The sequence below is a fragment of the Acomys russatus genome, chromosome 7 (genome assembly GCF_903995435.1).
Source record: "Acomys russatus chromosome 7, mAcoRus1.1, whole genome shotgun sequence".
In the NCBI taxonomy this organism is placed as follows: domain Eukaryota; kingdom Metazoa; phylum Chordata; class Mammalia; order Rodentia; family Muridae; genus Acomys; species Acomys russatus.
The window spans coordinates 6,478,040-6,766,397 of NC_067143.1; the positions used below are offsets into that span (position 1 = coordinate 6,478,040).

The 288,358-nt window shown below is 48.9% G+C and overlaps 4 protein-coding genes across 5 annotated transcripts in view; 1 reads left to right on the top strand and 3 right to left on the bottom strand.

Moving 5' to 3' along the window:
- The window catches only part of Kcnc1 (potassium voltage-gated channel subfamily C member 1), a 42,468-nt gene extending 39,534 nt beyond the window's left edge, over window positions 1-2,934 (top strand). Inside the window, exons 3-4 of one of the 2 annotated variants that reach the window (XM_051148564.1) lie at window positions 511-699; window positions 2,396-2,583. In XM_051148564.1, the coding sequence (XP_051004521.1) occupies window positions 511-699; window positions 2,396-2,466 (260 nt within the window). In that variant the 3' untranslated portion in view covers window positions 2,467-2,583. Of the gene's footprint in view, window positions 1-510; window positions 700-2,395; window positions 2,584-2,655 lie in introns of those variants that run through there. The other variant, XM_051148565.1, reaches the window with a different exon arrangement.
- A 5,911-nt stretch (window positions 2,935-8,845) lies between these two features.
- Window positions 8,846-221,794, bottom strand: Sergef (secretion regulating guanine nucleotide exchange factor). Its single transcript, XM_051148598.1, is given in 12 exon segments — window positions 8,846-8,905; window positions 8,908-9,176; window positions 80,018-80,054; window positions 165,480-165,646; window positions 194,636-194,794; window positions 199,175-199,237; window positions 201,866-201,979; window positions 205,742-205,802; window positions 212,004-212,098; window positions 214,660-214,815; window positions 217,311-217,446; window positions 221,690-221,794. Coding segments are annotated over 12 exon segments (1,362 nt in total). The 5' UTR covers window positions 221,750-221,794; the 3' UTR covers window positions 8,846-8,860.
- Window positions 221,795-230,939: 9,145 nt separating this feature from the next.
- On the bottom strand, window positions 230,940-249,231 carry Tph1 (tryptophan hydroxylase 1). The gene is made up of 10 exons (XM_051148599.1): window positions 249,111-249,231; window positions 245,988-246,171; window positions 243,990-244,090; window positions 240,828-240,895; window positions 240,484-240,680; window positions 236,023-236,158; window positions 235,065-235,191; window positions 233,419-233,514; window positions 232,590-232,723; window positions 230,940-231,114 (listed from the first exon to the last, which is right to left on the bottom strand). Exons 1-10 carry the CDS (start codon window positions 249,225-249,227, stop codon window positions 230,940-230,942), a joined length of 1,335 nt encoding a protein of 444 aa, XP_051004556.1. The 5' UTR covers window positions 249,228-249,231.
- A 24,116-nt stretch (window positions 249,232-273,347) lies between these two features.
- Window positions 273,348-288,358, bottom strand: part of Saal1 (serum amyloid A like 1) — a 16,791-nt gene continuing 1,780 nt past the window's right edge. The window contains exons 3-12 of the mRNA XM_051148600.1: window positions 287,410-287,493; window positions 284,047-284,126; window positions 282,680-282,739; window positions 282,439-282,554; window positions 281,586-281,766; window positions 279,181-279,263; window positions 278,906-279,094; window positions 276,188-276,384; window positions 274,387-274,479; window positions 273,348-273,529 (exon numbers count right to left, since the gene is read on the bottom strand). Of these exons, the coding sequence (XP_051004557.1) occupies window positions 273,437-273,529; window positions 274,387-274,479; window positions 276,188-276,384; window positions 278,906-279,094; window positions 279,181-279,263; window positions 281,586-281,766; window positions 282,439-282,554; window positions 282,680-282,739; window positions 284,047-284,126; window positions 287,410-287,493 (1,176 nt within the window). The 3' untranslated portion in view covers window positions 273,348-273,436. The remainder of the gene's footprint in view (window positions 273,530-274,386; window positions 274,480-276,187; window positions 276,385-278,905; window positions 279,095-279,180; window positions 279,264-281,585; window positions 281,767-282,438; window positions 282,555-282,679; window positions 282,740-284,046; window positions 284,127-287,409; window positions 287,494-288,358) is intronic.

A 288,358-nucleotide genomic window follows, 5' to 3' on the forward strand; every position in this document is an offset into this window, starting at 1 on the left:
TGGTGACATGGGATCTGCATGGCAGGGATGGGGGAGGTCAGGTGGGGCCTAGCTGGGCCTAGGGCTGAATGTTGCTGGGAGGCAGCCAGGTGTTGGTTAGAAGTAAAGGTGTCTGAAAGGCTGCCTTTCCAGGCGGCAGCCTGTCTGAGTGTCTGTCTGTCTCCTCCCTGAGCTGTGTGTCTGGCTCTCTCTCCATGAATACATCACACCATCCTGTCTCATTAACCCTGCCTTGGGCTCTGGGCCTGGCCCCCAGCACCACACGCCAGGCCCATCACCAATTCATCTTTTTGCAAACTTTGAGCAAACCCAGGAGTCTCCCTCCCTCCCTCCCTGCATCGTCAGCAGCCCACCCCAGCCTTGCACCCTCTTCCGTGGACCACCCACTTTTCCATCTTCAGGAACGAGAAGTCCTTTGTCAAATGCCCCCCCCCACCTTCGGCCTGTCACTCCCCCCTTCTCACTAAACAATTTTCAGTGTCTCAATAGCTTCTGCTTATATGTTTGAAGATTCCAAACTGAATGGGGAGGTGGCGAAGGCCGCGCTGGCGAACGAAGACTGCCCCCACATAGACCAGGCCCTCACTCCCGATGAGGGCCTGCCCTTTACCCGCTCGGGCACCCGCGAGAGATACGGACCCTGCTTCCTCTTATCCACCGGGGAGTACGCGTGCCCACCTGGTGGAGGATTGAGAAAGGGTATGTAGAGAAAGTCGGAGCTCTCTGCATTGGCCGGGCCTGCCTTGCGCTCCTGCAGATGGGTGGGCGGGGCGGCGGGCAAAGGGGCGCTGAGGGGTAGATAGGCACACTGAGAGGGTGAGGATTGGGGGAGTCCCCCAGGGTTGGCCTCTAGAGATCAGAGCTCGTTCTCCAAGGAGGATGGATGGCAGGCTGGCAGAGAAAGAGAAGCTGAGGCCCATACAGTTGTAGGTTGATACTCAGCTAAATGGTAGTGAGTGGCTTGTCATAGGGTGGATGGCCATTGATTGTAAACCCAAGCCAAGGGGCTACCCCAAGGAGACAAGGGGAGGAGTCTCAGCTCCCTCAGACTTCTCCAGTGGAGCAGAGCATGTCCAAAAGGTAAAGTGTTCACTCCTAGCCTTTAGCTGTGGAGGACTTGGCTTGGCCACCATCCTGTGAGTTTAGTCTAGGTATCCTTTACAGAGACTCCATAGGCCAGTGGAAAGGAAGGCTTCATAGAAAGGTGGCTTTGGAGCTGGGAACTAAGGGCACTATCCTGGCAGAGGTAAGCTTTGTGCTAGTCAGAATACTGAGAGGGCTTACGAAGACAAGGTGTGTTAACAGGACTTGGCATAGCCGTTCTCACGGCCAGTGCACATTACCGCTGCCCTAGGAGTGGTCAGTGCCCCCCTGTGGCTGATGAAGGCTGAGACCAGTGGTGTTCTTTTAGTCAGGATTTGGAGAGGTTTAGCATGGGCTGGACAAGGCCGCTGGAGAAGCTCAGAACACTGCACATAGGCCTGCAGGCACTGGCCTGGGCCTTTCTCGATGCAGCAGACACTCTGGGAAAGCTTGTGCGTGTTCCTGGGCACCTCACACGTTCACACAGAGGCATGTTGGGAGGGAGTAGGGTGGGCCAGACAGATGTCGGAATCCTGAGAGTAACGGTTGCTGTGTAGCCTGGGGCCTTTGTCAGCTGCACGGGTGTTGGACCCAGACAACAGAGAGAAAACCAGGCTTCAAGAATCAAAGGCAGATCTAGAAGAGGAGAGATAGCTTACACCAAGATGAGGGAGGGTCCTTTGGGTTGTGCGCGCGGTTGCTTAGTTGGGCTCATCTGATTCAGGCTGGTCTCTGCTTGTTTGCCCTGCCTGAGGTCCCCTGGACCTCAGCGCGGTGTGCTGCTCCTTGCATGGTTCTGCATGGCAGAAGGCTACCAGCCTTGAGGAGGGCCCCATCCTTGGCACGGATGGGTCTGCTGCTCTCTTTGCAACTGGCTTACCCCCAAGGTAAAGCCGCTAGATTGCCAGTGCAGGGGGGAGGAGGGGGAGGGGGCAGGGGTGGGGAGGAGGCAAGGACTCCCCTGAAAAGTAGGGGAAACTATCTCCATGGCTGTGCCCTGCCCAGTGAGGTCCCCTGGGCTGCCTGATTCCTTTGCCCTGAACTGCCGGATCGGTCGGTGTCTCTACTGTGCTTCCAGAAGTTGTGGGGATGTGGGACAGGAGCACCCCATTTCCTAGTAGCTCTAGGGAGTTGGGTGCCACCCCCCACCCACAGGTGATCCTCAATCTCAGAACCCAGCTGGGCTTGGGTGCTGGACTCTTTGGGAGGCACCCAGGGTGAAAGCCCCACCCCGTGTCCGTCCAGCCCGGCTCCCACGGCTCCTGATAGCAACGAGAACTTGCTTTGCTCTGGCTGACTCGGAGCCCTTTAGGTCTGCAGGTGCAGAGCAGAAGTAGGGACTTCACCTGTCCCCCCAAGGAGGGACGAGAAAGAGGCTGCTAGGCTGGTCCGCTGCATGGGAAACAAGCCCGCTGGAGAAGAACCTGCCTGCCTCTGCATGCGGCTGTCCAGTCTTTCCTCTTCCTTCCTTAACGACTAAGTACCGAGCAAGCGAGCGAGCGAGCGAGCAAGCGAGCGGGAGGGGAAGGCAAGAAGAGGAGCTCAAGTGTTAATTGTATTCTCTACATACAGATCTTTGCAAAGAAAGCTCTGTCATTGCTAAGTATATGCCGACAGAGGCTGTGAGAGTGACTTGACCAGGCGGCTTGGCCGAGGACACTGGTGGCTATTAAGCATCTGGGTGGACCTGCAGCCCCTCCTCACCCTTGGACAGAGTAAATTCACGCCATGCAGGTTTGCCGGACGAGTCCGAGTGGCCCAGGCATTGTACTAAGACGGACGTAGCTTTTTCTACGGCCAATGGTAACTGACCGTAGAGGATCGCCCTTCTTTCTTTTTCTTTTTTTTTTCTTTTTTAGAAGTTACCTTTGATTTGGGGCGGAGGGGTGAAGGGGAGCCTTAGCATGACTTGCATGAAGTTAAACAGAAAACCCAGCTAAACCAAACCCACCAGCCCCCGCTGTGACTGTATGATCACCCTAACCACCACCAAGAATGGAGAGAAAAGCAAGAATTGGTTATTTTCTTCCAGCGCTCTTTGACACATGGTGTCGGAGCCAAACTGTGATGGCACTCGGTAGAAACCTGTACTTTTCTGGGAGTGGGGTGGGGGGAAGGGAAGAAGGCCGGGGGGCCGGGGAATGGATTGTTTTTGTTTTTGTTTTTGTTTTTTTGTACACAAGACCCAGAGGAAAGGTTTCAAAAAGGCAGAGTCAGTCAGTCATCGGTCATATTGACCTCACCTTTGTAGCTCATCTCTCACGCGGAAAACTGAGAACTTTGCTCCAAATAGGATCGTGGAAACTCACACTGCCACCCTCTTCCATCTCTGTTTGGCATGCTTGTGACCCAGCGGATGATTCCCCAAGACCCCGGCAGCGACTAGTTTAGGTTGATTCTCTCATCTCAGTGTGTAGATCCAGTGTGACCAAGTCTCATAATGAATTGTTCATAGTTACACCATATGGGTTTTCCAATGTCATTATAAAGCCAGGATGCAGAGCACCTCCAGTTCAGGGCCGCCAGAGGGGGGCCACCCCTCCACCTTTATTAAGGCACAACCTGGCATTGTATGCAATTTAGTACTTCAGAGTAAAAAAAAAAAAACAAAAAAAAAAAAAACTGCATGCCCAATGTTATGCAAAGAGATCCGAGCATGAAATAAATTTTGTAACATGGTTTCTGTCTAGTCTAAAGCAGATTTGTTTTTCTGAAGCAATCAAAGGTTTGCAGAGACACGCTTCTGCATCTCGAATAAATATAGTATTTTCCCAACAGAAACAGAGGACAGTAGCTTGGCTTTGGTCTGATTCTAAAATTAGTGTGTGTGGGGGGAAGGATGATATTTTTGAAAAACACATGCTTGAGTTGAAAAAAAAAATGCAACATCTCCCGAGCTTTCACTGCAACATTTCCTGGAAAGACAGCAACCTCCCCTCCCCGGGCCCTGGCCCTGGAAATAAAGAGCTGACTTTTGATCTGAAGGAGTTGAGTTTTCATTGCCTCCAGGCTATATTTCTGTTCTGTTCAGGTACGGCTGAGCCTCTCCTTGGCGTGGGTACTACTGTAGTCACCTAAACTGAGATGTCGCTGGGCTCTGAGGATGCTGTCCCCTGCAGGGCAGCCCTGCAGATGCTGTTGGGTCAAGAGAAAGAAGCACTTCCTCAGAGGCGACTGAAGACCGGACATAATGTCTAGCGCATGCTCTGTGGGGGCTCACCTGGTATGGTCCCGCGACTCATCTTGGTGGGTCCTTGCATGAGGCCATGTCAGAACAGCTAGTTGCCCTGGGCAGCCATGGGCACCTCCCTGACTGTCAGCTCTGGGTGCTCTGGGCAGCTTGCAGGACCTGGTCTAGAGACTGCTACATTGGGCACACATCTCCTCGGAAAGAGTAGAATCTGTCCTGGGGCTCTTTGTTTGCAAGGTCAGGTGTGGGGTGGGATGGAGGATCGGATCCTTCCTCGTTCATTGGTGATTCCAGAATGTCTTCTGGAAAGAGACCCCAAAGGTTATACAATCAACCTCTGAGCATGTTAAGATAAGGAGACAAGGCCAGAGCAGGCAACACACTGAAGCTTAGGGCCACCACACAAAGGTTTCAGCTCCCCTCTGCCTTCAGTCCCTTTGTCACCCCCCAGTACAGTCTAGGTCTGTGATCCTACAGGTATGTGGGACATTGAAGGCGGGCACCTAAGTTTTACCTACTAGTTTCTCACCTCTCTGAGAACTTGCCTCAACTTTTTCTGGTACCCAATGAGGTGCAAGAATCCAGGGGCTTGGGATGGGGAGCTCTGCAACCATCTCTGAGGTGCTGCCCAGACAGTTCATAGCTGAGGGTGGGAACCACTGTCCCTTCCAAGTCTCAGGATACACAAGTGAAGTAGCCCGGGCTGCTGCCTGAGGTCACTGTGGACATGAGCCACGGGTCTACCGGGAAGACAAGAATGCGCTGGATAACAGAAGCCATTTGGAGGAGAGGCTTGTGGGAACACCCCAGGGGGGAGGGGGACTAACAAACACACACTGAGGATCTACTGTGTAGGGTGCATGTTACAAACACTGCCCAGTGCCAGCTCAGAGCAGCCCAGTCACCCCATCTTACAGCTGAGGCAACAAAGTGCAGAGGGGAAAGCCACACAGCCCTGTGAAAAGTGAATTCAGGGTCATAAGCCAGGTGGTCTGACTCCAGAGTTCTGATGAGGCTATTCTGAGCTAAGGACTTTTGAGTGGTGGTGGCGTGGGGTGGGGGGCTTCCTTGATGGTGAAATATTGATGCACGGATTCTGAGTCCTGGACTCTTAGGATCTGGTCTCCTGTCTTCCTTCATGGAGTGCCATGAGGTGTGACAGAAGGGGCCCGCTTCATGTTCCGTTCCAGATCTCCCCTGATTCACAGCGGGCCAACCAGGCTCTTGCTAGAACACCCCTATTCCGGCTAGTTTTCCAGAAAGCCACCAGCCACACCCACCTCTGGGCACCAATCAAGGCTCTGAACTTGTAGCAGTGTGCCGCCCTTCCCCCACTAACTCCCATTAGCTAACTGCAAACAACTACTAAGTCACTTCACCCAGAGTAGACAATGCCTAGGGCACGGCAAAAAGGATTTATTCTGAGTTACAGCCCCGCGCCACCCACCTCCCCTGCCGCCCCCCCCCCCCATTCATTCCCTAAGCACCATGTTACCCATCTTAGATTGGTTTCTTATTGCTCAATGAAACACCACGACCAAAAGCAAGTTGAGGAGAAACGGGTTTATTCAGCTTCCACGTCACTGGAGGAAGTCAGGATAGGAAACACGTCACTGGAAGAAGTTAGGACAGGAAACACAAGCAGGACTGGAACTCGGAGGCAGGAGCTGAGGCGGAGGCCGTGGAGGGGTGCTACTTACTGGCTTGCTCCCCATGGCTTGCTCAGCCTGCTTCCTTATAGCACCCAGGACCACCAGCCCAAGGACGGCCCCACCCACAGTGGGCCCCACCCTCCCACACCAATCACTGATTAAGATAACGCCCTACAGGCCCGCCTGCATCTCAATCTTATGGAAGCATTTGAGGTTCCCTCCTCTCAGATGATGTCAGCTTGTGTCAAGTTGACATGAAAGTAGACGGCACACTCTCCAAGGTTATTCTAGTGGACTTCACAGGCCATCGTGGCCATGGGTGAGTGATGTGTCACAGGAAGATGGATGGATACCTGTGACCAGAAGGAGAGAGCTGCTGTGGGAGGGAGGGATAGCAACAGCTGCTGCATGCTGGGTAGCACCCAGCCAAAGACCTGCAAGCACACATTTCTTCCTTCTCATGAGGGGTAAGGGATGGGGATGAAGGCAGGTTGACTTAGTTGAAAACATAATTTGTTTTTTGAAAAATAAGCTCTTTTGTCGGGTTAGTTCCTGTGACCCTAACCTTGTGGGTGAAATGACACCATCAAATGTCCCCGGGGCCTGTAGACTGGTTCTCAAAAAGCTGTGAACAGAATAAAGTGGAGAGGACAAAGATTGGGTCCAGGAGCTCACTCAGTTAGCCTCCCCACCCCACAGTGACCTCCGGGGACAGTGAGAGGGCCACTTGTTCACATTTCACTTAGTTCTAGAGTTACCAGGGAGCTGGCTCCTTCATGGGCTGCCTGGGAAAGGGAACTTGGACATCTTAGGAAGACAAGTAGCCACCAAAGGCTGCACAGAAAACCAAAACAAAACCCTTGATTTATCAACTGCCCTTCCTTGTCTCTGGTAAGTGCTTTCACCCATCAGAGCCAAGCAGCAGAGCGGAGAGAAATACCTTCCATCCACACTGCCGTCAGGGAGGGCAGAACGGGGCCGCTGAGGTGAGATGGTGGCCAGGGAACCATGCCTTCTGGCATGTGCCTACTTCCAGAAGGATCTGTCCCACCTGTAAAGGTTTGAGGTTCTAGGATCTAAGGACTTAGGGCCTGGACACTGATGTTGTTCAGGATGCACATGCCTGCAAACAGGGCACTGGGCTCCAGCGACAGCAGCTCAGGGCGCTTCTTATGGCAGGCACTGAAAGAGCCAGGAGGGACCATGCCTCTGGGCAAAATGGTGTCAGTTCCTTGTGACTGGAAACTGTCTAGGCAGAATGGGTCACATAGGGATGCTTTTTGGACTGCTTGCTGCCAACCACTCGGCCTACAGGACAGTAACCTTGAGCTTGCTCCAGCACGTCTTACCCCTCGGTGATTTGCCCATCTCTGCGGGCGTGGTTACTCTGGCAAGTGCAGATCAGTGTATACACAGGGGCTGCCACTGGCCTCCGGGTCTGGGCAGACTTCTTGGGCCCAGTGCTAGGAGCAAGACTTCATGGGCTGTGCTACAGTTAGGCTGCGGCTGCAGGTGGTGTCCCGCCTCAGGCTTGTGGAGTTTGGAACAGATTTCCCCCAAACCTTCTAAGCTGAACCACTCCTGCTCACTCAGTTACTTTTAATCCCACCCTCTCGTCTAGCTCAGGGCTCTGACCGGGTCATCCTGGACCAGGAATTCAGTGTGTGACCTTGAGATGGTCCTCCCCCACCCACCCACACCCCTTTTCAGCCTCCATTTTCTCCTACTGAGCAACAGCAACGGCTGGATGAAATCAGCAGTTTCTACCTTTTCTTGAGGACCCACTTATCAAGTATAATCTCATGCAGAGCAGAAAACATAAGGTGAAGACAAAAGCAACACTGCCTAAAATAACTGGGAGGTGGACAGGCTACTCGCTGTCTACCAGGCCCCCTTTACCAGTCTTCAAGGGGATGCCTGCAGCTCTGAAGAACGCAGGGGGCTGGTTTTTGCTTTTTATGGTTGTTGGCTTTTTATTTATTTATTTATTTATTTATTTATTTTTATTTTGAGATACAGTCTCACTATGTAAGCCCTGACTGGCCTAGGACTCACTATGTAGACTCGGCTAGCCTTAAACTCACAGAGGTCCACCTAGCTCTATCACCCATGTGGTGGTATCAAAGGCATGCGCCATCATGCCAGGCTCTGAGGAATGTAGTCTGCAGGCCTCCAGGCGATATGATAATGAAGGTCCCCCCATAAGTAATGTCCCAGGATTTTGTGACCTCTAGAAGCCGGTGAAGTCTAGTTACCCCAGCTCAGAGACTGTATTATTCACCTGCTAGAGTGGCCCCAGAATCTTGCCTAGCTGGGAGAAGACTTACACATCTTCTGAGAGTTTCCGGGCTCTAGACACCCTTGTCTGAACTTGAGGTTTCCTATGCTGGGTCTCCCCAGAAGCCTTGGGTTCTCTCCAATTACTCATCCCATTCTTCCCACCCAACCCCAAGCCTTTGCTTGGGTTCTGGTCATGAAGACATGAGTCTCCAGGCAGGGTACCATGGTAAGCTATGGGTTCTGGATAGAAAATAAACCCCCAAGTTAAGGGGGGGGGGTTTAGTGCTGCTCTAAACCTGGCCTAGAACCCTGTCTTCTGACCTACACACAGCCATGGGGTGGACGTCACGTAGAGGCTGGGGCCCTCCTTGCTGATGTTTTAACCTTGCATGTCCTTTAGTGAGGATCCCTTGGCATCTGCTGTGTAGAAAGGATGCCCTCCTCTCTGTAGCTTGAGCTTCTGAGCACTGGGAAAGCATCTCCTTGCTGTTCTGGTCCACAGTTCTGCCCAGCCGTCGGGGCTTATCGAGCCCCTCTCAGCTGACAGCAGGACTGTTGAGCCCATAAGCTGATGGAAGGATTCTCAGGGAATCGTTTGCTGGGATAAGTCCCTTTATTACAGGTTCTTGCTCATGGTCTGCTATTTCTCGTTCTGTCAGAGCTGCGTTGGGTTGAAGTTCCCGACTGTCTCTCCTTCCAGTTTCTCTCCTCATCCACGGCATCCTGAGATTCAGTGTTTTCTGTGGCATCTGTGGCATCTGGGAGCGGGCAGGTTACCTTGAGATCCTGGCATGGCACAGGCTGTGCGAGCAGCTGACATAAAGCCAAGGAGTGGCCAGCCCCACAGCCCACGAGGAGGAGGGTTGATGGCGACTGCAGAGCCTGCACGGGAGTTGGAGTCCAGACATTGGACTCGGTGCCATCCCCACACATGCCATGTTCGTTCCAGCCCCAGGAACAGCACTTGCCACCTAAGGAAGAGAGGACACAGACATCACTATAATGTCCCCTCCACACCGGAAGAAACCAAAGCATGTAGCCATTACCAGGGTCTGCTCAGGGCTCCACCTCACCTACCCCCACCACAAGTCAGCGGATCATGCTGCGACCCGCCAGCTGTCCCTGCTCCAATCACAGCTTTCTCCTCCTTGGCGCCCCGTTCTCCATCGCCCCCACATATGACCAATCACTGAATCCTGCTAACTCCAGTGTGGCCCACGTCCCTCCATCTCTGCTGCCACTTCTCTGGCCAGGGCCACCAGCTTCTTATTTGGCCCACAGCCGCTCCCCGAGTACTCTCACGGTTATTCCGTTATCACCCCAGCTTTGGAGAAGGTGAAGCCAAGGTCGCTGAGTTCCAGACCCACTCAGGCTACACAAAGAAACTTTGCTTCGATTGCCCCCTGCTTAAGAACATGAAATACCTTAGCATGCAGAAAAGCATGCAAAACAACATACGATATCCTAGCCTACGTGCAGGAGATTAGCTACCATCTTCCTGTAAGCATTTTCAATCCTTTCCTTAAAATAATAAAACACGTTTAAGCCTCACCTCCCTGTAGGCCTTCCACCCTGGCACTAACTACTAACTACTGTTTTGAAGCCAGTGTCCATCACTTTCACGCTTGTATGTTTATGTGTACATACATGTATGCCCTTAAACACTATATACTCAGTTTAGTTTGTCTGAAAGACTTGTAAAAACACATCACTGATACATACCTTTACCCATGACACCGCCTTAGAAATAGACCTAGATCATTAATAGCCTCTCATTATATAAAGTCATATTCCACTCGGCCATGTTCTCGGGATGGACAGTTCTTAGTAACCACTGTTGCCACGGGGCTATATACACCAACGTGCGAAATGACACTCTAGAACACCACCAATACAGCTGCTGTTACACACTGCAAGTGTCTTCTCCCAGAAGTCTGGGGTGCGTCACCTCACTTTGTTTATGGCGCCCTTTCGCTAAGCAATTTCTTTACAGCGGCCGCCTAATTGCACACTATGGGGATTAAACAATTCGCTTAACCTGTCAGCCATTATCAGATGCTTTGGGTCGGTTCTTCTCCTCCATTTTCCTACAGTATTGCATGTACACCTCTGAGCCTGAATCTCTGCCGCTCCTTCTCATTACCTTCTCAAATTAGATTTGTAGGACGGGGATTCCCAGCCAATGGGTACAGCCACATTGGAGACCCCCGAGGACGGTGTGAGGACTGCCAGGATCCTGGTCAGGGGAGCTATTTGAATGTGACCTCGGTGCTCTATGGGCATCTCTGCCCAATCCCACATCACCGGTCTTCATTAGCATCATGGGCTTTTAAAATCTTTTTTCAATTTGAATGCACAATAGTGTCTCGCTGTTTAATGTGTACTTCAATTACGGATGAAATTGGTAAACCTAAACCGTGTGCTTCCTGGACAGCTTTCTCTCCTCTTCTGTGTACTGTTTCCTACGATCCTTCCTGCCTCAGTGAATAATCCCCTGCAGTCCCAGTTAATATTAAAAAAAAAAAAAAAAAGTTCAAGCGCTCAAATCCAAAAGCCAGATGACCTGCTGCATTTATTTGTGTGTGTGTGTGTTTTCAGTTTAAGTTAAAGTTTTGTTCTAGATCTTTCTACAGACATGTATTTATGACTCTATTTGCTGATTTGGTGTGTGTGTGTGTGTGTGTGTGTGTGTGTGTGTGTGTGTGTGTGTGTGTGTGTGTGTGTGTGCATAGGGGGGCAGGGAGGGGGTGGTCCAGGTTCTCCTGAAGTTTAGGCTGGCCTCGAACTTACTACATAGCCAAGGATAGTTTTGAACCTCCATTCTCCTGTCTCCACCTCCCCAGTACTGGGAGCTCAGGTGTGCCAGTACACCCAGCAGGGTTACTGCTCTTTTAGGCTTGATTTCTTCAACAGCACGTAAACACTGAAAGGCCATCTTTATCAGAAAATACTCCTGACTTTCCCATGATCTGAATGTTTAAATTGTAGGCAAAAGCTTGCTTTACAGGCCACAGTTTGGAGCGAGGTAGGCCGGGTGGGCCTCACAGGCTAGCCCTCAGGGCTCCATTCCTTGGGAGGGAGGCAGTACTGGCTAGGGAAACACATGCAGAGACAATGAATCCTTTCCCTTCCCTTGGTGAGGCAGGAACTTCACCAGGCTGATGGGGAGCAGGAGGGAGGGTAGGAAGAGCCCAGGACCTCAGGACCCAGCTTGGGACCTTGCGTGGGCCAAGTGCCTGGCCCCAGTGAGAAGCACAGCTGACCGTCAGCAGGGCAAGAGTGAGAAGCAGGGATTGGGTGGGAGGAACAGAGCTGACCGTGCCACAGAACACAGCACAATGGGCAGCTGGCAGGCTCGTCTCCCCCTGCCGAGGGGGAACTTGTTTGGCGGAAGCCACACTCAGGGCTGAGTAGATGAGGCCCAAAGCCAGGACGTTCATGCCTGCTGGGTGGAGAAGCCTGGCAAGGGCCCAGACATCACCTCCCCGATACTCTGAGAAGAGATTACTAGAGATGTGTGCATTTTCTGCTTTGTTGTAACAGCCCAGAGAGGGAGCCATGTTTCATGGATGGTGCCCATCTTCCAGGATAAGGCTGAGCCATAGGAGCTTATTGATTGGCTAGAGCCATTGGACAGCAAGCCAAGGGAGCTTATTGATTGGCTAGAGCCATTGGACTGCAAGCCAAGGGAGCTTATTGATTGGCTAGAGCCATTGGACAGCAAGCCAAGGGAGCTTATTGATTGGCTAGAGCCATTGGACGGCAAGCCAAGGGATCTCCTTGTCACCTTCTTGTGCTGGGCCACAGGCGTGTGCTATCATGACTGTCGTTTTCCATGGGTGCTAAGGTCCTCCTGCCTGTACAGCAAGTACCTTGTCTACTGAGCCACCTCCCAAGTCCCACCCATTCTCTTCTTGATGATCCTTTGAAGGTCATTTGAGAATGGCTTGTGGCCTGGAGAGATGGCTCCACAGCTAAGAACACTTGTTGCTCTTGCTAGAGGACCTGGGTTCGGTTCCCAGGACTCACGTGGTGGCTCACAGCCATCGGTAGCTCCAGTTCCAGGGAACCTGATTTAACATCATCTTCTGATCTCTGAGGGCATCAGGCACACACATGTCACACATATATACACGGATGCAAACACATACATGGAAAATAAATACACCTAAACTTTTATTTTCAAACAAAAGAATGGCTATGTCCTCACACAAAAGTAGGCCCAGGTGACAGCCAGTCACAGTTTGCCAACTGCTGCCCTCACCTAATAATACACAGGGTATGATTTAATATGGATTGTACTAGGCTCTTCTGGGTTCCCCAGCATTCCAGTGGTGTTACAATGGCACCCAGGACCTCACATCAGAAGCTCTGAGCCCCTCTATGTAGCACATGTCTCACTTGGTGCTGAGTTTGATCAAGTTCAAGACACAGATGCAGATGCAATATAGGGTGATGCCTCTGAGGACCAGCCCTGACACCTCACCGCTGCCCTACGTATGGGGTCTTCTGCCAGGGCTCACACTCCCTTACAACAGCACCCCACGTGAAGCTCAGGAAGCCTGGGAGGAGAACAGTTTTGGGGGAGAAGATGAGGAACTCTTTGGGGCAGTCTAAGATGTTTGGCTGGTCTAATCCCAGCACTTGGTTGGCAGGAGCAGGTGGGTCTCTGTGAGTTCGAGGCCAGGGTGGTGTGACAGTTGAGTTCCAAGGAAGACAGGGTTACATAAGGTCACCCAGCCTCAAAAACAACAAACAAATAAATGAATGAACGAACAAATGGATGAAGGAATAAATGGAGGACAGAGGTTCTTGCCAGATACACATGAGGGAACACATTCTGCAGAGAGAGAGCCCCGTGACGGGCCTGAGGGAGTGTAAACCTGAGAACCAAGACAGAAACATTAGGAGGCATGACACAGCGGGCGCTCAGGAGCCAGCCCTGCGCTAAGTTGCCAGCACAGTTGACACAGTCAACAGGTTTTGGTTTTTCATGAACAAAGTGGATTTATAATACCACCTGGATTAATACATAGACATTTTCTTTGTGACTGGCACACAAACTGTATGTTTGGAAGGACGTTTGTCATTGTGTGTAGCTGCAAGCCCTGCTCCAAGGAAGCAGTGTTCTTCCTCCCTTGAGTAGATGACATGAACACAGCCCGGCAACCCTCTCCTGGATCGGTGGCACGTCAAGAAGGTGTGATATTTGAAAGGGAAGTGTCTGGACCCTGCAACTAGGGTCTCTTTCAGGGGGGATCTTGTCTAATTCCTGGGGAGCCTGAGGCTCTTCTTCTCCTACCATGCAATAGCCCACCAGAACCTTTTTTGTCTCTGCTAGAATGCAAAGCTCTAAGGGAGCAAAAACTGGATTCTATTCAACAGCTCTGTCACAAAATTGAAAAAAATCCTTACACATCAGAAGACATACTCAGTAAATATTCGTTTCTGGCATGAACAGTTCCGAAATGTTGATGGCCCTTAGAGTGGCTCACTCTCCTGAAAGAAAGCGAGATTGAAGAGCTGGGCAGGCCAACAACAGTTATCTCCACTAAAGAAGTGTCTGTGTGTATGTGTGTGTGTGTGCGCACGCGTGTGCATATGTGGCATACTTATAAGCAGATGGAGATATCAGAGCAAGGACTAGGCCAGCTCCACGGCTAGCTCTAGATCCCCTGTTCTGGCAGGGCTGGCTAGGCCTACTTCACTGTAGTCTCAGAATGACTTGCCTGGATAGACTGACCCAACCCTCTCCCTCCTGAGCCGAGGAGGAGCCACTGGCTAGTCCCTAGCCTGAATCCCTAATCACTCAGGGGTGGGAGCGGAGATTCTGGTTTTCAGCTGTTGCTGCTCGGTTGCTATGGGCTGACCAGGCTTGGCTTTGGTATTGCTGTCATCTGGCAAACACACCTAGGTCTTGGCTTCCTCACTTGTAAACAAGGACAGTCAAGCCCTCCCTTGTCTTTGTTGGTTTTAAACAGATACATACAGCACTCAACAGAGCCCGCCACACGATACCTGCTCAGTTGGCACTCCTCAGCTGCTGCTGGGACGGCCCTGTTTCATGCCTAGGATCCACTTCCTAGCCTTCTTTGGTCTGGTCTATCTTGCTGCCTGCTATTACAGAACTTGGTTGGGGTTGGGGGGGGGGGGGGGGGGGGGGGGGGGTGGAGGGGATTTCCCAGTGTACAGTCACAGGACGAAACCACGCCACCCTTCCCCCTTCCTCCCCCTGGATGGAGTAGGTAACATTTCACACTGCTCTGGCCAGGGTTCGCATTAGTGTTTGTCTGAGGCATGCTGACAGGCACAAGCCACTAAGCATCGCTATGGAAACCGTTCTGTTATTCTCTGCTGTGTCATTTGTTTGCCGGCCCAGTTGCTGTTGTGGTGCAGGGGAGGGAGAGATGCAGATGAGGCGCGCAGATTAGACTCAGGGGGCCTGTCTCCTACAGGACAGCATGACCCGGGCTGACTCCTGCTTCTCCAGCTCTGAGAAGCAAGCCACTGTGTCCCCGACGACGTCCTGACAGCCTTCCCACTTGTTTCCTCATGCCCACCCCAGAACAACTCTCCAGGGGAGATTCTGGTGCACACCAGAATTTGAAAGCCACTGTGGTAGGAGAAACACTAGCTCAATTGTTTTCAGCATCTCACGGCACCAAACTGGTACCAAGACGCTGCCCTGCATGGAGCAACCGCCCCAGCTTCGAGGACTCTGGCCATACGATCAGATACTTCTCCGAACCTTCTCTAGACTCTAGAAGGGGCAGCAGTGGCCAGTCATTTGTTCATGCGGGCCCCTGCTTTCTGATGGCAACCCTCTGAAGGAGCACCATTGTCCCTAGGTGTGTGACCCTGGACACGCTGTTTAATCTCGCCCACGCTCAAATTTCTGATTTAGAGACTTCCCCTGATGGTGACTTGATAACCCAAGGAGAACATGTATGGAGGAGCTAGCTGGTGGGGACTGCCAACACAAGCGGCCATCGTTCTCGGAGGGTTAGTTCTATCTATCTGAAGTCTGCAGCAGGTCAGTCCCCACCTTTCTCTCTGGAGAGTCCTATGTTCAGAGTCAACCCCAGAGGGTTTGAGGAACCGCCAGTCTAATCCTTCATCTGCATGATGAAACCTCTTTGCCAGGCCATTTCTGGGGGACTAAGGACATTGCTTAGTTTGCTGACTCTTAAATACAATCATTTTCTATTATCTAAATCTTCCTTGATGTTCATATGTTGCTTTTATAATAATTCATCTTTTTTAAAAAGTCTCTTTACTGTCTGAGGCATATGCCTCTGAAAAACTCCTTTCTCTCAAAAAATTAGTTGAGAGAGAGAGAGAGAGAGAGAGAGAGAGAGAGAGAGAGAGAGAGGGATGCACTTGTGGAGACCACAGAACAACTTTAGGAGCTGATTCTTTGCTCCACTTTTTTGTGGATTCTGGAGTTGAACTCGGGTCCTTAGGCTTGAGGATGAGCGCCTTTACCCACTGAACCATCTCCCCAGATTCATCCTCTTTCTTTACCTAATGATTTAAAGTCAATCCCAATGAAACACTAGAGTCAGGGGGGATGCAGACACCTACCACTGTCACAGCAGTGGTGCTGTGAGACCCAGAGGCCAGTGTCAGATCCAAGGCTTGCTGTACACTTGTTTGGTACTCGGGCCTAGGTAAGTCACTGCCTCCCCCAGGGGCTCAGTTTCAGCACCCGAAGACTGAAAGAATCAGTTTTAGTGGCCCCCAAGCACTTCTCTGGCTCTCACAGTCCGTGCCTCCTGAAAACGGTGTGTCCATACCATACCCAGACCATGCATCGTCAGCCCAGTGGCACTTGCAGCCATGTTGACTTGGAGGTGACTCCTGGAGATGCACCCCTCACCTGTCACTCAGACTGTCAGCCCCGGCACAGACCTGAAGCAGGATGGGAACACGTAAACACCTCCAGGAGATCGGCTGCCAGCTTGTAAGTGACCACATCGTGACCGAACACTTAGCTCTAAGGCTAAGAACTCCCCCTGTTCAAGGAAAGACCAGCAGGGGCGTCAAAAGATGGGGACAAGGCCCTCTCCAGGCTCCCTACTGTGTGGGTTCACCCAGAAATGCCCTACGATAACCATGCAGTCTTTATGCACTGAATGGGCCATTCTTACTACTGACAAGCCCAGTGCCTAGGCACTTCAGTAGAGTGAATGGAAATCTTTTGCAGGCCGAGCAGTTAGGTTTTAGGGACTATGAATACCTACTGTTCTCAAAGGGAGGGAAGAACTTTTGTTCCTCCAGGGAGGTCCACGGTTCAAGTTCGAGGCCATGTAGCATCTGTCTATGAGACCCAGATGGGCACACACTGTACTGTGAAGGCTGAGCTGTAGGACAGACAGCCCAGCGTGGCTCCAGCCTGGCAGAGACCCTGCAGTATCAACACTGTGAACACCGGACAGGAGTGTACAGCCATCAATGTGGATGGTTCCTTCCCATCACAAGTGCATCCAGTCAGGCAGTGACACCCAACTGATATCGACCTCACATAAAGTGCTATTCCGGTAGGTGCCTCACGTGTGCAAGGAAGGAAAAGGACGTCATGAAGAGGAATGAGTCTCCATTTTTAAAAGGAAAAGAACTAACATTTAATAACACTCCACAGAGATATCTAGGCTTCTGTTCTGAACCACTTCTGTTCTGCCATTTCACTACCCTAAGAACCTAAGGTAAGACAATTCAGGACACCCTCCCATTTCACCCCTGAAAAAGGTGGGGTTCAGTTGAGACTTAGGCTCACCTCCAAACCAGTGACAAAACCAGGAAATAATCAAGGCTCAGTCAGCCTGGACCCCGTGTTCTTGTTTTTGTTTTTTTTGAGACAGGGTTTCTTTGTGTATCTTTGGCTGTCCTGGACTCACTTTATAGACCAAGCTGGCCTCAAACTCACAGCGATCTGTCTGCCTCTGCCTCCCAAGTGCTGGGATTAAAGATGTGTGCCACCACTGCCCGGACCCCAAGTTCTTAACCTGTGTCTCATGGCATCTAGATCCCTGCCTGACCTTGAACTAGAATTTATTTTTCTCTGTATCCTCATGGAAGAAGAGTAGAGGTTCAATGGATCTCGTGAGCACAGGAGTGACAGACAGCACACAGCAGTGAGCCGAGACACCAGGGGAGGAACACACACTGAAAGGAAGGCACGGTGTGTGTCTGGCAGGCCGGGAAGAGAGGACATCACAAACATAACTTGGATGCAACTGAAGATGAGGTGGGGATTTGCCAGGCCTCCGGGGCTTAAGTGGAAGGTTTCTGGGGGGCAGAACTGACCGTGCCTTCTGCACCAGCCCGGCCACCTAGTCAAACTGCCAGCTCCATGCACACACTCCACGACCTCCCCAGCCCCCAGCCTTTGTGCTGTGTCCTCTCATCTCTCTCCCTTCACCTTCTCCTCCAGGAGGGTCTCTTCTGACCTGGCAGCTTTGCCTTCCCCACCCCAGACTGGAGTAGACTGGCCGACTTGCAGAACCATTTACATGCCATCAAAAGCCCCCTCCCCCACCACATCAGTGCTAAACCACATTCATTTGAGACCCCGGTCACCAGAGAATGGTGCCCTGTCTCCACAGCTTGCTCTCTCTGGAGTGGAGAAAGAGCAGTGGCCCTTTCCCGTGTGAATCGCTCATAGCCCAGATGCCTGGAAAGTCTAGAGATGCCATGTTGCCATGGTAACAGCAGACCAAGGTTGGGGATGCTTTATCCCTGATGGGCTGCCCTGGCAGCACCATGCCATGCTGCTGGTGAGATCTCCCTCCGTGGATAAGAACAGAACAACTCTACTCAGGGACAAGGAGATGCCAGGCATCTGGGACATCGGCACTGATTTTCAGCTCCCCGCCCACACTCTAGGGGCTACTCACCCAATTCCCTGCCTGATCAAGAGGCCCAGGCCTGGGCCGGGTGTGCTTTGGCTCGTGTGGTCTAATACAATTTTTAACTGGCTCAGCCACAAAGCAGGCCCTCCCCCACTCCAGCCCCCAAATTACCACTTCTCTTATTTGACGCAGCCAACTGGGGATCCGCCGGTGTGGACCCTGGCAATTAGCACAGCACCCGCATTTGTTGGGAAATTAAGAGCCACTGATTAGTCTAATTCTACGCCACTTGCAGGCAGAGAGTGTCAGGCTGAGACGGGCTTTTCCAAACGGTGGCCTGGAGGGTGGCGTGTTTGCGGCACGAGCTTGAAATGGAAGCAAGGGCCTGGGGAGCTAGGCTGAGCAGCTGAGGAGGTAGACCCCATGCCTCCTGTCACCACTGTCTCACTGTCTCCTGCTCAGCGGATAATAGGCCATCAGAAGAAGGTGTTTCTAGATTGAGGTGACACTCCCAAATCCTCCTGACCCAAAAAGGGAGCCCATTTCCCTAGGAGACCCTCCAGTCTGACTTCCACTTTGGAGCGGCTATAGGACCAGTGTGTCCTGAACTAGGGGATGCTGAGCCTAGAGGCCAAAGCAAAGCTCAGGCTATGTGACCAGGACCCCGATTTGTTTATATTCCCTTGACCGCCTAAGGGCCGAGTTGCTGTGTGGCTGGAGCCTCTTGGGAACGGAGTGCTCAGTGCGGGTGACTGCAGGACTCCTGACACTGCGCTACATCTGGGTCACACCTGAGCCATCTCCCCGACCCATACCTAGTAATAGGTTCCTGCCTCCTTCAGCCAGTTTGTCAAAGGAGAAGCCCATTTGTTTGTACACAACATGCTGGGGTCGCATCCACGTGCAGCTGGTTGAGTGTTTCTGCACAGACGTTAGGGAAGACTTTCAAATCCCATCAAGGACTAGACTCTGAGGTGTGGTTGATTTAAAGGCAGAGTCTAATAAATGTTTATTATTAGCCCTATAATCATTACAGTGGTATTTTCTAACCTGCTATCAATCAGTAAAAATGCAGACACCTGTTACATTTAAAAATAGCCTGGGTTCACCTGGGGCAGGGCAGATATTAATCTCCTAAACTACCATCCATACCTCCCTCACTGCACTCATCCCATGCCATCTGCTTCTAATAATTTCTGTCAAGCTACCTTCTGTCCATAATCGCAAAACACTTGCTAACGTTCTTCATCTGAGCCGAATCCTCCATCCATACCGGCCATGGGCTTCTTACTCTATTTAATCTGTAGTGGCTTCCTTCCTGCTCCTCTCCCTCTCTCTCCTCCTTTCCAAGAACCTCTTCCGCTCTCTGACTGCTTCCTTATCCTGTTTCCCCTGTGTCCCCAAAGCCTAGAACCTTAGCCATGCCTATTCCATCTGCCCTGCCGGGTGTTTTGGCTTTTTATTGGTCAAAGCGGAATAAGTTTTCAGGCATTGTTTACAAACATGTTGGGGTATGGTACCTGAGTCTGCTCATTTGGGCAGCAGCCAGACCAATGCCCCCACCAACAGTGTAGACAGAAATCCCTTTAGAACTTCCCTGACTCAAACCCTAGCGTCAGAGACAAGCCAGGCCTTCCGAGCCATCTATGATATCAGCCCTCCAGGAATGAGGAGCAGTCTAGGAAATCATCAGATATCTCCTAATGGATGAAGAAAAGCTAGTGTGCTGGAACTAGGACATTCCAAACATAGAGAACACTGTGAGTAGAGACCTGGCTGGGCTCTGGAGCTTGCCAAACTAACAACGGTGGTTCTGCTGGGTGGGACAAATGGAAATGTAAAAAGTGGCAGAAACTTGGCAAATAGATAGGGGGCAGATCGTTGCAAATGACTCAAGAGATTGTACGTCCAAAAGGCCTGGCTGTAGATTTTGGACTATATCTGACAGCTAACTGGAAGCTGCTAAGGCACTGGGTAAGAGAAGTGCAGAGTCAGAGATGTGCCTCAGAGGCAAAATCAGCATCAGCATCACATTGCTATTGCCATGGTAACATCTGTAAAGCACCTGTGCAGTCTTATGTCTTCGACACTGTGGGTTCAGTGTGATCGAAGGTTGTCCGGGACATCAGTTTGGAGGCCAAGGTGAAGTCTAGGAGAGAAATGGAGAGAGAGAGAGAGAGAGAGAGAGAGAGAGAGAGAGAGAGAGAGAGAGAGAGAGAGAGAGAGAGAGAGAGCCCTTAAAGAGGCAGGACCAAGAGGAGGACTAGGTGGGGGGAGGTTTAGCAGCTATTGTTGAATAAGAATGGCTCCCATAGGCACATATGTTTGAATGCTTGGTCCCCAGCTAATAAGGCTGTTTATGGAGGATTAGGAGGTGTGATCATGTTGGAGGATATGTGTCATGGGGTGCTGGGCTTTGAGGTTTCAAAAGACTGTCTGTCTCTGTCTGTCTGTCTGTCTGTCTCTCTCTCTTTCTCTCTCTCAGGCGTTCTGCCATCCACTACACCTTTGCTTTGTCATCACAAACTCCAGCACTCTGAAACTGCAAGCCAAAGTAAATGCTTCCTTTCACAAGTTGCCTTGGTCACGGTTTTTTTGTCACAGTCATAGCAAAGTAACTAAGACAGGCCTGAGACAGGAGACTGCAAAGATGGAGGAGGTCACAGCTAGGTGTAGGGCATCTGATTTTTTGAACTTTTAGGTCTGGCTGGTAAATCTAGACTCTGACTCCCAACAGAGTCAAAACACTCAGCCTCTTGTTATTCCACATTCAGGGAAACATCGCTGAGGAACAGCCTACGAGCCAAGGGCAGAAATCTCAGGAGAATTTATTCCCTTACAGGCTGCCAGGGTCCTACCATCCTAGAACCTACTGCTTGGAGCAAAGAGAGGAACCAGAAAGGGGACCCCTTGCTAGTGCCTTGCTAGTAAAGGTCTCTCTGTCATGAGATGTGTTGGAGTATGGCTCCCAGGGAAGGAAGGAAAAGGCCCCAGTTCTTGGCCTTTTTTTGCTCCTCTATCCTGCCGGGTATCTCTTGGGTGGGATCTCAGCCCACAGGGACCCAGGCCCTTTATGGAGTACAAGGGCTGCCTGCTCTGAGACCGCATCTCTCCTGTTCCTCACACATCTCTCTAACCTAGTGTAAGGACTGCCCATCTTGCTCTACCCTTAGCCTACGTAGCACCATGTCCTGTGCTGAGGTCCGGATACGCTCACCCATTTCTCCCGTGCCACTTTCAATCTTCAGAAGGCCACCAAGAATCCACTCAAGCCCTATGTCCTCTAGAAGACTGTAATGGTTGCTATGGATGAGCTTCAGGGCAATGAAGGGACTCAGAGCTCACTCCGGCCCGACCCTTTTAAGCTCTATGGAAGAGGCAACACCTGGGCCAAGACAGAGGCCGTCCACTCTTCTGTCAAGTCCGCGGCCTCTCCCTGACAAGCCTCCCAGGAGCTCTACAGCTCTGCTCTGGTTTCACCTGTCCCATTGTCACAGGCTGGGTGGACGACGTGAGGATAATGGCGATTGTCGCTCTGCCACTCTGCACAGTGCCTTGCACAGAGCTGTGGACTGTGGGTGGCTGAGAAAACAGAACCCTCAGCAGTCAAAGGCTCAGGAAGACAACAGGTCCCGAGAAAATGCAGAACACAGGGGAAGGGAGTGCGGCCTCCTTTCAACAACTCTTCCGTTTTCTGGGACGCCAGCCAAGCCTAGCCACAATGCTGGGGCGCCAGCGGGGGAGATGGAGCATCCGAAGGAGACCTCTACATCTGAAAGACATGTCTGCATCCAGCAGCAGTGTTCTGGTCCAGAGCCTCCTGGGACAGCAGTTTCCAGAGCTGGCAGCCGAAGTCAAGCTGAGGTCAGCCTCCAGCCTAGGGGTATATTGGCGATGGGGGTGGCACACTAAGGGATTTTTCTTTCCCTCAATGGAATTCTCAAGACTCTGGGAGCTAAAAGAACCATTCAGGATAGTAAAACCCAACTCCTGGATGTTTCCAGTGTGGAAACTGAATTGAGCTCCTGGTAGAAAGAGACACTAACTTGACCAAGGTCACAGCCACAGCCAAGCTTTGGGTCTCTTGATCACAACATGGGGGTCCTTGCAGGGCGACTTTTCTCTATAGAGTTCCATTGAGAAAGCATGTGGCAAGATTAAATGGTCACTGGTATTTTTTATTTTTATTATTGATATCCTGGTGATACAGGTTTAGAGACAACTATTTGGTTAAGCCACTCGCTTGAAATGATATGGCTTAGAAAAAGCAGAAGCCAGGCGGGGCTGGAGTCTGGAGTGGAGCTCAGTACGTACAGTGCTCGCTTAACATGCATGAGGTTTGCTCCCCAGCACTGCATAAACAAGTCGTGGAGGCTCACACCTGTAATCCTAGCATTCTGGAGAAAGTCATCCTTTCTCAAAGTCATCTTTTCTCAAAGTCATCCTTGATTGTATAGTGAGTTCAAGGCCAGCCTGGGCTATATGAAACTCTGTCCCCCTCCCCCCACCCCTCCCCCCAAAGAGGGGTTCTTTATCTCTTTGCTGTGCCTCATTTTGTTCCACACATCAGAGGAAGAAAGGCAAGACAAACTGACATTCTCAGAGGTTTCTTGAATATACTTCCTGGTTAAGCACCTCCTAGGCCTTCTGTGGCCTTCCAAGAAGATTCTAGACAATTATAAAGGCTGAGAGAGAAACAAAACATCCCCCTAACCCTAAGGAAAGAGAAGCTGAGGAAAGCAGGTAAAGGGGTGCTGCAGCAGGACAAGCCAGCAGGTCCCACCAGCCAGGGGCCACTCTCCATAGAGCACAGCACAATGCCTGGCATACAGAGGGCACCGGCTGTAAGAAGCTGAGTCAGTGCATTAGTGAATGCAGTGATGGGCCCATGGGGACACGAGACACAGCACCAGGGCCGGCAGAGACAGGGCCTGCGCACAAGTGTCATCCTGGCCCCCCTCCATCTGCACAGGGGCAGAAGGCAGCTGGTGGGTCCAGAAATGCTGACAGAGAAGGACAGAGCTTCTAGCCCCAACCTACTTCTCCATGGCAACAAGCTGACAGAACACTGCACAGGAGACTGAGAAACGGGATTTGAGAGAATGATGCAAAACAAGACAGCAGCCTTCTGCCTCCCGGGCCCAAGCAAGGCAGGCGCAGTCCCTAAACCTGTATGTCCTTCAGGCCTGTCCATCCCCTGTGCAACCCAGGAGCCTGTTCCCTGTTCACCATGTACTCTTCTTGGGCTGCATGGCAAATTCTCTTTCTTTGTAGCTGATGCTTTGGGCATTGTGCTGAACCGACAAGCCGTGGTAGGGATTGCAGTGGACTTCATGTAGCTGGCTCCTACAGTACCCAGGCTGTCCCTAGGTGTCTGTACACAGCATAGTAACCTGCAGCACTGGTGACTGTGGCACAGGGGTCAAGGGGGCAAGAGCAGATACCACATATATCCTGTCTCCTAATGTCTGCATCTTGCCCCCAGGCAATGGGCTCAGCTGACTTTGCCTTTGTCTATCAGGGGATGACTTAATTGCACCTTCTCCTGTAAAATTCAAAGCCTTCTGTTTACATTTCAAATACAAAACTTACCAGCCTAGTTTTTATTCCTCTTCTGCTTACTTATTCTGCCCCCAGCAGAGAACCTGAGGTAAGGTAATGCCTCAATAAACGCCTTCTGAATTAGGTCAACAGGACGGGAGAATGTTTACATTTGATGGATAGAGACCAGCCATTTGATGGATAGAGACCAGCATCCTCCGATGCAAGAACGTTCAACCCGCTCACCCTGATGTGGGAGCCCCAGGGGTCTGAGGTGGTATCTTCATGGCCATGCCTGAGGCCAGGATGGTTTCTCCGCTGCAGCTCAATAGATGGCATCAGCCACAAGGGTGCACTGAGCAGACTGGACCAGTGACCCCAAGCTCAAGCCCAGGCTTCCCACGTACCCTCCGTGAGTTCAGACAAACCGTTTCATCTCTTTGAGCCTTAACATCTTTATCTGGAAAATGAGAAAAGCGCGTTCTGCCTGCCCCCCCCCCCCAGAAAGTTGATACAAGGGTACAGACGTGGTGTGTAACAAGGAGAGCGGCCTGTGACACCCACCCAAAGCAGGGTCTCGTTTCAAGATCGTACAAGAGGAACGGGGCTCTAAGCTCACCAAGTGACAACGTTGCCTTGCAGATTCCAGCAAAGTGTTCTTCAATCTCAGCAAAAAGCAGTCTCGGATCCCATTAAAAGGAGACGCCTTAAAAAGGGGCTGGAGAGCTGGCTCAGCAGCTAAGGGCACTGGCTGCTTTGGCAGAGGACCTGCATTTGGTTCCCATCACTGACATGGCAGCCTACAAATGCCTTGTAACTCTACTTCCAGGGCACTCTCTTCTGGCCTCTGGTGGGCGCTGCATGCAAGTGGTATTCTTGCATGCAGAACACCCTCCCTCCCATCCCCCCAAGGAGAGTCTAATAAAACTGAGGATGTTTGGGGGTAGCTTGTGGTATGTGAATCTCTGAGGTGGAAGGGGGTCCACTTTTCCTTATTCGCAGGTGTCCCTCCCCGCCCAGAACATCTGAGACAGGAGGCTAACTCCCACTCACCCACAGCACCCTTCTAGCCCCTCAGTCACTACTAACTGGCACATCCCAGGAAAGGCCACCCTGGCCGCTGGCTTAGGCTCACTATGGTACTCACTGCTCATGCCGTCCAGCTGAACGGAGAGAACAGCAGTGCTGCAAATGTTAGAGAAGTGGACGGGAGATGGGGGGACACTGCGATGGCTTGGAGCACAGGCATCAGTGGTGGTGGTGGGGGAACCCCAGTGGTTAGCCAGGGCTGGTTGTGGAATGGAAAGCCAGCAGGAACAGTCCCATGAGACTCAGGGGGGGACTTGTAGGTCCCATGCTCAGGTGCTAACAGCACTGAGTGCTGCTGCTTTAGTCTTCAAAGACAGCACTGAAAGGTGACAGGCGACAGGAGACATCCTCATCAAGAGGCCTCCCCCTTACATGGTGTGACGCTTACTTCTGTGTCAGCATGGCTGGCCGGTATAGACCACTGTTTGGACAGATGCTATGGTTGGAGGCTGTGGTAAGGGCATCTTTTAGAAGTAGTTAATTAACATTTGAAATGTTTGAATTTAGGTAAAGGGAGTCAGTCGCCCTTCCTCAAGGGGTGGGCTGCGCTCAGCTGGCAGAAGCTTGCAGATCAAAGACAGGCTTCTGTAGGACTGCTGCGCTGAAACCCTGCCAAGCGCGCAGCCTTCCGACTCCTGCCTGCGAGACTCCAGAATGCTCTACAGCCTCTGGACTTGCTATCATCCCCTGCATCCCTCTAGGCTTACCCGTGTCTCCCATAGACAGAGAGAGACAGCCAGAAGTTCTGATGGGCCCCTGATAGATACACAAGTACAGTTGGATGTATTCATCTAGCTTTCCTTATTTGATGGTCCATGTGACCTGAGGAAGCAGGTTTTGCTGCTTTTTTTTTTTTTCCCCAGTGGGGAGGGAGTTTGGTGAGTGTGACTCCAGAGCCACGTTGTCTATCAGTCTCACCACAGGCCACCGCTGGGACGGAATACCTGCCCAGAGTAGTTCTGTTACCTCTCTCGGGGTGCAGCAAACAGCTCAAACAAGATGGGGCATGGGCCGTTCTCATTCAAGCAGGACAGCCCGGGAGCCCTCTGACCTACCAGAAATCTGTCCCAGACATAGGGTTCTGGGCTTCCTAAGCTCTTTGAGGTCTTACCATGTTTAAACCCAACCATTTAGTATCCAAGGCAGCTGGTTCTTGAGGAAACCGGCACTTGGGCAGAAAACAGACATCCTTCCTCCTGAAATCGGGAGAGGCTGGCCGCAGGAAGCTCCAGACATCCCTTCAGCCATTGCTGAGAGGTGCGGAGAGGTGGGGGCTGCTGACAGGATGATCCAAGGGGCAGCTTGGGGGATAACCAAGCAAAAGGCCTTAGCTCTGCTTCCTCCAGTTTCTAGAAGCACCTTGTGTTTTGGTTCCTGGAGACCAGGCAGGCAGCACTGTCCTCTCAGGAAGGGTCCTTACAGCTCCCTTTAACCCTCCCACCGCCACCCAGCTTAGTGAAGCTGAGACGGGAGGCATTTTCAGGAAGTCTATTAAACGCCGGGTGGGGGGGGGTAGTGGGAGGGAACCACCGCAACACTACAACCCCCCACCAGCAAGGACGCTAACTCCCGGCCATCACTCTTCCTCCTACAGGCAAACACAGAGATGACAGCCTCTGAGTGGCCTCTCCCCGTGTGAGCTCACAAGCGTTCCTTCTTGGTCATCACTTTTGCACTTGCTTCATGCACTACTGCTTGGGGAAACTGTTTTGTAGAAAAAGCCTGCCCTACTGACGAGCCAGAGATGAGAAATCCAGGGTTAACCTGCCTCCCGCTGGCCTAACCTGTCAGTCCTGGAGTCGAGCCTGAGTCATCCTTCGCCTTCAGGGGCCTCCCTCATCACAGCTGGTCTTCCTGTGGCCATGAGGCCACTGCCTGTTTGCCAACGCCCCCACCCCACCCCCACCCCAACCTGAGAGCACAGCAGCCAGCACTCCTGGAGAGGAAACCTACAGTGGAAATAACCACTAACATTTCCTTAGAAGGAGCAGTGTTTCAGCCACCCTTCTAACGTACGGTCTCCACCACAAGCTGTGGAGGTAGGGCCTGCCATTAAACCCATTTCACAGGAAGGAAAAGCTGGACGGAGACCGAATCACTTGCCCAGTCAGTGTTCCATAACTAGTCAGCTGGGATTCAGGCCCAGACCACTGCTACCACAGCACCTTAGCTCAAACAGCAGTGCTGTTCGATTCTGTTTTAGAGGTTGGGACTGGCCTGGGCTATAGCATAGTGGCGCAAGGGTCCTGATCGCGTATGAGGGCCTGCACTTGATCCTGGGCACTAAAAAGACAAACCAAACAGAGGGAAAACGTGAAGTCAGGAGTGGGAGTGTACACCTCTGATCCCCAGCATCTGGTGGCTAGGGCAAGGGGATTATGAGTTTGAAGTCTGCTTGGGATACATGGAGACGCAACCAAGCCATCAATCGAACAAGCAGAGTTGAGAGATTTGTGCACCCAATAGGATCACACAGCCTTGGACCTTAAAGGCTGCGCCTTTCCCAAGCTCTCCCTGGAGAGGCCTCCGTGGCAGCAACTGTTGGTTGAGCTCAGGGAGGCAGCTGATTTCCTTGTCCTTGGGTGCAGGGTCACAGACCAGAAACAGTCCCTCACAGATGAAGGCAGACCCTTTCAGCAGTCTTTGGACGGGTGAGGTTTCTACATTTTTTTTCCCTAAGAAGGACAAAGGCCTGGGGCACAGAGGAGCCTGCCCCTCGTGACCAAGCACACACGTTCTTATTGCTGCACTGACACTGGTTACAGCTGTCTATGGCCTCTCTGTCCCCATGCCATTATATACGAGGTCTCACTCCTGAATTTACTCATAACCAAGACCTCATCACCGGGAGCCGTGCCTCCCAAAATGAAGGGCAAAGGCTTCAAAAAACTCTGACCTGTTTTCTACATCCTGTGGAGAGTTTTTAAAAAAATTCCTTCATTCTAAGTGTTTCAATTTGCGTATCTATAAAACAAGAAATCAAACAGACAGGTCACTCTTCCTAAGGTAGCTATAAAGAAAAACAACACCAAAACCAAAATCATCCCTGAAGGACATCAGAGAACAATTTACTAAGCCTTATGAAGACGTGCCAGGTGCTCTGTATAGGCATCTTGTTTACATTTCACAAAACTTCATGAGACAGACAAACGCTTTCTCCCTGGTTTAGAGACAAGGGAACTGAGGAGCTGAGAGACTAATGGGTGAGAGTAGAGCTGGGGTTAGCCCAGGCCAGGTAGAGCTGAGGTTAGCCCAGGCCAGGTAGACCTGGGCTTGTCCCAGACTGGGTAGACCTGGGGTTAGTCCAGGCCAGGCAGCTCACAGTTTTGGCTTTGCAATGAGTCCTGTGCCCTCCCTCACACTTGCCTCCTCCTCTTCAGAGTCCTCAATCTCAGCCTCAATCGCCAGGCCACTAAAGCTGGGATCCTTGGGAAAGGGTATGCTAATCCCATGATTTCTCTATTCAAAAATCCTCCTCCGAGCTGAAGAGTAGAGTAGCACTTTACATGTGTGAGCAAGAGGCCTTAGCTGTGTGCATGGGTGTGTGTACATGTGTTTGTGCACGGATGTGTGGCTGCGCACGGGGGAGGGGTGTCAGAGAACAGCTTGCTGGTGTTGGTTCTTCCCTTCTACCCTGATGATCTCAGGGACTGACCTCTGACCTCTGGTTGTCAGGCTTGGGGCAGGTCCCTTTACCTGCTGAGCCATCTAATTGGCCCTTGCCACCTGGACTTTAACCCTCTCCAGTGAAGTCCAGTCTCTGAGACTGGAGCCCAGATATCTCCACCTCTCCCCAGCGTTCTGCAAGTCGTGCATCCAGCTTCCCATAGGACCCCAACAGCTCTGTTTTCCTGTGATCTGATTTGTCTGGTTACACTTGTCTCCCATGCTACATTGTCAACATATTTGGGGGGGGGGTGGAGACTTCTTTCTCATGCCTGGGCATTTTAAGATCTTTCCATACCGACCAAGCTTACACCATACTCAATGACAGAAAGTCACCATGAATGGGGCAAAGCTCTGCGTGCACCGCACAATCAGTCTGCACTGTAAAAGCTGCGCTGTGGAGGCGCACACAGGAACGTGAGGGTCTTGGCGCACCCAGTTCAGAAACTACTTCCCTGGCCTAGCAAGACAGTCTTGGATGAACTGGAAGTCATGGTTACTGAGCCTGTTGTGTTTTGGAATTGTTCTAGCCCCTTTTCATTTGTATGTCTGAGAAATTTCAAGAGTGTTGGCGATTTCCAACCAAGGGAGCAGGGGCCTAGGAAACTAGAGTCCCTTGTTTGGGGTTACACGGTGAGGGAGAAGCAGGGCGGGGATTTGTCTCTTGGTCTGTTTCCACGCTGCCTCAAGGACAGCAGGCTCATCTCCGAGGTCTAGGACCTCACCTGTGGCAGTGGTCCCAAGCTTGTGCTACCCAACCTCTGACAGCTTCGTGCCTCACCCCAGTGATTCCATAAGAACTCTGCTCAGTGTGCTGCAGGGAGGAGCCAGGGGCCTTCCAAGCTGGGGCCCAACCATTGGTTCCACTCCTTGCCTTTTTAATGCCATTGAATCACTAAGTTGCTCAGCCCTGGGGACTTCCTCTGAAAAAGAAGGTTAATTAATCTTAGAGCTACATACAACGGCCTTCTACCCATGTGCTCTGCAGGTTTAGGTGGGCTGCCAAACATTAACACCATCACACTCAGAGCCTCTGAGATGAGACTGTATTAGAAAGAGTCTTCACAGAGGCCATTACAGGAAGGGGTTTGGGGGCAAGAAGGTTGTTCTTTGGTTGGTCCTAAATGGTGCCACAAGTGTCCCTTACTTTTGGTGCGAGGGTTGAATGTGGGACCTACGCATGCTAACATACACTCTGTACTGCCTAAGCCATAAGTACACTTTAAAAAGGGCAAAGGGGAGCTGGGGAGATGGCTCAGTGGCTAAGAGCACTCACTGTCTGTTCTTCCTGAGGTCCTGAGTTCAATTCCCAGCAACCACATGGTGGCTCATGACCATCTGTAATGGGATTTGATGTCCTCTTCTGTCATACATGCAAATAGAACATTCATATAAATAAATAAATATTTAAAAGGGCAAAGGGGGGGCGTTGATAGACAGAAAGAGAGGTTTGATAGACAGAAGAGGAGGTAATTGACAGTTAGGACAGACATTGGAGTGATGTGACCCCAAATGAAGAACGCCATCAGCCACTATTAGCTGGAAAAGGCAAAGACCGGATTCTCCCCCAAAGAGTCTCTAAGGGAGGGTTTGCAGACTCAGTGAAGTTGAGGATTTGGGGACGTACTCTCAGATAGACTAGTAGGCGGCGCAGTGATGAGCGGCTGTGAGAGACAGATAGTGACATGGAGAGCAGGCCATGGGGAAAGAGAGGCAGAGGCTCGACTGTCAGGCCGTGAGCTTCAGAAAACCCAAAGCCACCAGAAAAGGGGCACAGCAAAGGGATGGTCTAAGCCCCGAGGCCGTGGAGGACGCACGGTGCTGTTATCAATCCCTCCAGACCCAAGTGAGGAGTGAGATTGTTAGCACGAGAGGACAGGGCTTTCGTGGAGCCTCACGGGGGACGCTGTCAACCATGCTACAGGCTGATCTCTAGAAGAAGGAACCACAGGGAAGTGGGAGGGAAGGGAGGACGCAGGATGAAGGCAGAGAACTGTTGGATAAAGCCACACCTGAAGGGCGTCAGGTGTTACACGGTTAGGGCTGCCTGGGAAGTTAATTCATACTGCTGGGCTCCTGAGCTTGGAATAGATCACCCCTTACTGGCTGCAGCACACCAAAGCCACGAACCCCTGGTGTCAGCATCTACGTTTCATCACTATTACAGGCCTAATGACTGGCATGGTGCCGGGTCCATGGAGGTGCTGTTCTCTCTACAGGAAAAGCCCCGATCTCATTGCCTTGGAAACACCCATCATCCGTCAATCCTAACTCTAACATCTCTTCTCCGTGCCTTTCCTCCCAACATGGACCACTCACATCTCTCCTTACCCACTCCAGCCCAGCATGCCTTTTTTCACTGTCCTCCAATCATGTGTATGTGACTGTCTTCTCAGAGGCAAGAGAGGTACGTGTTAACCTCCGTGTCTTCATCACCCAAATCTCAGGCACACTACATACCCCAGCACAGAAGGGGTCGTCAATTCCCTCACCCTGCCCCCCCAAGAACACATTTTCTCAGGCTGGGCCCAGAGACAAGCCTACATGCTAGCGAGGCCAGGAGCCTGTCCCAGTCCTGTCTCCAAACTCCTTGGAACAGAGGCCTTGCTGAGAGCCCTGTGGTAGCAGGATGGCACTGGTTAATTAAACAGAGACTCAAGTCGCTAGTGTCTGGCTCAGGCTGGGCCTCTGGGACCCAAACAGGCAACATTTCATCATTAGAAGGGAAGGAGATGACAAACTCTTTCCTGAGAAAACCCAGCAGGCAGCCAGAATTACTGGATATGGATAAATAAAACCATTATTTCCAAATACATATTGCAGGCAGCAGCAAATGCACCCTCCATACCACAGGCAGCACTAAATTTAGAACTGGCAGTTTTGACTCATATACCGATTCCTAAAGAGAAAAACTAAATTCAATGGGGCAAGGGAGAATGGAGTGAAATATGCAAATAAAAATGCAATCTCGCTCCATGAGAGCAATCTGTCAGGAGAGGGGAAGGAAGTTTCACCACACAGATTCAAGGTCTGAAGGAACCTCACGTGGGGAGAGACAGGGATGGCTGAGCCCTGAGCCCTTCACAGTGCCTCCCTGGGCGGCCCTGGAGAAGAGCATCCTGGTAGAAGGCTCAGTGTGGGAAGTATTAGAAGACACACATGGGCCAATGTGCTGCCATGAGCAGAGGGATCCTGAAGTCGGCTTTCCCCCCTGAAGTGACAGGATGGACGGTACTCAGCAGACCCGGGAGGAACAGAGCCCACGTCACACCACTGCAAAGTCCCCCAACACCAACACCGCTCCCCAGTTTCCCCATCATAAGTTACTATGGTATAGTGGTCACAGCTAAGAGGTCAACACCTCTAACATTCCCCACCTAGTCCACCTGACATCTAACTGCCATGTTCCCTTCAGCTCCTCTGGCCCGTTAATGTTTTCCCAACTTTCTCATTATTGATGATCTTGACAATTTGGACCACTTGCAAGTGGTCCACAGGTTAAGCTGGGGTTATGGTTTGGGAGGATGTCTACAGAGGTAAAGGCATCACCGACACATCAAAGGCAACTCTCTAAGAACACATTTGATCACAAGGTATTCATCCTGACCACCTGGCCAAGACAGAGCTTCTCTCTGACCACGCCCCCCCTCCCCGCCGCCACTCTCAGCCCTGGGCCTGAGGACCTCAGGTATCAAAGAACATCCCAGGGCAGGTTCTAAGCATGGGACATGAGTGAGGCACCAGAAGCAGGAGAAGAGAAAGCTGGAAGATGACTACCCCCACCCCACCCCTCAGCAAGACAGCTGGCTCCTCCCACTGCCTCTCTTTGGATACGTAGGGTACCATTCCCTTGCTGAGATGGGAAAAGTAGTCCATGTGAGATGCTGACATCTAGTTTCTGGATTCCTCAGTTGGGCTCAGACTTTAGCCTAGGCTGCTGTGAGCCCACTTTACAGGTCTAGTCTCCCTTCCTTTACTATTAACAGACTTTACATTTTACCCCAGGCAGCCACATGCCCAGTTAAAAGGTTAATTTCCAATCTCCGCTATTGTGCTGGCTAGCTTTATGTCAGCTCGACACAAGCTGGCATTACCTGAGAGCAGGGGCCTACAGTAGAGAAAATGGCCTCCAAAAGATTGGCCTGGGGGCAAATCTGCTGGGTACTGTCTTGGCTAATGATTGATGGGGAGGGCCTATCCCACATGGGGTGGTGCCATCCCTGGCTATGTGGTCTTGGGGTGTATAAGAAAACAAGTTGAATGAGCTATGGGGAGCAAGTCAGGAAGCACAACCCCCTTTTGGTTTCTGCTCCAGGTTCCTGCCTCCAGGTTCCTTTCTCCAGGCTCCTGCCTCCAGGTTCCTGTCTCCAGGCTCCTGCCTCCAGGTTCCTGCCTCCAGGCTCCTGCCTCCAGGTTCCTGCTGTGGCTCCTCTCAGTGATGGAGTCATATGCCATAAGGCAAATAAACCCTTTCCTCCCCAAGTTGCTTTTGGTCATAGCGTTTTACCACAGCAACAGAAACTGTAACTAAGGCAGTTATACTTATGTGTGGCTCCAGTCACTGAGTAGAAAACAGACATTGCTAGCGGCCATTCAGGCAAGGGCCTCTTTTGCTCCTTGCTTCCTGCCATCTTGGGCTGTAAGAACGCCTCGGAGATGGTAAGGAGAATAAAACAGAAGACAGAATTAAACTGGGGGTGGGGGATACTGTCCAGGGGCCAGGCACTGAGTTCATCTGGGAGCAGAGGGAGGAAAGGGAGGAGAAAACCAGAGAGAACAGAGAGGAGAGGACAGAGTAGAGGGAGGTGAGAGAGAACCATTGCATGAACCCAGAACTAGACAGCAGCAGACCTCTCCCGTGAGATGACTTCTTTATGGCTGCCATAATGTAGTGTCATGGACTGGGTGGCTGAAACCACAGAAATTAAAAAAAAATTTTTTTTATAGTTCTAGAAGCTGAAGGCTAAAGACCAAGATGCTATGTGAGTGGGTTTGCGGGAGGCTCTCAGATGGCTGCTTCTTGCTGTGTCCCTCATGGCATTCTCCGTGCGCACACACAGAGGGTGGTGGCTCTTTCTCTTCTTACAAGGACAGGCGGGCTCTCTGATTAAGGCCCCAGCACTTCTGATGTCATTCAGCCTTCGTTACCTCATCCTAGACTTCATTGCCCAACAGTCACAGTTGTCGCTGGACCTCCTACCTGCTAAATTAGGAGGGCACAGCTTAGCCCTCAACAGAAACAGGAAATGGGCTGTTTTCTTGTTTAAGCCCTGATATAATTTGGGTATCCATGAGCAACATGAACATGAACTTCCTTAATGACAGATCCTCCAAACTCCAAAGGGCAGCACTTTTTTTCCTTTTTTAAAAATTTTTATTTTTTATATTAATTTATTCATATTACATCTCAGTTGTTAGCCCATCCCTTGTATCCTCCCATTCCTCCCTCCCTCCCGCTTCCCCCTCTACTCCCCTCCCCTATGTCTGTGACTGAGGGGAACCTCCTCACCCTGTATATGCTCATAGGGTATCGAGTCCCTTCTTGGTGACCTATTATCCTTCCTCTGAGTGCCACCAGGCCTCCCCATCCAAGGGACATGGTCAAATATATGGCACCAGAGTTTGTGTGAAAGTCAGATCTCCAAAGGACAGCATTTAAGACTTCTATTTCAATGGCCTTCTGACCAGAAAGTCCAAGCTCAAGCATCAAGACAGCATCTCTTAAGTCATCTTAAATCCTGGCCTATTAGCACCATCCATTATCCGAAAACAAACCGTTTACTGCATATTTATCGCATTCTGGGCTCTGTGCTGGGGGCAATACAGGGAAGCAGTCTTCAATGTCTACACACGGTCTTTCCTGGTTACCTACTTGAAGTGCATCTCATTTGAAGGGCACCTTGTCAAACGGTAAGCAAAACAGAGCTAGGAATTGAGCAGCCTGGAGCACACGAGTGTAGGAGTTTATCTCTCTGTGACTGAGCTTTCTGGCCGGAGGCTCCTAACAGCAAGAGGAGTGATAGACTTACCCGGCTCTTCATTTCTGAAGAGAATTCAAATCATGCTTGGAAGTCCAATGCAAGCTTTTATATTCATCCATCCATCCATCCATCCACCCATCCATCCACCCATCCATCCATCCATCCATCCACCCATCCATCCATCCATTCACCCATCCATCCACTTTAACCCGCTCTACTCAGTGTTTCCTGGTGCCTGGAGTGTTCTAGGAAGAACCGTTTTCTAGTGGAATCCTGATCAGTGACTGGCATGGTTCATCAGCTTCCAAAGCGAGACAGCCCAGGTTCCTGGTTCCTGTTCCAGAATGCTCTATTGAACATAGAGTGGCTATTTCAAATTAGTATGGAGAACAGGAAAATGAGCAAAGTCAGAAAGGTCGCAAGCTTAGATGTCAGGTGGAAGAGACAGTGAAAACATGGGACCCCCAGAGAGAGCAAGATTTCAGGATACATCCCAGAGATGCTGTTCGCATGAGACGGCAGGTAGAGCCTAAGAAAGTCTTTCTTCAACCCCAGCCTGGCTTACCGGCCCTATAATTTTCGATTTACAGCCTCAGTTTCCTCAATATAATGAAGACAGCATTTACATAAAGTCTCTACTAAGGCCCAAAGCATAGTATCAATGACCCACAGACCAGGTCCCCTGAGCCAGCCACAGCACTGCACCATTGTCATGAGTTTAGCATTTAATCTTCACTGTAAGTTAGATGCTTTTGAAATAATTCAGAAACTGTTAAGTTTCTCCCCAACATGATGTCAAGCCATGTCCCTTGGCATTTTCGGAGGGAATACATCAGTCTTTAGAAAGTTCTTTGTCAGACGCAGCCCATGCAAAGCGGCTGTAACTTATACCATTCCGCAACTGCCCACAGCTCTAGAAAAGTCATCCCGTGACTCTTTCAGGCCTTTAACTCTTGGGCTCCCAATGGGAGTCAGAAAAACTCAAAGAACGCCCCTATGCAAGCTCTTTTGTGGTGAGAGAAAACAGGGTCATCTGATCCCAAATATGGTGCCCATGCAGGGAAGAAAGGGGCGTGGGAAACCAGTGCAGGATGGGTGCAGAGTTTTGATATTAGAAGAGAGAAAAGGTTTGGAAATAGGAATGTAAATCCTCAAGTGTCTGCTTAGCATGCACACTACAAAAACCACAAACAAAAAATAAAAACAAAAGAAACAAACAATTCTTTGGATGTATGAGAGTGACTCATGGACAGCAATGTGACCATTAAATCACAACACCTTAAATGGCTAAAGTGACAAACTTCACCATGTGCATTGCTGTCTCATCGGCTTGGTTCCCAGGTGGTCGCTCCCAGTTGGTGGCGTTGTTTGGGGATGTGGTGCAGCATTGCTGGCAAGGGTTTTCAGAGCTCACAGCCTAGCCCCACTGGCAGTTCTCTCTGCTCCATGTTTGCCTCTGCAGGTGTGGCTTTGAGTTTGCTGCTCCTGCTGCTGCCTGCCGTGCTCGCCCACTGTAATCAACTCTACCCGCCTGGAGCCACAAGCCCAAATAAACTTTCTCATAACCTGCTCAGGACATGGTATTTCATCATAACAATGGAAAAGTAATGAATACAGTGTGTTATGTTTTACCACAATAAAAGTAGTGGTGATAATAACATCAGTAGAACACTAAGTGGAAGGAAAGTTCATGTATGACAGAGCCGGAAAGAGTACAAGTGTTCAGTACAAGCTCGAAGGCCGCTAGGTTACAGGGTAGCCACGGCATCACCTTATACTTATGAAGCGTATTGCATTCAGGCCTTTATCCACTTCATCCTTTTTCTTCAGCAGAGCCCTACAAACCTTTCCTTTCTTACAGTTGGGTGGCCAGCCCAGGGTTACACAGCTTCAGAGCAGTGGCGGTGGGATCTGAATCGAGTCAGTGCTCTTCCTTCTGGGCCTTGCTAGTTCATATTCACACACAGAGTAAATGTTTGCCGGGACGATGGTTCAGCAGATAAGAGCACTGGCTGCTCTTCCAGAGGACCTGAGTTCAATTCCCAGCACCTACATGGCAACTCACAAGTGTAACTCCATTTCCAGGAAATATGATGCTTTCTTCTGGCCTCTGTGGGCACTGCATACACATGGTACACACATACATGTAGGCAAAACACCCATACACCTACAATAATAAAACCATATTTAAAATATTAAAAACTACTGGGAAGTTTCTTTCAAGTTTCAGGTTTCCATTATAATGAGTTGGGGCAAAGAGAGTAAAAAGCCCATCTTCCTGGATGGCTTTTTCACTGGCACAGCACAAAGGCAAACCTGAGCCCACTGAATAGGCATCCAGCCCCCAAGGAAGAGCCGTTCTGTTAATAGGAAACTGGAGTCCCTTGAGGTCAGACCAGAGGCGGCAGCAGGTTGGTGTTTGGAGGGGAATGGCTGCATTAGACCCACGGACCACAAATGGCTGTGCTGGCTTAGGAGGCCGCCAGCTGCCAAAGGAGAACACTGGGCAAGCTGCAAGCACAGTGAGAGAGCTACTCAAAGCATTTCTCCCCGCAGTGCAGTCATCATTTCCCAGGAGAGGAATTTTAAAAGCAAAACGGAAGGAAGAGGCTGGGGCCCAGGGAGGAGTAGAGATGGGAGAAATTCCAAAGTCTATAGCGTCTGCTGTAACTCTGGCCAGCTGTTCTGTGGGGAAGCACAGACCTGCGCAGGCCTCGTGACGTCAGTTGGTGCCCTCAGCAGGTCCCTGCCGCCGTCTTCCGATCTCCAGTGACCTCTCTCCATTATTGAACCTTGCCTTCAGTGGAGAACAGATCTGGGAACTGACCCTCAGGTCCAACAAGCAACTGGATAACAAAGGCAGCAGGCTGGAGTCGGATGGGCATCTGGGAAGTGCTGGCTGTTTACCAGAGAGCCTGAGATACCACTGCTGTTCTCTCCACTGAGGAAATATGGAGGTGTGCTGAGCACAAATTTGCTTTAAAAAGTAAAGCAGCACCCCCTCTCTTTTCCTTTCTTCCCTCCCTCCTTCCCTCCCTCCTTCCCTCTAGAGACAGGAGCAATGTCTGTGAACAGGTTCTTCAAGGTTGACAAGACAGGCTTTTAGTAAGCAAGCAGGAAGACCTGACGGATCCTGGCCATGCTCCACACAGCATCAGCATGGATCTGGAGGCGGGGGTGGGGGTGGGGAGCAGCAAAGGAAGACTGAGTTGTCCTTACTGAGTCCTGGCCTGCCTGGACCTCTGGCTCAAGTCTAGCGTTCCCGAGACCACAGGCATCTAGGGTGTGTGGTGGCCTTGTTGTCTGAGCTAAAAGGCTGTTGTATATATGAAGCCACTCTCTTCAAAGAGCCCTTGGGACTCTATGGAGACCCCGGCTGGTAAAGGGTTATTATAAATCCAGGGAGGGGGGGCTGTTGTTCCACTCCACACTAAGCTTGGCTGTTGCCTGCTCATTTGAGTGGAAGACCTGGCATTACTTTTGGCCTAATAAATAACACATCTTGATTCTCCGGGCCTTTTTTTTTTTTTTTTTTTTTTTTTAGCTATTTTTCCCCCCAGCTTTGGAGAAATCCCTCTTACTGTACAAGACACAGTCATTCATCATAAATCAAGAGATCAAGACAGAGTCATTCATAAATCAAGAGGAGATCTAGCAACGGAAGCCTGAGCTCTTGGCTTTGGCTGGCCACCAAATCCAATCCTTCAAGCCAGAAGCTGTCTTCAAGCAAGGAGAAGAATCAGCAGCAGCCCTCGGATTTCCTGATCTTTCACCAGGAAAGTCCTACTGTATGAGCCTCACACACTACATCCAACTCCTTGCACACTTGTAACACTGTAAAATGCTGAGCTCTCTCCCCATCGGCAAACACAGAGGTGGCCTGCCAGGCGGAGCTTCCGCACTTGGAAGCCGATGCTCACTGTGTGAGCTCCTGGCTCTTCTTGTCTCATGTCCTTCCCACGAGGTGATATGTTCGGATCTTGAAAAGGTGTCACACTCTCCCCTCTTCATGACTATGAAGAAGTTTTCTCAAACACAGCACAAGGGAAACCTAGAGCGCCCAAGGACGCAACGCTGAGCTCGGAATCAAACAGGCCAGCCTTGAACCTTGGCTACTTGGGAAGGTCCCTTGTTCTCTCTGGTCTCCAATGTCCCCATCAATCAACAGGGATAAAGCACCAATTTCACAAGTTCTCTAAAACTATGATGTGCAGATAAATTGCCAGAGACCAAGTTAGAACCTGGGTTCCGACCCAAAGGGTCTCAGGTCAATGGGGGCTCTGCTAACTGCCACCTGCTAAGGCCACTGGCACGTGGACCATCTATATAGCATCAGGGTATGACAGGCAGGGCAATTCTGAGTTGTGAAGAGCTATGTCTGCTTGAGGTCTGAGTGTTCATCACTGCTTTATCTTAAAACACAAGGAGCCATTCCTTTACAATTCCTCCCAGACTAGTATTGATTTGGATTCTTTGTAAATAAGCAAAACCATGACTATTATCTAAAAAATAAAAGAAGTGGGAGAAGACAAGTTGCCAATAACTCAAACACAACACCTGATGTAAAAAAAAAAAAAGCAAATATGCAAATCGACAATAGCGACAACAAAAACCCCAATGAGGTTTAAACCCTTTGGAATAAAACCACGTGAATGGCGCCCTTCCTTAAGACGGCACCATTTCAAAGTGTTCAGGACAGAACCCAAGTGCTGACTCCGAGTGTGAACACAGATTTTTGGACCGGAGCACAGAGTTCCTGACATTGGTGCAGCTGGGGAGAAGAGGAGGGAGCAGAAAATCCAACAGACAGAAGATGGACGCCAGTGACAAAGGATGAAAAGGCACTTTTCCTTCCGGAACGATTCTAGGCTTAGGGGCCACATCCTTGGAAGATAACTCTCCCAAAAGTCCCAAGAAAGCTATGTCTGTTCTTCCCCACAGCACGGCTGCCCACCACCCTGTCCGCTCGGGAGCAAATGCTTCTCACACTGTGCAGAAGGCTCATTGATCTGGGAGCCCTTGAGGACAGAGCCGTATCTCTTCCCTGCTTGGCATGGGGCCCTGGCCTGTAATGGGCAGCCAGAGATGACAGTGATTGAGTGCAGGATGGGAGGACATCGAAGGAAAAGTGTGTCAGCCTCTCATCAGGGCTTCTTAGAGAGATTCATTCATTCACTTAAGCAGACACATTTTTCAAGTGTGAGCTCTTAGCCCTGGTAAACAGTTTTTGGTGTATTTTAGTGTGAAAAACACTTCAAAGTTCCTTGAAGTCAAGACGACAAACTTTAATGACATATAATATGTGTCAATTTTTAGCATTTTTTTTCCAATGTGCTTTTGTATTTTCACTGTAAGCTGGTATCACAGCTATTCTTTTTTTTTTTTTTTTAAAGATTTATTTATTCATTATTATGTATACAGTGCTCTGCCTAAAGGTACACCTATAGGGCAGAAGAGGGCATCAGATCACATTACAGATGGTTGTGAGACACCATGTGGTTGCTGGGAATTGAACTCAGTACCTCTGGAAGCGCAGGTGGCGATCACAGCTATTCTTAAGTGTTAACTTGACTATATCTGGAATTAACTAAAACCCAAGCGGCTAGCTATACCTGTGAGGATTTTTTTTTTTTTTTCTTAATGAAATCATTTGAAATAGGAAGGCTCACTTCTAATCTGGATCTTTGAGGTGGGAAGATGCACCTTTAACCTGGGCCACCCCATCTTCTGCTGGCTGCCTACGTAAAGGGCACGCAGAGGAAAGTTCTCTTTCTCTTTGCTTGATTGCTCTTGCCTTCACTGGCAAGCCAGTTCCTTTGCTGGTAGCAGAGCCCACTTCTTTGGGATTCCAGCATACGCGGAGACCAGCTGAGACCAGCCACAGAGACTGCTGAACAACCATAGGATTCTTAGACTTTCCCTTGGTAGAGAGACATTGTTGGATTAGCTGGGCCACAGCCACCTGTAAGTCTCTTTAATAAATTCTCTCTCTCTCTCTCTCTCTCCTCTCGCTCTCATATAATACTTACATATGATCATATCAGTTTGTCATATATATATATATACATATGTGTATATATGATTCTATCAGCTGTGTTCCTTTAGAGAACCCTGACTAATATAATTGGATATATAATTTTATTATTTTCAAACCAAGAACCCAGGGCTAGGAAAAAAAGATATTAAGTGATGTAAGGTAGAGTCCCAAATTGTAGTAAAATAAGAGCCACTTGCACTACTTGTCGAGGATACTAATTCTTGGGCTGGAGAGACGACTCAGCCATTAAGTGTGCTTACCACTCTTGCAGAGGACCTGGGTTTGGTTCACAGCAGTCATCTTGGGCAGCTCACATGGATCACTACTGCAGTTCCAGGGGATTTGACACCCTTTTCTGGCCTCTGCAAGCACCTGCACACATGTGGTGCACATAAACCCATGCAGACAATACACATACATCTAAATATAAATAAATATTTGAAAGACCAATTCCTGGCCTTCGCCTTCAGAAGTTCTGACTAAGCTGGTACCCAGTGACCTTCTTGGTGACTTCAAGGCAGATGGGCAACAGTCCCAGGCAAGGTCTGCAGTGACTGAAGCCCAGCCCAGTGCTCCCCCAGGCTGAGTGCCAGTTACTCTCGGGTTCAGCATGGCAAGTGGGTCATCTGAGGTCTCTGGTTCTAGGTCATGGCATAGAGTCACATACACAACACCTTCATAGGGCCTGAAGTAGAGACAGTTGGGTAATTATGGCAATTCGCAGACCCTGTGCATAAAACTATGATGGCAGAATAGTGGCTGGTAGATGGAGTCACGATCAGGGGTCCTAAGACCTGGAATGTCAGCTTCCAGAGAGTGACTGGGTACTCTACACAGACTAAGTGGTGAGGTACACCCCAGTGCGGGAGTGACTGGAGGTGTCTACTATCCTCGTTTTGGATCTTAAACCCTTCTTCTCCACTTGGAGAAAGTTCAGCAAATGGGGGACAGTGGGAGAACCCAGTAAGGAACGGTTACAGAGACAGTATGAGTGGATCTCACTTCCTGTCTTCCTTCCCCATCCAAACCCTGCTGCTTCAACCCCCCCCCCCATGTTCTTACCCACCAGCCCCTACTTCTCCCCTATTGGCTACAGCCTAATGACCTTAAACCCTTCCTTCAATCCACCTTCTCAAGAAAGCCTCAGTTACCCTCCTGCTGTACAGGTATCACCACTGTGCTGGTTTCAACAAGAACAGAGCCAATAGGCTCATATGTTTGAATGCTTGGTCATTAGTATGTGCCACTTGATAGGGATTAGGAGGTGTGGCCTTGTTGGGGGAGGTGTGGCCTTGTTGGAGGAAGTGTCTCTGGGGATAGGCTTTGGGGCTTCAAATGCTCAAGGCAGGCATAATGTCTCACTCTCTTGCCGCTGCCTTCAGGCAGGTCTCAGCTACCAAGCCTGCCGGTGCGTTGCCATGCTCCCTTCCATGAGAGGAATGGACAAAACCTCTGAACTGCAATCAAGCCTCAATGAAATGCTTTCTTGTATAAGAATCTCTGTGGTCATGTGTCTCTTCGCGGCCACAGAACACTGATGGAGACAATCACGGAATGTGTACACATGGCTAGATCTAAGGCCAGGGAGACCTGGTTCCAGCCCAGGCTCTAGCACTAGCTGTTTGACCCCGGGTCAGCAATTTCTCCTCTGGAACTCAGTATTATTATCTAGAGCTGGACCAAATACATCTCAAGTCTTTTCCAAACCCAGGGTTTTATACTGCAGTCTGCTTAAAAACTATTAGTGACACCGTAGTGCCTATAGCACGTGTACATGCCTGCACTCAGGTCTAAGCAGGAAAGCCTGGGCGACAACCTGGCCCCCTTTGCTGGAGCACCAGTCACCGTGGTGGGACTGAAACTGCCCTGTGTTCATAGCAGGCCCAGGGGCTTCTGCTTCTTCGTCGCTTTTCACGGACTCCACCTACTTGAAGGTTTATCATCAGGCCCAATCACACAAAATCCTTGAGTTTTCCTTTCCTGGCTATAACCTAAACGCATTGTCTTTTTCTATGCGAGAATCCATAAGGATTCCTCCTAGCTGAAACCACAATGCCTCTGGGCCTGGACCACACTACCCGCAGACGGCAGGGTAGGCATGTGTCTCCACAGAGTCCCACCCAGACAAAAGTGTGGCCAGTAGTGCTCGCTCGAACAATGTCAGAAAGAGACTGATCCTATTGTGGTTCGGTCCCAGGTTTCCGTGGCAGCTACAGCAGAAAGGGTCACATGCTGAACAACCAGTCCCAGGCAAGCACGGGATGGAATACTACTAACTCCTGTCGCAGGGAACAGCCCCGAGGATACTAGCCAAGAAAGGGCCACAGGTTGTGGGGTTACAGCATGTTCATGAAGACCTGGCATGATTCTTACTGCCGATAAGAAGGCAGGTAGCCAGCTTGAGGGCTGGAGCATCAGACAGAAGCAAAGCATACCCCACCCCACCCCCCAGTCTGGATTCTGAGTCCCATAGAGTTGTGGGGGTGGGGTGAGGGAGGCAGACTTCCTGTTTGGGTGAACTTGGAACCGATCTCTTCCTCTGATCACTCCTGGCTGGGACCCGGACTGCTGCTCTGTCCACCTGGGTCACGGTCAAGGGCATGTACGTTTTACCCCAGGCTAGACCATCAGTTCTGTCTGAGAGGAAGTGTCTTGTGCATCTTCCTCCCTCCCCCAGGCTCCCACATGGAGCCCTCCTCACAGCAGGTGTCAATCAATGGTCTCCAGATAGATGCTCACATTCAGAGCGAACTGACTCAGATTCCAATTAAAATCCCCAGTCGGAATGATAAGATTTAATTCATTTTTTTCCCCTCAAAAAGGACAACCTTGCTGCCTAATACAACCTAATACATTTTCTTCACAACTCTGAGACAGACACGGGTTCTGTTTTTAGAAGGCAGAGCTGAGCTGTGGAGTCGTGCTTGCTTCTGATATTTTATGTGGCTGAGATGGAGGCATTTCAGAAGTGAGTGATAACGTGGTCTGCTGGGTCCTGTTCCATCCTGGAATATTTAGAGGCGTGGAGAGAGCTGGGTGGCTGCAAGAGCTGAGAACTCAACACGCGGTGTGGGGTCGGCTGGTTGGACAGCTAAGTTCTCCGTGTTTGTTTATGTAACTGACGCCTGAGTGCACCAGCCTGCGTGGGTTCAGGGAGTCGAAAGCTGCTATTGAGTTCAAAGACTTGTCGCTACCTCCTGAGCCCTTGGGCCAGGGCATTTATCTCACAGGAGCTGGGCTGACTGCTTCTTTTATGCCGACTTTCCGCTTCCCTACTATCCAAGGACTGTTGGACTTCCTGTCTTGGTATCAACCCCTGCAAATTCATACAAACGTTCCTACGCTCTTCCGCCTTTGTGTCACGGGGTCACCCCTCCCCCAGCGGCAGGCAGGGGTCCTGGGCCTCCCCACTGTTCCAGTTTCCCACTGGGTCTTACATGACATAGGCAACGCAGAGTTACAGCTAATGAAGCAATTCAAGGAAGAAAGTGGCCTTAGAGCTCTTTAAAGCAGATTCGCAGACTCCTGTTCTTTTGGGAATGCCAAATGGGCCTCATCTCCTGCCAATTCTACTTCTGACTGGAAGTGGCTACCTGGAGTGCTGTGTGGAGGATGTTTCTGTGGCTGCATCCAGATTCGGAGGGGGTGGGGGGGGGGGATGGGGAGGCTGCTTAGTGTTCTGTGGCAGCAACTGTGTTTCCATCAACTAGACACTGACTGTAGGATGCTGCTTAGTGTCTGGGTTAAGGCCAACACCTTCAACACGCCACGCCAAGTCCCTCACTGGGCAGTCAACACTCCCACGCACCAGCCTAAATCTGCTCTGCAACGAGCCAGATTGCAACACTTCCCAAGATGCACATATCGAAGGTCTGATCCTAAACATGGGGTGCCAGGGCTAGGGGAGGTAGAGCCTTTAAGACGCGGGACCTAATAGAAAGAAGCTAGGTCCCTGGTGGGAGATCTTGAAGAGAAACAGCGGGACCCCGTCACTTCTCTCTCCTCTCTCTCTCTCTCTCTCTCTCTCTCTCTCTCTCTCTCTCTCTCTCTCTCTCTCTCTCTCTCCTTCCCTGCTATAATGTGCTACAAGCCCAAACCAACAGGCCTAACTGATAAGACACTGCAACCTTTGAACTGTGAGTCAAAGCAAACCCTTATAAGCCGATTGCATCAAGTATTTTGTCACAGTGACAGAAAGCTGACCGAAGACATCCCAGCGCATAACCTATCTCCAAGCCACATGGAGGTAAAGCCTCTCCCTCCTCTCTCTTTCTGAGAGGCTCTCACTGTGTAGGTCTTACACTGGCCTGGGACTCGCTATGTATCCAAGGCTAGATTCAAGCTCACCGTCTCCTACCACAGCCTCTGAGGTTCTGAGATCCCAGACATAATGCCACCAGGACCTGGCTCTATTTCTCTTGGGCACATTTCTTGGGACTCAGAGCCTCTGCAAATGCTATTGCCTTTTCTAGGATGTTCCCTGACATTTCCATAATAGTAAGAAAAGTTAACCCTGTCTTTTGAGTTCCCACCTTCCTACCCTTTGCTCCCAGATTCACCTCTATACATCCGCCCCCTTGTCTTAATACCAGAGGTCCAAAAGAGCAAGACCTGACTGTTCTTCCCGCTGACCCAGGACACCAGGCACAGATGAGGCACTCGCTGAAGCACTGCTGAATGAAGGATCTTTTAAAATCCCTCCCCCTTTTCACCTCCCCAAACTGTCTCTTAGAGGTGCAAGGACTAGCCTCTATCTATAATAGTCGTCTGTCCTGGCCATCTGGTCTACCATCACCACCAGGAGATGCCCTCTCGCTCCTCCTCACTCCCAGTGTTAACCAAAACCTAGGTGTCATGGTGATCTACATTAACTTAGTACTGACTGAACTGAACAGAGTAGATGATGTCATCAAGCCCTGATGTCCTGACTTCAACAATCACCAGTATGTTTGGTTCTCTCTCCACACTGGACCCTGGCTCCAGGCCATTGCCTACTTTCTTCAGTAGTTACAGCAGCCATCAACTGGTACCCCAGCATCCTCTTTTATACCTCGCAATGGATTCCCCACTTGGCTATCTCACCTATGTAGAATCACATCAGCCTCCCTGTTAATAACCCTCACGCGTCTTCTCATAGATTCTAGAAAAGGACCCATATTCCCATGTCATCCCGGGCCCAGTATATATATTCTCTGACCTCACAATTCTCCCCAGGCATGCTGTGGCCAGCCATGGCGCCCCCATCCACGCCTGTGGCATTGTCTCAGCGCTGCCGCCTTTACGGCCACAGCCTATCTAACCAAAGGGCTAGCTGGGAGGGAGTGCTGAGCAAAGCAAACATTCTCTCTGAATGCCAGATGGATAGACTTTACTTGATATTATTTCTTAGACCTTTGTTTTAGGCATATGTGTGCGTGTTTGTGGGACTGAGTGGAGGTTAGAGGACAACCTCAGATGTTGGTCCTCGCATCACAGATGCCAGCCGGCATGTCCCAGGAACTTTCAGGGATTCTCCTGTCTCTGCCTCCCACGTCACCTCAGGAGAACTGGGAAACGTTGCTATATGGGCAGCTTTCTGTGGTTTCTGGGGACTCTGCGCTCGGGTCCTCAGGCTTAGTGCCACAAGCGCTTCACCCACTAAGCCATCTCCCCTGGCCAAATGGGGGCCGAGGATGGGCTTCCTGTCTTCCCGGTACATATTCCCCCTTAATCACTACACAGAAGTCAGCAAGCTTGAGAGCCTGACACAGAAGCCAGACCAAAGTCCCAGGTCAAGCCCTTTCCTAAGCGCTGACTAAACAATGTAACAATGTGAGGAACCAGAGTCTTTGCCGGAACCCCCAGGGCTGAGAGGGAGAGTGAGGCTCCTGCTCCAGAGCCCTGCCTTGGGGCAAATGTCAGGGGTGTGACACTCGCTCATGGCAGGTGGGGGAGATGGGGGGGTGGGGAGGGCTGGCTTAGGAACTCTGACAGCGCTATGAGGGATTTGAGCAGCCTCTGGGAGGGAAGGAGAAGCCTCATAGAGAATGGTAAGGCAAGGACTCAGCATGAGCTCGGTTATCTAAATGTATTCAGTGGTGTGTGGTAGAAACCTAGAGGGGGCTAGAGGAAGGAGGCAGGCCTGGGTCAAGCCCTTCCCATGCCAGGCTGGGACAGTGCGCACACAATGTTCCACTCAGTTCTTAACCAGCACCCTCCCAGGGACGTGGTGCCAGGAGTCAAACTCTCACATGAGCTGGGGCTCACAGGGACAGTAACTTTAGTACACTGATGTTCAGGGTGCTTGCTTGTAGTAAGGCTCCCCTTGTGGGTCTACTTTGAAAACACAGTGGGGCACGGTGTAGACCACCTACTGCTGCGCCATGCACGTTGTCACTTTGCCACACGCAATATTAATAACTAGTTTGTGCAAGATCACATGGTTACTCAATGGTGTTTTCACTGTGTCAGGCTAGAATGTGAGAAACGATGTTGCCCACGATCAGGCACACAGCTGCACCCTGCACTGCCATGTTCTTAATGTGAACAGAGGGGCTGGGAAACCCCGCCATATGGAGCCTGCAGGGATGCTGGGCGGAGACAGTAACTAGTAAACGAGAAATCTGAATTGCATTGGTAGATATGCCCTGGATAGCTGTTGCGAGCACCATGAACAGGAACAAATATTTTCAGGTTGGCTTGATTCAAGTGTGCTAGGTGGTGACATATGGGCTTGGAGCCTTGCTTGGAGTGTCAACGATTTTGCAAGCTGTAAGCAGCCTCCAGTTTTCAAGGACTGAGCCAGCGTGGACCTCCAAAAAATTGTGCTTCAGGAAAACCAATTCCTCAGATCAGCTTTGGGAGAGAGCTTGTAGAGGAGAGAGGGGTACAGACTGAATTACTCTGGAGATCGGATTGCAGACATGGTGCCATCGGCACCTGAAAGGATTCCCTCTTTGGAAGCCAAGCCAGGTGGGCTCTGTGCTAAAAGAGTGTCAGGCCTCATGGAGAAACGGGACAGAGTGTCCTACCCATCCAGGCTGCCAGGGAGTTGACGCATGCCTTGCATTTGTGCTCTTGGGAGCCACGAATGTTCTTCCTCAGAGTGTGTGACCTCATCCACACACGCTTCATAGAGCTGCCAGCTGCTCATGGCCCCATGGGTTTCTCCCCTCCTTGCATTCTGGCTGATGGCTGCAGGGCTGAACTCAATTGACCCTCATAAACACACACACACACACACACACACACACACACACACACACACACCTGTGAAGTTGGATAAACTGGGCTTCACGGAGTGGGAGAAGGAGGCTGAGAGAGCACTTTGCGGGTCACAGAGCATGAAGGGTAAAGATTCAGCCTTGTTCCACTGATGTCAAAGGGTCACTAACCCTTGCCTAAAGTCAACTCGCTTTCAAGATGAAAAGCAAAGCCATGAGGTTAGAGAAGTGGCTCAGTCAGTAAAGTGTTTAGCACACAAGCACAAAGCCCAGAGTTCAAATCCCTGGCACCCAAGAGGAAAAGAAAAAAAGCTTGCTATCACTGTGTGTACTTACAATCTCAGCACTGGTGTGCCAGGACAGAAAAAAGGAAGCTTCTTGGGTCTTCCTGGATAGTTAGCTGGAAGAGGGAGAAATCCTGACTCAGAGTGGAGTCTCAGGTGAAGAGTGACTGAAGAAGACATGTGATGTCAATCTCTGGCCTTCACATTCAGGTACACGCACTTACAGGCACATACATGTACACACACAGGAACACATGCTCACAGACATGTATATATATGCCATGCACACATGCATGTGGGGACACACATACACACACACACACACACACACACAAACAAACATAAAAAGCAAAGACAAGAATCTTAGGGGTGTGGTTTTTGGTCCACCATTTTACCTGAAGGTGGAGTCTCTCTGCCCCACCTAACACCTGTCCCCAACAGGAGCCACCGTCTGATCCAGCTGTGAGGAGGTCTGGGCTCCACAGAGTCTAGCTTCCCAAGAGCCAGTATCTTGTGTCAACATCTTCTCCCTTCACAGGCAGGGCCTGTGTGACAGAGACCAGTACTCCACACTCATGTGGCTTGTGAGCCTGGGTTTTCATAAGGCAAATATTTTGGAGTACATAGCTATTCCTCATAGGCACCACAGATCCTGCTGCATGGTGCTGGGATGAGTGACCCCACTGCCCACCAGTCCCTGATGTCCTGACCACTCTGTAGGAGGACAGACACTCGTGACACTTCACTTTTCCTCACCTACTTACCCAGGACACAGAGAGACAGACATATGCAGGCAACAGACCAGAAAAGACTGCCTGGGGGAGGGGGGAGATGCAGCTACTGTCTAGAAGGACTGTGGAGAAGAGAGGCCTCCAGGGGCCGACTGAGGAGTGGCAGCCGTAAATGCAACCCTTAGCAAACCAGTCTCTACTCAAGGACGCATCATCTTGATACAACCAAACAACACAGCATCCTGCAGACTTAATATTCAGAGAAAGGGCAGTCCCCTGCTCAGTTTCTCTAAGATCACATGGTCATGTTGGATGGGTGCAGAGGTATCGCTCCCAAGAGGCAGGGGTCTTTTCTGACTTGGCATTGGGCCTTCAATGTGCGCACACACATTTAATAGCAAGTCTTTCAATTAAGCAATGAATAAAGTACACATATTAAACAGAACTACCTCGCCTATAGATCTGGATGCAACATCTGAATATGCAGAAGTGTGGGAGCTGCTTCCTAAGAGGGAGAACCGCCCTGAAGGTGCCCAGACACCTCCCATAGTCCTTCTCCCATGGCGTCCCTTTTCAAATGTCCAGGTGAAGAAAGGGAGCCACAGAGGGTGGAAAGCAAACCAGGAGTCCCCAGACCAACAGAGGTTGACCAGCAGGTCAGACTAGTCAAGGGGACTCTAAGGCCACCATGTCCTGTCACCTATATTTCAATATTTGAAAGTCACCCCCAGTGAAATGTGATCAATTTCCAATCAAAATGCTCCTAATCAAATTTCTGTCACCTTCTCTATCTGAAATATCCTTTTCCCCTACTCCCTTATGTATGTGGACAGCAAAACTAGACTCAACGGGTTATTAGAAGGTGGGGGAGGGGGCATGAATTTGGAAGGGATGGATCCCAGAAGAGTATTGGGGGAGAATTAGAGAGTGAATATGAACAAAAAAGCACTGTATGCATGTATAAAGCCCTCAAATAACTAATAAAATATTATATTAAGAAATAATTAATCCAGCTGGCAGCTAGGCCTGTCAATTAGCTGGCTAGGGGCCCACCCCACAGGAAGGCTGGCTTACTGAAGACATGCTAAAGAGTGGAGAGAAACAAGTATGCTCTTAAGGGAGCAATGTACTCCCCTTCCCAGAAGCCCACTGGGCAGCTGCTCATAGAATTCCCTCACACCATCACTGCCAATCCTACCCACCTGGGTTAGAACTTGGGAAAGTGCAACTTTTTCTTCTTCTAGTTTTTTTTCCTTTGGATACTGACCAAATGCCTAAGCCCTCTTGCCCTGACAGTTTGGGCTTTCCCGCTGTCTTTCTGAAGCCCCGCCCCTCGCATCATGCAGCTACATGCGCGCGCGTACACGCACACACACAGCGTCTCCCTTCCGTCCTCCAGCTCCCTCCTCCAGGTAGCTGCTGAGATTTCCAGCTCACCCGCTCTGTTGTCTTTCAAATGCTTATAAAATTGTCCTTAAGCTACAAAACACATTTTAACTTAGAAAGTAGCAATCTACAATCCGTCTACATCCAGAGCCCTGGGCGCAGTCCTTGGTGCTTGCTATTCCTCAAGACTACACCCAAACCATGCTTAGGTCAGGTGCCCAATTATTTGTCTTCAATCACAGGTCTTTCTCACCTCTACTGTTGCCCTCCTAGCCCAGCTCAGCAACCACTCTTACCCACAACAGGGTGAAGCTTTCCTTTTTCTTACCACACCTGGCCTTGCACGCATGTTCAGACTCCGTGCTGGGAGATCGGCTGCAAATTCTAGATTGAACATGGTCCCCTCTCTTCACGTGTCCACCTCTGTTCCAAATCTTCCAACTGTCCCCATGAGCATATTCTCCTCCTTGCAGACCCTCCGACCTCCTCATCCTGACAGCACTGAGCTGCCTCTCGCTCAGAGGCCACATCAGGTCAAAGCCTAGAAAGCTGCCCTTCACCTTCTCCTTCCTGGTCCGCCCTCAGCTCAGAGGTCCCTCACACCTCCCTTCCTTAGTGAGCCTCCAAAAGGGCTCCCTCTCCGCTCAGCAGTACTGGAAAAATAGTTAGACCCTTTAAGAGGGGGAGCCTAGTGGGAGGAAGTTAGGCCATGTGGTGCACACCTTTGAAGGGACTTTTGGCACCCTGCTTCCATCTTTCTCTCCCCCTCCCTTCCTCTTCTCCCCTCCTCCTCCCTCCCTCCCCCCCTCCTTCTTGCTTGCCATGAGGGGAGCATCTTTGCTCTTGCATAGTCTCCACACCACGATGTGCTATGCAACACGGAACCCCCAGACTAATGGAGCATGGACTGAAAGCTCTTAATAAACAAGCCAAAATAAACCTTTCCGCTTTAAGTTTATACCACTTCAGGTGTTTTGCTACAGTAACGGAGAGCTGTGTAGCACAGCCACCGTTGCTGTCATTACCACAGTAACATTTGCTGAGGACTGGCTTAGCACGCATTAGGCACCAGGCTGAGTAGCATACTGGCGGAATCCACTGAATCCTCACAGCATATCACTAGTTAGACTCCTGCTGAAGAAATACTGAGAGAGGCTGTGTTCACACACTGGGGCCAGGATTTGAACCTTGGCAGGACTCTAAAGTCAAAGTCTTAGTCACAAACAACTGTTCTACGAAATGAACTGATGATGCCCACGCCTGGTGACATCTTAAGATTCCACACACTCGGAGCTTAGGGTGGCTGCTGGCATTACTGTGACGCGGGAGGGAGGGGCTTCATCACTCGCCAGTTTGCTCAGGACAAATTAGTCTGGCTTCCCGTCTGGGGATGAAATCGCTTGTTACAGTTTGGAAAAGAAACTCTTATGAAAGCAGTGTGTGGGGGGCAGATCCAACACAGGGCATGCTAAGGGCAACTGTCACAAACCCAATGCACAGATCCTCGGCCCACAAACAAGTGGCTCTTAATGGCCCGGAGTCTCTTGATGCAAGCCCAGACATTGACTAGGGCTGCACGGGAACTGAGCCTGCAGCAGTCTCTTGGATTCTTGCTGCTTCTGTTAATCCTGTTGAGCTCAGGGTGGAGTAAGATGGGATCCATCAAGGGGCCTATGCCTCAGTCAGTGAGCCAGGAGCTGACCCTGCACCATCCTGTCATCTGCTGGGTTGTAGCCTGGAGAGAATCTACCCATTACAGCCTCCCTCCCTACCTTTTCTATCACTCAATATTGAGCAAGGGGGAAAAAAAAGGAGCTAAAATATTTACGTTTTTATTTCAGGTTGGGCATTCTTACAACTGCAATTTAGCAAGCCAATCCCAACAACAGGCATGAGCATTGGATGCATAGTCTTCATCAAAGGAACTGAAGTTAAACAAGAGATGCAGCCATAGGCTGGGAGGTAGCGTGCTGCACAAACACAAGTGGAATCCCAGAGCCCACACAGCAGCTCGTGTCTGTGATCCCAGGGTTTCCGTGGCTCAGACAATAGAATTCCCAGGAGCTCCTGGGCCAGCTAAATTGGTGAACCAATTGGCCAAAAAGAGAGCCTGTTTCAAACAAAGTGGGCAGTGAGGACAGACATTGGAGACTGTTCTTCTATGACTGTCACGTGCATAGTGTGCATACCCATGCCTGTATACACACACACACACACACACACACACACACACACACACTCATGCATGCACACGTAACACACTCGAATGTGCACACAAAGATTTAAAAGGAGAGACTACAGAGTAAAAGGGGGAGGTGAGACTTACACCCTGTTTTGCCAGGTTTCCCAATCTGCACCTGTTCTATTTATGTTTTGGAAGAGATTTATAATGACTGAGCTTTCAGGACAAATTATGACGATTACTTGGATGTGTCTAAGTGGTAGTGAAGTCATGAAAATGCATTTGTCTCTTTCCTTCCATCACCCCTCTGCTGGCTGAGTTCTGCCCAGGTGCTAGGCGCCGGATGCTGGGTGTAGAAGATACAGAGGCAGTAAGATGGGACCCCTGCTCTGAGCAGTTTAGGGACTAGTAAGAAAGCCTCCTAGGGGGCAAAGGGCAAGAGGGAAAAAAGGAAACTGAGCAAGAGAGACGAGGGAAAGGACCCTAAGATGCCAGAGCCAGAGGAGTCCCTGGAGGACAACCCCAAACCTGGCTGTGTCACCCAGCATCACAGGAGCGGGGGGGGGGGGGGGGAAGGGGGGAGGGGATTATCAGAATCAGAACTGAAATTTCCCAGTCGCCAATTATAATTACCCCAGGTGACTGGCTGGAACTGACTTATAGGCTGGGAACCTAGCTCAGTGAAAGGGTCAAGAGCAGTGGCTAGCAGCAAAGGGGAGTTAGGGCTGCAGACTCAGGCATCCACCTGCAAGTCTCCGAGATGTAAGGTGTCTTTACTGTTAAGTACCATACAATACGTAAGTTCTCACGTGACATTGTATATACACGAATGAGCTGTTCTCAGTGACAATGTGATATGTCTTCCTGAAATAGCTTTTTACAGTAGTAAGGCGTGGAAAACGGGCCACTTTAGATTAGGATTGCACATGGATATACAGAATGGACAAGGGTTTTTATAATCAAGGATGATGTTCTTACCCTCCCTGGCTTCTGAACGGAAACCACTAGAAGCAAGAAAACGCTCTGGATTCACCAAGGCGAGTATCTCAGTGTGCCAGTTCCTGGACAGCGGTGGAGAGGACAGAAGAGCAGGGGCTTTGATATCTGCCAAAGCTTTGCAGTAACTCAGCCAGCCCTTCCTCGTGTGCTGCAGGGCTGTCCCAGGTACCGCAGGAAGATGGGCCTCCTGCTGCAGGCCACGAGGAGCATCGTCTTTTCAGCTTCAGCTTCCGAGCACTGGCTGCAAGTGGGCGTTGGGCAAGGTCCAAAAGCACAGGAGGCTCTGAGAACAGCAGGGGGAGGCTAGTCCTTCTGCGGGTCCCCCTGCAAGCTCACGGCGGCTTCTTGTCAGCTGTCTCCACCCGGGCCTTCTTTCGCAGTTACCCTGTACGTGTCAATCTACTCGTGTCAGCAAATTCTCCACACCCTGCTCCAGGTCTCCACGCCGCTTCATGCCCATCTTTGTGGCAGTCTTGGTACAAGCAGTTTCAGCCTCGTTTCACTTCCAGGGGTCAGTGATCACAATCTACCCCATCCTCTTCTCCTGGGCTGCAAGGGGGTCCTGGAGCGCGGCCAGAAGCACAGGTGGGGAGACTATGGGGAGCTTCCAGAAGTCCCAGGAGCGGGAACTGGAGGAGGTCAGGAAGCAGCTGCCACCACAGGATGAACCTTGGTCCTGGATGACAGGCCTCCCTACCATGGCATCACTAAATTGCTGACAAGGCTCACCCTTCTCGTAGCCTCCCCTTTCCCTTCGTACAGGAAGAAATTAGATTGGCCAGCGTCCCTGCGCCCCTGCGCCCCTGTGCCCCATCCTGAGCCTGAAACCGCTGGTTTTCATTTTGTTCCCCTTTGCATTCTGTGCAAATGAGCAAGACTGGCAGTGTGGCTCAATGACGGATGCTTATAACTTGGAACTTTGGGCTGTGAAGCCTTACAGTTAAAGGAAATCGCCATTCTCCTCCTCCTCCTTTGTCCTCATTGGATGATAAGTAAACCAATGTCCAGAGAGGGACATAGATTGTGTGTGTGTGGGGGGGGGGTGAAAATGGTCTTGTTAATGGCATATCTAGCATAGTTTCAAATGTCTTTGTTGAATGAATGAATGAATGAATGAATGAATGAATGAATGAATATGGTTCCTCCAAGGTCACCCAGGCTGGGATTCAGAAATGTCATCAGTTCTTGCCTGGAGAAGGGGAGATGGTAGGAGGGGCTGCATTGGCCCCTTCAGGAGGATGTGCTCTCTGTCAGAAGTGCCAGAATACAGCCTGGGAACAAAGTCTCAAGGCTGATGGTGCCTGCAGCCGCTGGTCGGGGAGTGGGCTTCACTCGGAGTCCTCTGTGCTGCGTGTACTGAGTCGCGATAGTAAATTACTACACTCTGTCTGTAAGCCCACGTCAGCCTGTGCATCGTTAAGTACCCCGCCATCTGTCACAGAGCTGCAGGGCATGTGGGAAAGGCTGAGTTGGACAGACGATGTCACCCATTGCGGGTCTAGAGGAATAGTGTGGGTTGGCTTGGGTTTGGTTCCCAGGGGCCTCCGTGATCAGGTAGCACCCGAGGGAGGGTCCTGGGCACCCTGCGAGTTCTGACATTGCTAAGTCCATGTGGAGAAAGCCAGCTTTCTACTGTTTACTGAACAGAAAGAGTCAGAGGCATGGCACTCGCTGACAGAAATGACCCCAGCATGGGATGATGGACTAGCCATGTAGCCATGGTACTGGAGTCTCACGCTGGACTCCATTCTGGCTCGACTGTGCAATTCTCTTGTAGCCTTGAGCAATCGCTCAGGTTCCTCGCAAGCCCAACACGTCGTAACCCTCAGTGCAACTGCAGGGATGAGATAATCCTATCAAACCAGAACAGTGGCTGGCGTGCAGCAGGTGGGCAACATGCTATCCCACAGGCAAAATGTTTGCTGACAGGGAATCTTGGTGGTACACAGGGTCTCTTAGACGAACCCTCTGTGTCTTAGGTACATGTGTGCTGTGCCCCAGGAGTCCCACCCTGCTGATGACAGAGGTGGTCATGTAAAGATGTCAGACTTGCCTTCCTCACCTCCACTCCTCTGCCTGCGTGAGAAGCGAGAAAGTGTCCTGCTGAGAGGGGAGGCTGCTCATCTCTCAGGCAGCACCGCTGCAGCCCCTGACCTACTTTCTTACTAAAAATAGCCCCTTCTTAGGTCACTGCCGCCAATTGAATTCCACTGCTTCGCTGCACCCTGGAAGCAGGTGGGTGGGCACCGCGACACATTTGGAGAGCTGGAGCCTCCATTTGATGGGGCACTGCTGCCCACCAAGTGCGCTGATCCGTCACGCCTGGACGGAGGGCAAGAGCATGCTTGCACACAGCTAAGGTGGGTGGCGTGCCTTGGGAAAGTCACAACTTTTCTTTGCATCATATATATATCAAACGGAGATAATAAAAGTAACCTCCAAGTGTTGCTATGCAGATAAAAATTGCTGTATAAGGCACCCTCTGCACAGAACAGGTGCTTAGTAATGAAGCTAGTAAGGCTGTTTACCATCTGGCCTGCTGTGCAACAAGACCAGCCCGCTGGAGCTTCTTACAGGTGAGCTAGCAAGGAACCCATCCGTCCTGACAGGAAAAACGGGCCCCAGATAGGGCTCAGCATAAAGGACTTGCCTTACGTGTGTGAAGTCCTGTGTTCAGTCTCCAGCAGCTGGCTTGAGGAGGAGCAGTGCTCCCTGCACTATGGCCTGTGGCTCTCCCTGCCATTTTCTTCATACGTGGCTTTTGAGCTCTCATTTTAAAGATCTGATGCTGGTCCTCAGAAGTGTGGTGCTTCTTAGTAAGTACTCAAATTGCTCAAGGTGATGGCCCCTGTTTATCTAAACATGCATTCTGGCCATTCATGTAGCTCTCACTTTTACTAATTAATATGAATTGGTAGTTAATTAATTTTACAATGTGAAGAAGCCACATGTGGTGGCACCTGCCTACAATCGCAGCACCTAGGAGACAGAGGTAGGAGGATCACCACAAAGTTCAAGCCAGCCTTGCCTACATAATGAGCTCTACACCAGCATGACATAGTGAGGGTTCAACAACAACAACAACAACACACACACACACACACACACACACACACACACACACACAGAGACATTACACATTACAAAATCAAACCACGGTGGTACTGGAGGTGGAACTCGGGACTTCTGACACGCTGGACCCTAGCCCAGCTTTTTCCAAATTAAGAGCCTCCCTTAGGAGGGAATTTGAGGATAGGAGTTAAATAAATTAAAGTAAGTAAATATCTTCAAAGCTCTTGGCAGTGGCAACAGAAGGTTTTCCAAAGGAGGCCCACAGGCTCTGTAGATGAGGAGGTAAAGGCACAAAGAGGCAACATGACTATCCAAGTCACATTGCTGAACACGGGCGAGAGGAGGGCAGCCTCCAGCTGGGTCCTGTCCTTCTGCAGTAGGATAAACGTCAGCGAATGCACTGATCACTTCGAACAATGGTGTGTTAGATGAGCAACGGTCTTGGGTAACACACCCCCCGATTACATGAACACAGCACACCACCCGAAGGTGTCCAATCTCATCTGAAATACCTCCTGGCCTCACGTTCAAATCCTGGGGATGTCTTCAGAAGATCGCCCTACAGGATCTCCAACGCATCTCCAGGCCACGGGTACTCACTGTCAACAAATCCACACACAGCCCTTAGCCTCTGGCTTTGCAGTACCTCTGGATAAAAACTAAGTTTTACCTACAGGATAAAAGCTCCCTGACTCCTGTTATTAGGGGTGAAGTAAGGGCGCCGTCCTTCTAAAGCTCCCGGAGTGCATCAACTTCAAAGAGATTTCTAGAATTTGATGGGTTCAGGCCAGGCCAGGCCAATCCTTTGTTTTCTATAACCGCAGAGGCAGGTGTCCTGGTAGCCTGGGACATGAGGGATGTCATGGGACAGTGGGAGATGAGGAGACAATAACAAAAGCTTCCATGTGTTAAGGACCTTTCAGACCAGGCGCAGTGCTAGCATCTCTATTAGAACCCCTAAATTAATGCCATTTCAATCATCTCCCCGACATCTTTTTCTAGGTGGTACTGGGGACTGATCCCAGAGCCTTGTACCACAGAGTTGGATCTCAGCCCCTAAAATCATCTGAATTTTACAGATAAGAAACGTTAGGACCCAAGAAAGGCTATGCTATCACTAAGCAGCAAAAGCAGGATTGAAACCCAGGTATGTCTGTCTTACGACACCGTGTCCGCAAATGCCACTACAGTTCCAGTTCTGATACACAGCCCCAGTGGACACGCATGCTCTCTGCTCCAGCGCCTCCTCATGTGTGATGTGCAGATAACTGTCCTGCCCCTCAGGCTCAGCGCGCTTAGCGCCGTTGCCATGGCGAAGCAGTATAACACCTGCGGAAGACCCAGACAGATGTACAGATGTTTAGGAGAGCCCTGCACCTCACACCTGGCAGCTGAACACCTCACCGAGGTCCTCTGCCATCTAAGGAGAGTTTAATTGCACTCCTGGACTGCGCAGCTTCTTTCAGCAGCAGGAAGTGAGCGGCTGCAATGCGTTTCCTACTGACTTTCAGAGAAGAGTGGAAAGAAGAGGTTTTATACTCTGAGTAAATCCATTAACCAAAATACTGCACTCCGGGAGCACCCTGGGGAGTCATGGTTCCTCAGAATGTTTTCTGCCCTATCACTCAGATGCCTGGCTTGTACTCACAGTCCCACCCACCTTTCGCTGGAAGGCAGCTTTTGGAAAAGCAAGATTTAGCAGAAAGGGTGTTAGGTCTTGGATTCTATCATTAAGGGGTTAGTTCAAATGGGTTGAGATCATTTATTCCAGCTTCCGAAGTGCCTGGTGAAGTATCAGGAGACCTGGGCTGTGGCTCCACAACTCTGCTCACTGCTTGTGTAGCAGTGGACAAGATGCCCAGCCTCAGTTGCTGTGTTTTTATATAAAGCAGGAAGTGATGTGCAGTATGTGCAGTTAATTTCCCAAGCCAGCATTTCCTCTGCTCTACAGCCAATATCACAATCACTGAGTAGTGACTGTGTGTGGCCTGTGCCGGGGCCTTTACCACCCTCTTGTCCTCACAGCCCTCTGTGAGGCACTATCATCTCCATCGATAGTCGGGGAACTGCATTCACAGGAACCAGAGAGCTGTTGCGCTTTCAAGTTAGCTGTCCTAGTTAGGGTTACTAGTGCTGTGATGAGACACCGTGACTGAAAAGCAAGCTGGGGAGGAAAGGGTTTATTTGGCTTACTCTTCTAGGTCACTGTCATCATCCAAGATGTGGGGACAGGAACTCAAACAGAGCAGGACCCTGGAGGCAGGAGTTGAGGCAGAGGCCATGGAGGGGTGCTGCTTAGTGGCTCGCTCAGTCTGCTTTTTTACAGAACCCAGGACCACCAGCCCAGGGAGGGCAGCACCCACAATGCTGCCCCATTAATCACTAATCAGGAAAATAACTTATAGGCCTGGCTACAGTTGTATCTTCCAGAGGCATTTTCTTAATTGAGGTTCTCTCCTCTCAGATAACTTTAGCATGTGTCCAGTTGACATAAAACTAGCAGATACATTATGATTCAAAACTCTGGAGCCGGGAGTGGTGATGCACGCCTTTAATCCCAGTGCTCGGGAGACAGAGGCAGGTGGATTGTTGTGAGATGGAGGCCAGCCTGGTCTACAAAGCGTCTAGGACAGCCAGGGCTACACAGAGAAACTCTGTCTCAAAAGAAAAAAAAAAAAAGATTCAAAACTCTGGAGCCGGGAGTGGTGGTGCACGCCTTTAATTCCAGCACTCGAGAGACAGAGGCAAGCGGATCTCTGAGTTCAAGGCCAGCCTGGTCTACAAAGTGAGTCCAGGGCAGCCAAGGCTACACAGAGAAACCCTGTGTCAAAACTCAACGCCCCCCCCAAAAAAAAGATTCAAAACTCAGGTCTTGACTGGAAACCTATGCATCCAATCACCAACCACATTCCAGAGAGCTGTTGTGACATTACTCTGAGACGCCTCCTGGGTGGTTGGCCGTGTGCGTCCGTCTTCTCCAAGACATGGCTTCTTACACTATGGGCCAGATAACTAAATGTGGGGATTACAAAAATTTGGCAACAGTAAAAAGTTTATGAGCACACAGTGACCAAAAATTAACTAAAAATCAAACTCATGATGCATATGAGGTGTTTCTGCCAGTGTGCCCCTGTGTTGCATCGTGTGATTTCATGGCCTCCTCGGTTCTGCACACACTCTATACTGTGCGTGCCGTCACAACACCCAGCAACAACGGATAAGCCACCACCTCAGCTTAGATAGATGATTACTTTATTTTACAAACTGAAGTGTGCTCACTGCTCACACCGAGTACTCTGCTCTTACAGAAAGGTAATGGTTTCTTTCTAATATTTTCCTAGTCTTAGTTCTCAGTAGGTAACCATAAAATTAGTATATTTTTGGATTTTAGTATGTTAGAATGTTGGGTTTTTAAAAAACTGCCATTTGAGTTGCAGGTTTGAGTTTCTTTCTTTGTGTACGTGTGGTTTTTTTGTTTTTGTTTTTTTTAAGTTAAAGGAATTTAGGCTTGGGATTGGGACAGGATTTTTTAAGAATGTCTGAAATGACATATTTCTGCTATTTTTTTTTAATGTATTTATGTGAAGTGGCATTCTCAACATTTGTCGTTTTAAGATAAAAACATGGGCCGACTCTGAAATAACACTGCGGATGCTCTACGCCATGCAGTACATAGACTCAGCCGAGACGTAATTCTTCTCATAGACATATGCAAGCTGGCCTGTCCCATTAGTATGCCATTTAGCTTACATAGTTAATAACTATCAAATAGCCTATGTACCAAAGAGCTATTTTAAGTTTCTTCATGTCTATCAATAAATGTTTGGTACTGCTTTATATACTTAGATGCAGGAGAACCATAAAAACGTCTCAGGGACAAAGAGGGTCACTACAGAAACCATCTAAGCAGCTTCATCCAGCATCCAAGAGTACAGAGGCGCTGCAGAGTTCATGCTCCCACAGGCACAGTGTGGCCACAGGGGTCCTGTGTGAGCACATGATTCTTGAGAACGGAGAGGAGAGTCTTACGTGGTGAGGTGACTCTTAACTGAGGTGGCCCTCAGATTTGTGAAGTCAGCCATACTGTGAGTGGAGGCAGTGTTACGGCAGAAGTCCTCCCCACTCTTAACAGTCGAGAGCTGAAGGTGGTTTGTCAGTTAGATGTGACCCCAGAGCTGATGGTGTCCGTCCAAGGTGACTGCCAAGAGTGACCTGTCACATCTGTAAGGAGCATAGACTTCCTCGGAGCTGACGGTGTCATCCGAGGTGACTGCCAGACACTGGTGGGAAGAGGAAGTGACTAGAGAACAGGGCCTTGTGTCGTCAGAGAGGCTGGATGACCTCACAGGCCACGCTTCCACAGGAAGCAGGAAGGGCTGGATGCAAAATGGAGCTGTGACTCCAAATGTGCACGGAGTCCCTGCTTCCGTACCCAGGACCAGGCTGCTGCACCTCTCGACGCATCTCCCTACCCAAGGTGCTCAGTCCCACAGCCAGAAGCCACAAGACAGTGACAACTGTGGGATCTGGGAAACGGGAGAGGGCTCGGTGGAGAAAGTGCTCGCTGTGCAGGCACGAGGGCCAGAGTGTGGACCTCCGGAGCCCATGTTAATGCCAGGCGGACACGGCAGCGCTCCTGTAATCCCAGTGCTTGGAAGGTGGAGACGTGCTCAGAGCAAGCCACATAACTAGAAGACCCTATGGGTGATCCCTGGGTTTAGACTCTGGGTCACAGAATGAAGCAGAGAGTGACAACCTCAGGCCTCCCTGTGCATTGCCACACATGTGCAAAAAAACACATACATGCACGTGCACACTCTCCGAGTTTCCTTTCTGTGGCTGGAACAAACCACTCTGGCCAGAAGAAATGTACAGGAAGAAAGGCTTAAGTTGTACTTCTAGGTCACGGTCTACCATTGTAGAAAGGAAGGGTGGGAACTCAAGCTTAACGCAGAGGCCATGGAAGGCTTGTGGGTCACTGGAGCCGTGGCCACGCTGACTAAGTCCCCTTCCCCCACTTTCCGTCAGCACTCACCTACGTGATTGGCAGCCTGGGTCAGGTGGCTGCTGCAGCCTCTGCCTTTGCTCTAAAACTCTGGCTATAGATATATCAGAGGAAGAACAGCATGCGGCCTTGAACCCTGGGCTCGGGATTCAGAACATTTCTCCAATCCTTTGGCAGCCACTAATTGTCTGACGACTAATTATGCAGCTGGGGGCAAGGCGCTCGCTCCATCTCCCTGCCGTGTCCTTCACTTACAAGTAGACCAGCATAGGTAACGGCCCCTGCCTTATATGACTGCGGCAATGATTCAATTAAAAATTCAAATGGCAAAATCCTATTCGTATGGTGCCTGGCATGAAGGCAAATACATATATTAGCTGGCATTCTTTTTTGATTTTTTTTTTAGTCACCAGTATGATAAAGGTGCCAGCATACTTCCTCGTGCTCAGCGAGTTTCTCCTGGGGCACTCAGTCCCTATTATCTGCAGGCTGGGTGAGAGGAAACCTGGGCTTAGAAAGAGGGAGAGCAGAGCACTTTGTCCCAGGCAGCCTGGCTGTCCTGAAGCAGTGAGCTGCTACAAACAGCCGTAAATCACGCCTGCACTGTATGCATGTACGAACTAATGACTCCATTTTGGCTTCCCCCTTAGGAAGAGGCTTTGTATATATGAATTCCTAGTGAGGGCGTCTTGGTACCTATAAAGATGTCTACCAGGAAGGGCTATGTGATGGTTAGTGTTTTTAGGTTCACAGAGTCTAGACTCACTGAGAGATGGGCCTTTGGGGAATTATGTTGATTGTGCTCACTGAGGTGGGGAGAGCTGCCCATTGTGGGCGGGGCCATTCTCTACTAGGATCCTGGACTGTATGACTGTGGACGTCATGTGACCAGCCCCTGCTGTTGTGACTTCCCCACCACAAAGGACTGCACTCTTGAACAGTGAGCCAGAATAACCCCCCACCTCTCTCTCATTGGTTACTTTTGTCAAGATAGTTTATCACAATAACAGTAAAAGTGACCAAAAAGGCTGACTGACTCCTTGCAAAAGATAGCCAGGTAAGCCATGGGCACAGTCCCTGCGGAGGCAAGAATAAAGTGCCCATCAGACATGCTACTCTGACATTACCGAAGGCATCACAATAGCGTACCCTATGGCAGGCCCTCACAGCAGAAACATCACCTGTGTATCCAAGAAGGAAAAACTGGTGCCACTACCTTCCTCTGTAGAAAGGCTCTCAACCTTGGTTACACAGCTAACAGTCTCCACCCCGACCTCGCACCCTGGCACTCGCCTTGGACGGTCCATTCAATTGCATTTAAAAACTTAACGCTTACCACCTTATTCAAAACCTGCCCACTCCTCTCCGCAGCTGTTCCCTCCTCAATGGGGACACATCTCTCTGGTGCACCAGGCAGAAAATGGGCATCGTCCCTCGAATCTGAGCCACTTGACCTGACAAGCTGCCTTTCAGGTCTATCTCCCCTGCCATCGCCCACTGCCCCTGTCTCCCCGCCTAATTGGGAGGAAATAGGCTGGTCTCCTTCCACGGCTCTGTGTTTCCAACCTCTTCACCACCAGCTTGGCTTTCATGCTGCCCCTAGGATGCTCCCCTTAAAGCACAGACCGGGCCGGGTGATGATTGGTGTTGCCAGCACGGTATTGTGCAGATGTGGTTAAAGCAATCAGGAGGCTCCGTGTGAGGGAAACAGATGTAGCCACTTGGCCTTAAGAGAGGTGCTTCCCTGAGGAGCAGTGCAGCCTGGTGGTGCAGCTCAGCTCCGGCACCACTGTTTTCTTAACAGTACGCCCTTCCTGACGGTGAGCCCCAAGGATGGATCGGGCAATCCCCACAGCTGTGTAGACCCAGCCTCACTCTAAATTCACTTACACTGAGTCTGTTTCTCTGATGGGACCTTAGCTAATGCATCCTCAGGTCTAAAGAGAAGTCTTCTATTGATGGAGCCACTTAGATGGTAAAAAACCAACAACCAGATCAGACCAAGCTTTGTCAAAATCTCTCTGTACTGGGGCTGTTGCGGGGCAGGACTGAGCCTGGCCCTTTCTAAGCAGTCTGCTGGCCACCCATCACGGTGCGCTTCACCAGTCTCAACTCCCTGATCTACACGGAAACAGAACTCAAGGAGGGTTTTTAACTTGAGGTGTTTTTTGAGACAGGGTCTCGTGTAGGCTAAAACCCCACAGACCTGATTTAAGGCTTACCTCTCACAACCACCTTAAGTTCATTTGAGAATTATAAAATAGTATTGATTAAAATACATGTTCCATCTTATTTTATACAAATGTATAAATTCATCTCCAGCCATCCTTTCAATGTTAAAAACAAAAACAAAAACAATGCAGGGCTGGGAAGATGGCCACCCTTCCAGATAAGCCAGGTACAGCTCCCAGCAGCTCACAAACCTGTGAGACTCCAGTTCCAGCAGACTTGATATCCTCTTTGAGCTCCTGGGAACACAAGGCACGCATGTGGTGCGCATACATACATGCATGCACTCGTGCACAGAAAATGTAAATTGTTTTAAAGCTGCATAAATCGCGTCAGAGGCGGAGGTGGCCAGGTAAGCTTAACAGCAGGCTAGCAATAATGTTCCGTCCTTAAAGAGCAATGCTTAAGGAAAAGGTCCGGGCAGAGTGGTCGGAGATCTGCTTCCTTGGTGCGTTTGGGCGTCTGCTCCAGCTGGCTCACCCCTGGATCACAGCACAGCCCCCTCTAAGACCTGGACATTTCTGATAGAGGTGGGGGTGGAAATAGATGGTCTCAGATGGCCTTGCCAGCTCCAACCCACTTTAACTCCACACACTCAATATTACCAAAGAAAACAGGGCCACCTGCTGCTCTTCGTGGGCTCTCTCTCTCTCAAGTGGACTGTTAGGTCTCAAACCCGCAGGTGAGGGGGTCTATTTAATGACCTGGAAGCCAGGTTCTCCCAGCATCCCTCAGCCACTACCTGTTACAGGGCCCTTCTGGCTGGCATGCCCCACCCCCTACCCTGAACTCTGCAGGCCAGGGGCTAAGGCTAAGCAGCCCTTCCTCGCAGCTGCCCTCCCCTGTATAATCCAGACATTTTGGTTATCTGGTCCCTTCATCTATCCTCTTGGCCAGTCTCTTGGCCCAGGCTGCCCCTCTTAGTCATCAGCTGCTCTCTTCTCCCTCCCCACATCCCCCGTCTCCTCACATGGCCCAGCTCAGTCTGGTCATGTTTACTCTGAGCCCCCTACCCCAGATGTCCCTGCCTCTGCCCCATGCTCTTCCTTTTACCTACAATAAACTTTCTTCACCATGATACTCAGGCATATTTATTTATTTATTTATTTCATGGGCAGAGGCAATTCTGCCGGGTAGGCACATGGGATGTGATGCTGAAACTCAAGACACGCAGAGCCACACCCCCACCTTCCCCATCAGCTTCCTCTTTAGCATCCTTTGGCTGACGGTGTTCACACCGGACCGCCTCCCTGCCCCACTGACAGCTCGAAGGCAGCAGAAGGCAGGAGCTCACCCTCCCCTGCGGCAGCCAGGGCTGGGTCCACTTCCTCTGGCCTCCCTAGCGCGTGCTGACCAGGGGCCACCTTGTGAGCCAACTCCCAGGACCTACCAGCAGGGCTGCTCTTAAGTCCGTGCCCCATTGATGCCACTCTGTTAACCTCAGCTTACATGCCAACCCCGTGTGGGTCCGGATTTGTCATTCAAGTCCCACCATTCTGGTATCAGAGGAGCAAAATGTCATCTTTCTGTAACTTCACAGCGCGGGGGTGGGGGTGGGGGTGGGGGTGGGGCTGAGGTGGAGCTTTTTAAATGGCAGTAGCGAAGACCCCTGTGCAGTTCTTATCAACAGATTAGTGCATGAGAATTCTAAATCCACTAGCTTGGGTTTCAGACTCCTCACACTAGGCTACGTAGGACAGTGCCCTCCTTCACTTGCATTCTCCTCCTTGTGCCTGTCTGTGAAATCTGTATGATGGTACCCGCCTTACTATTACTATAAATAATCAACTAATAACACCTGTAAAGTGGGTAAAAGCAAACATGGAGCAGTAACGTCAGCTATCGCTAAGTTACTATCACTATGGCTCCGTCAGTATTTGAGGGTTGATAATCTACTGTGCCATCATCTTCCTGGGACCTTAGTTCCCTCAACTTCATACCAAAGGCCAGGTTACCAAAGTTAGTAACTCCCCTTCCTCCCTCCCTCCCTCCCTCCTTCCACTCCCCACTCTGTGTTTGTATGTGCATACGCACATGTGTGCCCTTGTATGCGGAGGCCACAGGACAACCTTGGGTGTCATTCCTCAGGAGCCATTCATCTTGTTTTTAATACAGAATTTCTCACTGGCCTGGAATTCACCAAGTAGGCCAGGCTTGCTGGTCACAGAGACCCAAGGATCTACCTGTCTCCACCTTCCCAGTTCCCATAATACCAACAGATACCACCACGTGTGTGTGTGTGTGTGTGTGTGTGTGTGTGTGTGTGTGTGTGTTTTAATGTGGGTTCTGAAAGTCAAACTGAGGTCGCTGTGCTTTGATGGCAAGCCCCATGCAAACTGCGATATCCACCTAGCCCTTTTCATTTGCTTTAAACTACAACCAAGTCCTTATAACATCCCTAGGGAGATAAAATTTAGGGATGTTATATATAATATTTAGGAGAAATATGTAGGAAAGAAAAGAAAATAAGTGTGTGCTCCCGCAGCACTGGGCTTCGGCGGTTGTGGGGAGTGAAGACTGTGACACCTCCAGTGTCTGAAGAGCACAAGACACGGGAAATAAGCCCCAGCAAAGGGCTCCTGGTGCTGTGGCCCAAAGGGCAAGTCAGCTTCTCACTTCAGCCTTCATTTCCTCTCCTGCTATCTGTTTAAAGTTGCTTGAAGCCCAAGGTTCTACAAGCCCAGGCATCTCCTCACAACGAATCTCCTAAGAGCCTGCCGCTCTCCTGTGGAGAGGACGCAGCCTTCTCCTGCGGCCCGAGCTTTTGGCCAGCCTCATGTGGCAACATCCAAAGTTCGGTTTTGGAAGGCACGTGTTGAAGAATGCCCTGTCTCATATTTTCCTTCTTGTTCTGTGCTGCTAGATTTCTGCAAGTCCCTTCGTGGCTCATCTCACTCCCTGGGGCACGCGGGAATCCTATCAGAGGTGCCGCTGCTTGGGTAAAAAACAGTAACTCACAAAATGCTCAGAATCCCTCAGCTCCACCTCTCCTCCACGCTCCCCTCAAGTTTGCTCTTGTCATGTCCGCCCCACTCCCTGAAAGCCTGTTTTCTTTCTCCTACTTCAAGCATCATTTGGGAAGTCTCCCCCAACCCCACTGTCGGGTGAGGGAGCCAGACTTATGCATGACTACAGGTGGTCTCGGGAAGTGCTAGTGCCCGCAAGATTTGGGGGATTATCTTACAGGAGTCTCTTAATTTATCCACAAAGAAAAGGAGGAGGAAAGTCATCTGGATCCAGTGACCATTTGTCTAGTCCTCAGGTCTCGCCTGACCCTGCCACTGTATGGCTTGGCCTCTTAACGAGCGAATAACTCCAGAAGCAGCCAAATGGGCAAACGGGATGCTGTGGAAGCTCCGCTCAGGCGCCGCTTGAGTCGATAGTCACAGCAGCTCCTCCCGGAAGAGCTGTGGTTGCTCCCAGAAGGCACTGGGGACTCCAAGGGGCAAAGGGCAACAGGCACAGCAGCCACAGTGTAAGCCCAGGTGTCCCCAGGGAGACAGACACGCCCCTACACTTTGCCCAAGATTGAACTCACTGGCTCACGGGTTGGACTGTGTGGCCACTGTCAAAGCTGCCCAGATGCTATACACAACTGATCCTTGAAGGGCCAAGCGCTGGTGACACACAGTGGGACAGAGCCTGGCCTCTGACCTCTAGACAAGGGCTGTCCGGCATGGCAGCTCTGCTGCTGCTTTCTTCTGTCTCGTGCACACTAAAGTGCAGGTGACCCTGCTTGGAAGGCTGACTAACTACGTTTGACCTTTACAAGGGATCACACTCTGTTAGTTGGGATCTGGGCCTCTCCTCAGGTCTTGATTTTCTAGCTGGGAACCTGAGACAATTCTTATCTACTTTCTATTTCATGAGGTGATGATTAAATGAGCATTTACACCACCACCCCGTGGGAGGGGTAATTAAACCCCAGGTTTCATGCATGCTACGCAAAGGGCTCTGTGACTGAGCTACATCCCCAGAACTCGAATGATAACTGACGTGACGATATATACAAAGGACTCAGAGCGGTACCAACACTTAGCAGTTACTCAACCACCGTCACCGAACTTTCGCTCTGTAAAAAAGGGACTGTCCTTTACGCAGTCTGTTTATTTCTTATACTAGTTGGCTTCTGAAGTATTTTGCTTCTCGGCTCCACTCTGTCTGCGCAGTAAAGTCAATGTGAGTGAAGACTTGGCCCCATGCAGCGCTAAACTAAACTGTCTTGGTGGTCACCCCTTGTCCCTTAGGCCTGACTCCCATTTTAAACCCCTCCCTGCCTTGCTCATGTCCGCCCTTAGGCAGAATACTGCTCTCTTTCTTCAGCCATGCAGGACCCACCTCTATCACAGGAATTTCCAAAGCTAACCACACCTTCCTCTCGATTTTCCCTTCTACTCCACATCCCTGTCCACCCTGCGCTCATTTGCTCACTCACCCAGGCACTATTTACAAGCAAAGCTCGTGACAGATTTCATCCAGATCTTTCTCCTTAAGTGTGAGCTTTCCAAGACATCCCAACTACCATACTTCTCCACAGTATCCCAGAATGCCATGTGCCATGCTATCAGTGACAAGTAAACCAAAGAGAGGGAACAGTTATACTGCCCGGTCGGTATTTAAAAGGCATCAGAGGGGGTGTGTACACTGCTCAGGTTTATTATGGTACCACATGTCACAGACACAAGGACAGATGCTGAGAGGTGCAGGTGGCTTCAGAAACCATCTTGTCCAAATGACTAACTGCCTGGGGTTACAGCGTCAGCCACTGCAGAGACCAGGGCCCGGCCCTCGCACAGCAGAAGGATTCGGGTTTACTCCAGTTCTCCACAATGTTTGCCTTACGCTCACCTTGGTTATTAGATTCGCTCTCTCAAAGCTCCCGTTGACTCCTCTATCTCTAAGGGCAGAGGGTAACGGCTGCAGCTCCTGCTACCCTAGACAACTCTAAAAGAACCAGAGAAGCATACAAAAATGTCATGGGCATCTTTGTGCCCATGAAAAAAGGGGCCAGTCTGACAGAGTAATTTAGCAAGTAAGGGAGCCTGTTCCACAGCCTGGCAGCCATTTAAAATGACTTCTGTGGAGGAATATAAACAACCCTTCTTCAGGAAAAACAGCAGAAGAAAAAAATCAACAACAACAACAACAACAACCAAACAACAGTCTTCCAGATGTGGAAGATTCAGCCATGTTTCTGGCTCGGTGGACAGGAGGAAACCGTGGCACCCAAGCCACCAGGTGAAACAGTGAAACAAACCTATCAATTCCGCGGTTGGAGTGAGACAGGGCCAGGGGCAGAGCGCTGAGCACCAGAGTCAATGGAAGCTCTCTGAGCATCCGCTCATTCTGCCTGGCACACAGCCCAGGAAGCCCCTTGAGGAGCAGCGCCAGCCCCTGTCAGAGCAGCACTCGCTATCCCCCACCCTGACTCCACCACTAGCGAGCTGGGAAGGTCCCTTCTCGCTTTGAGCCTTAGGGCTCCTCTGGTAGCAACAGGAGCCAGGAAGTCAGCCAAAGACTTCGATCAACAGTATTGAGATAACTGAGCGGCCATCTGGAGAATAATGAAGTTGAATCCACACCTGACATTCTAAACTAGGATTAGATTCCAAATGGATCAACAGCTTATATTCTTTTTTTTTTTTTTTTAAAGAAGAAAATAAAAGGCACAGGGCCAGAGAGATAACGCAGTCTGTAAAGAATCTAAAGAGTCTAAGTTTAATCCTTAGCGCCTGCATGTCTGTCATCTCAGCTCCTGGGAAGTGGAGACAGGTAGATCGCTGGCTCAACGGCCAGCCAGCCTACCCTACTTGGCAAACTCCACGCTAATGAGAGAAAAAATACATATGGTACTTGAGGAGTGACACTGAGGTTGAATTCTAGACTCTCACACATGTACATACATGTGCCCTCACAGCCACCTATGGAGGGCCGCACCAGCTTAAAATCCAGAAGCCATGTTGAAAGAACTGATACATTGAATCCCTGCCACCACAGAGGGTTACATGGCAAAAATCATAAAGGCAAAATAAACAAAAACACCAAAGGCAAAAATGAAATGGAAAAACTCAGGAAATTATATGTGCAATGATACCACGGAGAAAGGACGGTTCTCCCTTTGCAGACCACCACTCCTAATAACCAGTTGTCCACTGCGGGGAGGGAGCTATCAGCTGTCTAGGCCGCTCTAACAAAGTGCCCTAGCTGTGACTGCTTTTAAGCAGGACTTTACCACTGAAAATCTGGGTGCCGGAGCTACAAGGCCCAAGCTCGCTTTGCATTCGGTGGAAGCTCTTTCTTACAGATGGCACCCGCGGTACATCCTCATATGGGGAAATGGACAAGCAAACTCCTTTGGGCCTCTTTTGCAAAGGCATTAATATTTTTTGTGGGACAGCTGTCATGACCTAGTCGCCTCTCAAAGATCCCATCTCCCACATCTGAGTGTTCCCGCACATGGCTGTGGGGAGCAGGGAGAGCATGGCCGCCTGGACCCTGTAACACAGGGGTAGGATGCCATGACAGGAATAGCAGCGACCACCCAAGGATGTCTGACCTAACCCTGCAGCCTCTTCATATAGGATAGATGACAAAGGAGAACCGAATGAGCAAATGAAGGGAACTGACTGGCTGACATTGCCACAAAGACTGTGCTAAGTTACCCAAGTGGGCCCCCTGTAGCATGAGGCTGGATGGAGCTAGGAAGGGAGGAAAGAGTCAGGGTCAGAAGATACCAGAAGAGAAAGCTCCCATCAGCCACTGCTGCCTTTGAACATAAGAGGCAGCAAGTCATGTCTGAACAGGACATGGGCAGTCCATGGGAAGAGGAAAAGGTGACAGATTTACTCTAGAGCTACCGGAAAAGAAAGAAACAGATCGCCATCCTGTCTTTAGCCCAGAGATCCCTTAAGACTTCTGACTTCAGCCTTAAGACGTGTGTGTGTGTGTGTGTGTGTATGTGTGTGTGTGTGGTTGTTGTTGTTGTTATTTTAAGTCACTAAACTTGTAGTAACTTATAACAGCAGTGAAGAAACCAATATAGGGATGAAGCAAACCTCCTCTAGGAAGAAGTGTCAGTGGCCTCCATGGGAAGGATGCTGAACCTCACTTACAATAACTAAGATGACAGGAACTGAAAAGGCCAAGGTGTGTGTGTGGTGGGGGGGGGGGCGGCTGGGGGCGGGGCGGTGTGCCCAGGTTATCCTGCAACTAGTGATCATCTTTGTCTCAGTCATCTGAGTGCTGGGATAGCACAGTAATCTTTGAGGAGAACAAAGTAGGAGGCCTTCCAAAATATCATCACCATCATCATCATCACCATCATCATCATCACCATCATCATCATCATCGTCGTCGTAAGAGTCACCTCCAAACACACTCATATGTATATGCAAAATAAGCTGAGGGGTCTTTGCAGTTCAGTGGGAAAAGATTAAACTCTTTAAATGACAGTTCTGAAACAGCATTTTTTAAAAAAATGATTTGAGGTAGATTTTTAGTTATAGATGTAATAGACAAAACAAAATTTCACATAGAAAACACAGGAAAAAAATGCCACGCTCTTGGAGAAGGTCAAATGTCTTACATTGGGTACCAATACCTTAAAGCATTGAAGAAAAGGCTGATAATCTGCACTTCTCTACAAAGCAGCCTACTGGCAGAGGCAAGTACTTTTCACACCATCAGCTTCAGCATTTTAAAAGAAACATGAATTAAAATCGGTGAGACGCTGCACCATACACTCATCAGAATGGCTGACAGCATGTGGGGAGGACACAGCACCAATGAAGAGCTCACAGACTGCTGACGGGGTATCAACTGCTTTAGAAAATGCTTTCACAGTATTGTGTTAGTTACCTTTCCATTGCAATGAAAAGGCTCCATGAGTGAAGTGACATAAAATAAAGTAATTCTGGGACTCACAGTTCCAGAGGGCGAGTCCCTGGCCATTATGGCAGGGAGCACAGCGGCAGGCAGGCAGGCCGGCGTGGCCCTGGACCAGTCACTGATGGCTTATATGTTGAGACAACCACTACAAGGCAGACAGAAAGCTAACTAGAATGGGGTGGGATTTTTGAAGCCTCAAAGTCCACACAGTGACATGTCTCCTTCAACAAGGTCACACCTCCTAATCCTTCCTAAAAGGTTCCACCAACTGAGGGACAAACATCCAAACCTACAAGACCCTGGGGGCCACTCCCATCGCCATACCACAGGGCCTGTGGCTAAACACACTATCTGCAGATCCTCTTTTTAGTCACACATGCAGGGGACACAGCAGCTTCCCTCAGAAAATCCCCAAGACAGAAATCCAGATGTCCACCAACAGTCAGTGGATAAATAGGATGAGATACAATCACAGAGAGGAATTTTAACCAAGCAACAAAAAAGAGCTGTTGCTGCAAAGAGCATGGATAATTCTTAGATGTGTTGGTCAAAAGTCAAACAGCAGGAGGGTGCTCTTTATACGATGTTCAGACAAAAAAAACATCTTTAGAGACAGAAGAACAGAGTCTTTCCCTTAGGAAGTTATAGGCTAGGGCCAGTCCTTTGTGGTGCTGGAAATGCCTTGGATCACACGCCCTAGGTGATAGTTTCTTGGATACATACTTTGGTGAAAAGTCACTAATCCAAAAATTTAGGATTTAAATGCTTTACATATGTTCCATAAGTTTAACCAGAGCAGTGACCCAACAAATAATTTAAGAGAAGAGTTTATTTTGTTCATGATTTCTGAGGCTCCAGTCATTGGAATAAAGCAGTTCGTGTCATGGCAGCCAGAAAGCAGACTGGAGCAGTAAGAGGGAAGTGGGTGGGGCAGGATCTAAGAACACACTCAAGCCACCACTTCCTCCAAGCAGGCCTCACTGCTCACAGGCCCATCACCTCCCGAGAGCCTATTCAAAATCTGAACCCATTAATGAACTAAACGACTCATGAGGCCAAAACTTCCGTGGTCTAATTATCCTGGCGACACTTCACAGACATTCACCCTGAGGCCCTCTCAGATAGGCACGATGCCAGGTGCCTTAGCAATCGCTTGTCTACTTCTCAACCCAACCAGGCTGACCACCCAGATGACTCGTCACAAATGGCACATTCCTGTACACTCGTGCACATATGTGTGGGCATGTGCATGCATGCGTGTGTGTGTGTGTGTGTGTGTGTGTGTGTGTGTGTGTGTGTATACGTACACCATAGCACAGGTGTGGCAGTCAGAGGACAACTTGCAAGCATCAGGTCTCTGGGGCTCAAAGTAAATAGTGGGGCTGAAACTCAGGTTGCCAGGCTTGGAGACAAGTTCCTGTATCCACTGAGCCATCTTGTCAGCCCATAAATGTTATGCTTCAAGTTCAAAAGTAACTAACAGGGCTAGAGACGGGGCCGAGTGGTTAAGAGTATTGTCTGTTTTTGCAGAGGACCTGGCTAGACTCTCAGCACCTACAGAGTAGTTAACAACCTTCTATAACTCCAGTCCCAGAGGAGCCAACACTTTCTTTTGGGCTCCATAGGCCCCAGGCATAAACGTATGTTTAGGCAAAACACTCATATGCATAAAGTTAGAAAGAAAAGAAAAAAAAAAAAAAAAAAAAAGCCAGGCATGGTGATGCATGCCTTTAAATCTCAGGACTCAGGATGCAGAAGTAGGCAGGCATAACTCTGTAAGTCGCTCCAGAACAGCCAGGGCTATATAGAGAGACTCTCTCTCAAAACACGACAAAATGAAAAAAATTAATTAAAAGCCACATTGAATATATATTCACCTGTCACAGCAGACTGGCAAAAATCCAAACCTTTACAACCCTCTATTAGGGACACTGCAAAAAAAAAAAAAAAAAAAAAAAAAAAAGAAAGAAAATGGACACTGTTGTATATTGCTGGTTGGAATAAAAAACAAAAAATGCTATCATCCTTATGAAGGCAAATTTCACAATGTATTTGCAAAATCAAAAATAAACTTCTTTTGTATAATAGCTCCACTTCTGGAGATGTCTTCTATAACTACACTTCCCCACAGTGACATAACAAAGTTCATGGCAGTCTCATCACTAAGCTATCAAGATGAAATGGCGTCATCACAGAAGGCATTTATAGCCTGCCTGTCACACCCCACAGAGGAACATGCAAGCCTGAACACGCCTCAAAGCACTCTGCAAAGCCCCAGGGTTCAAAGGTATCATTGCTAGTGCCATAAAATAAAAATAAAAGAGTAATTTTCCTCTATTACATTTTTTTTCTCTATTAAATTCTGGCATGGCCCTGCTTGATGGGTGTCAGGCCAAGGCCAAGTGCTTCCCATATATCCAGCAAAGGCTCACGGGTTCAACAGCTGGAGATCACCAGTGAAATCACGCAGAGACTATCATCTCAATTTGGTACGAGGACTGGCTTTGCTAGGGAAAGTGGGGACCATGCTTCCAGCCAATGTAGAATCCTTTAACAAAGGCTGTCTGGCAAGCCTTGTGCTCCAGAGTACCATCACCAATAATGTCCTTTTCAACCTGGGGAGTATGGAGAAAGGCAATGTAGCCATCCCTGCCTGCCTGCCTGCCTCCTCTTCTTTTTGTGTATGTACATGTATGTATGTGTGTATGTGCTCCTCTGTGTGCACATGTGTGAAATTCCCCAGGATCCATTCCCCTTGCTCCCCTTCCCCCACGACCCTCCCAGTGTCTGTTCCTGCCCTGGAGGCCACTGAATAGGCCAGGCTGGCTGGCCACCAAGCACAAGATGTGATAGTTACTGTTGGCTGTCAACTTGATGGAATTTACAATCTCCATGGAGACAAATCTCTGGGTGTGTCTATGAGGGATTATCTAGAGTAGGTTAACTGAGGTGGGAACACTCACCCTAAAAGTGAGTGGTACCGTTCCCTAGGCCGAGGTCTCAGAGGTAGTGAAGAGGAGGAAATGAGCTGAGCACCCTCTGGCCTTCCGGTTGCCATGCCTTCCTGCCATGATAGACTGCTGTGTCCCTGGAACTGTGAGCTAAAATCAACTCTGCCTTCTTCAAGTTATTTGTCAAGTAGAAAGAAATGAGGAGTGCAAACGGCTGGCCCTTTGCTCACTAGCCTCCCCGTCCTGGCTAGCAAGGGTCTTCCAAGGATTGTGGTCACGTGACCTGGCTCACCTCTTCCAACAGTAGCCTGTCTACAACGGAAGCTATGGAGGGAAATCCTGGGTGTAAAGAAATGAAGAAAAGCTGGGCAGTGATGGTGCACACCTTCAATCCCACCACTTGGGAGGCAGAGGCTGCTGGATCCCTGTGAGGTCAGACTGGTCTACAATGAGAGTCGAGGATAGTCATGGCTACACAGAGAAACCCTGTCTCAGAAAACAAACAAAACAAAACAAACAAACAAAAAAAAAAAAAAAAAAAACAAAAAAAAAAAAAAAAAAGAAAAGAAAAGAAAAGAAAAAGACAGAAAGAAAAGAAAAGAAAAAAGAAAAAGAAATGAAGAAAGAGGATGGATGAGCCGGGTGAATGAGCACTGGCCCAGGTAGCTGTGATGTGCAGACACAGGCCAGGAACTGGACGTGCCTACGCCGCCCAGGAAGAGCCACTTCTGGGGCGGGCATCATGTTGGCGAGGTTACAGACTGAGAGTCCACCTCAGCAGGGCAGGGTAGCCGCAGGAGGTGGGAAGTTGAGTGGGTAACGCAGTGATGACCAAAGGACTCATCTCTCTCCTTAGCTGTCATCTAAGCGCCTGCAGGGCTAGACCTAGCAGCCCTTCCCAGGGAGGAACTCACGCCACCTGGCATCCTGCCTCACCACAGGGGCCTGGTGGCACATGCCAAGAGAGACTGAATTGGGGACCTAAGGGAAGAACTCACCCAAACTGCCAGAGAAGGGGAGAGAGAAGAAACCGAGATGCAGCTAAAGTCGCCGCACAGCATGCTTTTCTCTGGAGGAAGCTGAACCGTGGCTGCCAAGAGGCTTGTCCTAGGCTGGATGGGCAGAGCCCGGGTCCCTGCCTGGGAGATAGGTTAACAGAATCCCGACTGAGAATAAATCTGGGTTGGTGCTGTCCCAATGGCTGCTGAGCCGTCCAGATCCCAGACAGGGTCAGGATTCATCTTACCTCGGCCTCTACAGCTACACGCCAATTTCATCCAGGACACTGACGTCCGGTATGAAGGCACATTTTTCTCCAGTCGCTATGGCTCCCAGGGAGCCCCTGGGCATCAGGCCCTTTATAGTCAATTATAATTGCCCTCTTCTATGAGGTCTTAGCAGATAAACATAACAGCTAACATCGATCTCTTTCCTTTGGGCCAGCTAGGATTCTACTAACAACTGTATAAGGTCAATAACGGAAACATAGCCTGTTACTGCCTCGGGCACAGGACACGGTGGGTGTAAGAGGGTTGTCCTGGAGGCAGGCAGACAGCTCAACCATGCATACTTCTGGGCAACCTGTTTAACCCACGTAACCTCTGCGTCTCATTGGTCCACAGTAGGTTAGAACGCAACCTTGTGGAGTTGGGTTTACTCCCTAGGACAGAGAAAATCTCCCCACCATCCCATTGCCCTTCTCTGACTCACTTGGTCTGGTACACATTTGTTAGCCACTAGGGCACTTGCCCATGAGCAACGTCTGGTGTCTTTTTTATTCCCCTCCAGTCTACTCTGGAAGTAGTCCAAGTCTCTCATGTGGGGAGGATTGTACCAGGGACTGGTGCTGGGCTCGGAGTGGACTGCAGGCTGAAGCCCATCTGTTACAGCAACGGCAGTGTGGCTAGGAGGAGGAGGCAGCTGAGGGGAGCTGAGGGGAGCTGAGGGGCTCTTCTCCAGCTTGCCTGGCCTCTCTTGCTGGCCTCCAGCCAGGGCGAACGGGCAGCAGCTTCTCACTTGTGCCTGCAAAGCACGCACTCTGCAGGGCGCCCTCCGGGGACTGCATTACCCCAGAGCACCTCTGACTCTCAGCTGGCAAGCAGGCGGACATCTGAGAGTACTGTGACGGGGCCTACCTCCCCTGACCCTGAGGGGGGTCTCTGTTCAACACACTGAGCCACTCCCTGGGCACTAAGGACAAAATGAAAATCATACTTGTGGGGCTGGAGAGGACCTGGGCTCAGATCCCAGCTCCCACATTGGGGGGAGGCATGGGGGTTCTGATGCCCTCTGACCTCTAATAGGCACCTTCATGCACATGGTGTGTATAAACTTATGAAGGTATGCACACAGACACATGATAAATGAACAAATAACTTAAAAGACTTGCTTTTTATTATTATTTCATTTCTTTTTAGTGGGGTAGAACAGGCTCTCACTACACAGCCCTGGTCAGCATGGTAATTGTCTCTACCTTGCAGTGACTGTACTGTCTGAGCCCACCACGTGCGCGGATTACAGGTATGTACTTCCACACCCAGTTTAATTATTTATTTGCTCCTATTTATATTTTTATTGTGTATGGTACTGGGGATCAAACCGTGGACCCCGTGCATATGAGACACGCACTCTACCTCTAAGCTACATCCCCCTCACCCCCCCCCCCCCCCGCAGCACAATGTCTGGCTTCAAAAGGCTCAAACACTTGTCCAGTCGTCGCCCCCCCGCCCCGGCACTGACTCTGACAGCCTTGCTGAGATAACATGGGACATTTCCCTCTCCCAACAAAGGAACACGGCACTGGAGCAATTCTCTACCACTTTCCACGCCGAGGTAAATCAGAAATGAAGAACCACGTATAAGAGGTAACTGTGAACTTTATCTCGCCTAATGCAGAGATGAGGCCAGTTCGAATCACTGCCACCGTCTGCCCACTGGCTCTGCTCTTTCCAGGCCCCCAGGCTGCTAGCTTGGCCCTCTCTTGTGGCTGATTTGTGAGCTTCGTGCAAAGGTTGAAGGGACTGAACCTCTCTGTCCACGCTGGTCCCAGGGGAAACTACCTTCTTCCATCCAGCGGCGACAGCAGCAGCGGCAGATTCTCTCATTAGCTTGTTTTAATTACAGCCAGGCCACAGCAGTCGCAGTGTAAAATACCTGCTCCTGCTGCAGAGCAGGCGGGCGGATACATCTTCCAGCTCTTTCTCTGACTCCAGCTCCTCCACTTCCCCGCTGCGGCTGGCGGCCTCCCCCTGCCGCCCTTGGTCCTCACCCCAGTGCACATGACACTGGGGACCTGCAAACAGTGCCTTGAGCCACTTCCGGCCTGGGCAGCTGGCCCGGTCTAACTCAAGTCAAGAGTGCCTATGGGTCTGCCTGGAGTCAGCTGGTCTCCATGGTGCTGTGCTTCCCTTCTGGAAACCAGGAGCCCCAGCGAGGACACCGGAACTGGCAAGAGGTGAGTGGTAAGGAGTCCTAAGACGCAGCTGGAAGGAACTGTGACTTCCGGATTTAAACCGTCAAACTCACAGGTAGGAGAACGGAAGCCTAAGAAAGGCCACCCGTGATTTTACTTTCCATTTTAGTTATGTGCAAATGTGTCTGCACAAGTGAGTGCAGTGCCCATGGAGGCAAGAAGGGGGCATAGTATCACCCAGATCCGGAGTTACAAGTGGATGTCTTGATTGCTGGAACCCAAACTGGAGTCCTCGGCAAAAGTGGCCCATGCTCTGTCATATTAACATTGCGTCCCGGGCACTGTTGCCACCTCTATTTTTGTTTGTTTGTTTGTTTTTTCTTTTTGTTTGTTTGTTTGTTTGTTTTTTCGAGACAGGGTTTCTCTGTGTAGTCTTGGCCATCCTGGACTCACTTTTAATGACAAGGAAAATGAGGCAGAGAGGAGCTAAACACCTTGTCAAAGTTCAGACCAGTACAGAAGCCTGCACTGAACTCTGGCGTCTCCTGCTACACTGTAGTCCGTGAGGTCCAGCATCTCAAACTGTGGTGACAACCTTATCTGGGGTACAGTGATTCAGTGTGGGGAGGGGGGGGCAGCGCAGGGGTTTGAAAGATCTGGCAGCAGTTTAAAAAGTTTCTGAACACACAACAATAACAGACTATTTCAAAAATCAAGTATGTAATGAAGCCAGGGTGTCACTGCCCGTGTCGAATCATGTGACCACACTGCAGCTTTGATTCTGAACTCACAAGGCTGACAAACACTGCCCAAAACACCAAGGCACAGACTCCCTGTGACGTCAATCGGTTTCTGCGAGTAAAGCACTGGGCGCCAAACCTAACGACCTGGGCTTTGATCCCCGAAACAAACACACACACACAACAGCAACAATAGCAACAAAATAAAAATTTAAACATCATTAAATGAATTTTGGCTTATGCTTAGGACAGAATTTCCAACACTTTTTTTTAAATGGTCCTAAACATACTGCTGCCCAGTACTGGGTATCTGTGGGCGGTGGTGCTCTCAGCACCGACAGCACCAGATGTGCTCTATGCCCTATAATGTCAAACACTCAACCAAGACTTAACTCTGTAAGTGAAAGTAAGCACGCACACCCATCTCAATAGTGCGTAAGCCTTCTTTGTCCTTTAATAATAAAACTTCATGTATACTGAAGAACTGTTTTAAAAATAATTTTCTATGAGCTTTTGCTAGTATGAGTCTGATTTGTTTACATACTTTATACACTTGTATACCTTGAGCTGTGTTGGGTGCAAAGGGGTCACAAGCAGCAAGAGAGAGGAAGCTCCACCCTGCCATACTGCCCAGGTTGAGCCTGAGTCAACTAGGGAAAGTGACAGTCAGCTTTCCTGAATGAACTGCTCACGATGCAATCACGAACTCATGTTACCCAGGGCCAGCTAAAAGGAAGTCTCAATGAACCAGGTTTGCGTCTGATGGAGAATTCCCTGGTGCAGCCGCATACCAGGCAACGAGGCAACGAGAGCCAAGACCTGTGCTTTCAGGGACAGGGCCAGACCAAGAGGAAAGAACTTTAGAATGGGTTTGTTCAGAGAGCCACAGCGTCCAGCCCAACCCCCAGTTTTTTGTTTTTTGTTTTAAAGATTTGTTTATTTATTATTTATACAGTGTTCTGCCTACATATAAACATGCATACCAGAAGAGGGCACCAGGTCTCATTAGAGATGGTTGTGAGCCACCATGTAGTTGCTGGGAATTGAACTCAGGACCTCTGCAAGAACTGCCAGTGCTCTTAACCTCTGAGCCATCTCTCCAGCCCCTAACCCCCCGTTTTATGTCTCCTCGGCTATCCATGATGCCCACACCCATGAATTAGATCTTTAAATGTCATTTTCTGAGGCAGGAGCTAGTTCAGGCACGTTCAAAAGATATTCCATGATACAGGCTGAAGTGTTCAGAAAACGGACTTGTAAGAAATGCTTTGTCACCAAAAATGTCCCCCAAATCTTCCTCAACTCACTCACTCTCTTCTTTCTCTCTCTCCTCTCCCCACTCACAACACACACACACACACACACACACACACACACACACACACACACACACACACACGGGATGTGCTATCGCTATATATCCCAGACTGGCCTGGAACTCGGGTTTAGCTTCTGGAATGCTGGGCACAGATGCACACCACCATGCCTGGCTCCCTTAAGAGTCTTCTCCAACTCTGTTAATTGAATTTTACAATCAACAGTTATCAGTGTAAAAAAAATTACTTACTAATTACTGCCAAATTGTGTTCCGAGCCACAGGAAATCTGTAAGAGTAAAGAAAATACATGCTATTAGAAAAAAAATGTATAGCTATCTCACTTAGGATGCTTTATGATCGTGGTTGTTTTATAATGACATGCACATTCATTTTTGGCAAATTTTAAAAAGACGTAGAAAGGAGAATCATACCCAAAGGTTAAAATTATAATTATAACATATTCACAGCCACATAAAAAGTCAGTGTGAAAAAACATTGAATAGGAATGCATCGAGATGTTGCAGTTGTCTTTAGCCAGTTAGACGACCAATGATTTTTTCTTTCTGCTTTTTATTTTTTATTTTTTTAATCTTTCTTCTTTTTCACCTAACATTTTTAGCGTTCTTTTTAAATTTTTTTTTCACTTTATTTTATGTGTATCGGCATTTTATCTGCATGCACAGCTATGCACCATGTGCATGCAGTATCCACAAAGGCCAGAAGAGGGCGTTGGATCCTCTGGAATGGGAGTTTCAGACCATTGTGAGCTACCGTGTGGGTGCCAGAATTGAACCTGGGTCTTCTGTCAATGTTCTTAATCACCAAACCGTCTCTCTAGCGCCCCATTCCCTGCCCCCCACACACACACACATACAAAATTTTAGACAGGGTCTCATGTAGCTAAAACAGGCCTCAAACTCCTGCTCCTCCTGCCTCTACCTCCGAAGTGCTAAGTTCACAGGAGTGTGCTGCCACCCAGCACATTTTTCAAAATTTCTACAATGCACACGTTACGAAAGAAAGAAAGAAAGAAAGAAAGAAAGAAAGAAAGAAAGAAAGAAAGAAAGAAAGAAAGAAAGAAAGAAAGAAAGAAAGAAAGAAAGGAAGGAAGGAAGGAAGGAAGGAAGGAAACAGCGATAACAATGACAATTTTCAAATACTGAACTAAAAAGACCATCAGCCTCACTTAGTGATAAAATGAGCCAAGAAGTCAGTGGAATAGATGCCTCTGCTCTTTTTCCCTCTCTCCCTCCAGCCTGGACTCCCTGTCCCTCTGAACGCACTGTGCTTTCTTGTGCTGGAGTACATGTTTGCTCATCCACCCAGAATGGCCTCTCCCCACTGTCTACATAAAAGACTGTATTTGTTTTTGTTTTTGTTTTGTTTTGTTTTACCTCAGAGCAGCAGCTGAGCTCCTTGGCTACAGCATTCAGGCTGACTCAGCCACTCCTGTCATTCTGCCTGTCTATCAGGCACCGCACTGCAGCAGGCACCTCGCTCATCTTTTAGTATTTCTTCTGGTCTCTGCTAGAAACGCACAGCCTGAGGATGCAGTGTGTCTCGCCTCTGTATTGCACTCAGTCAACATCTGACAGACAAGAGAGTGAATAGAAGCACCGGGTGCATGAAAGCAAGCACACGAGCCTCGGAGAGAGGGGACAGCTGGTCGTTGTTCAGGGTTTTGAATCCAGTATTTCCAACTGCTGGCAGATACATTTACCCCTTCCGCTTCCACAAAAGCAGAGAGGGTCCTGCGGTACTAATTAAGGGGGGGAAGGGGGTTCTAGACTCTGGAAAGGGGTTCTAGACTCTGGAGACACATGTGTGACCTGCATCAGATGCTCGTTCTAACCCCAGGCCTGGGGAAGGGGGCAGGTACTCTGGACGTGATGTGGAAGGGCCGGGCACATCCTCTTGGCACACCTCTGGACAGAGAGGAGGCGTGGCAAGAGGAAAGGATTTGTCCTGGGTTCCCGGGCAAGTCTGAGTGTGAGAACTCTCAGGAGTGCAGAAGTGAGACCATCCAGCCTCTGTGCGTCTGGCTTACTTCATTTAACAGAATGCTCTCTGGGTTCATCCATGACAGCCCACTAAAGACTAATTAATAACTTATGGTCCTAAGAAATGTGGAGTGGAGGAAGTTGTGGCCTTTGCTGTGCGAGCATGCAGACTGGGGTTCAGATCCCCAGAACCCACGTTAGCACAGCATGGACATGGCAGCCCATCTGGAATTTCAGTCGCAGAAGGTGGAGATGCTGGGTCCCCAGAGCAAGCTGGATTGCAAAGCTTGGGGTGTTTTGTTTTGTTTTAATTTGGTTTGAGAGACCCGGCATCAGTGAATAAGGTGGAATAACAACGGGGCGTGATTGTTAACATCAACCTTAGGCTCCCCACGTGCACACACTCACACTGTACACACATACCCACATACATGCAAACATGAATTCACACCCAGACACACACACACACGAAAAAAGAGAGGGGGAAAATGATGAGAACATGAGAATATATTAAGCTTTCTTACCACAAAAAAATGACAAACATGTGAGATGAAATATAAATTAGCCTGATTTACCTATTCTGTGATGTGAACTTACTTCAAAACCTCATATTGTACCTGGTATATATCTATATATATATACGTACATACATGCATAATATCTGTTAATAATGATATAAAAAAGACTGAAGAGGCTGGAGAGATGGCTCAGCAGTTACGAGCACTGGTACTCTTCCTGAGAAACTGGGTTCAGTTCCCAGCACCTACACAACAGCTCACAATTGTCTGTGGTTCCAGTTCTAGGGGATCAAATGCCCTCTTTTTTTGCCTTCCGTGGGTCCTGGGCACGCACATACATATAAGCAAAGCACCTATAAAAACATAAAGTGAAAGCACTGCAGGCCGGAGGTGAGAAGGGCAGCCTGCGATCCGAGGCCTTGCCCTGTGCAAAGCTGGGTTTTCTTGTCCCAGATTCAACCTGGGAGAGGGGACAGCACACACTACATGGACTCTGACAGAGTGTGGCAAACAAGCCCTCTCAGTAAGTCGCTCCAGACTGTCAAGTCTCTAAGCTTAAGGTAATTTGTCATGGTCCCATGGTAACTCCCTGGGGAGCAGAGGCACCCAGGAGTTCACTGCAAGCTTCCTGACCTTGCTAAGTCTGTGTGTCGCAGGGAGCAGCTTAGACTGATGAGTGGGAAAAACTTAGATGTCTAGCAGTAAGCAAATATGTATGCAAATGATGGCAGAGCTATTTGATGGTCTGCTAACCAGCCTAGGAAAATGATGCTTACACTAAGAAAATATTCCGAATATCATGTGAACTGAAAATAAACTCACATAAAAGTTGTATCCCTAATGCATTATCCACTCTATAATAAAACATGAATCAAAATGGCTGGAAGGAGAGACATCAAATTGTTGACAGTGCTTTTCTTTTGCTTTCTCTCTGCATCGTATACACTGTTTTTATAATCAAGGGACAAATCTATTAAAAATAAGAGAAATTTACAATGCATTTCCCTCCACATAGGAAAAATAGCCAACCGACTGTAAAATCATGTGTGTTTAGACCTGGGGGAGGGGCTCCAAAGGTAAACAGAAGTAAATTACCAGGATAATTGCACCCTGGTAGTAGGACCACCAGGCGTTTTGTTCCCACCAGTCTTTATTTCCAGAACATTCTTTCACTATGGTGGCAGCAATAGTGGTGTGGTGACAGTGATAAGAACAATAATTAAAGCTACCTTAACCCGAGGACTTATGAGTGCCAGGCTGTGCTCCAAGGCACTTCGGAAACATTGGCACATTTTAATCATCACAGAGATCTTTCCAGGTACGTCTGGCTTTGCTCTTTTCGGAGACGAGGAGCCCGAGGCTCATACATATTCAGTGACTTTCACAGTTAGTTAAGGCACAGCAACAGAAGTAAACTCCGGGTTTGTCAGATCTACAAGCTATGGTCCTTTACCTCTGCTTCACGTTACCTTAAACAAACAAACAACTGAAGAGACACACAGAGCGGTAAAGAGCTCTGTGGGCTGGGGGTTGCTGGAGGGGACCAGCATCAGGGATCAAGCTGCCAGAAGCCAGCCTCTGACAGATGCTAGCATCGCGCCATCGCTGCCACTCCGCGTTCATGAGCGCAATGGTGATGGACAGACTTTGTCAGCCCAGTGCTGAGCAGCGAGCACGGAGCTTCCCCTGGCTTCTCCCTCTCTGTGCTCTGGCATAGAGGTGGGGACGCCGAACACCACAGGCCGCAATTCCCAGGTCTACACTCATTCAGTGAGAGTCTGGCAATGGCCGTTTTGCTCCATATTGCTCCCACCAGTGTCTACCCACTGTCCAGCTGCAGGCAGTTTTCTAGAAGACTGTGAAAAATGACAATGTACCAGGAGAAAGATCCCAAGGCAGAAAGCCAGGCCAATCCTAGGCCCTCTGCCTTCTAGGTCCTGAGACCATGACAAGACTTTTAACCTCCGGGACCTGAATGTGTGTCTCGTCTGCCTTACAGGAGTGCTGGAGGCAAATGAGATGGTCCTCCTCTCTTATACACAAACATGACCCCTGGTGAAAGCCCTCCTCAGCTCCCTCTGCCACTCAATGGGAGGGCAAGGTCTATAAGCTACAAAGCAGGACTTACAAGGCCAGCACAAGTTGGTCCGTATTTACCTCTGATAAACCCTCAATCCTAAATAATGTATTCTCTTTCCAATCATGATGCTAAGGACATCAGTAATTTCAGGCCCGGGGTTTCCTGTCTCCCACAATCTACTTAGGTAAGCCCTGGGGAGCTATTCAAAGGTTACCCCCACCCCAGCCTGCTGCTCCACTGGGCACACTGTGTGAGGGCCCTTATCATTAGGGGTGCCTGTGTTTCCTACCTCAGTCCCTCCATCCTCCAACAGACTAGTGTCTCTGTCCACCCGCCCAAGTGCAGGGCACGGAGTAATGGGTGACAAAAAGATAACAGGGGCATTGGGAAAAGTCAGCCAAAGTACTCCTAAGTATGTATGGACACAGCCTTGTTTGGTTGGTTGGTTTTTGTTTTTGTTTGTTTGTTTGTTTGTGTTGAGACAGAGTCTCTCTGTGTTAGTCTTGGTTGTCCTGGACTAGCTTTGTAGACCAGGCTGACCCTGAACTCACAGCAATCCACCTGCCTCTGCGTCCCGAGTGCAGAGATTAAAGGCATGTGCCACCACACCCAGCTTGGACACAGCCTTTATGGTGGCATTCCTAGAGAAATGTAAGCTAGGGGCTGGAGATATGGGTTGCAGGTAGAACACTTGCCTCTCTCAAGGTTCAAGACCCTGGGATTGAACTTGTCAACACAGAAGTGGGTGGGCACCCCCAACAATGAAACAACCGGTTAGATGTGAGCACAGGAAGTCAAGAGCCCTGGTCAGCTGCCAGCTCGGCAATTCCATTCCCTCCTTCAAGCTCTATGTGGGTGAAGAGCGCAGTGGTTGTTCCTCCTTTGAAGACCCCTCTCAGGCTCACTGAGACATCTCAGGCGTAACACTCAATAGCTCATCCTGCAGGTTCAACACATTCGCACCATCCTCTCTGGGACCCCAAATGTGGCTGAACTGGAACATTCTCAGGGACCAGGTGATATATCCCAAGTTTTAAAAAAGCCTGCAGTGCCTTTTGTAGCTTAGGACTGGGGTTAGTAATCCTCCAAAGTGGGGCCTTTATGTCCAAGGTATTGGTACCAGCTTCACTCCGGCACCTGGACTTCAGTAGTTAGAATACAGCTAACAGGGCAAGGTACAGGCCAGCAGGGTTCCCATAGCACGGAAAGTGAGATTCCACTTCCACGCCAAGCGTTAGCTGTCCTGTTTGGTGAACAGCGCTGTAGCTCCTCTGCCACCAGCCCACTCTGTCCCCCAGTCCCCCAGCCATCCCCCCCACCCCAACGTGGCTGTCATTTCAGAACATATGCCCGTTCTCTACCCTTGATGACTCACGCAGAACTGAGCCACTGGAGGGCAGAACCTGAGACTCTGTAGGGGTGGCCGCCAGGAGAGTCAGGGTCCTGGGGGTGAGAGTTGATTGTCCCAAGACATCTTATTCAGACAGCAAGGCCCTGCCTCCACTTTTCCTTCCTGCCCTGCATCAGGTGAGACTCCAGAGCCCATTAGCGGAGCTTCTGAGGGAGCCTCAAAGCAGCCTGGATGCTTCTCAGTCCTTTCCACTCCAGACGAGGCTCTTTTAAGAGCTTCCCAGATGACTCCATTGTTTCTTTTTCTTCCTGTGTCAGAAATGATTCCTTTTTTTTTTTTTTTTTTAAGTTCTACATTGTCACGGCATTAAACCTTCTGTCTTGTCCCCACATCTTGTTTCTCCTTTCCTGTGACCTCTAGCTCAGCAAGAAAAGTCCCCTCCCTGTGTCGGTGTTTGCAATTCATGCCCACCCCCAAGAGACACCCAGGCCTGGTCTAAGACACACGCACTGCGCTGCAGACCACCTCAGCTCCCGGGAAGCCCGGCTCCCCTCATCTCTGCCTTAGCTATAATTTGTTTTCCTCAAATCCCCTTTGAAATTCCAATACTCTCACCGCCCGGTTTTGGGGGATAGCAGGAAACAGGCTCTGGAGAAGGAACAAGGGAACCTGGATTTGAAACCTGGCACCACTGCTCCCCAGCCATGTGCTGACGGGCGAGCCCCTTTGTCTCTCTGAGAACGGGGTACTATCAAGCCGACCCACCTCACAGCTCCTGAACCCGTCCTGACCACCCCATCCAGCACACGGCCATCTACAGAATGAGACTCTACCCTCACTTCATCCTAAAGATATGCTTCTGAGACATGAAATAATCTAGTTTAGGGGCCGTGAAGCACCACAGAGTCAGTGCGCTGCCCGCAACAGGCTGTAGAGACGGGTCCCCTCCTGGGAGGCTAACATAATCAGAGGCTTCAGGAAGAAGAAGCAGGAAAGAGCAGTGTGACAATTCTACAGGAAGAAGCAACAGACCCTACGCCGGGGCCAATGTCTGGGTTTCTGAACTGCCGTTTGTCCTGAGTGACTTGCCTGTCGCTACTTCGCAAGACACTTACGTCACCTGCCTCCCCTCTGTACCAACGCCCACTGCAGCCCTCACGCTACAAAATGCCTCTGGTCCTTGAGGATTGAAAGAGCCAAGCACAGCAATAGTCTGGTCTCAGGAAAGGTGTGACGTCATACCCTTGAGACCAGCGTGGGACGGTGCGCAGAGGACTTCGGCTTGGTTAAACTCAGCAATTACTAGCTTCGGGACAGGTGGACACTGTTGAGCAGTGAGTCTCAACTGCCCTAATGCTGTGAGTCTTTAACACAGAGCCTCCTGTGGTGAGCCCAACCATAACATTGTTTCGTTGCTCTTCATAATTGTAATTTCGTTACTGTTATGAATCATAATGTACATATCTGTGTTTTCTGATGGCATTCTGTGATCCCTGTGACAGGGTTGTTTGACCCCTAACGGGGGTCACGACAAACAAGTTAAGAACCGCTACTGTAGAGCATGCGTGTTTTCCAAAAAAGTTTCATCCTTGCCCTAATCACCACAATGCAATAAGATTAAAAAAAAACAAAAACAACAACAAAAAAAACCCACCAAGACCAAGTGCTGGTGAAGACGTGAAGGAGCTCACCTCTCGCTGTTGTCAGGAATGAAATCCAATGCTGCTTTGAAATTGTGTCTAGCTTCTAAAACTGAAAAACTACGTATGTATACATAATATGCACACACCAGGAAGCGCAAGCGCGTGCGTAACTTGTGAGAAATGAAAGCACAGCTCTGCGATGAAGGCCGAGGCCCCGGGCTCCCCTGCATCGAAGGGAAACAACTTTACAGGAAGAGCCGGCACTGGCGCATCAGGGAAAGAGCAGAGCCCGTGCAGAACACAGTGGTGAGGCATGAGGCTGGGGGCCTGGCACTTGCCTTGCATGCTCAAAGCTCTGAGCTCAGTACCAGAACTCATGGGAAAAGGAGATGATTCTAGTTCGAATGAGACATCCCGATAGGGCCCTGGAACACTTGGTCTCCCACTGCCGGTGCTGTTTGGACGGTTTTGGAGGTGTGGCCTTGTTGGAGGAAATGTCACTAGAGGTGAGCTTTGAGTACTAACAGACTGTTAATTCCCTCTGTTTCGTGCTTACAGCTCAAGGTATGAGCTCTCCACTTCCTGTTCCTGCTACCACACCTGCGCTTGTTGCTGCGTCTCTCTGCCACACTGACTCATCCCCTCTGGTACGGTTTGCATAAGTAAACCCCTCCTTCCTTCAGTTGCCATGTCATGGTGTTTTACCACAGAAACATATAAGTAACTATCTCATATACTGTAGAGCAGGGAAAAATTACTGATATTCACAACATGAACAGATCTTCAAGAATAATACTTTTAAAAGCCAAACACAGGCAACCATAAATTTGTATGATTCTATTTATATAAACTAAATATAACATATAAACATAAAAATAGGCAAAACTTACTTCAAATACAAATATAACTGTGTAAAAGGAGCAAGAAGGAGCTAATCCTAGCGGCCTTTGGACACAAGACTCTAGCTCAGCAACCTCTAGTTAAAAACAAAGTGGAAGCTGGGCATGGTGGCACACACCTGCAATCCCAGCACTTGAGGAGGAGGCAGGTGGATCTCTGTGAGTTCAAGGCCAAACCAAAAATCCAAAACCAAACAAAACACAAAGAGGAAATAGATTTTCAAGATTGTGTGAATTTGTTTTCTGGGATTACAATCTTAAGTAATCCCAAATAATAGGAATCATCTTTGTTCTAAAATAAATAAATAAATAAATAAATAAATAAATAAATAAGATTAGCTACAACAATATCTTACACTATATAGTAGGTCCTTTTCTTCCATAGGGCGCGTATGTTGGTTCTGAAGGCATTTTGCATGCACTGTTGGATTGTACAGATGGAAAAATATATTAGTGTTATTGGGAGCCAGAATTCCACTGTTGATGGAGGAAACACAGAGATGGAGCTGGCTAAGCACAGATCTCTCCAGCCCCCTCCCCTAAATCCTTTTTAACTAAGAGAAGTCAGACTCCCTGAAGAAATGGCAGGTTCCAGGGTCAGGACAAGGAAAGAAGAACTGGAAACGGAGCACGCACTCGTGCCAGGAAGTGAGGTGACACGGGGGTCTTTAAAAAGTCGGAGTGATGGGAACACATCAAAAGGACACAGGAGCCGCCTTGAAGGGGCTCCCACGAGTTGGATCCAGGGAGAATTTGAGCACTAAAATGAATAATGATAACATTCGATTATAAAACACTGAATAAAATAAAAGTCCGTGAATACATACTGGGTAATAAATAGGGAAGTAGGTGAAGCTCTCTCTTATGCGAGGATGTCATAAATAATAAACATGGAAGGAATAATTGACTTAACAAAGTTTTACAACCATTACAATAATAGTTAACGCAGGGACGAATCATTAATTCACCCTAAAACTGCTGAACAAAAGTCCAAGAAGAGTGGCACATTCCCACAGTGTCAGGCATCTCTTTACAGGCTACTGTATAGTTACAAAGGGGAAAGGTGGCAGCTTAATAGAAAAGAAAGGGGCAGATACCACCTCGCCCAAAGACCTGAGCGAACATCACTAATAACGAGATAAACTCAAATCGGATTTCTCCTCTGAGGATGTCTTAAAGGTAGGCACGCCATCAGTTATTTAGTATTACTGCCAAAAGGGCAGAAGTGAAATCTAATCACAAGGGGAAGAAAATCAAGTAAAACCAATTGAGGAACGTAATACGCGGCTACAGAACTGTCCTGTGCACTTAAAAACCACAACTGTCATGAGAGGCAAAGTGAAGTTGTCCTGGCTTAAAGGAGGCCAAGAGACCAAATGCAAAGCATGATCCGGGACAGTGTCCTGGAGGAAGGAAAAAAGCAACCAGGAAAGGCATCATTCTGACAACTGGGGAACCAGGAAGGCCATCCACAGAGAGAGACACTGACTGGAAGAGGCACAGATGTGGCCAAGCCAATTGCTCAGTGGGTAAAGAGCCAGCGACAAGCATGAGTACCGGAGCGGATCCCCAGCACATATGCACAGGCCAGGTGGGCCTGTAGACACCTGGAGCCCACCCAGCACTGGAGGGAAAAGGGGCCAGAGAAATACAAGTCCTGAGGTCGCTGGCCAGCCGTGCTATCCACAGCGAGCTCCAGGATCACTGAAAGAGGCTGCCTCAGACCCTGTGGAAAGCAACAGAGGATGACACACAACACGGACCTCGGTTCTCCACATGCAATGCTCGAGCAAGCACTCTAAATAGGAGCGCGCATGTCTACGCACAGAGCAAATAGAATGTAAAAGAAGCAAATGTGTAGATGTGTGGCGAACCATTATCGCGGTGCCACGGTACAACAAAAACTTACATCGCCTTCATACTGCGTTAGGACGTAAGTAATCCAGTGATGACTTCAAACACATGGAAAAGCTGCTCTCTGCTTATGCCCAGACCCCTGCACATGCGTGCACACATACATCCCTACTTACTTCTATGGATATATTTATTTCTATATATCTTACTTAAAAATCATGAGGTGGGGCTGGAGAGATGGCTCAGTGGTTAAGAGCACTGACTGCTCCTCCAGAGGTCCTGAGTTCACGGCCATCCATAATGTGATCTGATGCCCTCTTCTGGCATGCAGGTGTACATGCACTTATATACATAAAATAAAAATAAAAATCACAAGGTCACAGAAACAACGGGGCGGGGACAGGGGGAGGACTGGCCATGTTTCATCTACTTTCGAATGCAATTACAGAGGGTCTTGTTTTTGCCTCATTTTGCCACGATTACAAAGTGGCCTGTCTGGTGTCAATGTTCTGCAAAATGGCTTAGGTCACTAAGAGAATCCCCTTAGTGGGGACTGCTGGTCAGATTGTGACAACACCAAAGCTCAGCACATGGGTGGCGAGGGCCACTTTCCTCTTCTCTGTCTACGTGGCACCTTTTCTTTCCCCTCTGATGCATAAATCATCCCTTGGGGTCTGTTTCATTATGATCTTAGTTTATAAACTGAGGCCCGTGGACACTAAGCGTGGCCCATGGTCCGACATTTGTAAGCAAGCCCTCTGACATGGGACCTGCAGTTTTCGAGCCTCTTCGCTGTAAAGTGAGCTGACGAGACCACAGAGGTTAAATGCAATCGCCTCGGCGAAGAACCCGGCTCAGAAGCAGCACTTCCATAGGCACCATTTCAGCCCCCTGGATGGCCAACTTGTCTTAGCATGCAGTCCATATATCGAGGCAATTTTCACTGTTGCCATCTTAAACACCGGGCCTCTCTTCAGCAGCCTCCCCACTCTGCGAGGCAATCTCCTCTTCGACAGGCTCCGCAGCTGCCCACTGGTGACCACTCGACTCCCACTCGATGTCATATGTGTGGCTGTCTGGACAGATCGGCTACGTGGGACAGATGAGGGCTCAACCCAACATTCTACCAACAACAATGATGAAAAAAAAACCTACAGGCATGCAAGCCAGATGCAGAACAGAACCTCTCCCTCCGCCTGTGCATGCCGAGAGAGGCGGTGAGTGTGGCTCTGGCCTCGGCTGCTCTGTTTCAGCTGATGTGTCCCTCGTCTGCCAAAACTGCTCTTTTGAAAGTCCATGTGGATGACTTTGTGCTGCACCGCTCAAACCCAAACTTCTTTGTGCTTGATACTTAGGATTCTGGGTATGACAACAGCTCTCCAGCCTCCAGGCTCAGCAGAGCCATCCACATGGGCTTGCACGCTAATCTCACAAGAATCCCCTCCCCCCATGGACAGCATCCTACCACCCTACCACCCACCCCCCGCCCCCGCCCCGCGCGCACACCAAGGAGCGCACAAGGGAAAAGTTGCTGCCTTTAGTTAACCCTGCTCCAGGAACTTTGCATAGATTAACTTGCATTGCTTTATAGATTAGTTGAGAAACAGGATAAACACGCCGACTAGAAGCACGAAGCGGATAAGTGGCCAAGCCACCCCAGAAGCAACTGCTCCCTTGTTTGGGCCTTGCTCTTGAGATGGCACTATTCCACATGGCACTAAGTGGTTCTCGCGCGTCTGACCCACCTTACACAGATAATAACAGGGCCTCGCTCATCTCTGTCTTCAGAGCTTTGCACAGTGCCTGGCACACAGTAGGTCCTAATCAGATGTCTGCTGAGTGGAAGCCTCGCACCTGTGTACCTCCCACCATGGATGCTGCTGAGGTGCACTGAGCTCATCTCTGAGCTTGCCCTACCCCTTATAGTCTCTGGCAAATGCTTTGAGTTCTGTAACTTTGAGTTCAGATAACTCAATGGACTCCTGAAATGTGGCAGGAAGGTACCACAAGACCTTAGGGAAAGCCTCCGGGATGGCCTCACAGGGCGGGGGCACTTAGAAAGCGGGCCGGTGGTGTACAGGAGGCAGGACACCTGAATGTGGCCCTGACTAAGACGGTCTGTGACACCCTCAGGACCCTCAAGGTAAGGAAATTTTACTTTTGCTTCACACACCCCAACCCTACCCCACCTCACCCCCAGAAACGGTCTTCTGTATTTCAGGCTGCCTTTAAACTTACAGTGTCACCAAGGATGACTTCATGACCCACCAAGCCAGGTTTTCTGCATGTTAGGCAGCCAACACTTTGGCTTCTAAATTAAGATAAAATAGAATCACTGAGGCCAGGCCCTAAAGTTACATTCTTGCTGAGGTGAAAAGTGAGTGAAGTGGCCCAGCTAGACCAAGTTCTTTTGGGGCAGAGCCTGCAAGGCAAGCATGCAACTGTCCTGACCCCAGATGCCCCCTGCTGGAGCCCCGCTGCCTGCAGGCCAAGTGATCCCTGGTGGGAGCCATGTTACATCTCTTGAGAAAACTTCTTGAGTCTTCCGTGAGTGATCTCCTTGAGGCAAGGCCCTTGGAGTTCTTCTTCCACTTGGTGAGATCCAGTGGGAACGATACTCAGAATGACTTACGTCAGTCCTTGAGAGATAGAGCCATGATTCCTGCTTATGACCCTCGCTTGTTTATTAAAGGTCAATAAAGACATGATTGGCCAAGACTTTTATAATAAAGATTCCTTAGTAGACGGTCTTTAATATTGATAAAATATTTGAGGAAGAAGAGGGGCTTGGGAAGGTCAGCTGCTTCTTCTGAGGACCTGAGTGCTAATGCACCAGAGCGAGAGAAAGGTCAACAGCAAGAGAAGACAGGGCCTGAAGAGACAGGACCTACTGACATGAGGCTCTGAAGGCCAATAGTCAGAGTTCATTCTTAGGTCAAGTTAACTTAACTTCAGGACAAGCCAGAAAATAGAGATTTGTCATGATCTGAAAAGAAATTGGATAGATTCATTCCCACCTTGGACAAGGAAGAAAATAGTATTGGATGATGACAAATGATAATTATTTCTGCTTAGTGAGAAGTTGTAATGAAGTAGGACCTTACTGTATAATTACATAAAATTGGCTTATAAACTTAATACATATTATGAATATGTTGATTCAGACTATAATAAGATGTAAAAGTTATCTTTACTTTTAGAGGCTTATTCTTGGATTTTAATTGTTTTTACTGAAACTGCATGTTTGCTTCCAGCCTGCACACAAACCAAACTGGTTGTGCCTGGCTAGATATAATCATTTGCCTTGCATTACTTAGGTGTATTTAGTCTAATCTTTTGGATTGTAATACTACACTGCTTAGACATGGACAAAGGTCAATCACTAACTAGGAGGGAACAAGAGAAAGTTAATACTGAGGTTTTTGAATAATAATTAAAGTTAATCTGATATTATATATGTGTAATGATTCAAAATTCTGTATAAATAAAGACGGCTCGAGCTATTCGGGGCCACTTGCTCAAACTGCAACAAGTGGTCAGAGGTTTCCTTTTCACCAACTCCACATCTCCGTCCTGGGTCACCAAACTCGCCGGAAACAGACTCTGGCAGATCCGCACAGGCCCCGTCTTGGTCTAGTGAGGTGACTTCGCAACGTTCCCAGTTCAAAACGAAGTTGTAGACTGTTGGCTTCTGTCCCTGATCACACATCCCCGGCATGCGGGATCCCTTTGTCCTAACGGACGCCATATTTTTCTCAGAATGGGTTCAGCAGCGTACTGCACTCTCGGTGATGCCTGCACAAACCACCTTCCACTCTGTAGGTTCTCCCACTGTGTTGCCTTTCCTCTTCCGCTGGGTGGGGCTCATTTCTCCTTCAATGTCATTGCCCCTTCCAGCCACAAGCTCATGAGCAAAATAAAATTGTCATGAGCTAGTATTTTGAAATTTAAATTAGTGCACATTAATTGTACAAAACATTGACCACTTTCACACATGCACATACACGTACTTAAGAGTCTTAGCTTCTCCCCCTGCTGGCCCGCTTCTTCTGCCCAGATAACCCTTCTACCCTCTTGGCTTTCTTTTTAAATCACAATTTTGGCTGTGAACAGAAAAACACACCACACTTATTTTTCTCAGTCTGGGCCAACACAAAATTGTAAACTTATTAATTGTGTATCTTTGTGAATTTTTTTGGTAATTCCATTGCACAGTTTTAAAAAAATATTTATTTATTATCATGTAGACAGTGCTCTGCCTGCATGTATACCTGCAGGCCAGAAGAGGACATTAGATCACACTATAGAGGGTTGTGAGCCACCATGTGGTTGCTGGGAATTGAACTCAGGACCTTTGGAAGAGCAGCCAGTGCTCTGAACCTCTGAGCCATCTCTCCAGCCCCCATTGTACAGTTTTTGAATGTGAACTCTGTAGACAACATCACATGTCAGTGTTGAAAGGCCAGACATGACTAGTAGGGGCTGTGAACAACCATGGGCTGACAGTACGGAGTGTGGCTTCAGTCCTGTCCTCTCCCGGAACATAAGCTGCACTTGCTGAGCTGAGGGAACAGAGGAACACGTTCTTCCCCGGAGCCTCTCTGTAACTGCTGGCCCACCTGACACCTCGAGTCGGGGTTTGTGAAACTGTAACCGGAAAATACAGCTGGTTCCACCCAGACTTCTGACTCCCTCAACTGTTAACTGACAAACACACACTGTAGGTGGTCCCCTGTTACACAGTTTGAGGAAACCGATACAAGAGGCCAATTGATACAGTGCAGCTCGGCCATCGTGGAAATACTGAGCGCTCATCAACAAGAAGGGAAAGCTGTGCTCAAAGTGACACACACAGGTCTCAGCAGCACGCTGAGTGAAGGACGACAACAGGAAAGGTAGACGCTGCGGGATCCCGGGGACGCGCAACTCTAGGAAAGGCAAATGCGAGTTACAGTGACCAGAGGGCTGCGCTTGCGGTGAAGGGTAGCCTGTCCCCACCAAGGTCCTTTTGGACTTTTCTGTTTCCTCCTGTGCGCTCAGCCCGACGCTGTGGGTGGCAAAACCCACTCAGAAGACAAACCACCTCACATATGCTTGGTTTTCTCCACTCTGAGGACATCCAGGGCCCTGCTGAGCTTTCATATAGGAAAATAATCTACCAAAAACACAAAGGAAAACCTACAACACACTGTGATGGGACAAGCCAAGCCACGCCACACACTTTTATCTCTTCAAGTTCCTTTTCATTTAGACCAGGAAGTGCTGCACATCCATAACTCAACATTATTTTTTAATACGCTTTATCCTCCTGACTCCACCTAGGGATTACAGACACACCTCACCACAGCCAGTTTATGCAGGGCTGGGGAATCGAACAGATGGCTTCTGGCATGCTACGGAGTACTTTACAACTGAGCTACATGTCCAGCCAGAGGTCAAATATATAATATGTAATATATATATATATATATATATATATATAAAGTTTTATGCTTATTTTATATGTATGTGTGAGTGCATATATGTGCTCTTCATGCATGCCTAGTGTCCAGGGAGACCAGAAGAGGGTTCAGATCCCCTGGAACTGGAGTTACAACAGACCTCTGTGAGCTCTCATGTAGGCACTGGGAATAGAAGCCACGTTCTCTGCAAGAGCAAATATGTTTGAATGTCTTGTTTGTTTCCACAGTTCCAACCTGAGGCTGTCACCACACACCGCCACCCTTGGCCAGGTGCAGCAGGAATCACAAACAGAAGACTGCCTGGTTAGGACCTGGCTTGGCAGTCAGTCAGAAAGCCACCGTAATGGTCCGCGTGACAGCAGGGTTGACTTCCGATCCCAGGACCTGTTCGTTCTGTGACCTTGGCCAAGTTACTCAGAATGTCTTAGCTCCGGTTTCCTCGTGTGCGTAACAGGAATTGTAGTAACAAGCCAAGGACTCCTCTGCCTGAGCTTAAGTATGCAGACAGCCTTAGTGTGCAGGCTGTGGGAGGTGCTTCGCCTGCCTTTTGCCTACTGGCTCTGCAGCCCAGGAAACAGCAGGAAGAGAAACTGCAGAGGGATAAGGAAACACTGGTTTTCAGACGTTTCATTAACAACAATTATAAAGAAAAGAAATCCAACTCTTCCAAACAGTCAAGAGTTTAATTCTCTGTGTGTCAGCCATCATGAGTGCATGAACAAAACCCTCCTGTGTCCATCAACTGCCATAACGGTTTTACTGAAGACAGGCTCAATGATGTGTCCAGATTCATAACAGAGCTGGAGACACAGCGTCACAAGGCACCCCGTCAGCGAAACAGAACATCTAGGCCAGCAACAACGGAAATGTGTTCTAGAACATTTTTAATGGGCTTGCTGGACTGGAGCGATGTCTCAGAGGTTAAGAGTACTAACTACTCTTCCAGAGGACCTGAGTTTGATTCCTAGCACCCACATGGTGGCTCACAACCATCTATAGCTCCAGAGCATCCAATGCCTTCCGGCTTCCATAGGCACCAAGCACATGGCGCACAGACATACATGCACATGGCGCACAGACATACATGAGGGCAAACACCCATACGCATGAAATAAAATAAAAATTTTAATCTTATTTTTAACTTGGGCTAAGAAGGTAGCTCAGTCAGTACAGCGCTTACCTAACATGCATGAAGCCCTAGGTTTGACCATATGTATCATATAAACTGGGTGCAGGGGCACACGGCTGCAGTTCCAGCACTCGGGAGGTGGAGGCAAGAGGACCAGGAGTTCAGAGCTATCCTCGGCCACATAGAAAGTACGAGGCTCCATGAGATCCTTTCACCTACCTTCTCCTCATGTTTTGAAAGTGACTTGGAAGGACATTTACTCAGTGTGCATTTAGTGAACACACATTCCAGCCAGGTACCATTCAGCACAGGGGATACAGAGAGGGTGATAATGTTCCTGTCTCCAAGGAGTTTGCTTTAATAATAGTCCAAAGTCCCCTGGAAGACAGCCAAGGGGCAGGGCGTAGCACGCATAACCCTGTAGGCATTGGTACTGGCTGACGTCACCATGTGTGAGCTCCTCCTGTTTCTTCACCCAAAACACAGAAATAACAATAGTTGCTATTTTGCTAGGTTTTGATGAGACTTGAATTTATTACTACATGTAAAATGCTTACAGCAATATCTGCACAAAGAAGGCACCCAGTGTGTGACAGCTGTTCTTAACACCCGTAAGACATCAATCCCAGCTCTGACAGCCAAGTATACTTTGGAATATGATCATCCCAGCCGGCTGGTTCCATCTTCCGACGGCAGCCAACAGCTGCCCTGACTTTCCTATCTGCTACGTCCTAATGGCTTCCGGGGCGTTTATTATTAAAGTCTGCCTTTTTTCCTCTAATAACCTTTTTGGCTTCTTGAGTCAATGGTTCGGGGACCTTACCTAGGAGATTGGCGGGAAAGCCAACAGAGCTCCGCTCACTCCAGGGGCTTCCTCTCCCTGTACCTACTCGAGCAGACATGAAGGGTGACGTCACCTGATCATAACCACCAAGTGTTCCTCCCATGCGCGCAGATGCACACTCGAGGGCGACAGGACTTAGGGTATATAAAGGCCCATCAGAAGTTAAGAGATAACAATGTCCTTTTGTGAGCTTCCCTCAGCTGCCCCGTAATAGGCAGGTACACGTGTACTATAAGGAGAAACCCCAGACGGGTTGTGGACGGAGGCAGCTGTGCCGAAGAGTGCTAACCACCACAGAAAACAGGCAGTTCACCTGCGCATCCGGCTGCCCTCCAAACCGTCCCTCGTCAGTCCCTGCTGCAACCCTCTCCTTCCAGGCACCTCTGTCTGCGCAAGGGCAGCCCCTGAATCCTGCCAGTTCACATCCCACCCTGCCCCCCTCGCTGCCTCGGGGCTGTTCGGCCCTGAGAACACGTGTCCGGGATGATTGCAACAGCCTCTTAGCGTTTGCTCTCTGTGCTGCCAATTCTCTGTGGCCCACTGGGGGGCCAAGGTAACCTTTGTGAATCTCGACTCAAGCTAAAGCCTTCCCTGCTCAGAGCCTGCCAGTGGCTCCCCTGTGCCCACATGAATCTTCAAGCCAGACACTTAAATGCTCATCAACGAACATGCACGGCTCACCTTCACAGGCTCGCATCTCACTGCACCTCTCCCCAGCTCGCTGCTCCAATCAAAGTAGATGGTAGACTGTCGGTTGGTCCCAGGTGACACCAAGGGTCATGTCCTCCGAGCGTCTCTGCTAGCCCCACCCTTCCTGTGCCCTTTCTGCTTCAGCCCCTTCTGGGAGAAAACCGTCCCCCTCCCCACTCAGTGGAATCTAGCTTCAGGAAGTCCTCCTGGGCTCCTGGCTAGAACACATTGTATCATCCTCAGGACGGCTATCACCTCAGAACTGTGGCTCTCAAGGCAGTGGGCATTTTCTTCCGCAAAGCTAGTTCCCAACATGGCTTATTCCTCCTGCCAGCCCGGAGACTTTCCCCCATTCCCCCCAGCTCACCCCTGTCAGGGCCTCTGTTTCCCTATCTCCAAGAAACACATAACAACACATAGGTCTGGGATGTGGTCAGTGCTTGAGCCCAGTGTGCACCACGCCCTGAGCTTGAATCCAGCACTGCAACAACAAAAAAGAGAATCAGAAGCCGTAACTCACAAGACCATCCAGAGGGTTAAACAAGCCTGAGATGCCAATCACCATGGCACAGTAGGTGTCCTAAAGCCCTCAGGACCTTATAGTCTGCAGGAGACGCTCCTAGCTAGGCTCATGCTGGCTCGCTGGGAACCCCTCATATCGGGGATGAAGGACCGGAATGTGAAAGAGCAAGGATGGGTGGTGTGATAAGAGTTTTGCAGTTTTTGTTATGTGTTTGTTTGAGGGGGGAGGCCTTTTTATGTGGGTTGTGGGGCTAGAACTCAGGTCCGCGTGCTTCTTTGACAGGCACGGCATCGATTGAGATATCCGCCCCACCCCTACCCCCGACACACATCAGCCTCTGAGAGGCCACCTTAGAAACAAATGAAAAGATCTCTGTGAGCAGGAAAACCTTCAAGGACGCACATGCCCCTTTCTGGGGGACAAGGGACACCTACTATCTAGCAGAAATCACCTGCCTGGAGGAGGTGACCTCCGAGACGCCTCTCCTTCCTCACCCTGACAAGGAATGTCTATATCACAATAGGTGCTTCCAAAAGGGGGCGCTAGACTGGTTAAATCGGAGCACCAGTTGCTTTCTCATTTGTTTGCAGAGGATAAAGTATATCTATAGCTTAAAACCCAGTGTGGCATCTGGGTCTGAAATGTATTCACTGGAAAGCCTTGGGTTTGTCACTTAATCTCTCTGGGTCTCAAGTGTTTGATTTGGTGACCACAATAACCATGCCCCTTGTGTCAGAAACATCCGGACAGTTCCAGGAGGTATGTGAACTGTAAAATCCACAACTCAGGGGCTGGAGAGAAGGCTCAGAGGTTAAGAGCACTGTCTGCTCTTCCAGAGGTCCTAAGTTCAATTCCCAGCAACCACATGGTGCCTCACAACATCTATAAATGCCCTCTTCTGGCCTGCAGGTGTACATGTAGGCAGAGCACTGTATATGTAATAATAAATAAATAAATCTTAAAAAAAAAAAAAAAAGACTGAACTTAAAAAAAAAAACTCAACACTCCATCTAAAGACACAGGTCAAGCTTGCCCTCTGCCCACAAAAGCCAAGGCTGCCCAGAAACAATCAACCAGGCAGAGGATGTCGTTTAGAAGACGAGCATAAACTGTCAGGCCCCAGTCACAAGAAACTACAGCTGGAATATTAAAGCTGGCCTGCGGACGGGAGGTAATGAATCTTCAAAGCAATAAAAATATTTAATTCATTCGTCTGAGAGAAATGACAAGAGAGAAGATAGATACGTGCCTTTTCCCTCCCTGTTCTGACAAAGCTTGTTCTGGACGGATCGTAGAACATTTAATGAACATTTAACACAAGAGCCTGAGAGGTAAACAAGTAGATGGTGAGCAGCCCGAGCAGCCAGCAGCCGACACTGACGCCGTAGAGTCAACATGAAGGACGGAGAGGCTCTGAATTATGCAGGTGGTGGCAGAAATGACAACACGGGCCGCTGCGGGCCTGACATCACGGGATTTGCTCAGGGGACAGATACACATGGAAGGGCAAGTTAGTTACACACAAAGCACCCGGGCTTGCTACCCTACACCCCACCTGGCAGGCAGAGAGAAAGACATGGACGAAGGGACTCGGGAGTCTGTATGTCCTGGGGGTGTTCTTAAGGGACAAGGTATACAGCTCCCAGCAGTGAACACTACTGCCCCCACCTTGGCCGTGTAGACCTTGGTCACATGACCACGTCCACTCTGAGCCTAGAGCAGAAGAGGGGAACCTGGGACTGGTGGGTTTCTGTTCTGGGGGAGTGCTCGGGGGCGGAGGTCATAGCAGTGTGAGGAGGAAGAGGAGGAGGAGATGTAAGGCGCCTGCCTTGGGCTCTGTGCCAGCTCAGCGAACCACACACCTTCTTCCTCCCACAGGACAGGGTGCTCCGAGAAGCAGAGAAACAGTTCCAGAGCCAAGCCCAAGGAGGGTGGACCACAGCCTGATCACTGAGCACACTGGGAGTTCTCAAGGAAGAGGCTTCAGGCTCTCCCAGCTACCCTGCCAGTGGCCAAGTAGTTGAGGACTAAGGACCACTTTGACCAAAGAGCCTGTGGCCAGGCACACCTAATTCAGCAAAGACTATCCGAAGGCCTTTGTGTGCACTGTGCTGTCACCACAGCCCCACAGTTGCTGCCTCTCTGTGACCTCTCTCTTCTCTACCCCTTCTAACCAGGTCTGGGAACCGTTTCCATGACCCCAGAGACAAGGCCTGATGCAACCTCAAAATAAGAACATGCAGAAATGTCTGAGACCGTGCGGCCTGAGTGTGCAGCCTGAGTGTGCGGCCTGAGTGTGCGGCCTGAGTGTGCGGCCTGAGTGTGCGGCCTGAGTGTGCGGCCTGAGTGTGCGGCCTGAGTGTGCGGCCTGAGTGTGCGGCCTGACTGTGCGGCCTGAGTGTGCGGCCTGACTGTGTGGCCTGAGTGTGCGGCCTGAGTGTGTGGCCTGAGTGTGCAGCCTGAGTGTGTAGCCTGAGTGTGAAGACTGAGTGTGCGGCCTGAGTGTGCAGCCTGAGTGTGCGGCCTGAGTGTGTGGCCTGAGTGTGCAGCCTGACTGTGTGGCCTGAGTGTGTGGCCTGAGTGTGAAGACTGAGTGTGCAGCCTGAGTGTGCGGCCTGAGTGTGCGGCCTGAGTGTGCGGCCTGAGTGTGCGCCTGAGTGTGTGGCCTGAGTGGAACCCATCTTCGGCACTAAGAAGCCTCTCTCCCTCCCTCTCTTCTAACAAGTACTCATCCGTGTAAGGCCTCCTGACTGCAAGTGGTTATAGCCTTCCAAGTCCACAGAATGGCTCTGGGGCATCTAAAACCACCTGCTCTCATCAAAAAAGCACCACAGTTCAACACAGCAGAGAAGACAATAGTGTGAGGCCTCCCAGGTCACGGGAGACCACTTTCACAGCTACGACATCTCAGGACAATTCTGATGGGCTCTTTTGTCCACGCGTTCCTCTTTGCTCCAGCTAGAGACAACTTGACATGTGAATGGTTAATCACCTCCCACAACGTGTTGGCCTCAAAAGAGCCTATCAGAATGGTTCGTCTGGGACATCTAGCAGGAAATGGGCTTGTGGTCCCTCATTTCAGCGCCTCATTACTTGGGCCAAAGACGCCATGCTGAACTAAAACCCTCCGAAGGATCTAAGGAAAACTGTTAGACAGACGGTGTTCATTCCGCCCGCCAGTTTCTCCTCAGAAGGGAAAGATACACTGTGCAATCTGAAAGTGTTCTAACAAAGGTTATCATTAAAGCAAATTTCAGTAAATTTAAGTAGAAATTATTGAAAACAATTTCTCAACAGAATGAGCCCAATTTTCTGAGGGACATAAAAGCACAGCAGTCTGGGCTCTGGACACCGGGCTTTTTCAGTTCTGAGAACCTGCCCTCACCCTGAGATGGGACCTTCCTCCCAATCCATTTCCAGTAGAGAGAGCCAGATAAACACTAACTTTACACACAGGATCTAAAGCCAAAGGAGACTGAACGTTCTCAAGAGCAGCGTTGGAAACAAGGCAAGGCACAGTTCAGCAACACTGGGCAGACCCACGTTCCTGCTCTTCCTGTCTGGGCCTGAGCTGAGCCATCTCTAAGCTACGCAGTAAGAATGACCAGGGCCTCATGGGGCCAGGCTGTCTCCCATTCTGAGACAGAGTCCAGCCCTGAGGCCTGCTTGGCCGGCTCTGACCATCTTTCCTCCACTCCCTCCTTGCTTGACTAAGTCCCCAAGGCCTCCGTGAAGCTGGCATAGCCACCCCTTTCTCTAGGACACAGTGGGTGTGAGGAAGAGATACGGAAGGGGCAGCAGGAGACACGGGAACAGAAACACTGCTGGCCCCTTGGCTCATCTACGACTGTGTAGCCCTCTCAAAGCCAGCGAACCAGCTTATCAAAGTACCAGCTCCAGGATTCCAAAAGCCCTCATTGTTTAAAAAAAAAAAGTAGCTAATGATTCCATTTGAAGCATAAGCCAAGCCACCCACCCCACCCCACCCCACCCCAGGCTGTCAGGCACGTATAAAAGCTCTGTCCATCCATAGAGAAACAGAAGGCAAAATGGCCACAGGAACAATCACCTGCAAGAGGAGAGGGGGAGGCTGCAGCACTGAGCCGGGTGGGGGCAGGGTGCTCGGAGGCTCAGGCAGTAGGAGACAGTGCCATGCTGTGGCCACCTGCCGCCTCTGCGCTGCCTTCCGCAGCCTCTGCAGGTACCCGAGGCCTGCTTCCTGACCCACTTTTCCTCCCTGTCTCTATTTAGCTGTTGGCTGGTGATGCTCCTGGCATGCCAATCAGATACTGCAGCCGGCGGTGCAGCTTGTTACAACAAATTCACAGTTCCTAGTAAACTCAGTGGAAAAGTACTGCGCCGCCGAGCAGCCTAATTAAACAGGCACAATTTCCACAGCCACATAAGAAAGAGGCGGGGAGGAAGAAAGAAGCCACCAGCGAGAGGCTGGTGACAGTGACGCTGACTGTGGTTGAAAGACACTTGAAGAAGGTGTCTTTGCAGGCCAAGTTCTCCACGTCCAGAGCCCTGCGTGAGAGTCCAGATGGGCAGGGAATGGCTAGGCTTCAAGCCAGCAGGTACAGTACCCTCCCTCACACTGTGAGCCTGGACAAGCTATTCCAGCCTAGTGTTGCCCCCTTTCCCCTGCCTCCCAGTCCCCCCCGCCCCCGACAGGGGACATGCAGGGGTATGGAGCTAGACTGTCTTAAAACAGCCTGTGAGTCTTATTCTCTAGACTGTCAAACTGTCAAACTTATGAAGAAAAAACAAAAAAAATCACACACTGTCACCGGGCCCCATGAAAGAACCTAACTAGAGACTTCCGTTCTGGTTCCATTTCCGCTGCCTGCTTATTGTGACCTTGAGCAAACCATGGGACCCCTAGAAATTTCAAAGTCTTCATCAGAGGATGAAGGATTAAGGATGGGCTCTGAGGGGGTAAATTCCAATGCCAGCACTCTACTTGATTCCATACAAGGCTGAGGACATCAGCCCTGTCCTCTCAGGGCCACCTTTTATGGTCACCCACACCGGGCCTTCTCTTTTCGGGGGGTGGGGGTGGGGGGAGGTAAGTAACCTGTTCTTGCCCATCTGCTTAAAAATCTAGTCTAGATTTGTCTCTCTTTGCTTTTGTTTAGATAACTTAGCAAATGTGGCTGTAAGGTCACCTTTGCCCCCACTACCCCTGGTACAATGGCTGGAATGCTGGGGACAGGATGGCCTGAAGGAATGCCACAGACACCGACCCTCTCATGGGGATTGGGCAGAAGAGGGTCGGGGGATAAGGGTGTGGATGGGCACGCAGAAGCAGCCAAGAAGCAAGCATTGGGCGAAAAAAGCTGCACGGAGGGGACAGTAAGGCCGAGACATGCAGGGTGAGGCAGAACGGTTCTGGATTTCACAGACGGCTAATCAGTGGCTACGGCTACCCACCTCCTTCACATCTGAATCCATGTATGTGTTATGACTACCATAACCTTAGCTCAGCTTGGCCTGAGCCACTGCGCAGTCCCTTCCCTGCCACCAGTGGTCACATCACTAAGCACTCTTCCTCCACTGCTGCTCTCCATGGGGACCTCCGCAACCTGGCCAATCACCTCCCCTGCCTCACCCATCATCCTCCCCACATCCCTGCTCCAGCAAAGCCCAAGAGCTGGCCATTCTCCGAGCATGCTGTGCCCTGTCCCCACTAAGTACTTCTCTGTGCCTTACCTACAACTCCCCAACCACCAGGCCATCCCACCTACTCACTAAAGCAAATTCAAGCCATCCCTTGGGGTCTACTTAGTGCAAATCTGTTCCAGAAAGACATCTCTGGTCCCCAGATCTGGATTACACGTACCCCTTCTGCACCTTGACAAACAACTTCCATGTGGGCCATCATAATTTTTACCGTAGGGAATGTTGAAAGCCCCTGACTCGCTGGCCTCCTCAACCACACTGGAAGCTCTTGGACCCCTCAGTGCTTAGCCACATGGCATCTGTTTCAGAAATGGTTGGGGGTGTGGCTAGAGAGTTGGCTGGGTGGGTGAGATCGCTTGTGACTCTCACAGAGAACTGGCATTTGGTTCCCAGCACGGAAACAGTGGCTCACAAGGATCCCAACTCTAGTTCCAGGGATGCACATAATACACTCAGACAGAACAGTCATGCACATAAACTAAGTAATTCTTTAAAAAAGAAATAGCTGAAGCTGAGCGTGGTGGTGCATGCCTTTAATCCTAGCACTCGGGAGGCAGAGGCAGGCGGATTGCTGTGAGTTCGAGGCCAGCCTGGTCTACAAAGCAAGTCCAGGACAGCTAAGAATACACAGAGAAACCCTGTCTCGAAAAACAAAAACAAAAACAAACAAACAAACAAACAGACAGACAGCTGGTAAACGAGTGGCGGGAACCCCGAGGAGGACACTGAGCCCCGCTTGATAAGAGGCGGAGCTTCTACCATCGAGGAAGCCAGCCAGTCAGAAGCAGGAAGAGACACAGACTCGGACAGACTAGGAGACCAAGCAAGGTCAGACCTGGTGCCAGGGAGAGGAAAGCAGAAACCAGTGGGGCGCTCAGAGGAACTCTCTGGGACTCTAACAGCCAGCTTGGAAAGCCAAAGCGAACATCAGAGTCGGAGAGGAACAAACTCCTGCTAAGGATCTATGAAACTTTCTCAAAAAGTATAGAAGCAGCAGACGAAATAATAAAAGGTTTAGCCTCCTATAATCACAGAAGAAGCCTAGGGCTAAAGCCAGAAAGAGCTGAAGGAAAGCAAAGCTGGGAGGAGCCCGGAAGCGCTGTGGAGGAAGGTCATCACCCACCAGCACTGTGACCTTGAACAAGCCTTTTGTCCTTTGTTTGGAAACCTTAGACAGGTAAAATGGGACCACAGCCACTGTCTCAAGGAAAGGAACACAGGAGTCCTGCTGTGCCTTTCAGATGGGGGAAACAATACAGGCAGCACCTTCTGCTGTGAGTGCTGGCCAGAGCTCTGTCCCAAGGTGGCCAGTGCTCACCAGTGACTCTAGAGTCCCCAGGGAAGCAGAATACACTCCAAATAGCACAAGGCACCCAGGGTGCTACAAATCCCTGAAGGGGGTGGGAGGTGGGGGTGAGGGTGGGAGGAGGCGCTTGTGAAAAGGGCAAAGCTAACCCGAAGGAATGGCATGAGGGGTGGATTGCAAGTGCAAAGGCCCAGCCGGGTGATACAGAATAACTAATGTGACAGCACTGGGTGATCCATGGTCTGGATACAGATGTCTTCTCCATGCTGTGGTTAAGGAAACTGGACCCTGAGACTTGGAGAAAGGACAAAGAGAGGCAGGTCTACAGGTGTGGGTGTCAGGGGTGTCATTCAAACGTCTCAAGCTGGAAGAGGAACCATGAATCCAGAGGGATTGAAAACAGATGTCCTCATCCTGTACACAAAGATGTCAAATGTCCCAGAGAGAGCTCCTGGGAAGAAGTTTTCATTTGCTTTCGACAGAAGCAAAGGGATGCGTTAGACAGCAAAGTGAAAGAGCCAGGGTCAAGAGTGCTGTGGCCACGCCTCGGAGCAAGAAACTGGCTGTCCGCGGCTGAGTGGCCCAGCCAGACTCGTGTCTCTGCCCCCTCTTAGGGCAATACCCTCTCGCTATTCATTGATAATCATATCTGTGTCTATCTGCCCAGCTGTGCTTAGGGGACTCAGACAAGGTCTGGGCCCAAACTTGGGCATTAAAGGAGCCTTATGACTCCCTCATAAGTCAAAAGGAAAGGTGAGGTCAGAGGGGCAGAACTAAGACCATTCGCCACCTTGTATACAGTTGGAAAATTCCTGATTGGGGGCTAAATCTTCTAACTGATGGGAATCGGTCTTATGCATGAAGCTTCCCTAGTATTTTGAAATCACATACCATTCATCCATTCATTCAGTCATCCATCCATGATTAGAGCATTTATGGTATTGGCAAATATATTGATTGGCAAAGCAGAAGAAGAAACAATACAAATGGCGTGTGCCCTCCCAGGATGCCCAATATAAACAGGGGAGGGAAGACACCACGCACAAAACAACTTAGGAAAAAACCAACATAAAAAAATATCTGATTAAAGGACACTATCAAATACACTAGTACAGACATCAGGGCTGGGGAAGGCGGTCAGGAGCCTTCAGCTCCTGGGTAAGTAGACAAGACTTCACACAGCAGATAAAACCCAAGTTGTGCTTTACAGATGAGACTATATTTAGGTAAAAGTTAGGGAGTAAAAGGAGTATCTCACAGCATCCAGCCATCTATCCACACATCATTCATACATACATACATACATACACCTGTCTATATCCCAACCCACCCATCCTCTCAACCATCTAACCATCCACCCACCTAACTGCCCATCCACCCACCAAACTACCCATCTACCCACCGCACGACCCATCCACCCACCTAACTACCCACCCACTTATTCATCCATACATCTACCCATCAATCCATTTGCCTATGTATCTACCCATCCATACATCTACCCACCCACACATGCGTCCACCCACTCCACACTCATTCATCTACCCATCCATCCATCCACTCGCTCATCCCTCCATCCACACATCAAGCCATCCAGCCACCTAACCACCCATCATGCACCTACCCAGCCATCCATTTGCCTATGTAGCCATTCTCCATATTTCTACCCACCCGCCCATCCATACATCTATCCATATTCCCATCTATACATCTACCCTCCAACCTACCCACCCACTCACCCATCCATCCATCTACCCATCCATGCATCCATCTACCCATCCATGCATCCATCCATCCATCCATCCATGCACTTATTGGACACCAATTCTAGTCCGGAAACAGCACACTTAAACTATACAATAGTGCTAAGGACAATGACAAGAGCAAGCCATTCTCTTAATATGCCACAGGTACTTCTTTACAGTTCACCCAAATTAACTCCTCTAATCTTCCTGGCAGCCCTGCAGGGTAACTCACTGTTGTCAGCCTTCCCTGAGGTGGTGGGAGCTGAGGGAGCACTGAACAACTTGTTGAGGCTATCTAGTGTGGGACGTTCTGTTTTCAACAGTTTCGTCAATGTGTAATTGATGTACTTAGTTATATAATTTGACTGATTTCCACATAAATATATACCCAACACAGGGCTCGCTGCACTCAAGGCAACGGGAACACCTGCATTCCTCAGTCACCTCAAGCACTTTCAATAACGGCTTATGGGCAGACACAGGAGAGCTAGGCCAGCAGGTAGAAGGACACTAGATGGAGGTCTTGAAAAATTGAAAACCTAGTTTGGGGTATACTTAAAGTTTATGACCAGCAAACAGCTAGAAACAGGGAACCAGAGAGGAGCACAGCAAAGGAAGATGGTGACGCTGACTTTAGCATCACAACCACAGTGGAGGAAAGGCCTCTACCAGGGGGCTGGGGACACAAGAGACAAAGAAGGGGCTAAGAATTCAACCTGGGAAACAATGAAGAAGAGAAGAGACGCAGACAGGGAAGGAAATTGTGATGGATAAATGAGAAATATTAGATATTTTGAAAATCAGGAAAGAACATTCTAGACATTCAGACACCACAGAGAAATGAAGCTCTGTTTGTTACATTCAGGGGCAGAGTGAAGGGTTGGAGACATGGCTAAGCAAGTAAAAGAAATTGCTATTCTTGCAGAGGACCGGAGTTCGGTTCCCTGCACCCTCTTCTGGCCTCTGCAGACACGTGCACACATGTGCCCACACACACACACATATTAATAATAATAATAATAATAATAATAATAATAATTTTTAAGTATAAAAATTATTGTCAAAAGTAGGAGGGGAAACCTCTGAAACAATCATCTAACTTGTATCTGAAAAGAGAAATGGGATCCAATGAAGATCTATAATTTAGTTAACAACAATTACTGTGCCAATATCAGTTTATTGGTTCTGATATTATTCTACAGATTCACAAGAAACAAGGTGAAGGGTACACAAGGTTATTTGTATCTGCTTTCCTATGGGATCACAATTCTTTCAAGATGCAAAGATTGTTTTTAACAATAAATTACCTCAACATCTAATGTATACTAGACATGGTATGCTGCATGTTTTTTCTTTTCTTTCTTTCTTTTTTTTGTTTTTTGTTTGTTTGTTTGTTTTTCGAGACAGGGTTTCTCTGTGTAGCCTTGGCTGTCCTGGACTCGAACTCACAGTGATCCACCTGCCTCTGCCTCCCGAGTGCTGGGATTAAAGGCGTGTACCACCACGCCCGGCTACTGGATGTTTTCTTAATGGACTATCATTTTAATCTACAAATAATCCTAAATAGAGATATGCTTCCCATTTTATAGCTTGTGAAGGTGAAACATTTAGTAAGAGGCTTGCCCAAAGTCACAGAGCTAGGTAATGAAGGCAGCACAGACCTGACTAGGGTGCACAGCCAGCCTGTCTGATGCCTGAGTACACGCTTAAACAAGTCTCAGTTTCCACAGCCTCTATCCACATCACCCCAGGCCCAGTTTTCTCATGAGTTAAACACAGTAATAATTCCTATTAGAATCTGGAGGCTTCTGCCAGATTCCAAAAAGATAGGGTGTGAGATCTCATAGACAGTCAAGACTACGTGTCTCAAAGTCTGTCTTTTAAAAACTGTGAATAAGGTCAGTCCAGGCTGAACGGACAGCGGTAAGAGTAAAACCTCTACACCAGCAACTCTTGCTTGTCTGTCCTTCGGGGCAGTAGATGACCCTGGGGAGGCACTGGGACCAACAGCAGCTGGCCAAGAACAGGCAGCCTTCTTCCCACAGCCTGCATCAGCAGCATTAGATTCATCCTCCCTTCCCCAGCTGCATCTTCCCTGATGTGTGCGTGCGCACGCGCGCGCATGCACACACACACACACACACACACACACACACACACACACACACACACACACACACAGGCCTTGCCTATGCAAATGCCCTGTGCCCACAGCATTCTGCCGTGAAGCTGGTAAAAACAGACCCTGGCCCCTATGATGATGGCTGTCCTCAATGCGCCAGAGCTTTAAAAGCTGTCTGGCATGGTAGCACACATCTTTAATCCCAGCACAGAGGGATCAGCAGGCAGATCTTTGTGAGTTCAAGGCCACCCAGGACTACATAGTAAGACCCTGTCTCAAGACAAAAGTTACAAGGTAAGGGGCTGAAGGGATGGCTCAGCAACTAAGTGGACCGGAGTTCAGTTCTCAGCACCTACATGGTGGCTCACAACTATCTGTAATTCCAGTCTTAACTCAACACCCTCTTGCTTCTGCAGGTACCAGGCACACATACGGCACACAGTCATTCATACAGGCAAAACACCCATACACATTTAAAACTTATCCAAAGTGATTAGCTGCCTCAGGCAAGATTACTCAGTGGGTAAGGACACCAGCCAACCAGGCTGACAACCTGAACTGGATTCCCAGGCCCCCATGGTAGAAGAAGAGAAGTGACTCCAATAAATAAATGTAATAGCCATTTAAAACAGAATTATCAGTGCTAAACTCTGCTAGATCTCATGGTACTGCAGCTATCCACCAAAGCAGTCACACAGACTATAAATGAAGATGCCAGGAGCCTGTCTGCAGGATAGCTTGGGTGCTGACTTCTGCCTGTAGCAATGACTCTCCAGATACAATAAGCTTTCATCTCAGGAAGGCAGCTGATCTGCACTGCTGATGCCCCAGCCATGCACAGGCAAAGGTTGGGCTGTCGATGCTCGGATCCCCATGCCGGTGACTACACACCAGAACACAGGAGGCTGGGAGCTGGTGAGGACAGCCTTACACGCTGCTTGTACAAGCTCCAACTCAGCACTTCTCCCCCACTATCCTCGGAGCAGCTGCAAGCTGAGCCCGCACTATACAGACCACAGCAGTGACCCCCCAAACTGCAGAGCCACCCGCTGATGGTGGGTAATCAGGGAAGGTTCTGATCGTTTCTGTTCAAAAGCCCTCCACAGTTCTCACTGACTGCAATAACCACACGAGGCGCACACCCACAGCCTGGCATGTGGAGCCTTCAGAAATTGGCTGCCGTCAACCCTTAAGGCGCCGCTTCTGTTACTCTCCTTTGTAATCCTCAGGCTCTGGCCCAAACGCGAGCTGCTGCTCCCTGGACACATCCTGAGCTTCCTGCCTCTGCGCTTTGTTCATGCTGTGCTCTCCATCTGCAACACTTCTCGTCCAAAATCCTCCCTGCTCTTCCAGCCAGCACAAGTACCACCTCCTCCGGGAAGCTCCCAAGCTTTGCCTAGCTCGTCTCTACCTCTGTATGACCAGTACCTGGGGAACAGCTGCAAACACCAACATCTGTACATCACGCCCACGCCAAAAGAGTCTTATTCGCTCAGGCCTGTGTAGGACCTAGGCAACAGGCATTTTCAGAAGCTCTTAAGACATTTTAAAGAGGCAACTAGAGCAAGCACCAGGACCTGGATACACAGGCTCTGTCCCTTACCCACCCGTTGACCCCATAATTCTATCTGGATGTCTCTCACATTGCACAGCTCCTAGCATCTTGTGTGGCTCCTTTTCAATGCTCTAGTGAAGGTTTGTTTGGTTCCAGGCACTGTTCTAGCTACTAAAATAGAGCAGGTACAGAATGGAACGCGTGCCCTCATGGAGCTCGCATTTGTATTAGTGGACAAGCACTGAATAGTAAAATCAGGTCAGGCGATGGGAGCTGTGACGGAGGCAGATAATAAATGGTACCATAAGGTCAGGCAATAACGGCTTGTGCTGGTGGTGAGGCTTTTGTCAAGTTGACACAAACTACAGTCACCTTGGGAGAGAGAACCTCAATGGAGAAATTTCCTCCATCACAGTGGCCTGTACACGTTTGTTTTCCTGATTGTTGGTGGCCGATGTGGGAGGGCCCGGCCTCTTGTCGACAGTGCTGCCCCTGGGCAGGTGGTCCTGGGTTATCTAAGAAGCAAGCCGAACAATGTGTGAGGAGCAAGCCAGTGTGCAGCACAGCCGCACGGCCCCTGCCGCAGCTCCTGGTTGAGTTCCTTCCCTGACTTCCCTCAGTGATCAACTGTGGCTGGGACATGGTAAGCCAAATAACTCCTTTCCTCCCCAAGCTGCTGTTGGTTAGTGTTTTATCACAGCAACAAAAAGCAATTAGGATGGGTGCCATTAAAAAAAAGATGAGAAAGGGATGGGGGCTAAAAAGAGAGGCTCGACTTCAGAGAGGGTGATTAGGAACAGCTTTACCTACTGCAGTCTGCCCTCCCATTTGGACAGCACACGGCATGACGACAAAGCCTGTGTCCAATTCACTGTTGTGTCGCTCAAAGCTTCCTGCACGGTACCTGGCAATGTGACCTTGTTCTATGAACATATGTGATTGTTGTATGAATCAATGAAGGAAGAAATGAGTGCCTCACTGTGTCCCCTTCACAGATGTGACCTTCATCATGCCCAGAGTGGTACCTGAAATACACCTGATGTTCAACAAATATTGACAGGATAGGTAATGTCACTGTAGTGGGGACACATTGGGATGGCACACTTCCTTGGACTGGATCACCACAGAGCATCAACCTAACCCCGAGGTTCCCTGAAGCCAATGTCTCCATCTCAAAGATAAAATTATACACAGAGAGATGATGACCCAGTGGGCCAAGACCACAGAAGAGGGCTGAAGAGAAAGTGACAGGTGTGCCACAGGGGCACATGAGTTGGGATCCTTGACACCCAAGCAAAAAGCTGGGTGCAGTGCTATACACTTATAACCCCTGCATGGGGGAGGTAAAAAGAAGAGGATCCTTGAAGCTTTGCTGGCCAGCCAGTGTAACCAGACAGATGAGCATCACACTCTGTAAGAGACTCTGTCTCAAGAATGAAGGGTTAACCAATACAGGAAGGCAAGCAAAGCCAACCGCTGCTCTTACACACACACACACACACACACACACACACACACACACACACACACACACACACACACACACACACCAAAGGTAAAGCTGACAGGAGTCCCCAAGCAACTCTGACTTCTAGTTAGGACTTTTTTGGTTGTATTTCTGCTGCTGTGATTAAAAAAAAAAAAAGAAAGAAAGAAAAAGAACAAACTAAAAACAACAAAAAAGAACTTTAGGGGACAAGGGCTTGTTTCAGCTGCCAATTCCAGGTCATAGTCCATCACTGCAGTGAAGTCAGAGAGGCAGGGGCTTGAGCGAGATGGTCATACAACATTCATAGACAGAAGCAGCAGGGAGAAATGAAGGCACCCATGCTGCCGGCCACTTGCATGCTTGCTTTCTAGCTAGGTAACTCATTGCATTCATACAATTCAGGCCCAGACCTAGGGAATAGTACCACCCACAGTAGACTGGGTGTTCCTACACCAATTAGCAATCAAGATAATCCCCTACGGACACGCCCACATGCCAATCTGAGCTAGACAGCACACTGAGACTCTCTTCAACTATGTGATTCTACATTTTGACAAGTTGACAGTTAAGACCAAATAGCATTATTTATCAAACAATTAACAAGCCGAAACACTGTTGCCATTAGCAGCACACCATTATCTGAGCTCTGTTAACTCAATGGGCCCATGAAGTAACTCGAGTGGCCGTCGTCGGGTAAGCTAAGGGAGACCTCAATTGTCTTTGGCTTCAGATAATCTTTCCTGATGGCTCCAACGTGGTACAGTCTACATCAACCCTTCATCTTCTCGCCTATCACCATCCCTCTGTACCACCCACACCAAACAAGGCCAACAGACAGGACCTGCCATGGCTGGGAAGGGGTTGCTGAGTTTTCCACTATAACACAACTCTGGTACAACTCTGCTGCCTTAGGCATGGCAACAAAGAACTAAGCAGCAGCCACCTTAGGCTTAGTGGAAAGAAGCCCATGTCCGTGAAACGAAGGGGGAGCTATGGGCCCTGGCCAGCAAGGACAGAACATATGCTGGGAAGACACTGATGTCCTATGCTTCAAATGAATGCTTGGCCAGGCCAACCTTGGCATGAGCACGCAAACTGTCCACACAGGCCAGGGCGGCATTTTATTTCTCTTAAAAATCCTGTGGGAACTCCAGCGCCCTTTCACCTGGCTTTTCTATACCTCTACAGACCAGAAATGGGAGACAACAGACTCTAAGACATCTGGAGACCCTGAAACACTTCCTGAGTCATTAAAGAGGAATTTGGCCAAGTGCGACTCTTGGTGTCAAGCGCATTATGCTATATTGATATGTGACTTCTTCCAAGTTGGTGCTTTGTACCGAGCATAAAATGAAAGCAAAGCAGAGACGCTTAACCACAGCAGAGACTTCTAGCTTTGCCTGAGCCTCAGAATCAACTGGGGACCCAGCTCTAGCAAATTGGTCTCAAAGTGCAGACCCAGAAATCTGTACACGAAGCAAGTGTTCTGCGGTCTTCTTAGGAAGCCGGTAGTGCGGGGAAAGGGATAGGATCCACTTCACAGGGTAGTCAGGGCGAAGCAGAGTGACCGGTGAGAAGCTGCAATTGTCCAGGCAGACAGGGGAGCAGGTTCTAGCCAGCCAGCCCTTGCACAGAATGGTGGCCACGGTAAATAAAAGTGCACCGTGTTTTTCCAAATTGCTACAACATATCTTTAATATTTTCACCATGAAAACTAAGTATGTGAGGTGAAGGATTTGCTGCCTGATTTAATTATTCTACATTGCAAACATACACCGAAATTTCATCACACTGACTCATAAATGTAAACAATTCTTTGTGGTTGTGTCTATCATTTGTATGTGTGCATGCATTCATGCATACATTGGTGGAGGCCCAAAGTTAATATCGGTGGTCTCTTGCCATGGCTCTCCAGCTGACTTGTTTTTAGACAGGCTCTCTCCTGAACCTAAACCTCGGAGACCGGCCAGACGGCCAATGAGTGCCTGGGATTCCCCCATCTCTGCCTCCCTGTGCTAAGATCAGGCAACCATGGATGGATAGGCTACCATGCTGGCATTTTTACATAGGGAATAGGGATCTTCAGCTATCTCCTCAGCCGCAGTGTAAACAATCGTTACTTGTCATTTAAAACATAATTAAATGGGAGCTGGCAAGGAGACATAACAAGTAAAGGTATTTGTCACACACACACACACACACACACACACACACACACACACACACACACACACACACACACACACACACACCGGGCAATCGGATAAAGGTGGAAGGAAAGAACCTACTCCATCCACAAAGTTGTCCTCCGCCCTCTCTGTACAGCACCCCACCCCACCCCCACCCACATACACACACACATTAGGCACATGAAGTAAAAGAGAATTTTTTTAAAAAAATAATTAAGTGCAGCTATACAGCTCCTCTTGGCACAGCGCCTGGCACATAATAACGCACAGTAAGTGTTGACTGTTGTCATTATTTAGTTATTATTACTATAACCCAGAGCCTAGCCAGATAATATATGGTCCCTGAAGCAGCAGGTTAGGTATCAGCTGGGAAATTAAGATTGCAAAATCTGAGGCCTGATGTGAGAGCTGATGAACGAATACGTCGTTAGAGGTATGGCCAGAAGCCTATGGTTTCCAGGTGGTTAAGTTTGGTCTGTCTGTCTGTCTGTCTGCCTGTCTGTCTGTCTGTCTCAGGCAAGGGTGGCCTCTAATGCACAATCCTCCTGCGTGAGCCTCTGGGGCGCTGGGATTACAATCACGTGCCACTACCCTTTGCTCACTGTGCTAACAGCTTACTACTCAAAGTGTGGCCCCAGGCCAGCAGCATGAGGACATCAGAAATGCAGAATCTCACATCTGAATGGAGTTCCCAGGAGATCCATGAGCCCGCCAACACCAAACTAGTTCCATCTTAACGCGCCAACGCTCAGGGGCTGGCGGGAGGGAAGTCACCGACTACTGCTATGGATGTTAGGTGCTTCCTCGGGCCTACTGACAGGCATTTTTATTCTTTTTTCTTTTCTTTTCTTTCCTTTTCTTTTCTTTTCAGGGACAGGGTTTCTCTGTGTAGCCTTGACTGTCCTAGACTCACTCTGTAGACCAGGCTGACCCTGAACTCACAGAGATCCGCCTGCCTCTGCCTCCTGAGTGCTGGAATTAAAGATGTGTGGTACCAACTCCTGGCTGTATTTTACAGTTTTAAAAACTGAGGGTCAAGTGAGTAACTTGCTGAAGGTCACCTAGCTGGGACGTGGCACCCCTGGTTATCTCTTAGATTTTGTTCTCTACTCCCTGGCTGCCTGTGGTAGCACTTGATGGCCTGTGGGTTAAGCACTTACCTCCTGTCCTTGGGTACAGATAGAGCACAGTAGGAAAGATGCCATCCCCAGCCAGGTGTGCAGCGTGTCACTATCATCTCAGCCCTCCAGAGGCTGAGACAGGAGTATCACAAATAGAAGGCCAGCCTGGACTTCATGAGATCTCATCTCAGGACAAAGTTTTTTAAAAATAAAAATAAATAAATAAATAAATAAGGCAATCTCCACCTTATGAATGAACAGGTCTCCAAATGCGTGTGTTTCTACATCTGTTAGTGACACACTGGAACTTCTGGTACAAAGGCTATGCCATGGTTTCTGTGAGAAGATGTATCTATAGCCCAGGGTACAGCACAAAAAGGACCAGAGAGCGGCAGCCCCCAGCAGGGCCTTGGAAACTCGGTACTTCATTCATAAGAAAAATTGCTGCAAAGCAAATCCATCCCCAGAGGCAACGGCGCCAGGAAACACCCTGCCCTCATCCACTTCCTCACCCAGAGGTTATTAAATACATCCTCTAGAGAAAGTACAGGGCAGAGTGGTACCATGGTGGTAAAGATCAGCGTGGTCCTTATTTATAGGAAGGAATTTATAAGAGAAACCAGCAAGAAGTCTCTCTCCCTTCCTCCCTCTCCTCCCCTATCTGAAACTTAAGCAGTGGACAAAAGGCAAGCATGAAGGAAGTTCACAGAGAAATTATTTGGGACCTGGGGCTCAGGAAAGCTTTCTCTCAGTGCAGCAGCACTGAGTTAAACCCGGGAGGCGGGACACAGATCAGCCAGTGACATGACCGTGGCTGCACAGAGAGACGTGGGTGGGATGGCGAAGTTCACAATGCGGGACTGCCAGTGAGCCCCTCGCCCGAAGCACACAGCTCACTCAACTTGACCCTGGAAAACGCAGCTAGAGAGGCAGGCCTATGCCAGCTGGGGTGACGTTAGGGCTCTGCTCTGACATCTACAGACAGCTGCTCTGGGTTACTCATCAGAATACAGAACAAACCGCTAAACCCCAAATCCTTTTAGAAACGAGCTGGGGCAAAAACAAACATTTCTGAATTGGTACTAAAATTATTTCCAAGTCTGCTTCCTCCCTTGGAGAGAATTCGTATGACTTTGGGTATTAGTAGACGCTGGAAAGATGCTGAATATGTGAACCAAGGAAGGAATAAAGGAGTCCACAGCCTAGCAGCTGAGGGTGATGAGAAAGAGAGAAACGCCTCACGTTGCATCATGGCGGGGAAGGGAGGGGGTGAGAGGAAGGATGGAGCCGGAGACACAGGTGCAATGCTTAGGAGGCTGGCGCGATGCAGCAGGTGAGAAGCCACCAAGTAGGTTAATGGGAACCAGAGGAAAGGGAGGCGTGGCCAAGATGACAAAGAAGTGATTGACAGTGGGACCAGGAGACAGGGGCTATGGAAGTTTCGCAGAAGCTTGGAGGCCTGTGCCTAGGAGTGTGACGGAGACATCAGAAGATGAAATGTCCAACACAGAACAAGGTGCTTCGCAGACAGCAGCTCGCCGAGTCCTCGTGAGCCTGAGATCCTGGTGCCGCTGTGTCTTGGCTACAGTTCTCTTCTGCCCTGCCCTGTTCTGTCCTGTGATTGCTGGAGTCTTGCTGGTTTCTGGCTGTTCTATCACATGTCAGGCTGGTCCCCTTAGGGGCTCTGCCCAGATATCTGCACAACTAGGTCCCTTGCAGCTCCTTGTTGTCACCAGCTCCGTGAGCACCATGAAAACTATAAGCCACACTCCCCAAGTTGCTCTCAGAACTACGTAGATCCCTTAAGACTGCTCTCTTTTTAATTCTTCTTTCTGAGTTTTGTTGTTGTTGAGACAGGGCCTCACAAAACCCAGGCTGTCCTCAAACTCATTATGTACCAGAGGGTGGTTTTGAACTCCTGATCCTCCTGAATGCTAGAACTGCAGACATGCACCACCATGCCCAGTTGGATGTGGTCCTAGGGAGTGGACCTAAAACTTATAGGTCTAGCAAGCACTCTACAAACGGCACTAAAACCCTGAAGCAATTGTTTTCTTCTATTGCCCCCCAATATAATAGGTAATCTTATTTATCGTATCTAGGTTTAATCCATGCCCAGCATTTCATGGGCACTCGGTTTAAGACTGTCTGAGAGTCATGTCCATGTTACAGATGAGGACACTGACACACAGCATGGGAAAGAGCTTCCCTTGCCTCGTGGTTGCTGAGAGTCAAGGCCATGTGTTTAGGTCCCGATCTGCCTGTGGCCTGAAAAACCAGCCCTCCAACCGGAGATCACAAAGAGAACAAACGGTTCCATTTTTCCAAGTGCAAGTTTGGAGAATCAGGCCAGCCTCCCCAATGAAGCGGCTGCTAATTTCTCCAGCTGCCTAGATTGTCAAGTCACAAGCTTATCTTCGGGGGGGGGGGGGGGGACGTTATCTGACAAAGGGATGTGTTCCAGTTCCCTTTTTACCACCCAGCCGGCGGCCCTGACTTGGCTGAACTGCCATTCCCACCCTCCCTCTCCGAATCCACGCATCGCAAGGCGCGCATTTATAGTGCCACGCATTAAATTGCTGGAGCGTCTCAGAATAAACGGGGTTTGGCAAAATGTAATTATTTCCAGCAAAAGAGTTGGTTCTACATTCTGACAGACATCTGATGCTTTATGGAAATCGATGCTAAACTGTGAATCTGCAAAATTTAAGAGAAAGCATTTTTTTTAAAGGTTCAAACCTACTCATTATTAAATTATAAAGCTGGTCATTTGTGATGAGTCAGTACAGAAACAGAAGGCAAGTGTGAAAGGCTGCAAGGAGCACCACTTCACGTGACCTCCGACATCTGCAAGCCAAGGCCACCGTGAAGGTGACACAGGCTAAGCATAGCTGCACGGCCAGTGCCCGGGATTCTGCCTTAGTTATTAGTGTTATTTTCCTGGCAGCTGTCTCCGAGCACTTCACATCACTCGCTTGTTTGTGCATTCCACAATTCTCTTACCCCTAGAGAGAGGAATCCTCAGTCTGCTAGGGGAAAAGGCAAGCACACAGACAGTTCCCATACAGAGGGCAAGTGCCAGGGGGGAGCTGCAGACCCGGGGGTATGGATGGGGCTGCAGGGAGCAAGAGCTGCACTGCACTGGGCAGGGCAAGCAGCGGTCAGCAAAGAGAGGGCAGATGAGAAAGGGACAGGCAAAAGCTGGGAAAGTCGAAGGGACACGTGACTCTGGGAAACCAATTAGAGCCAGCCTTGGATGACAGCTCTACGGAAAAGACGTGGCACTTGGAACAGCCACGGCCCCTTCTTTTGTGCTAAAGGGACAAAATGCAGACTCCTTGGTATAACAGTAAGTGGCCCACCACCCTCCCTCACCTAAAGTCCCAGCCAAGTAACTCCAGCCATAGGCAACAAGCCCCAAGCACATGCTCTCAATGAAGAGAGGGGTGTGCCTGGCTTTAACAGAGAACTCCATGAAGTCCAAGCTATCGGGTCCTGCTGAACCGTCTGTGCTTCAGGAAGGCGTATCCTTGGGAAGCAGGAACATCACTTACACACGGAACTGTTCCTGTCCACGAAGGACAAACTGTGAACCGTTTAACACTGGCCTTCAATTATTAAAAGAGCCCAAATGAGCTGTGACAGGAAGACAGATCGCATGCCCAGGCCAGGCCCTGGCAGCCTAAATGGTCTCAGACTTATTCATCCCCGTCGTCACTAGTCAGGGGAAGACAGAGGAGTCTTCTGGGGGTTTCGAGATCAGATTGTATGACAAGAGCCTTTGCAGATGTTTTAGGGAGAGACGGCCATGCTCACAGCAAGGGTGGGAAAGCACGAGAACCTGAGCCTGCCCAGTGCTGGCTGTACCCTGGGCGTGACACCATGTGGCTGACAAAGATGCCACTGACTTTTGCTCCTTGGTGTGTCTCTGGCTTCCTGGGGGGTACCCAGGCGTGGTCCCTAATTCTCTGCCTGGAGACCACAGGAGCAAGCTGCACAACCAGGACAAAGTCTGGAGTCAAGCTGGGGTTCAAATTCTGCTCTCCCGTCCACTAGCTGTAGGACCTCAGTTTCACCATCCGTAGATGTAAATCCACAGGGCTGAAAATGTAAATAATAAACCATTGTGCACTGGATATAATGTGCTTAAGAGATGCCTGATATACTTTGTGCCTCGTTCCCTTTATCACTTCCTTTTGTGTCCCAGAAATTTAGAAGTTTGCTAACTGGTCCCAGGGTTGCTGCGCACATGTACACATGTGTGTGTCTACACGTGTGTGCGTGCAGGTGTACGGGCATGTGGAGGCCAGAGGTTGATGTTGGGTGTCTTCTCCGATTGCTCCCCACCTTGCATTTTCCGATATGGCCTCTTACTGAACCAGGAGCTGTTTCAGCTTGGGCTGGCTGACCAGCGAGCTGTAAGATCCACCTCTCCCTGCCTCCCTGAGCCAAGGCTGCAGCTTGTGGCGGTCGTCTGCATTTTATGTAGGTTTCGGAGGTCCAAGCTCAGGTCCGCATGCTTCTGTGACAAGCACTTTACCCACACAGCCCTCCGCCTTCTTTCCAGAGAGAGAGAGAGTCTCTCGCTAACCCTGTCGCTCACCATTCCCCAGGCCTTGAGTGAGCTGGGGATCTGCCTGTCTCCAGCCTTCCAACGCTGGCACCGCAGACAGGCAAAGCCGGGCTGGGCTTGCCCTGTACCAGAAAGGCCAGAACTCAGGCCCTCATGTTTGCGTGGCAGGCACCTTCCCAACTGAGCCACCTCCCTAGCCCTTTTTTGAGTACAGAATAAAACCCTTATCCTTGACTGTGGCATTTCTCCTAAGGGCGAGAATGGGGCAAGGAGTCTGCAGACGGCTCTTTCACGTCTCTCCCAGCTCCTGCCTCAGACACCTTCCCCTCCCCGTTATACAGTGTGTCTTCCTCTCTGGCTGACAGTGGACCAATGTGGAGGAAGCACCAACTCCAGGCCCCCAGGGAAGGCAGACCTTATGGACTGCACATGAGTATTTAGAAAGTGAGACCGACAACTGACGTTTTGCTGTTTCCTTGTCCTCACCCCACCCCCTCTCTCTTTGTCAGTTGATTCCTGTACACTCACTGGTCTAACTGTGACAGGCCCGGGGATCACCTCTAGGCTCAGCCTGGATTCTGTCCCTGGCCCAGCTTAGTCTAGGCCTAGAAAGTGGGGGCCAGGCCTCAGTGCCCTCTACTCCACTAGCAGCAGGCAGGAGCCAGCACGCCAGCTCGCACTAGTGGGGTGAGAGGGACACTGTGCCAGAGGGCCCGGTCCTGAGGCATGTTCTTAGAAGTTCTGTCTTGAGGCCAAGAAAAAAAATTCCCTAGGATGGAAACGCTCCAGGAAGCCTAGACAATGACAAATGAGCCGAACAAGGGCATCCCCAGAGATTTGTGGGACTCTAGAAACCTTCATACCCTCACACACACCTCTCACACTAAGGTGGGTCCGTGGAGAAGGGGGCAGACGGTCCAGACTGCAGACTCCTGGGAAAGGAGGTGCTGTACACGGGCCAGGGAGTCTTTAGGGAGTGAGTGAGGGAAAAAATGGCTGACATTTTCAATTTAACACACCGCTGGGTGATGCGTATGCACAAAATCCCAGCCTCTCCTGCTCCACAGAGCCTGAAACAGCCTCTTGTGCAACGCTGTCTTCAGAGCATGACACAGTGAAGCCCTCTCGGTGCTAAGAGACCTGCACTAGTCTGGCCCCAAGGCTCCCAAGGCCCTCCTTTCTCCCTGAGTACCAAGCCAGGTCGTTTTTTCTCCAGGTAAATTCTTGTAAGTTGCTATAATTAAGAAAGAAACCCCAATTAAACTCTCTGGTCTATCACGCTACACATGAGTTGAATTATTTCTGTGGTCGGCACCCTGTCTGAGGCGAGTACATGTTTGCTCACGGCTCCTCAAGAAAGATTAAAAAAAAAAAAACCAGACACCATGAACTTGGCATCCCAGGCCACTGACTTCATTCACCAGGCAAACAGCGAGCTCTATCACACTGGCCTAAAACATCTCACCTGGTGCAAGCACATCCCAGTTCGCAGCTCTGCCAGCTCCCTTACGTCTCCAAGCCTGTTTCCTGGTGTGTAAAGTGTGGGTGATGATAACCCTGACATGCCAGGAGGAGGAAATGAGCGAGCCCGTGGAGTGCTTTTACTCAGCCCGGTGCTGGACTGACTGACGGTGAGGCACTCAACAACAGTTAGCTGGTGAATGGAGCTGACATAATGAATTTGGGGGGAAGAGAAAGTGATAAACATTCAACGAAATAATTGCAGGATTATGTGATAAATAATTTAGCAGGGATGCATCTCAATTACAGTCAGATCACGGCGGAGAGCAGGCGCCAAGTTTCGCCTTGGCCTAAATGGAGACCGTCAGAGAGTAAGAAATAGATCCCTAAGAACTAAAACCAGCCCTAAAGGAAGGGCTCCTGTCGCAGTGCAGAGGCCAGCGCCAGGACGTGTCACGTTTGGGAACTGTGCCTCCAGTTACAAGCAGGTCCTTGCTACTGCTGGGGAGGAGCTCAGAAGGAGCCAGGCACAGCCAGTCTGCTTTGCCTGGGACCCTGAATTCCTCCCTGTGACTCTGAGAAGCCCTGGAGGGTTTTGCCAATGGCACAGGCACTTAGGGGTTTTGGGGGGGTGTATGGATAAGCAGAGGAAAAACAGTAATAAAGGGACTCGATTTCGGTTAAGGTGAAAGCAATGGAGAAACATGGAGAATGAAACGAGACAGCTCCGGGAGGAAACAGCCTCCCAGAGAAACCTAGGCTGGCCCCGGGGACTGTGCCTTCACATCCTGTGGGGCTCTACAAACACAGCAAAGGCCTCCTGCAAGCTTGCTCCCTCTCCATCGGAGCAGCCACAGAGCAGAGTGAATATGGAAAATTCCAGCAGAAAGATCTGACCAAAGTGAGCAAGCCCAGAGGTCACAGTCACCACTGATGAGTGGCCAGAAGCACCTGGGGATGAGTGGACAGGCCTGGCTGGGATCTAGGCCAGCAGTTTTCCACTTACATGCAAACCCAGAGGCACAAGTTCCAGAGCGGCCAAACATTTCAGGTGTACTTCTTTCTAAAGCCATTTACAGGAACCCGAGGTCCTCTGGGTACTCCTGAGGTGGGAAATGGTCTGCATTCAATCTCTTCTTAAAGATAAAGCAATGGCCTCTTTGTCCCACAAGACTGGGCACCAAGAAAAAGAGAGTAATTCACGATGTCTCTAAGGTCCCAGAAATGTGCCCGCCAGCTGTCTGTCAGACACACACTCCTGGCAGAAGAAATAGCACTGTCCGCTGAAAAGGCCTGGCTTTAGTAGCCCTGAGCAGGGTAAGGGGAGGAAACAGGAGAGAGGAACACTGGACACGTCTGTGCCTCCTCCACACCCAGTGGTTGCAGCCTCCATCCCTGGTTTCAATCTAATTAGACAGAACAAGCCAATGAGTGGGCAGCAGGGTCACTTGGTTTGGCTGTTGCGGACCCCAGTGTTTCTTCCTTATTAAAAATAAAGAGACCCAAGGGTTCAATCTGGCAAAAAGAGAGAGAGAGAGAGAGAGAGAGAGAGAGAGAGAGAGAGAGAGAGAGAGAGAGAGAGAGAGAAGAAATGTAACAAGAGAGGCACATTTCCCCTTATGAAAAGTTTTGCCTTAAAAACAAACAAACAAACAAACAAACAAATGCATCTGTTTACCAAGTACCAAGACTTCAGTGTACAACAATAACGCCCTGTCCATGCTTTCTTGAGTTGTCTGAGATGGAGCCCCACACCCCCAGCCACGTGCTCTTCGGTAAGGAGGGGACATCCTTCTCAGGGGCTGTGCTATGCTTCCGGTGCGAACTGCTTCCTGATTCCCCAATGCTAGGAACAAAGGGTTCCGTGGACTGTAAAGGACCAACTCAGGCACATTTGCTGCAGGCCTACTAAGTGTCGGGCACTGTTCCCCCTCAACTGTTACTTACTCCCCTGATGCTTGTCCGCTTTGTTCTTGCAATGTCCATTCCAGTTCTGACTGGTCTACAGTTTCGGGTGCACTCAGGTGCTCTTCTTCTTCTTCTCCTCCTCCTCTTTTTCCTCCTCCTCCTCTTCTTCTTCCTCCTCCTCTTCCTCTTCCTCCTTCTCCTCCTGCTCCTCTTCCTCCTCATCCCCCCTGCCTTTTAGGTATTAGTCACCAGCCTACATCAGGAGATGCCTAACAACATATCTAGGAGGTCCCAGGACCCACTAGTACAGACATATGATGATAAGGACAGAGGCTATTTGCCACCTTTCCTGCTTCAGTAGCTTCCAGAAACTTCCAGAACAAGGTGGTTTCACAAGTACCAGTCAGAGGCAAAAGGGTAAGCAGGTGAGCAAGTGACAAGTCCCTGTGACTTCCTTTCTCCCTGCAAGCCAGTGTCTGCTTGCATGGGCACAGCATTCCCTGCAGGCTCACCCTTGACCTCTCCAGAGAGTCCTCAAGTCCTGGTGTGCTTCTTTCTGTCCCTGTGCTGCTCTTGTTCCTTGGTTTTTATCAAGGTGCATCGGTCTCCCTGAAGCATCCTGGCCAGCCTTAGCCAGTCCACGAAGGCCAGACTTCTGTTCTACAGTGCAGACTGTGCCCAGAGCATCCTGTGACCAGCACACACTCTACAGCCTCCTCTCTACGTCCCTCATCACAGCTCAACATACAGTGAACAGCAAGCCCACAAGAAATATATCTGGAATGAAGTTGGCCCAATACACCCAGAATACAGCAGATTGTCTGCTCCTAAGCCTATCCCTCCAGCCCTACCCCATCCCTGATGCTCCCTGGCCATGTTCCTGGGTCAAACCCACCTGCCCCACTTTTAAGATGCCCCCTTGGCCACTCAGTACTTTTTCTTTTTTTTTTTTTTTTTTTTTTTTTGGTTTTTCGAGACAGGGTTTCTCTATGTAGCCTTGGCCATCCTGGACTCACTTTGTAGACCAGGCTGCCCTCGAACTCACAGCGATCCGCCTGCCTCTGCCTCCCGAATGCTGGGAGTACTTTTTCTAAGAATCAACATGTTAGCCACATTCTGAAGTCTAGCGGCTGGTTGGGTGGCCTAGACCCCAGTAGCTGCTGGAATCTGAGAGTGCAATCTGAATATTTAGCCATCTAGTACCTTTTGGCACCACCTACTTCCCCTTGTCCAGTGAGGAGGAAACTCAAGTCCTCAGCAGCGCGCACGGCTGAGCATCAAGCCCGGTATGAGGGCACTCTGAGAGCAACATAGAGGAGTCTCACATCGCCAAGCAGGAAGGGCCCCAGGCACAGCCAGATATAGCTGGCCTGTCATCGGCCCTCAGTTCTGGGCAGCAGCCATAAACCTGATAATGCAGCTATCTTATTTCTGCTCCTTTCCCCTTCCAGATCAGCAGAGGATCCTGGCATAGTGGGGGAACGCCTATAACAGTGGCACCTTGCAGGCTGAAGAGGGAAGATCACAAGTTCAAGGGCAACCTGGACTACAAACCAAGACGCGGGCTCAAATAAATTTAGGTCGGCAAAAGAAAAGTATGCATAAAATACAAAGGGAAACTGATAACCCTGAGAATCAGCCTTGATCTCTTCTGCTAATTTAGTGTGTGACCTCAGCTGAGCTGGCGACTTGCTCCGGAGTGCAGTTTCCTTCTGGAACCACAGGCACGGACTGGGAGGTCCATCTGTAAGATCCCACCTATGTCTGACACTTAGCAACTGCCCCTCCACACAAGCACAGCTCTGAGGCCACAGCACCAGCTCCGGTGGAAGTGTGTTAGAGAGCCAGTGAACCCTAATTCAGACCTGCAGAACCAGAACCAATTTTAACAAGATCCAGTGTGACTCTTCACACTGATGTCTGAGTGCCACCCTCTGTACTGTGGTGTATGTTTCACTACAGATGGTCATGAGTTGCTCAAGCTCACCACAGAGCTGGATCTAGAAGCAGCATGCTCCTCCCCCCCCCCCCCCCAATTTCAGATCCAAGCAGGCTTGTCTCTTAAGTGTCTTCTGAGGCCCTTACTGGGGAAGGCCTGACCCACCGCACCCCCAACTCTGTGACACAAAGGAGAACAGCTCAAAGGGGAATCATTTCCAGTAGATGTTATAAATGTTTATCCCATGAAGAAAAAGCGTAACAGTGCAAACTTCAGGCCAGACGAGAGAGGGAGAGAGAGAGAGAGAGAGGAGAGAGAGAGAGAGAGAGAGAGGAGAGAGAGAGAGAGAGAGAGAGAGAGAGAGAGAGAGAGAGAGAGAGAGAGAGAACTCCAGCTGACTGTCTCGACTTCCCCTCTCAGTCCCTGCCAAATGTCACGAACACCCAATTTGGCGCTATCATTTCTATTTGTTCATTTACATGGAAGCCTGGTCCTAGAGACACTTTGAGCTCAGAACTCGCTCAACTGGAAACTCCAACTGGCTGCCTTAAAGATGCTTCCCGTTTGATTTCTAAAAGACACCCGGAATTCTGTGATTTGACGGTATTTGGCTACTTAGTTCCTGCTATTAATTCTTTTACTTTGGTTTGTTCTTTAATGAACTTGCTCATCCAAAACAAAAACACACTATGGTAGACCCTTCTCTGTATATAACAGGCCTTCTAGAAGGATCCAGTCCAATCCTGGGTGATTATGGCATCTTCTACAGGGGGCTGGAGAAGGGATACATGCCACAAGCATTCACTGAGTGGCCAGGATCAAGTGTATGGTGAAAACGTTGCAGGATTCTTTGAAACTCGAGCCGCTGTCTAGAGAAAAAGAAAACTCTTCAAGGACTTGAAAGTCTCTTAAGTTTGAAACCTTTAGCTAAAATGGCTTAAAAATACAAATTATGCATGAAAGTCTAACCAGGAAGCAAGCATTAGCAGCTCTGGAGCATTTTCTGTCCTGGAATACTGCCTCCTAGCACTGAGCAGGGCTCTAAAATCAACAGAGGTCACCTCAGAAACCACAGCCCTCCTACCTACTGCCACCCTGGTCACAGGCCAGCCCCGCCCCCTCCCCTACCAGAACCTGAATCTCAACTGGGATCCAGTGGTGTAGAGACAGGCCAGGGGTCTATCCCAGGCTCTCACTGGGGCGCTCTACGGCGCTGGACAGCAGCCTCGACCCTCCCTGCCTCTAGAGATGAGAGGCGGCCGTTTGCTCTGTCCACATGAGTCCTGACCTGAGTTCTACCTTATGCTCAGAATTACTCACCTTTGGCCACACAACATGAGGGCAGAGTTTAACTGTTCCGTTCCTCAGCAACGGGAGGAAGCGAGGCCTGCTGACTGTGCGAGTTTTCAGCATGTAAGAAAGGGGTCTCGGGCTGAAGAGATGGCTCAGAGGTGAAGCACACAGTCTGCTCTTCCAGAGGTCCTGAGTTCAATTCCCAGCAGCCACATGGTGGCTCACAACTATCTATAATGTGATCTGATACCCTCTTCTGGCCTGCAGGTGGGCATACAGACAGAGTACTGTGTACATAATAATAAATAAATAAATCTTTTTTAAAAAGGAGGGGTCTCTTCCCTAAGTGCTGTCCATGTCACAGTTAGCACACTATTAAAAACAACAAAAACATAACAACAACAACAAACTAACGAACCTGAGAAAACCACGCTCCAGAAACCCCTCTGTACATACTGAAACCTCCCCTGTAACTCAGAGCTTCAGGGTCACATGACTGTGTCAGACTTCACTTCCCCATCAACTTGCCCACAAAACCATGAATAGAGACCTAACTGTGATACCCCGCCCCGCCCCGCCCCCCCCGTAAGCCATCAGCCACAGAGACTCAGCCTCCCAAGTCAGTCTTCAAGTTTTCCCAACTAATACAGACCCTAATAAGCACAGAGACAGAACAGATCGCTGTTGCTCTCCTTGAATAAGACATCTCTACAGGGCATGAGAAGGGTACCACAGGCAGCATCACAGGGAGCAGGACCCTTGCCCTTGGGGGTCATTCCTGGGAGCAGACCCTGGTGACTCTCTGAGACCTACTGTCTTGAGGATGTGGTCTGTGACCTCTAGACCATAAGCTTTGTGAGGACATGGTTGCAAAGCTTGTCTCCAGCTATGGTGGCCTGCACATGAGCACACAGCAAGTCTTCAGGAAATTCTTACAAAGCAACCAACTAGAAAACGCATGCAGCAGAGGAGAACTTACAGTCATTTATTCAATTTCACTGATGGCTGTCAGGACTGCCCTTCCAACTGTCCTGAGCTGGACCAGAGAGGAAGGAGAGGACCCCAGGGGGTTGGAAGGTCGAAATGTGGGAGAATGGAGGCCCATTGGCTTGGAATATCTCCTGGACCAAAGACCACTAACGAGCTGTCCTGTCGCCTCCTCAGGTCCTGGGATGTTGTGTGCTGCTCCTAGCAGAATTTTCAGGTCAGAATTTGCTTTTGAGAGACTAAATGGCATTTATGCGTTTGTTGTTTCATTGTGTAAATTAACGTTTGTTGAACTCTGGGCCAGTAACTAGGACTTCTGCAAAGGTGAGGTTCTAGAGCCTCTCTGGGCCACCCCCTTGGGGAAGTGTAAAATCATTTAAGTAAGGCAAAGCTAGCTATGGTGGAATAGCCTGGTTTTTTTTTCTACCCACTTACGTAACTCTGCCCTGTCCAAGAGCACCAATAACCAGCGCTGTCATCTCACGTGCCCCTAAGTGGGGGAGGGAGGAGATGACTCCTTTGGGGCTCTTTCTACTTTTGTTTTCAATTGTCAGATCCCCAGAGGTGGAAAAAATGAAATCACTGCCGCTATTTCAAACCTCACGCTCCAGGCAGCCACTCGGAAGACAATAGGGCAGCTCCATTTCTGATCTCTTTGAGGCAGGAGGATACCCCATGGCGCAAAGGGAGGGTGGGACGCCTGTGTGGACATTCAAAAGACAGCAAGGAAACCCAAAACAACAGACTGACGGGAGGTGCTGGGGGACAGCTGTTCAGAACTGTGATGCATTCCAAAGCAACTTCGGTTATTATGTAAGAAGCAAACTGAGCTTGCCCCATACCTTGGTCACATATTCATTCAGCAAACAGCCAGGGAAACCCGTTAAGTACCAGACACTGTGACAGGCAGGTCATAGAACACTGACCACTCCCACAGTAGTCCTGCCCTCGGTCTGGGGGGGGGGGTGTCTTCCATGCTCTATCGTCTCAGGTCTGGTTTAAATGCTCCCCCCTCCATGAGGTCTCCCTCGACCCAGCACTCTACCCTGGACTAAATTGGGCTGGGCTGGTACATATTGCCACTGCGCTCTCTCGCTCGCGCTCTCTCTCTCTCTCTCTAGCGCTCTCTCTCTCTCTCTCTCTCCCTCCCTCCCTCCCTCTCTTCTTCCCTCCTTCCCTCCGCCTCAGTGTTTTAGTGCATTTTATATATCGCTATTGGATATGTGTGGGAATATGAATGCCGCGGCATGCACGTGGGGGTCAGCGGACAACTCTTGAGAAGCAATTTGCTCCTTCCGCTGTTTGAGTTCTGGAGCTTGAATACAGCTCTTTGGGCCTGAGAGCAAGTACCTTTACACACTAAGGCGTCTCCTCAACCCCCTATCACCACTCGGTGGCTGTGCCCCTATATCAAGTCTCATTAGCACAACAGCTAATGCCCACAGGCGTGCGGTGCAGATCAAAGGGCAGGACGCGGATGAGGTGGCTGGCACAGAACAGACCTTCAGCAGATGTCACCCTCCTGCCGCCACTGGAACTCAAAACTCTCCCACCGCCAAGAACTGAGAGCACCAAGGCAGGACTCAAGCCCACAGGAGCTCATTAAGATGGGATTCAGGCATTGAGTAACAACATGGCGCTTAGGGCAGCAGAGCAAGGACCACAGCCCAGCAAAGCTCCTACCTCTTTTAATTTGTTTGGCTGAGGAACACTCAGCCCAGCCCTGCCCTGAAGTTGGAGAGTGAACGGGAGCAAGTCATGAGGGGAAGATGGCGGAGTCGGAACCCATTCCTCGGGCCAAAGGAACGGCATTTGAAGAGCACAGACAGCGCATAGGAGGCTCACTCTCTGCTGCCCATAGGTAACTTGGGAACGGGCTAAAGCTCTGCACACCGCTGGAGTAGGACCAGCCTACTGCGCAGGGCAATGAGGGCAGCTCCAGGCCAAGGGCCCCCCCCCCCCAAGGACAGGGCTCAGTGCAGAGCCAGGCCACCTGCTGGGTGTGCACTTCAGAAGCAAGCAGCTTCCCTTATCTAAGTGTCATTTCACCTTCTGTAAGTGGGAAGGATTAAGTAGGGGTGGCAGCTAAGGGCTCTTAAAGAGCTAAAGTTACACTGCAGCCAGGCCCATCACAGCGACATCCGCGGTGCTGCTACACACCGCAGATAAAACCGTCTTGAGGAAGAGTGTGTCTACTATTTTCTCAGTCTTTTCGGCCCTCTGGTTCTGCCTGTGCCTGCTCCATCCGTATCTGCAATGTTTAGATAACACCAGCGGCCATTCGTTACCCGCCTGGTGGTTCCAGTATCGTTTCAAGGCCAGCTCAGGTACCACAAAGACGAACAACAACACTGCCAAGCAAAACTCACTGAGAAAACAATTCTCTTTTCCTTGCTTTCCATTGTAGGGACAGTAACACTTTTAGTGAACTGCTGACCTACATGGACTATCAAGCTACTACAAGAATGGACCTGGGATGGGGGGGGAAATGTTGTGCTTACTGCACAGACAGTGCCACGTGGAAGAATGCACTCCGCTCGACACCCAGGAGCTTTTCTTAAGGAAGGCCTAGAAACGATGTCCGATACGCCAGGCTTGCAATACGGCACACCCCCACTAAAGCATGCACCCAGCATCCAGGTCATATGCCCTATTTCAGAGAGCTAGAGAAACAGTAATAAAATAAGATTACAGTCCTCGAACAGAGTCTGACTTCAGAGGTCAAACAGCCTAAGAAGTGAAAGACGTGGCACCCCGGAGCCCAGTCCACACACCAGAAAACTCTGTGTGTTCCTGGACTGGAGAGCAGACTGCTCAAAGCACTGCCACAGTGGACGGCCGGGGAGGACTCTCAGCACGAGGCTCAGGCCAGCAGCGCTAGCAATGCCTGGAACTTGGTAGATGTCAAAAGCCTCAGGTTCCAGCCTGGCGCTACTGAAACAGAAACTCTGGGACCTGAGCGGGCTGCATTTTAACAAGTCCTCGCATATCCCAATGCATGCTGAAGTTTAAGACTCCCTGCCCTGGGATGTGCAAACTGCTGCAATGCAGTAAAAACAGCTGTCAACTAAATCTATGAACAACACAATAGCAATAATAATAACAACAGTGATGGGCTGGAGAGATGGCTCAGAGGTTAAGACTACTGGCTGCTCTTCCAGAGGTCCCAGGTTTAATTCCAAGGACCCACATGACGGCTCACTATATTCTGTAATGCCAGGTGAGCCAACGCCCTTTTCTGGCCTGTGCAGGTACTGTATGCACATGGTGCACAGACTTACATGCAGGCAAAATACCCACATAGATAAAAGTAAAAAAAAAAAAAAAACCCTAATATTGGATAAAACATACAAGTTTTATTTTGAGACAATGTATCTCAAGCTGGCCTCAAACTCAGAGATCAGGCTGAACTTCAGACCTTCAATCCTTAGGACTACAGGCATACACCGCCTGGATGGTACCTGCAGTTGTGCGGTGCTGTGGATAGAAGCCACTATTTCATCCGTGCCAGACAAGCACTCTATTAGCTGAGCTGCACACCCAGGGGCTCCCCAACACATAAAATGTGATTTTTAAAAAGATCTTAAAAACTAGGATTCTGGAAAAGGACATTTACTAGGGAAGGAAGGTAGAAATGCTGGTTCTGGGGCAGCAGGGGCGTCCCTTCTGTCCTGAGGCTGGGCCATCGCCTCAGAGGGTGTCCCAGCATCCTCTTCTCAGGCCTGCATGCAGCCACCAGTTAGGGCCACTGTTCCTTTCTGTCCTTTCTCTTTCTTGGAGAGAACACTTGGGTGAATAGAAGACAAGGGGGAAAGCAGGGGAGGAGGGAGCAATAATGTGCGTGAGGTTCCTGTATTAGCTAACTATTTCACTGCTGGGACCACATATCTGACAAGAACAACTCCAGGAAGAGCTTATTTTGGCCTGAAGTTTGCAGGGAGCTGGCCCATCCTGCTGGGTGGCATGGTGCTGAGTGAACATGCGGCAACTGCTCACAGAGTCCCTAAGCCACCATGGTGAGGGGTGGGCACGCGGCAACTGCTCACAGAGTCCCTAAGACGCCATGGTGCTGGGTGGGCACGCGGCAGCTGCTCACAGAGTCCCTAAGACGCCATGGTACGGGGTGGGCACGCAGCAGCTGCTCACAGAGTCCCTAAGACGCCATGGTGTTGGGTGGGCACGCGGCAGCTGCTCACAGAGTCCCTAAGATGCCATGGTGCGGGGTGGGCACGCAGCAACTGCTCACAGAGTCCCTAAGACGCCATGGTACGGGGTGGGCACGCAGCAACTGCTCACAGAGTCCCTAAGACGCCATGGTACGGGGTGGGCACGCAGCAACTGCTCACAGAGTCCCTAAGCCACCATGGTGCTGGGTGGGCACACAGCAGCTGCTCACAGAGTCCCTAAGCCACCATGGTGCTGGGTGGGCATGCAGCAAACTGCTCACAGAGTCCCTAAGACGCCATGGTGCGGGGTGGGCACGCGGCAACTGCTCACAGAGTCCCTAAGCCACCATGGTGCTGGGTGGGCACGCAGCAACTGCTCACAGAGTCCCTAAGACGCCATGGTGCGGGGTGGGCACGCAGCAGCTGCTCACAGAGTCCCTAAGCTGGCAAGTGCAGAGACAAAGGACGGGGCTCAGTACACTCTCTCCTTTTCCGCTTTTCTGTTCAGTCTAGAGCCCCAGCCCATGGGATTGTGCAGCTCATACTAGGCAAGGCTACTCTCCTCCTTTACACTTCTTTTCTTTTCTTTTTAAAAAAGATTTATTTATTTATTATGTATACAGTGCTCTTTCTGCATATACTCCTGCACACCAGAAGAGGGCATCAGATCACATTACAGAGGATTGTGAGCCACCATGTGGTTGCTGGGAATTGAACTCAGGACCTCTGGAAGAACAGCCAGTGCTCTTAACCTCTGAGCCATCTCTCTGCACACCCCCCCCCATTACATCTCTTTTCAAGTCCAGGATCAAGGTATGGGAATGGCTGAAGCTCTGAGCCCCGATTCTAAGGTAGACATGGCTCTCTTCTTGCCCTGTCTTCCCACACGTGAGAACAGAGTGGGAGTCTCTCTCCTAGCAATGATCCACTCGTGTGGAGCCTGTCCTTGAGACCTAATCACCACCCAGGGGCAGCAAAACCACCATCGCCGTGGTGGTGGTGGTAGGAGAAAGCACAGATATGTAGTGCTTACCATGAGCACTGAGTATGTGGAATAGAAATATGAACTGATGAATCATAACTTTTTCCGTTGATAGACTACTGATAGTCATTTCCTAATGACCTTGACACTAATCTGATGTGTAAACAATCCATAATGACAAACTCTTGGCAGGCCACGAAGGAACATCTTGAGTTGAAGGCCAGCCTAGCCTGCATAGAGACTTTGTCTCACAAACAAATGATGGCTAGATGTCCAATGTGAATCTGTAAATGTAGTCTTCAGAGAATTGAGAAACTGGAGAAGAATTCTGAAGTCATAAAATCCGCACCCTTTGTTTTACAAATAAAAGGAAGCAGAGGCCACGTGACACACACAAGGGCACAGTGGAAAAGGAAAGACTAGAAACCAGAGTTCTCTGCCTTCTGTAAATAACTGATTCTAACAGTGTAGAGCCTGGGTCCCAGCGTACATGAAACCAAACCTCAGGTCCTCATGGGCAAAATGGCGCCCCAACTGCTCGGACAAGTGAGGTAATTTGTAGGATCTGGTTTGCCTGGTGGGTGAGCTTAGCATTCACAAGGCTTTGAATTCAAATCACACACACACGAGAGAGAGAGAGAGAGAGAGAGAGAGAGAGAGAGAGAGACAGACAGACAGACAGACAGACAGACAGACAGAGGGTGCCATTGCAGTTGATGGTGGAGATTAATCGCTGACGTTACTAAATTTAAAAAACGAAGGGAGAATTTTAAGGAAGATGAAATAAATGTGTGGGGACACGTGGGAGATTGCTGAGTTGAGATTTTGCTGAGTCCTAAGTAATAAATAATAAAAGATCAGTCTAAGGGGACAAAGGCTGGTGGAGAATTACCCAGATGTGTCTCGACCTCTGCCAATGATGAGTAAAAGGAACCCAACACAGCTTAGTTTCTGACCTAGGCTTCTATGAAGGCCTTTCTGGTTTTCGTACAGCTCAGGGTGGGAATAGATACACCGAGCAGATGGCAATGTGGGGCGCTGTCAAGTAAGCTTGCTGGGGTGCACGGAACAATGGGCTCTACTATGGCTATTAACTCAATCCATGGCCATGACATAGAGTGTCATTCGGGTTTAAACAGATGAATAAGCAAGTAACAAAAAGTGCTCACAGGAGATGGGTCACCTGGGACAAAGCCCTGAGTGGGGATGCTAGGCTGTATAGAATGGAGAAGGTGAGCCGAGTACTAGTTTGCACCCCTCGCCTCTGTTTCCTGCCTCTGAATGCCATGTGACCAGACAGACAGCTTCAAGCCTGTCACTCTGACTCCCTCCCCACGCTACCCTGCCGACCATGACAGACATGATGGAACGCATCCTTGAGCCGTGAGCAGAAATGAGCATGCTCCCATAAGTTGCGCTAACCTGGGGGCTTTACCACAGCAGCAAGAAATGAGACCAAGACACCGACTTTAACTATTAAGCTTTCACTACAAGTGAATTTTGAAGTGCCTATTTTTCTGGAGTCAACGTCAAGGTCCAGTTTTAGGAGTGAAATACAGTTTTCTTTCAGCACACTGGACAGTGTTAGACACTGAGAAATACAACAGTGCAGAGTCAGCACTCTGGAAAAGTAAGTTTCCTGTAGATTTGCACTGAGGTTCCGCAGGCTACAAAAAGAAAGCACATACATGGTCAATAGAACCTACCTTTAGTCTAGCTCAGGGCTAAAGAGATGGATCAGTGGTTAAGAGCATTGACTGCTCTTCCAGAGGACCATGGTTCAACTTCCAGCAGCCACAAGGAGCCCCTCAAGCACCTGTAACCCTAGCCCTGGGAGCTCTTATGCCCTCTTCTGGACTACTTGGGCACTGCACACAAGTGATCCACAGACACACATGCAGACAGAACACCCATATGCATTAAAAAGAAAAATTAATCCAGGTATGGTGGTGCAAACCTTTAGTCCTAGCACTCAGGGAGGCAGAGGCAGTTGGATCTCTGTGAAGTTGAGGCCAGCCTGGTCTGCAAAGCAAGTGCAAGACAGCCAGGGCTACACAGAAACTCAGCCTCGTAAAACTAAAATAAATAAGTAAATAAATAATGATGATGATGATGATAAGTCTAGAGCTGACTTAACGTATACAAGCTGACATATATACAGAATAACACTACATATTACATATGGGACTTGAGGCTGCATTTGGCATAGGAGACTTGAGCCTCTACAAATTTTAGTGTTCCCAGAGGGTCCTGAAACCAGTCCCCTGGGAATACTAAGGACAACTGTGCTTTTAAAACTAAGCAAAGAAAAATTATGCCATTTTCAGGATCCCAGATTAGAAGCTAGGCAGGCAAGTTCTCACTGCTAGATCCTTAAGCCTTGGTCTCTAAATTCAGCCCAAGTTGGAAAGTTGAGTTTGAGTAATTGCAGATGTTGTGACAGCTCTCATAGACCCAGACAGGACCAATCAGCTGGGGCGATCAGTTATAGTCATCAGCAAAGTGTCTCTGCTCTTCCTGTAATGGTAACTTCAAGAAACTTCTGCTAAAAAATGGGACCACTGGGCTCAGACTTCTAAGCGTACCGCCAAAGGCTTGATGTATTGAGAAGTCTTTACAAGCAGCTTTCAGGGCAGACTGAAGGATAAAGAACACAGTGGTGTCTCTCTAAGTACCGAGAACCTTAGAAAAGTTATCATCTGGGCCCTGCTGCTGTCATCCAGGAAGGCTTGTAAATCACACGAACAAAGGACAGTTTCATTTGAACGTTTCCTTAGCTGCTGTATTAACAAAAGATAATGTAATACACGGTAAATATGTATTTGACAAAACAAGAGCTTCCCATCTCTCTTGATTATTATTGGATATGTGAATTCAAACAAGCCAAACCATCCCTCAAACAGTTCAGATCACAGAGCTGGGTAAATATTAGCTTAGCCTGCCTCCCAGCTGCTAGCCCTGAGTTCAATGTGACTACGCATTCCGGAGAAAAGAAACTGCAGTGTCATTTGCCTTGAACTGTAAGTCACGGACCTACTGAGCCCCCGTATCTGACAAGCCTCCTTTGCTAAAACCCACTGTTCACATGGCTGCCGGCTCCCTCTTCTCCTCAACAAGGTCCATGCCAATAGGATGGAGCAGTGACGAGGCTGGGTACAGGAGCTGACTTGTACATGGGTCTTTCTACCTGGCAATTCCAGAGCAAGCAGATCTTCAGGTCATATGACATCCGTACTCGCGGAAGAAAGACACAGACAAAAGCACACTGGGTGGGGCTAGCCAGACGGGTCGGCAGGTGAATGTCCACACTGACCATCTGAGGTCAACGCACCACCCTGCGCAGTAGAAGGAGAGCCGACTCCTGAGAGCTGCCTTCTGACCTCTCAACACACGCCACAGCACAGCCCTCTCCCATGCACACACCCCGACATACACAAAATGATTGAAAAGGTAACTACAAGAATGCTTTACTGTACTGGGCAACCTTGACCAGATGAATTACTACTGAAATTACAGGAGAGAAAAATAGGCTGGTTTTTCTTTTGTATCGTTATACCTTCAGTTTATAAGTAAAAGCATCTAAAGAAAGAAAAATTCACCTACCACCCTGCCACCTAATGTCATACCGTGCCTTTTTTTATTATTATTTTATTAATTTATTCATATTACAACTCAATTGTTATCCCATCACTTATATCCTCCCATTCCTCCCTCCCGCTTTCACCCTATTCCCCTCCCCTCAGTCTATGACCGAGGGGGACCTCCTCCCCCATTATATGGTCATAGGCTATCGAGTCTCATCTTGGTAGCCTGCTTATTCTTTCTTTGAGTGCCACCAGGCCTCCCCACCAAGCGGAGGTGGTCAGTTATGGGGCACCAGAGTTCATGTCAGAGTCAGTCCCGTCATGCCGTATCTTTTCCAATGGTCAGCATTTCCTTCACGTTCCTATGTGACACCCAGAAATAATGGCAAATATTTTTAACCCCAGCATTCAGGAGAGGGAGGCAGGTGATCTTTGTTAGTTTGGGACCAAACTGGTCTACATAGAAAGTTCTGGGTCATCAGAGATACATAGTGAGACCTTGGTCTCAAACAAACAAAAAAATAATTCACAGCCAAGTGGTGGTGGTGCACACCTTTAACCCCAGCACTCTGGAGACAGAAGCAGGTGGATCTCTGAGTTAGAGACGAGCCTGGTCTACAGAGTGAGTTCCAGGACAGCCAGGGCTACACAGAGAAACCCTGCCTAAAAACCAAAAAGAAAGAAAGAAAGAAAGAAAGAAAGAAAGAAAGAAAGAAAGAAAGAAAGAGAGAAAGAAAGAAAGAAATTCACATGTGACTACAAACAGAATTCTACTCAGTGACACAATGTACGAAACAGTGTATTAATCTGTCTGTCTGTCTACTCATCTACTACACTGAGGATTAAACTCTGGGCCTTACATGTGCTGCGCACAAGCTCCCACACTGAGTTACGCCTCCGGCCTTCCTGTAATCTAGAAAAATATTTGTGAAACTATGTGCGATGAGCCCCACTGCTCTATGAACTTGGCAACTGGGGCCAGGATTCATTTTTACACTATTTCTCTACCTCTATTCTTTTTTAAAATATAATTATTAATTTTTATTTTTATGTGTTCAGATGTTTGTTTGCATGTATGTGTGTGCCGTGTGCATGCCTGGATGCCAAAGAGGCCACAAGCGGTTACTGAATCCCCTGGGACTGGAGTTAAAGATGGTTGTGAGCTGCCCTGTGGACGCGGGGTATCTAACCCGGATCCTCTGCAAAAGCAGCCAGGGCTTTTAATCCCTGAGTCGCCTCGCTAGCACTGCTACCCCTATTCTTAGTTCAATCAGAGTAGTTATGGTTTGAGATTCTGTACAAATTCTTATGAGAAAAATGATGCAGTTCTGCCAAATACTTAAAAACTGAGAATAAATAGAATTATGAAATGTTCGAACCAGAAAGAATCTTAGCCAATGGCTTGGTGCGTGCTGAGAGGAGACCGTAAGAGAAGAAACTTGCCCAGGCTTCCATAGGCTACTAAATTCCTTCCGTGACTATTCATCAAATGTCATTCTGTGCAAGGCACTGATTGGGAAGACGTGTGCGGAGTCCCGGGAGCTGGAGAGATGGCTCAGTGGTTAAGGTCTCCGGCTGCCATTGCAGAATCCCCAAGTTCAGATGCCAGCACCCACATGGCAACTCACAACCATCCATATAACTCAAGCTCCAAGTAACCCAACACCCTCTTTGTGACTCTGAGGGCACCAGGCACACATGTGGTACATATGCAGACATGCAGGCAAACACACATACACACACAAAGAAGTTAAAAATAAAGAAATCCCGGCTTCACGGTGCTCACCGCTTAGAGCGACATAATAATAGACACAGCAAGGATGTGACCAGCACACCAGAAGCTGAGGAAGTAAGGGGGCACAGACTCCAGGATATGGGGACTTAAGTTTGCGAGTGGTGACAGTTCATGAGGTACTTACATGCCCATAAAGGACATATGTGTGTGCTGCATTTTCCGTGACCCAGACTCACCAATTCAGAAGATGAAACAATGTAACTGAGCTTCTGTAATTTCCTAAGGCTCAGTTTGGTTTCATTTAAGGCCAAGAAGAACAAATTAGCATAATACAACAGGATGCTAAACCTATTGGGTAGAACCATGAAGCGGAGGTGGAGAAACACACCGACAATAATGTAGTATGGAGACAGGAGCGTGGAGATGCCCTGCCAGGCTTATTCGGCTGGGTGATGCTGGACAGCACTAGGTTCTCCGAACCTGTGACATACAGAGCCAAGGCTGATGCTCTCTGAGGGGCCATGTGCTGTCGACTGTGAGTAGTCATGTCCACACGTTATTTGACTACATAAAAACGAGAAGGATTCTGTGGCACAGGACGGCTCCAAATGGCTCCTGGTGTTTGCAATGTTCTCACGTGCACGGTCCCCATCTGAGAGCAGATGACAGACTGGCATGGTTTCCATAATAAGGAAGACTGGGCCCTCAGTCAATGCGAGGTCAGCCAAGCTCCTTGCTCTGTGCAGTCTACTCTCTATCCAGGCTCCGGCCAAGGAAACCAGCCAGCACCTCACAAGGGGACTTGCAGAAATAGGGGTGCTACTCAAAAGAGACAAGGACAGTGAGAGCCTTTACATCCCATGGCCTAACTGAAGGGCAGGGGGCTTTCCAAGGGAGGGCATAGCACGTTCACACACCTGCAGCTGTACCAGGGATGAGCAGAGGAACCAAGAACACGAATGTCTACTTTAGAAGTTCTTGCTATTAAACATATTGTCAAGGCCCTTTAAAAAGTCTGTATGCTTGGCCAGTGTGTTGGCATAGGCCTACAGCTCCATCAATAAGGGAGATTAGGAGATCAAGACCAGCCTAGGCTACCTGAGACCCTGACTGAAATAAAATAATTGCTAGGGGCTGCAGAGATGGTTCAGTAGTTAAGAGCAATGGTTGCTTTTCCAGAGGACCCAAGTTCGAATCCCAGGACCCACACGGCAGATCAGTCTGTAATTCTAACACCCCAGAAATCTGACACCCTCTTCTGACATCTAAGAGCACTGAATGCACATAGTGTACAGACATACCTATAAGCAAAACATCCATGCACATACAAAGTACAGTGAGGGCTGGTGAGACGGCTCAAGGATTAAGAGCACTGGCTGGGGCTGGAGAGATGGCTTGGAAGAGCACTGGCTGCTCTTCCAGAGGTCCTCAGTTCAATTCCCAGCAACCACATGGTGGCTCACAACCATCCGTAACGTGATCTAGTGACCTCTTCTGGTGTGCAGGTGTACATGCAGGCAGAGTATTGTATACATAATAATAAATAAGTAAATGTTAAAACAAAAAAGAGCACTGGTTGGCCTTACAGAGGACCTCGGTTCAGTTCCTAGCACCCACATGGCAGCTCACAACTACCTGTCACTCCAGTCCCAAGGGATTTGAAGCCCTTCTGTGACTTCCAAGGGCACCAGGCACATATACAGCACACAAACATACATGCAGACAAAACACCCATATACATAAAATAAATAAATTTTTTAAAAATTAAATTACATTTAAATTTACAGTAAAAAATAGAATGATTATAGAGCTGCCCGAACATTTCAGTATAGAACTGCCTAACTTCTAATAGCAAAACCTCATAGACAACCTAAAAATAATCTCACAAATTGTGACATATCCAAACAGTAATGAAGTGTTATTTTTTAAATGTTAAATAGCTATTTGAAAGGATAGCTAATATAAGGGAAATGATACCGATATTATTGTAGAAGTGAAAATCTAGATTACAAGGCAACCATACTATATGAAAAATCTCATATTCTTAAAAGTACTGTAGAAAAAAATGCAGAAAGATACATTGGAATATTATTAGCGGTTTTCTCCAGGGTGGTTAAAGTACGCGTAACTCTACAATGAGCACATATTATTTTTAGAACAAGAAACTTAAAATTGCTTTTTAAAAATAAATCCCTACCCTGCCTTCCTCATGAAGTAATAATAAAAGCCAATAAAAGGATAAGCTTTTGTTTGTACCCTAAAATGGAATCCCCAGGAGAGAAGTGAACCCAGCCCTGGTGATCTTGTGGAACTGGGGACTCTACAGCCCATAGATGTGTCCAAGGAAGGGTGTGGCTGAGCTGTAGCCACCCTCCCACCTCGTACCACTCTGCCTGATGACACACCCCCCTGGGGTAAAGCAGTAGGTCACAGGCAGGAAAGAAATGGGGAACAAGCCTGAGGAGCCAAAGGCTTCCTGCCTGGCCTTCACAGTGCCTATACCCTAAGTACCAAAGGCCATTTTGGCCAGAAAACGTGATGCATGGACCCCTGTCACAGACTGAGCCAGGCACCATGCTTGGAGTGCTGGCCCTGAGGACTTACGCTGCTCTCATCCATAAGAAAGGAGGGGAGGCTGCTGAAGTAACCTCTGGACACTTTTGTTTATCCCCTCCCTGGTTTGACCCACTGTTTTAAGGATCAATACTCCCCTCCAGGACTTTATAATGAGACTAAAACCCCTGACCAAAAAGAACAATATTCATAGGCGGGCTTGGTCTCCACATAAGCACATTAATATCCCCCCAGGTGCCTAAGTTCAACACAGAAAACTGAAAGCAAAGGAGGAAAGTGGCTCGCTGAGAGCCGGGAGGCCAGTTATCGGCCACCTGAAGCTAGAACCCCAGTTTGTCCACGTTTTTAGTTCAATAAATTACCTTATGAGATCCCTGGATCTCCAAGGACCTAACTGGGGGTGCAGGTAGGCTCTTACACCTCCTATATGTACCTTTGCCATGGATTAAGCTGTCAGTAACAGTAACAGTAACAGTGAGGTGAGAAAACAGGAAGTTCACAGTGGGGAGTCACAAGGACGTGACCGTAAGCAGAGAAAAGCAGGACATCCTGAGAATTTTGTAAGGATGCTGGGTGACTCGGAACCAATGTCATATTTTTTAAAAAATGGCAGCAGAGAGTACTGGTGTACCCTGAGAGTACTGGTGTACTGCCAGCACCCAAGAAACTGATGCAGGAGGATTGTAAACTTGAGGTTAGCTTGGGCTGTGTAGCATGACCCTGTCAAGGGTAGAAAGAAAAGAGAAGGGAGGGGGCCGGGAAGGGAAGGAGATTAAGTAACAACTGATGTTATGGGCTGGAGAGGTGGCTCAGAGGTTAAAGAGCACTGGCTGTTTCCTCCAAAGGTCCTGAGTTCAATTCCCGGCAACCACATGGTGGCTCACAACCATCTATAATGAGATCTGGTGCCCTCTTGTGGCCTGCATGTGTCATGCAGTCAGAGCACTGTATACATAATAAATAAATATATATATTTTTTAAACTGGTGTTATATAAGTACATGAATAAAGTGACCGCCCAGGGGGTTCACCAGACAGAGTGGGGATGCTTCCAAGGGGGTCAGATGAGGCCTGAGCACTAGAGTGAAAGTGTGAGCCCTGAAAGCAAATACATGTGGGCAACACTAAATGGACTCAGTAGGATGGGTGGATATGTATGTCTGTACGCACGTATGTATGTATGTGTTTGTATAAATAATAATTACGGGAAAAACAACCCATGAACTTGAGGAACAAAGGAGGGGTACGTGATATAAATGTAGCACTCATATAAAATTTTCAAAATGTTTTATTTAAAATAAAAGCATGCCAGGCATGGTGGCACAGGCCTTTAATCTCAGCACTCAGGAGGCAGAGGCAGGAAGATCTCTCTGAGTTGAATGCCAGCCTGGTCTACATAGTGAGTCCCAGACCAGTCAAAGCTACATAGTGAGACCTTCAAAATAAAGAAAGGAGGGGGAGGGGGCAGTGGCTGTGGAGGCGGCAGTGGCTGTGGAGGTGGCAGTGGCTGTGGAGGCGGCATTCCCATCTTGGTTTCTTGCTGCCGCTTGGCTTGGCTGTGCCCTGCTCTCCCCAGACTCTGACAATTCAGTGAGGGGAGGGCACACTTCCTCTTTGATGGGGACTCTACCATCTGGGGAAGAGGGAGGGGCAGGGGCCTGTTATGATCAGAAGAGACAAAGGGGTAGATGAGCCAGGGACAGAGGTGGGAAGGAGAGCAGTGAGCGCACAGGATGACGGGCCACCTCTCTGTGCCCACCCACCCATCCCCACCTCCCTCCCGAGGCTGCCAGTTTCCAAGACAATGACGATGTGTCAAGGTGAATCAGACCAGAGACCACAATGAGCAGAAGAGGCTACCTCTCCCCAGCTGCCCTCCTGGAACACCCTGAACCGCCTGCTGGGGTGTCTCAGCTGGGGAGGGCTGCTAACGACAGCGAATTAATTTGGGTATTGCAATACTGAGGTGCCACCTCACTGCATGAATACAGTGTGCGGCTGGCTTCCTCTGGGTCATCCAGGTGTCCCCAGCATCAGGCCATCACAGGCAAGTGTGACAACCCACGCACCCCGCCCCCAAGGGATGAGGCAACCTTGAGGACCAGGAGAGTCCATGAGCCAGTAGGGAGCGAAGGCGTAGGGGATTTTCCAGTGATGCAAACACAAAGAAAAGGCCAGCCTCTAGGTCAAACCCCACAGCGCAGTGGAACCCTGGCCATCTGGCAGCAGATGGCTGTTCTATTCTAGACCTGGCCATTCCCCTGGAGAAAACCCCTTCCGTAGTGGTGCTGTCAGCTCCGTTCTCAAATCACACCTCATGTTCAGATACAGCCAGGGCAAGCAAACAAGAGCTTAAGTCTCAGCAGTGCCTGAAAAGAAGGAGCAGCAATTTGCTTTATAGTTTCTAATGGCCTCTTTAAAAGCTTTGTCTTGCCTGAACACATACAGGCAAAAATAATATAGTATGTACATATGCACATTTGTATGTATATGTACACACACACACACACACACACACACCACACACAGAGGGACCTGGTAATGCCCATTTTACAGAAGGGAAGAATCTGGAAGACTGAAGGCAAGCTCCACAGAGCAGTGCCCATGGGACAGAAGCCATTAATATGAACAGCTAGCCCTCCAGCCTGCTCCCCACAAGAGGGCTGAGAAACAGGGCAAGGCTGGGGCAGGTCAGGCTGGGGATGAGGTCTAGAAATGGCTTGACCGCAGGAGAAGCCCAGGCAGGGGACTCACTGGTCTCCTGGATGCCCTAACAAGAGAGGACAAGGGCCCAGATGCACGGGCCTATTTTCTTTATATTTAATTGCTTGAATTAAAGGCGTTAAGTGAAAGCAAACCACAGGAAGCTCTGTGTGTGTGTGTGTGTGTGTGTGTGTGTGTGTGTGTGTGTGTGTGTGTGAAGGTCAGAGGCCACTCAGGTATTGAGTCTCAGAACTGGTCTACCTTGCTTTTTTGAGGAAGGCTTTCTCACTTTTGCCTAGGACTCACTGAACTGGCAGGGCTGGCGGTCGCAGTCTCTGCCTCCTCGTGCTGAGGTTATGAGCAAATACCACCACGCCCAGTTCTTTACATGGGTTCTGGGAGTCAGACTCAGTCTGCACGCTTGTATTATAAGCACTTAACCGAATGAGCTCTAGCCTTGGGCCCCAGAAAAATATTTCTAAGAAAACCGTGTACTCTCTCTCCAGCCTGGCTCCCACTTTCCACTTCCAGACTAGCAAAGGGGACAGGAGCTGAACTGGATGGCCCCGGCAACCCAGCTAGGTCCATTCTAGTAGGTTCAACAGGAAGGCTGGGAAAGCATTTCTCAGGCCAGAAAGAGGCATCAAAGGAAACCTCAGCTGCTCTGTGCCCTCAGCATTTCCCTCCAGTGTCCCCAGTGCTAACAAGGCCACCTGGGGTAGGAAAAGACAAACCTACTGCAAGCCAAGAGGTCTGGGTGGCAGCCCAGTTCTGCCCGTTGGCCTGCTGTGCAGCTGGGGCCAGGTGCTTAGCCTCTGTGAGATCTAGTGTCCCCATGTGTAAAGCAAAGACGCTAATGGGCACTTAATATGATTAGGAGAAATAAATGAGACAGCATACGCAGTGAGCGCCAGGTAAAGAAAGCCTTAAACAGTATCCATTTCCCCCTCTGCCCGATCTTATACATTTGTCTCTGAAAAATGCTGATGGGTCTTGAGGGCCCCTTTCTGAGTTACCTGCAGGGTTTCACTAGAGGAGGGGTCAGGGGTGAGATGTGAGCCACTGGGTGTACAGTCAAATGGGTCTTAGCTGCTATCTCGTTGTGTCTCGACTTCCCCTGTGATCACTCCCAGTGCACATCTTTTCCTATGCCTTTTAGCCACATGGAGAAATGTCTAGATAAGTCCTCTGCCTTTCTAAAAGTCAGGCTGTTCTTCTGTCACTGACACACCAGCTATCGCCATGTTGATGCTGGGTCACGTGAACCCAGTAGCTTGCACTAAGTCCATTCCTCTTTTATAAAACTGCTCTGGCTCCACAGTCCTTTATGTTCCCACAGAAACGTTAGAACCAGCTTGTCAACGTCTATGTCCCCTCACGAGACTTTGATTGGGATTGCATTATCCGCAAATCAACTTGAGGAGGGATTTTTTAAAAAGACTTAGCACTGCTGTCACGCAACTGAGTGGATGTGACAGATGCCTCCATCACATAGGACTTCTTTGGCTTCTTCAGCAATATGTGGAAGTTTATTACCACCACTGCTGCCACCCCATCACCATCTCCACACTGCCGCCGCCACCACCATCGTCGCTGTGTGTGTGTGCATGTGTCTGTGTTGCGTCTGAGTATGTGAGTGTGCGAGCACATCCTTGTGTGTAGGCACAAGCATGAGAATGTCTCAGAGCACATGTGGCGGTCAGAAGACTGCTCCTGGGTGTCAGCCTCCACCTGTCTACCCTGTTAGACGCAGTTTCTCCACTGCTGCAGAAGCCAGGCTAGCTGGTTCCTCAAGCTCCTGTTGATGCTCCTGTTCCGGCCTCCCATGCCCCCATCGTGGGCTCAGGGATTACAGATGCGAGCCGCTATGTGCAGCTTTTGCAAATGCAGGTTGTCATCTGGCACAGCAAGCACTTTCACTCATGGAGCTGGGTCTCCAGCCCAAGGGCGTCTCTATGTCGCACATGTTTACTCAAGTTTACGCTCTAAATAGCTTGTGCTTTCTAAGTATAAAAGACATTGCTTTGAAGCTTTGCCTTTATTCTTTGATGCTACTATATATTTTTAAAGTGCCCTTTGGGTCCTGGTTCTAAATACTAAGTTAAATTGTTTTCTTATTTCACATATTTGGGCTTTCCTCCTTGACAGTCAGCTCAACCCACAAACAGCCTTCCCTCTTCCTTTGATTTCAGGCCTCTCGTTGTTTTTCCTTGTTCTCTGACACTGGACAGAGCCTCAAACCAGTGTTAATATCAGAAAACAACCAGAGAGGATGCACACACCTTATTCTACTGCACTTCCGCTCTTACTCACAACAGCATTTTACAAATGCACTTCATTAAACTGCGTATGTTCCTGAAAGTCTCGGATTTGCTAAAGCTGTGTCACAATGGGCGTTAGGCGTTATCCATGACCCTCATGCATCAGTTGACATTGTAACTAAAGTTTTTCTACTTTATCTTGTTAATATCTTGTTAAATTACACAGACCTTCAAATGCAAAAGCTAGGGTTCAGTCCTCAGATTAAAAGGGGTGTGTGTGTGTGTTTGTGTGTGTGTGTGTGTGTGTGTGTGTGTAGGGGAATGTGTGTGGAAATGGAATCTCAGACTTCATACAGATCTGTCTACCACTGAGCTACCCCTCCCTCCGCTCTATTTTTAAGTATTTTGTTAAAGATTTTATGTTTGTGCTTATGAGGGATATTTTAACTTTTTTTTTTGTAACATCTTCATCGGTGCTTCATATTAGAACTAATTTCATTAAGGTAGGAAGTATGCTCCACTTTCTGAAATTTTTTATATTAAATTAGTGCTTTCTCCTTAAAAGTCTCACAAAACTTATCATGAAACAGCCAAGATGCAACTTGATGAGCTGGGGAGGGTCGGGAGGGTCGGGAGGGTGGGGAGGGGAGCTTTCCTTTTCTGTGGAATAGGGGAGGGGAGAGGGAGGAAGAGGGTGAGACTGGGAAAAGGGAAGGAATGGGGCAACAACCAGGATGTATAGTGGATAAATAAATTAATAAGAAAAATAGTTTTTTATTGGAAACTGTTGTTGTTGTTGTTGTTGTGTTTGTGTAGCCTTGGCTGTCCTGGAGCTCACTCTGTAGATGAAAATGATCTTAAACTCAAACATCTGCATGCTTCTGCCTCCTGAGTGCTAGGATTAAAGGCATGCACTACCATGCCCTGCAAAAAAATTATTTCTTAAAGATGTATTTAATTTATTTGTATGTATGTGCCTACGGCCACACATGCGTGTCTATGGAGAACCTGACAGTATAGGTGGCAGAAAGCCCCAGATGTGGACGCCTGACCAAGCTCAGCTGCTCTGGAAAAGCAGCCCGTGCTCTGAACTACCGGGCCATCCCTCCAGCCCTGAAGAATCTCTATAGGCAAAGGTTTTGATAGGTAATTGATTTCCTTATTAGATAATAGTGATATTCAAAGGATGCAGTGCTGCATGCCAGTAATCAGAGCAATCCAGAGGCTGAGACCAGGGGATTAAGAGCCTTGGCTGCATAGAGAGGAGCTGTCTCAGATATGAATATATATTTATTATATCATACCATATTATGTTACATTACATATTGCGTGTATATAGAGACAATACATATATTCACAAAGTCACTCTTTCATTTGTATCAGTTTGGGTGTGTTTTACTTCTCCCACATTATTAGTCTCCTGAATCCATGCTACTGAAGTTTAGCGTGAGACTGTAACCATTTCCGTAGGACCCTTCAATAAACTGTTAATGACTAGAATGACTTTCATCCTAAGATTGGGAGTTCATGTTCCTTTCTCTATTTCTTTTAGAAGTCCAGCTGGAACTTCCTCAATGTTGTTGATTTCCAAAGAGCTGCTTCTGGGTTTGGCCTCTCCTCTCTTCTACATTAGCTCCCTAAGCTCTGCCTCTACCTTCCTTAGCCTGCTCCTTCTGGTTCCTTTGGGTGGTGTTCCTCCGGTTTCACTTCCGGGTTTCAGCGCCTCCCTTCTCTAATGAACACACCTGAAACTCTGCCTGCGCCCTGCAGCTCTGCCCGCCTGCACCCTGCAGCTCTGCCCGCCTGCATCCTGAAGCTCTTCCTGCACCTCCGCCTGCGCCCTGCAAACGGAATGTGCTGCTTTAACTGTTCCTCAATTTGGAACCATCAAAGTTTTTTAAAATTTATTTATTTATTGTATGTGAGTGATTTATCTGCAGATCACATTATAGATGGCTGTGAGCCACCATGTGGTTGCTGGGAATTGAACTCAGGACCTATGGAAGAGCAGGCGGCACTCTTAACCACTGAGCCATCTCTCTAGCCCCAATCAAAGATTTTTTAAAAGATATTTTGGGGGCTAGAGAGATGGCTTAGTGGTTAAGAGCACCTGTTCTTTCATCAGACGACCTGGGCTCAATTTCCAGAACCTACATGGCAACTCACGACTGTCCATAGCTTCAGTTCCCAAACCCACATAATACACAGACACATGTGAGCGAAACATTCAAACATGTAAAATATTTTAAAAGGTGTATTTTATCACCTTTATATATGTATTTGTGTGTGTGCATGTGTGTGAGTGTGTGTGTGTGTGTGTGACATGTGTGGGCTACCCACAGAGGGCATCGGAGCCTGGAGTTGGAGTTACAGAAGGTCATGACTGCCCAATGTGGGTGCTAAGAGAGCAGCAAGCCCTCTTCACCACTGAGCCAACCCTCCAGACCCCCTTTTAATTTTTTGAGTCATTTCAAAAAAAAAAAAAAGTTGCAAAAGTTATACAGAGCAGTGTCTGCTCACCTTCATTCCCACACAGGCCTGAGCATCACTGGTCCCTTTCTCCCGCTCTCCTAGTACCTCATGGTCGCCGCATGTGCATGCTCGTCATTAGCATCAACAGCACACCACTTAGGAACTCAACCCTCCAACCTAACACTTAGCCTCCAAGGACCCCGGCACCCATGGGCTCTGTATCTGTAGATTCAACCACTTATGGGTAAAAAATGTTAGAAAGCAGGCCCGCCCACCGCCTCCAACAAAGCCAGGGTTCTCACTTAGCGGTACAGCGCTCGCCTATATAAGGCCTTAGGTTCCAGTACCAGTACTGAAAAAAGGAGGGGACCTCAATTTTTTCAAAAATTGTATCTTTTCTTTCCTTGTCAGTATCCCCAAAATACAACATGACAACTGTCACCCCAGCATTAAAGCTGTATTTGCTCATGTCACCTGGAGAAGAACTGACATCCACTGAAGGTTGAAGGGGGTTATGAAAACGCTACAGCATATTACGGAGTTGGTATCCACAGAGGATCAAGGGACAACTCCCTCATGGTCACCAAGGGGCAACAATAATGTCTCCTGCAACCAAGTGACATGGTTCGTATCGACAGACAGCACAGTTCACTAGCTGCCGTTCTAGTCACATCCTTCAACCTGAAACAGCACCTCCCTTTTCCCTGGCATCACAACCTCCATTCCCCAGAGGGCTGCTTTTACTTGCCTGTGAGTTCCTGACAGTTCCTGTAGGAGGGCTGGTCTGACGGCAGCCACTCCAGCAGCGCCAGGAATGACGGGAAGACAATGTCTCCTGACCACAGGTCCCAGGTGGACATCCGCCTGCCTGTCTGACTGGCGTGCTACGTCTAGCATCTATGAAACGGGAACAGCTCCGTGGTACGGCCTTCTAGCACTTCTCAAGGCCTTTCCAAGCTCCGGGTTGACTTTGCTTAAGGTGCTGCGTGCAGTACAGAAAGGCTGACAGTGGAAAGAGAAAGCTCTGCCTAGCGTGAGACGAGTCACCCAAATGAGCAGCCCCTGTGTTCAAGGCTTGGCACGCCAGCGGCGGGGAAAGTAGACGCAGTGCTGGCTGAGCATCAGAATACGGAACTTTCCAGGCCTGGTTTCCTGCTCCAAAAATGGCTCCGATAAGTCCCTTACTCACGCAGGAAGGCGCTCCTCGACTCCACCCCGAGACTTAACTTCTGTGTGTACCTCAGTTTCCTCGTCTGAGGGGTACATACAACTGTACTCATCCTTTCCACATGCATCACAGTCAGGGGGAAACATGTGATGATGTATGTTTGGGTGTGCCGGAAGCCGGGAGAACAACAGAAAGTCAGGAGAAGATGTGATACGCTGGGGATCAGCGGCCTTGGTGGGAACTCGGGAAAACGAAACAAGACAAGAATGAAAAAATCCTACAGTCTGTTTGGCTTTTCTGTCTACATTTGCACTGTCCAACATGATGGCCACCAGGCTCCCATGGCTCCTGTCATTGAAATCACTTAAGATTAGAAATCCAGGCCGGGCATGGTGGCGCACGCCTTTAATCCCAGCACTCGGGAGGCAGAGGCAGGTGGATCTCTGTGAGTTCGAGGCCAGCCTAGTCTACAAAAGCGAGTCCAGGACAGCCAAGGCTACACAGAGAAACCCTGTCTCAAAATAAAAAAATAAAAAAGATCAGAAATCCATTCCCTGGGTCACTCTAACCACACTCAGCATTCTCATCCAACACACAGGGTCTCAGCTTCTACGCTGGCCCGGACAGCGCTGGTGACAGTATTTACACCCTGCACTCCCGTAGCTATCCAACAGTGTCGCTGCTGCTAAACAGATACTTAGTACAACCCCTTGAAACCAAACCAAACTATGTCAGAACTGAAAAGAAACCAGTCTCCAGCAAGTCAGGGGCTCCACCCAAAGCAGAACAGCGTCAGTTGTGGAATTTAAGAAGAACTCTGGTGGCTTCTCAGTATTATTTATTGTTACAGACTGGGGAGGCTGCGGCCGAGGGAAAGTAAATGCGCCTCTGAGAGAGCTGACATCAAAATTCCGAGGGGAATCGGCATTTAATAATGCTGGCCTTGCAGCAGGATATGGCTTTTTAATGGTAACTCTGTCACTTACTGCCTCTGAGTCCTACTCTCCCTATCTTCAAAGTGAGGAACACTTATCCCAACTTTGCCATTATCGTCACGAGGATTGAAGAGACAGTGGCATCTAGAAAGTACTCCATGGGGGAGCCCGCCAGGCTATCTGTTGCTGTTAATAGCAAACGCGTTGCTCATTTACACCATGCCACAAACCCTGATCGGGCAGACTGTGGCCACCACAAGCACCATCGTCACAGAGCCCGGAAGTGCAGGAAGGAACAGTTTGGTAAAGTGGGCCAAGGGAGCAGAGTGAGGAACATGCTGACTAACGGTAAGGGTGAAAGATCTCCCACAATCCCGTGCAGCAAGCACTAGAAGCCCTGCCTTGATGTACACAAAGGGAAATGCAAAATGTACCCATGCATGGGCCTGTGTGCTCCGATACCTCAGTGAGTGTCCGCGGAACAGAAAAGATGCTTTTTGCATTTCTATGACCCTCACGTTGAGCCTACCCGAGGAGCCTGCCTACTGTTCATGACAGACTCATCCAATCCTGCTTCAGACAGGGGGTGCTGAAGTCTCCAAGGCTTCTCCCAATGCCTTCTGTGCGACTGAGCCCCTGACCTGCCTCACAGGTATGACATTCATAAACTATGGTGCCCCCTCACTCTGTGGATCCACATAACTGCCGCAGAATGCCATGAGATAGATAGATGATTCGACACAATGAGACTCTGTGTCTCACTGAAGAGGCACACTCTAAGTGAGCAGAGACTTCCATCAAGCCAATGTCACCTGGCATGCCTGTTGTCTAAAATACTGTGTCATACTGTGAAGTGGCCTCCATAGGCACGGGTGTTGCAGCACTTGGTCCCCAGTGCTGAGTGACAGGTTATGGAACTTTTAGAAGGTAGAGCTTTGCCACAGGAAGTAGCTCACTGAAGAGGGGCCTTGAGGCTTCATAGTCTGGCCCTATTTCCTCCCCTCCCCACTTCCCCACCCCTACCCTCCCCCCACCACACCACCCCACCCCACCCTCACATGATACAGTGTGACAGGCCAGCCAGAGGCTCTGGCTGCCAAGCCCCAACCATGATACACTGTATCCTTCCTGGGACTGTAAACCCAAATACGGCTCTTCTCTCTTGAGCTGTTCCGCGCCCAGCGTTTCCTCCCAGGAAGCAAGGCGATAAAGAACTCAGATAACTCCTGAATCTCCAAGTGCCTTTGCTGTCCCAGCTCTAGGGAAGGAAAGCCCCAAGTGGCCCTGCTCAGACCCACAGTGTGCCTCAAGGACGAAAGCAGGGTCTGTGCTGGGACCATCCAGATGCCAAAGCTAAGACAAGCACCGTTGCACGGCTGCCGCCTCTCTACTCCGACTAGAAAGGCACACTAGGCTCACCCTGTGTCCTCTCACCTGAAGGGGACATGCTCTACAAGCCACTGCTCCTTTAGAAAACGCTAGGGCTCTGTGTTCTCACCGCCCCATGCTGAGCCCAAGCTCCTTACGTAATGACTGCCCCCTGCGCATCCAAGTATGAATGACTGAGGAAGAACACAAGAACCGTGGGAGCGATCCGCATCTAACTCCAGCTCCGTGGTAGCTAATTGTATTTCCCAAAGAGCCACACGAAATTAAAGTTCCCTGCAAACCTGAGGCAAGCTACTAACAAAATGCACACTTGAATATTTGCTTATTGCTCCGTAGCTTACAAAATGCTCTCACACTCATGGCATCAACTGGCAACAGCCTGGGGAGGTAACCAGGTAAATGCCATTACAGATACTGTCAGACACAGTTTGCTCAAGAATCAAGCCAGAGTATAAACAAGTTTTTTTTTTCCTGGGTTGGTTTTTTGTTTGTTTGCTTTTGGGGTTTGTTTTGTTGTTTGTGTTGTTGTTTGTTTGTTTGTTTTCAATACAGGGTTTCTTTGTGTAGACTTACCTGTCCTGGACTCGATTTGTAGACCAGGCTGGCCTTGAGCTCACAGAGACCTGTCTGCCCCTGTCTCCCTGAGTGCTGGGATTATAGGTGTGTACTACTGGCTAGCTAGCCTTAAACTCACTACATAGCCAAAGATGACCTTGAACCTACAATCCTCCCATGTCCACTAACCAAGTGCTAGGATGGCAGGCATACAGCACCATACCTGGCTCATGGGATTCTGGGAATCAAAATGAGGGCTCATGCATGCACACCAACTGAGCTGCGTCACCAAAGCCCACAGCATAAAGATAAGTCCTCTCCCTATCCTGCCCTTCCTCATTCAAATGCTGCTGTGCGTGCTCCCCACTGGTAGTCAGCAGAGACCTCAAGGAAACATAGCCGTGGAGAAGATGCTCAGAAGGACCCCTCTTACCTTTCCCTGGGTAAGGAACTTTCTTAACCAGTCTCATCGCGCTGGCTATGGCAGCACACGTTTTGCTCAGCAGCCATGAGCAATCTTTCCAGGCCAGCTGCGTTTCATAATGTGGTCCATAAAAGATGTCCCGGCATGGCCTCCCTGAACCTGTGGCTGACCCTCTCTCAGCTCTGTCTTCGGCTTTGACACCCCCACCCCCCCAATACACACACACACACACTCCTGGTCCCTCTGAACAACCAGGCGCTTCGTGATGAAATGCTGTACCAGCTATCCTTTTTGCAAAGGTATCTCTGATTGCTTCCATTCCCGCTACCACGGTTGGCCTCCTTACTCTACCCCAGGCCTCCACTTAGATGACAGCAAATACCCAGTAAGAAGATGCCCTTCCAAACAGCAATCTGCAGCTTCAGGGTCCGGCTGTCAGAGCTGAGAGCATTCCCACAGAGAACCACTGCAGCACCGAATGGAATTATGCAACCTGGCACATTTTAACCTTCCACTTCCTGTCTCTGCACAGTGGCCCACTCAACTGGCCTGGGGCCTTGAGGTTCTGAAGGCTGCACACGACAGAAAGGGAGGGCCTGGGCTGACATGGTGGCACATGCCTTTAGTCCCAGCACTCCAGAGTCAGAGGCTGGTAGATCTCTATGAATTCAAAACCAGCCTGGTCTACAGAGTGATCTCAGGACAGCCAGGGAAGGTAGAGAGACCTTGCCTTAAAAGAGGAGAAGGAGGTGAAGGAAGGAAGGAAGGGAAGAAGGGAGGGAGAGAGGGAGGAAGGAAGGAAGGGAGGGAGGGAGGGAAGAAGGGAAGGAGGGAGAGAGGAAGGAAGGGAGGGAGGAAAGGAAGGAGGGAGGGAGGGAGGAAGGGAAGGAGGGAGGGAAGAAAGAAGGGAGGGAGGGAAGAAGGAAGGGAGGGAGGAAAGGAAGGAGGGAGGGAAGAAGGAAGGGAGGGAGGGAGGAAGGAAGGGAGAGAGGGAAGGAGGAAGGGAGGGAGGAAGGGAGGGAGGAAGGTAGACAGGGTCTGGGTTTGCGTCCTTTGAAGTGATAAGAGCAGGCGTTTTGTTTTACCGTTGAGGCCATACTCAGTACTTACTAATACTCAGGACACTGCAAAGCAGAGGCAAGAACAAGAGATGACTAATGTTCGGGGAAGAAAGGTGAATGTAGGGCTAGCTCCTAAGATAGCCATCCAATAAAAAGTACCCCAAAAGCCTGGCATGGGGAGACTTGATTCAGGCCAATGCCAACTGCAGAGAGGGTCCACCTATGGGAAGTCTTCAGGCAGGAAGCTCCAGCCAGCAGCAACCACCAGATCCACGCTAAGAGCATGACAAAGGGTGACTAGCCATTTAGGACAAGGTCCCAAACAGCGGCCAAGCATCCAAGACACAGAGTCCAATCCCTGGGCAGTGGACTGGCAGAATCCAGACACTGGTCTAGTTAGGGATTTTGTGCAAATGGAACAGTTGGAGAGGCCTGCCTGATGTGACGGGAGAAGGTATCTATCTGGTAAGGGCAGAAGGGAGGGCAAGGGTCATCACAGCCTAGAGCCAGAATGTTGCCAGGAGGGAGCTCTAGACCCAAACTCTAAAGATGGACCAAAGACGAAAGAGATAGAGGAAGGGTGGGAAAGGGATGCGTGGACACGGCTCAGTAATGCTAAGAGAAGTGGGTAAGAGCGCCAAGCGAACAACAGAGCTCAATAGAAAACAAGAGACGTGTGTCAGGTGAATGGCGGGACACAAAGGCAAACACAGGACCAGAACATGGTCCTTGTTTTCTCCTTAGAGAGCTGGAGGAGGTGTCTGAGCAGCCAGGGACAAGAGGAAGAAAAGACCCAGCAATAGCGAATGGCGTGGCAACTTCCCCTGTTTGCCATGAGAGGCATGCACAAGCCAGGCAGAAGAAGAGCTGTGCGCTTTGGCAGGCCTGAATCAGAAAGGCTTCTTATGACATGCCAGAGGGTTTGGACTTCGCCCAGGATGGAAACCATTGGAAACCGAGGGCATCCTTGTAACTATTTATTACCTGAGCACCTACTGTGTGCAGAGCAGTAATCGAGGTGATGGGGACTCAGTGGTGTGTAACAGCATGGTCTAGTGTTTTGTATTTAACTGTTAATTATTTCACTTCCTGAGGCCTGTTTGCTATCTCTTATGAGCAAACTAACCCGTACCCCAAATGTTGCTGTGTAACCTTGTCTCCACAATTATCCCTGATTGGCTAAATAAAAAGCCCATACACCTGGGCAGGGCAGAAATGAGAGTCGGAGCTAAGGTTCAAGGGCTTGGAGGACAGAAGGGAATGGCAGAGAGGTAGAGGAGAAAGAAGGAAGCAGAGATGTAAAGAGCCATGGGAGAGGTAAAGAGCCACGTAGGCAGGGAGGAGCAACTCCGACGATCGGCAAGGAGAGAGGCGGCCAGATGGACAGCATGGGCAAGTACTTATGCAACTGCGGAGGGGAAGTAGCCCAGATAGACATTATTAGAGCAATGAGATGTGGGGCTGACAGCCCAGACCAGACCAGCCTCAGGTGACACAAGGCTCATTTAAATACAGCAGGTATCTGTATCTTTTATTGATATGTGAGTGGGTTAATAATAACTGCCACAATAATTATAGTCATTTAATTTAAAAGAAAACACTATTAGCCATTTATATTTTCTACAACAGTGGTGAACAAGGCTGAGCATAATCCCGGAGCCTACATCCTGAGACCCTGAGACCCTGATTCTGCGCACATGGCTGATGCTGCAGGCTGTCCTTGGCCCCCTAGCAAAACCAGGACCAGGACTTTCTCTTTTCCATATTCTACAACAGTCTTCCTTACAAGCAGGTTTCTAGTAAGGTTCCTTAGAGAAATTCATATTCTTTGTGTTCAGAGTTTAGATTTTTTTTGTGTGTGTGGTGGTCTTTTTTGGATGAAAAGATTTTATTTTTGTCTTTTCATTGCTAAGGATTGAGTCTAGGGCCTTGCACATATCAAGCAAGTACAAGCTAAAACTTCAATCCTGTTCTCCCCGCCCCCTCCCCTCTCTGAGACAGGGTTTCTCTGTGTAGCTTTGGCTGTCCTGGACTCGCTTTGTAGACCAGGAACTCACAGAGATCCGCTTGCTTCTGGCTCCCTGAGTGCTGGGATTATAGGCGTGCGCCACCACACCCGGCTCCCTGTTTTCTCTTTTCTAAGGTTAGTAGACAAACAAAGCAATAACATGACCAAACTTTTATTTCTAATCTTCACTTCGGCAATGACGTGAGGATAGCTAGGTGAGGACAAACTAGAGACAACGGGTTAATGACTAGAGGCCTGTCACCATGGTGAGGCAGAAGATACTAGGGCCCACGCCAGAGAACACCTGGAGAGACAGAAGTAGCTTTAGCCTTTGGCAAGCCAACTCTTACACAGCCCACTCAGCCTTACTACTGTAAGCAGCTTCCTTCAAACCCTCCTTGCCTTGTTTTCATTCTAAAGTTCTATGGCATTTCCTTTCACCCCAGGACAGCCCAGTTTTCAAGGTCAAATGCAACAAAAGATGGCTGGTCAGCTCCACAGTGATCCTGGGCAAGATCTGGACCAGTCACACTTCTGCAGAGAGTCCTGGGACAAATGAGGTCATGGAGGCCTTAAATCAGTGCTGCTGAGAAAGCGAGCCAGAGACACCTTGGGTACAGACACTGATGGCTCCGGCTTCCTCAGCAGGAACTCACACTGTCTGGGCCTGGGTGGAAACTGGCTGCAGGTTACTGCGCCTCCAGGCTCCATTGCTTTCACCGGTTCTTATTCCGAGGAGCACTCACCATGAGATATAGGATTATGTCTATAGTCTCAAGCAGTTAAGCCAGAGGGTAGCTCTAACTCACCTACAACAAAGCCTGTATCTGTAACTCATAGTGGCTTGGACCCAATAATGGCACTCTTATATAGAACTTTACAGTGAGCATATATGTACCCTGATACATTTTATTTGCATCTTTCCAAAATCCTATGGGCAAAGTAAATACTATGGTTACTTTGCCCATGAGAAAACTAAGGCTGAGAAAGGCTTGAACAGGCACAAAGCTACGTAATTGATAGTTGTAGGGAAGAAAGTCCAACTTAGGCCTCGCCCCACATTCCAGACGCTGCGTGTCAGACCTCACTTCTGACTCCAGCCAGCGCAATGCTTTTTTTCCTGAGTTAATGTTGCAGCCTTTACTGAGGCTGTCCTGGTCCTAGCTCTCTTCCTTAGAAGACACTGTCCCAAGCTGAGAGAGGGATACCAGGTCTAAGACAGCCAGAAAGGAAGCTGTTGAGAAACAGGACAAGAATGAGTCTAAAAGGGGGTCGGGGTGTGAAAGCTAAGTTCAAGTCCCATTCCACCAACTACTTTGTGACTGTGAGTAAGTGTGACCTTTCTCTCAGGACCGCAGTTTCCTCAGCTCTAGAATGGCCATGGCCTTGCTACCATTCAGCACCAATGACGGCGTCTTGGAGCTCTCATTTCCAGAGAGCCACTAGACTGCACTAGATGAACCCACTACAGCATAAGGTCAGTTGGTCCCTTCTGCTGGCTTGAGCTTTAGCTCAGGCCTTGAGCTCCTCACTCCATAAAACAATTTGGTCTAACCAAAAAGCTCTAAGCCACCCACTATGAGCTCCTACTCTCGTTGGCACGTGCCTACCAACTATATACACTGTTCCCAGACTCGCCCTAATTATGCAAAGATAAACAGGACCATGCCTTTCCTCAAAGAACTCCTAGCTTAATTTAAGGATAGACATACTAATTACTGTATTATTAGTAAATATTACATTGCATAACTGGCATTGGCTTCATCTTTTATTTGTGAATTCTCAGTGCCTCGAATTCTACACGACCCAGTAGGATATGATCAACATTTCTGGAATAAATAAAACAAACCCTAAAGCAGGATCTCAAAGGATGCAGCTTGCCAGGGGTGCTCTCTTCCCTACCTCAGAGCTTCTGTCTTCCTGTCTCCCCCCCCCCCCCCCCCCTTTTTTTTTTTTTCCTGTCCCCTTTTCTTCTACTCCTAGGTTGAAAGAACGTCTCTCCTCCTTCCAGGAACTAACCCTCTCACAGTGATCTTCACTCTCATATCCATGGCGGCTGGGCTCCAAGGCCCCCTCCCTCACACACCTCTGTGCACAAGCTCTCTCTCCCTCTCACACCCTTGCTTTCAGCCTTCTGGCATCCCTTTGCTTCCCTGTGCTAACTAAGGCCAAGCCAGGCTTCCTAACAGGATGCTGGGCCTGTTCCTATCCGTCATCTCCTGCAAGGGGCGCACCCACCTGAAGCCTACATCCCCACCCACCATCACCCACCAGCTGCCATGAGCCTGTATCCCCACCATCACCAAATCTAGTGGCCTTTTTCTCCATCCTCAAGCTCCCTGAGCTCCCAGGCTCTGGGACACTGCTGTGACACTTTCCCCTCTCCTGTCAATACTCCGTCTGCTGGCTGCTGCTCTTCCTCTGCTTGCCTCCGAAATGCAAGCCCTTGCCAAGATTCCCCCGCTACTTACATTAGCTCCCTCGAGAACTACTTTAACGTCAAGACTTCCAATTCAGGAAGCCTTTCCAGGCACCAACCTCACCCCATCGCTGCAGCATCCAGAAAAACTACGGGGAGTGAAATGTCAGAAAAGGTTCCCTGGGACATGGGGTGGGACCAACGCATTTCATCCTCAGACTCTCCGTAGCCTTTGTCACCTTCTGCTTGTTCTGCTGTGAAGTTGACCCTACACTGCTAATCACTCACAAGCTCCCAAGACAAGAATTGCTCCACCCTGCTCCCTGCCTGCTAATGTGAACTTCAGAGACAGGCATGCCTAAGCAGCTGCTGGGTTAGGAAGAAAAGCCAAAAGATGTAAGCTCTTGGTGAACTCCGAAGTGCTAACAGACTATGAGCCTCTTCATCAGATGCCCCAGACTTGCCGAGCACAGCACAGGACAAAGCCTTTCGGTGCTGGCTCTGCAGGTCACTTCCTGGGGTTGAAGAGCGCAGCCTAGAGGAAAGGAGGGAGAAGGAGGAGCACACACCTCTAAACCCATTTCTTCCATTCATTTTTTCATCTGTTCAATCAGTAAACACCCACTGCTCCAGTTAGCTTTAACTGTGAGCCTGACACAGCCTAGAGTCGGGAAAGATGAAAAGCCTGGAATCAGGGACTGCCTAAATCAGATTGGCCTGCGGGCATGTCTGTGAGGAACTGCCCTCATGGAGAAGGGCCCAAGACGTTGGTGGCAGTAGTACCAACAGCGCCATCCCTAGGCAGGTGGGCCTGCGTTATGGATGTAAAGAAGTAAGCTGAGCACGAACCTGTATGAGTCAGCAAGTAGCAATCCTCCATGGTTTCTGCTGTACCTTCCTTGGTAACAGAAAACACTGTGGAAGAGCAAATAGTCCTGCCTTCGGGTGCCTGCCTTCAGTCCCTCACTTACTTCCCTCGGTGATAGATGTGGCCTGGAAGTGTAAGATGAAATAAGCCTCCCCTCCCGCCACCACCCACCCAAGTTGCTTGTGGTTGGAGAGCTTCTTCACAGCAACCGAAAGGAAACTAGGACACCTACCTCGAAGGTACCAGGGAGTATTCTAGATACTGAGGCTGCACCTTCCAACATGAAAGGCAAGGCCTTCGCGCTCCTAGACCTCCCATTCCAGTGAAAAGAGCAAGATGCAGAGGGTTGCTCCTTCCCTCCACCCCCTTATTCCCCCCTCCCTCTCTCCCTCCCCCCTCTCTCCCACATGGCTGTGCTGTCTGGTGGCTCTCTCTCCTGCATGCTCCCAGGAGCCGAGCCACACTACAGTGCCCGGGTGCTGGTTTCAAAAGAACATGCTTTGGGCGGTTGGTCCAGCCTCAGGGCCCTAAGAGGACTCTGAAGACCCTGCTCTGGGAATGATTCAGGGCTGCTGGTCCCCAGAGTCTAAGACCTCTGGTTCCCCAGGCAACGGCACTGATGCTTAGGGGTTCCTGCCAGAGAGCCACTCGGGGGATGCTTTTTTTCAGGTTGTGTTCAATTCTGTCGGAGCCCTCCGGACTCAGCTGATTGCTGGTGGTAGATTTCTGTGTTATTTAGGGCACTGAAGTCCCACAGTCTTGACACAAACTTAAATTTAGAAACGCATTAAATATAGGAAAGGAGGAAGGTCATTCAGGAAAGGCAGCCTTCTGGGAGAGCTGCAGGACAAAGACACCCTGGAAACTTCCAGGTTCATTAATGGGTTTTACACAGCATTCGAGTGGTGTTTCTCCTTCAGAAATAACACGGTGGAAAGCGTAGGGGACAGGCTCAATCCTCAGCTAACACGGCTGAGTGAGTGACTCGGCAAGCTAAAAATAGCTCCTTTCCCCACTGACAGACTTCACTCTGACCCTGTGCACAGGTTGATCCTCCGCGGCTTTGGCCCTGCAGCAAAATGAGGGCTGGTGGGACTTGAGGCTCACCGTGACCCCATCTCTGACCCAACTCTTTTTAATTCCACGGCTCCTGCTCCCATGGCTGGGTGTGCACACACGCCTCTGTGTGTGTATATACGTGTGTGTGTGTGTGTGCTGAGAGTCAGTGCTCCTCACCCAAACGTGGGCAGAATTTCAACCAGGAACATGACTCAGGGCTGTGACTGCGGGCTGAGCCCAGGCGAGCCCCCCAGAAATGCTGGCAATCGGCTCATTTGTCTTGGCTCTTCTCCTACCTCCTAGTGAGCCTCTTTGGGACCCGGCGTCCTTGCTTGTAAACGGAGATAATCACTCTTCTTGGGGCCTATTTCCCAGCACCATACTAGGATCAAACGAGACAATATATAAACGTCTTTGCTAACCACGCCAGGGAATGGGACGGGCTAGCAGAAGGAGGCTCAGGCACAGGAAGGCACAAGCAGTGTGGCACGCCTTAATTCAAGCCCCCCTCAGCATGCAGGGTCTTTGCTATATACCAACTCTCTTTTAAGACCCTGGCTCAAACAACAGTTCCTCTCTGCCAGTGTCCTCGGAATTCATCATCCGTCTTCACCACTTCCTCATGCCTATCTCGGCAACCCTCTTGACCCCGCACAGTGCCGTGCATACTCAGGTACCAGGAGGCTCTTTGAACACTAAGGCTTATGGGGTCAGCAAGGGAATAAAAAACAACACATCAAAGTCCAGAAAGAGGTAAATGTCATAGAGGCCCAGGTGAGGGGGGGGGGGAGGTAGGGCACTACACACAAAACTCCAGCAGAGGAAGGCTGGCCAGGAATCCAGAAGGGCAGGGGTCCCTGAGGTCTGCACCAGGGGTAGCAACAGGAGAGCCAAAGCCAAGCTGCAAGCTCTTGGTAGACCAGGAAGAGATGGGAGGCATCGGAGACCAGAGCGGGCGCCCTTCTAAAATCAGCCCTGGCAATAGGGCATCATCTGAGGTCCTTAGGCCTAACTAGACCAGAAACAAAGACAGAAGACAAAGCAAGCTGATGCGACACTGAAGCCCGGAACTTCTAAACGAACCAGCATTTGAGCCTATCAGGGTTGAGCTGCAGCTTGGGATCAGTGGCCTTGGCTTCGAAAGCGAGGAGCACCAGAAGCCAGAGTCGCCATGAGCTACAGCAGTATCACGGCCAAGAAAAAAAGATGAAAGAGACTCCTCAGATCTACAAAGCCTGTCAGAATCATCTGGACCAACCCACATCCTGGGAAACTAAGAGGCTTACCCAAATTCACAGTCAGGGAAGAGTCAGAACAAAACCCAACACTAAGCCCTAGCCTGGTTCTTATCCTAGGTCCCTGTTGGCAAGCCAGGTTATCAACTCCAGCTGCCTTGGAACTTCAGAGAGCCCTCAACGCACCCACTGAGTGAGCCCAGGCACTTCTCCCCAACTGTGAAATGGGGAGGGGGGGGTGCGGTGCGCCTTGGGGTGCAAGTCAGAGCCAGTGCCCATGGGAAATGTGCAACATCCCACTTGAGGCCTAGGAAGCAAAAGGCTGCTGTGATGGATGTGTGCTCTCAGTTATGTGCACACAAAGCCAATCACGTGTGCAGGCAGGTGAGTCCTAACCACCGCCCTGAGACCATGGGACAGAAGCAGAGTGTCAACGCTGATAGAGCAGGAGACATGCAGCCTTTGCCACTGTGGGGGGTGTTAAAGAGAGACCACCCAGGCTGCGATCTCAGGTGAACTCTGTCTCCAGATGAGACGTGGCTCACAGTGAAAGAAGCAAGACTTTCGGAGCATTAGAGACTTGCCACGTAGACCTTAGCGAGGTTCATCCAGGAAAGGGCACGTGTTAAAAGGGAAGCGAGTGCTGCTGGCACCTTGAGTCCTGGCCCACTTTTCCGTTCCTCTTTCTGAGCCTTGCACTCCTTATTCATAAAACTTTGACTGACGCGTGCACACAGGATCATTATGAAGGTGGGAGTGTGTCTCAAGCGTCCAGCACGCTGGCCCATAAGAGTCTCCAGCAGCTTTGCGTCCTTCTGTCTTCCTTGCACCCTGGGAAGGAAGGTTATACAGGAGTTCGGCTCCACCTGCCTTGGCTTTCTCTCCTGACGGGGCTCAGATTCTAGACCCGTCTCTGCAAGATGTCCTATGAAGCCTCCACACAGACAACTCAACTCACTCTCACCTTTGTTTATGTCTTGGATACAAAAGGTAATTTGTGGGAATTAAGGGCAGTGGCCAGCTGTGTGTGCCACACTCAGGTCCCTGAAGGTCAGGAATTGTCAGCTTCCTCCAGATGTCCCTACATCCCTACCCCATCCAAGCCCCTACCATGGTAGCACCTAGCTTAGTATGGCTTGGTCTTCTCCAAGGCAAATCTATCCAACACCTACAAGCTTATGATAGCCTCCCAGCCTATATCTTCCTGCGCCTCTGGAAAATACGAGCTAAAGAAGCCAGACACAGGCATCAGTGGGAGACAATGGCCAGCACAGTTTGCCAGCATATGGCAGCCTGGGGTCTGAACCTGAAGAGAGACCCTGGTGGTGTCTGGAACAGAGAAGGGGAGCTCCAAATGGAGCCACTCGAGAGGCGGTGGGGTGTGGATCTCAAGCCCAGTCCTCATCCTGCTCCTAAAAGTCACACCTGTTGGGCCTGGCAGTGCAGGCCTATAATCTTAGCTCTTTAAAAGGCCAAGGCAGAGGAGGATCATGAGTCCAAGGCCTGTCTGAGCCACAGAGCAAATTCAAGGCCAGCTTGGACAACTTAATAATAGCCTATCTCAAAATGAAAAGTAAACAAGAGGACTGGAGATGTAACTCGGCGGTAGAGCGCCTGCCTAGCGTGTACAAACACAGGGGCCTAGGTTCAACTCCAGTGCTTGCACCCAGTCAGCTCATAGCGCATTCACAGGGGACATGTCTGTACCATCTGTGTCCGCGGCAGTGTGACACAGTGGACCAATACAGGTCATTGAATGCTTCTTGCAGAAGGCAATGTAGCCAACAGTTACCACATTCCCCAACAACCTGCAGGGAACTATGCATGCTCTCCTCACCAACTGCCTGTGTGTTATGTAAGGTCTACCTTAGGGATTATGACCCGCATCTTGCCAGCAGAACCAGAGACAGAGGAACGGATGAGCCTCCTGTGGCGCTGCTACTTTGCCACCCAAAGTTTCAAATGACACGGGAAGGACAAGGAACGCTGACGGCTACTACACTGTGCAACTGAACACACCACGCAGAAGGGATTAAGTCCTCCATGCCTTTGTTCACTCACGAGCAGAGGCAAACAGAGGCTGAAGAAACACAGTAGACACCGTAAAGATGCCCGTGGCTGCTGCCCTTGAACTTCATCCCCAAGAGTCTAACTTAAAGAAGCAGTTCAGCAGGCTTCCACGGCTCAGTCCAACAGCAGTGATGCAAATAAATAAATAAAACAAAGGAGATTATCTGTCTAAAGAACGGTTTAGAGGGTCCCAAACTTTCTAGCCAGCAATGTTAGACAGCCCTTTAGAAACTTTTTTTTTTTTTTTTTGACGTTTATTTATTCTGTGTTTATTTGCATGGTCACATGTATTCAGAGCACATGAATGGCAGTTGGAGGACAACTTGAGGGAGTTACGTCTCTCCCTCCACTACATGGGTCCCAGGTGTCAAACTCGGTCAAGAGCCTCGGTGGCAGGCTTGACCTGCAGAGCCGTCTCCCTGCCTCTCTGTAGTCATCTCAAATGATCGTTTTAAGACCAAGTAGAAATGAAACAGCATTTGCAGTAAACAAAGGCTGAAACAAATCACAAATATTATCTCTGTGACCTTTTATGAGCGTGAACCAGTGCACATGCAAAAAGAATGTGCTTTCGTTAGGGTGGAGGGCTGAAAGCGAGCATGCTATTATTTCTCTCTCTCTCTCTCTCTCTCTCTCTCTCTCTCTCTCTCTCTCTCTGTGTGTGTGTGTGTGTGTGTGTGTGTGTGTGTGTGTGTGTGTTGCTACTTAATGCTGTACCAATCAAAGGGAGAGAGAATGGGAGAGCCGCAGCCTGCACGGAGGAAGGGCTCAGGAGAATGAGGGCTACAACATAAAGCAGAAGTGGAAGCATTCTACATGCCCGGAAGGAGTGGCCAGGTGACCCTGGGGAAGGGAAGCCCTCCAGGTGTGGAGGGGGTTGTAATCACCCTCTTACTAATTACATTAGTCTTAAAGCTTATTAACTTTTCTGACAGACTCTGGATGAAGACTGAATTCCTTCATTAAACTAACCCCAGTTCAGAGACCCAGTCCCTGATGCCCGGTCTTCTAAACCCCTTAGCCTTTCTTTAAATCAAACAAAAAAGACACCAATGAAGTAAACTTTCGTGACAGAAATACACACCCTGGGGAAAGTCAGATTCCTGCCCTCAATGCAGAACTTCAGGCCATTTCTAAGAAGCAAAGTAGCAAGTGGCCTACAACGTTTCCTTCACTAGAAAATACAGAGGTACAGAATACTTAGCTCAGTATTAAAGATTGGGTTACAGCCCCCACTCCAACATTATTACCTCAGTCAATTCAACTGTTAGCAGCCCCCATACGTTTTCCTCACATCCTCACTCCGTATGACTCTGTTCCAGCTGTTATGTCCTGAAAAGTCCTCCTTTCTCTTCCAAATGCTTAAGTCCCATCCGTCCTCAGTACCTCAAACCCATGGCATCCTCACAACCCAAGCCAACCTTTCTACCAGCTGAACTCAAGTGCTCACTCCCGCCAGTGGACCTGGGATACTGGACTCTGAACCTCCCTCAACGAGTCACACAGCCTGTCTTAAGGTAATGGACATGCAGCTACACAAGAACAAAGTTTTCTACCATAGTAAACCATCAACTTCTTACGAGAAGATCATAGCACCTGGCGCACAGTGGGCCCTCAGAAAAACACTTCGCTGCAAAACACGGAAAGCAGCACATGGCAGCAGCCGTAAGCCACCACTTACCTCCGTTGCCCCCGTAAGGCAATGCAGAGGCGCAGGCACGCTGCTCTGTGGCCGCCAGAAGGTGAGCGATGAATCTTGTTCTCTGCGTTTCTGACCTTCAGGAGGCTCCAACCTCCTTCCCAGCTGACCGTAGTCTGCTCGCCCCCAGGTGAACACCTTGCCAGTTTCTGCAAACAAACACGATAGAAATGAAGGTTGTGCCCTCCAGGAGTGCTCCTCAGGGGAAACTGTGACTGTCCACTTCCTTATGTTCCAACAAAGGACATGAGCAGTGGCCTGGGGGTGATGGCTCAGATTCTGAGCCACGTTAGTCTGAGGACCTGAGTTCAGAGCTCCAGAACCTGGGCAGTGCCAGACGAGGTAATTCACATCTGTAATCCCAGCTCTCCGGTGAAGAGGTGGGAGGCAGGGACAGGAGTATGCTACAGGCTGGGTGGCCTGGCATACCCAGCAGTAAATGGGATACTCTGTCTCAAACAAGGCAGAAGGCAAGGATCACCCAAGACTGTGACTGTTACACACACACACACACACACACACACACACACACACACACGACACACACGGACCCACACTCTCACAAACATGCATGTGTATGCATGTGTGTACACACGAAAAATTTTTTAAAGAAAAAGAAAATAAGAAAGCATGAGTCTTCATATATTCACATACACGGAGTTTGAGGTTCAGAGAGGCTACAAGACTCCCCAAGAACAAACAAGTAGAGAGGACCAGAGCCAGAATCAGTGGGGAGTCTCAATCCAATGACATTCTTGCATAGAGATGACATCACCATGCATAAACTCCAGCCATGCTGGTGGCTCACCCACTCTCTCCCAGACCCACTACCCTCTCCTGCTTTGCCCAGATGCCTGCTCTCAACTCTCCTCCCTTCTAGCCAAACCAGGGGCCTTGGACCCTGACTGAAAGCCATGCCTCACATCTCTTAGAGCCATTCCCCAACTCCATGCTGGCTTCTTGTTTGCCCCTCCTGGTACCATAAGGCGTCCTCCTTTACCCAAAGGAGCAATCCTAACAGTCCAAGGCAAGCGTGTCTGCGTGCTAGAAGAAAAGAGTGAGAGGAGAAAATTGTAAAAGAGCCATTTGGAGCCAGAAATGCATTCCGCTCCCCAGCACCGAGTGGGAAGCCAGCCAATGCTGCAGATGACAGAAGAAAATGAGGTTTGGAAAAGGAGCAATGGCCTTTCGCCGCCCCCCCCCCCATAAGCAAGATTTCACCAAATTCATTTCGTTCTACCAAATGCTGCCTTCGTTATCCCTACAGAATTGCAAAGTCTGACGAGGCATAGATTATTAACAGATTTTCTGCGGTAAATATGCATAACCATGTGCACCATGTAAATTCCTGATCTGTGTTTGTTTCAACAAAGAAAAACTCTGCTTAAGAAACAAAACACCAAGAAATGCATATTAAACCCAAGACAAAGCTACTATGTTTGGAATCAAAGCTTCATCTGGCCCCACAGGAAACATATGGCTTCCAGTGTCAGCTAAGAAACAGCCCAAGATGGTGGCAGAAATGTCAGAAGACCGCAGGCATATGGGGTTCCGCAGGAATATGTTTTCGGGTTTGGCCTGCTGGTACACACTAAGGCTGATGCACAGAAATCCTGACCTCCAGGCTTCCTAGGAGAGGGAACTGTGGTAGTTTGAATCGGAAAGGCCTTCACAGGCTCACATATTTGACTTCTTGGTCGCCAAGGGAGTGGCACTATTTATTAGGAGGCGTGGCTTTGTTGGAATAGGAAGTGTGTCACTAGGGGTGGGCTCTGGGGTTTCAGAAGCCCAAGCCAGGCTCCGTGTGTCTCTCTATTCCTGCTGTGTGCAATCCGGCTCCTTCTTCAGCACCATGCCTACCTGCGTGCCGCCACGCGCCCTGCCATGAGGGCGATGGACTAAACCTCCGACTGTGCGAGCCAGCCCCAGTTAAATGCTTTCCTTTATAAGAGTTGCCTTGGTCATGGTGTCTCTTCACAGCAACAGGACACGGACTAAGACAGGAACCAAGCCTGCACAGCCCACAGGGAACTTGGAATATTATGCAGTTGGGAATGGGGCCCTCAGAGCGCTGGTTCCTGCATGCTCACGTGCTGTTCCTTCCGCTGTGACTGCCAACTCCTAACCCAGCAAACTGCCACTCCAGCTGCCCTTCCTAACCGGGCAATTACAGCTCTACTGAGCCTAGTGCATGTACTGGTGCTCCTATGAACCCTGTGCTGAACCCTCAGCACTCCCAGAAAGGATGAAACTTAACACCTTTGTATTCTTCAACTGCCACGCTGCCATCCGACAGTTAGGAGAAGTGGCCTAATCAGGCATACCGCACCTCTCCAAGTGGCCCAGGCTGCTTCCGTTATGGCTCAAGTAGCTATAGGATGACCAAGTGCTCCTCCCTCACTTACTTGGATTAGCCTGAAAGTCGTCTGTGCCCAGGACACAAGGGACAGCAGACGTCGGTCAACTGTCCCTCCACCTAAGCTTGTCAGAATCTATAATCAGATAGCCTTAGCAGGAGAGGCCTGAAGATGAGCACTGGTGTGTGTGTGTGTGTGTGTGTGTGTGTGTGTGTGTGTGTGTGTGTGTGTGTACATATATTTTTTTTTTCAGGGTCTCCCACTGAACCTAGGGCTTGCCAATTTGGCTAGCCAGCAAGCTCCACGCATCCTCCAGTTTCTGCCAACCCAGCACTGGGATTACAGGCACACTCCCTTGGGCCTGGTCTTTTTTGTGTGGGGATCAAACTTGGGTGCTCATGCTTGCACAGCAAGCACCTTGCTGACTGAGCCACCTCCCTGCCTTGACCCCAGCCTCTTCCTCTTACAGGACTCCAGCACTCGTCCGCTGGGAAGAAGTCCCAAACTGAGTATCTACGGGACCACAGGAAGAACTGTATCCTCATAAGCGCACACTGAGTCCTTTCCGTCAAATCAAGTAAAAACATCTTAGAACTTCCCGCTATTGATTATTGATGTCTGAGACAAGCAAGACTGCCAGACTATGGTGCCATCACTATTCCATCCCCGATAGCGATGCCACCATTCCACTTACATAGCGCTTTCCACCTTCAAAGCACTTTACAAAGATTAACTAATTAATCTTCATGCTCTCTGGGGAAGCCACAGACGTTCTAGAAGAGACAAGGCCAGAAACCAGGCCAACCCAACAACATGTTCAGCCTCCAACCTCAAACCTAAGCCTAGTGCACCCTCCTCTGAGTCTGTTTAACTAAAAACACCGTTCACCAGGGGGCCCCATGAAGGAGGGGGCAGGCTCCTCTTTCAAAGGGACAATGAGGAACAGACTTCTAGGAAGAAAGCACTGTCCTAAGACACTATCCCAATGAAGCCTTGTGATGCCGACAGCAGTTACTAGGATAATTAAATGACTTGAGATGTCAAATGACTCCAAACAGCAGGTAATAGGATCAAGGTGTGAAACACCAGGTACCTGGTTCCTAGCACCCAAAGGAGCTAATGCTCTCCTGACTTCCAGAGGCACCTGCACAACATCACACACACACACACACACACACACACACACACACACACACACACACACACAAATCTTTTTTAAAAGATCTCTGTCTTCTGACCCCAAGTCTGATGATGTCTACAACAACGGCGCCCATGTGTGAGGAGGCCACGCCCTGCTCTGTGTGCTCCACGTCTTCTCCGCAACAGGACCGTCCCAGAAGCCCACATAGAACTCAGGACTCTAGATGCATTAAACATATAGGCTATGACTTTATGTCACCTGGAGTAAAAGAAAATAATCTACACACAAAAAAGAATTCATCGGTGCGCAGCAGATAGACGTGTCCCCTAAGCTGAAGTTCACTGTCAGATACAAGGAGAGTCAGATCACGGAGTTAACAAATGAGCCTTTTCCTTGGAGTAAAGAATTATGTATTACTGTGATTAAAAACTAGGTATATTACTGTCATCTAGAAAGTATAGGTATGTGTCTACAGATAAATGATAAATGAGAAGGAAGTGCCAAAACAGCTCAAAATGAAGTCAGCTAGTAAAACCGCGCTTAAAGGCATGGCCATGTAAGAATCAACATGGAAGAGACACAGAACCACAGCACTGAGAGACGTCTCAGCACACGGAGACCAGCAGGGCCTGAGCGGACAGGAAGTACTACAGAGATCATCCAGGGAGGACTCCATTCGAGCAGGAACTTGGAACTGTCTCTGGTGATGGGACAAATGCTATTTAAGGTGAACTTCTGGGTAAGAAAAGAGACGAGAGGATGAGGAGGATGTGATAGGAAGAAGAAAGAGATGAGCAGTGCCAAGAAATTAACAGGCACCACGTGGAGCAGGAGCATGAAGGAGGGTCCCAGGAGGCTCACCTGGCCGTAGGGAGAGGCCAGGTATGGGGTCTAGCTCTCACCACCCCAGTGGTCCCTAAACTCAGTTATCAGTAAGTCAGTTAGTGATAAGGTTTTTCAGCCAACATATGTACTTTCAATTACTTTATTAAAATGTACACTTTTGTTTCACCATTTATAAACTGAATGGCTATGTGTCCTTGCCTAAAAATATACAAGAGAGATATGCCCAGCACCGTGACTGACACCTGTAATTGCAGCTAGGAAGATTGGTCTAAGATCAAGGCAAGCTTTGGTGGACTAAGTAAGGAGTTCCAGGCTTGCATGAGCTACAGTGGGAGACCCTGTGTAGAATACACACACACACACACACACACACACACAGAGACACAGACACACACACACACACACACACACACACACACGTATAGAGAATAAAATTTATTCAAAAACTAGGAAACTTGAAAGAATGTAAGAAAACTAGAAAACAAGTGATGAGATTCACATCGCACCCTGATCCCTCATGCTCACTGTAGAGAGCACTGCAACCAGACATGGGCAGACTGTAGGCCTTAGGCAGGTGTCGAGCCTCCTGAAAGGAGTGCCTGGGGTGACAGTCCTCTGGCAAAGGACTGCCTGTGTCCTGAAAGACACTTGGCACCTAACACTCCAGTAGCACATACGGCACTCTGGGCACCGTTCCAAGCACAGCATCTCTGTATGCTGAGCGCACAGCGTTTGGTCCTCCACCCAGGCCTGAGCGGGAGGTGGGGATGTGTTGGTAGGGATGTGGTGCTGGGTCAAACCTGAGAAGGGTCGAGTGAAAAGATGCTTTTCAGCCTAGAAACAGAGCCTGGGGCACACCAGGGCCTCCGCAGGGTTGAAGCCATAGGGGAGAAAAGGAGAAGGAGAAAAGCTGTCAGGACTTGACCCCACGGTCCATGTAAAGGAGAGGGGGAAAGAGGAGGTAAACGCCACACGGAGATTCCAGCAGCTCATAGCTAGTAGGAGGTGGGGGAGCCATTAAAAGTAGAAGAGATGCATTGTCAAGTTATTTTACTGTCCCGGGACCTTTTGCAAACATTTTACCGCACAGTGAGATGCCCTTAAGAGGGAGAGAGATAACCGGGTACAAAGCTGGAGAGTGTGGGGCTGTGTGGTGACATGTGCCTTTTAACACCGGCTCTCGGGAGGCAAAGGCAGAGGAAGAGGCAGGCAGATCTATGCATTTGAGGCCAGCCTGGACTAGATAGTGAGTTCTAGACCAACGCAAACCAAAAATCTCAGAGGTGGAGAGCCCTCTGCAGGCAGGAGGGGGTGGTAAGGCTCAGCAGGCACGCCCCCACCCCACCCCTCCTCAGCCCTGTCTGGGCCCATGGTCGCAGGGACCTGCTATGGCTGCTTGCAGCTAGAAGCACTGCAACCCACCCAAGCTCCTCAGGAAAGCCACACTTCTTTCAGGCACAGAAAGACAGCTGAGAGGAGCACCTACATTTTCTTCACAGACCCAAAAAGCGAACAGACTATCATTGAGGACAACTTGACATTAGCCAAAAGGAAATCCGTGGCTCCAGACAGAGACGAGGCCTCCCAGCGTCTCTCTCCAGCTCTCCCAATTCAGATACCCCAGGAAGCTATGCAACCTTCCAGAGTGGACACACGAGAAAGTCACTGTCTGTCTGTGCATTTGTTCTGGTTGTAGCCAGCTGTTCACTGAGTGGGTTCACTGAGCCCTGGGAAGGCAAGGGTGGCTTTTTAAGACCCATCCGTTGCTCTTCTGTCCCAATTGTGAGCAGGACTATTCTCTGAGCTACATCAAATGGAGAAACCGGGCTGAGCCTTGGCCCACATGTATCTGTTGCTTCTTGTGTCACGTGACCAGCTGCTTCAAGTGTCTGTTGCCTTGACTTCCCTGTGATAGTCTGTCATTTGAACTGTGAGCTAAATTAGACCCCCATTCTATCTTGATGCTTCTGCAACAGTATTTTATCATAGCAAAAGCAAAAGAAACTAAGATGCCACCTAAGGGTCACCCAGCATCACCCCTGGGTTAGGCAAAGGGGCAGATGGGTTCAGGTGCCCACAGACAGGATAAGCAGCTTCCATCCCATGTGTCCTGATGTGTAGTGAGAATTCTGGAATTTTGGTTTCTTTTTTAAAAAACAGACTTTTTTTTTTTTTTCATTATAATCCCAGGTGTGGGGATATGGGACTGTTTCATAGCATATGATTTGCCTCGTGCTCTAGCAGAGGTGTGTTTTTGACAGCTGCAGACAGTTGCTGCAATTGTGTGACATTTGGAATTCTGGGAACTTTTCAGAGGGTATATAAATGCTAGGGCCTCAAGAGGAATGATTGATGGTTATTGGTCATTTGTCGGGGGTGGGGTGGGTTGGTTGAAGTTTGTTAGTGGTCATGCTCAAAGACGAAATAAATAAGAAGAAATTAGATTCAAGGATTCTCTCTCTCTCTCTCTCTCTCTCTCTCTCTCTCTCTCTCTCTCTCTCTCTCTCCAAACCCATCCTTCTTTCTCTATCTAGTGGTAGGAGTGAAACAAGGTGGCGAGGAGGGGAGTAAAGGGTGGGAAAAATAAGAACCCACAAAGTATCTAAATCCAGCCACACTGATGCTTTCCATAGGCCACGATCCTCTATGGCCCTCCTTTCTCCCGAGTTATATGCAAACCCCTTTACCTAGTCAGCTCCGCTCCCCTTCACTCCTTAACCCAGACCAGATGAGTCTGTGCAACAACCTAGAGGACATGGCTCAGTGCTTTGAGAGCATTTATCTCAACAGAGAAATGTATATGCAAGCTGGACTCCTTTAATCCCAGCACTCAGGAGGCAGAGGCAGGTGGGTCTCTGTGAGTTCGAGGCCAGCCTGGTCTACAAAGTGAGTCCAGAACAGCCAGGACTACATAGAGAAACCCTGTCTCAAAAAAAGGGGGGGGGGCTGGAGAGATGGCTCAGTGGTTAAGAGTGCCACCTGCTCTTCCAGAGGTCCTGAGTTCAATTCCCAGCAACCACATGGTGGCTCACAACCATCTATAATGTGATCTGATACCCTCTTCTGCAGATAAAGCACTCATATGCAATAAATAAAATAAATAAATCTTTAAAAAAGTAAAAACCCTAACAAAAAACAACCAAAAAGAAGGAGGAAGAGGAGGAGGAGGAGGAGGAAATGTATGTGCATGAGAGGAACTGTTAGGTCAATACCTGTCTCCTCTAGAAAGCAGACTCCATGATAATAGAGATCTGCACAAGGTTGGGATTGAAGAAATACTTGTTTGCTAAGGTAATGGATTCATCTCTCTCCTTCGCCGGACTGAGCTTTGCCAGCCACTGGTCCAACAATCTGAGTGCCTGAGCATCACCCTTAAATCTCATCTGAAAAATAGTAACAACAGCACCCCCTTTGAAGGGCCACTTCAAGGGTAATCAGGCAGCAGCCCATGCAGTGGTTGTGGTGGTTTAAGTGGGAATGCCCCACCCCCAGGCTCAACTATGTAGCCGCTCAGTCACCAGGGAGAGGAACTTTATGAAAGGATTAGAAGGATTAAGAGGCGTGGCTTTGTTAGAGGAAGTGTGTTACTGGGCAGCGGTTGGCTTTGAGGCTTCAAAACCCCATGCCAAGCCCAGAGTCTCTTCCTCTCTCTGCCTGTGGATCAGAATGTAGCTCTCAGAAACTGCTCCAGCACCTGCGTGCCACCACGCTCCCCGCCATGATGATAATGAACTAAACCTCTGAAACTGAAAGCCAGCCCCCAATTAAACGCTTTCTCTCATAATAGCTGCTGTGGTCATGGTGTCTCTTCACGGCAATAGGACAGTAAATGAAAAGCAATAGTGACTAACATGGTAATATGACAGCAGCCACTGTCACTATTATCTTCGCAAACTAAGTGACACAGCCCGATCAAGGATGCCCATGGCCATAGCCACGGGCTGTTGGCAACTCATCAGGTCTCCTCAGCTAGTCCTGCCCCTCAAGCTTGGTCTCAGAGTCAAAGCCACTGATGTCATGAAGAGGAACATGGAGGCTCCGTACTAAGAGTTTGGATTTTCTCCTCCTCCTCCTCCTCTTTCTTCTTCTTTTTAAGTTCTACATGGTGAGCAGGACACTCACTATATGCCAACTAAGGCTGGGAAGACAGAAGAGAGTGAAAGAAGCTCATGTGGAAGAAATGTGAAACAAGGTGAGCTGGAGAGAAGAGGAGAAGAGAGCAAAGGGAAAGGGGGGAGCAAGAGGGAGGGGAGGGGAGGGGAGAGGATGGAAATGGGGGGAACAAGAGGGGAGTGGAGGGAAATGGGGGAGCAAGAGAGGGGAGGGGAGGAAAGAGGTGGGAAGGGGAGGGGAGGGGAGGGGAGAGAAGGGCAAAGAGAAAGGGGGAGCAAGAGGGAGGGGAGGAGAGAGGATGGAAATGGGGGAACAGAGGGAGTGGAGGAAATGGGGGAGCAAGAGAGGGAAGGGGAAGGGAGAGGTGGGGAGGGGAGGGGAGCAGAGGGAAGAGGGGAGGGGAGGGGATGGGAAAGCTGGGGAGGGGAGGGGAGCAGAGGGAAGAGGGGAGGGGAGGGGAAGGGAAAGGAGGGAAGAGGAAGGGAGAAAGCTTTGGTTCAGGACTCATGATACCTGAATCCTAACCCTGGGTTGCCTGGCCTCAGAAAGGTCCCTTCTCCTCTACAGACCTACTTTCCACCTATAAAATGAGAGGGCTCAAACAGACGACTTCTCAGACACACGCAGGTAGAAAACTTCAACAACGGGGGCTGAGAATCTTCAAGGTCAAGTAAGTGATGCACTATTTAACTTTACCTTGAGAATCTTCAGTCTGATCAGCGTCACAAAATGAGACATCTCAAAGACATTCTTTTTAGTTGATAATTCAACTAAAAATTGAGAGTTAGTGATAAACCCTCATTTTAGTGAAAATTTCCAAATTTCCAAAGTCACATTATGAACGATATCCCATAAGGGAGATTAATATGGGAATACAACTTTTGTTTGTGTTTTTCTCAACTACAAAGGAAAGAAAAACCTGCAAAGAGACTACATAAAAAGGTGAGCACCTGGGGAGAATTTAGTTAGCACGAGTGCACTCTCAGGTGGGGCTGGAGCTGGTGATAGAGCGCTTGCCTAGCATGCAAGAAGCCCAGGGTTGGACCCCTACATCACACGGGCATGCCTGCAATCCTAACGCGCTATCCCAGCACAAGGAAGGCAGCAGCAGGATGAGCCGCACGAGGCTACACAGCGGGGCGAGCCAGCCGGGAACACCTGTGCTGCTGACTCCGGGGCTCTGTACTGATGATCCGTGTGACTCCCACTTTACAGAAAGCCAGGTTACACGGGTTAAATGACGTGCTCATAATCACACAGCTAACAAGGGGGAAAGCATCAGCAATATTAAAGCAGACACTCTGAAGGCACTTACCCCACGCCGTCACTGCACACACTGTCACCACTTACCCCACGCCGTCACTGCACACACTGTCACCACTTACCCCACGCCGTCACTGCACACACTGTCACCACTTACGCCACGCCGTCACTGTACACACTGTCACCACTTACCCCACGCCGTCACTGTACACACTGTCACCACTTACCCCACGCCGTCACTGCACACACTGTCACCACTTACCCCACACCATCACTGTACACACTGTCACCGCTTACCCCACGCCATCACTGTACACACTGTCACCACTTACCCCACGCCGTCACTGTACACATTGTCACCACTTACCCCACGCCGTCACTGCACACACTGTCACCACTTACCCCACGCCGTCACTGCACACACTGTCACCACTTACCCCACGCCGTCACTGCACACACTGTCACCACTTACCCCACGCCGTCACTGCACACACTGTCACACTTACCCCACGCCGTCACTGTACCACACTGTCACCGCTTACCCCACGCCATCACTGTACACATTGTCACCGCTTACCCCATGCCGTCACTGTACACACTGTCACCACTTACCCCACACTGTCACTGTACACATTGTCACCACTTACCCCACGCCGTCACTGCACACACTGTCACCACTTACCCCACGCTGTCACTGCACACACTGTCACCACTTACCCCACGCCGTCACTGCACACACTGTCACCACTTACCCCACGCCGTCACTGCACACACTGTCACCACTTACCCCACGCCGTCACTGTACACACTGTCACCACTTACCCCACGCCGTCACTGCACACACTGTCACCACTTACCCCACGCCGTCACTGCACACACTGTCACCACTTACCCCACGCCGTCACTGCACACACTGTCACCACTTACCCCACGCCGTCACTGCACACACTGTCACCACTTACCCCACGCCGTCACTGTACACACTGTCACCGCTTACCCCACGCCATCACTGTACACATTGTCACCGCTTACCCCACGCCGTCACTGTACACACTGTCACCACTTACCCCACACTGTCACTGTACACATTGTCACCACTTACCCCACGCCGTCACTGCACACACTGTCACCACTTACCCCACGCCGTCACTGTACACACTGTCACGACTTACCCCACGCCGTCACTGCACACACTGTCACCACTTACCCCACGCCGTCACTGCACACACTGTCACCACTTACCCCACGCCGTCACTGCACACACTGTCACCACTTACCCCACGCCGTCACTGCACACACTGTCACCACTTACCCCACGCCGTCACTGCACACACTGTCACCACTTACCCCACACCGTCACTGCACAAACTGTCACCACTTACCCCACGCCGTCACTGCACACACTGTCACCACTTACGCCACGCCGTCACTGTACACACTGTCACCACTTACCCCACGCCGTCACTGTACACACTGTCACCACTTACCCCACACCGTCACTGCACACACTGTCACCACTTACCCCACGCCGTCACTGCACACCACTGTCACCACTTACCCCACGCCGTCACTGCACACACTGTCACCACTTACCCCACGCCGTCACTGCACACACTGTCACGACTTACCCCACGCCGTCACTGCACACACTGTCACCACTTACCCCACGCCGTCACTGCCACACACTGTCACCACTTACCCCACGCCGTCACTGCACACACTGTCACCACTTACCCCACGCCGTCACTGCACACACTGTCACCACTTACCCCACGCCGTCACTGCACACACTGTCACCACTTACCCCACGCCGTCACTGCACACACTGTCACCACTTACCCCACGCCGTCACTGCACACACTGTCACCACTTACCCCACGCCGTCACTGCACACACTGTCACCGCTTACCCCATGCCGTCACTGTACACACTGTCACCACTTACCCCACACTGTCACTGTACACATTGTCACCACTTACCCCACGCCGTCACTGCACACACTGTCACCACTTACGCCCACGCCGTCACTGTACACACTGTCACCGCTTACCCCACGCCATCACTGTACACATTGTCACCGCTACCCCACGCCGTCACTGTACACACTGTCACCACTTACCCCACACTGTCACTGTACACATTGTCACCACTTACCCCACGCCGTCACTGTACACACTGTCACCGCTTACCCCACGCCATCACTGTACACATTGTCACCGCTTACCCCATGCCGTCACTGTACACACTGTCACCACTTACCCCACACTGTCACTGTACACATTGTCACCACTTACCCCACGCCGTCACTGCACACACTGTCACCACTTACCCCACGCCGTCACTGCACACACTGTCACCACTTACCCCACGCCGTCACTGCACACACTGTCACCACTTACCCCACGCCGTCACTGCACACACTGTCACCACTTACCCCACGCCGTCACTGTACACACTGTCACGACTTACCCCACGCCGTCACTGCACACACTGTCACCACTTACCCCACGCCGTCACTGCACACACTGTCACCACTTACCCCACGCCGTCACTGCACACACTGTCACCACTTACCCCACGCCGTCACTGCACACACTGTCACCACTTACCCCACGCCGTCACTGCACACAACTGTCACCACTTACCCCCCACCGTCACTGCACAAACTGTCACCACTTACCCCACGCCGTCACTGCAACACACTGTCACCACTTACGCCACGCCGTCACTGTACACACTGTCACCACTTACCCCACGCCGTCACTGTACACACTGTCACCACTTACCCCACACCGTCACTGCACACACTGTCACCACTTACCCCACGCCGTCACTGCACACACTGTCACCACTTACCCACGCCGTCACTGCACACGTCACCATTACCCCACGCCGTCACTGCACACACTGTCACCACTTACCCCACGCCGTCACTGCACACACTGTCACCACTTACCCCACGCCGTCACTGCACACACTGTCACCACTTACCCCACGCCGTCACTGCACACACTGTCACCACTTACCCCACGCCGTCACTGCACACACTGTCACCACTTACCCCACGCCGTCACTGCACACACTGTCACCACTTACCCCACGCCGTCACTGCACACACTGTCACCACTTACCCCACGCCGTCACTGCACACACTGTCACCACTTACCCCACGCCGTCACTGCACACACTGTCACCACTTACCCCACGCCGTCACTGCACACACTGTCACCACTTACCCCACGCCGTCACTGCACACACTGTCACCACTTACCCCACGCCGTCACTGCACACACTGTCACCACTTATGCCACGCCGTCACTGCACACACTGTCACCACTTACCCCACGCCGTCACTGCACACACTGTCACCACTTACCCCACACCGTCACTGTACACACTGTCACCACTTACCCCACGCCGTCACTGTACACACTGTCACCACTTACCCCACGCCGTCACTGCACACACTGTCACCACTTACCCCACGCCGTCACTGCACACACTGTCACCACTTACCCCACGCCATCACTGCACACACTGTCACCACTTACCCCACGCCGTCACTGCACACACTGTCACCACTTACCCCACACTGTCACTGTACACACTGTCACCACTTACCCCACACCGTCACTGTATACACTGTCACCACTTACCCCACACTGTCACTGTACACACTGTCACCACTTAATCCACAGAAGCACCCAATGAAGAGGCTGACCCTCAAATTGAGATGAGAAATTAAATATCCAGAGAGAGGTTTGATCTTAGACTCAAAGCCGGTAGCTGTCATGGCAACAAGAGGATGAGAGTCAGTTACCTGGCAGCAAAGGCAGCCTTCTTAGTCACTATCCTACGGAGAACCCACAGGCCCATCCGAATCCGGCACCACTTTCCATTTAGTCACACAGCCTCTTCCTTATGCCTCTCAGCATCCCAAAGGCGCACACCTGGGCTGGAGCCTAGGGAGTGGTCTGCATTCTTAGCCCATTCGGCAGAGGTAAGAGCTCTGCAACAGGTGGACATTAAGGGAAGCTAACTCACGTCCACCACTGGCTTTAGTAGTAGTCGTGAGGGACCCGACCAGGCTGCAGGCCCAACTGCAACACACAAGGTCTCAGGTGAAAACAAGGAAGAGCAAACCTTCAAACCAGTGGAAGGCCTCTGGGGAACCGCCATTCCTAATCACTTAGTAGCTGGCCTTCTGGTCTGGTTTGAATGTGCAATGCCCCAAAGACATGTGTGTTTGAATACATGATCCCTTGGGTGCCTTGGGAGGCGGTGGGCCTTGAGAAGGTGGAGCTGAGCTGAAGATTGCTGAGCTGTAAGCCATGTGAGGCACAGCGCTGCCTGACTCTTGGCTTGATCTCTCTGCTTCGTAGTCCACAGGGATGTAATGGTGCTGAAAGTTTCTTACACTATAGACCCCAGGCACTTCAGACACCATGCCATCCCCCCCCCCAACCATGATGGACTGTGGCCCCTGAATGGTGAAACAGAATAAATGCTTTCTCCATACCAAGGGCTGCTCTGAACACACACACACACACACACACACACACACACACACACAATTTAAAAAAAAAAAACTACTCCTCTGACAGAGCTCCCATTCAATGGAAGAGAGACAATCAAGCCCACAAAATGCACACACAGGGAATTATGAACACTAAGAAACAACATGTGAGCAGAGAAGAGACAGCACAGGGAGACACAGGACCAGCAATGACTTCTGGCCACTTGGGCTTTGCTATAGCAAACCACGTGTCCTCCGCTTCCTCTTCTCTTCTTTAAAAATTGCTCATCTAACTGACATAAAAACCATCCGTGTCCCCTGAATGGAGAGGCCTGGTGGCACTCAGAGGAAGGATAGCAGGCTACCAAGAAGAGATTTGATACCCTATGAGCATATATGGGGGGGGGGGGGGGGAGGGGGGGAGGTCCCCCTCAGTCACAGTCACAGGGAAGGGGAGTAAGGGGAAAATGGGAGGGAGAGAGGGATGGGAGGATACAAGGGATGGGATAACAATTGAGATGTAATATGAATAAATTAATAAAATATATTTTAAAAACCCGTAAACATGGCTGGGCATGGTGGCACACCTTTAATCCCAGCACTCGGGAGGCAGAGGCGGATCTCTTTGAGTTCGAAGACAGCCTGGTCTGCAAAATGAGTCCAGGACAGCCAAGGCTACATACAGAAACCCTGTCTCGGGGTGGGGGGTGGGGGGACCGTAAATGTTTGTAGGGTATCACATGTAGTGCTCAAATGCTACCTTTCTCGAAGGAAGAACCCCCAAACTTGAAAGCTTCAGCCAACACACACAGAAGCCATGGTTACCTCACAGCCCCATGATAAAATGCAGCCAATACACGCTAAAGCGCTTAGCAAAAATCTAAATACAAGCGTAAGTGTTAACATCATTGTGATTATTTTTCTCTGAAGCCACTCAGGCCATCAGGCTTTGTGATGCCTCTCCTGGGCTTCCTAGTCCTTGGGGGTCAAGGGTAGGGGTGCAAGAGCACATAATAAACCTCCTGGTCACACCCGGAAGCCACTTGGCACCCAAAGAAGAAACGGCCTGATTGGGGCCAGTGCCTCTGCAGATGTTTCCCAATTCGTTCCACATTCAAACGCCACAGCTTCTTCCACCACTTTTAGATTCTTATTAATAACACTTTAAGATGTAGATTGCTGCCTAATCTTAGCTGTGTAATTAAAAAAATAATAATCTTGCTTCTCTCCCTCCCCAGCATGAAAGGAAACTATACCCTCAGGGCTTCTGCAGCTAAGAATCACACCCCGAACAAAGCTGGTAGGAGGCTCGGGCTGGGGCCAGGGGTGGGGCGGGGGTGGAGGGGGGGGGGGGGGGGGGACACAGTGAGATGGAGGCCAGAAGCAGTTCTCAGCGCTTGGCTTCAGAGAAAATGAAACTGAGGCTGAGGAGGGAAGGGAGCCCTCCAAGGATGCGGACTGCTCCAGCAGAACCAGGAACCAGGACTCTCGTCGCACTAACTAGGAAGACAGAGGCCAAAGAAGAAGGCTCCAGAGAATGGGAACGCAGTTATGCTATGGACTTCACACTGAGAACAGAGCCCTGCTCATCTGGATGAAGAGCTATGGTTTTGCCATTCTCAAAGACTCATGGGTGCAAGGCTCAACGTTCTTTTTACCCTCAGGCCAGCCTCACAAACCACAACCCTACCCGAAAGGGACCTCAAAGCACCTCCTACTCAGCCACCCCAGAAAGGAAGGCTGTTAGTGTTCCCAAGGTCAAATGGGGCAAATCTGAAAGGAGAAGAGCCCTAGCTGCCCCGAGTCCCAGCACGTGCTGCCCACAGTGGCTCAGAAAACTACTGCCTAGTCTCCCCAGACTCCCACTGCCTTCCTCAGCCTATTCCCAGGAGATTCCTGAGCTTTGGGGCAGGGAAGTGAGACCCACACTTGGCCCTTTACTGCCTGTGTCCTGGGAATGGCCACATGGGAGGCCCAGGGACTGCACAATGAAGAAAAGACCCATACCCTTCCCCTAAATCCTGACCAAGATCTCCTTTCCATACCTAGCCATACCCCCAGTACTGGACATCACCTTCGGGTTTTGTTCATTAGAAATACTTAATCAGCAGTTTTCATTTCTGAAGTCTAAAAAACAAAAACACAAAAATAGTGAGTGAGAGAGAGAAGGGAAGAAAAAAAAGCCAAGAACTGTGCCCAGCTGCCAGGGAGGCCATTGTCTCCACTAATGACAGGGACACACGGTGCCACAGCTGAAGGCTGGATCTGTGTGCAGCCGCCCTGAGGCATGTCTGGGCATGCACAAAGGAGCTGGTGGTCCTCCAGCAAAATATCTCAGCAGCTGCCTATGAGCACACAGCTCTCCACAGACCAGCCTGAGGCCTCATACAACGGTTCAAGGGACAAAACAGGCTGGAGGCAGGGAGCACTGTAGAGAGTAGCCAGGGTGTGAGGAAGCCAGCATCTCACTTCTGAAAACTCTAGAGATGTCCCCTAGATACATTACCTATACCCTCAGCTTCCCCAAAGCAGCCGGCTTTCCGCAAATGAGAGACCTATTTAGGATCTTCCTCTGAGGAAGACAATGGCTGTGCCCATTCTTTAAGTGGGCAAAACTCAGCAAGGCAAGACCAGAGAGGGGCAGTAGTGCACCTTGGGATGCCAATTTGTGATCAACCAGTGAGAACCCCTATGCACGTGACTTCATAGGATGCCCCTAAGCTAGTCTAACCCTGGCCCTGGTTCTCTAAGAGAGATGAGTACAGAAGATACCATAGGGTCCCTAACAGAGCTGCTCACTGATAGGCGGGCGGCATTCTCCCATCTCCATACTTGAGGATCCGGAAAGAGGGGGAGCCAAGCAGCAAGGCAGTCAGATGGTACACAGTCAATGGCTTGGGGACTCGCCACACACAATAGGGGCAGCAGTGAGCACCACCAGAGAAGCCACTGAGAACATGCTGTGTTTAAGGACCACTAGACACCTCAGTGTCCCAGGGATTTCAAAGAAGGGACTTGGGGGAGGCTGAGCTAGAGGCCCACTGTGGAGGCTGGTGGGTGGTGTGGCCAGCACACTGCTCACATTCACAAGGCTTGTCCGAAGGTTCACGGTAGGGCGCCGTGCCCTCCCCTTCTCAATCTGTTAATCTCACTCCCTGCTCTGTTCTCTGTCCCTCAGGACCCAGAATGGCTCTCCTTTAACAGCACCCCACCTGGAAAGAACCTCTAAATCAGTGGTGGGGCTTGTGTAAAATACAGGCAGTGGTTTAAGACTGCTTCACCTGGCGGTCACCGTTGGCCCCGAAAGAAGCCATCTGCAGCACCCTTAGAGGGACGTCTTCTCTTTGCCTGCAAACTGGGTCTGAGAGAGGCACCTGCTATCCGGGAGTTTTCCTGCCATAGGCTCAGCTCCAACCAAATCAGCCTGGCACTGTTACTATAGGCCATCTGCCAGGACCCGGAAACAGCGTTGTTACATAAGGGGCTGGGATAATGAAGTGTATTAAACTAGACTTTTCCTCCGGAAAGGAGACAAAGCATTTGAAGCCTCTCTGTAAAGGGGCAGTGTGGGGAGCAGACGGGTGCTGACAAGGGTTCTAATCCTGGCTCTGCGGTCCCTTAGCTGTGGGAAATATCATGGAGACAAGCCATCCTTTCCCTAAGCTTCTGTTTTTTCAAATTGAGAGAGAGAGAGAGAGAGAGAGAGAGAGAGAGAGAGAGAGAGAGAGAGAGAGAGAGAGAGAGAATTAAAACTCTATAATATTTTCACCAAAAAGGGGGGGAGACAGATGGGGACTTAACACTGGCAAGCACACAAGCACTTTCAAATCCAGCACCTTGTCTGACCCTCACAGTTGAAAAGATGATAGTGACCATCAGAGTTGACAGTGAGCAAAGTGAGGCCTAGAAACTAGGACATGGGACCCGTCCTCTGACCCTGCCTTCAGTACCTCACCGGTCACATGGGAAGGGGCCTCACTGACAACACTTCCACACGAATTAAAGAGATGACGTGCGTGTGTAAATCCTAACAAAATGACTGACCTTGATAAATGAGGGTCCCTTCCTCCCAGGGAGCTGCTGAGAAAAGCCCTATCATTTTAAGTACGTAGGAGATGCTTCATGGCCCCAGAGAGATGGCTCAGTGGGTAAAAGCACCTGCTGCCAAGCCTGATGACCTGAGTTCGATCCCAGGCGAGTCATACTATACTGTGTGTGTCTCCTGTGTGCTGTGGCACACACATGCTCACACACATGCACCCCCCATGCCCCACATACACACACATGCACATACACTTATAGAGCACACACAGAATAATAAAAAAATAATGCTTAAAGTGAAAGGAAATGTAACGGCTTGCTAAATGACCAGAAGACAGGCCAGGGAGTCAAGCGACCCCAGTGTCAGCCTGTGTCATGGCTACCCACCTTGTCTGGCCTACACCGAGCAGTCGACACTATGGCACACTGCTCACTGTAGGGAATGTCCCTCAGTCTGCCTCCTGCCTGGAATGCCCTCCCTGACCTCAGTCAATACAAACATTTGTGTGAAAGGGTACAGGAAGAAACTATGAATAAGCGAACGGCATACACCCCTGTGTGGCAGAGAAGTGATGACCTCGGCTCTCATTTTTCAGGCAGAAAAATGCAGGTCCAGGGAGATTAAGTGACTTGCCCAGGGTGCGCCAGCAACTGCAAACTGGAAGTTGGAGCTCATGCCTCAGTGCTTCCTAAGGTAAACTCATCCTCAGGTTGAAAAAGAGCAGATTCCTCCAAGATTCCTCAAAATGGGCCAATGTCCTCTTGGCACACACTGAGGACACTTTAAGGAATTGGCTGTCACTGATGGCAGAGAGCTCCAGACGGACAGGCAAGGTCTCCGAGAAAGGGCAAAGCACGGTGTCATGTGTCAAGAACCCAAAAAAGACGACAAAATTATAGCCTGGCTACTTAATGCTTACTTTGAGAGCTTCTGGAACAAATCAATCCTCACCAGGAAAGAGGAGAGTTCCTTGAATGGCTCCCAAGGCCTCTGCCGGTGACCTCTGAGCCCTTCAGGGGCATCAAGGAGGAGGCCGTGATGGATGACGGTCTTGCCGCAACATTCCTCTTTCTACTGGCTTTGGCTTCATTCCTCCCTGCCCTAAGATCTAGGAAACCTTGAGAGGCTGAATGTCGACACAGCCCTCAAAACAGCCTGACATCCTGACCCCGCCCCATGAGATGACATGAAGAAGCAGGGCCTGTGGAAGGTGACAAGGTCATGCAGGTGGGGCCATCACGAACAGAATCAGTGTCCTCGCCCCTCAGCCACATCAGGCAAGATGGCTGCCTACGAACCAGGCAAGGAGATTCAGAGAGGAATCCACCAACCTCATACGACTTCCTAGACTCTGGACTGTGAGAAAGAAATTTCTTTTATTTCTAAGTCATCCAGTCCAACTAAATGAAGCCAACCACTTGCAGCCAGGTGGTGGTGGCGCCTGCCTTTAGTTCCAGCACTCAGGGAGGCAGGGGCAGGCGGATCGCTCTGAGTTCAAGGCCAGGCTGGCCTACAAAGTGAGTCCAGGACAGCCAAGGCTACGCAGAAAAAAAAAAGAAAGAAGACAACCACTTGCTACATTCCCCGTGAGGTCACAGTGGGGACATGACATGACGTGAAATGAGACCAAACAGTAGGGCTCACAGGTCCACTTTGTTTAAGTAACTATGCTACTGTTAAGAAAAAAAAAAAAAGCCACTCAACCTCACTAAGTCCTGGACGGCATCCTGAGTACAGGGCAAGGGATCCTGGCTTACGTGGCGAACCAGACCTGGAAAGAGTACTAGTGTGTGGTGGGTGCCTGGCAAGCACTGCTCCAACCTCACTCTCTTCGGTGTTGCTCTCTGCAGCATGTCTCCAGCAAGGCTTTAAAACTAGCTATCTCTGGGGTGTCTGTCACGGGCTGAAGTAGAGCCCAAACTTCAACCATAGTATGACCTGCTTGGGTCAGAATAGAGGAGAGCCTTGTCCGTGCTTTGTGGGGGAGGGTGGGAGTCAAGACAGGAGCCGTATCAGCAGCTGTTGTGTCCCCATGCTGCTTCTGGCTCAGCTCAGTCTCCAGCTCTCCTATAGGGCAGCCAGCTAAAGAGGCCACGCCAACCTCGGGCTCCTCTCATAAGCAAAGGCCAGCGAGGATTTGAGGCCCCTTTAGCTCTGACCTTGCTCATTTTAACTCTGAATGCTGTCCCCCACCTATCTTATCCCCAAGGCTGTCCGCCTGCCCGTTGCTGCCATCTGGTGGCAGGCAGACCCTGCTGCCCTTGACTTTAGCCAAGCAATGGGCACGTCCCTTGAGTGAATGTACCTACTCTGAAGGTGGCTCTTGCTCCAGCGTCGGGCGGACACACCCTGCACTGCCCCACCCCCCACCCCCACGCCCCGGCCACAGACCAATGGAAATCCATTGCCAAACAGAAAAACCAAAGACAACACCAGGCCTTTGCCTCCAGCAGAGATGACACAGCTGCAGCTGGGAGACTGACCTTCTGAGGAGAGAAGAAGTGGCTGCCCAAGGTTGCCCAGCTGCCTGGCCCCAGGGACAGTGAGTGTACACTTGTAAATCAAAACTAAAGTTAGCCCAGGGCTGAGGAAACAAAGCCTTTGGACAGCAGCTGTCAGGGCTCCTTGCAACCCCAGGAAAACAGTAAGACCACAGACAGCTTGGGTACCACCTGGCGAAACACGCTGGGAAATACTGCCATCCTTGGACCATGGGGCAGGCAGCAAGAACATCTACAGGGTCTTCCTTGGACAGCCCCAGGGCCCCAGCACAAGCTAGGTCTTAATCGGAGCAGACATCAGCTGAGAAAACACAGACGGGGCAGCCATGAATGTGTACATAGCTCCTGCACGCCACCACACGCTTCAGCCAGGAGCTGCTCTGCTCAGGATGACGTCTCTGTTTCTCTGACTCTGGCCTCGCTGCAGCCAGCCAGATGAGCTCTGCAACGGTGCACTGCTGCATCCCTCCAGTGCGCGGCACACGCCTGCTCTTTGTAGGGCCCACTTGTCACACACTTGGCTCTGTTCACAGCCATCTTCTGGGCTTCACAGTGCAGGGTGAAAAGGCAAACCTTACATAGATCGCTTGGCTACCCTTGCTTCTATCGTCACATATCTGCAAAGTGTTTACATTTTGTAGAGTGCTCTCCAACACACACACACACAATGAAGGCACCTCCTCAAGGGAATGTAATCAAACAATGCTTCCCTCTAGTGGCCAGATGCAGTCTCTACACCCTCTCGGCTTGGCTGGCTAGCCAGGTTTCCACTGGATCCCACCCTGGGCTGGCCTTCAGCCAAAGGTACCCAACACCAAGGAAGATCAAGTCCAGGAACCAGCTCAAGGCCCCAGCTGGCTCCGTAAGAGTGAAGAGATCCTCTGTCTTCAGGAACAAATGCACTTTGGGGCATTAAGACCTTTTACGACTTTCAACTCCCCTCTGCAGATGAGGAAACAAAGGCTCATGGATTTCCAAAAGATCCCGAGCTGATCAAGCTGATTGGCCTGATGAAGTCACTTTTCCCGCCTCCTGCTATAGCCTCTTGCCTCTTTTCCATGTGACCTTGCCACTGAGACCCAGGAAAGAGAACATCAAGGATATCCACACCGCACTGTAAGGGGACAGTTCCCTGGCTGAGGAGTAAGCCATTTTCACTTTAACTTTGAAATCGTGTTATGAAAGATATAATCTGTTCACCCATCTGTGCCCCTTAACACACATAATAAATAAAGTATAATTTTAAAAATTAAGAAAGAAAAAAAAAAAAAAACAATAGTGTCTACAGCCTCTTGCTGGCCACACGGGTGAAGGGGGAGCTAGAGAGTTTAAGAAAATAAAATGTACTTTAATCCAACCTATCAGAAATAATATTCTGGTATATTTCTTCCTAGTCTTTTTATAATATTAGTTAAAAATTAGGATCTACAGTATGAGGCTATTCCTCTGATGCTAAATCTCCCTTTTTTTTTTTTTTTTTTTTTTTGAATCTCCTTTTTTTAAAGATTGATTTGGGTTATGTATATAATATTCTGCCTGCATGTACACCTGCAGGCCAGAAGAGGGCTGGCACCAGATCACATTATAGATGGTTGTGAGCCATCAAGTGGTGGCTGGGAATTGAACTCAGGACCTCTAGAAGAGCAGCCAGTGCTCTTAACCTCTGAGCCATCTCTCCAGCCCCTAATGCTCCTTCTTAAACACTTCTCTAAATGACAAAACTCTGCTGGGGTTCTTTTAACCAATATGCTTTCATTAACTTTGTTTTGTCATTAGAAATTAGGCTGCTGTACATGGCAGGATAATCAGTGTCTGAACATATTTCCTTAAGCCAGCTGTTTTTATCACAGAATTTTTTGATGGCCATTAGGATAAGTACAGGGCCAGCAAGATGGCTCGCAGGTAAAGGTGCCTCCAACCGCGTCTGACACCCTGAGGTCAATTCCCAGGCCCCATGTAGAAGCAGGAGAGAACTGGGCCTTACAAGTTATCCCCTGGTCCTGTGACAGATGTACTCCCTGATGTTCCTCAACACACACAATAAAGGATAGTAATTCTTTTTTTTTTTTTTTTTTTTCCAAAAAGATCATGATGGCTGAGACCTCCTACTGGCCAGGCATGGTGGTGCACACCTTTAATCTCAGCACTCAGCAGGCAGAGGCAGGCGGATCTCTGTGAGTTCAAGGCCAGCCTGGTCTACAAAGTGAGTCCAGGACAGCCAAGGCTACACAGAGAAACCCTGTCTTGAAACACTGAAGAAGAGGAGGAGGAGGAAGAAGAAGAGGAAGAGGAGGAAGGAGGGAGAGGGGGTGGAGGGGGGAAGAAGAGGAAGGGGAGGAGGAGAAGAGAAGAGGAGAGGAGAGGAGAGGAGAGGAGAGGAGAGGAGAGGAGAGGAGTAGAGAGGAGTGGAGAGGAGAGGAGAGGAGCCGGGAGCTTGGGAGTCTTACCAGAGGAAAAGAAAAATCAAGAGAACCATCTTGCACACACTCCACCTACTGAAGAGTGACCTTCCCAAAGCCCAATCACAACCACTTGTCCTTCCCTTCCGACTAACGCCCACACCCTGTACCAGAAACCTTGGAGCCTCTGGCATTCCGGCCACTCCTCTAACCCTCTAACACACACACACACACACACACACACACACACACACACACACACACACACACAGTCTTTATTCGTCTATAAATATTTAATTTGTTCATCCAACCACAACCTTCCTAAAGGTAGCTCTGGACTTCAGCACCCCCTGCATTCCATAGCAAAGTGCAGGGTCCTCACAGTCAGAGTCCCAGAGACAGATGCTAAAGGGTCCGAGATAACTACCTGTCCTTCCTGGGCACTTGAGATGATGGAGTGCCACTGGGCAAAGCTAGAGAAAGGCACTGCTCTGCAGGATAAGCATAGCCCAAAGCAGTGAGTTCAGGGTTAAGCTCTGTCCACCTACACACACCAAGGTAGTGCAGCTAATTAACTGGGGACCCGCCTGGGATGTTAGGCTTGCCAGCCTCCTATGGGAAAATGTCTGTGAACACACTGTATATAGTGGTATACCGTGATAGCAGCCCACGGAATTGCTGTTGTTATTTCAGGAAGGGAACAACGCTGCCTCTGTGAACCCCAGCATGGCCTCCTGCGCCTTGTCCTCAGCTTCTGCCACACACGGGGGCGGGGGTGGGGGGCTATGCTCTTCAGTGAGAAGCAGTACTTTCTAGAAGTGCAGGTTCCTGAATAGAAGGAAGCAGCAAGCCTGCTCAGGCTCTTGGGTTTACATCACCCACATCTCACTGTCTCTGGCAAGAAAATGACAGGGCCAAAGGGGCGCCTCACTGAGAGTCATGAGACTTGAGTTCTGATCCTGTATCCCACTTCCCGGTTCCTTGGCCTCTCTATTTCCAAACTGAGGTCAGACCAAACACTTTCTGAGTCCCTGTCCCCAGTGGGCATGCAAGGGGTTCTGAGGTAAGTGCTAATGGCTTTGGGAATTAGCACATGACCCACTTCAAAAGTGCCCTCTGGGTTCCATTTGCCTCTCAGCTGTGGAGTTCTCAGAGTTCTAAAGCTCAAGCAAGCATCACAGAATCCAAGCCGCCTACTTTAAAATAGACCCATGAGGTTAGCACCTCCCTAAGGTCGGCTGAGGTGTCACGACGCGTGGCCCTAACGAAGGAGTGATGTACGCTGATAACCTATTCTGGAAGGGATCTTGGCCCCAAAACAGAAAAATCAGCATTGGGTGTATGTATAAACTCCGTTCAGTGTGACCGAACATGGGCTTGGGTTTCACCGATGCTCAGACATCAAATGCAATCAAACATTTCTTGGTCTGTGATGCCTAAAGAAAAGGGAGTGTCTAGGAGGTGGTCTCATCCACATATGGTCCCTGGGTTTAGAGAAGTAAGGAAAATATCTCAACTAAAAGAATGTGGCAAAGGAGAAGGGAGTAGAGACATGGCTCCATGGTTAAGACACTTGCCACGGGGGGTGGGGGGGAATGGGAGGATACAAGGGATGGGATAAACATTGAGATGTAACAAGAATAAATTAATAAATAAATAAATAAAAATTTAAAAAAAGACACTTGCCACTCTTACGGAGGGCCCAGATTTGGGTCTCAGCACCCACACAGCAGCTCACAACCATCTCTAACTCCAGTTCCAGGGGATTCAACCTCCTTTCTGAACTCTGGGGACACCAGGCCCACACACAGCACACATGCGTACATGTAGGCAAAACATCCACACACATGAAAATAAATACGTCTGAAAGAAAAATTCCAAAGTCTACTACTAAGACTAGGAGGATAGTAAGGAGGTGAGGTTTCCTAGGTAGGAGAAGCGACCTGGGTCCCAGGGCTGCTACCATGTCCCGTGTCTCTGCCTAGTTTCAGGTTGCTCGCCTTCCAGGGGAGGAAGACACTTCCTCCGTCCCTGCCTCTCTGTAGCCCCTAATCCTCCAGGTCTTTCTTGGGTGACACAGAAAAGTAAAGAATGTCAAAGAACTCTCTGCGCTTGGCTCCATGGTTTTGCTCCATATCCTTTGGAGACCACAAAGCTACTTTGGGATGCTGTGTGGTTTGGGGAGAGCTTCCAGCCTCCGGAAGGCAGAGGATGCTAGCCATTCTGACTGATCCCACAGTAACATTTGGGACCTGGGAAGAGCATCCCCTTGAAATTCTAATAAATCGCCAGCAGCCAGCACTTAGCATTGGTAAGCATTGATCTCTCCACACTCCTTAGGACAACCTGGAATCCACCTGTTAACTAACCAGAGGTATTCAGAGACCTCTGTTCAGAGAGGAAACCCACCACGCTAGTCCAGGGAGCTCCCGAGTTTCCAAAAGGGCAGAGAAAGCTGAAATGACTGAGTGTGTGGGAGTACAGTAAAATCCTGCGTTTTTACCACGTCACTTTATTTACTCTTCATGCCAGGTTGGCATGGGACTGTTTGGAGCAGCCAGGCTCCAGGCTTGTTCATATCGACTAACGACCTCCTAAATGACAAAGCACTTTGTTAGGAATGGAAGAGACAATGGCAAGCCACAATAGACATACCACCTGCTCTCGAGGAGTCTCCTGGGGGAAGGAATTAGTGAAAGGATCAATAGCTCAGTTGGTAGAGGACCTGCCTAGCGTGCATGAAGCTGTGAGTTCGATGCCCAGCACCCCATCAGCTGGGAGCAGCGGTGTACAGCTGTAATCTCAGCACTTAGGACCAGAAGTTCAACGTGGCACAGGGCCATGAAGACAAAGGTACCAAGGCAACCATGGTGGTGACCCAATGGGCATAGGAAGGGAGAAGCAAGATGCCAGTGCCCACAGCCACACTATCAGTGAACTTGGCCACATTACCAGTGTGCTGGGAGAGCCGAGCATAACCCGAGGTCCGTCCAAAACCCATGCTTTTTTCTTCTTGCCATTTACTCGTCCACTAGGCAGTTAGCTACTGAACATCTACTGTGCGGCAGCCCTGTCCCAGGTCACAGCTCTCCCAGGATCTACAGCCAGACATGGGACAAATAGGACAGACAGATATGTCCAACTGCAGGCTGGGAAGAGAACCACAGTGGACCAAGTTCAACAAGTAAAACTACCCAGGAGGCCACGGGGGGCTCCCAGAGCCTGGATAAACCCAATAAAGCCTCTAGCCTACCGTAGGTGAGACGTCAAGGTGCACGGGCCTGGCCAGCCTCGGAGCCCTTAGTGCCAGGACAGTATATTTCTGTCTTGCCAAAGCCCCTGTGAAAACAGCCGCTCTTCTAAAAACAAGGCCAAGCGCTGAATCGGCCTCTATATCCCAACGTCAGGAGAGCACCCTTGTGCAGACACTTTACAGCTAACTGGGATTATTGACGGACTCATTTGTACAGGACCACACAACCGCACTATGCAGCAGACGGGAAGGTTTGATGTCCCACTTGAGAGATGAGTGACTAGGAATCGTGAAAGAGCTTAGACAGGTCACCAAACAAGGAAAACAACCAACTCTGCCATCCAGCTCTGTAAAACATGGACCTCTGTGAGAAAGCTGCAGGTCGCCAAAGCCTGCCTAAAGTCACTTAGGAGTTCCATGAAGTTCCTGAGAGCCGATCCGGGGCATTAAGCAGCTCAGGAAAGGTTTCTAGAATGCAGCTTCACCAGCCTGAGACACAGGTACTCTTGCCAACTCTCCCAGATTAGAACAGGTTCTCCTGGCCTCTTGCCAAGTGCCTCTGACTAACATGGAAAAGTATTTTTCCACTGCAAACCTGCAGGCGGGCAGCAGACTCCTGAGAGAGAAGGGCGGAGAGTGCATGCCCACTCCTGTCCAGACCATCTGGGAAGTTATTCTGGTGCCATCCAAACTGCCCTGGCTAGGCACCTGCCAATTGGAACGCCAGGCCCAAGCAGTGTGTCTCCACCTTGACAATATAAATACTTGGACCACATACATTTCACGTAGCGAGTTGGGGTACAACTTGCCATCTTACAAGGTTTAAAATATTCAATTGCATCCTTGATCTCCACCCGCTAGGTGTCAGTAACAACCCCCCCAGCTATCACAGCCACTAATGTCCCCAGCCATTGCAAACGTCCACTGCAGGACAAAGTCACCTCTTGGGAAGCTTCAATCTTGAGACCTTGGAGAAGAAAGGCAAAGTGTCCTGTCCTGTCCCAGGACTCTGGCGACACTCTGGGTCAGTGTCACAGAACAAATGCCTTCACATAAGCAGCTGTGCGCTGTTGTGGCCCACCCACCCACCCCCACTGGAGCTCCAGAAGCAGCCAGAGTCAGACACTTCCTTTTTGCACACCGAAGAGCCAGTTGTGACCCCGCAAGAAAGACTTGGTCCCATTGTTAACAGCAGCTGAGTCTGATTAAACGGAAACCCCAGGTGCTTCTTCTCAATGACATGGGGCCAGGGCAAGGGCTGCCATGGCTGTTGCAAGGAGCACGGAGTGGTGAGTCAGGATCTTCCCATCCACCCCCAATTCAGAATAAACTCAGATATTCAAACACCTCAGCTTTTAAACATTCTTGACCTGGGAGAAAAGGGAACAGGTTGAGGTAGATACACAAGCAAGCTGGATTAGCAGCTTAATTAAACAGATGAACCGTTACAAAAAAAAAAAAAAAAAAAAAAAAAAAAAAACTCTCAAGTGGAGGTGGAAACCTAAAGCTGAGCTCCCAAGCATCTGGAGTGACTCAGCGCTGTCAAGAACGCAGCTGCCAACCTCCCACCCCAGGGCCGGGGGACCTGCCCGACATGAGGTCTGCTTCCACTACAGGGCTTCAAAGAGCCACTTCTGCCTTCCACAGTCAGCCACTTAACCAGGTACAGCGATTACACACATACTCGCCCCTGTGTGCAAGCAAGAGTGTTTTGCTGCACTGCGCTGTGTGCTGTGTGAAGGCACCCATAGCCACCCACCTGTTAACACCTAATTACTCAGCCCGCCGCCACCGCCGCGCTGCCGCTGCGTATTGCCTTGCTACTTTTCATTCCGTACTTGGCGCTGTGCTTGCGTTGTCTCACGCTGGAGTGGCGCTGAGTTCTGATATGGCTCTGCCTCTCCTAGGGGCTCTTTAAGGGCATATAAACAGACCTTGCCATTTGTGGCCGGCAAAGCCAGAGAATCCCTGAGAACCCCTGAGGTGCAGAAGGCCTTGCCATGATACCAGACTGTTGGGGGAACTGCAGATCAGCAGCGACTCCTGACTCCTGAACAGCAGAGGTGAGAGAGGCCACGAAAAGCCAAAAGCCAAAATCCAAGAAGAAAGTAATACAACAGCCAAGAAAGCTGACCTCAGGAACAGACAAAAACCGATGGAGACTGAAGGGAAGGTGAAGATGCCCAGACCTGCCAGGCATGTGGTTCCAAGAAACACGAGGGCTCAATTGATGTACACAGTGTGTGAGAGCCAAAGCCAAGTTTAAATCGGAATGTCACGGCAGCTACGGCTCAACTTGAAATATTTACCAGCACTTCCTGATGTGGTTTTAACTCAGATCAGGCAGAAATGAAAATAAAGCCATCTCTTCAGCCATGATCAGGCAAGGGCTCACCGGTACCCTGGACTAACCTCTGGGTCACATTGGCAGTCGCGGATGCCCTCTCAAAACCTCAAGGACTCTCAGGAACAGAATGAGCTCACCAGCCCAGCATTTCCAGGTGCAAAGCTGTAACCCTGAGAGGAGACGCCACATCTAGCTGACAACAGAAAGAGATGCCAGCTCCTCCATCTCCCAGTACTTAAAGTCACGCCACACCCCGCCTAGCCCCACCCCCACCCCTCAAGTCCTTAGCCCCAGACACTTAGCCCCTGAGTGTCTGGACAGCTGCTCTTACCAATCCCGAACTCCCAGATGCACCCTCACCTGTCTGAGCAACCAGGTGTGTCCAGCCACTCCAGACAGCAGTGACCTTTTCGTCCTGAAAGCAACGTGCTTCTATTCTCCGGGGCAGAAGGAGAAATGCAGCCAGGGAAGCCAGCTGCCCGTGCTTGTTACGGCCCCACACATACAGCTCTCCTGTGTCTGAAACAGAGGGCAATGGGAGGTAAGGTCCAGAAGGGCTGGCGACAACTCTGCAGAAGAAACAGCTGTGTTTCCTGCCTATACAACAGCATTTAGTGGAGACATGCCTAATATGAAATTTACATAGAACATAGCCAAATGTACATAATCAAGGCCTAGTGTAGGTAACACATATTTTGTGTGTGTGTGTGTATATGTGTGTGTGTGTGTGTGTGTGTGTGTGTGTGTGTTCATTCCTGAGGGCATAGAATAGACACACATTGGGGTGGAGGAAGCTGCATGCACCCACAAGCAGAGAACTAGAAGGAGACATCAGATACCCTGCTCTACGACTGTCTCCTTGGTGGCCGGGTCTCCCACTGGAGCTGGAGCTGGGCTGATGGCCAGGAAGCCACAACAATCCCCAAGTCTCCATGCTACACAACGCTGGGCTATAGGTGGATGCACTGTCATGTAGATGCTGAGATTCGAACTGAGGTCCTTGTGATTGCACAGTAAGCCCTCTCGTTCACTGAGCCCTCTCGCAGGCCCATTTTCTGTATTTTTAAATAAAAGCTTATATTACCTTTTGTTAGAAGGAAACGCTTAAACTTTTAAGATGACAGATTAGAAGATACCCGATTTGGGGGCTGGGGATGTGGCTCAGCTGCAGAGGGTTGCCCTCAAATACACAGTCCCCAGCTCTGCATAAACTGGGTGTGGTGGGGCATACTTATAATCCCAGAACTCTGGAAGTAGGTGCAGAAGGATTAAAGAGTTCAAGGTCACCCTTGGCTACACAGTTCAAGGCCTGCCTGGACTACAGGAGACACTGCCAAAAAAAAAAAAAAAAAAATGGGTGGTATTTTGGCTTCAACCTTTTTAAAAGGGAGATTATTTCACTGTAGTCGCTGTCCACAGAACAGAATGAGCTACCACTGCCCATCTGTGCAGCCCCTGAGCTCATCTGGGCCTCACAGCAATCTCATGATGGAGGCCGAAGTGACTGGCACGGTGATGTAACGGGAGGAGGAAGCAAACGCAGAGTCAAGTGACTCTGGCTGCTATTCCTGGATCTGCTAACTAGCTATTGACCTTGGACAAATCACTTCCTCTCCAAGCCTTGGTTTCACCAGCTGAATACGGCAAGGGAGGGCTGCTGGCCTGAAAGGGCAGAAGGTACAACCTGACGTCACTGCTGACTGGAGCGACTGGAGAGTGACCGTGGCAACCAAAGAGCAGGTGCCTGTCTAAAAGGTGCTCAAGTTCAAAGAAAATTTTAGATGAAAACCGAGCAAAATGAAGCTAAGGCCGTAAGTCAGTCAGCCTGTGAGGTAGTGGCCTGCAGCTCCTCAGAGTCCACTGAGAGCTTCCCTACTCCTGGCAGTGTGACAGCCTACACCTGCACTAGCCACACCTTAAGTGTGGCTGGCCCACATAAAAGTACCCAACAGACTGCACAGAGAGGGCGCACACACACACACACACACACACACAGAGGCATACTCCATTAACGGTGTTCCTATTATATCAAATAATATTTTGGACATCCTAAGCAAAATGACCTAAGAAGATTAATTTTACCTCTTTCATTTTACTAGTGGGAAGATGGCTCAGATCCTATTATACAGCACTGCCGCCAAAAGATAAGCTAATCAAGGCTGGGAAATGTTAAATGACTTTCCAAGATCACCTGGCTAACAAGGACTCACAGCCTGTTTCACCTGGTGAGCACCTGATCACGTGCACAGCACCGCTAGCCCTGCAGTGGCCTCATGGTCCCCAAAACTCATCAAAGGCCAAACAGTCTCCAAGTTCTCCCTGTCACTCACTCGCTGAAGGACCCCAGGCACAGCACACCATGCCATCTCTAAGGTGAGGAAGCTTAAGTGACACAGGTTCCATCACTGACATCCTACAGGTCGTTGAAGACCTGCAGCAGGCTGTCACCAGAAGGCAAAGCTCACAGGAGGAGGGCAGAGACAACACCCCTCCCCCCAACACACACACACACAACATCAGCCCAGGAGACACTGGAGAGCTGCGGAGGAGCGCCTACATGGCTCAGAATATCCAAACCATGTTTTTGAAAGACAGACTGCCTTCCACATGGGGATAGTTACACTGTTGCATCAGCAGGTAAAATTAAATTCTGCCGCAATGCCAAACGGTTACATAATCTACAAGGACTCCAGAGAAGAGGCCTAAAGAACACTGAACAAAATCCAATGTGTTAACAGCCAGAGGAAGATGAGAAAAGAGGGCTATTAATCTTGACAATTTTTAACTCCCTTCCGAAATATCAAAAACCAATTCACTTTGTGACTATACTGAAAGTGATTAAATGGACACTTGAAAAGGGTGAGTATCATCTATAAATTATAGCTCAAAAAAAAAAAAAAAAAATCCAGTCTGTGCATTAAAAAGCACCATAGTCAAAGTGGCCGTGTAGGAAATAATCCATTTAGCAATCACATATTTTTGTTCTTTTTTTTTAATTGACATTAGGAGGTAATTTGATAATTTCCAGGTTTGCATGCCATCAGCCCTCTCAAATCAATTAGGACAGAAAAAGAAGGAAGCTTAGTCTATTCTTACTCCCACAGGATGGAGGGCCAGCACTAGCTGTGGGCGGAGCAAGGCACCTGCGCCCTCCAATCCCAGGGTCTCTAGAGGAGAAGGTAGGGCCAGGAGCCAGTCAGCAGGGCCACCAGTCAGCTCAGCACTTTCACCAGCCACCAAAGGCCAACTGAAGAGAAACCTCGGGCTACAAATCGATGCCTTTTGTGTCAGCTGGTTAGTTGTTTTGGACTATTAACCAACAGTTCACGGGCAGCTCAGTATACACTAACAGTTAGTTGTCAGTCAGTTCGGCTGGGCCATGCTAAGGTTGTGAGTTTACAGACCTGTACAGGCATGAGTTTCCACACAAAACGCTGGGCAGGCATACCAAACATGAGAGTCCCCCGGGTACTGCTTAGAAATGAAAAACATCTGACTCTGTGACAGGTCTGAGAAGATAAGGCCCTCGGAGGTGCTGGCTGTAGTCTGCCCTGCTGGAGCAGCACAGTCCACGTCAAAGGGGAGGCCTTCCCTCATGAGAACATGTTGCATAGCTCTCGGAGGCAAGGCCACTGTGTTACTTATGTTGTGTTGCCTTGGCACTGACGCATGGAGGGATGGAGAGTCAGAAAACTGCAGTGTTAAAGGTAAGCACGGTGGAGCATACCTGTGATGCTAGCCCTGAGAGGCAGAAGCAAAAGAGTCAAGTATTCCAAGGCCAGCCTCAGCTCCTTACTGTGTTTGGGACCAGCCTGGGCTACATGATACTATCTCAGAAAGAAAGAAAGAAAGAAAGAAAGAAAGAAAGAAAGAAAGAAAGAAAGAAAGAAAGAAAGGGAAAAAAAGATGAATATTTAGTGTGAGAAAAAAAGGACTGAAGAAGTGAAGCAGAAAAAAAAAAAGAAAATATATATAAAGTAGACTAACGTTATATACAGATACAGGCAAATAAATAGGTTATATGGGAAGCTATAAGGATAAAAGACACATGAAGAGAAATATAGGCAAATAGAGTAGGCAAGCACGAAGAAAACAGGGGGATAAATACATGAAGCGGAGAGCAGCAGGTTAACACAGGTTAGTATAAAATAAACAGCGAGAGCATTATAGCAAGAAAGAGACTGTGACAAGTCACAGCAGACAGTGAAACGACTAAGAAAGGAATGGGCATCCTTAGCGAGGTCACTCACACCGGCAATCCTTGCACTCAGGAGGCTGAGGCAGGAGAACCTCAGTAAGTTTGAGGCCAACCTGGGTTACATAGTGCATTCCAACCCCGCCTGGGCTGCAGAGAGAAACTCTGTCTCAAAAGCAAAGCAAAACAGAAGAGCAGTATGCTACAGGGTCACGTACTTGCTCCCTGACACTCCAGTCAACAGCGAGCCACATCACAGTACCCATGTCACATAGCCTCGGTGTGCAGTGGACCGTATCCCCTTGATGTTCAGGCAGTGACATTGCCCCATCACTGAGCGGGACATGGCTACACATAAATTTACTGTTGGTTTCTTGATCTGCCCATCGCAATTCCCCCAAGAGAAAGATAATCTTTTCCACCCTGTATAACTGAAGAAACTCAGAGGACGAGCAACGAGCCAAACCTTGATGTGAGACGTTTCATACATACCATCCCACTAAGCCCTCGTGCCTACCCATAAAGTATTCTGCAGAAGGGAAAATGGTCTCAGAAGGGAAAGTAATTTTGCCTAAAAGAATACCAAGAGTGGTACAAACTCCCATTCCAAAATGTCTGCCCTCCCCTGGCTGTCTCAGCCTCAGTCCAGGCCACACACGCAGACATCTGAATAGCACACGCAGCTCTCAGGAGCAGGTACCCACCTGTTAATGAGGCTGAGTGGTCAGAACCGGCAACGGCACACACTGCTGTAGAATCCTCTAGGCCTGGAAAAGAAATGTGTCTGTTTTTGAGCTACATTTATGCCAGAACCCGTTGCGTGAAGAGCGGACCCTAGGGCCACGCTTTACCTGAGCGTGTGAGGACACCCACCCGGCGCAGGCAAGTGTGGGCAGCAGTACCGGCGGGATGGTTGGCAGGATGGAGACAGGGATGTAAGAGGGTTTGAATAAGTCCATGTACTGAGGACAAAGCACCACAGCCCTCACTGTCACAGAGGAAAAGGTACAGACAAGAGGCGCGGGAAAGCCCGAGCAACCATGCGAGATTGGGATGGAACAGGACAGATGAGTGGAAATTCACATTTCTGATATAAACAGGAGCACAGACAGGAGAAAATACACGTGAAATGCATGAGTGGGTTTCCGAGCACTGACTGCTGAGGAAGGTTGAGAGCAGAACTCCAACCTTGAAATTCTATGATGTGCAGGACTGAACCACAGAGCAGGCCACCTCAGGACACACAGCCTGGCTCTGTGAGCCTGCTTATGTCCTGCAAGTCCAGCACGTTACCTCCCAGAACTACATGTCCCTCAGCAACATAGCCTGCGGTAATTCGTGGTCTAGCCTGCAGAAAAGCACAGCTCTAGGCTGCAATTGTTTCTGGAGACATCTGTTTGACCAGCTGAAGGGCATCTCACACCTTCAAGGGCCCTGTGGAATGAAAAGAACAGGCAGTCGCTCCCAGCCACACACACCAAGCAAGGAGCACTGGGCCATGGGGCCACCTGGGTAGCAAGGCGAAGATGGGAGAATGCAAAAAACGATGAGCTGTGAGGGCAGGAAACTGATGAGCCACTGAAACCACCAAAAAACTCCATCAGACAACTCTGAGCTTTTGTTGCGGGAAGATCCCAAATTGGCTGCTTAAACTTAATTTAATTAAATTATTTTTTAATTAATTTAAATTTTTATTTTGATTAATAATAAATTAATTTTAAACTTGAATTTAAATTGAACAGTGTTGGGGTTTTTGTTTTGTTTTGTTGTTTTGGGGTTGGGTTTTTTTTTTTTTTTTTTTTTTTTTTTTTTTTTTTTTTCTTATGTCTTCTAGTTACTGGTCCTATACTAAAATACAGAGAACACCAATGCTCAATTCTTCCCCTTGGCACAGGGAAAAACTCGTAACTATTCACACTGGATGCAAAATGGCTCTTTCCACATATCTGAGCTGAACCTTGAGGAAACTCCAAAGCTTTTCCAGAGAAAGAGGAAGGAGAGGCACTTCCAGCACACGCACGCGCGCGCGCACACACACACACACACACACACACACACACACACACACGTAAATAAATATGTATATTTTAAAGACTTTTTGAAGGCAGATGTGCTGGCACATGCTTATGATCCTAGGGTTAGGAGGAGGAACAAGAGCTGAGGCTGTCCCCTGACCACCGCGTGCACATGCACACGTGCATACAGTACACACATAAACACATAAATATAAATACACACACATACACGAACAGAACGAGAGTAACCCTGGCACTCCTGTGCTCACTACCACTGCAGTGCCCCATCCTTACCTCATCCAATCCCAGCATCCTCTGGTCTCTCTTTGGTTCCAAGGTGGGGAAAAGTGGTTTAGAGAACTCCAATATAGGATTTCCTAGAGCCAACCCTCAATGAACTGGGCCCAAATATAAGTTACAGAAAAGAAAAGAGAGCGATGTGGAACCAGACACAAGCACAGAAAGGCCTACAAAGAGAGTGGGGAACAGAGAGGGAGAGCCGATGAGGGCCTGGGAGAAGATAAAGAAGAGAAAAGAAAGGAGGGGACAGACCCTATTGACCAACTGACCAAGTGACTGACCAGCAGGCCCCTGGGCAGAGTGCAAACTACTTACTGTGTTTTCACGTGGAGACACCCCATGCCTGCTCCCCACAACCTCATCTCTGCTTCCCTTACAGGAGAAGGAAGTGGGCGCCGGAGGCACAGCTCACACTCCTCCCTCTGGGTGTGACTGCCTGCACAGAGAGGTCATTCCTGTCCCCTTGGCCATGCAGGAAACTCAGCAGGGCGGACTCTGTGCAGTTGCCCAGTTGCCTTGTGGGAAACTCACATCTATAACTCAGAACGTGCAGACTCACTATATTAGAGCATACTGTTTCCACACTCCTACACCAGACCTTCCAAGCATCTAGGACCCATTCTGGAGCTTCCTTCTCCATCTCCACCTACCTGCCTGGCATCTATCGCTCAATAGGTCCCAGACTGGTGGCAAAATGGTGCCTTTTTTGCGGCAGTAGCGGCCGCAAAAATCACAAAAAGCCTGACATCCAACCAACAGAGAGAGAAAGATCAAGAAATACCAAAAGCTTAAAGCTGGGGCAACCGCTCCTGGGTTTGATTCTCAGCACCCACATGGCAGCTCACAACCATATATAATCCCAGTGCTTGGGGATGTAACACCCTCTTTGGACCTCCCTGGGCATCTGACATGCAAATGATACACAGACACACATGCAGGCAAATCACCCATACAAAATAAAGTGTTTAGAAAAATACTGAGACAGAGAGAGAGAGAGGGAGGGAGGGAAACTCCACTCTGAAGGTCTATTTACTTTCTCAGAAAGAGAAACCAAAAACCATGAAGAAATAAGAAACTCACCTGTCACTTTGCTAGGTTCCTTTGCCGTCAAAAACAATGGGAGAGTCTGCCCAGGACACAAGCGCCGTGCAGAAGATGCCAAGCCAGTGCCCCACTGGAACACACCGCCACTCGCTTCCCAGCGGAGCAGAGGGAAAAGAGAAAATGTACGTCAGGATTAGAGGGGACTGCCATTTGTCCCTCACTGCTGTGGAATTTCCCAGCTCACTCTCAGCCAATGTGAGCCCTACACAGGAGCTCAGCTGCTTCAAGGGGCCCGTGAACCAGCCGCAGGGGTTACCGTCAAGCCAAACACAAATCAGTCTTTGGGACAGTCTAAGGCCACGAGAGAAAATTCCAGTGTAGTAAAACTTCCTCTACAAGTCCCAGGCACTGCCCCACAGCCACGCCCCTGGAATGCCACCTTGTTCCTGGCTAACCTGAAAAGAATCTTCCGTCAAGTCCACACCTCGCATTTCCCATATGCTGTAGCACGGGTGTGGTTTTTTTGTTTGTTTGTTTGTTTGTTTTTGTTTTTTGTTTGTTTTGTTTTTTGTTTTTGTTTTGCCAGCTGCAGATGGCTTTCTGCAAGTGTGTGACATTTGGAATTCTGGGAACTTTTCAGAGGCTATCTAAATGCTAGGGCCACCGATAGGGGTGGGTGGGTGTTGGCTGGTTGGTGGTCGGATGCTGTTGGTTGTGGTTTGTCAAGTAATTGTTTACGAAGAAACAAGAAGAAATTAGATATCCCGCCAGTGAAGATCAAACTTGCCCCCAGGAACTCAACGCCCCGAATCAACAGGAAGCAGTGTTAGTCATCCCCTTCCCCCTGCATCCTTCCTTCTCTCCCATCTAGTGTTAAGGAGTTAAAAGGGTGAGGAAGAGTGAAAGAAAAAGGATCCCACAAACTAGCAAGCACCAGCTACAGGCTGCGATTTAGCCACAGTCCCATGGGGAATTTGTAGCAGAGGAAACTCTGAGGTTCATCTGACACCCGAGATAGTGCCTTTCTACCCCACCAAAGCAAAGTCACATTCTCCATGGTCACATCCACGTGTAGTTGTGATTACAAGACGGTGCGGCAGTCATTATTTCAGGAGGACGCCCGCTTGAATCTATGCATCTGCATCCCAAACCCTGAAGACGTGCACAGATAAAAGCCTATGCGTGTGGCAAATAGCGAGATGTGCACAATGCGGATGCACCGGCTAACACCAAACGTCAAGGCCTGCTCCTCTGGACCAATCTCCAGCCAGCTTCATGAAGCAGCAGCTGTGACCACTGAGAACAGTGCAGCCCAGCCCAGGGGTGCCATAGACCAAGGCAACAACGTCCATCGTAGATAAACTGTAACGGAAGAGGCTTCCCCGACTACCTCAAAACGATGGTTTTGTGAGGGTTCTTACTCAGGACCTGAGTTAGGTCTGCATACAACAGCCGGTTGACTTGTCCACCGTGTCTCAATAGATTGTGTTTTTCCCTTTGAGATGTTCCCAGATGTTTGGTTTTACTTGATGTGTGTGAGTGTCTGGCCTGCTGGTATGACCACATGTGTGTCTGGTGCCTACAGGGGTCAGAAGAGAACATCGTCTCCCCTGGAGCTGGAGCTACAGACAGCTATACGCCACCATGTGGGGTCTTCTGCGAGAGCAGCCAGTTCTCTTAACCAATGAGTGGTCTCCCCGGCCCCTCTCTGAAATATTTTACTGTAAAATACGCACAGTGTAAAATGTATCACCTTTAGCACTTTAAGTGTCTAACGCAGGAACACCACACAGTCACCACGGTGTGCAACAGTTACTCTTCCAGCTCCAAAATGGCTTCATCTTCATGCCTGACTGTGCCACGTGATTCCCCATCCCTGGCCCCCTGCCCTGGGGCTGCCATTCTACTGTCCCTACTTGTGACCACCCATATGAAGGAACCCCAGCATTTGTCCTTTCTATGGCTGGTTTAGACCACTCAGCATCATGTTCTCTATGGAAGAGCCTGTCAGCAGCTCTGTACTTTTTAAGGTTCATACTATTTCACAGGAGGTGTGGGGGGGGGGGGGAGTATTTAGATATTCCTCACCAAGTAACTAGTTAAACTAACTGGCTGCTACAGACGGAACTGTGCACCACCCCACAACATCCACGTGCGGAATTCCTCATTTCCAGTGTGGCTTTGTTCAGAAACAGAGCCTGTTACAGAGGTGAGGAAAGCTTACTGGTACCTATGAGAAGTGGGGTTAGTCCAGTAGGACCAGAATCTTTATGGAAGAGCCAGGAGAGAGCTCTCTCTACACAGATGCACAGAGAAGCCATCTATAAGCCAAGAAACCATTGCCACCAGAAAGCAGTGCTAATGGTGCTCACCTGGGCTTTTAGCCTCTAGAACAATGAGACAATAAACGTATGTTGTTTAAGCCGTTTGGGCTGTAGTATTTTGTTAGCACAGCTCTAGCAGGCTACTCCGGGACCACATCCATACCATATTTCTCATTGCTAAAAGGAATCAGTCGTGGATACACACAGCTACGACAGATCTCCAGGGAATTACACTGTGAAGGAAAGCCAGCCCCGAAAGGTTACGTACCATCCAGGAGCATCTGAAAACATTTCAGAAGGGACATTACAGACATAGGAAACAGGAGTGGTTGCCAAGAGCTGAGAAGGGGCTGGGAGCAGCAGGAAGTGAGCACGGCCATCCACACCAGCAGGAGAGACCTTGTGGTGATGCACTTCCTCTGCTCCCTCACTGTACCAGCATCAAATCCCAGTCAAGCTGCAGCACCATCAACCCTGCGAGGTGCTACCACTGAGGAAAGCCAGAATAAGAACTCGTGGGGGTGGGGGTTTTTTGTTTTGTTTGTTTGTTTTGTTTTGTTTTTGTGACTTGGCAGCCACAGGAGCTGAACACTGAGACACAGTCCGCGAGGAGCAAGAGCAGGAGTGGAAAATGGAAGACACCGAGGGAGGACCATCTCCCACCCATCCCTGAGTTGCTGACTCCTCCCGTTCCTAACTTCTCTCCTCTGAGGACACCCTAGCTTCTCTCTCCCTTTCTCTCCCCAGGACATGCTCCGGCATCACATGTATGTTCATGTGTGCAAGTGCACGTAGAAGCCAGAGTTCCGCCTTGGTGATGTTCCTCAAATGTCCTCCATTTTTAGCTGAGATAAGGTTTCTCATTGGTCTGGAACTTCCTCAAGCAGGCTGGGCTAGCTGGCCAGCAAGCTCTGGGGATGTGCCTGTCTCCACTTTTCTCCTCACCACTGCTGTTCTGGAGATTTGAACTCAGACCCGCAGGCTTTTGAGACAAGCATAGTATGTACTGACCCCTATCCGAACTTACTCCTTATTTTAAAAGGAACTCTCTATGTACAGTCAGTTGTTTTCTAAACTTTAGGATGCTCGAGCCAGGGCCAGAGTCCTATTTACTTTAATGGCACCTGCCCTCCATGTCCCCCAAACATGCTGCTGGTCCCTCTGCCCACTCATGTAAAGAAGACAGCTCACGTGAAGCTTTTCAACCAACGAACAATAAAATCCAGTGGGAAGGCCACACAGTTCACTGCAGAGTCTACACTGTCTCTCGAGCGGCGTGCCTCACTCGCAGGTGCTTCCACAAGCTCTTGATAGAGCTTTTAAAAGGCGTTCATTCACGCCACTCCTTGGCTGTGAGGACTGAACGAGGGAATCAGATTATGAAAAACCCAGCAGCATGTATGCAATAAAAAGAGCCAGCCAGCCAGCTCACTTCCTTCCTGCCCTGGCTCAAGACTCACCCGTGACCTGGACTTCATGGCCTCTCCTTTCAGTCAGAGCTACCTTCCCAACACCCCTTACCAAGTTTTCTCCTGCCCCTCTATTGCTCAGAATGGGCTCACTTGGGAAGGAAAGGCTGAGTGGTCACCTGTAGTGGCTAATGCATGCCTCAGTCCAGCAGCGACGCAAACAACCTCCTCTCTCAGGCACTGTCCAAAGAGAAGAGCAAGATTTAGTCTCAGAACCAGCCATCTACAAAATGCCCTGTAACTCACTTTGTACAAACCCAGTGCATCCTGAGGCGACCCCGCACCCAACACGCTCACCCATAAATGCTTCTATATCTGTGGCTAGATGAAAGTGTGTGTGTGTGTGTGTGTGTGTGTGTGTGTGTGTGTGTGTGTGTGTAGGTACACATGGAGACCAAAGGAAGACACTGGCTCTTTTGCACTATATCCGTCACCTTATTGCCCTGAGGCAGGGTCTCTCACTGAACTGGAGGTCCGCCATTTCAGCTAGACTGGGCAGCTGTCGACCTCCCTCAGTGCTGGACTTACAGGCATACACAGCCATACCTAGCTTCCACAAATATTTATTTTACTTTCTGTGTACGACTGTTCTTCCTGCACATATGTGTGTGCACACATGCATGCCTGGTGGCCTGTGACGGTCAGCAGAGGACAGCAGAGCCCAAGGAACTTGGGGCTACAAATAGATGTGAGCTATAACATGAATGCTGATCCTCAGCAAGAGCAACATGTGCTCTTAACAACTGAGGAGTCATTTCTCTAGCCCCTGCTGCTTGACTGGTGGTGGTGGTGGTGGTGGTGGTGGCGGCGGCGGCGGCGTGAGTTCTAGAGATCCAAATCTGATTTTTCATGCTTGTATAACAGGCACTCTTACCATTGAGCCATCTCCCCAGCCCTGTAAAATAACCTTTAAAAAGTTTATCAGAGCATAGCACCACACTGTACTACCTCTCAAGGGTAGTGGGGGGAGGAGACCTCCAAAGTCATCCATTCCAATAGTTAGTAAACATTTCCTAAAAAACAGCCAAATACCATATGGTTCCCGCCACGCAGCTCAGCTCTGTAACATCAAACAGCTACATATGAGAAAGCATGGCTGTGCTCCAGTAAGACTTAAAATGCAAGGGCTGCCGCCGTCCCTCCTGACCCAGTCCCATCCCTACCCAAGGTCAGAAGCTCTTCCTTAAGTGGTCATCACCCAGGCCCTCCCAGCACCCGCCTCCTGAAACACAGGGCTTCTCCACCTCCCTAGGCGCCTGCTCCGACCCTGCACATCCCCACGTATCTCTTTAGGTGGAGCCAAAACCCAGCTGCCTTTAGCTTCTGACAACGCTTTCCAAATATTTGAAGACAGTTGTCATGTCCTCTCTAATACATCTTGTGGCAGTTTTAAAAATAGGTCCTCCGATTCTTTGATACTGTTCCCTTCAAGTCGCAGTGCTTGATTCCCTCCCCTGTGTGGGCTGGACTTAGTGACACACTTCTAACGAGGCCTCCCCTTAAGGGAGCCAGCTGCCAGGTCTGAAGAGTTGCGCAGAGGCCCACAGAGCAAGAGCTTGGCTATGGGTCTGTGTCCCAGTCTAGCCCAGGAGGTTGTGTCCAGAGCTGGCTGTGTCTTCACTGCTACTTTCTTGAAAGACCAGCTCAGAGGTCCCATTCCTGGCCCTCAAAAGAGAAGGGACGCCGCTGGCCTTAGCTGCTGGCACATACCGCAGATGACTAATGCACTCTTTAGACAGATAGCCCAGTTGCAGCAAATCCTCCGGATACGTCCTAGCTCCTCCTCCCCCTGTGGCCTCATCTAGCTCAAGGTGGACTGCCTCAAAAATCACTGTGTAGCCAAGGGTAACTCTGAACTTCTGATCCTCCTGCCTTCACCTCACCAAGTGCTGGCATTAAATGCAGGCACCACCATGTCCAGTTTATGCTAGGGGTTAAAGGCAAGACTTCCTGGACGCTGCACAAACAACCCCCCCACACACGAGTTACATCCTTGGCCCTCAGTCCCTCGCGGAGGGTGAGTCTTACTGGCCATTATGCCCACAGCCTGCGCACCAACACACATGCAGTCTGACCAGCACAAAGAGACTGTACTTGTGACAGTGGAGTCCTCAGTCCCATCACCCTTGGAGAAAATAAAATCTGGCCGCTAATACGGTTTGTGCAGATGGCTCCTTAAACTCACCTTCTTTCCTGTCTTCCTTTGTATTTCTAAAAATAAGCAGTGGGCCAGGCCCATCTCTGTGTGTTCTTACCTTGTGTACTATTCTACTGCCATGAATCCCACCCCACCCTGGTACGTCTACCTTTTCCTCATATCCCATCCTGACCACCTGCTGGCAACATCCCAAACCCTCTTGTCTATGCTTCCACACACTTGTCCACACTGTTCCTTTGACCTGGAATGTTCTTCTGTTCTGCGTTGTCCTATCCCAAGCCAGGTAAACTCAGCTCAACCCTAAGAGTTAGCTAAGCTTCGTGCCAGGCAGGCGTCCAGTTCTTCTTCCATGGGGCTACATGAACGTCTATCATAATTCTGGCATGACACCGACCCTGCACATATTTATCATGTGCCACTAAATTATAAATCTCCCGGGTGCTAAGATGGGTTTTAACCACCTCACTAACCTAAATCCAATGCCCGTGCATGTCAGCTGCCACTCACAAGTGCCTCTGTCACTTCTTACTCTGCTAGACGTCTCCCCCTTGCTATACAGGAGACAGCCCATTGGAGTGGTCTTTGTCTCTGACTCTGTCATCCAGCATATTTTAGCCATTGTTCCTCCCTGATGTCTTTAATTATATCAACTATAATTAAGTGAAATTAATTATAACATATGTAGGTTCTTACAAGGCCACCTATTTGCACCTGGGAGTTACAGTGGGGACCCAGAGCTCTGTAGAACTAGACTTGTGTGAAGGCCTTGAGAACCATCACCCCCAAATAACAGGCCACAGGGCAGCAACTGAACTCCATAAGATGACAGAAGAGACCCAAACTCTCCAGTGAAAACGCATCTCCCACTCCTAATCAATTTAAGGATTAGAAGAGGGGGGAGGGCAGTAGAAGTTGAGGCAGTAAAATTCATTTCCTAAAAATTTTCCTATCCCTATCAGGACCACTTACAATATTATGCTTTCCCTCCCCCCCTTGACACAACCTAGGGTCATATGGGAAAAGCGAACCACAGTTGAGAAAATGCCCTCCACAAGAGTGGCCTGTAGGCAAGTCTGTGGGACATTTCCTTTTCTTTTTGTTTTGTTTTTTTGAGACAGGGTTTCTCTGTGTGTAGCCCTGGCTGTCCTGGACTTGCTTTGTAGACCAGGCTGGCCTCGAACTCACAGAGATCCACCTGCCTCTGTCTCCCCGAGTGCTGGGATTACAGGCGTGCGCCACCGTGCCCAGCTTAACATTTTGTTGATTAACGATGACGTGGGAGAGCCCCGCCCACTGTGAGCAGAGCCACTCCTGCGCAGTGGGTCCTGGGAGGTGAAAGAACATGAAGCCGGGAGCAAGCCAGTAAGCATTGCTCCCTGCGTCTCTGCCTCCTCACAGCAGGCCCCTGCCCTAAGCTTTTACCTTAGCCTCCCTCGGTGATGAAGTGTGACGTGGGAGTTGTAAGATGAAATCAGCCCTCTCCTCCCCTGAGCTGCTTTTGATCATGATGCCAATCCCAGCAATAGAGAGCAAAGCAGAACACACATGGACCTCACAGGCCTGTAACGCGGGGTGCTGTGAAAAGAACTCTAAACAAAACCCAAACGGGGGCTGGAGAGATGGCTCAGTGGTTAAGAGCGCTGTCTGCTCTTCCAGAGGTCCTGAGTTCAATTCCCAGCAACCATATAGTGGCTCACAACCATCTATAACGAGATCTGGTGTGCAGGTGTACATGCAAGCAGAACACTGTATATGTAATAAATAAATCTTAAAAAAATAAAAAATAAAAACCCAAACGTCCCGTTTCCCACCCTCCATCTACCACAGTCACTGCTCCAACTGGGGACTGAACGCTTGCTTGTGGCTAGAGTGAAAGCAGCCAGTAAAACATAGCGCCTTCAGGGCCTCAGTACAAAGTGGTGTGTGGGAAACGCCTCACTCAGAAGCGTTACATAAACAACAGTAGCTTGGAGGGAGTACATTAGTTTTCAAGTTTCTAAGACTAGGTGGGGTGGGGTGCTGCATCTGTTACCACAGCCACGGGAGACGGAGGCCGGGGAAGCAGAAGCTCAAGTCCTCTCTTAGTTACATAACATGTTTGAGGGTAACTTGGGCTACGTGAGACCCTATATTTAAAAAATTAAAAAAGACTCTAAATGAGAGACGCATGGGAGAATAGCAAAATAAAAGGATACAGAGGGTCCTAGAAACCTACAAGTAGAACAATATGATAGGCAGATTTGGGACCAGGGGTCCCGCTCAAACTAAGGCACCAGCCAAGGACAATACAGGACATAAACTTTAAACCCCTTCCCAGATCTAGCCAATGGTCAGAATAATCTCCACAGTTGAGTGGAGAGTGTGATATGACTTTCTCACGTACTCTGGTGCCTCACATTTGACCATGTCCCCTGGAGGGGGAGACCTGGTGGCACTCAGAGGAAGGACAGCAGGTTGCCAAGAAGAGACTTGATACCCTATGAGAATACACAGGGGGAGGTAATCCCCCTCAGGAACAGTCATAGGGGAGGGGAATAATGGGAAAATGGGGGGGGGGGGAGAATGGGAGGATACAAGGGATGGGATAAACATTGAGATGTAACAAGAATAAATTAATAAAAAATATATATAAATAAAATAAAAAAATAAAAAAAGAAAGAAAGAAAGAAAAAGTCAAGGGGCTGGAGAGATGGCTAAGTGGTTAAGTACTAGCTGCTCTTCCAGAGGAACTGGGTTCAGTTCCCAGCACCCACGTGGCAGCTCACGTCTGTCTATGTCCTCATTTCCAGTCTCAGTGCCTTCTTCTGGTCTCCGTGGTGCACATAGACATACATACAGATGGAACATCCGTATACATAAAGTAAAAATAAACAAGTGGTTTTTCAATGTCGTTAAGATTACTTCCACGCATATACTACATGCTGCATGGAGACATTCAAACGGCCACATGTTGTACAGTTAGCTTTATACGAAATGGCTAGAACACATAAACCCACACAGAGGGCAGAGCAGCGGCCACCGGGGCCCGGGGGCGGGGAAGACAGGAAGCCGCTGCTACTGAGTGTGGAGTTCCTTTTGTCCCTGACGCAGCTGTTGTAGAATTAGCTAACAGCAATGGTGGCTACCTCTGAGAACGCACTGAAAAACACTCAAGTACACATTTCAAAAGAGTGAATTCAATGGTATCCGAACCAAGGCGCAATAAAGTTGTTATTTTTAAAAATTGATTTCAGCTCTTTACTTGTTTTTAAGTGACACTTTTATAAAATGTTCAGTCATATGATATTTCTGCAGTACAGTCCTGGACTACCAGTTGCTTAATCTACTGTCTTCTTTTTCTAATCTGTGTATGTCTTTATGCCGAGTGTGTAATGTGTGTGCGGAGAATTGTGTAAATGTTTATGTCAGGTAAACGTGGGCATACACCTTCACACGCAACGTGAAGTCAGAGGGCACCGTCAGATGCTGGTTAGGCACTTCCACTTTGTTTTAGACCCAAGTCTCTGTCTTTGGTTGCTTGCCACTTTGTATGCCAGACTAGCTGGCCTGGGAGCTTCTAGGCAGTCTCCTGTCTCAGCTTCTCATTGGAGCACAGGGATTACAGAACTGTGCTACAACATCCAGCTTTAAATGGATTCTGGAGAGCCAGACTCAAGTGCTCATGATTACACAGCAAGTGCTCTTTACGGGATAAGCAACCTCCCCAGACCCTGAGCTTAGTGTCGTGTGGCAAATCGCATCTGTTTGGACCTGTCTGTAGCACAGTTCCCATGCTTGACAATGCATATAGGAGATGCATCTCTACTGTCCTTACTCATAACATTTTATAATGCGCATGAAGAACAGATCTTTCCACCCAACACCCATCCCCTCAAACTGTTTTTTTGTTTAGTTTTGGTTTGGTTTGGTTTGGTTTTTTTGGTTTTTCAAGACAGGGTTTCTCTGTGTAGCCTTGACTGTTCTGGACTCACTTTGTAGACCAGGCTGGCCTCGAACTCACAGCGATCCACCTGCCTCTGCCTCCCGAGTGCTGGGATTAAATGCATGTGCCACCATGCCTGGCACTTAAACTGATTTTAAACAGAAGACCTTATTTTCAACTCAAGTTCTATACCTCCATGGGTCCTCAAGAACCTACTGAGTCTTCATTATAGATGGGTAAGGATAAATGGAAGAGCCTAGAAACAGCAGGACAGAACAAGCTAAAACTGTGATGTCCTCACCTCCACGGCCTGGGGAACCAAGCACTTACGAGGGCCATGCGGCACGCCTAACTGGCCGAAGGCATTGGATCCGCAGGACAGAACTTGGCCTTTTTCTGCAAAATACAAGCATTCGGATTACAACTCTAGGAGGTATATGTGTCTGTGACCGATGGGGAGGCAGGGATGAAAGGGGGCAGCAGAGACCCTGCTCCTGAAGCCTTCCTGTCATGTCCCTTCTATGTCCCTCCAGACTGAGCACTCCACGGCTTGTCCTCCACACCGTGTCCTTAGCCCCAGGCCTAGGGCTGGAGGGAGGGAACTGGAGGGAACACTTACTCCCCACTTCTCGTTTCCACCTCACTTCCCACATTTCCATGCAACAAACCCTGCTTGCTTTGATGCTCTGGGCCTTTCTCCTCCCTGTCCTTCCCCATACAATTGCCTCAAGAGTCTGAGGGACAGGACAGGACACGTGTGGCCTGGTATATACAGTAAGTTTCCCCTGTGAGACAGGTGTAGAGTCTGGAGGGCAAATCCGGACCAGAAGAATGTTAGACCCACTTGGCTTCGTAATTAGCCCTGTCCTCCAACTTAACCTTTACCCATAAATATCTCATAGTTTGATGTCCGACTCTGACTGCTTTGTGCCTTTCTCACAACTGGTTGCAATGTGCTGGGAAACAGTGCTTCCTTCCGCCCCTTATGACCCCTACATAGCCCATAATAAGTATTTCACAAGTGATAGCTAGCAATGAAATACTTCCTATATAAGGTTTGGGTTTTTTTGTTTTTTGTTTTGTTTTGTTTTTTCAGAGCTAATCTAACCAGGGACTGGAACATGCTCAACAAGCTGCCTTCCCAGCCAGTCTGGAGTCTGATCATTGCTGTCCAACCGGACATACGTGGAACTCCTCTGCAGAAGAAAAATGCTAACGGCTGAGAAGGACTAAAAAACAGGACAATGGTTCATGAGACAGATGACGAGCTATTCTGGAGCAGGAGCAATCAGGGATCCCGTGGTGTAGCAAATACGATGAAGGTGGCAGACACAGGGACCTCTGGAGAAGGCCATGTGAAAAAAAAAAGCTTGGGACTAGGGGCTGGAGAGATGGCTCAGAACAGAACTGACTATTCTTCCAAAGGTCCAAAGTTCAATTCCTAGCAACCACACGGTGGCTCACAACCATCTATAATGAGATCTGGTGCTGTCTTCTGGCCTACATGCAGGCAGAATACTGTATAGGTAATAAATAAATAAATCTTTAAAAAAAATAAAACAAAATAAAATAAAGATTGGGACTTTCACTACCCATCTAGGAATCCACTAACAGGCAGGAGCTGCAGATGGTCCTTTAAGCCCACACTGGCCAGCTAGCAAGGACAAAGCTGAACAGAGAAATCAGTAGACTGAGTAGCAATGCCATCTGCTTCCAAGAGAATTATCCTAGCCACGTCGCACCACCTGTCTTCACAGAGACCATGCCTTTTTAAGAAGGCGGTAAGGAGATAACCCAGTGGTAGGGCCCATGCCCGGTGCACATGAGGCCCTGGGTTTCATCCTCAGCAATGTCACCACCGTGGAAGCCCCTCAGGGGGAAAGAGCTGCCCCTACTGCTGGGAAATCCCGCTCCCTCATAATTACCTGGTGCTGGCTGGTATTTATTTATTTGTGTATTCATTCATTCATTTATTTACTTATTTATTGTTGATTCTTTGTGAATCATCACATCACGTACCGCAATCCCACTCAACTCGCCATCCCTTCATATCTGCCCTCCTTCCTTGCAACCTCCCCGACTAAAAGAAAAAATAAATAAATAAATAATAAAAATAAAAACAGGGTGGAGACTAGGAGGGTGAGTGGTGTGAAAGGCCTCTCTCCCGCACCTACACGACTTCACTTCACAGCAGACGAGGGCTGGCTAGTTTTACATCAACTTGACACAAGCGAGTCAAGTAACCCGAATTGAGAAAAATGCCCTTAAGATCCACCTATTAGGCATGTTCTTAATCAGTTCTCAAAGGGGAAGGCCCAACCCACTGTGGGTGGTGCCGTCTCTAGGCTGGTGGTGCTGATTTCTGTAAGGAAGCAGGCTGAGCCAGCCAGCAAGCAGCACCCCTCCATGGCCTCGGCATCAGCACCTGATCCCAGGTTCCTGGCCTGCTTCAGTTCCTGGCCTGGTCACCTTTGGTGATGAACAGTGATGTGGAAGCCAAAGCCAAGCACACCCTTTCCTCTCCAGGTTGCCTTGGGTCATGGTGTTTCATCACAGCAAAAGACTCTAAGTAACACACTTAGCACATTAGCCATAATAACCCTTAATGGCCCTCCTGGCCAGCGAGACCAGGAACACAACTTTCCATGAACTTTGGGGACTAGAAACGAGCGCCTCACAAGATCTAGTCCACGCCCAAGGCTCTGACAAACGTATTCTATCCTGATCTCTCTTGTGGCTAAAATTCTCCTTGCAACGATTTCCATACATGGCCATAGAGAACACTTGTGGGGTTTGGTTTGTTCTGGATTTTTGTTTTTTGGGGGGTTCTTAAGGGGGGTATGTTTGGGGGAGTGTTGTTCTTTAAAAGCACAGAAGTTTTTATTTAATCAGGGCCCCACACCGCACTACTATGACCCAAGGCCTTGGTGGCGATATTTACCCACGAGGGAACCTACCTGTGAGCATGATGGTGAAATCCCAGCCGCAGGCCACCTGTCGGATGGGACAACCACGGAGAGGCTTGCAGAGGGTGAAGCACAGGACTTCCTCTGTGTGACCAAGCCCCAGCTGCCCATCCTTATTCAGGCCACAGACAAAGAGGCCTCCTCCGTCTGCAAAAACAGAAAGTTCCCTGTCAGCATGCACAGGGAGAGTCTCGACTGCCAAAGTAAGAGAGAGGTACCCTGAGTTATTCGGAGCCACAGAGAAAAGGCTTCTTGTCCATGTTAATGTTATATTACCTGCTGTACACTAATGTGTTCTAGGATCAAAGGCACAAGGCCAAGGGCCTCAAATTGGACACTCTCAGCTTTGTAACAGGTGCCAATTAATCACCAAATTGAGCATCTACTGTCCCAAGAAAACCAACACCAACTCAATACTTAGAATGTGGCAGGAGCTGTTCCAATAGCCCAACACATGAGCTCTTTCCACACGTGTGTAGGACCCATAATATTTTCAAAGGCCCATAGGAATGGCTAGATTGTTTTAAGGTGATTTTAATGTAACAATAATTCATATACAATATAAACTCCATCCTTGAGTACAGTTACTTTTGTATTAGTTCAGCTGTATAATTTTTATCATATCTTTACAAAGGGAGGGAGGAATCCATGAAGACATGAACACTAAAGACCTGTGAAAGCCCCAATAGAGCCCTGAAAATGCCCTGAGTTTATCTGCTGTTCTTACGCCCATGGGGCAGGTGAAGAGGAAATTGAGCAAGCTGGTTGTCTTTTCCTACCAAACTTGGAGTCACCTGGAGGGAGGGTCCTAGTGAGAAGTTATTGAGATCAGGTTTACGAATATGTCTGTGGATTACCTTGATTACTGACTGAGATGGGTACCCCCAATCTGAGTGTGGGCAGCACCACTTCATGGGATGGGCCCTCGCTGTGCTAGAGTGAGGAGAGCTGGCTGAGAACGGGCAGCAAGCAGGCAAGGTTGCCTTTATTGCTCTCTGCTCTTCACTGTGGAGGTGGCGCCTCAAGCTCCTGCCTTGACTCCCTGCAATAATGCAATGCAGACCCCTCTCCCCTCAGATGCTTTTGGCAGGGCATTTTATCACTGTGACAGACCTAAAAGTGGAACGCTGTGGTAAGGGAGATTATCTGCCAAAGCCATGGGGCTAACGAACCACAGAACGGGCATCTGAGCCCAGGGAGGGGAGTTTGACGCCACAGCTCCCGTTCGTAACCGTCCTTTGCTAAACTGAAGCATGTGCGGAACCTGGGTGCCCTCTGAGCACGAGGACAGAAAATTAAGGGCAAGGAAGGTTCTTGACCTCAAGGGATATTTCACCTGGTTGCAGAGACTTTATGTAGAGGAATTTTAACTCAGAACATGGCTGCTTTGGCAAGAGATCACATCCAAAGACCTTCTAGGTCCCTGTGATCCAGCTGGAATACAAACAGGCTTTTAATGCAAGAGACAGAGGCAAGCGGATCTGAGTTCAAGGCCAGCCTGGTATAGAGAAAATTTCAGGTTAAAAAAGGGTTAGAGACTTAATACCCTATGAGTATATACAGGGTGAGGAGGTCCCCCTCAGTCACAGTCAGAGGGGAGGGGAGTAAGGAGAAATGGGAGGGAGGGAGGAATGGAAAGATACAAGGGATGGGATAACAATTGAGATGTAATATGAATAAATTAATAAAATATATTTTTTTAAAGGCTTAGATCCAGGCACAGTGGTACATGCCTTTAATGCCAAAAATAAAGGCAAAGTTAGTTTGTAGAAGGAAGCACCCAAGTTTGAAAGTGATATTTAATTGAGTGGCAGAAAAAGTGACAAGTCAGAGAATGACCTGACACAATAGGATACACCCAACTCTCACAAGAACACAGAGGCAAGGGAAGTTACTTAAGGGGACAATGCAGAGAGAGAGAGAGGGAGAGTTCCAGGCAGTTTTACTGGGACAATAATAAAAAGACAGGTTGCAGAGAGAGAGGGAGCTCAGGTGAAGACTGAATGAGCCAGAGAATGAGAAGGAGCCAGAAGATTAGAGCAAATTGCTTGAGTTGTCTGAGGCCAAGCAGAGCAATTCAGGGAGAAACCACATTGAATAAGTCAGCTGGGAGAAGAGTTCGAGCCAGAAGAGCTGAGTTGAACTAGCCAGCCCAGAGCTCAGTAAGAACAAGTAAGGGTGAGCTCATTAAGCAGTAAGTCTTAGAATCTGAAAACATTCTAGACCTAGGTTAGATTGTGAAGAGGCTAGAAGCTTCCAGGCCTAGGCCTAAGTTAGCAGACAGAGACAATAAGCTTCTGAGACAACAACTGAAGCAGGCAAATAAAAGTTCCTTTTACAGCTTCTAATGCAAACTTAAACAGGTTGTAACCCGTCCACCAATTTGTCTTGTACCCTTAAGCCTTTGTCCTCTGAGCCTTATTTGTGTAACAAGGTACAGAGAAGGACCTCAAAAGAACTCACAAGTTCAAGCTCTGACAAGTTACAATTCCCTTAATAGTTATTCGGCCCTTTCACACACACACACACACACACACACAAGTGCTCTCTGAGAACTACAGAAGACTAAAGGGTGGCAAGGTAACATCCAAGGAGAAAATATCTCAATCCAAAAGGGAGTGGCTATTTGTGAAGACAATTACCTGTGACCGCTGCAGAATGGCCCCCTCCTCCTGTGACACTCTTGATACACCCAGGTTTACAGAAGTCACTCAGTCGCTGGGGCAGAAACACATCTTCCTTATGGCCAAAGCCAAGTTGCCCATAGCTATTTGCACCCTAGGGATAAGATACAACACCGATGAGAAGCCCAACCGTCAGCATCAGCATCCATCCGTCTTCCTACCCCGACACGGCTCTCAGACACACACCCGTTCTTAGGAGGCTGTCTTGTACAATCTGTGTTGAAAGCCCCGCCCCACCTGTGAGCACCGTGACTTCTATTTCAGAGCAGTCCTTGGCATCCACCACCATGTGTCTCACCTTTCCTTTCAGGTACACAACCTTGGCTCTAGTTTCTTTTGTGTTTCTGGGAGGATAAGAAACCAAAACCGACTGAGGGAAGGGAAGGGTTCATCTCAGCTTACACTTCCAGGTCAAAGCCCATCACTGAGAGAAGTCAGGGTGGGTATTCGAGCAGAAGCCATGAAGAATGCTACCTGCGACTCACTCTCTGGTCCTCTCTGCTAACTTCCTTATACAGCCCAGGCCCGTTAGCTTAGAGATGGTGCCACGTGAGTGGACTGGACCTTCCACATCCATCGTCAATCAAGATGGACCGATCTGATTGAGGCCTTCAATTGACACTCCTCTTCCCAGGTGGTCGTATGTTGTGTCACGTGGACAATATAAACCAACCAAGACTAAAGTGCCTCTGGGAGTCAGTCCGGGGATTCCCCTCTGAGAAAAGCTGACTATCTGGGAAAGCTGGGAAAAAAAAAAAAAAAAAACTAGGGGTGGGAGTGGGGGTGGGGGAAAAGTTAACAGGGAACACTCTGGAATTAGTTTTGCTCCCCTCCCCATCCTCACTGGGAAGCAGGCAATGACTGTATTTATTCAGTTAGCTAAGGACGCTACATCCCTAACAGGAAGCATCATTTCATCTGTCCAGTACAAGACCTAGGTAGTGGTCTCTAAAGGGCCTTTTCAAGTACAGCATCTGACAACTCCAAAATTCAGATCCCTGGGTAGATGTACATCATCAAGTCCACACAGAGAACAGGTCTAGGGGTGTGGCATAGGAAGAAAGTGCTTGCCTAGCATGGTCCAGTTGCTAGGTTCAATCCCCAGCACCCCAGGGTGGCGGGGAGGCGTGGAGGGCGGGGAGTCTCTAAGCTGAAATCCTTGCAGCTAGGTTACCCAAAGAGACCCAGAAAAGAATTCAGCATATATACAAGCATACATCACAAAGATGCAGTAAAGACTCGGGTGATGGCCATGAGGTGAAACAGGAACCTCTCTGGGACCAAAAGCACAAACACAGTAGTGGACAGACACTTTAAAGAGCCTTCTGCCCAGTATGGCCCAGGCTTTCAGAGCTTGTTGGTTAAGTAGAACAAGAGGAACCGTGAACCCACAAGGTGAGTCTTCTTAATACTTCTGAAAGTTTTATCTCTTCGAGTATCTACTCCCAATCTGGTTCTTTTGATGGTGAGTGGTAAAGCCACTTAAAAGACATTTTCTTAGGACACATGAATGAGAGCGTGTGATTTAAAATAACCACAGTGGCGCGGAGGCCAGCCTGGTCTACAGAGTGAGTTCCGGGGTAGCCAGGGTTACACAGAGAAACTCTACCTCAAAAAACAAACAAACAGAAACAACCAAGGCAAGAATGCAAAGCACACACTTAACAAAATCCACCGCACCTGTTGGGTACTTTCAGCCACCTTGAGCTGCAAGGTTCCAAGATGGAGAAAAAGCTTTGGGAGGGGCGGGGGTCACAGGTCAAGAGGGCTCAGGAACAATACTGCTCCAACTAAGTCCTTCTCTGCATACAAGACAGGCGCCTTTAATCCTCACAACGAAGGAACATTGATTGGCATTCGTTTTACAGAAAAAGGAAACTGAGGCCCGGGGAGGCTCTAATGATCCAGTCGCACATTTGGGTAAGCAAGTTAGAAGTCTGCTCCTTTCATTAGACCTCACTGTGTCCCCAAGAACATAAGAATGTGTGGGGATCCAGCCCAGAGGTTAAGCCGTGTGACTCCAGACCAGTGGTTCTCAAAATGCGGGTTGCAACCCCTTTGGCAAACCTCTGTCTCCAAAAATGTTCACATTACGATTCATCACCGTAGCAAAATCAGGGTTATGAGGCAGCAACAAAAATACTTTTATGGTTGGGGGGAGGGGTCACTACAACATGAGGAGCTATATGAAAGGGCTGCAGCGTTAGGAAGGGTGGGAAGGGCGGCTCTAGCCTGTTTCTCGCCTCCATCGCTTTATGCCTCTTCTCTTGTGTCATTCCACAGTGTGCCTTGCTTACTTGACTGGTCCACCTCCTCTCCTAGAAAGTCACCACCATGAAAGCAGGGACTCGGTCTGGCTCACAGCTCTTCTCCTAACCCTGGAACTGCACTGGCCCCCGAGTGTGGGTGTCAGGAACAAGTCTCTCCTTCCTGGAAAGGCAAACGCAACACTCAGAGTATAGGCTGGGGTTTCTTTCCAATCCCGCTGCCCCATTCACAGGTTTGCCGGCTGCTGAACACCTGATGGGGAAGCCAGGCTGGAGCAATCCCAGGTTCGCACTATGTGCCAATTTCTGTAGCGCAGCAAGAGCCCTAAACCCAGGATAAAGCTGTTAGAGGAAATTTTAATATACCCTATGGCAACTGTATATCTTCCTTCTTTACAAAGGATCCAGACACAGTGCACGTGCACACACACACACACACACACACACACACACACACCTTGTGAGAGGATGACCTGTGTTCCTCTAAAATGTCTATGTTGAAGCCCTAACCTCTGACATATCATTATACAACTGTATTTGGAGACACGAGCTTTAAAGAAGCCATTAAGGGTAAATGATGAGACCATAAGGGTGGGGACCTAATCCACACTGTCTAGGCTCTTCCTAAGATACCAAAGGATGCTGAAGCACAAAGAAACAACCATCTGAGGCCTCAGAGAAACCAAAAGTGCCCACACTTTACTCTTAGACTTGCAGCCTCCAGCACTATGAGAAAATACATTTCTATCAGTTAAGAAGCCAGCCCGTGGTGTCCTGTCACGGCAGCGGAAGTCACCTGCACCCTGACTACGCAGCAGGTAGAGTACCCCAGCAGGCCTCCAAGCACACTAGTCAAGTCAGGTCCAGCCCTGTTTCGGTCTCTGTCCATTCCAGGCTACATCTGGAAGGCCTTTGCTGTCCGATGTTTTTCCTCTGTCCCAAAAGACAGCGGTCTCCCGGTTGGAAAATGACAGACAGCAACACAGCCCACCCCCAGCTCAAGCACTACCTCAAGGAGCTGAGCCAGGAAGGCCATACCGCCGCGCTCTCCTTTCTCACAGCCTTACACTCAACAAGTGATTGGCATGTAGATAAAGACTACATTTTGGCAGAAACACAGGTGTTATGGTCTCCTCTAAGCACAGGTACTGGAATCCCCTTACATCTATTTCCCAAACATTAATACATGGCTGTGCACATACGTATTCATTCATTCATTCTCTAGGCAACAAATATTTCCCTGAGGTCTACAAGATGCCAGGCACAAAAAAGAGAGACAATGTGAACACCTCTGGCTCAGTACTCACTCTCAGCACACCTCCGCCATTGCCAAGGAGACTGCCGTTAACAAATCGTGCATGCATTACAATTCTGATATTTAAATACTAAGAACTGCAGCAGCCAGCAGAAGCTTGCTGCCACGCATGCCCCCTCCCCACAATCGTAGGCGTAAATCTTCCTCTCCGTCACACGTATGGATGACCACGGTTCTCTCAATGCACAGAGGCAACCCTAACCAGTCCAGACTCTCACGCCCCCAGAAAAGATAAGATCTGGTCACTGCATAGTAACAGCAAAAACGCAGGGTCTGCGCCGCGCCGCGCGCGCAGCCACATTCCACAGGCCTCACATCCACAGGACGCTCGCCAGGCTGATGGCGCTGGAAAGGAGCCTTCCATCCTCCAGTCAACAGGAAGGTCCCACGACACAGGTGGCCCCACGAACCCTGGGACCAAGCGATCCTCTCTCTGTGCAGCCTCCATGCTGTCTTCCCAGGCGGTCTAGCAGCCAAAAGCTTTCCCAGAACGGACGCTCTGCCTTGGAGGTAGGGTCCTCCCGAAGTGCCTCAGTCCCTCGGGTCCTCATGCCACAACTGGCCACTCAGCCACCGCGCAGAGACCCCTCTCTCCGCACCCTCGCCTCCCTGCGGCAGCCCCAGGGTGTTCCAACCCACGACCGTAACTAGGGCCTCCGCTTCCCAGCTTCCCCGCCACCCACGCAGACGCCGGGCGCTCCCGGGTCTCCGCGCCCCCTTCGAAGCTGCCCGAGGCCGGGGGCGGAGCCACGTACCCAGGCGAAGAGCGCGGAGGCCGCGGAGACAGCCTCCGTGGCGTACGACTCCAGCGCCATGCACTTGCTCCGCCGGTGCTTCCGGGAGGGCTGGCGCGGGGCGGGGCCTCGGAGACCAGGGGGCGGGGCGATGCCGGGAACTGGGCGAGCCCCGCGGGACCCAAACAAGGTAAAATTTAGGCACTGGGCGGGGCCAATGGGCCCGGAGCAAGGTGTAGCTGGGGACAGTCCTTCCCAGGGCGCGCAGGAAGGCTGCCAAAGCACTGTCGGAGCGCACCTTGCAGCCTCTAGTGAACACATCCCGCAGAGCCTTACTGAACCCGCACCGTGCTCAGTAATCCCGAGAGCTTGCCACGTGTCCCGCGCTGCCCAGAGGCTGACCTGACAGGGATGTCACTACGTGGTGGGGAAGGAAGCTGAGCCTGAGGGTGTAAAGGGTCCAGCTTCGCTGTGCGTTTTGGGAACCTGAGAGTCTTGGATGGCGATGGTCTCCTTCTACGGCTGGCCCACGGCGGGAACCCACCCCTGGTGACACAGCTAGGGCTAGCAATTGTCTGTTGTGCCACTGCGTTCTCCCTACCCGCTCTCCCTCCGCACTGCCTACCCTAATTCTGATCACCAGTATGGGTAATTCTCATCCAAGATAGATGTTCATGTAATATGGCTTTTTATCAACGTTGTCATAATGTTGGTGGGAGTTAAATGTACCGGTGCGTACTGGGAAAATGGAATTCGGAATCTGGAAGGCGGGGGAGGATCGAGTCACATTTAAGGCGATGATCTGCGTTCATAGCTCTGGCCCCTCTGCAGACAGGTGCTCCTGGGCCCTGACTTTGTCAAGTGTCTCAGGGAAGCTACTTTCTAATCCTGTCCATATATGCTCACTATATACGTTGACTGTTGCTGTCTGCCGAACCTTCTGAGGGCAGTTCCCTGGTCTTTTCTCCCCCGGACTGTTGCACTTTGAGAAGGTGGGTGGTAGTGTTCTGAGGCTTCACCAAAGGTGCAAAGAAAAGCTGCTTACACAACCAGGTTTATTAGAATTTGAGAGGGTGGGGTGATTTGAATGGTAACAGTCCTCCATAACATGCTGGTGTTTGAACACTTGGTCCCCACTTGGTGGCGCTGATAGGGGAGGTCATGGAGTTGACAGAGAACCAAAGCCAGGCTGTGCTTTTGACAGAAAGATTACCAAGCTACTGACAAGTTCTCTCAACTAGAAAAGCTGTCAGAAAATAATTTTTTTAAACAACTATTGATTCTTTGTGAGTTTCACATCACACACCCCCGTCCCACTCATCTCTTCATCCCTTTGTATCTGCCCTTTGCCCTTGCAACCGCCTTCCCCAAAAGAAAATAAATAAATAAACAAAACAAAGCATAGAAAACATCTCATCCTGGAAGCTGTGCTGTGTCACAGTGTGTCACACAGTGTGTGTGTGTGTGTGTGTGTGTGTGTGTGTGTGTGTGTGTGTCCTTTTGTCCACACATCTTTATTGCAATGAGTCATTGGTCTGTTCTGAGGCCTATGGCCTTTGCCACACTGTCAATATTGGATCCTCACTGAGACTCCTCTTGGATATCCTGTTGTTACCTTGAGATACTGCACCTTTGGATTTCCAGGGCCCGCCCTTTCACACGCCCCAGCAGTTCATAGATGAGGTAGAATTTGGGGTGGCTAACTCAAAGCCCCGAATCTTGGCCTGGGTGGTAGCTGAGCTGGTCAGCCCACCAGCTCTCCTGCACCCACAACCACCAGGACAAGTCTCCAGCCCTGCCCCAGCTAGTTCGCCGAGTGCTGCAGTCAGCAAGGGATAAGGTCAGCTCTCCAGCCCTCGTGCCTTCGGGGCTGGCTCACCTGAACCTACGCTAGCAGGGCAGGCTCTATTGTGCTGCCCAGGCGAGGGGCAGGGCCCATCCTCCTGAATGCTGCAGCTGGTGAAGGGCAGGGCCAGCTCTCAGGGAAAAAAAATTTTTTTTAATATATTTCAAGTCATTGGAGAGCTTTCAAAGCAACAGTTTCTGAAGAGGCCATGACAGGAAGCCAAGAGCTTACACCGGGCTCTCTTTTCCTTGATGCACTTGTCCATTGCCAAGCAATGACTTGGAGAGCAGCAGTTGAGAAACTGAGCAGTGAGGTGACTTTACAGCCTTGGGGAGGGGGTGGGGAGAGTGAAGTAGGGACAGATGTAGAAGCCAAGTCCCCTAATCTATGCTTAGGTGGGATCTCTAATGGGCTACGCACTGAGAGCTGAGGTGAACTGGGAGTCCACCAGCCTCACCAAGCTGAAGCTCAGCTTCTCGTTGACTCAATCCCTGCTTGGACAAAGATGTTCCCAGGCCACAATAAGTGCACTGCCTGCTAGACACAACAGCCACTCTCTCTGGAGGAAAAGACTCATGCAGAAGCTGTGGGAGGGGATACTGGCTGGACCGGTATCCTTGCCGATCCTTTACATGTAGCGATTAAGAGATCGGAGGCCAGAAGAGGGCATCAGGCCCCTTGCAGCTGGAGTTACAGGCAGCTGTAGGCTGCCAGATGCGGTGCTGTGAGCCAAGCTCAGGTCCTCTGCAAGAGGAGTGAGTGCTCTTAACTGATGGGCCGTCTCTTCAGCCCCGCCAATCTGCTTCTTACAATGACCTCCTCTTGACATAATTTTTTCCAGTAGCTCTCTCTGCCCAGGAGAGAGATCTCATGTTCAAATGGGGACCCCGAGAGGGAAGCCTTCCCCAAAGTGATGATGGTGGCCAAGTGTGCTCAGCTTTACTGTAGCTCATGACCAAACACTTTAAAGAAGTAGAGTGGCATATGGTTTTTATTTTATATTTTGCATTTTCTTTTTTAAATGCTTTAAGTTAGTATACATAGTAATGGGTTCCATTGTGGCCTTTTCATACTTTGTTCTAACTCATTGTCCTCCCACACAGCAGACTCTTTGTACCAACCATTACCACTGCTTGGGCCTCTAAACTAATAAAGTTGTGAAAATAAAATTTACTATGCTTTTAATGTATGTTGACAAAAATATAAATTACTTTTCGAGGCACAAAATGGCTCAGGAGATAAAGGTGCTTGTGGCCAAGCCTGAGTTTGAGTCCTGGGGCCCACACATATGTACATACATAAAATAAAGTTTTTAAATGTACATCTTTTAAAAAACACACTTTTCAAACTGCAGAACAAACAGGTGATTTATATTGCTAATCCCCCTACATGGGATTAGCTCTGACACTGGCTGAGACATGAATGTCTATGCATAGACAATGCTTCCGATTGGATACAGAATCACTGTGATTTATTATTAGATGCCATTCTTCATATGGCATGAATGAAGATTTGCAGGTGTCTTTCTTCTGCTCATACAAAGAGCAGAGAACCAGCCTTAATTGTTCTGTGCATCACGCACACCTCATATACTTATAATTTTAGGCCTGTACAATGCTTGTGAGAAAGTACATGTTTTCAGGACAAAAGAACTGGACATTGATGCTGGATCAGACCTGACAGGATTCATTCCTCTCAGCATGCTGGACACTGACATCCTGGGTCCTTGATGCTCCAGCATCAAGTGCTTCAGGTGCTGTGCCTCATCAGAGCAAGACAGCTCCCAGGACAGCTTCGAAGAAAGCTTCTGATCCCAATTGGTCCAGCAATTCAGACTGTCTCACACAGGACTTTAATTAAGCCTGAAATTTCTCAACATTTAGAAACTGGGCCACAGATGCCACTCCTAGCTTGTTTAACCATTTTCACCAATTTCATTTGGGCCCCTACAAAGGTATTATTCATCCCAAATCAGCTGGAAGAAATCTTAAGAGAATAATGCCCCATTTTCCTTAAAGGAGGGTTTTGTGGCTTTTTTGTTGTTGTTGTTGTTTTTTTCTTGGGTTATAGATGTTTATTTTCATTGGGAGTTGATTATAAGCTATTATTGGTCTTATTCAAAGAGAAAACAAAGTTAGCCTCAGAGCTGTCTCTCTTCTCCATTTCTTTCTTAGGTGTGGAGATAGGGGTTGAGAAGAAAGAAGGGGGGGGGGCTGGAGAGATGGCTCAGTGGTTAAGAGCACTGCCTGCTCTTCCAAAGGACCCGGGTTCAATTCCCAGCACCCACATGGCAGCTCACAACTGTCTGTAACTCCAAGATCTGACACCCTTACACCAATACACATAAATTAAAAAACTAAAAGAAAGAAATCACTGCTTCAGTGGATCACTGGGAGGTCGAGGCCAGCCTGGTCTACAAAGTGAGTCCAGGACAGCCAAGGCTACACAGAGAAACCCTGTCTAAAAAAAAAAAAGAAAGAAAAAAGAAAGAAAGAGAAGAAAGAAGGGGGAAATATAGAAACATATGGAGATGATGGGACAAAAAGTAGATTATTGACTCTACTCCTCAACTTAATGCCTTAATTGTTACTCACAAGGTTCTTTTTAATTCAGTAGTATTAAGTTTTGTATATGAATGCAAAATAAGTTTCATTTTGAGGGGGGGGAGGAATGGGAGGATACAAGGGATGGGATAAACATTGAGATGTAACAAGAATAAATTAATAAAAAAAAAAGAATCTAAAAAAAAAAAAGTTTCATTTTGATACCTTAATATAGAATTCAAATTCAATATTATTCTTCACACACATTATATATGTACATATATATTTCTACTCTAACATGAAGTATTGTACCCACACAACTAAATTGTAATGCAAGGTTGACTTCCAATACTTTGAAAGTGCTATTGCTGGCTGCTTAGGATAATTAAGTTATACAAGTTAATTGTTAATTGATCAAATCACGGTCATGTCAATTACTAGTCTATTTTTATCACAAGAAGAGACATCCTAGGTTTAACAGATAGATATGATTCTATATATAAATAAGGTAAAATAGAGAACTACAGAATATGGCATTTAAAGGTGTTTTTATTATTTCAATGATACATTTACAAAGGATAGGGTAACTCCTGGCTACACCCAGCCTACCTCAAAGAAGATGATGAGCATCAATGAACCTCCTTACGGAGATGGCTTCAAATGTGGCAAACCAGCCACTGGGAAAAACATGCTCATCTCTGCCACAGACAGAATTCTGCCTAAAAATGGACAAGCTTGGGGACAAGCAGAGTTGGCACCCAAACTGTGACAATACAGAGTAAGTAAGTCCTTAATAGTTCCTGCCCCACAAATATGTCTGTCAGATATACTGGGTCAGAAAGCTGAAGATGATGCTCCGACTTTAGAGAGTTTTGGGAGACTGTTCACACAGCAAACTGTCTCTATCATCTTCTCATTTTGGAAGCTGCTAACCTGCACTTCCTGTCTACTCAGATAATTAATTTTATTTCTTCTCAAGTCTCTGATGGGATTGAAGGCCAGATAGATTAGTTTTACAATTAAGCTTAGTTGTTTAGGAGTTAAGATGTTTTTAAGTCTAGATAGGTGTTTTAAGTTGATAATGAAGAGATATGATAGATATTGATTTACATTCAGAATTTTAGACTCACCAAGATAAGAAAGATGTTTTCTTTAAGGCTGCCAAATACAAATAGCCAAAACACTATGAGTGTAACATTTATATATAATTCCTGATTATTGTGTGGTTCTACTTGCTGTAAGTAGTTTATCGTATATATGTGTAATAATATAAATGTATATTAAAAAGAAAAAATAATAATAAAAGAAAAAACTTATCTTCTGTTTATATTTTTAAAACAATTAAATTTTAAACATTTACCAGGAAATACCCCACTCACTTGTAAATTACATTTATGTGTGCCTTTGAATGTTTTTCCTTTTTATATGAGTTTAAATCCACAGGCATTGCAGTTAGGGCCTTGTGAATCCAAGACAAATATTCTTCCACTGATACGTGTACCCAGCCCTCTATGTATGTATACGTGTGTGCACGTGTGTGTGTGTACGTATGTTCAGGCTGGCCTCAAACTTAGTCTTTAGCTCTGACAGGCCTTGGACCTCTAATCCTCCTGTCTCAGCCTTCCAACATGCTAGGATTATACAGGCTTGTGCCACCAGGCCTAACTTTTATATAACTGAGGTCTAAAATTACTGTGGAAATTATCCCTCCCCTTCCCCCCCACAAAAAAAAAATCCCCCACACTTTTTGAGAGTATGAACTTTGAGTTTATTATCCAGTGGAATAACAAAAATTTAAGTTATAAATTTACATTATACAGTGCTATGAAAAGAAGTGTGAAATGGGCCACAGTTTTCTTTATTCACTTCCTGTAAATCAACATATGAGAAGTCCTGGCTTTCCCCCGCCCCCCCCCCCTTTCTTTCTCTCTCTCTCTCGGGTTTGGGAGCCAACTTACAAATGAGCAATAATGCTGTAGATTTTTCTGTATCTTGCTACTTACGTAACTCCAAATGTCAAAGCCTGAGACTAAGAACGGAGGCCTCCTGACGATTAGCATTTGTGTCCTCTTCAAAAACCCAAGCATGCTGCTGCTGCCGCCGCCGCCGCCGAGGAACAGCTCCCTGGTAAAGAATTACACGCCGTGCTTTTGGTTCAATTCTGTCCTGATGCCTGAATAATTATTATAAGATTCTTAGGTGTCTTGAAATTTCCAAGGCTCTTGGAACCCTGATTTGCCAAATATGACAGAACCAGAGGGTAGACAAAGCCAAGCCCGTCACTACGTATTTCCGCCTTCTTGAAGTTATGAATGGTAAGGTTGGAGCGTTACTGTTTGTTTTAAAGAGCTTTAGTTGGAGCAAATATTAAGCCCTGTCATTTTAAAAGCCAACGGCCAGTTCCCTAGCACCATCAGAGTCTTGTGGAAATAACCAGACACAGCAGATTGGCTATTTGTCAGGGTTGCTTTACAGTGCTTTCTCTGGTAACCAGGCAGACTGTAAAGTAGCCAATCCAGACAGAACTAACATGTCTCCTTACTGCTGTACGGGTGCTCAATAGCTGTTAGAGTGTGTATGTTTATAAAGATCTGAGGTGGCACAGGCACAAGAACAGCTTCTAATGGACCAAAGCATCTAAAATAAACCTTTCCTCCTTATAAGTTGATTGCCACTGGCACTTTGCTACAGCGATGACAAGTTTACACAACTGCTTGTGCCAATGCTACACAGCTGACACCACATGTGCTCCAATCCTTCCTGGACCTGCTTCCTTGTAGAGCATGGGATGAAATACAGCTTTCAATTGTTTCCTCTGGACTCTTAAAAAGATTTTTAAAAATCTAATGTAAAAAAAAAAAAAAAAATCTAACTCTGGTGCCTCACATTTGACCATGTCCCCTGGAGGGGGAGACCTGGTGGCACTCAGAGGAAGGACAGCAAGTAGCCAAGAAGAGACTTGATACCCTATGAGAATATATAGGGGGACGTAATCCCCCTCAGGAACAGTCATAGGGGAGGGGAATAATGGGAAAATGGGGGGGGGGAGGAATGGGAGGATACAAGGGATGGGATAAACATTGAGATGTAACAAGAATAAATTAATAAAAAAATAAAAATAAAAAATAAATCAAAAAAAAATCTAGTGGGATGGAAAAGAAGCCTGTTCAATAGAATATAATTTTAACCATTAATGTGAAAAACAGAGGTTTTTAAATTTTTTATTTTATGTGTATTGATGTTTTGCCTGCATGTATGTCTGTGTACCACTTGCATGCTTGCCTACCGCCTACCCATGGCAATCCATAGAGGCCAGAGGCATTGGAGCTCCTGGAACTAGAGTTACAGATGGTTGTGAGCAACCGTGTGTGTGCTGGGAATCGAGCCAGGTCCTCTGGAAGAGCAGCCAGTGCTCTTAGCAGCTGAGCCCTCTTTCCTACCCTGGTAGTGACCTCTTAAATTCTACTGTAGGCGCTCTCTCTCTCTCTCTCTCTCTCTCTCTCTCTCTCTCTCTCTCTCTCTCTCTCTCTCTCTTCTCTCTCTCTCTCTCATCTCTCTCTCTCTCATCTCTGTCTCTCGTGTGTGTGTGTGTGTGTGTGTGTGTGTGTGTGCGTGTGTGTGTGTGTGTGTGTGTGGTGTATGTGTGTGGGGGTGTGTGTGTGGTGTGTGTGTGTGGTGTGTGTGTGTGGTGTGTGTGTGTGGTGTGTGTGTGTGGGTGGTGTGTGTGTATGTGTGGTGTGTGTGTGTGTGTGTGTGTGTGTGTCCCTCTTTGTCTTTCTTTCTTCTCTAAATCTCTCCCTCTTTCTCTTTCCATCCTTTATGAAGTTCATAGCTTTGCTCTGCCCCATTCCCCCACCATGCCTTGCTTCACCACAGGCACAAGAACCACTTCTAATGGGCCAAAACATCGAAAATAAACTTTTCTTCCTTATAAGTTGATTGCCACTGGCACTTTGCTACAGTGATGACAAGTTTACACAACTGCTTGTGCCAATGCTACACAGCTGACACCACATGTGCTCCAATCCTTAGAGGCCTCACATAACTACAGTCTTAGACACAAACTGCTCTCCTTGGCCTTTCTCCATTTCCTTCCCCGTTCCCTACCCTCTTCCCTCACTGCCTCATGTCCTAGTGTGACACCTTGAAATAAAATGCCAGGGAGCACTGGAATTGTAGGCATCCCCATGCCTGGCTGAGTCTTAGTGATTTCTATATTCCTGTCAGACAGTGCACTTGAAGCCAGCTTGCTCTTTTACTGGTCACGCTCTAGAGCAGAGCCCTCTGCACTTCTGTTCGCGCTACCAGTGGGGTCAGCTACTCTCCTTTAAGTCTAGTGTGTAGCATGCCTGGGCTGTCACAAACCCAGTGGGGGGTGGGTAACAGATACACTCATCAGAGCATCCAAAGAGACCATTTGCTAATGACAGACTGGGGGAAACAGCATCGTGACGACACCGGCTCTGGCCAACTGCAAACAACTTGCCCATCAAAAATAGGCACTCAGCAGAAAGGCCATAAGTTTGACAGGGAAAGGTTGGAAGGAAGAGAGGGAAGAGGAAGAGTCATTCGATTATACTTTAATGAAATAAAATATTTTAAGTGGGCATTCGGTGAGTCCTGTGGTATGTGAATTATATTCCCCGCAAGCAGGTGCCAAAAAAAAAAAAAAAAAAAAAAAACAAAGCAAAAGTGGAAAGTCAGTGGTGGTTGGAGCATCCAGGCATGCATTTTCAAAGACAGTGAGTGGCTCCTTACAGGGAGCGGCGACATAAGCTGGGAGAGCCGCTGTCCCTCATCAAGCAGGTCTTCAAGGGAAGCAGGAAGCGGCCCTGGCTCTGAACTGATGCTCAGAGGCTTTGTGGGTTCCGACTGGAGACCATCACACACTGGGCCACCTGCTGACCCTAGCGAGGGCATCGCTGACGACATCGAGGTCATACCGCAGCTCATTCACGGCACCAGTTATGCTCTCGGCGTCTCTCAGGACCTGAATGCTCTGCGTGTACGGGTTGTGCTTCACTCCAAATGGGCGCTTCACTGTTTTGGTAAATTCTCTATTGAAGACAACAAGCAAGGGGGTGTTGATGCCTATGAGGGTAGGTGACAAAACTAAATAAAGGACAGGAGACCTGGTTACACACACACACACACACACACACACACACACACCTGCTTTCTTTGTCATGATAGCAGTGGCCTCAACAGCATCTACTGTGGCCTCAGTGGGAGAGCATGCATGAAATACTCAATCTCTCCCTCTCCTTCTCCCTCTCCCTCTCCCTCTCCCCACTCTCCATCCTCCCATACTCTCTTGTCTCATGATCTACAACCCATCTTTTGACCTCTTGGCTTCACTAAGGCACTCAGCCATGGTAGCTCTGTCTGCCAGTAGATAGTGACACTACTGAAACACACAGTAACAGACTCCTTGCTGTGCCTTACATAACCAAAGGAGGCAGGAAGGGAGAGACTGGGAAGAGTCCTACTCTCTGTACTTGTGTGGTTTTTCTGCTTAGAATGTTTCTAGTTCCCTCTCACAGGACTCGGCTTTTCCCTTTCCTCAAGATTTAAAACCTGCCTCCTGTATCAAGCCAGCATGTGAACCTCTTACTTGGTGCCCTACAGAAAGCAATCGCTCTCAGGACCCCAAGGATAACTGCACAGCCAAGAAGAGTACATGCTTGGGGACTGGGTCCCAGGTTCTCATCCATCTGGTCTCCCCAGCAGGGACTGCTGCAGCTTGACACAAGGACGCCATTTGTGCTAGAGAAAGCTCAGCTGCTATTGTTACATAGCTCTATGCATAGCAAGCCCCTGGAAGGTAAGCGTTGTCTTCCATCCCTGTCTTCAGGGTCCTCACAGTGTGGCCTCAAGGCCACCTTCATCACATGCTGTTTTCTGCACCCTGCTTGTGTAGTCACTTGCTCCCTGCTATCTGCATCTTAGTGCGGGTTTTGCTTTCACCTGGAGCTCACAAGACTCTCCTAAAAAGCACATGTGCTCCAGTTCTTCCATCCTGACTCTGTGCTTAGCTGATGACGAAATGGGACCTCTGGCTGTTCTGACATACCCCTGTGCCTTTCGATCTCACTGTCTTCCAGTGTCATTTCAGCCTAAAACCTAACAATCTAAGCTCTAGCTTAGAACTTGCCTCTAAGGTTTCTGTGATTCTCCAGCTAGAGAGGAGACCAATGGAGGAGGCAAGACAGCGTTTCCTCTCTGGCACCACTGTTGCCATTTTCATATGACTACAGTGTCTTGTCTATAATTTCTTTCTTTCTTTCTTTCTTTCTTTTCCTGCTGAACTATAAACTCTGCATGGAAGGATTGGGGAGGAGCCAATACCTCAATGTATCCCATGAGCAACTAATTAACATACGATTTTCAACCGACTCTAAACAACGGACATGTCCCAGGTAGAAGGCTCCTGGTAGGCTCCCAATTAACCTACTCACCCATAACCGTGATCATTGTATCTTTGAACATTGCTTTTGCCGCAAATGGAAGCTCAAGGGACACGGATTTTTACCTCATCTTCTCCTTTGCCTCTTCAAAGCTCTCAGATACAAAGTAGACATCCTGGAAGCTTGTGATGAGACATTCCTGTTTGCAGGCAACCTCGGGGTCAAAGGGCTTAACTTTGGCATGTCCAGAAAGTGCATGCTGGGGGGGACAAAGAGTGACGATCAAATACTGCCTCTGTCTTCACAGAATGCATGACTGCTGTGGCTGGCTCACCTCTGACCTGAGTTATGCAGGAGTACTGACTGCAACCCCAGACTGGCTTCCTACATCTCCACTTCATCCAGTCTGGACCAAAAAAACCAAGTTTGCTGTCCCCAACATCTGAACCCAAGACCATCTCTGTCGCTCGATTCTAACTCTTTTCATCACATCGGAGGCACCCAAGGCTCTTTATTTGTTCACTTATGTACTTATGCATTATGGCACCTTCTGTCTACCTCCACTGGTCACTTGTACACTTGGCTTAGACCCACCACCAGAGAGCAGCCTCCTTGAGCACAGGGCAGTACCATGGACAGCGTCTGCAGCCTGGCCCACTCTACTGACCTCATTCCTTCCTTATGTACATTGATTTCATATCCCTAATCAGTACAGAACTTACTGCTTGCATCCCACAAGTTTATTTAAAATTTAAAACGCTTTCTATTCAAAAGACATGTTTCTTTCTAGCAATTTGGGGAGAGTAGAGAAAAATGTTCTCAAATTATGTTTAGTGCCACCTCAAATATTTCCCATAATAAACGCTTGCTCAGGTACAAGCTCTGCCTTCAGGCATGTGGATCGAGTTGGTAGACAGTTAGACACAGCTACGTGCAGAGACTGATGACTCTTACTTTGAGCTCACTGATGGAAGAAAGCAAGCCAGCGCCAAAGACTCTCAGCTGTCCATCTTGTTTGCATAGACCGAACTCCACAGTGAAAAAATAGCACTGCAAAAGGATGTCAGCATCATGATTGCACCCTGAACATCTCAGTCTACAGCAAGTACCAATTCTCAGTCACTGGCCCAACGTACGCCAGAATCAACCCAGAGACTTCCCAGCCTGGGCCCGTGTTCTTTCACAATCTGGCCCTGGCCAACGTCAGGACTTTGCAAACTTGACGTAAAGACTCTCATACACAGTTGAAAATTACCAAAGAGTCCAAAGACCTCTCTATGTGTATGTGTAACCATAGCCATATTGACCATAGTAAAGTTAAAACCAAGAAACTAATTAGGTGCTTAAAAACTCAACTTTAAATACTGAAAACCCATTGTATGATAGCATAAGCACATTAATAAAAGCACATTTTACAAAGCAAAAAGTAACAGAAGAGTAGTGTTGTTCTTACAATTGCTGTACCTCTTTCTAATGTGTTTTTATTATTCTTACTTATGTGTACATATGTGTGGACCCACAAAGGCAAGAAGAGGGCATGATGGGATTTCCTGGAGCTGGAGTTACTACAGGAGGGTGTGAGCTGCCTGGTGTGGGTGCTGGGAAATGGTACCCAGGTGCTCTGGGAAAGCAGGAAGAATGCTCCCAACTGTGGGGCCATCTCTCCACCCTCATCTTTTTAACTTTAACGCAATGTCGTTTACATTTATTTGTCTGTGTGCACATGCCTGTGGAGGTCAGAGGACATCTTGTCGGACAGGCTCCTTCCTTCAGTCGTGGGATGGAACTCAGGCCATCAGGCCTGGTGGCACGGGGCCATCTTGCTGGCTCTGGTTTTAATTTTTGACATTTATCATCCTATGGGTTCACAATGTGAGTTGACTGGATCAGCTCACCCACCACTGTCTGCATCTGCATCTGAATGGACCTTACATAATGTCTGGTGAGAAGGCAGACGGATTACCGTGTCTGCTTCTGTATCTAATCTTTGGCCATACGTTGTCTTGAATCGATTATATGGAGGAGGCTCAACTTCACACAGTTATGTAGTTAGAAAAGGGCTGGGTATGTGGATAGTTAAACTGCCGCACGCAGCACATGCCAGTCAGTTAAGGTTCAGATTCAATGTGACGCCGGAGCTTGGTCCATCACGTTAAAAATACATTTTACACCTTATACTTATGAAGAGCTTTGCCCCCCAAATGACTCCACAAAAGCTCTCAGGAACCTCTAGCACCCCCAAAGCACAACTCAGAACCAGTCAGCCTGTTCCACATGCCTCCTCCACCCTCAGCTGTTCCCAGGATCCTACAACGCATGTCCTTCCCCGGCTCATAAGACATCACTCATTTGGGGGGGGGGTCTTAAAAACTAGCATATTAAAGCAAACCTGTGCTTCTCTGCCTTGTTTTAAAGCTGGGTCTCTTCAAGAAACCTTCTATTTTTGTTATCTTCATTTAACATTATTTAGATCCATAAACATTTAAAGCAAAAGCAAATTTTCTAATGGTTGCCTTGAACACGGACCCCAAAAGGCCCAACTATGCCTAACCACACCCAGCAGGGAATCCTAGGCTACACCACTATTTCCAGATGCATACCGTTGCCAGCTTTTGAACAGTCTCCTCTGAAGCTCCAAGGGAAGCCAGGCCGATTTCCTGGGAGAACTGAGCAAAACTGGGTTCGGCCAAGAGAGGAACGTGACCCAAGAGTTCGTGGCAGGTGTCTCTGCAACAGAGACAGAGTCTGTCACACCGCTATGATTGGCACACGTGCACAAACAACTGTCAAACCCAGTCCAAAGTCAACCTTGCCTCCTCTCTAGTTTGTCAGGAGTAATACATCATAAAAGATATTAACGGAATAAAGAAATGCCGTTGCTTGGTTCCAAATCTTGTCCCCACAACCCACATCCACTGATATCCCAGGTCCCTGACCCAAATCAAGTCTCTACTCCCAACTTCCCTCACAAGGCGCTCTCTCATCACACGTCCCAAAACAGCTCATACACATGCCTGTGTCCTTCCCTGGCTTTATTCTCCCCTCCCGCCCACCCCCCCCATGGCCCAAGCCATCATCTGACATGATACATACTATGTTTACTTGTTTACATCTGTACAATCCCCCAAAATACAAACTTTATAAGGACAAAAATTCTTATTTGGTTTTTACATCCCTTGTGCACAGACAGAACTGCATCTGACACCTAACAAGTTACCAAGATGATGATGGTGATGATGATGATGATGGTGATGATGATGATGATGGTGGTGATGATGATGATGATGATGATGGTGATGGTGATGATGGTGATGATGGTGATGGTGATGATGGTGATGATGATGGTGATGATGGTGATGATGGTGATGGTGGTGATGGTGGTGATGATGGTGATGGTGATATAATGGGTTGAGTATGTTATGGAATACACTTCAATGCCAGTCACTGTCCTAAAGGCTTGGCATATGCTGCTGCATTGAATACTTACAAGGCGCCTTGTGAAGTGAGTTACCACTACTATAAATAACCATCCGAGGAGCGAACGACTTAAGTACTTACGGTTCTGGAGTATAGAGGGGATCTGAACTGTGCCTCACATACTGAGTGCAGTGAAAGACTCGAAAGGCTAATCCTGACAGGAAATCTCTTGGTGAGAGGTAACCAGCCACGGGACGGATGGAAAACCCTGTGCATTCTGCAAAGTAAAGGAGAAAAGAGAAAACCTTCACCACCCACACACACATCCCTGACATTAACCAGCGGCACCAGTTGTACTTTCTTTTTTCTTTTTTTTTTTTTTTTTTTTTTTCAGTTGTGCTTTCAAAGGAAGTTAAAATGTAGCATACGCGTGCTACAGGAAGCAAAGCGTTATTAAGCACATCCCGCAGTCAGATTCTTTTGCACACCACACCTCCAATTGTGTTTTTCTCTTTATTATAAGAGCAATAGAGCATTGAATAATGTTCTCAGGCAGCACAGGGGGTGATAAAGGTGGAATACAGATTCGGGAAGCCTTAGGTTACACTTGGCGCCCCCCGCCCCAAACAGAGAGAGCATTGTAACTCTTACACACTGACCATGGGAATGTAAACTGGGGCAGCCATTATGGAAGTGTCTCAAAATGGGAACAAACAAATGACCAAACAAACTAGAACTCCAGATAGACCACCCCTGGACACATTCCCAACGGCACGAAGTCAACGCAGCACAGAGATCCTTGTGCGTCCGTGTTCATTGCTGCACTAGTCACAGTAGGCAGGAGATGGAGTCAGCCTAGCTGTCCATCAGCAGAGAACAGGAGGGGCGGGGAAGCAGTACAGATACACAGTGGGATTGCATCCCATCATAAAATAAATGACATCATAACATTTTCAGGGAAATGGATGGAATTGGAGATCACTGTAGTAAGAGAAATAAGCCAGGCTCAGAAAGACAAACACTGAATGTTTTCTCTTATAGGCGGAACCCAGATTGAAATCCCATGGGGGGCGGGGATCTTAGGGGAGGAGAAAAAATAGGGCAAAAGCAAAATGGCACGCATGTGACATGAGCACAATCGAGAAACTGTGTAGGAGAAGGAAGGGGTGGTGCGAGGTGATGACATCAGACATATGGCACCTGAGACTAAAACATAATAATGGAAGCCAGGCAGTGGTGGCGCACGCCTTTAATTCCAGCACTTGGGAAGCAGAGGCAGGCGGATCACTGTGAGTTCGAGGCCGGCCTGGTCTACAAAGCGAGTCCAGGATAGCCAAGGCTACCCAGAGAAACCCTGTCTCAAAAAAAAAAAAAAAAAAAGAAAGAAAGAAAGAAAAGAGAAAAAAAAAGAAAGAAAAACAACAACAAAAACCAATAATGGAACCTTTTAATTTGTATGGTACTTTATAAATTAATTTTAAAGTCTTTTTCGATCATAGCCATTTTTGGTTGTTTGGCTTGGTTTTTTTGTTTAGGTATTTTGAGAAAGGGTTTCTCTGTGTAACAGCCTTGGCTGTCCTAGACTCACTTTGTAGATCAGGCTGCCTCTGGTTTAGTGTGAGGTACAAGACAGAGTGCACAGTGATCTCTCAAGCTACGGAAGCCCAGTAGCCCCTTTTTCTAGTACAAAGAAGACAGTCTTTGCATTTGGGTGGAAGGGAACCATCCAGGTTAGGTGAAATAGAAAGAACTACAGAAGATAATAACGCCTGCGAATAGCATAGATGAAAATGGCTGTGATCACCAGGGTGGTCACACACACCTTTAATCCCAGCACTCAGGAGGCAGAGACAAGCAAATCTCTGTGAGTTCAAGGCCAGCCTGGTCTACAAAGAGGACAGCCTGTCTCCAAAAACCAAAAGCAAATAAATAGTCACATGTAACCAGTGGCCACCATGTTTGACAGAATTGGCCCCCTTGTCTCACATTTCATGTGAGCTGTCCTCTATTTTGGATTTTGTCTTTGACACTCACCCTTGAAACAGCAGGGTGGCCCTGGCCAGCCCATCTCCAGACCCCAAGGGAGGAACTTTCAAGTTCTTCTTACTTTCTTTTTCTCTTTCTTTGTTTGTTTTTTGTTTTTTGTTTTGTTTTTGTTTTTGTTTGTTTGGTTGGGTTTTTTTGGTTTTTTTGTTTGTTTGTTTGTTTTTGTTTTTTTGAGACAGGGTCTCTCTGTGTTAGCCTGGGCTGTCTGGACTTGCTTTGTAGACCAGACTGACCTTGACCTCACAGCGATCCACCTACCTCTACCTCCAGAGTGCCAGGATTAAACGCATGTACCACCACTGCCCAGCCTTCTTTTTCTTTTTTAATACAGTGTTTCTCTGCGGAGCCTTGGCTGTCCTGGCCTCGTTTTGTAGACCAGGCTGGCCTCGAATTCACAGAGATCTGCCTGTCTCTGCCTCGCAAGTGCCGGGATTAAAGGCGTGTGTTGCCATGCTCAGCTAGCTTTCAGTTTTCTTTGTTGTTGTTGATGCTGCTGCTGTTGTTGTTAATTCACATTACATCCCTATTGTTGTCCTCTCGTCTTCTCTTCTCACTCCCACCCCCCCCCCATCTGCCTATTTCCCTCCCCTAGACCTCTGATAAGGGGCCCTCCTACCCTACTGTCTGGCCACAGTCTATGAGGTCCCATCAGGATAGCCTGCACCCCCTTCCTCTGTGTGCCTGCTAGGCTGTCTTGGCAAAGGGTGGTGTCCAAATCATGGGCACCAGAGTGCACGGCAGAGGTTCAGCAGCAGTGCGCCCTCTAGCTTTCAGTTTTCCAACCACAGCAAAGCTTCGGGCAAACAACGCCTGTGACGTACATTCAGCCTGCCGTGGGAGTCCAGTAGGGCCACCTGCACTGACTCTGTGCCGTGTTTTCAAAGCTTAGTTTCTAATAAGAAACACATTCATGATTTCTGCCCTCATGAAATGATGCCATGTTCTCCTGTTTAGTTCCTTTAGGTTTTTACGTATGTTTTTTTAAATACGGAAAAATAAGAAGAGGGATAAATAGGAAGACGTCTGTTAACAGTCCATGTAAGAAAGGCAGGCAACACTTTTAGCCACGAACGAAAGATTAACAATATGAACCAAGAGCATAACTTCCGGGCTGGGGGTGCAGCTCAGAGAGAACTCCAGCCTAGTGTTCCTGAGACCCTGTGCTGAGTCCCCAGCGCTACAAAGCAGCGCTTCTCCCCAAGGCCTCTGACTTGCCGAGACAAAAGGAGATACTGATTTTTCTTAAGCTCAATAGAGTCTGAAGAGCCATGATCATTTCTACATTGACTAGGAAAAAAATAAAGAGGCCTGAATCAAGCAAAACTGCCCTTACCTTTTGTTTACTCTTCTAGTTTCACACATATCTTTGTCGCAAGAAAATCACAGAATCTTTGTGTGAAAAAATACTCAAGAAATCCTCCAGCCACTAGCAATACACCCCAGCATCAGAGACCACCCAACCTCAGAGACCACACAGCACCAGAGACCACACAGCCATCAGAGATCACTCAGGATCAGAGACCACACAGGCAGAGATCACCCAGGATCAAAGACCACACAGCATCAGAGACCACACAGCACCAGAGACCACACAGCATCAGAGACCACACAGCATCAGAGGCCACACAGCATCAGAGACCACACAGCACCAGAGACCACACAGCACCAGAGACCACACAGCATCAGAGGCCACACAGCATCAGATGTCACACAGCATCAGAGACCACACAGCATCAGAGACCACACAACATCAGAGGCCACACAGCACCAGAGACCACAAAGCATCAGAGATAACACAGCACCAGAGACCACACAGCACCAGAGACCACACAGCACCAGAGACCACACAGCAGCAGAGACCACACAGCAGCAGAGACCACACAGCAGCAGAGACCACACAGCAGCAGAGACCCTAGTCTCCTCTACCACATCCCTAAAGGCTAGTGTGCAGGTTTGGTACAGATACCCTCAGTGATAGGATCTAACCACTTTACAAGGCTGTTTCACATGGGTCTTCTAATAAAGTCCCCTTCTTTATTTAAAAGTCATCTAGTATACATTCCAATTTGTCCAATGTTTAAGCATTTGGTGAACATCCCCTACATCCCCAACCTGCTTCAGATTTGACCTATGTGACACTTTTTTTAATTCCCTTGCAACTCTGCTCACTTTGCTCTCATGCTCTCCTCAACCTGTGGGTCAAAACCCCTTTGGGGGTGGGGAGCCAAATGACCCTTTCACAAGGTTCACCTAAGACCATCAGAAAACACAGATACTTCAATTACCATTCATAACAGTAGCAAAAAAAAAATGTTTATAGTTGAAGGTCACCACAACACAAGAGCTGTATTAAAGGGCCACAGCATCACAAGGGTTGAGAACCACCACTCTGAGCTATTCAGACTCCTCTTTCCAATGTGGTGCCCCATCCTGGATCCAGTACTCCCGGATGAGTTTAGGAGACTCTGGACCTTCCACATAACTAGTCTTCATTCCGCCACAACCAACGCTGTCACGGTCGAAACAGATCCGCACCCCCTTATGCAGGCTTATTACCTTTTAAAAAGTTGGAGACATCTTCCAGCTGCGGGATGTTGTCTTCCCGGTACCCACAGTGTTTGGAGAGCAGAGGAAGGTTTCTCAGGTACTCCCTGCAGGCGTGGGTCGGGTAGAGCTTATTTAGCTCTCGGAAGATGGTCCCCCAGGTCTTAATCTCTTCTTCCGTGAATTCAATCTTGGGAATGGAGTCCCCACTAATGAGATCAAGATGGGCAATGTTGCACTGCAGGCAGCCAGTTACACTTAATTGCCTTTCTATTTACTAAGTCAGCAGAGCTCATTCTGTTTATTTTCTATTTTGTTATCTCAAAGTTAGACATGTTGGCTTGTAATATACTTACTGCTTGTAGTTCATAGCCAACTCTGCAAAATACTTCCGTCTTCTACGGTAGACGTTGTCTTTGAAGCCCTGATAATGGAAATTAATTAACTATTGAAACTAAAAGTGCTTGAAAATGACATTTAGAAAACACTTCATTGTTTTGACTGGAGATATTAAGGAACTACATAATTGTTACCACAAGCAAGTATTGCTTAGAAATAGGTGGCAATTTATATTTTGAAATCAGCAGTTACATGGTAGCTTTACCATCCAGTGGCTACAAAGGAAAATGATACTTTATATGCAAAGATTTTGCAGTAACAGCAAAGACGAAAGTCTAAGTAGAGCAGGTACCATCCTAGTACATAGCCCTTATCTTCTTTTTTCCTTAGTCACATCACTGCATCTTCAGCTACATTACCCATTGTAGAAATTAGTAATAAAACAGTAAGGCTGGGCTGTAAACAAGCAACAAAATATCTGCCTAGGATGCTTGACCCAGCACTGTAAGTAATACTAAAATAGAAATTAATATTTAAAATAGTGCCTTAACTGAACTAAGCTTCCCAGCACTAATCCCCAAGCTGCGTCTGCCATGTGGAGAGAGATGGGTAGAGGACAGAGGGGGGCATGAAAAAGCACACAGGAAGGAAAACATGGTCAGCATACAAAAATGCAGGCCAGGCCACGCTTCTGGTGCTTGAATGATGCATGGACGGTGTCAAAGACTAGTTCAGGGCCTGCAAGTTGGAGGTCTGTCAAGGAGCTTGGATTTGGACCCAGAGGTATATTGGTGATCTCCTTCAGACTAGCCACTATGTAGCCCATATGCCATGAAATAGCCACTCACAGAAATTAAGGCCCATGATCATGGTTTTTGTTGGTTTTTAACTCTGAGACAACATCTCACTGTCTTGCCCATTCTAAGCCTTGAAACTCGTAATGCTCCCACCTCAGACTTACAAATGGCTGAGACAATAGGCCGGTCACTGTGCCCGGCGGCCATCCTTACCCAGATGCTCAGACCGGACAGGTGTGTTCAGGGTGGTATGGTCATAGACTGCACCATCTAATTTCTGAAAAAAATTGTGTCACCTCAAAAGGAAACATTGTGCTACCTATCTCTTCCTCATTCCCCTCCCAAACCCCAGGCCCCTACAACCAGTGATCCAGTCTGTCTCTGTCTCTCTGTCTGTCTCTGCCTCTGCCTCTGCCTCTGCCTCTGCCTCTGCCTCTGCCTCTGTCTCTGTCTCTGTCTCTGTCTCTGTCTCTGTCTCTGTCTCTGTGAATGTGCCTCTTCTGGATACTTCAGGTAAATGGGACCCCACAACACGAGGCCTTTTGCGGCTGGCTTTGTTCAAGGTTCACCCCTGTTGTAGCATGGTATTTCGTGCTCATTATCATTTTGGTCAGAAATGGCCTTGCTATGTATCCCAGGTTGACCTCAAACTAGTGGTAATCCTCCTGCCTCGGGTTCACCAAGTTCTGGGATATTGTGCAGGAAGCTGCACATCCATCTGTTGTGCCTTTTTACGGCTGGTAACATCCCATTGCCTGGCTCCGCCCACCTTCCTTTATCTGCTCATCAGTTGGCAGGCACTGGACATTGCCTACCTTCTTGCTATCATGGATAATAGTGCTGTGTGGACAAGCCACGGTGTGATGTCTAGAAGCGGAGAGAAAATAGTCATTAGAATATTCTAACGGCTTCAAGTATGTGATGATAGCAAGGATGGAGGCAGGGAAACCAGATGAGAGATGTGGTAATCAAAATTTTTTAAAAATTGAAAGCATGAAGGTGAACATTCTTAGCAGCAGACATCTGCAAAGCTGGCATTGTAGCATTCTGTTAACATGCCCCAGCGCTTCTTGCCTCAGAACCTTTGCTCACATTGTTTTCCCCCTAACCTGTCTTTTCTTCTCATCTCTCACCTACTGAAATATCTTGAGATCCAGTTGAGACATCACCTTTCTCTGATGGCTTCAGGCAGAAGCATCTGCTCTCTTGTGTGTGTGTGTCCAACTCGCTAACGTCATCTGGCACACTTTGTTTTAGCTTGCAGTGTGCTAATTCATGCTAGTTCTCAATTAGGCTGCAAGCTCCTTTAGGGTGAGTACCCCCATCTCACTGCAATAGTCCCTTGGTAAGATTATCTGGTACACAGATGGGTCTGCCGGAGGCTGTCTAAAGTGACATAAGGTCACATGCGTGCAGCTTAAAAAGCAGGAGGCATAAAGTGAAAGTTGGGCCCGAGAGCCTCCACTGTTGCATTCCCTCCCGCCCTTCCCTCCCAAGAATCCTGAGCTTCGAACACAAGCCCGATACTCAGGATTCCAACTCTTGAGCTCATGGCTATACTGCAAAATTCTCCAAGGAAACAACTTCCCAGATCATCAACAGCCTAGTCAGTCAATCAAACTGGGAAGCATGGTGCTGGGTTTTTGTTTTTTTGTTGTTGTTGTTTTTGTTTTTGTTTTTTTGACCCATCATTATTGTCATTTCAAACACACTAGCTCATTTCAGGGGGACCTGACTACACACACACTCAGCTGCACAGCCTTGAGGATACCTTAAGAAGGGGACTGCCAGGAACAGAGCCTATCTCCATGCCAGTGAAGCTGCATACTTTCCTGCCTGCTGACTCAGTTCATCCACCATGGAGGGCCGCTGCTGATGCCTGAAATCCCAATTCTATTTAGTTTAGAAAATTATTTTCTCACCATCAAGTTACCCATGCTATTTGGGAGGCGGAACAAAACAGGGCAATCAGAGTAAGTGTAGTCAAAACATCTTATATGCATATGAAAATATCATAATGAAACCCAGTATTTTGTATAAATAAAAATATATATATATAGGCATTGGCCCTACATGCTGGGGAGATGACTCAACACTTAAGAGCACTGGCTGCTCTTGAGGATCCAGGGTTCAGTTCCCAGCACCTACATGGTGTCTCATAACCTTCCATAACTCCAGTGCCAGAGGATTCAGTGCCCTCTTCTGTCTTCCAGCAACACTTCAGGCATATATGTACATGCAGGGGAAACACCCATACACATAAAATTAAAGTTAATAATCTCTTTTTTAAACGTTTTAGTCTTATAAAAAATTTTTAAGTTGCTCTTACTTTTTAATTTGCCTTAAATTATTTTTACTAGACTACTTTTTAAAAATATTTACAGGATGGTCTGCGTCGAGTTCGGATCCATACATCAGCACTCTGTTGGCACAGAAGTCCAGGTCAGAAATCTTCTTTGGAAACCAAGGGACAGTCTCCATAACTGCAAAATAAAACCCCAAAGCCACTGAGGGTTAACAAGACTGTCTTAGCTGAAGAGAAATTCAGAACCAAGTGCAGGTGGATGAGACTGAAACTTGTATATTGAAGGAAAATGAATATGATTTAAATGAACCACTCTATTTCTAGGAATTATATTTTAATTAAAATCATTAGCTTTAGCCGGGGGTTGGGGGGCAATAGCCTGTAATATCAGCACTCAGGGAAGCAGAGGCAGGTGGATCTCTGTGAGTTTGAGGCCAGCCTGGTCTACAAAGCGAGTCCAGGACAGCCAAGGCTACACAGAGAAACCCTGCCTCGAAAACAAAACAAACAAACAAAAATCACTAGCTTTTCTTTTTCTTTTCTTTTCTTTTCTTTTCTTTTTTTTTTTTTTTTTTTTTTTTTTTTTTACTTTTCAGGTTGATTTCCCAAGTGCCAAAAAATACTGTACTTAAGTAACAAATGCTTAAATGTTTTAAGACACACAGTAGGGGGCTGGAGAGATGGCTCAGTGGTTAAGAGCACCGACTGCTCTTCCAGAGGTCCTGAGTTCAATTCCCAGCAACCACATGGTGGCTCACAACCATCTATAATATGATCTGATGTGCACTGTATACATAATAAATAAACCAAAAAGAGATTTATTTAAAAAAAAAAAAAAGACACACAGTAGTTATCCTGTGAAGGCAGACTGGGCTAATGTAACTCTACAGACCAACATGCAAGTCCAGGGAGGACTTTTAATATCTGTGGGTCTTTTTGTTGTTGTTGTTGTTTTGTTTTGTTTTGTTTTTGAGGCACAGTATCACATCTAAATATCTAATTTTTTTTTTTTTAGTTCAGTGAATGTGTGTGCATATGAGTATTGGTGCCGGAGGAGACCAGAGGTATTGGATCCCCAGGAAGTGGAATCATAAGTCCGCCTGGTGTGTGTGTGCGTGTGTGTGTGTGTGTGTGTGTGTGTGTGTGTGTGTGTGTGTGGTCTGACATGAGTTGGTGTGCATTAAACGTCAAAGGAGCCATCTAGTGTTCTACACAGCTCTTCACTGTGTAGGTGAAGTGAGCAGACTGCTGGTGTTAAGACAGTTTGCCCAAGACAACCAACCGCTACCTGTGGAAGAGAGAGGCCAGGAACTCAGCCTTTCCTGCCCTGCTCTTTCTGGTTGAAGAGCGTCACTCAGGGACTCAGGGAAGTTGCTCTCCGCCACCCAGAAGTGGAGTTAAAAGCACAGTTTAACAATGACACGAAAGCATGGCACATGAACAGCGGCCCTGGCCACACCCCAAATATTGGGATGTAATTTGAGGATACTCCACTGAGGATAAAGTTACTAAACTAACCCATGTGTCTCTTTTGTCCTAACTAAATTACAGTGATTTTCTTTGGTCAGTAGCGGAGACCTTAGGCTCAGTCTTTTCCACCTGAGCGTCTGAAGTCTGGGAAGGCTTTATAAACACTGCAGCGCTGGTTTTGGTGGGACTGTGTGTGATACATAATAGGGTTCAGATCACTGATGTCCAACACTGCCAACATCCCCCCAAATTCAAATATGCGTTAGACACTAAGCTCTAGAGATTTATGAAGAGTGTGGGTAGGGGGAGTGCAGACTTATGGAATCAGGAAGTGCTTTAGAAGCTAAGAGAGATCACTGACCTCTGACCCACCCCCTCTTACATGCAAGGCTCTTTCACTCCCACCCTCCATCAAACGCTGCCTCAGTTTTCTCTCAGAATTCAGATCAGCTACAGTTTCTCTTCCCTTCACTATCGCACTGGAAGGACTTTGAAAAGACAGAGTTTCCTTTTCATCTCCTTGTCCTCAAGATGAGTGTGAGGCTGGACTCACAGCGGGCGCTTACTCTCCGAGGTGGGGCCCCCACCTTCTCACACGCACGTACCGTCTTGCTTCAGGGCGAGCTGGTCGGGCGAGTCCACAGAGAGGACAGTGGTGTGGGACTTCAGCAGGGGGAAAACATCACTCAGCTGTTCTCTGCTGACGTCACAGTCCACGAAAATCTCGAATTCTGAATTTCGTCTCTTTGATTTCCGGGACTCTATATGTAACAGGTTCACGTGACTCTCCTGTGTGAGGCAGAGGGTAGAGACTGCATGGACCTGCCCCGGATGTTAATATGTTTTGAGAAGAATAATTTCATTAGCACTAAAAACAAACAAATTAACACTTGTCAGAACTAGCTGAAAGGGGGGAAGAAGATCCGCTTGTGCTGCTAATGGCAAAATGATGCCCTCTGCGAATGTATAATATTAAATGAAAATATAAACACGCATCATACGCTTCAGAAAACCATCAAGTGACAACCAGGCGGCCAGGGCTTGTTAGAATTCAGATCTAAGGACCAAATGCTGGCCTGGGCATGGTGGCTCACATCTCCCTGTGCATCACTCAGGAGGCTAAGGAAGTCCCAGCCAGCCTGAACTACACAGCGAGGCCTTGTCTATGTAAAACAGATGCACAAAAACAAAAACTTGGAATAAGGAAAGACAGAGCAGACTGGTGCTTTCCTTTAAAATTTATGGAATGTGTTGAGTTTTTAAAGCAAGTACAGAAACTCTAACAATAAAGAAAAAGGAAAGGCGATGGAAGGAAAAAATACAGGTATATACTTTCAAAGATAATCAATACAATAAAAATAATAATAATACGAGCCAAGCTTGCTCATATAGGCCTCAAGTCTTAGCTACTTGGGAGGCTGAGGTAGGAGGATCATAAGTTTGAGGGCAGCCTGGATAACTTAGTGAGAGACTTCCTATCAAAATAATAACTAAACAGAGAGAAGAGAATACACCTGACAGAACCCTTGCCCATCAACCTTCACACCCTAGGAGTAACCTGAAGGATGACGATGATGATGGTGATGATGATGATGGAGGAGGAGGAGGAGAAAGTATTAAATTTGGAGAAGAAGAAATAAAGGAAAGGGGGGTATCAATATCATTGTTCACATTAGAGAACAAATTAATTCCCATTGCAGGGAGGGAACAAAAGCATTATTTATACTCTCTAACACAGCACCCCAAAGGAGTCAGGGAGAGAAACAGGCTGAAGGGAGCTGGTTGAGGCTCTGCCGTGTGGCAGGAGGCCTGTCTCTCACTGTTCTAGAGAAGTGTCTACATTTTAATGTTTATTCTTTGAATGGCTAAACAGCATGTCATGCAGAGACAAACCTGCTTTATAATCAGGAGAGTCAGCATTTATTGGCTGTTTCCCTTGTATGACCTCAAGTACTTTGAACAGTTTAACTATTAATTCTTAATGACACGGGGCAGGCAGGGTTCTCTCTTATCTATATTGAGACATGCAGAAACATTAACTCGCAGTGACCACCGAGCTAAGAAGGGATTTGTATGCAACACGGTCTGCTTCTGTAACCTGCCCAGCCATGGTGTTCGAGCACCATAACTTGGCCTGCTCACAGTTTGTTGGAAATCAATGTGTGTGTCCATGGGTCCTTTTTTTTTTTTTTTTTGGTTTTTTCGAGACAGGGTTTCTCTGTGTAGCCTTGGCCATCATGGACTCGCTTTGTAGACCAGGCTGGCCTTGAACTCACAGCGATCCGCCTGCCTCTGCCTCCCGAGTGCTGGGATTAAAGGCGTGCGCCACCACGCCCGGCTTGTGTCCATGGGTCCTTAAGCTTGGTTTAGAGCACCTGGGTTGGAGCCTCCAATTCAGCATCATCATCGAACTCGGTGTCTCTCTCTGCTTTACACTGGAGCAGTCATGCACTTGCTAAACTGTTTGTTTAACGTATGCCTCCTTTCCAGATCATACACACCATGTGTGGTGTGTTCAGATCCACATGCTTACTGTAGAGTCCAGCTCCCTGCACATAGTAAGTGCTCAATAAACATGTGTGCTCCACCCGATTCACCCATATTTCACCAGAATTGTAGGGGAGGGATGGGAGAGATGGGGCTCGGTGGGTGAAGTGCCTGTGCCCACGAGCGTAAGGGTCTGAGTTTGAATCCTCAGCACCCACAGAAGAAGCCAGGTGCGGCCACTTGCAGGCAACACCACACTGTAGGGTTGGAGACAGGAATCCTGGGGACTGGCTGCCTGCCAGCCTAGATCCAGGCTCAATGAGAGACCTTGTCGCAAAGGAATAAGATGGAGAATGACGGGGAACAGCACCTGACATCCTCTGCTGCGCTCTGCACATATGCACCTATAACACACACACACACACACACACACACACACACACCATGTGCATGAGTGCACACACGTGCATGTGCATACACGTGGGGCACATGTATACAGACAAATGCACATGCATAATAAATAAAAACATTACATAGGGACATTTTAAGGCTCATAAATGGGGCCAGAGAGATGGCTCAGCCGTTAAAGGCTAGGCTCATGACCAAAATTATAAGGCTCATAACATAGGCCACAGTCTCCCTATGTTAAACTGAAAACATATTTGAGGGCCACATGGAGTGAGGCTCTGGCAGAGGCAAGGGACATAATTGCAGAACCCTTGCTACTTTGTCACCTGAAACTCTTAATATATCAATAAATAATATAAATACTACATAGTTAGGCGTTTCTTTAAGTGTAAAAACACTTCATTTAGTTGAAGTCTCTCAAGTGCATGCAGTGACTCCTCCCCCAATTTCCTTCTTGGCTATTTGTGTCTATTCCTTTCTAGACTGCTGTATTTCTCAGTCATTTCTCAAAACTGAACACTATCTTATGTGTGTGAGCCTGAGTGCTGGTCACCATAGGTGCGCAGTGCCCAGAAGAGGACACACGATCCCCTGGAACTAGAGTTAGAGACAGCCGTGAGCTGCCTGACGACGTGGGCGTGCTAGGCTCTGAACCTGTGTCCTCTACAAGAACAGCGAGTGTTTTTAATGGTTTGAGCCGTCTCTCCACTCCCTGAACAACACTTCAGCAAGGTAAATTAGGAGACGTCCATAGACCGCCTCTGGCCGCCCCTTACATTTCAAACAGAATCTCAGAGACTCATCTTCAGACGGGCTTTATGGAAAGTCCATACCTGGAAGATTTTCAGTGCTTTTATGAGTCCTCCAAGTTCATTCTTTAAGGAAAAAATGAGAGTCACTCTCCCCCTTTCGGAGGAATGTTCCTTGATTTCCTTATTGTCTTCAATCATGGTGAATCTGGAGTAGGAGAGGTCAGGTGAGTGGGCGGTAAGCACAGAGCTGGGCACCAGAGGTAGCAACAGTGATCTCATCCACCTCCTGCTCCCAGGTGAGAGGTGAGATGCCGCCTGGCGCCTACATAGCGCCCAGAATGCCAAAGACGCCTGATGTGTCTCTGCACTTCTCCTCTTCCGCTTTCTTACCACTGAGGGCCCTGAGACAGCCTGCCAGCCTCAGGCCGACTCCCTGGTCACTTGAGCCCCAAACTGAGTCCTCTGGGAAAGCCTTCCTCACCTCCCATCACATTTGAGTCATGGGTAGCTTCCCTGCATGCCTCATTCATATATGTCCTGCACCCTAAAATGCAGGAAGGCTCCTTCAGTGTGGGGCCAGGCCTCCTGTTTATCCTTTGCAAACTCAAATGGGGATTCGAGAGACTAACATGCGTGTGCTCACACCGCTGAGGCGGGTGAGGATACATGTGTGCCCTGGGCCTTTGACGGCACACATCTTTCTGCTGTCCTGAACATTTTCCAACTGACCTGAAATCAGGCCCTGTGCTGACAGCCACATTCCCAGGGCACCAGGAATGTTGCCTGTTGATCGGCCTAGCCTCAGGGCATCCATTCAGCAATCTTAAAGCTCTTGTTGGAACCCCATGATTTTCTCTGGTATTTCTCTCCCCGACCACCACCCCTTTAGACTGCTATTTCACTTTAAGGCCCTTTCTAGCCAGGTAAAGTAAAAGGCAGGGGTCTCCCTCAAAGGGAAAGGTTTACCCTCAAAGGCAGGGGTCACCCTCCCTCAATGGTAAGGATCATCCTTAAAGGCAGGAGATCATCCTGAAAGGTAAGGAATCACACTCAAAGGCAGGAGCCTCCCTCAAAGGCAAGGAGAGACCCTCACCTGGATGACGATGCTCCAGTGTGCAGGATCCAGCGCTGGAAATCAGACCTGCCAAGAAGGAGGCCCCCTGATTAGTAGCCTTGGCAGAGCACAGTGAAGGATATGTGCACACCACCAACTCTTTCTGTCCATAGCTTCACCACCAGCAAGGGAGACTTGGGGTTCTCTTGGGCACAGTTTGGAGATAGGATTGAAAGCTACAGGAAGGAATGGTTTTGAGACAATCCCTGGGGATATTGGTTTTCTTTTCTAAGTGGGAGGTGGGAACAAAGTAGAGATGAAATACAAACAAAACGGCTTAAGGCCGCACACAGGAGATAAAGGAACCTTCTAGAAGGGCAAGGCGGGGGCCTGCGTCTCTCCCAGAGGATCAGGATGATCTAGGGGAGTAGCTACAACACGTGGACACGTGAACTGAGCATGTGACCCCTGAACACTTAGTTAGAATCCCACCCTAAAGTGGGGGCTTTAATCCCAGCACTCAGGAGGCAGAGGCAGGTGGGTCTGTGAGTTGGAGGCTAGCCTGGTCTACAGAGCAAGTTCCAGGATAGCCAGGACTACACAGAGAAGCTCTGTCTTGAAAAAGGAGAAGAAGAAGAAGAAGAAGAAGAAGAAGAAGAAGAAGAAGAAGAAGAAGAAGAAGAAGCAGCAGCAGCAGCCCACCCTTGGCATGCCACAGGCACAGACTTCTGGGGCTTGTATTCCCCATCTCCATTCTAAGATGGCTAGGATGAAACATCAATGGGGTTCACTTAAAACCTCTAAAAATCAGATCATTACATGTAATCAGAGTTAAGATTACCTGAATTACTAACTAGCTCTGAATCTCAAGAATCTATGCCTCTGCCCATTGTAGCCTGGGATGGAGAGTGCAGGTATGGTGCTAAGACTGTCTAGTATCTCCCCTTCCTTTGGTGCAGCGTAAGTGAGGGTTTCCCTTACAGAGGAAGAAGGAAGACATGTTATCCTTGAATGGAAAAGAAAGATTAATGCGTTTGTTCCTCTTAACAAGGAGTCACACAGACACAGGGTTCCCTGTAAAGCAGAAATCCAACGTCGGATAGTCTGCTCCCGGCACACAGGAGGTCCTCAGGAATAAGGTCTGCTGTTCCTCCTAAGGAAAGAAGAGTGGAGCCCATAGCGGTAGAACTTCCACCTGGTTCCTACAGGAGTTTGGTCCGGTCTCTGCCAGGAGACCCCAGATCCGGGGTCCCGGGGAAGGACCACCCACGCACCTACTCACCTCAGAGCCACAGGAGTTCAGAGGGTCACCTGCGGACCAGAGCTGCAGCCTCTTATAGGGGAAGCGCATAGTCAGAGCGGCCAATGGGGGCTGGGCGCACGGGGCGGCGGCTAATGAGGATGGAGCGGTGCGGATGTAGGCGGGATCAGCGCGCGTGTGGACCGGAGCGGCAGGCGTTGACCCGCAGCCCAGGAGCAGGTCTCGTTCACAGCTCTTCTCCTGGAGTTTTAATTAAGCTAATGTTGACTCATCCTCAGCCACAAAAAGTCTGAGTAAGAATAAACAATCCGTTTAGAACTTCCCTCCAAACCAGCACCACACCTGTTATTGACACGTGACCTCCCGGGGCCTTGGACCCAGTCTCCAGGATTAGAAATCAAAGCAGGACTACCCTTGTTATCACCCGGGCCCTGCCTCGTCTTTCTCCTAGTGTAGAGCCTTATTCCTTTAGGCAGAACAACCTCAGAACTTTACAGAAGTGCTCGGTAGTCCTGAGATTAAAAAAGAAGAAATTTAGGGTGCACACAGATAAAGACACTGTGTTTACTGACATATCACTTTCCCTGCTATACGAACGCAGTATAGAAGCCAAATAGTATTTATCTGTTAATGATCCATTATTAGACTTCTGTACTAAAGGGCCAAACTGTGGTCCATCTGTATCTTGGGGGACTGGTCCCAGCACACTGCCAGATGCCAGTATCTGGGGGATGCTCCCAGCCGTTATAAGGAATGTGCCATAGCATCTGCAAATCCTGTAAGCTTTAATCATTTTTAGATTATTTACAGTGCCCAGTGCAATTTAACTGCTATGTAAATATAATGGTCCTGCGTTGACTAACGACAAGGAAAGACAGACATCTACAGAAGCAAGCCTAGCCTCCCCACACAGCTTCCTCTCTCAATACAGGGCAAGAGGTTGAATCAGCCGGATGAGGAGAGCCAGCTGTATAAGTAACACTTAGTATTACAGGATATTCTCCTTTCCGGTGTTTGAAATCCCCAGTTAAATGGCCTGTGTGTAAACTAGATAGCCACTCTTGGGAGCGGAGGGTCTTTTTGGGACAAGGTCTTACACTGTATCTGAGGCTAGCTTGAAACTCACTACATAGCCCAGGCTGGCCTAGAACTCAGCAAGGCTCCTGTCTCTGTCTCTCCCTCTCCAGTGCTCAGATTCCAAGCATAAGCCACCATATATGGTTGAATATCCACATTTTTGAGGTATACAACTCTGAGTCTTGGTAAACAGTACGTGATCACCAAACACCAAGCAATCAAATACAGAATATTTCCACCCCAAACGTATTTGCTCGTCTGTCATCTCCCCACCTACCCCAAGGGCAATCACTGGCCTGATTCTGTTCCTATTTTACCTTCTCTGGAATAAGGAAAATGGACCCTTCTGAGTCTATGGGGCGTTTGTGCCAGGCACATATGACAATGCTTTTGAGCATCTTGCTGCACATGTTATTAGTTTCATGGTCAAACATGCATGAATTGCAGGGTGCTGTGTGGAGGTTCTGACGGGGTCTTGCTTGCTCAGTAGCCCTGGCTGGCCTTGAACTCATACGATCTTCCTGTCCCAACTTTCCAATGGAGAGTATTGCCACCCTTCCCAGGTCCAGCTTGTCCAGTCTATGGAGCACATACGGACGTCAGAGGACACCTTGCAGGACTTGGCGCTCCCTTTCTACCATGTGGGAATTGAACTCAGGTCCTCAAGCTTGGCAACAAGCACCTTCACTGGCCGAACCATCTTGCCCACTCTGCCTAATTGCTTAGATGCCTCTTACCCTCTCAAAATAGTTCAGTGTTGTGTCAAGAAGCCCAAATATTACAGATTGCCATTGGGCTCAATGGGACACGTTTAAATAAAGTATACAGCGTTGAGACACATGGGGAGAAAGCTACCAGCCGGAGACAGCTTTGCACTGGCTCCCCTGTTAGACTTAGGGCATCTCCTTCCTTGTTTTCCACCTTCACCCTTTCCTACAGAATACTTGTAAATATGTCATTACAGAGTTATCCATGGGACTATTTGTTCACTCTGATATCCCACAGGGGAAACAATAGGTTTGGTGTTTTGTTTTTTTTTTTTTTTTAATCCTAAATCTTCACTGGCTGAGGCATACAGTCATTTCTCAATAACTATCTGTGGAAGGTTAGCCACAGTGGTGCACATCTGTAGTCCCAACAACCTGGGATGCTGAGGCAGGAGGATCCCATGAACTTCATTAGTTCAAGACCAGTCTTAACAACATATCAAGACCCCATCTCAACACCTTATTAAAATAAAATGAATGACAGGCTGGGAAGGTGGGTCAGTCACTAAGGTGCTTACCCAGCAAGTATTGGGACCTGGGTTCAATTCGCAGGACTCAAGTAAAAAGCCAAATGCGGAGGTGCATGCTTGTCAACCCAGCTCTGGCACGAGGGCTTGGGAGAACAGGAAGGTCCCTGGGGCTTGCTAGCCAGCTAGCCCAACTGACTTAGGAGCTCCAAATCACAAAAAGAAATTCCGTTTCAGACAAGCAAAGTGGTGGGCTGAGGCAAGGCGCCTTCCACAGGTATAAGTACCTGAGTTTGAACCTCCAGAATTCTGGTGAGGCCAGGCCCATCAGCACACATCTGTAATCATGGTGTTTCTGAAGCAGATGGGAGGCAGAGACAGAAGAATCCCGAAAACTCATGGGTCAGCTACTCTGGTGTCTGCATCCAGCAGCAAACAGCATAGAGACTCTGCATCAAGCAAGAGGGGAGTGGGGAACAGCACCCCAGCTTGTCCTCTTCCTCTGACCTTCATATGTGCTGTTGTATGTGCATTTCAACACACATACACACCTGTACATAGTCACATTTGCATATATACATAAATACATAAACACATAAAATGAATAACTAATAAATGATAGAAGCAATGTTTAAGTACATGAAGATATGCCGAGCATGATGGCCCATGCCTATAATCTCATCGAAGGCAGAAACAGAGGTCCATGAGTTTGAGGCCAGCCTGGTCTCCACAGTGAAACTCCACCTGTAAAACAAACACTTTTATCCCAGTGTTTCTGAAGAGTGGACCTTAGACACATGTGCAGCCTCCTGGAAGCAGGGTGTGTCTCACCTTTTTAAAAAAAATTGTTGAAGCAGGGCGTGGCAGCACACGCCTTTAATCCCAGCACTGGGGAGGCAGAAGCAGGAGGATCTCTGTGAGTTCGAGGCCAGCCTGGTCTACAGAGAGAATTCCAGGACAGCTAGAGCTATTACACAGAGAAACTCTGTCTTGAAAAAGAAAAAAAAGGGGAGTGTGTGTGTGTGTGTGTGTGTGTGTGTGTGTGTGTGTGTGTGTGTGTTTTATTGCAAAGGAGGTGGAGAATGTGCACCTATGGTTTCCGGAAGAGGGTGGAAGCGGAGAGGGTCTGAATCACCTGTTTTTTGGGGTGTCTTATTTAAATGTAGAGGAATGTGAAGCTTTCCATGTGATTAGCATATACTGAGGACAACAAAGGCTATCCTAGAGTGCCCATTGTCCCTTCTTTATGTCAGCATCATAAAGGTTTCTTTCTCTTTCACTCTTTTTCAACAGTCATTGTGTGAGAACATACCCCCTGCCCCACAGCTATTATTCTGTGTGATCTGTGTGGCTCCTCAAACATGGGACCCTGCTGTTAAGGTTGAAGTCTGGCATTTCTGGAGAGCCTCTGAGCTCCGTGTAATATGTTAGACTCCCTTTCTCAGCTGTGCTCCCTGTCTGCCTACTCTGGGGAACCCCAGGTCTTCTAAGGAATGTCACATAGCTTTCAGGGAGATTACAAACCCAACCCTTTCCTGATAAGAAGCCTGTTTCAGCGGCAGACATGGTGGCGCATGCCTTTAATCCCAGCACTGAGGGAGGCAGAGGCAGGTGAATCGCTGTGAGTTCAAGTCCAGCCTGGTCTGCAAAGCAAGTCCAGGACAGCTAAGGCTATACAGAGAAACCCTGTCTTGAAAAACCAAAGAAGAAGACGAAGAAGAAGAAGAAGAAGAAGAAGAAGAAGAAGAAGAAGAAGAAGAAGAAGAAGAAGAAGAAGAAGAAGAAGAAGAAGAAAAGAAGGAGGAAGAGGAGGAGGAGGAGGAAACACTCGCCCTATGATAATAAGATGTGTTGGTGTCTTGGCTTTCAACAAATGACCTTTAACCATACCTGGAGTTTTTCCCCCTCCCATAGGATAATTACGTACTGCTTTCCCCTCTTATGATAGGGCTGTGTTGTTACATGTAAACAAAGTATCCCAGCCCCAGTGAGTCAAGCACATTCACCCTTGAAACCCCTCCCACTGCCCAAAGTTTATAAGTCCCTGTTTCACATGAAATAAACAGGTCAGCATCATCTGTTTCATCAAAGATCATCTGATACTTGCCAATTACTCTGGGGATGGAAGGGCTCTCCTCTCTGAAGAATTGCAGCTGGGCCCCCCAAGGCTCGGTTGCTGGTCAGTCAGGCATATGCCGCTTGGCTGCCGGTCAGTCAGGCATATGCTGCTGGCCTCTGCTAGCTTCTGCCATTCACCAGCATCAATGTGTCAGTGAGGATCGCTGCCTCCATCTTTGTAGCACTGCATGCAGGAGCAAGCCGCTGGCTGCTCCCAACGCAGCCATTTTGCCCCTCAGACAAACCTGAGCTCCCATCTCTACCTCTCTTGGTTTCGGTGCTCTGAGCCACCAACTCTGGGATCCTAGCTCCTCAGACCCTGCACTTCACCCTTTTCTACCCTGCGCGTGCACTTCCGGTTTCCTGCTTGACAGGCCCAAGAGAGTGCCTGACCGACACTCAGGGATTTGGGAAATTTCCACCTTGGGGTGCTGCCATCTGAACCTGGCTGTCACCAAAACAGACAGTAATTTTGAGATATAGTACCAGATTTTAAATGCTTTGCCATTCCCTAGCTCTACTTGGTCACATCAGCCTTCCTTACAGTAAGAGAGCTGTCAACTGTCCTCCTAGAAGCCGGGAAGATGAGAAGCACATGTGCAGAGTCCAGACTTGTCTCCATAAGATGCAAAGGACTTTCCCACGTGCATTGACAGCGTAAGGACTCTGATATCACCCTGGAGCCCAATGCAGCCACTCCATTAGCTCTGAGACAACAGGAGACTTAGCTCTTACGTGCCTTGATTTCTTCCCGGTGAAATGTCTTCTCATGTTGTGTTTTAAAGTTTTCTCCTGTAAATAGCATAAAACTATCAAGGAAACCATCCATCCGTTAATTATGTGCATCAGCCCACTCCTATCAAAGGCTACAGAGTTTAACTCTACCATGACCAACTCCACCAGCGGGAAAGAAGTTCGAGGTGCAAGTGTTTCCCTTGGCGTGTGGCCTAAGAGGTGTCAAGCCTAGCACCAGCAGGCCTAGTTTCTGGACCACAGTGAGACAGAATACACGGTGGAAAGGTGGAAGGGAGCCAAGGTGCTCACCTCAAAGTGGGCTGGGGAACAGAGAGCGACAGCGAGGAACCAAGGCCAACACACAGCCATCAAAGTCACACCCCAGGGGCCCACCGTCTCCAACAAGCCCCACCCTGCACAGTCCTGTTCCTCCCAAATGGAAATTCAGCCTTTTAATCCTCTGACGCCATAAACCACTGAGCGGGTCTGAGCCCTGTGATCTAATTGCTTCTGGACACATGCTCAGTCACACTCTGAGCTTCCTAATCTCCTGGGCGTTTTTTTCCAATCCAATTAAGTCGACCAATTGTAATGATTAATTAGTTTTTTTTTAATTAATTAGGAAGAGGGAAAGGTCTGGAGAAGGGGGAGGAGGGCATAAAAATGATCCAAGTACATTGAATACATGTATGAACTCATCATAATAAGCCCCATTGTCTTGAACAATAATTTTTAAGTTGTACTAAAGATATTATCCTTGGTTTTGTTGTTATTTGCCTTTTTAAAATTTTTTTATTTTTTATTTTTTGTCTTAGTGTGAGTTAGGGATCAAACCCAGGGCCTCCTCACACTTGCCAGGCAAGTTTCAACTAGTAATGTAAGTCCCCCAACCAAAACGTTCTTTTATTGGGGAGGGGTATTGTTCTTAGTTTCTTACATTGTGTACAATGTATCTTGATGATATCTACCGTCCACTCCCTCAAATTCCCTCCACCTGACAACACATCTCCCAACGAGATATCCTCTTCTCTTTAAACAGCCCACCGAGTCCTGTTAGTGTTACCCAGAAGCACGTGGCTGGGGAGCCACCCACTGCTGTGTAGGCAACCTGTACTCTTAAGGGAAACTGGCTTTCCCTCTCCTAACAGCCGTCAACTGGCAAAAGCTATCCAGTTAGGGTGGGGGGTCTCAGGAGCCCCTCCCCACGTAACCTTCAATTGATTCTTTGTGAATTTCTCATCATGCACCACAAACCCACAGCAAAAGTCCTACTGGATTTTGAGTGTTGAACCATTAAACAACAAAACGTGGGTGTGCAGATAGCACAGTGTGTCACTTTGTCACACAGTAGTCAGACCCAGAAGAGTCACTAGAGTGCAGTAATTCTCAGGCTAATGTATTCAGTTTTTTGTTTTTGTTTTTTAAAGAAAATGTAATGTGGATGGGTGTTTGTCTACACTTGTGCCTGTGCACCATATGCATGCCTGGTACCTGTAGAGGCTAAAAGAAGTTATCAGATTCCCTGGAACAGGAGTTAAAAATGGTTGTGAGCCGCGCTGTGGGTTCCAGGAACCAAACCTGGGTCCTCTGCAAGAGCATCCAGTGCTCATAATCTGAGCCATCCCTGCAGTTCCCTGACGAGAATTTAATGTCATGCTACCCAGAAACTGAGAGTCCAATCTCTATTCAGATAAAAATGCCTGTTGCAAAAAAACAAAATACACAAAAGCTCTAAAGTGAAAACAGTGTGTTCTTCATTTGTGTAGTGGGCTCTTGTGCACACACGGCCATTGAGTGAGTGGGTGTGGAAATCTCTAAAATGTATTTAGTGTTTTTCATTTTACATAGTACCTTTGTAATTGTAATTGTCGACATTGATTCTTACACAAGTGGACACTTAGAATGACTAAGTGACCTTCTTTCTATGACGGGATAGAACCCGAAGCTGCCATCTCTCAGCTCTATGGCATTTACCCTTCGTGTTAACCTCTTCTAAGACGGAGGGGAATATAAGTTCCAAGTGCTCAGCTTAAATGTCTTCATTTGGCTGAAGGAGAGCCCAGGCCACCCCTCAGAAGCCATTGCTGTGCGCTGTGTTCTCTCAGCGTCTTCTGCCTTCTGTCATGGCAGAGGCTTCTTTGTCTCTCTCCTTGGTATAAGCTCCTTCAGGGTTTATACACTGTGCCCTTCATTGAGACGGCCCAGGTTCCAGCACAGTCATATGAGAGTGCAAGCGCAAACAGCTATTCCACATGTGTGTGTTCAGAAGGAATACAGAAAGGTGCATGTGCACATGAGAGAAAAGAGGGGCATGACGAGACAAGACCGCCTTCGCTGTTCTTCAGGAAGGTGTGAGCACAATACCTCCACAGGGAACACTGCAGACGCTAGAAGTCATGTCAGATTCAGATAGAAATTAGTTTGAAGAGGGAAAGTGGTTGATGGGAGAGATCAGGCTGAGGCAGACTTTCTGGAGACCTGAAGATCCAAAGCTACCAAGTCCCCACCCTGGAAGGGCTACCGCCCTCCTGTGATGTTTTGGGCCTCCTTCTGATCCCACCCAGGGGCTTTATGGGAAGATCTAGACACAAATCTGCTTAGACACCAGAGTCCAAATCCAAATCTCCTTCTCGCTGCCACACCCAGGCCTGTCCAGTTAACCTCACATGGCGTCTTCAGCAAGCTCTTGTGGCCGATGACACCTCGGGCTTTCTGGGAAGAGCTGGGGACAAGCTTGCTTAAAAGTAGTGCTGTGCATATTTCATTTTAGATCTATTTCATTTCTCGGTCATTCAAAAAAAATTATAGTGGAAAACCGTTTGAGTGTCTCTGCTCCATCACATCATACCCCTTAAATGATGGTCATTCCAAGCTCACTGAGAAGTCAGGCTGGTCAGGATGGGTCAGGGCAAAACCCTGCACTGGGGTTTGCCTACAAACACACTGATGGGGAGGCAGAAGCCAAGGTTTCCCCCAGCACAAGAAACTTTTTATCTTACTGTACTGCAGATTTTTCAAATTTCAGACAAAAAAAAAAAATACAATGAATTACTTCATGTTTAGTTTTGTGGGGTGTGGGGGCTGTGTTAACCTTGCGTTTTAAATCTTACAGAGCTCCTCCAACGTTACTGAGATAGTTATAAAAGTACTCAAGGGGATGGAGGGAAGGCACTGGCTGCTCCTCCAAAGGACCTGAATTTAATTCACTACACCCACATGGCGGCTTACAACCATCTGTAACTCCAATTCCGGGGGATCCAAATTCCTTTTCTGGCCTCTTTGGGTACCAGGCACATAGTCCATAGATATATACGCAAATAAAACACTCATACACATAATCTTTTTTTAAAAAATCATTAAACAAATTTTAAGAACTCAATTCTACTTGGAGGAGGCAAGACGCTGTTGTCGCTTTAGGATGCTCCATTTTGAAAAAAAGATAGTAAGGAGGGTGCTCTTGCTAGGGAGAAAGGAGACACACCTCTGCCCCTGGAAGTACAGAATCATTAGGAAAGCAGTTGTTCAGCCTTTTAAAATGGGAGAGGCAACCTTATAAAGATCGATTGTGCTGGAGGAAACAGGCCCTAGCTCAGGCTTTGCTTCCCCCAGCGTCTGCGGGCCTGTTTGCTTTGTGCTGTGTACAGAGGCTTTATCACCTTCTTACCTATGGCTGCCAATCCTTTCTCCCGGCAGCAAGTCAAACAGGGCTTGGTGGGACCATTGAGCACAAAGCCTGAACCATTTGTCTAATTTAATGATCTCTGAAGAGAACCTTTTATGAAACGGGTATCACTGAGTCTACATCGGTGGGAAGGGAGCCAACGTGACTAACCTCCCTTCATTGTTTCTGTAACTGAGCAAGGTAGAGCAGCCTGGCTTCCATGGCAACCAGGAAGGCTCCAAGAGAGGCAAAGTGCGGCCACATGGAAGGACCAAGACAATGTGCCTTGTGGAGACAAAGATGGCGGGTGCCAGCGAGCCAGACAAAAGAAGATTCTCGCGTCATCTCCAGGAAAACCCATCCTACAAGTGCTGATGCTCCAGATCCCAAATGGAAGAGGCGGAAGAGGCTGAAGAGGCACTTTCCCAGCTGTGCCAGATGTTAGAAGACTTTACAAGACTCCAGTATGGGGAAAAGAAGCCAATACATGCCCAGCCTTTCACTATGGAGGATTAGTAGCCAAGCCCTTCACTGGCCTTTATTCGTTCCTAAGGAAGGGGGATCCAGCTATGTTGGATGATAAGACATTTGTAACGCTGTCAGGAGGGCAGCCAGTGTGCCTAGAATTGGCGGATACACATGGCAGGGTCCTAGTTTCATAGTCTGGATCTCATGTTCAACTACAGTCGGGTTTTGTTTTGCTTTGTTTTTGTCTTTCTTTGTAGCGTGTCTAGTGCAAGGTCCAGGAAGAAGCCCACTGGACCGCACAGTCACTAAAACTCAGATGCACACACGACCTGGACATGGCTCTCCAGGTAAGTGTTTGATACTCAGACGGGGCCAAGGGGGACTCACAGCCAAGTGTGGCCAAGGAAAGGAGGCCTCGGTGTATCTGATAGGCCTTTGTGCTTTGTAGATGGCGTGGGGTAAACACACGGGTCATGTGGTGAGTTCAGAGCTGCCAAGCATCTCCTGTGGTCCACTGCACCACAAGCGTCAAGTTTTCCCTCTTCAGGCTGTGTCATGCGCACTCAGAGTGCCAGAGACATACACCCAGGTGCACCGCACCTGGCCAAAGGCACAGAAGAGGAAGTTCCACAGCTGGCCAGCGTGTCTGGAAGCCGCCCACAAAAGCAGCAGAAATGGCTGTGTGCCTATGTAATAAAGTCATTGAGATACATTTTGTAAGTGCTTTAAATCATCCTCATAAGTGTCACCATGCAACTCCTAGAGGAAAGATGGCGGGCGGGGCTGGGTAAGGTGCAGAAGATCTCCAGGGACACAGAAAGGGAACACAATGTCCCTCACAAAGATTTTGTACTGCATGGAACTAGAAACGATCATCCTGAGTGAGGTAACCCAGACCCAGAAAGGCACACATGCTACATACTGACTTATAAGTTGATATTAGCCCAACATTGATGTCCTCTAAGAGACTCTACCTAGTGGGGGATCGGGGACAGATACTGGAATCTGGGTGGAGAGCTGAGAGTTATAGAGTAGAGTGGGGGAGGGAGCAGGAGCTCCACATCAAGGCCTGCGGATCTGGACACAGGGTGGGAGGAGGGGGAGGGGGGAGGGTGGTGGTGGGGGGAGGGCAGTGGGGGGGGGAGGGCCTGCACAAACTGATGCACCAGCCAAGGACAATGCATGCAGAGAACCAAGACCTCCTATTCAAATGTAGCCAATGGACAGCCAATTCTGTATGTGGTGGCGGGGGGGGGGGGGGGCGGCACGGGGGAGGGAGGAACTGCTGCTGAACCTTTGACATGCACTCAGGCACCCACGATATGGTCACTGTCCCTTGGCAAGATGGCCTAGTGGGCACACAGAGGAAGGGGATGCAGACTATCCTGATGAGACCTAATAGGCTGTTGCCAGATGTTGGGGTAGAAGCCACACACGAACCCCTCCCCCCCATCAGAGGTCTAGGGGAGGGGAATAGGCAGAAGAGAGAGGGATGGTGGGAATGGGAAAATAAGAGGGAGGGGATAACAATTGAGATTTAGTGTGAATAAATTATAATAAATAAAATATACATTAAAAAGGTTTTATACTGGAAATGCTCTGAAAAACAAATTTTTGTTTAACCACAGAATTCAATTTATATAACACAGCATGCAGTAAGACTGCAAAATCCACTGCTTGCAGCCAGCAAGTCTTCTAATGCAGTTAAATTTCTTCTGAAAGAACTGCCAAAATCACTGTCAAGGTCATCAACCAAAGACATAGTCAAGGCTGCAAGAAGGGACAGATGTTGCTTGTAAAGGCTTGGCTTCACAGGGCAGCAGCATGAGAAGATAGATATCTGTGTCTTACAGCCAAGTCACACTTCTGAAAAGCTCACTCGGGCTAAGTAACCAGCTTCTGGACTAAGGCCTCAGGGACAGGGAAAGTCAGAGTCACCTGTGCCACCTGAAGCTTATTCAGTGCAGGTGCCCTGTTTAAAAAAGCTTGTATAAGGCCAGGCATGGTGTTGCACACCTGTAATCCCAGCACTCAGGAGGCAGAGGCAGGTGGGTTGCTGTGAGTTCGAGGCCAGCCTGGTCTACAAAGAGAGTCCAGGACAGCCAACACTACACAGGGAAACCCTGTCTCGAAACCCCCACCCGGAAAGAAAGAAAGAAAGAAAGAAAGAAAGAAAGAAAGAAAGAAAGAAAGAAAGAAAGAAAGAAAGCTCCTGTAAACTTGTGAGTTCTAAGTGACAAAGCACTTCCCAGGGTCTTAAGGACTCTAGCAAGTAAGAGACCCTTAAATCAGTGATCCCCAAACTTTGATAAACACTCAGGGAGCTTTGTTTAAAAAAAAAAAAAAAGTATAGCCAGAGAGAGTGACCTACACTTAAAATCACAGCACTCAGAGCTGGAGGCAGGAGGTCTGGTAACTCGAGGCCAGCCTCTGCTGTATAGCAAGCTTAGGGACAGCCTTTAAAAGTATCAAGGTCCATTTGTGTCCCACGACAACTAAATTGGTGGGTCTGGGATAGAGTTGACGTCAGCTCTTAGAAAGCTCCCCCAGGAGGGGTTGGTTCTGGGCCTGTGGGAACTAAAGCAGTTTGGGAATCTGCCATAAGCTTGGCTTCATGTATAGGAGGCACCGTGTAATGCCAGGGCATGCCATATGCCAAACACTGTTCTCCCAGCATTAAGTATCCAGCCTGACATGCAGGTGGTGGCAATCCTGTACATGCTTGTTGAAGCCAGCCTGTCAAGGGTTCTGGGAGCTAGAAAAGAGTGAGGACAAAAGGGAGGAAGGAAGCCAGCAAAACCTCCTGACAGGTTGGCAGATCTATCTCTGTCATGTGTGTGGAGGGATGGTGTTGAGATTCCAGAAGATGCCTGGAGGATTCTCGCCTCTCTGCTCAGACGTTGGTCCCTCCACTTTTTACTCTTACCCACATTGCAGGGTCTGGACGCTCCGCCCACTGTTCTCAAATGTAGGGATGGAGGCTAACAGCTGCATTTTGTCCAAAACACATCAGATACTTCTTTTGAGCCCCACCCTGTGAGTAACAGGAAAGCCAGTAAAACAGAGGTTCAATTAAGTTTAAATTTGCTCCGATTCAAGCTGGGCGTGGTGGCGGCACATGCCTTTAATCGCAGCACTCGAGAGGCAGAGGCAGGCAGATCACTGTGAGTTCGAGGCCAGCCTGGCCTACAAAGAAAGTCCAGGACAGCCAAGGCTACACAGAGAAACCCTGTCTCGAAAAAAAAAAAAAAAAAAAAAAAAAAAAAAATGCTCCAATTCAAGGATTTAAACACCCTTTAAGAAAGGTCTTGTGTTTACCTTGAAAAGAGTTCATGTTTCAAACAGCTTCTCTCTATGATGGTGCCAAGTGCAGAAGAAAGATAACGTCGAGACCCACCTCACGTGGTCTACTGTGCTCTTCTTCACCGCCTCAGAACTTCCAGGGTTCTGGTGACTTAAGGCTGCAGTCTACAGTTAAAGCAAATTCCATATTTTGATTCCCGCCCCCCCCCGCCCCGCCCCATTTAGTCCCCTTGGGTCTCCTGCACACAACCTGGATTGGCTTCTCCCCTCCCACTCTGCTGTGTCACCGCCATGTCCTGGGAATACAGCTTCAGGGCTCCAGGAAAGACAAGCACTGGAGCTTCTCTGCAGATGAGCTAGGCCTGAGCCCTGGGGAGCAGCCAGAGGAGGGGTTTCTTTGTAATGCTGGATAAGTGGGGGCAACCCGTTGAGCTGCCCATCTTGTCCTGAAAACAGAAGGTCAGGGAGGGGGAGAGGGGATGGCGTTGGGGCAGGGCATAAGCTGCAGGAATATGGCAGTTACAAAAGGACCCGTGGATCTTAGAGTCCCAGATATGCAACAGATACACAACCTGGAGGTGGGAGGGGCCCTGCCTTGGGCCACTGGCATGGACCTTGGCTTTCCAAGACTGATGAAGGGTCAGCTAGCACCCTTATTTCTCTCTTAGCTTGGATTCCCGCCCCTTTAGTCCCACCAACTAAGCACTGTGCTTCACACATGGTCAATCCAGGCCCCCACAGACTTAGGAAAGAAAGAACAAACAGGTGTCCCGTACAGTTCAGTTTCTGTCTTACTGATTCTACGGAGCATCAACAGAGCACTCAGGGACAGCATCCTGAGTCGCTGGAGAGATGGCACTCTCAACAGCATCCATGCTCTGTTGATAAACCAGGTCTCCCACAATGGATCAACCCTCTGCGCACAGAAACTCATAGTGAGGCCACATGGAAGCCAGCGCTAGTGTGTAGCTGCAGAGAAGCAATGACAGAGCAGGGGTTGCAACAACCAGTGGGTGGAGGCAGGATTTGGGGTTCAAGTCAGCCTGGCCTACAAAGCAAGGCCTGTTGACAGGAGAGTTAAAAAGAAAAAATAAAAAAGCTGAGCTTAAAATTTAAAATAAGAGGCAGATATGGTCACACACACATATAATGCCAGCATTCTGGAGGCAGAGGCAGGCAGATCTCTGTGAGTTCAAGGCCAGCCTGGCCTACAAAGCTAGTGCAGGCCAGCCAAGGCTACACAGAGAAACCCTGACTTGAAAAAGCAAAATAAGAAAGATCAAAAACCAAACAAAAACCCACCCAGAGTTAAGTTTTCCCCAAACTCCAACACATGGCAAATAAACTCACAGAGGTTTCTGTGTGGGAGAAACAGACTGAAGAAATCTCTAGATCACCCAGTGAGGGCATCAGCTGTAATGCCTTCTGCTTCCTGGACCCGAATTCCCAGGACCAGAAGTCTGCCTTCCATGGGACAGAGCTGTGTGCACTGTTCAGGGTTTCTGCTCTGAGGAGATGAAGTGAGCTCAGCTCTTCCCACGCTTACCCTTTTGCTACCATCTAATGACTTTCTTACAGTGTCAAAAAATAAAAAATAAATAAATCCAGAATTGCAAAAGGAAGCAAGCAACTCTCTTAGCTCCTGTTGGCAACAAACCTTGCATCTCTTTCTCAATCACCTTTCTAGATGAGTTCTGAGAGGAAATTAGAAAAGAATATTCTCTCTCTCTCTCTCTCTCTCTCTCTCTCTCTCTCTCTCTGTCTCTCTCTGCCTCTGTCTGTCTCTTTCTGTCTGTCTTCTCTCTCTCTCTCTCTCTCTCTCTCTCTCTCTCTCTCTCTCTCTCTCTCTCTCTCACTCTTTCTCTCTCTCTCTCCCTTTCAATTAATTCCCATTTCTTTCCAGCCTGAGTGAACTCTGGGCCCAGAGCTAGCAGGTGATGTGATTATGGGAAGGATTAATCTCCCCATCAAAGGAGAGGCAGCTCGTGGCTGCGGCTACGGAGCAGCTAGCACGTTCCTCCAAATGGCTCTGGGGGCCACGGAGCTCAGAGAACACGCTCCTAAGGAGTCAGCAATGTCCTAAAAGATAAATGCATCTTCAGAAACAGGTATCTGATCTGTGTTTCTGCTCAGGTGTTCTAAATAAACAGCCAACCCATACGAAAACAGGTCCAGACGGGAACTCCAACTACCAATGCTTCATACCACGCAGGAATTGAATGAAAATGTGAAATTTTCATCGTTCAAGTCCATTCACATGTCACAGAGTGTATCTGGAGCAAGCCATCTATGTGTCTTTGCACACACTGAATACTACAATACACACACACACACACACACACACACACACACACACACACATACACACACACACAGAGGAAATAATTTTCAGAGGTCACTTAAAACAACCAAGACATCTATTTTGCTCAAAACTAAGGCATGAACAAAAGAGTTTTATTTAGGGAGTTGGTTCCAGGGTCCACAGCATCAGTAGGCTTTTCTTCCCTTCTCTGTGGGAGAAGTTAAAAGATTTGCTGGCTGTGAATACTGTCCCTTGGTCACCAGCAGGCAGAGGGGATCAGACAGCAGCCAGTCTGAAGAGAGCAGGCTCCTGGATTTACAAATGACTCCATCATTTCCAAATACAGACCCAAAGAAAGAGCGACACCTGCGCCCCCCCACCCGTGCGTGCGCATGCAGACACACACACACACACACACACACACACACACACACACACACACACACACACACACACACACACTTCCCAAATACAGGCTCAAGGTCTAGTGAATCCCCAGAGATGCTGAATTCTTCAAAGACTGAGGTGTCCAAAAGCAGCTCAGGACCCAGTGCTGACTGGCTCCAATGGAGATGGAGACGGGCATAATGAAGCCGTGGTGTGTGCATTCACCCTCTGCGGCTACATGCACACGCCCCACCCCCACCTGTGCACGCACTGAGCTTGCTACGATCCTTCCAGGCAGAAAGCTCCCAAATTGCTCCCAAACACACAGCTTTCCTGCACTTTCTTCCCGTACTCTGCCCCTGAAGTCTGTGCACCTGGGCCTGAGAGTGGGAAGGCCAGTTTTGTTCAAGAGACTGTTTCCAAATCCTCAATTTCTCCTGTCATCATGAGTGTGGAGTGCTAAGGGGGAAACCATAAAAGTCATTATAAACAGATCTCATGATGTCAAAGGAAAAACAGTTGGAGCAGACAGTTTAATAAGCAGCCTTCTTTTATTACAATAGGCCTGACGTCACCTGTTATTTATTGTTTCCATAACTAGAACACAAAGCCTTGTGGGACAGGATGAAAAGGACATGTGGACTTTACTAAGGATTTTAATATCCTCTTATTTACAGTAGATAGAAGATCTGAACAAGGGCTGGGAGCAGGAAATGATTTGAGTGATTTCATTATGGCTGTCCCAATGGCGGCATTGGGCAGATGGTCTTCCACTTGCAAAGAGCCTGTAGGTCAACAGGCCTGATATTGATACAAGGCTAGTAAGCAATTAATGGGTACCTAGCAAGCAGGAGCGTTTTCATAAACATACACTGCAGCGTGAGCCATGGAACAGGAAGCAGGCATTTAAACGTTCCTTCGAGATTGTAGGAGCCAGACGGGTGAAGGGTGCCATGAGGACAAGGCCCACAGAACCAAGTCAGCAGGGCTCATAGAGACCCTATACGGTCTGAGCTAGGTTCTCCGCACATAGGCTGTGTTTGTGCAGCTTGGTGTTCTTGGAGGACTCCTAACAGTGGGAGTGTGAGTGTCTCTGACTCTCTTGCCTGCACTTGAGACCCTTTTCCTCCTCCTGGGTTGCCTCATCCCGGCTTAATATGAGGGTTTGTGCCTAGTCTTATTGTAGCTTGTTATGCAGTGTTCAGCTCATATCCCTGGGGCCTGCTCTTTTTGGGGGGAGGAGGGAAACGGAGGTGTGGATCTGAGAGACAGAAAAGGTGAGGAGGTACCGGAAGGAGTGGGAACTGAGAAGAAACTGAGGTCAGGACATAATGTATAAGAGAAGATATAAATAGATAAACAAGCAAACAAAAACTATTCCTCCAAACTATCTCACAAGGAAAGGTATTTAAGGGCCACAGAGGAGTAAGTGGAGACCACAGGCAAGAAGCTCTTGATTTTCTGCTACAAATATGATTCACAATGAAATATGGAACATGAGATACTTTCTCTGATGGAAAATAAACATGGTGGGAAAATACTCAGGTTTTTGAGATTTTTTTCAGACCTCATTTTAATGAACATCAAATACCATTTTGCTGAGGCCTCCTTAGTCACTGGAAGCTACAAACCTGTCCTGATTAAGTCCACTGCTCCTGACAATTATTTCTTTTCTTTAAACTGTTAGTCCTTAGCTACGCCTAGACCTTCCTGTGACCCATTCATTCTTACAACAGAGTTCCAGGCCCAAGCGGAAATGGGATGTCCACCTGGATGTCCAACACGGAACTTCTGTTGACTCCCATTCTTGCCCTTCGGGAGTCACTGCCCTTCCAAGTGCATGAAGCCAGCTTCCCTTCAGTTGGCCGATCTGCAAATCTGCAATTGATTCTCCAGTCTGCCATGCCTCAAGTCAGTGACCAAATCCTGTGGATTCTTGACTGCCACACCTGCTCCCACCAGTCCCCTTGTCTGTCACTAGACCTCCCAGGCTTCTCACTGCCTTTGGGCAAACACACCGAAGTAATGTATCACCGAGGGCAGGGGAGCCCTCTGCCTCAGTCCTGAGGTCTGTGGTGGCTCTTCCGAACCCGAATCACAGTCAGGTGGCATCTTATCCACACCACCTTCTCATTTCCTGGTGGGTTCTTGTGACTGATACTTCTGACATCTATCAAGAATGGAATGGACCGGGCGTGGTGGCGCACGCCTTTAATCCCAGCACTCGGGAGGCAGAGGCAGGCGGATCGCTGTGAGTTCGAGGCCAGCCTGGTCTACAAAGTGAGTCCAGGACAGCCAAGGCTACACAGAGAGACCCTGTCTCGAAAAACCAAAAAAAAAAAAAAAAAAAAAGAATGGAATGGAATGTAGGCCATTATGCTAAGCAAGACACAGAGAAGCAAATACCACAAGTTCTCAAAAAGCACAAAGAAGAAAAAAAATGATTCCTAATAAAGAGAATAAAGGTGCCCAGAGGGGGTGGAAGTTGGGTGCAAGGAACAGAGAGGGTTCATGGATGGGTGCTATTGGGTAGAAGAAATAATGTCTAATATTCTGTGGCACAGCAGGTTATCAACATAGCTGCATATTTCAAATTAGCCAGTCAGAAGTATTTTTTCTTAATATTCTCAAGACAAAGCAATGATAAACATTTTAGACAGACAAAACAATTACTCTGACTGCTGTGTGGTTTATGTGCATGTACTACAACCACGCTGCGACTCATCGACACAAACAACTATGTGTTAGTTATAATTGTTTGAAAGAGGGGCTTGCTTTCTAACCCAGGCTGGGCTTGAACTCATGACTCTCCTGCCTTGGTCTCCAAAGGGATGGGACTATACCTCTGTGACACTGTGCCCGGCTAAAAGAAAAAAGAATGGAAATGCAAATGGCTGCCTGGAATAGAACTCATTCCAAGCGAAATATCCGCACGGGGCCCGTGGTACTCAGGCATTTGAATCGGGAGCTACTTTGATGCCCTAAATGGGATGTGAAGTCGCTCAACACCAAGGCAACATCTCCCTCCGGCTGTTTGAGAAAGCTCTGCATTAATACTGACTGAGAGGCCACTCCCAAACTGAGTGGCTAGAAACATGCATTACTCATTTGCATTTGGGTCAGGGTGGACTACAGACACCTGGCCACAGACCAAGTATACATTTGCTCCATTTATTCCTCGGCCTGCAGGCACCAATAGTTACCTAGGGCATGTTCTCCTCACTGAGGCATCTGATTCGAACATTCTCTTGGCTAGTGACTCGGCCCAGCTCAAAGTCAAGGGACAGGAAAGCACGCATGCTCCGTTCACCAAGGAGCCATAGCAAGGACACAGACAGAGGTGAACGGAGTGGAATGACCTGCCACTGGCTTCCTGACAGGACCCTCTGTGCAGTCTGCAACAGCATCCTGCATCTTTACACACGGCTCGAAGAGTACAAGCCTCACAGGGACATTGCTGTCAACTGTGGTATCCTCAGAATGTTGCCTGTATTTTGTTCATCTGTCTTCCTAGTGCCAAAACGCACACATAGTGGACAATAGATGCCTGCCTGCCCGGTTGCCCAGACCATCCCCGCAGCCTAACAAGTTTCATGGTGTTGAGTCTAGTACTCCTGAGGCAACCTTATTTGCCCAGCTTTGCTCAGACATCGCTCCCTTTCTCAGTCATGCTAACAAGGGAGAATGCCGGCAACAGAGAAGGCCACCCTGATAGGCAAATACCTTTAAAAAACCCTTCAGGATCTGATCCACACCTGCCTATAGGCTGTCAGTACTGTACAGTGATGAGGAAGACAAGCTTGCGGGCCAGGCAAGCCTAGAATAAATCTCAAGGCAAAACTGTCTCAGACCAACAACAAGAAAAACATAGAAGGCTAGTTCAGAAAAATGTCTCCCTATTTTCCTTCTGTTGAAATGTCTGCCGGTTTGGCCCTATGTCAGTGTGAAATGGCTCTTTGAAGAACCCAGGCAAACAAGGAGCTCATAAGAATACTGGTTAAAGCAGGCAGCTTGCCCTTAGCCAGCGTTCACTCCCCTCAGTTCAGTTACTTCTGCCATATGCACAGCTCCACCCTGGAGAGCAGAGCCCAGTGTTCACTTATGACTTGCAGAGCCCCAGATACAGGGCATTTCTCAATGTCTACTGCAGGCGGTTTCTGCACGTACCTACTTCATCAGAGCACACACGCTGAGCAGGGGCTTGTAAACGCTTCCCTACATATATGCCCGCGTTGTCAGGGTCAGTAGCCCAGAGTCAAAGCATTAGGAAATATTAAACATGGAAGGAAAACCTCTTTTAAATCTAAGAAAAGAACAAAAATCAGGTCCCCTGACAGAGTGAAGTTCTATTTCAGCTGCTGGGGTACAAGAGAACTTTTACAAAAGCGGCGACTGTATCTTCTGAGATGATCAGACCCCTCAAAGATTGAACTGAAACCCAGGTATGAGAATTTACACACACACACACACACACACACAGCACAGGATAGGTCACATGCACGTGAACCCCCAGTTTCCTAGGCTCACAGAGTGCCATCCCAAAAGATGACCTGCAGGGATTCATGTGCTACGTGTGTGCGCGACTTCACCGAGTCACACAGCACTCAGGCTTTAGCACTGGCGATGTTTTCTTCCACATTATTCTAATTCACAGATTAAGTATGTTGGCAAGCATATCAAACCAACGTGAAGCTTGTGCTGCCTCAAAATGTCACAACAGTAGAAAGGAACAGTAAGCAGTGAGAGGCCAGCCAGGATCCAGAAGCAGGAAACAGCATGTCAGCCTGTCTTGTATCAATCCTTTTTCCTCTCCCTCTATAAATCGTCCCTCAGAAGTCCTCACGCTCTGAACATGTGTTCTCGTAAAAGTGACATGAAACCTGCCTGCACAGCAGTAAACAAAAGCAGCAGGTCCAGGTGTTGTTCCGCGTACAGCTTGCTTTCATTTTCTACATGTGGGGAAACAGCGCCCGGTGTCAGCATTAGGGAGAGTGACTTCAAGGCGCTGCCGCGACCTCAGGTTAGTTACAGGAGGCAGAAGGGCTCGGAATTCAAGGCCAGCCTGGACTACGCGAGAGCTGGCCGCTAACTAACAAACACATATCAACTTACAGTCTAGCTGTACGGTCAGCCCCGGGGACAAGAAGATGTGTAGTAAACCTCCAGTCAGCTACCTGTGAGGATGCCTGTGTGCTCTCCAGCCCTCTTCTGCAGAGACACTGTCAGCAACAGACACATCTCTAGACCAGAAACTGAGTTCTTGTAACCCCAATACAGCGCCTGCTTGTTTCTGTCAACAAAAAATCCTTCGCAGAGTAGAAAATATAAAGGAAGGCCAGTCCCTTAAGTTCACAAAGGTTCTGAGGAAAAAAGGGGTGGGTTTATAAAGATGGCCTCCTTATGCATAACTGAGACTCTCTTTAAAATGAGTAAGAACTCCAGGTGGTTATGTGAAGCAGTGCAGACCCAAAGCGGGCGCCTGGCTGATTGCAGGAAGGTGCGCTGGAGGCACCGGGGAGTCAGAGCGCAGAGGCTGTGTCGTTCCCTCCTTCCTTAAAATCAAAATCTGCTCAAGCGCAATTGCCGGAGCCTTGCCAACGCATTGACACCAGACGCCAGCATTTCTACCTCCATCTGTGAACCAAAGTACTCGCAAGTGGAACAAAGGCAACGTATCGCACGCTTCCAAGTTGTCACTAGCAATCTGGAGGAGTCTGCGCAACTGTGCTCACGGAGTGGGTGCAGGGTACGAGCAGGGTGGCTCTCCAAGCCAGACACACCTTCCCTCTTACAGGGCGTGGGCAAGATCCAGACTTGAAATACAACATGGAACAGGAGGTCAGGGAGGGCTGCCAGAACTTTCTAGAGCACCTCTTTGCCTCTTCCTTTTCATCCCTGAATGTGGTTAGAAGACACAGCACAGCCCTCACTGTTACAAATAAGTATGTGCAAAGGTCTGCGTGGTGGGGATTAGGACAGGGAAGGGGACAGATACCTCTCAGTCTGCACTGACGTCCCTACTTACTGCAAAGAAATGAAAGGACACGGAAGAAGCCACCACACCAGGGGTTTCTGTTGCTGCAGCTAAATATATTTGTAATGGACACAAAGTTCTCATATAAAAACCAAATTAACAGTTATGAAGACAATTCTTACCAACTCAAATACTGGAAAAAGAACCTCTCCTTTGACAAGTGTGGTGGTTTGAACAGGATTGGCCCCCACAGACTCAGGTATTTGAATGCTTGGCCCTTAGGGAGTGGTGCTATTAGGAGGTGTGGCCTTACTGAAATGGGTGTGGCCTTGTTGGAGGCAGGTGTGACTGTGGGCGTGGGCTTTGAGGTCTCACATGCTCAAACAATGACCAGTGTGGCTTACAGCTATATTTCCTGCTGCCTTGTGGATCAAGATGTAGACCTCTTAGCTCCTTCTCCAGCCAAGGATGCCTGCACGCTGCCATGCTTCCCGCCATAACCTTACTGCACTAAACCTCTGAACTGTAAGCCAGCCCCAAGTCAGTGTTTTCCTTTGTAAGAGTTGGTGTCTCTTCACAGCAACAGAAACCCTAAGGCAGCAAGCTTGGGGTTCCTCTTCCTCCACTAAACTTCAGTGACATACACTCAGTGCAAAGAGGAGAGAGGTGACCGTGGTGACACTCTGGTGTCCAGTACAAAGAAAAGTGGGGTAAGCCGGGAGGACAGGCATGGCGTAGAAATCATAGTCTGAACTTATCTTCCAAAGGCCAACTTCAAAATAACAGAAAACACAAAGTTTATTCCTTGGACAGCAGAAACTCCAACTTGGGTTTTAAGTCCGTGCCTTCACACTTGGGAAACTGTCTTCCAGGGCCTCAGCAAGAGCGTTATCGACCTCGCGTAGGACTTTAAGGAAGTCTTCTACCTGTGAGGCACACAAAGAGCCAATGACTGCACGGAGGAAAGGCGGTTTTAAAGACACTGTGAAAACGCAGATCCACAGGTATCAGCCGCGGACTTCCTGCAGAGTCACTTGGAATAGTCCGGAAGTGACCTCAGGAGCGACAAGCCCTAACTAGTTCCTTCCGCTCCTGAGCCACCACAGACCGCGCTGCTTTCCTTCACGGCAGCTCGCTGGCCCTTCATTACATGCCCCTCACTGACGAGTGCCCCGATGCTGTCATTCTACGGCTTGTTTTCCTAAACACTCATTTTGTTTATAAAATCTCGTCTTCGGGGCCAGGCATGCTGATGCGTGCCTTTAATCTGGGTCCACTTTGTGAGCTACAGTCCAGTCAGGGCAATACAGTGAGACCCTCCCCATCTCACAAGAAAGAGAAACTTCAGCTCATCAGTTAAGAGCACGGGCTGCTCTTCCAGAGGACCAGGGTTTAATTCCCAGCACCCACAGGGCAGCTCACAACCATCTTGAATCCCAGTCACAGGGGATCCAACACCATCTTCTGGCCTTCGCAGGCAACTGCGCTCACATGATGTGCAAATACATATTCAGAGAAATACTCATAAACACTAAATAAATAAATAATAAAATCAAGAAAATTTTAATTTAAAAAATTTTAGGCTTTCACTTACTACACAGGCTATCTACTACATAGAGGGACACTATAAGCGCATGTCGAATCCTTCCTCTTGAGATTAGAATTACACACAGGCTGGCAACTATGAATCAACCACCAGCCATCTTTTCCACAAGGCACGGAGCCCTATAGTAAACTGTCATTTCTGACAATGACTCAGCCCCGGTACGTTCACTGCACTCACCACAGGGCTGTAGAGGGGCAGGAGGCTCTGAAACGCACAGGTACACTTCTGTTTGCTTAACTGGCCCTCCTTCAGTCCCTGAGCCACGGTTTCCTACAACAAGCAAAAGAAAATTTATTATCAGAAAAGGAAAATGTCTTACAATGCACCTGGCAAACAGATAAACAGCAGTATATATGTTCTTGGGTTTTTAAGCAATCCACCCTTCCTGTTATCTTCCTGGAACTTAAAAGATAAAGAAATATGTTTGTCTTTTCCTCCCAAAAACCCAAAGCAATGACAAACAATTTTAAAAACAGCTGAAAGCAATATAAAAAAGATGCTGCGGCTGAGTAAAAATGGCGCACGCCTTTAATCCCAGCACTCGGGAGGCAGAGGCAGGGGGATCGCTGTGAGTTCAAGGCCAGCCTGGTCTACAGAGTGAGTCCAGGACAGCCAGGGCTACACAGAGAGACCCTGTCTCAAAAAAACAAAATAAAGACTGGCTCCTACAGGCTCAAATGCTTGACCACTTAGTCGCCAGGGAGTGGCACTATTTGAAAGGATTTGGATTAGGAGGTGTGGCCTTGCTGGAGGCGGCCAGGCTCCAGAGGCCCATCAGCCCATCAGCCCCCTCTCTGCCTGCAGATCAGGAAGTAGCACTGTCTGCCTTTTCTCTAGCTCCACCCCTGCCTGCTGCACACTCTGCCTAGATGATAAGGGACTAAGCCTCTGAAACCCTAAGCAAGCCCCAAGATAAAAGCTTCCTTTCATAAGAGTTGCTGTGGCCATGGTTTCTCCTCACAGTAATACAAGAGTGAGTAAGACAGAAGCATTACTCAAGAAATTCATATAAACAGTCAAAATGAATATGTCAGGCTAGGGATGTAGCAGCTCAGTGGCCCTGGGTTTGACCCCAAGTACCACAAAATTACAATTTTTTTTTAAGATTTATTTATTTTATTTATTGCATATGAGCGCTTTATCTGCAGAAGAGGGTATCAGGTTACATTATAGATGGTTGTGAGCCACCATGTGGTTGCTGGGAATTGAACTCTGGACCTCTGGAAGAGCAGGTGGCACTCTTAACCACTGAGCCATCTCTCCAGCCCCCAAATTACAAAATTTTTAAAATGAGATCTTTATAAAGAGGAAACACACACACACACACACACACACACACACACACACACACACAAAGGAAAGACAAATAACATACAAATATGTAGAAAGAGAACCCAACACACACACAATCCACATTAGCTATTTTTAAAATTTTTTTTAATTTTCTTTTTTTTGAGACAGGGTTTCTCTGTGTAGCCTTGGCTGTCCTGGGCTCACCTTGTACACCAGGCTGGCCTCGAACTCACATTGATCCTCCTGCCTCTGCCTCCTGAGTGCTGGGATTAAAGGCGTGCACGGCCGGCAGTCATGCTACTTTCATATATAAAAAGATACCATATAGTGGAAGGGAAGAATCAACTCTTACAAGCTGTCCTCTGACTTCCACACATGTGCAACCAGCCCCGCTCAGAGTGACAGTGCGTGCCCATCATGTACAGCATCACCCAAGACAGAGGAGGAGAAGGCAAGAGAAAAGAATTTGTTTCTTAATGTCATAAAAAAATAATAGCGGAGCTGAGGATGCAACAAGTGGCACAGTGTTCGCCTGCCCACTATGCCTGGGTCAGCTCTCCCAGTGTGCTGGGCTCTCGGCTCTACCCCACCTCAGTTGTCTCTTCCCTCAAAGTTTAAAGTTCAAGGCGGCAAGCAAGCCACACCCTTTGTTTTGCTGAAGAAACCATCCACACTTCTCTCCTACCTTTGTTAACACCTGAAAAATATTAGCGAGGAATTCACAGGAAACGTCCTTTAAGATCTTCAGATGGAAGTCATCTTGGGGGGAACCACCGTTTGTAGGCTCCTCCGTGTCAGAGTCTGTGCAGTTTTCTGATTTCTTCTGACAATGTTCCATATTTTGTAACACCCGAATTAGGCTGTCAATCAGAGGAAGATCCCCTGCACAGGATCAAGGGAGTGAGACCACCAGCTAAGTATTCATCCATCCATCCGTCCTTCCCTCCTTCCATCCATCCATCCACCCACCCTCCCACACTGAAGTAGTGCCGCGTATGTTTAGGGACCACAGCTAGAGCGCTTTCTGCTTCAGGCTCCTGCTCTGACTTCCACTGACGATCTTAACCTGGAGACACAAATGTTTCCCCACATGCACGTTGCTTTTGCTCAGCATGCACCACAGCAGCCTAGCTCCACAGGGCTCCTCTGCAGGGCTTGCAGCAGGTAAGGAGAGAGCTAACTGCAACAGGGAGTTCACAAGCATGTCCATGTCCCCCCAACACAGGAACCGCAGCAAGTCAGGGGCTGCACCGAGGGGCAGTAAGAACGTCTAGTCCTGCAACATGAAAGAGAAACTCCCCGCGAGTTCCTGGAAGACCACGCACACCCCATCACAGCAGCACCCCATTGGTCACACTGCATGACAGGGGAGAACAAGATAAACACATCTCCCCAGCTTTTCACATCAAAGCAAGTCTCTCTGAGGTTTCGATGCCCCGACATCTGCATCTTGAGCTCAGGCCTCTCCTCAGCTTCTGACTTAAACTGCCCCTCACCACCTCCAGCAGGACACCCACAGGCAGCAGGCCTAAAGCTAGTCGCCCTTGTCTAAGTAACTGGCAGCTGTTTTGGATGAAAACACCAGAGAGATCCTCACCTTTTACCCATCACTCTCCCCACCCCTAAAATGAACAGTGTGGGAGCAGCCTCCCCCATTTCCACTGCTGCCGCTTTATCAAAGCATTGCTCATCCTGAATGCCACATGGCCTGCCAACGCTCCTCCCTTTTTACCCAGGGCTCCCTGCACTTCCACAGCTCCCATGGACTTCTACAGGCAGCCATGGCAATCCAACCTGTGCTTCGAACCCTCCAAGGCTCCCTGTTCCTGCCCTCCACACTCTACTCCCTGGCAGCTGCACTAATTTTCATCCCTACACCACTAAGCCACCCAGAGCTCCACCCATCCTCCTCCCACACCCAGTGCCCAGTGCTAAGTCTCCATCTACAGTGCTTTCTCCCAAGTATCCACCTGACAGCCTCCACTAGCTCCCTCAGGCTGTACTCAGTGTCACCTTGTCAGTGAGGTAACCGCTCCATAATACAGACCTGGAGCTCAGAAACAGCACTTGCTTATAGAAAACCAAAAACAGGAAGAGAGCAAAACCCCCTTGAATGGCAGAAACAAGCACTTTACAGCCAGTAACACTAAATGGGAAACTCTGGAGACCTTGCCTGTGGAGTCAGGAGAAGAGGACTTCCTGCCGGTTACTGAAAACACCAGAGACACTAAGCAACCCACTCAGATAAGAAAAAGAAGTCAGAGGCAGAACAAAATAGATACAACTTAGTATCAGATAAGGTTTAAGATTATTATAGGACCTTTACAAAAAACAGTAAGAGAAAGACCAGAGGGATGGCTCAGTGGTTAAGAGCACTGGCTGCTCTTCCACAGGACCTTGGTTCAAATCCCAGCACCACACGTTGGCTAACAACCTTCATCCAAGGGATCCAACACTTTCTTCTGGCTCCATAGACACCAGGCATCTGATGGACACATATATACATGGAGGCAAAATACCCATACACATTAAACAAACAAACAACTAGACAAATAAATAACTAGGTAGAAGTTAAGAACACTAAGGCAGGAATGTGGATACAGCTCCATGACAGGGTGACTCCCTACACGCACAAGGCCCTGAGTCGGGTCCAACACCAAGCACAGCAAAACACAACCAACAGGCAAGTCAGTAAAGGCGCTGGAATCAAAATTAACATACAACTCAACAGCCTTCGTAAAGCTCAACAGTAATCAGTGGAAGAGCGTATGTGACAGAGAACAGCAATTCAAAGACAAAATGTCTAGGAATAAACCTAGTAAGAAGGCAAGATCTGGAAGAGGAGAAGCACCAAGCCGCTTCTGAAACAGGCCGGCCAGACACGCCACACCTCCTCCACACAGTCCCAAGGAAAGCCCCAGCCCTCGGGGCTCTGAGCTTTTCACTTAATTCAGCTCTAAACCTGTCCGACAGTCACAAGCACGAAGTCATCAGCTGGGAGAGACTGTCCTCGCTAGGCACTGAGGCATGTCACGTTATTACTAACACTGTGGCCATTGGCCATGAGCACAGCAATGGAATTAGGAAAATACGGAGCTTTAGAAGTATTCATGATAGACACAGGTGGTACATTAAGATGGAGCCACACTGTTTGGTACTGGGGATGGAACCAGGGTGTCACTCATGCTAAGCAAGCAAGTGCCCCACTACTAGGCTGCACCCTAAGCCCCTCCTCAGTGCCTTTTATAAACATTATGTTTTGTATTAAGCATTTACTATTCTACATTACTAGGGAAATAAGGGCATTTCCTTTTTAAATGGAGAAAACTTGGAAAAGAAACCCAGTGAAGGGAACACACAGGCCTGGCACCAGTTTAACTTGGTGAAGGGAAGTCACACTTGCCTTCTTCTGCCTTCAGGCGCTCCTGTGCGGCCCCTGAGGCACTGAGGGCGGACAGCACTGAGAAGACAGAGGCCAGCACTGTCTTCTGCTCCTGCAGTATGATGGGCGGGTCATCGGGTTGGCAGAAGTCATGGCACACCAGGTCAAAAAGTAAGTTCCATGTGTCTTTTCCAGTATCAGGACACTGTACTTAAGAAACATTCTCTTAAAGTAGTAATTTAGAAATAGTGAGCGCTTGAGTGAGCAAGTGCAGCGTGCTCCAGGAGAGCCCTTACCAATCGCTTGGATCCCGTCGTCCACCGTGGTGAGCAGCTGTAGGATGTGCATGTAAACATCCAGCCCGTCCGGGTTTTCAGACCTAAACGGACAGAAACAGCAAACGCGCTCTTAGCCTCAGAGCCTGCATAACAGCCATCGGTCCTGCACTCGGTGGACACTCATGACCTTCACCAAGGTACAGAGCTTGAACAGCCATCTGAGTGCTCTGCTCGCTAGCACTCACGCTAAGACGGAGAAAACAGAAAAGTGTGTGTGTGTGTGTGCGTGTATGAATGTGAGTATATGTATGTGACTGTACACATGAGTGTATATGAGTGTATGTGTGTGAATGAGTGTGTGTGTGAGTGTGTGTGTTTGGGAGTGAGTGTGAGTGAGTGAGTGTGCGGATGTGAGATGGTGATCTTTACGGGAGGGATGTGAGGCCCTCAGCACTAGGCACCACAGCACTCTGTTCTCCAGACTTCACAGATCACCGCTGACAACGCTAGAAATAGAAAATTCTAATTCTTTTGCTCAACAGTTTATATTCTTAGAACTCAAAATGCTGGTTCTTCAGCCAGACGATTAAGTGAAAAGAGTGAATAACTAAACAGAGTTCAGCTGTGTTTACGTAAACACCTGTCATCTGGGGCACTTAATGCCGGCAGCTGAGAAGACAGAGTGCATTAAGATGTCACACCTACCTTCCCAACGTCTAACAGGCTGGGAGGAAAAAACGTAATTAAAGGGGTAATTACCTTAAAACAAGATGAATTTAACACTACGTGGCCCAGGCACTAAAAGACCACAGAAATTTACTCAGGGAAGAGGTCTTAAGAGAAACGGTTCTTCCGCAGGGATCTGAAAAGGCAGGTGTTCGGGAGATGGGTGAGAGACGCCTTGAGCAAAGGCTTGGAGGCAAGAGAGTGGGGTTCATCAGAGGGATGGAACTCCCACAGCTGAAGCAAGAACGCGGATGGGCAGGCTTTGTGTAGGGGCTTCCATGCAAACATTCTGTAGAGCCTGCTTGCCAGCTTTGCAAACCTGAACCATTCCCTAAGGAAGGCGACTGAGAAGGCTGGCGCAGGAAGTAAGATGGGTGCACGCCCCGCAGAGGCAGCTGTACGGCTGAGGCTCAGAAGAAGCGAGCCAGCGGGCAGCAGCTGGGAAGGTAGGAGAGTGTGGCACTTGCCTGGGCCAGAGAGAACAGGCCTGGCCGCCAGATCCCAGGAGGAGTCGAGACAAGCTCAGAAGATGACTGGCCATGAGGAGAGGTGGGGAGGGAAGTCAGTAAATGCTCTTCCTTCTCCCACATTCTCCAAATGGGATAACAGCAGCACCATTCACTCACTGGAAATACTGAAAGAGCAGATATGTGTATGGTTTAAACTTTGTTTGATAAAAGACATAAAATTAGCAGCTTTTAACATATCTAATAAGTTCTGAGAATATGCTAACAACCAAGCAGATAATTCAATTTTTTTTTTTTTTTTTTTTTTTTTTTGGGACACAGGGTTTCTCTATGTAACCTTGGCTGTCCTGGACTCGCTTTGTAGACCAGGCTGGCCTCAAATTCACAGAGATCCACCTGCCTCTGCCTCCCGAGTGCTGGGATTAAAGGCACGTGCCACCATGCCAGCTTACTTGTTAATCTTATAGTTATCAGTAATAAATTGTTTTACCAACCTATGAGCTCCTGCTTCTCATGGCAAGACATGAAAGCCGCCAAGCCATCCATGTATACAGACAGACTGGCATGTAAACATGAGAGCCGCCAAGCCATCCACGTATACAGACAGACTGGCATGTAGACATGAGAGCCGCCAAGCCATCCATGTATACAGACAGACTGGCATGTAGACATGAGAGCCGCCAAGCCATCCACGTATACAGACAGACTGGCATGTAGACACAAGGAGGAAGCTGGGAGAAAACAAGTACGCTCAATGGAGCTGTTTCATATTAGGGTAAAATGAAACAAGAAAATCTTTTCTCTTTGTTTAAAATACATAAAATGGCTGTCCGTAGCCATAGCAAGCTAACACCATAAGGGGGCTGTAGCAGCGCCACGGTATCCGGCATGGACTCCACAGTGAAGGCACCTAGGCGTTGAAGCAGCCTTTTGTAAATACTCAGTGACTGTTATCTGAGGTGTACGGGGCTGCTCTTCTGAAGGACTCCCAGAGCCTCAGTTCATCCTGCAGTGTCTCTCTTTCTCTAGTCCCGCATAACCAAGAACACCTACAAACTCCTCTGAACAAGCCAACCTGGAGCAAATGCCCCAAGCACTTACCATTCTTACAGAGGAAAATATCTGCCACCACGAGACACTAGCTACACACCGAAACTGAGATTCTTTCATCTAAGGATGTTTTTGAACAAGTGGATCTTTCTAGAACATTCTGTACGAGCGTTCACCTACCGCACTTGTTTGGCAGCTTCCAGTACACAGGGTACAATTGAAAACACCGGCTGCCCTTCAGAGTCCTCCTGGGGTGGATCCGGAAGCCGCGCGGCGCCGTTTCTTATCCACTCCAGCATGAGTCTCTCGTCTAGGTCAAAGAGCTTGTCCACGACCTCCCCCACCTTCACCAGCAGGTCAGCTGCAGCCAAGACAGGGGCCGAATGAGAAACCATGGGCAACTCCTCAAGCTGCTCCAAGGGCCAATCTGACCCGGCCTCACTTCCTCCCAGGAGCCCTTGTCAACTTGCTTACCTTCCTTCAATGCCTCCCCCTGGGGCTGGAGAGATGGCTCAGCCGCTAAGAGCACCAACGCCCCTCCAGAACACCCCTGTTTGATTCCCAGCACCCACACTGCAAGCAACTCACAACCATCTGTAACTCCAGTCCTAGGGGATCTGACACCCTCTTCTGGCCTCTGTGGGCACGGGGCATACACCAGCATGCAAGAGATACACAGACAGCCGGGTATGGTGGTGCATGCCTTTAATCCCAGCACTCAGGAGGCAGAGGCAGACAGATCGCTTTGAGTTCGAAGCCAGCCTGGTCTAAAAAATGAGTCCAGGACAGCTAAGGCTACACACAGAGACCCTGTCTCGAAAAACAAAAAAACAAAAACAAAAACAAAAAAGGAGAGAGAGATACACAGATATACATACAGGCAAACACCCAAAAAATTGTTAAAAAAAAAAAAAAAAAAGAAAGAAAGAAAAAAAAAACATAAAATGACACATCCAATTTAAAAACTGAAAGTCTACTAGCACGGCTTCCTGGGGTGTGCCCTATCTTTCTCCCACAGTACACAGAGATTTACCGTTCGTTGAACTTGACATGATGAAGCAAATGCTAGCGTAAATAGACGGGTGTTCCCGGATCCTTTCAACCCAGACACTGGCCACTTCTGCCTGGGAAAGGCAAGTAAGCAACAACCTACATGACAAGTGTGAGCTCAATGTCTACTTGGAAAGCAGTAAAGGCCACCAGCAGTCAAGAGCTCACCGCCCTCCCAGGTCCCCTTATAACCAGCTTTAGACCCCGTGAAGGGAACCGCTTACCTGCTGGTTTCCAGCAGAGTAGGTGGGTCTGAGTCGCACAGACACTGCAGTATCACCTGCCTGGAAAGCCACCGTGAGCGTCACTTATCTCGTTGCAAATACCAGTTTTCATTTCATTTAAACATTTTTTTTTTTTTAATTGTAGGACAAAATATAAATGCAGGAAACCCCATCGAGATGCAAACGAATCATTTTAGAGCACCGCTTCTCAGCCTTCCTGACGCTGCGCCCCTTTAATGCAGCTCCTCACGTTGTGGGGACCCCAACCATAAACTTATTTTGTTGCTTTTTCCTACCTGTAAATTTGCTGCTGTTATGAATCATAAGGGAAATGTTTGATCTGTGACCCCCAAAGGCATCGCAACCCACAGGTTAAGAACCTGTTTTAGAGCAAATGCTCAATTTCTAGGAGCAAACAGAGTTGCCCATCCACAGCCCCCTCTCCCCCCCCAGTGTTCCATTCCAAATCGCCATCCCGTCAGGTGAGCCTGACCTCCCCAGCAATCGTGTCTTTGCTACTGTGCAGTTCTGTTAACAGACTCTTCTGATTTGGCCTCGGATGTGACATGAAAGGAGCTTACAATTTTTCCTTAAAATCTCTCTCAGTTATCTGTGCATCTTTTTATCTGTTTTTAAACAACACAAAAATCACTGGTCATGTGTGTTTTAATTCATCATGGAGTACCTTGTGTGCTAAAGTACTTGAATATAGGAAAATCTCTTATGACCTCTGATATGAACTGCCTACAACGGTCGCTTTAACGTATGCAGGACCCAGGCTTCTTTAAGATCCCAAGTAACAGCCATGAGCCATCACCAAGAAAATGAATATGCCCATCAAATTCATCACGTAACTGTACAGTGTTCTCAGATCCACTACTAAAAAGCCCTCTGCCCAGAGCTCCCAGCCCTGTACAAGAGACCTAGCCACTAGGCTTAAGCCATTTAATGCCAGAGGCAAAGCCTTTGTCTCCTGGTCTGTGGGCAAGTCCCACTCCCCATCGCAGTCCAAGTCCCCAGAGCAACACTTGAGGAATCCAGTTTCCCCAACTAGTTCTGAGCCCTTGGACTCTCTATGCTCGAATTGCTCTGGATTCTGGCCAGCTGCTCCCAGCCCCGAGTCAGGCGCTACGTACTCTCACTTACTTACTGTGAAGCATGCCTTTTCCCACTGACGCACAGCCCCGTCCTGACTCATGTCCACGGCTATACAGAAGCCTCAGGCACGCGCACACAAGGTGCTCCCGAGACAGCAGACCCCCACACCCCCGCACCCTACACTGCCACCTTTCCAGGTACCAGGATTCCCTGGAGATATGACTTAGAGCCCACCCCGGGGAACACAGCTGCTAGGTAGGAGGACTTACCCTTGGTCCTCGCAGTTGCTGATGGACGCACATATCTCCTGGAAACAAGCCATATTCCCCAAAATCCCCACACAGATTTCCTGTCAAATCAAATTTCACAGGTCACCATGGGCTGTGCGGTAAAAAGCCACAAAGAATAACAACTTGAACAAAACCTTTTACTGAACCAAGTTTGAGGGGAGAGAAAGGGAGTCAGAACGGGAAAGTCTCCTGCCAGCGTCCACATTCATACACTTAGCGTACACAGCTCGCGTGGCCGAGAAGGAATAAAAGACACAAAGGAAATCAGAAGGCAGAAGTTCCAGATGAGGAAATGTGGCGGAGAGGGTTCCTGACACAGATGGCTAATGGAGAGAGCAGCAGGAGAGACGAGGAAAGCACCAGAGAAATACAGCAGAGAAAAAGATCAGACTGCCGCGCTCGAGAGTTTAGACGTAATACGGGACGGCGTCTCCATGGAGCCATGAAGGTTCTCAAAGAGGAAACAGAACACACTGAGACATGTTGTCCATGTACCATTTTGCACACGGATTACAAGATGGGGACTGTACCGTCCCCCCTTTTCAGTGAGGAAACCGAAGCCCAGCAAAGTCAAGCAGCTTGCCCAGCCTGGGAAACAGCAGCCGACTGCTTTGTACCCAGGTGCTCAGCCCAAGCAGACACAGCTGCTGCAGGGAGAGGTGATGGCAGCCGAAGCAAAGCATGGAGCTGAGGATGGCAAAGTCTGTCGGGAAGGTGAAGTGAGAACATAAAGCCGGCTCCTGGGTGTGAAATTGCCTCAGTCTCCCGGGCAGAGGTACTAGTCCACCTACAGGAAAAATGAAGATGAAAGGAGACAGTGTGTTCACACAGTACAGCGTTTCCACACCTGCTGGGACACAACACTTAGAGAGTTTGTCAACAGCTTCCAAGACCCGTCAACTCCACTGAATCAGAATCTCCAGGGGAAAGCCTCCGGAGCCAGGGTCTACCTGGGGCACCACGAGTTCTTACATCACTGTGATAATCACTGAGTTAGAACAGAGAACATAGGATTAGAAAATATAAGCCGGGCGGTGGTGGCGCACGCCTTTAATCCCAGCACTTGGGAGGCAGAGGCAGGCAGATCGCTGTGAGTTTGAGGCCAGCCTGGTCTACAAAAAGAGTCCAGGACAACCAAGGCTACGCAGAAAAACCTTGTCTCAGAAACAAAACAAAACAAAACAAAACAACAAAAACAAACAAAAAAACCAACCAGAAAATATAGTACACAGGTCGAAGCCTCCTGAACAAAGTCAGATGTGGCACCAGTTACCAAAAGGGGCGCCGGGGCTTTGTGGCCTTACAGGAATAGAACTGTGCCTTAAGTGTAAGAAGACTGAGCTAGGCTGGCTGTGGTGGTAACCGCAGCGCTCTGAGGGCTGAGATGGAGATCGCGAGCTCCGCCCTGTACCGTAAGAGCGCAGGGGCTCAGTAAGGAACCGACTGTAAACCAAGGGTCTGCACTCGGACAGAGCCCAGATTCAGGCACAGAAAGGAGCAGGGAGGGAGTGGAGAGCTGATGAAAGTGAGATGCAGTGCAGTAACATGCAGGTGGGTCAAATTTTGGGGAAAGATGGAAAGTCTGGACAGAAAACACATACTCTCTTATAAACTAGTGAGGGAGTGAGTGAGCTCTCTGCCAAAGAACAGCCTCCTGCCTGGGTTGCTCACAAGAACCCCCAGTGGGTGTCAAAAGCTCCCCAGAAGCCCACGTGGAGACATGGGCTGACTTTTGAAGGTTCCCCTAGGACAAGGCTTTTGAAAAGAGTATGGCCCTGGTCTAAAGCACTGACATCAACTGGGAACACAGAGGACACCCTGGTCCCCACCCGGCCCAGATCAGACGCTCCTGAGGTGGGCTCAGCACCAGCATTCTGGGATGCACTCCCAGTGAAGACCAGCGGCCTAGTGGCTCCATCATACAGCCGGGCTGAGCACCACTGCTGCAGCAGGCTGCAGCTAGGACACGGTCACAACAGTGTGGCTAACTGCTGAACTAATCATGACTTTAGAATAGTAAAGCCTAGGAGACAATTCCACAAATTTGTCAACACTTTATGTTACTATAAGGATCCAATATGAGTAGAAAATTCTACCCCCCCCCCAAAATCTTAATTCAAGGGGTTGGAGAGATGGCTGAGCGGTTAAGAGCAATGTCTGCTATTCCAGAGGTCCAGAGTTTAATTCCCAGCACCCACATGGTGGCTCATACCATCTATAATGAGATCTGGTGCCCTCTTCTGGTTTGCAGACATACATGCCCACAAAGCACCTATATACATAAATATATAAATCTTTTGTTGTTGTTGTTTAATCTTAGTTTAATTTGTAAATACACCTTGTGGAATTTTCCACTTATCTCAAAGGAAAAGAAGCAACAACAGGGGCTAGAGAGATGGCTCAGGGGTTAAAAGCACTGGCTGTTCTTCCAAAGGTCCTGAGTTCAAGTCCCAGCAACCACATGGTGGCTCACAACCTTCTGTAATGAGATCTGGTGCCCCCTTCTGGTGGGTAAGCACACATGCAGACAGAATACTGTAGAAAAAAATCTGGAATTTAAAAAAAAAAAAAAAGCAACAATAGGGCTTTACTGGAGTTGGGCTTCGGTTCAAACTCCAGCTCCATCTCTAACGAGATGTGTGACTTTGAACATAATATTTCAGCCTGAGACTCTCTGTCCTTTCATCTATTAAGTGTGTCTCATAAAAGAAGTAAAGGCAAACAGTAAAGATTGGATGTTCATAAACTCCAATCAGGCAGCACCTATTGAAAATCTTACACCATGTGCACGGCACCGAGACGTGAATGACAGTGAAGCTCGGGACGCGGCACTGCTCATGTAGTTCCATCTGTTGCTCTTGGGAGCTCGCTCTCAGCAATCACAAGATCTTATTTGGGAAGGCAGAAAAGTGCCACACTGAGTAGCGGACACAGACTGAGAAGGGACGGGGACACCAGCAACGGTGCCATGCTGGTGAGACGGGATGCAGGCAGCCCTTGACCAGGAAAAGAGGACAGATGGTAGACTTTACACTGGAGACCGTGGAAGATGGTTTTAGGCAACAGAGGGCTTTGTAAGTAAAAAGAACAGTGAACTCCACCACAAACAGTGGGCCTCGGCATCGGCTCTAGTTCTGTCACGTAGCAGCAGCCTAGCATGGTTATGTCTAGCTGGCTTCCACAGCTGCTAAATCAAAATACTGATCTCCCTAATCTAGCCCACGTCTCAAATTCTACATATCCAGTCATTTCAAGGAATTGTGTTCAATAAGCCATTGTGCACTGCTTTATTGGGCTATAGCCAGTAAGCAAAGCAAGAGGAAAAGAACTTTGTATACTTACTCTTAGCCGGGGACACCTGGATTTGGCCAGGACGCCCATGAATATGTCAGGAGCCTTAAATTCTTGGAGAAATAAAGCCACATCCTACAAACGAAATTGATTACCAACTAAGTGCTGAATATTGCTCTTCAAGCTCCAGAGATCAGACAACCCTAAAAGTTCAACTCTATGTTTCCTTCCTCTCATCCACAAGGGAAAACTCAAAGGTCAGGAACTGTATAAAAAAGACGGAAGTAACATACTTTATGGTACCCAGTCCATCCACTTGGGATTAACTTATTCAGCTCACATTTGCTGACCATCAGATGTTAGAAGCTGGGGGGTGGGGGCTGGGGCGGAGAGAAAGAGGCACAGAGAAAGAGTCAGCTCCTCCCTCTTACCCTGGGAGAACTGAAAGCTGAGATAAGTGCTGCTGGCTTACAGCCAATATCGGGACTTGGGTTTCCCAAATCCTTAATAGGAAAAAGGGCAAATAAAAGAAGAAGAAATAATAATTTTTGGTTTTTCTAAAACAGGGTTTCTCTATGTAGCCCTGGCTGTCCTAGCCCTCACTCTGTAGATCAGGCTGGTCTTGAACTCATAGATCCACCTGTCTCTGCCTCCCAGTGCTGGGATTAAAGGTATGTACTGGCACCACCAACACCACCCAGCAGAAAGAACAAAAAAAAAAAAATCTGATCAAAATGTAATTACAACAGCCTGCTACTTTCTCCCTAGAGATTTTGTTCCACCCACATCACCTAAAGGGGCACAGCATACAGGTGAACCTAGAGTGGACATGTGACCTTCCCCCCCCCCCGCCCCGCCCATCAAAGAGATGAATCTCACCTAGTAATGTAAGGGGCAAAAACTAAATCTGTTGTTAGCTGTCCCCACAGCTACTGTAAAACATACACCACATAATGCTCATTGGAAACACGCGCGCGCGCGCGCACACACACACACACAC

Bases quoted from the DNA above. Each gene is read 5' to 3' on its own strand.
- Tph1 (XM_051148599.1), bottom strand. From the start codon at position 249,227: ATGATTGAAGACAATAAGGAAATCAAGGAACATTCCTCCGAAAGGGGG. The intron at 240,681-240,827 runs GTAAGTATATTA...TGATCTCATTAG, and splicing joins TTGGCTATGAACTACAAGCA to TGGGGACTCCATTCCCAAGA. The intron at 232,724-233,418 runs GTAAGAGTCATC...TGTCCCCCCCAG, and splicing joins CTTCCATCAGTGAGCTCAAA to CATGCACTTTCTGGACATGC.